At 41.5% G+C, this 288,358-nt stretch overlaps 3 protein-coding genes, 1 non-coding gene and 3 pseudogenes across 12 annotated transcripts; 2 read left to right on the forward strand and 5 right to left on the reverse strand.

Annotated features, from left to right (window-relative positions):
- Window positions 1-4,796: 4,796 nt before the first annotated feature.
- Window positions 4,797-194,412, reverse strand: AAK1 (AP2 associated kinase 1). Of its 8 annotated transcripts, none has more exons than XM_053587787.1 (22): window positions 192,221-194,412; window positions 191,526-191,917; window positions 101,891-102,009; window positions 88,687-88,795; window positions 87,046-87,188; window positions 78,813-78,934; window positions 77,419-77,500; window positions 76,855-76,987; window positions 73,818-73,921; window positions 71,243-71,322; window positions 67,420-67,574; window positions 66,072-66,376; window positions 62,486-62,779; window positions 56,712-56,941; window positions 54,609-54,766; window positions 53,208-53,312; window positions 40,060-40,155; window positions 28,543-28,644; window positions 26,774-26,875; window positions 24,960-25,070; window positions 23,316-23,426; window positions 4,797-12,221 (listed from the first exon to the last, which is right to left on the reverse strand). In XM_053587787.1, the coding sequence occupies exons 2-22, from the start codon at window positions 191,686-191,688 to the stop codon at window positions 11,098-11,100; spliced, it is 3,948 nt and encodes a 1,315-aa protein (XP_053443762.1). In that variant the 5' UTR covers window positions 191,689-191,917; window positions 192,221-194,412; the 3' UTR covers window positions 4,797-11,097. The 8 variants fall into 8 exon arrangements, with proteins under 8 accessions (XP_053443762.1, XP_053443761.1, XP_053443764.1 ...); XM_053587786.1 differs by having other exon boundaries at window positions 56,712-56,944; XM_053587794.1 differs by lacking the exon at window positions 4,797-12,221 and adding an exon at window positions 20,802-22,317.
- LOC128583556 (forkhead box protein M1-like) lies at window positions 42,510-44,994 on the reverse strand (annotated as a pseudogene). Its single transcript, XR_008379492.1, has one exon. The product of XR_008379492.1 is annotated as a forkhead box protein M1-like (transcript).
- LOC128583557 (glyceraldehyde-3-phosphate dehydrogenase-like) lies at window positions 158,398-159,498 on the reverse strand (annotated as a pseudogene).
- Window positions 194,413-222,728: 28,316 nt separating the features above from the next.
- LOC128585309 (uncharacterized) lies at window positions 222,729-222,805 on the forward strand (annotated as a pseudogene).
- An 8,937-nt stretch (window positions 222,806-231,742) lies between these two features.
- On the forward strand, window positions 231,743-231,863 carry LOC128585246 (small nucleolar RNA SNORA32). The gene has a single exon (XR_008379968.1). It is a non-coding gene; the product is annotated as a small nucleolar RNA SNORA32 (small nucleolar RNA).
- A 14,027-nt stretch (window positions 231,864-245,890) lies between these two features.
- LOC128584323 (ATP synthase F(0) complex subunit C1, mitochondrial-like) lies at window positions 245,891-246,405 on the reverse strand. Its single transcript, XM_053589343.1, has 2 exons — window positions 246,387-246,405; window positions 245,891-246,316 (listed from the first exon to the last, which is right to left on the reverse strand). Exon 2 carries the CDS (start codon window positions 246,305-246,307, stop codon window positions 245,891-245,893), a length of 417 nt encoding a protein of 138 aa, XP_053445318.1. The 5' UTR covers window positions 246,308-246,316; window positions 246,387-246,405.
- Window positions 246,406-254,927: 8,522 nt separating this feature from the next.
- LOC128583895 (T-complex protein 11 X-linked protein 2-like) lies at window positions 254,928-256,657 on the reverse strand. Its single transcript, XM_053588537.1, has one exon. It carries the CDS (start codon window positions 256,628-256,630, stop codon window positions 255,125-255,127), a length of 1,506 nt encoding a protein of 501 aa, XP_053444512.1. The 5' UTR covers window positions 256,631-256,657; the 3' UTR covers window positions 254,928-255,124.
- Between the last annotated feature and the right edge of the window lie 31,701 nt (window positions 256,658-288,358).

Here is a 288,358-nt window from a genome sequence, read left to right on the forward strand (position 1 = left end):
CTCCCGGAGCATCCCCTCTGACGAGTTCTCGCCTTTTTCCTTCCCTTTCTCCCATGTGGCTGATGTGGACCTGTGTCTAATCCTTTTCTATAAACTGTGCTAGTGGGCTCCCCCGCCACTTGGTCATCTTGGACCAACCCGGGCAGAGGATGCACCTAGTGCGCTGCTGCCCTTCTGTAGATAAACTTGAGTATTGACTAGTTTTCAGAGCAAAGTACAAAAGCCCATTGAGGTTCTCTTCCAGGACCTTCCTGGGGTTTTCTCTAGGGCAACAGTTGTCGGAGTGTGGACTGGGGGCAAAAAACCGAGGTAAACACATTAGGAATACAAATCCCTGGGCCCCACCTTAGACTTAGAATCTTCATAGGTGGGTACTAGTAATCTGATTTAACAAGCCATCCAAGTGACTCTGATGGCAAGTTAAAATTTGAGAACCACTGCTATGGAAGGTAGACACAGTACTGGTTTCAGAATGGAAACAACGCACCTGTTGTACAGGTTGAGGTCACACCCAAGATAACCCAGATTGTTTCTGGACCCGGGGACACAACTAACCCGGTGGGTGGGGTTTAGCCCTGCATCTGGCCTGGGGCTAGACACAGCAGGCTGTGCTACCTCTGGTGCAGTTTTGCCTCCCAAAGCAATGCATTTTCTTCCCCACCACTGTCTCTGCCCACCCATTCTAGATCTCTAGGCAACCCAAGGCTTCCCCTTCCCTTTACTCTCTTCTTAACCTTGAATATAATATATTGTATTGTATTGTAGAGCCACAAATATAATATGTGGCTTTTTCACCCAGGAACATGCCCTGATTAGGGACCAATCTTTCTATTGTCTTCAACTTCTCCCTCTTACGAATTCCTTGGCATAGCAAGAATCCTGCCTTGCCCCAAATCCTCTTCCACCCTCTCTTCCCTTCAGAGCCAAGTGGTTTAAAAATAAGTTGTCTACCGTCTTAGTCTCTAGAGTTTTTCACTTCCCATTCTTCAAACCACTGAAACCAGGCCTCTGTCCCCCACCAATGCCAGGGCCTGCTGTACTCAGAGCACCCACACCCTCTATGTTGCTAACCTGAAGGAGCCACCTCAGTCCTGATCTTTCATGACCTCTGAAACATCAGAAGCTGCGGATCTCTCCCTCCCTTTAATAATCTCATTTCTTGGCATCCTGGGTACCACAAAGGCCTATTTTGCCTGCCAGCTTTCTGGTTGTTCCTCCCCAGTTTCCCTTGCAGTTTCATCTGTCCATCCCTTAATACTGGTGCTCATGGGGACCTAATTCCAGGCCTCCTTCTCTTCCTTTTCTTTTGTGATATAAATTGACAAATCTTATTGTACAGAGTGTATACAAGTTAGCTTTTCTGTCAGCTGCCAAAAACTTTCTTAACAAAACTGGATTTAACTCCCATGCCCTCCCCACCCCCACCCCTTTTTTTGTACAGTTATTGATCACTTACATTAAGTGAAAACAAAACAGGTTAGAAACAGTAGGTATAGTATGATCTGATTTATGTAAAATTGTGTGTGTGTGTGCACACTTCTATATGCATGCACAGGTGTCTGGAAGGCCGATTGCCAGCCTCCTCTCTCCAACCCCTCCCCCAGCTGTTTTTGGTTTAAGTATAATAAGTTATTTTCCACTTTAGGACCTTTCTATAAGTTGTTCTCCTTCAGGGAATGCCTTTCCTTTTTTAACTTATATCCATTTCCCCAGGTCTGAACCGAAAGTATCCTTTCCTCAGTTAGGCCTTCCCTATCATCTCCTTCTCCCCATCTAAATTGTCCCTTCTGTTATTCTCTCTCAAAACACCCTTTCCTTTTCTTTCATAGCACATTATCATAAATTGAAATTATGAATTTAGGTATTGATTAATGATCCTTTCCCCTGCTATACTCTAAGCTTTATAAGAGACATGGCAGTCTCTTTACGTTTGTATGCCTCGCACTTAGTATGTGCCTGGTCCATAGTAGGTGCTTGAAAAGTATTTGTTGAGTGAGTGAATAGAGTCACCTCCACCCTTTGTAAACCCAGTACATTCATTCAATCCTGTGTGATGGTTGTGTGGACAAGGCAGGAAGGAAATTGTGGTTTGGTCCAGTTTAACCCTCACCTGGTGTGCCAAGGTCAGGTGCAGCATTTTATGGAAAGGACTATAATGAGTGGAATGTGAAACTAGGGACAGCAGACACAACCCAGGGCTTTCCCTTCTTTCCCAAATATACTAGAGGGAGGGCAACTCTTTAGGAAAAAGAAAAACTACTGCTTGAAATATTAACAGCTCTATTTATACCCCCTTCTTTCTCTGCACACGCTCACACACACATACACACACCCCTATATAGTTATACATTCACAATGGTAAGTGATAGACAACTGATATTTTCCCTATTACCATTTCAGCAGAGATGTCAACTGTGTTTTAATTGTTGGGAAGAAAGATTCTCAGACTATGTGACATGGACCAAGAAGTCACATACTCATACACCCACTCATTCCTTCATTCATTCATTCAATAGTTTGGCGGGCCTAGGCTAGATTTGAACCCACCAGCTCAAGTGTATGTGGCTGGAGCCTTAGCCACTTGAGCCACAGGCGCCGAGCCAAGCCTGGCTATTTTTTAGAGACGGGGTCTTGCTCTGGCTCAGGCTAGTCTCAAACCTGTGAGCTCAGGCTATCCACCTACTTCAGCTTCCCAAGTGCTGGGATTACAGGCTTGAGCCACTGTGCCTGGCCACCAAGATTTCTTTTCTTTTTTTTGCTGTTTTTGGCTGGGGCAGGTTTGAACCCACCACCAAGATTTCTTTTTAAGAGTGAAAAAGCCATGTCTTGGGATCAAAAAGTCCTGCTCAGAAAGATGAGACTTGGGACATCTGATACAATTACTAGTTTTACCATATCTGACTTCAGGAATCCCATTATTTAGCTATGGTCTTGACCTCCAAACCCCAGTGTTAAGACCTGTCATTATACGAGGTATGACAAGAAAGTTCATGAACTTGGCACCATGTGCTTACGTTGGCAGCACTGTACAAACAACTTGGTAAAGTTTCATAACTTTGGTGTATCAGTGTCTCACAGCTGTGTTCCTGTTGACATGTGGCAGTGCCTTGCCGAGTGGCATTCATTATTGTTTTTGGATATTTTTGTGTACTGTATGATAGCTTGGATTATCGTTCCAGAATTGCTTTGAAGGGTAGACCAGGTGCTGGCATCAGTGCATAGCTTCGAGCACTTTGAAGTTGACAATACTGATTTTCAGCAATGAGGCATGTAGTAGCACTTTTTCTAGAGTGAGTTCACAAACTTTGTCAGACCTTGTGTTGAGGATTACTTGGTCTCCTTTCACATAGGCTAACATGCTAAGCTAAGCCCTCTAGATTTTACCACTCCAATATAAAACAAGATGAACTCATTCAAGAAAAAAAGACATAAAAGGGAGGGGAAAAGAGCTTTGTCTTCAAATCTAGAGAAAGCCGAAACCATCTGCTCCTGGCATTTTCCTGGGTCTCACCTGGTTCCTCCCACTTGGCTCTAGGTTAGGAGACTATATATAAGGGCACAGAGGAGGAAGACTGCACTTTTGTTGCAGCAGTTCTCCACCTGTGGGTTGCGACCCCTTTTTAATACATTGCAGCATTAGGAAGATTGAGAACCACTGGTTTAATGAGAATTTGAAACAGGAAAAGCTTCAGAACTTTTTAGAACTATTGTAGAACTAATTGGGGTATACATTTAGAACTTAAAATACTCAGAAAAATTAGGCAACTTTGGCTTTTCATGCATAATTATACCAGAATTCTTTAGATACCTGGATCTTCTTCAAATACCACCTCCGTGAACTTGGCACCATTACCAGTTCTCCCTAAATCATGACAAAGTCAAGCTCATTAAAGTTCAGTCAAATGTCACTCTTGTTATTTTCTAAATAACAGGTTCTCCCTCACAGTATATTTTTTTTTTTTCCCTGAGACAGGGTCTCACTCTGTTTCTAAAGTGAGAGTGCTGTGGTGTCAACCTAGCTCGTAGTAACCTCAAACTCTTGGGGTTTAAGTGATTCTCCTGCCTCAGCCAGATGAGCAGCTGGGACTACTGGTGCCCCTCACCGCGCCCAGCTGATTTTTTCCATTTTTAGTAGAGACAGGGTCTCATTCTTGCTCAAACTGGTCTTGAACTCCTGAGCTCAAGCAATCCTCCTACCTCAGCCATCCACAGTGCTAGGATTACACGAGAGTCACCATGCCCCCGCCACACAGTAATGATTTTTTAAGTTTTTAGGTTCATTTTTTCCTAGGATTTCCCTCTTTATGTTAATATTAAAAATATTCAACTAGGAATATTAAAAATACAATATTAAGGTTTTATTTTCTACAGTTTTTGGCCGGGGCTGGGTTTGACCACGCCACCTCCAGCATATGGGACCAGCGCCCCACTCCCTTGAGCCACAGGCGCTGCTTTTTTTTTTTTTTTGAGACAAGAGTTTCACTTTGTTGCCCTTGGTAGAGTGCTGTAGTGTCACAGCTCACAGCAACTTCCAGCCCTTGGGCTTAGGTGAGTCTCTTGCCTCAACCTCCCAAGTAGCTGGGTCTACAGGTGTCTGCCACAACACCTCGCTATTTTTTTTGTTGCAGTTTGGCTGGCCCTGGGTTCGAACCTGCTACCCTCGGTATATGGGGCTGGCACCCTACTCACTGAGCCACAGGCACCGCCCAATATTAAGGTTCTTAAGTGAAAGATAACTATGGATCCTTTCAATGGTAGGAAGATCTGAGTTAAGAAATAACACAAAGCATGAATCGCTTAATTAGGTCCATTTTAATAAAGGGTATAATAAGAGTTTGAAACTCAAACAATTCATAAAAACTATGAAGATACATAAGATAAATCACACCAAGAGTGCAATAACATAAATCCAATGGTCTGCATATAAGAGGTATTGCAAAAACTGTTGAGATTGACTTTGTTTTTCCCCTCCTTTATCTTGTTCATATCCTATGAGATTGTGTTCATGCTACTGTTTTCTGAGGCCCGATGACCTCAATACTCCTTATGGCTGGGTAGACCTCTCATTCAGTCAATTCCAAGTAGTCAGCAAAGGGAATCCACTTTTTTCCAAGGAATGGTCATGGTCCTTGGCCTTTATTTGGTTTCTATTCCCTCATAAATGATGTCAAATGTTCCCTCAGTCAAAATAACATCTTGCAGGCCTGTGGTGTTCTGGTCACTACTGCCCTCCCAATGCCACACATGAGCCCTTAGGACGAGCCCTACTCAGTTTCATCCTTGTAGATGAGATGTTTACTTGGGAATGAGGCAAAAGCAATGGGCAATCTTCCCCACCTTTATTGAAAACAACTGAGTTCTAACTTTGAGGGTTTTTGGCGAAGAGAACCTAATTTATTCATGCCAAATACCTCTGGTCATGTCTCAGTACTCTTTGGATGCCTTTATTAGGAAGGCTTGAAATAACACCACAGAGAAAGCATGAGGATGCATGAGTGCACACATAGACACAAACACACACACTCCATTCACACTCCTCAAAAGTAATCCCTGGCAGACTCAGGGAAGGCAAATGATTTGCCATTTCAGAGTGAAAAGGCTGCATTGTCTCCCCTCAGCCCCCAAGTCTAACCTATCCTGACACAGGTAAAAACCATTTCTGCAATTCCTTGCCAAAAGGAAATCAAACTGATTCCTTGAACATGTACATATTGTTCTATAACAAAGCAACACAGGTATCATTGACTTGATTTCAAGAACATTGTTACTATAAACCTAAAACTGGGTCACACATACTAGGAGACTGCTGGGAAATACCTCGGAATAAATTTACAGAATTTTAAGTTATAGGAATACTGTACCAAGCCACGAGTGGTTAATATGTAGGCATGTTTTCCAGCTGTTTGGAGTCCCTTCACACATAAACTTGCCCTTGCACTCTAGAGCACTCTGGGCCTGTGTACGGTAAAGGTGAAGAGCTTCCTCTGGGTCATGTCTCCACCCAGTAAGGCTAGGGTCCTGCCAACCTTCCTTCATCCTTTCGTCTAGTCCATAGGAAATAGGGAAGGTGTGCCATTTTATTCTTACTTGGTGAGATTGTCACAGGCTGAGATGAAACATAAGAATAAACTATTTACAGCAACAAAGGAGGCAAATAAAAGTTAACACGATCATTCAACTGTACCTTCCATAATCCACTTATTGGTGTGGTCAAAATAGGGAAATGTCAAGTGAGGAAATGAAGTGGGAACAGGAAAGAGAGAGGTGAGCCAGGAAGACTTCCAGGGATAGAACAAAAACAAATCCCAACCAGATACTACTTTTGATTTTCAAGGATTTTGAAGCTCTTCTCTTCCTTTAGTGAAGTGTTCAGTTACCAAGGTTGCAGGTGTTCTAGTAGTTGAAAAAAAAAATGGCATCTACAACTATTAATTAACAAAGACAATGGAAAAATGAAATCTAGTTTAAAATTAGATAACTCCATTTAAAACCTTTAAAGTTTACTCATTTAGGCAGGATTGGAGGATTATAACTCAGGGGTGGTGTGAACATTAACAAGGTGCTTCCAGGACCCTGGATACAAGACAAGGATACAGTCTTTTCTGCAGCTTTCCTGTCTTGCATCAAAATAATTTGGGTCCCAAATCTCTCAGATAAACTTGCATGCATCCATGTGACTAGCAGCCATTTCTGAATTGACTGCTATTTGTTCCACTATTTTAATTCCAAAGACACAGCAGAGAATAGCATCTTTATTAAAGGGACCCAAGTGATTCCATGTTCGTTGTATCTTTCCTGCTAGAGAATGAATTGGATCTCATCCTTCTTTAATTTCCTATGCAATATACTGCATGCATATTATATCAACAGATCTATGTTTTATTTTTCTTTATGGAAGCAAATACAGAACTTCTACTGTTGGGTCATTTAAATCTGCTTTCATCATGCATCAGTGAAATGCTCACCAAGAAGTTGAAAACACTTACATGTATGTATTGTAAAACTTCCTAAATAAATAATGGGCCAATAAGATATCTTTCTTGAAAGTTAAGAAAGAGATCTTGGTTGCCAGATGAAACTCAGACACAACATGGGCCTGTGAACACACACATACCAGCCCAGGAAATTTTCGGCTCAGCTATAAGTGGGCCCCAAAGGAAACAGGGTTATGACCTAGACTTCCTTAGGTCCTTCCCAGCATCTGCTTCAGTATCAAATTTTGTTCATTCCACTTTCTAATCTAACCAAGGATTTGGAACTAAAGGGCTGTGTGTGAGCCTAAGAAGCTGATACATTAAATACTTTTCACCACACACAAGATAACTCAATAGAGCTGGTCAGTCAGTTATTGTCTAAATATAAGCTGGCTCATTGCTTTCCACTGAAATGAAAGGTCACAAATTCCTATATTCCCTATCAAATGTGTAAAGCAAATAACACATAACACAAACTAAAACAAGAAAGTGCAGTGTTTTGTTGACTGTACATAGTTATGTGCTGTGTAACAATGTTTTAGTCAACAAAGGACGATATACACCACAGTGATCTTATAAAATTATGATACTGGATTTTTACTGTACCTTTCCTATGTTTAGATACATAAATACTTACCATTGTGTCCCAACTGCCAACCGTACTCAGCACAGTAATATGCTGTACAGGTTTGTAGCCTCGAAACACTAGGCTGTACGTTACAGCCTAGGTGTGCAGTAGGCTGTACCATTTAGGATGGTTTAAGTACTCCATGATGTCTGCACACTGACAAAATCACCTAACAAAGCATTACTCAAAAATACCCACATCAAAAGCAACACAGCACTGCATTTTCTTTTGTCTTTTATGTTAGCCTATTGGAGTATAGTTGTTGGAAACACTAATTCCCTGGGAATTTATAGCACCCTACGCACCCCAATTCTCCTTAAAATGAAATCTTCCAAATTTCCAGACCCAGGATGACCTCTGGAAAGAACATTTTAACTTTAAATGATGTATTTAACTCATTAATCTAAAGATGACCAGTAGATAGAGAATAAAACCCTACTGTAATACAAGTCTGCAGAATTCACCAGTTATTAACTAATAAGTTATAATCTACAGGTGAAAATATTTTCATCACTGAGTAAAAAAAAAAAAACCTAAAGTAAATTGCATGTGTCTATACTCATTACCCTATTCAAAGAAGGTATGTAGAGTCTCCACCTATCATGTCTCCAGTGAGCATTAAAAAAAGGTTACAAGCCCATGTTTGACAAGTATTCAACTGCATAAGAAAAACACCATGACTTTTTATTTTAAAAATGCATTTGAGGCTAGTTGCTTGAAGCTCAACAGCTGGGGCACCAGCCACATACACCAGAGCCGGCAGGTTCAAATCCAGCCTGGACCTGCCAAACAGCAATGACAACTACAAACAAAAAATAGCTGGGCATTGTGGTGGGCGCCTATAGTCCCAACTAATTGGGAGGCTGAGTAAGCCCAAGAGTTTGAGGTTGCTGTGAGCTGTGACACTATAGTACTCTACTGAGGGTGACATAGTGAGACTGTCTCAAAAAAAAAAAAAAATGCATTTGAAACAAAATCACATGACTTTTTTTCTGATTTGTACTTTTTTTGTTTTGTTTTGTTTAGATAGTTCACTCTGTCTCCCTGGGTGGAGTGCTGTGGCATCATCATAGCTCACAGTAACCTCAAACTCTTCGGCTCAAGTGATCCTCTTGCCTCAACCTCCCGGGTAGCTGGGATTACAGTGCCTACCACAATGCCTGGCTTGTTTTTCTATTTTTAGTAGAAATAGGGTCTCACTCTTGCTCAGGCTGGTCTTGAATTCCTGAGCTCAAGTAATCCACCTGCCTGGGCCTCTTAGAGTGCTAGGATTACAGGCATGAGCCACCAAGCCGGGCCTCTGATTTGTACTTTGATAATTAAAATAGCCACTTGACTAGGGAGGAATAATCAAATAACCAAAGGAAAAACATTTTACAGGGCTGATATAGAAGTAATATTGAACATTAGGATGAGTTAATTATTAGAGCGACCTCTCACTTTTAACCGTTTCTAATTTGAGGTGGGAACACTCTTCGAATATTCCTAGCCTCTTAGGCTTTTGGGGGCTTTTCTAGATAAGGGAAAAGTTTGTGATGCAGAATTCCATGTACATTAGCTAGAATTATTCATTCAACTAGAAAGTATCCACTGTTACACGGAAAAATCAGAAACGATAATTGGGAGAAGGGAAACCCTTAGAACAAACATTTATCCTCCACCAAAGTGAAAGATACAGGTTTCTAGTATAATTGAGACTTCAGTTGGAAAATCCATGCTGGTAACCCTGACAAAGTGCCAATCATCTTTTATCCTGGACATTTAAAATAGGTAAAGAGTAACCAAAAAAGAAAAAAGTGCTGAAAAGTTATTATTATTTTACAGCCAAGATCCCTGAACTTTAAGGACTATCACATTTACTCAATTTCAACAGAAATTGGCATTTAGGCTTAATTCTTTGGATGAATTCTAATAATTCCTAAATTGTTAATCTGGCACGGCAAACAGCTCTGGGAATGTCTCTAGCTAATGGAGAAATCACTAATGTGTACTAGAAGTGACTGGATGCTTTCAAGTTGAAACTTGAGGCAGTGACTCTTTCCATTAAGTTGAACTTCCTCAGCAGAAGTCTTCACATTCAGACGTAGGTTTTATTTTAAGGCACTCATAATAAAAAGAATGGAAAAAGGGAGGAATGTCTGTCCAGAAATAAAAGACATTTTCAAAAACCAAGTCAGTCACCTGTCTGGCCTACTTCAACATCTGAACAGGACAGAGAACTTAAAAGCTCTCACGGCTAGCTGATTCAGCTCTTTTCCAGTCCGTCAGACAAACTTATTTGTATGTCTCAGATTTACATTTCCTCAAGAGGCAATACAGAAAGACAGCAAGGATTTGGGAAAAAACAAAAAAAAGCAAACGAATCTACTTTGTAGCTTAGTCTTGTGATTGATTAATGAATTGCATAAGGATGGCACCGAGTGCACACACCCAGTGGCTGAAACTGTAACAAGGCTCAAACGATAACGAGGTGCTCTTTTCTATTATGATGAGGGAAAACCGTACAAGGATAATAAATTTTTCACAATCAGGCAAATGGAATTTATTAATGGCAAAGAACAAATTCTGGAGAAAAAAAATCCACTCTAAAATCTCAGTTCCAGCAGGATCTCCCTACATCTTTCAGTGAATTCAACTTTGCCATGAGAAGAAAACTAAATAAATAAAAACAGGGTTCAAGTCAGGTGAGTGGACAAATGCTAGTAAATGAGTGATGTGATTGCAGAAGCAGACACAGTGGGACAGGATTTACTTAAAGGAGAAATGCTTCCTGTATACGCACACAACACATGTACCCACATACCCATACCTGTACACTCAGACCAATTTAAAAAGCACATATGTGGGTAAGGCCCTGACAACATGGTCAGGCATGAGCACAGTTACCCTATCGCCATGTAGTTCTACATAGGAAAGGACCTGATGTACATTACATGCCCACAGATGCGCATGCACGGCGGCCAGCTTGGCTCACACACAGACTCAGATCCAGAGAATCCTTCTAGAACTGCTGCTTCTATCAGAATGATTAGTAGCTTCTTGAAGTGCAGGATTTTATCTCGCTTTTCTTTCCAGAAATCTCTCCTTTCCAAGAGTATTAAATCAAGCCCTGGAGGGACTGTGATTCTTCAATGGTCGTAACTTAGAATGGGAGCTACGGGAATCAAAACTAGCAGTAATAATGGCCCCCGTGGGGCGGGGGTGAAGTATTTCTGGATTTAAACAGTTCCTGGGCAAAACAAAAAAACAGAGTTCTGGATGGTGGGAAACTTCCATGAAGGAGATGGAAATGTCTGAAAATCCATAAATGAACATAACTTACAGGGGCTTCAACTAAGTATCACTGCAATTAAGTTTGCCAATTGAAGTTCTGTTCTGATGCAGGGGACCGAAAGATAATAATTGATAATATTTTTTTAGAAAGGCTCAGCTGGGAGTGATGGGGTGGGCACCGAAGCTGGAGTGAGACACAGGCCTAAGGCTCAGGTCTTGCTGCTAAGGTTTCTGCTTGCCTGACTTTGAAGGGAAAGGTGCTAAAGCAAAGGGATCAGCAGCTGGCAGCTCCGTAGTCCTGGAGGAAAGGGGTGTGATGGAAACAGAGCCAGCTATTGATTGCTTGTTGGTCTGTGAAACAATTTTGTAGGCAGCAATGGGCTGGGCCTCTGGAGTTGGTTCATCTTCTGGGCTATAGTGACGGGAATATTTGGATAAGGACTGGGGGCGGAATGGTTTGCTAGCCATGGGGCCGGAAACACCTTCTTTCTGAGGTCCTTTGTTCCTGTCATTAGGATAGCCCCCAGGTTCCAGGGAGGAACCCTTGGGAGAGATGCTGTCAAGATGGTCTGCAGCTTGCATAGAAGGGGAGGGGAGGTTAGACTGTTGCACAAAACCAGCCATAGCATACTGACCTCGTACAGAGGTGTACACAGCTCTCTCAAGGCCTGAGAGCAAAGGGGCGTCACCTGTCTGACTGAGGAGACCGGCCTGTGCAGGCAACTCCTGGGAGGTACTCTGGACAATGGTTAACTCCTCCATGCTTTTCTTCTTAGTAAACGGAGCTCTCAAAAATACATCTGCCTCCTCCAGCTGGGAAGAAGCCACACTGCCCTTGGAGACAAATGGGGCTTTGGAGAAAATGTCTGTGTCATCAGTTGGAAGCCTTGAGCTCCTGAACGGGGCTGTGGCAAAAACATCTGGCTCAACAAGACCATCAGTGGTTGGCTGTGTGGGGGCAGGGAACTGGTTCTTTCTTCCACCTTGTGCTGTCTTTGCTTGCTCAGTAGAGACTGCTGACGGACTGAATGGAGTGGCTTCCCCCAGCTTCCCCTGGGGTGGCCTGCAGCTCTCATCCTCTTCTTCAGACTCCATAAGGAGAGGTCGAGACCCACTGCAGTCTAGCATGTCTCCCTCAAGGTCCGTCCCTTCCTCTTCGCTGCTGTGGAATGAACTGTTGCTTGAAGGGCCATCTCTGGCTAAGTAGTCAGATTCTAAGTTGTTCTGAGTCTTTGCGTCAGGTACTCTGGACAGGTCTGGATACAGGGGAAGGCCTTTAACACCCGTTGATTCTTTAAAGTGCTCTACAGTTATTACAAGACAGGGATTGGACTCTCTCTGGAGACCTAGAAAAGCATAAAAATGCAGAATTAATGTGTAGGTCGGTTCAACTTATTCTGGAACATTTAATGGTCAACCCGCGGGACCAAATAATAGATGTTGAAAATGGAAAAGGAAAAACAGAAAAAAATAAAAGTCAGGCAAGGAAACTGCACACAAACCAATCACCATCTCACATTTTGGAACATGATAGGCACAAGATACAGGAAAGGAGATGAAGATGTTAGGCACACAGACATTCAGCATAACTATGTAACGCTCCTACTGGCAGGGCCAGGCACGGACAGCTGCTCTACCTGGCGCTGGCTCGTAATGGAATGAAAACAAACCCAGTCACTCATCTTCACATATACCATGACAATTTCGGATAATGTAGGAACACTGTCTGGGGATGACTCAACTGATTATCTGGCATGTGGTTGTCTGTTCCACATGCAGAGGGTCAAACTCTCTGAAAAGAAGCAGAACATAGGCTGCTCGAGAAATGCAAGTTTACTGATGATTCACATCACAAACACGACTCAAAGAGCACTCAAGTGCCCAGTGTACAAAACTGAAGGTAGGGCAGCGCCTGTGGCTCAAAGGGGTAGGGCGCCGGCCCCATATGCCAGAGGTGGCAGGTTCAAACCCAGCCCTGGCCAAAAACTGCAAAAAAAAAAAAAAAAAAAAAATCAAATACTGAAGGTACTTTCTGAGGGGAGGATACAGAATCAAAATCATACTAAGCAAGTCACCTTCAGCTGGAGTTGCCCTGGAATTTTGTTCTCAGTCTTCTAAGTTGTAAAGATCTCCACTGCTCAGTGAATACGTCATAAAGTTCTTCAAGCAGAAGGAGTAAAATGCATGGCTTATTAATTGCAGAAGTATTAGCTAACTCCAGGATACTAGTCTATTTCTATCTAGGTAGAGGTGCCTCAGGGTGCTCTGGCTTTTAAAATCAAATAGACAATTATCAGAATGCAAGAGAGCTTACCTTCCAAGAAATATTAGCAGGTTAGAAGTATGTCATTGGGCACATGTTAGCAAGAGGGCAGGAAAAAGGCATATGTAACTAAGCAAGAAGAATCCAGAGTAAGGGTGGTTGGGGGCAAAGGGGCTCAATTAAAAATACCACTGGAGTTTCCCAACCCACCAGGATAAGAATATTACAATGATTTGGAGCCTTGGTGACTCAGAACCTTTGTACAGACTGGATTCAATCGTTCTCTTCCCAAAATGACCCTCTCCCCTCCTATTTGCAAACTGTTGGCTAGTAGAAATATCTGCTAACAATTATCCCCTGCTAAAGTTTCTTCTTGAATTAAACACACAGACCACAACAGAAGAGGCATCAAAATCAGTTTATTGGGAAACCAGTCACTTAGAGATATAATAAAAAGAATATAGAGTGAGCGAGGTCTAAACATTTTATAGGATATTGTACAAAAATACTCTGTTCCTCTGAATGTTGTAACTTTAGCAGTGCTTTTTAAACAGTTCTGACCTTAAATATCATTTTCAGAAATAAACAAAAATGTGTTTTTTCCTATTTTTATTCCCTTTTCTAATAGTTTGAATGCATTCAGCGAATCCCAAATTAGAACACTAAGTTAAAGTCTGTACCAATGCCAAATAGCTTTCTGAATAGTATTGGGAAAATATGATTTTGGGCTGGGCGCGGTGGCTCATGCCTGTAATCCTAGCACTGTGGGAGGCCAAGGTGGGTAGATTGCCTGAGCTCAGGAGTTCGAGACCAGACTGAGCCAGAACGAGATTCCATCTCTTAAAAAAAAAAAAAATAGCAGAGTATTGTGGCAGGCACCTGTAGTTCCAGCTACTTGGGAGGTTGAGGCAAGAGGATCACATGAGCCTGAGAGTTTGGGGTTGCTGTGAGCTATCACTCCACAGCACTCTACTGAGGGCAACAAAATGAGACTCTGTCTCAAAAAAAAAGAAAGAAAAAAGAAAATATGATTTTTAAGCAAATTTTTCCCTGCAGTACAACTTTAATAAGTGCAGCTACATGATGATATGAAAGCATCAGTCAGCTGATAGGAAACAAGTGGAACACCTCCCTTCCACTGATATTAGGTTTGCCTGATACTGAGACAATTACCTCTGGGAGGAAATTCAAATGAAAGGGGGTCAGAGAAGTTTTCCAAAAAGAATCTGCCAAGTCATTTTTTCTTTTGAGACAGAGTCTCAAGCTGTTAACCCTGGATAGAGTGCCGTGGCATCACAGCTCACAACAACCTCAAACTTTTGGGCTTAAGCAATTCTCTTGCCTCAGCCTCCCAAGTAGCTGGGACTACAGGCACCCACCACAATGCCTGGCTATTTTTTGTTGCAGTTGTCATTGTTGTTGAGCTTGCCCAGGCTGTGTTTGAACCCGCTAGCCTCAGTGTATGTGGCTGGTACCATAACCACTGTCCTACGGATGCTGAGCCAGAATCTGCCAAGTCTTAAAGAGGTACAAGGGGTCCCTAAAACTCCTTGAGCCATCTTCCTAGTATGTGGCTAGACAAAGTTTCCAGTTGTCCTGACCAAAGCACGATTTCTCATCTTCTAAAACTGCCCTGAAAATTGATATTACTAAGCTGGTTCTGCAGGAGAGCAAACTATCTTAGGGAAAAAAAATGGAAAACTTAATGAAGTCAATGACTAACTTTGACATAGACGTCAGTAATTGAAATGAACATACTATTTGGAGTCAGTGTTTTTTTGAAATTTAACTTGAATTCAGTAAAAACAACTTTGTGTAGAGACTGGCAAAAAGCAGCTATTTATTGAAGCTGGGGCCCTTTGGATGCCTACAGGGCTAGGTGACATTTTCAGAACTGCGCAGCACCAAGGGTGTGTGCCCATATCCAAAGCTGGACAGGATAGAAAAACATGTCTAACTCATCAAAACTATTACTGTTCCAAAGTGAGTTTCTGGTCAATAACCCATTTGGACAACCACCTAATTTAGACCATATTCTATGACCTTCATGTTAAGTAACGGGAAAATTGTACTTACAATTCCAACAACTTTTAATAATTTACACAGTCACAAAAACACTGTAACATCTATTTTGAAGGAAAAACTAGTCTCCTGTCCTTCAGAACAGAACCAAACCTATTTCCTATCTTCTTTCAGCATCAATCAGCTTTGCAGGACTGGAAAAGTACATTTAAAGGATTCTTCTGAGAAGGCCAAGTCTCTCAAATTTCCATTCTTCTTCGAGGCGATGCAGTGTGACTGAGGCAGAGAGTAGCCACCCTTTGCAGCTTTCTAGGCCTGGCACTCTAAAGGGCAAAGAAATACTAGAGACCCAACACGGGAGCCCTGACACCCACATTCCTTTAGGGAATTTTGGTGGTGGTAGTACAAGTAGCAAAGGTAGTCAAGAGAAAGAGAAATTCCAAATAACTGTAAACAGAAGGTAGATTAAATCTTGTTGGCAGTTAAAGGTCTTTTTTGGACTATGTGAATGTGTTCATACAGGGAAAACACGTGTTTTCAGGGCGAGCAGTCCTGTATATATAGATGGCCTTGTACCAACAGGAAAACACATTTGACGTAGTCTACCTACTAGCAATGAAGAATTTATTCCAATTTAACCTCATGTCTTGGCCCAGTTCCTTTGGTAACCAATGGCATGTCACAGAGGGTATTCTGTGACCATAGAGCTCTGTAAAGACAGCCTATTGTACCTCAAGGGCTTAAGCCCCTGGCCTGGACGCATGGTATACACAAAGGTCTTAGTTACCATGGAGTCTAAGGTAGAGGGTTTTGTTATAATTCCCTTCAACTGGGTCATACCTCTTTTTATTTTGGTTTAACTTATCAAATTAAGCAAGAAGTCAACGCAATTCTTTTTCTTGCTCTGATATAGGACTGTGTGTCAGGTTAAGTACACTTTGATACATCCACTGGGGGTCACTTCTTATTAGTCTATTTTGATGCTCCAAATTATGTACATTTCTATAAGACCTCACATGCTTCAGGGAGTGAGAAAGGAGCCCCACAGAGTACCTGATGACAACTTGGCAATTATACTCACTAGCTCCTCATTAACTTCCAAACCAGTCAAAAGTGCTGAATTATTTGGGATAAGTTTACCCTGTGAAGGCCATCAGAGTACTCTCTACAGAATCAAAATGTGAAGACTTAACTCTCAGGCTAGATATTCCTTAACGCAATACATCGTGTACAACCAGAATTTTACTTTTCCCCATATCGTAAACTGAAATAACAATTATAGGGAATATTGAAGATATAATTCTTGCCAAAAACTGAAAATGAAGACTTGGAATACCTTGAGGCCTTCTCATATAGATAGTGAATAGAACGCAAACATCCCTTCACAACTTCGGAGATGCAGCACCAATTGAAATTTTAAGGTCTTGGAACCAAATCAGGGAATCAAGAGATGTACATCAAATTAATTATTTCCATGACCTTTGGGCTTATATAATAAAATTATGCATTTGGTTCTGCCATCTGTTGGGTGGCTGCATTAAAATCCACAACTGGGAAATAAGGGGCACCAACTTGATGGGCACCAACTCTGGCTAGTGATGCTGTGCTGTGCCTCTCAGACCAATGAGGCAATTAAGTGGGCACAAAACTGGTCTTGCCAACACAAAATGTTTAATTAAATTGGCCTGTGCATATTAAAGATGAAATGAGAGGAAGAAAGCTACAAATCTGAGCTCAGTTTTACAAGCCCATGTCTGGTCATAATAAACGTAGGGGTGCAGACACTTTATTCTCCTTGACTGCAAGGGGTTATTCTCCAGGGTGGCCAGGAGTCATTAAAATATCCTCGGTATGTCTCTCACACGCACCCACGATTTTCCTGTGCACTGATACTACTGTCACTCAACATTTGGACTATGTGTTTAACTCCTACAGTGTGTTTAACTCCTTTCTGCAAAAGTAGGTTTTCAGTTCAGAGAAACAGGAGCTATTTTAACTTACTTACACTTCTAAACGGCATGATCCCATTTGAACAGATAAAAGTCTTTATTCCCTTGTAGGTTTACATAGAAATTTCTTTACAGACTTGTTTTTTATACAATACTTGCGTAGCAATGTTCAAATTTCACATTTTTACTGCATTAAGATAGCTTCATGTACATCTTTGCTTTGTCTTCTTGGGGAGGACAGGTTAAAGATCTATGGTAAATATACAACAATATGACAGAGGAGTGTGCAACAGGGCAGAGCAGATACCTCTCAGGAAAAGAGTTAAAATTCAGGGTACTACATCAAAGTGGGAACCAAGAAGGTGTCTTCCATTCTAGCAACTACCACCATTTGGTAACTTCTTGCATAAGTCAGCATTACTCAAGGAGCCTCCCTCCCCCATCATAGTGAAAGGAAACCCAGGAGAAGCAAAATAGTATCTTGTTACAAATTATTTGAAATGGAGGTCATCCGGGATTCATTCTGATTCAAAAAACCCAAGCACAACCAACTTCAGGAACATTATTAGTGTGGAAAAGGAAAAGGCTAACTTTGTGTTGGTAAACTTATAGTCTCTAGAGAGGAAAAAAAGATAAATTTGCAATATCTGGAGAGTAAAGATTGCATTCTAAATATTTACATGATAGTTTTTCTGCAAATCTGGCCAGGCAGAGTCTAATTTGTGTAACTCAGTACACTGGGCAATCCTGTCATTTTTATCCCCAAACTCTAAGTGGCTATGGGAACCTGACAATCTTATAGACCAGCGGTACTCAACCTGCGGGTCGCGACCCCTTTGTAACAATGAAAATACATCGCAGCATTAGGAAGGTTGAGAACCACTGTTACAGACTGAGAGATCACAGAAAAACCTCATCACAGGAGACTTTATTTTAGCCCAAAGAATCTAAAGTATGTATTTAGCTGCCTGGGGATCCCTCCATATCTCTAGGCTGTCATTCCTGTGGCACCACTGACAGCAGAACTGTTCCTAATCTGGGGAAAGGGGATGTAGGTTTCAATCAAAATGATCAATTATCTATCAAGTGAATAGGAAATAAGTATTAAAAACAAAACAACATTGAGCTTTAAGAAAAATAGTTTCTTTTCTTGGGTTTGCTTTCCCATAAGCATTAGGAATCCAAGTTCTATAATTCTAACTCCGGAAAAGCCAGGTCTACTACCAAGTGACACTGAACAAAGTGACAACCTCTTCCAGAGGTTATTTCAAGATCTGTATCTTTCAATGTTATAAATCATACTAATGACCAGGGAATCACAGAAGTTCTCTTATCTAGAATATTAAGAAAATTAAGACTTTCTATTATAAGCTCCTGCCTGGGAATTGCCTGTGGATTATTTTTTTCACTATCTTCAATAGTAACCACTCTTCATCTTGCAGAGGTGATTTCACTCTTTGGAAAATAGCTAAATGTTACTCAGAACAAAGAGTGGTGGAAAAAAGAGATGACAGATCAAGAAAGCAATTTTAGATGCTAAAAATGGTACTACTTAGATAACACACTGACTTATACCATATTACCTTCTTTGATGTTACTTCTAAGGAGAGGAGTTTCAAAAATAGCCTAAATGGTGGCAGCATCACCGGAGTAAGTATTAACTTCCCAAGTAAAATCAGGTTTGGAAGGGAACAACTTTCAATTAGATGTCAAAATTCTGATATGTCTGCTCAAGAAATCATTAATTATAATAATTATAATCATACTCAGAAGTGCCTATTTAAATCTTATCTCCTTTAAGGTCTGTATTTTTAAAAACAGTGAGACTTAAATTTGGCGAGATTCTGTCAGTTGAATGTTGTAAAGGCAATTTTAAAAAATCCAATTTGTGATGTTTTCTGGTATATGCACGTAGTTACTATTCTTACATAGTTGTAATAAAAGCAAATAAAAAACATATGCTTATAGTATTTGCCCATTTTCAAAGGGCAGATCCCTGATTATACATTTAAGAAGACTTAAAATCTTCTGATTCTGTTTTATTAGAATAGGTAGAGTGTGAGGGTTGTGCGCACATGCGTGTGTGTTTTATTCAAAAAGAAAAATCTATATCCAAGTCCGTGATATTTAGGCTTTTCTTCATATGATCAAGAAAGAGCAACCCAGGTTAGTAAAAGCCTATAATAATTCTTTAAATTGTAAATACTGCTACAGTAATTGTAAGAACTACAGACAATAACCGAAGAACATCAGGATTATATAAATCCTTCACAGTCCTTCTAAATGTCATAATATATACTTAGGACCCTATACTCCTATAATCTTGAAGGCCATCTAGTCCAAAGTCATTGTTTACATAAAGAACAGCAGCTTTGAGAGGTGAAGTGCCTCCTGAAGGTCACTCAGCTGAGGCCTGACAAGGGCCAGGATGAGACCCTAGGGGGCACGTCCTGCCCAGGCCTCTAATTCCTGTACCCTGCTCAATCTAGCTCAGGGCCTATACTTATAAAATGAAGAGGATAGATTAGCGATGGTCTAGAAGGTCCCTCTTGTAGCTCAGTTTATGGTTCCACAAGTCTGTCAATTACCAGCACATGATGTTTGTCTTAAATTAGCTCTTTTAGCTCAGGGATGATGCTATAAACTAAGAAAGGCCCTGTTTACCAAAGCACTCACATGTATTCCTTAACAGAAACATAGTTCTCTCCTTTATTTGACAAGATAATTTCTTGTCATTAACACCCTTAGGCTTCAACCATAGTCTCTGGCTTCTAGTCTGTTTGTTTTCATTAACTAGCTCCATTAAGCTTCATTGAGCCAAAAGACTAGATAGTATATCTCAATGTAATTATGGGTAATGCATGAAAGGAACAATTTAGATATAACCTTGTTTCTAAACTGTCCTCTTCATGATTTTGACTAAATTGAGAAACTAGATATTTCATTATATTTCGAACATATATGTTATGAAAAAAAATAAATATGAAAACATAGAACTGAAACATTATTCTTATTTAAAAATAAACATTTTCTTCATTAGTTTATACATTCTATGTCTAGGAAAGCTTGAATGCACTTCCGATCTGCAGCAACTTTCCTGTCCATAAAGGAGTAAACCAAGTCCTACTTTCACTGCTACCCAACACGGATAGTCCTGCATGGATCTTTTTTTAACCTTGGCAGGAAGCTTATGCCTCTCTCAATTTTGGAAATGAGTTAATCTAACAGAGGCCTTTACTTAGCTCATCTAGTTTCAGCCAGCATGGGAAGTATTTAAAGTCAGAAGGCAGAAGAAAAATTCAGACTTTCCCTCTGATGCCTTTCAAAGGCTGCTCTCACATTACTGAGGTCAAAGCTTACCCTCCAGGGTGCAGTGTTTTGCAGGCTGTTGTTGCTGTTAAACTTTCTCTTTTTTCCCCCTTAAAGTGCAAATGTGAAGAAACAAAAGTACTAGATACAGAAAGAAGCAGATGGACTTAGAATTTTATTTGTACACATCTGATCAACTAAGAGTTTCCCTTTTGATCATGGACAACGGCACTAGAGGAAGAGAACGATGGGTTCTCTGTGCCCACTTCTTCTCAAAAGGGAGGTTTTATAAAAGTGCTTTCCACATGAGGAAAAAATACACTTTAATAAGTACATACACATAGCGTGACCATGAGGCATGTAGTCATGTCAGTGCAGGGGCCTTTATTTATTTTATGAACAATATTCTATAGTAAATAAAGAACTATGCTTTATGTTGGTTTTGTTGTTTTTTTTTGTTGTTTTGTTTTTTTGTTTTTTTAATCTAAGAAGCCAAGGAAAACCAACTGATCATATTCCTTTGGCTGCAGCCTTCAATTTAAACATCAGAGAGAAAAAACGGTAAGCTGGGCACCATCAAATTGTGTCCAGCTTGTCAGCACACTTATTTCTGATTATCTGAAAATATACAACATGCTTATTCTACAGAGACAGAGGACCTGCTGAAAGCTTATAGCAACACACAAAGTCTACTCAGAATGATTCCATGTGTTACACTGTAGGATTGCTTGTAGTTATACAAGGGAAAGAGATCAAAACCCTGTACAGACACCTGATATCAGACTTGAAACGCCAAGTGGAAACAGAACTATTCAGCGTCTTCATTTATACACAATTTACAATATTTGATTCAAAATAAAAATCACAAGAAAAATACATCTGTTTCTGCTACAATTCCTTCCCCTTCCCCATCCTCCCCCCAGTGAAAAGTCTTCTAATAAAAGATATCATATTACCACCATTGTCTTGTTTTGGTCTGATTCTGAGATCCCAGCTTGGGACAGTTAACATGAAAAAGAATGGCAATACTTGGGTTTTATATAATGCACGCATTTTATCCAAGGATCTCAAGTACTTGCAGTCACATCTCCAGATCTGAGAAATCACGGTTCAATGGAAGCCAGAAAGCTGGACGAATGCTGGGCAGGTTGCATGGGTGTAAAATCCCTCGGCTAAGTCTATGATCAAACAAGGTCAAAGTTGCTTGGCTAGAGCTGGGCTCAGTTTGTCTTCTCAAAGATATACTACCAGTCAGTCAGTTTAACCCTCTCTTTAACTGCACACCCATCTCCAGGCTACAGCCTTGAGTTAAGATCAACTGAAGAAGCCATGTCCTCATGAAAATGCATCAGGAAAAAAAGCCAAAACAGGGAAACACATTCATCAGCATCTGGCCAAAGAACACAGGGGTTGGAAGGATTGATTTGGGAGGCCATTCCTAGCAAGAATGACACAAAGGTGTCAATTCACTAGTTTCAGTTACAGTTAAGCTCTTGGTGGAGTTGATTCCAGCAGAGGTGAAGCTCATGGCATCTAGCACTTGATTTAAGATAATGCTATTGAAAAAGGGTTATGAGAAAACACAGCAAACTAACAAAGAGGAACTGGCCAAGGAATATCTGGAGGGCCAAAGTGATTTTCTTTCCTTATCATTTCTATAGGAGAAGGCAAGGGGTAGGAAAAAAGGGCTGGAGGACCCCTTATTTGCAGATTTTTTAAAAAAATCATTTTTCCCATAACTCCGTAATAAAAATGCATATTACGGTATGAAGGTTACAGAACTGCATCTGCTACTGGGTCACGGCTACAGGTCTATGAGCTGATCCACCAGCAGTAAAGACCTGGCTAGGTTGGGAAGACTGGACTCAGAGCTCCCACTGCTGTTTCTAGAGTGCCCACCTGGAAGTGGAGAGATAGGAATTCAGTACAAAACACAGAGGGTTAAGGTTTAGATGTGCAGAGCAAGCAAAGGAGAAAACAAAAAAACCCCTATAGAAGCAACATTTTACATATGCAAACCCTTAAACTCTTACATGTGGATTTTTAAACATACAAATTAGCTACCTCCACCACCTCCCACCAAAAGTTCAGGCACTCTGTGCACACCATAGTATATAGGCAGGGCACCTTGCAAAGAGGACGCTATTGTTAAATAGATACATATTTTGCCTGATAATTGCTGCACTAACTTTCTCATAACAGCATGGCATTTTCCTATCAAGTAAAAATCAGCAATTTTTGCTTTGGGAAGGAATTAGTTAAGATACTGCAACAAAAACGTGCTTTAATAAATAAATAGATGATCCTGTGGCAATTCAGTGTTTTATGGCATGTTCAAATGATTTTTATCCATCAAAGTGGGGAAAGATGCTCCATATATGTCCAAAAGATGTGGATGATATTAAAGCACTACTGTTAATCTTTTGGGAATGAACATTTATTACTGATTGTTCTAATCATGATTAAAAAAAAAAATGTTAAGTACTGGGCGGTGCCTGTGGCTCAAAGGAGTAGGGCGCTGGCCCCAGGTGCTGGAGGTGGTGGGTTCAAACCCAGCCCCGGCCAAAAAAAATCCTGCAAAAATAAAATGTTAAGTACTTTTGATGTATACCTTCAGGTTTCCCCTGACTGAAGATCACTTTATTTTTGGTCTAACTCTAAAAACTTGGTTTTAGTCAACTATTAAATACTTCTCTCTAAGTAAACACCATGGTCAAGGTTTAAGACATCTGTATCAGCATCTCTGTCTATATATACTGGTCAACCCTGCAGCTATCATTATCCCCAATCTACTTCATTTAATGTGAATGCTTTTTTCCCCCTTGCAAATTAGGTACATTGCTGTTTTGATGAAAGCTGATGTCAAGCTCTTCTCTTTTCCCCATCCTTTTTCTTACCTTGTGGGTTTTTGGTTATCAATACAGGAATAGGGTCAAACTCATCTTCTGCCACTTTGTCCGAGCCCTCAGGGACATCAAAACCTGAGATGAGATTACTATCTTCTGCAGCTTAATACAGAATGCGAGTACACAAGCAGAAACAACAGAGGCAGAGATTAGCAAATGAGAGAACGCGAAAGAGGCACAAAGTTCCCGCCTGTACAATCCCTATTGTTTTTAAAGTTGAAAGCACTTAATTTTTCTGGGTTGAAATAAAAGCAGCAAAACTGGAAAATGTAGGGGTACAGAAAAAATGCTTTAGAATTGGTCACACTAAGAATTTCAAAAATGACTAGAGAGAAGAATTTTTGGAAGAATTTGTAGTTTCTCTGCAATGTCATTAATTTATAAAGGCACAGGAATTATTCTCTTGTCTTTACTGAAGGAAGAGAGGTCTGATTTACAATATTTGAAAAACTCAAAACCAAGGGCAGGGGAAGGGGAAAGAGAATCAGTGGCTCTTTAAGAAATAATCACTATATACAAGGTAAAAAATATTTTTGGAAGGATTCACTGCTCTGTGACTGGGAAGAATTTCAAACAATTCACATGCCTCAGGGAACGCTGGGGTGCAAGATCCCACGTCCTGAGACCTCAAGCAGAATGTGTTAGAATTTTCTTCTCCACTCTAGTTACAGCTACTCTATCAGCAAGTGATGACTGGGCAGCTATTTCACAGGTGATGCTCTGTAATTACACATTGCTGCTGACAACTCCTGCCAGACGTAACTGTTTCCCTCTACATACTCTATGAAAACATAATCATTTTAATGCTATCAGGGTTAAAAACAGAACGCAGATATTACCATTGCAATCTATGGGCTCATATTTTTAGTTATCTCAAGGAGGACTTTCTTCTTAAATTTCCTTCGGGATGGAGTTAAGCTGTTCTTTTTCTATGCATTTTCTCCTTCTAGAAAACCACTTTCCCTACCCAATCATAGCAAATTCAGTAAATGCCTATGTCAGGCATTTGGCCACGAATGACTCACTGAACAGAACTCAATTCAAGCTCCCAGTAGGATTTCAAACCTGTGTTAACCCAAGACTAAGAAATGAAAAGACAGATTAGAAAGAGAAACCCACCAATTAATCATGACTTCACAGTAAACTAAAATATTTTCACAAGTTCTATTTTGGGGGACTGACTTTTGAGGAATGATGCCTATTTCTTTCGTGGAGCCATTGCTATTCAAAAACGGAATCCTACTTGATGAAATGATGTTTACGTTGTAAACTCAACAAGCACCATATTAATAATTAGTCAGTGGACAGCCACCTCAACCATCTCCCTGAGCTGGCTGCAAAGGTACATAGCTGTCAAAAATAAATGGACTATCTGGACTTTAGGGTCTTTCTAGAAAGCAATACCTTCACCAAGCAGTAGTCTGTCTTATTAAATATGCTTAGTGTCTAGGAGTACAAACTTGAGTTTTCCATATAAAGAGGTAGTTAAAAATTTTTGCTTGTACAAACTTGAGTTTTCCATATAAAGAGGTAGTTAAAAATTTTTAAGACTTGTGATAAGGAAAACTCTCAGGAGTTGTTTAGTTCATCCCCCTCTAAGAGTGCATGTCGGCCTCAGAAGAAGAAAGCATTTACCTTTATGGGCCGGAGCAGAGATTGCTATGGGGGCAAACTCTTCCAGGAGGTCAGTAGTAGGGTTAGAAAGCAGAGAGCAATCAAGGAGGGAATCTTCCCCGGTGAGAGAATCTGAGTCCAGATTATCAGCATCCCAGGTCAGTGATGGCATTAAGTGGCACACATAACAATACCACGAAATTAGATCTCAGCCTTTAAATTACTCCATTTACATGTTACACACACATCCAAGTCAAGGTGGGAGAAAGAAAACCAAAAGAAACATGTTAAGCCCTCTGATTTCCACCTATAGAAACATATATTTCTAGATTTCTTTTAACAATATATAAATTGAAGAGGATTTGTTTTTCAGAAGTTGCAGTAAGTCTGTGATCTGGATGCCAAGATAACTTCAGCAACTCAGTTCTCAGTAAATGCCATTTGGGAAAAAGGTCATTGCAATTGGAGTTTCACTCAAACTTTTCCTAAACACGATAGGATGAGGTAACCAAACCAATTAGTAGAGGGGCAACCCTGGCATGTGGGCGTAAAGATTAAACAGTACTGGGCGGTGCCTGTGGCTCAAGGAGTAGGGCGCCGGTCCCATATGCTGGAGGTGGCGGGTTCAAACCCAGCCCCGGCCAAAAAAAAAAAAGATTAAACAGTACTTTTCTCAACCAGATTCCCATTCAAAATGCTTCTTACTAGAATTCTTAAAATTTGAGTTGATCCTTTGAATGTATGATTTTGGTTTCAGTTAAAGAATAGAAGGGAGATAAAATTCAGAGGTTAAGCACTGTAACACAGGAATTGTTTTCTGAAGTTTTCTAGGAGAAAACATCCAAGTGAGAGCAAGGAGAAGAAACCATGTTGTCGTTTGGAGTAATTTGTTTTTCACCTGAATAAGTCTATCCTCACATTGCCTACATTTCGGTTTTTTTTTTTTGTTTGTTCATTTGTTTGTTTTGTTTTTTTTGAGACAGAGTCTCATTACGTTGCCCTTGGTAGACTCCCGTAGCGTCACAGCTCACAGCAACCTCCAACTCTTGCTTGGGCTTAAGCAATTCTCTTGCCTCAACTTCCCAAGTAGCTGGGACTACAGGTGCCCACCACAATGCCTGGCTATTTTTTTGTTGCAGTTGTCATTTTTGTTTAGCTGGCCTGGGCCAGTTTCAAACCCACCAGCCTTGGTGTACGTGGCTGGTGCTGTAACCCCTGTGCTATGGGTGCTGAGCCTACACTTCTAATGGTTTCCATTCCGTATTGAAAAATCAGATACTTTTATCAAGGAAATCATGGACGAAAAGAAAAAACGATGACTATCAAATCTGTATTTATGGTCACTTAAGGAATTCTACTAAGGTTGAATTTTGAAATTAGAGTGCAAGCAATGCTAGATTGGGGAAGATTTCAACCTTGTCTATAATTTCATACCAAATCACATATATATATATAGCACTGTGCTGGGTACAAAAGATGAGTTCCATAGACACCATTGACATTGTTAGATAGGTAACCTGGAGGAGTTAAGGGCATCCTTACAGCTCAGCGGAGTTCTTTAATTAAGACAGTAAAAGGAACCTACCACCAGTGAAAAAAATCTTGAATAAAGAAATACTATAACCAGAGAAAGCCCAGGGATCACTCTACAAAGAACGGGACTCCAGAAAGTTCTTCAACAAGTAAATATCCCCCTTAACATGCAGAAGCTGGGGCTGTAGGAATCCAGAGCATCTGTCTAGGAGGAACTAACAGGATCAGCTGGCACAGTGGCAAGCCTGGCTTGGAGGGCTCAAATCGACCATGCCCTGCAGCTGCAGAGACACCTGACTGACCTGTGCGGTTGGAGGTCACCGATTCCGTCTGAGATGGGAGGCGCTGGGGAGCTGGGGGCTCCAGTCCTGGTATGAGACTCTCAACGGCAACATCAGCTTTTTCTTTCATAACAGAGCATTAAGAAAGGAGAGGAAAGGGTAAGGGAAAGGGGGTCAGAAGGTTATTCAGGAAATTCTGTGAAAGCTTTTTTCTAACAGGTCTCTACCGTGTCAGTCTTAGGCAGTAAGTTACTTTATTTCTGCTGCTTGGAGTGTCTGGGCTTCACTGACTGAGCACGCAAGTATAAGGATAACCACTGCAGCCAGTCTTAGGGACTAAAAGTTCTTAGAAATTCAGAACACAAGACACTCAGCAAATCTCTTTCATGTCAAAAAGGCACCTTAATTTTTTCTGGTAATTTTAATTTTCTTAAAATTTGGAAAATCTGCCTAGTGCAGTGTCTCATGCTTATAATCCTAGCACTCTGTGAGCTCACGAGTTCAAGACCAGCCTGAGCCAAAAGTGAGACCCCATCTCTAAAAACTAGCCCGGTGTTGTGGCGGGTGCCCGTAGTCCCAGCTACTGGGGAGGCTGAGGCAAGACAATCGCTGGAGCCCAAGAGTTTGAGGTTGCTATGACTGTGACGCCACAGCACTCTACCAAGGGCAACAAAGTGAGACTCTGTCTCAAAAAAAAAAAAAGAAAGAAAGAAAAGAAAAAATTGGAAAACTTTTTAAGAGGCATACATCCTCTGTACCATGCAAATGCTATTAATCCATCTCAAACCCCATTCCATTGCACAGTTGGGAGGTATTCTGTGCCATGTGACATCTCTCAGCTATAGGCCCATTTTCTTGGTGAGGTAATGGCATTTTTCAGTTCTAGAACATTTTTTCTCTTGTGAGACAAGGTTTCACCCTGTCTCCCGGGCCAGACTGCAGTGGATCATCATAGTTTATTGTAACCTGAGTGATCCCCTGCTCAGTCTCCCAAGTAGCTGGGACTATAGAGTGCATACCATCACATCCGGCTAATCTTTCTATTTCTTGTAGAGATGGGGTCTCATTCTTGAAGTTCTAGAACTTTTGTCCAAGCCATTACTGTGTCTCGAATGATTGGACCCTCCTAGAGGAGAGGGGCCTTGGACATTTTACAAGTCTTGCCTGCTTTGCTTTTGGAGCATAGGAAAATGTGAGAGGAAGCAGACCAAGCCCCTGCCCCAGATTCTATTCATGGAGCTTAACCACTGGGCAAAGTCTTTTTTCAGTTACCGATACTTGGTATACACATGGGCCTTCTAAAGAAGAATTTGCTAAGTTCTATGAATTTCAGTAAAGATAAGGTCCAGTTAGAAACAAATTTTTTCCATGAAATTTTCTGTTAGTAAGTATGGATTTTTCCGCATTCCTCTTCACTCCTAAGAAATTTACATTAGAAATCTCAGGGTATCAAGAAAGCAAAAATAACAGTATTGTAACCCCTGGAAAGCAGAGAAAAACAGCTCATTTACAGTGATAACAAATAAGATTAAATAGCCTTGGCTTCTGGGTCAGCACAAGGAATAGCTCCCAAACGAGAAGGCTTTGTGTCATTTCCAGTCCTCACCAGGGCTGTTCACTGGGGCTCTGTCAAGTAGATATTTGTCATCAAATAGACCAGCGGTTCTCAACCTGTGGGTTGCGATCCCTTTGTAACAATGAAAATACATCATGGCATTAGGAAGGTTGAGAACCACTGAAATAGACACACATATCATGCATGACTGAAGAAACAGAGATGATGACTTTACCAATTACTGCATCGGAAGTGCTACCAAAAGGATCTGTCATAGGCAAGAGGTCAGGGAGCAGAAGAGAAGTGTCAGGAGATTTGAGTCCCTCAATTAGTTTTTCTAGGTTGGGCAGGAGGCAAAGAGAAAGTAAAAATGCAATGAGATGTTAATGCAAGCAGACCATTGAACATTTTCTACACAAACATTTTAGGGATCAATTTTGGGTACAGATTCACCATACAAGAATACTATATGAATACAAGAATACAGTAACTTGTTAACAATAGGCTTTCAAAATTTGAAGTTTAAAAATGATTTTCCCCCAAGTAGTCACTTTGTGTGGCATTTAAGATGCTGCCCAGGGTTTTTTGTCTGCTTGTTTTTCTGGAGGTATAATTTACATATAATAAAATTCAATCAAAATTAGTTCTGACAAATTTACAGATTCATACAATCACTGAAATGAGGATATAGAACATTTCTAGCACCCACCAAAGCTCCTTTGTGCTCTTTACAGTCAATACCTTCTCTCAGCCCAGACCCTGCCAACAATGGATCTGCTTCCTGTCTCTTGTAGTTTTGTGTGTTCAAGAATTTCCCATAAGTGAAACCATACAATATATAGCCCTTCTTGTTTGGTTTCCTTCATTTACCATGATGCTTTTGTGATTCACCCATGTAGTGGCATGTATCAATACTTTGCTCTGTTTTACTGCTGAGTAGCACTTCACTGTATGGACATGCTACATTTTGCCCGTCCATTCACCAGTTAACAGATACTTGGTTGTTTCCAGTTTTTAGTATTAAAAATAAAGTTGCCATAACATTTGCACACCAGTCTTTCTGTATTCATTTCCCTTCCTGTTCTTAATTTTTGACCTATTTTTTTGTACTTATATTTAGAAACAGTTTATAACTCACCAAGAGAATCAATTTACTCAAATCTAAGTTAACTACCAACAATCACTTATTGTCTGCCAACTGCATACCTGTGACATGCTGGTACTCTTATTGTTCTGTGGCCAAATCTCACAAAATTCATTTAAGCCTGAAGATGATGTCCTTTGGCCAAGAAGTAAAAGGATGTCAGAAACCACAAAATCTGTCATACCTGGTAACTTTTTATTTTTTGTCTCAAACAGTTGCTGTTTATTTAAGTATACTTTCTTTTTTTTTTTTGTGGTTTTTGGCCGGCGCTGGGTTTGAACCCGCCACCTCCGGCATATGGGACCAGCGCCCTACTCCTTGAGCCACAGGCGCCGCCCTAAGTATACTTTCTTTAGCATTGCCAGTAGAAGATAGGTCTGCCAAGACATGATCTATGTCAACATTTAAATATTTCTTGCAAATACCAAAGTTAAAAAAAAAATTTAGAAAAAGAAGAAATTTAATGTAAACTTGAGTACCAGTATTTTATTCTCTTCTTCTAAGTTTTTAAAGCAAAACATGAATCACAGTAATTTATATGATTAACATTGAACAAAATGAGTAACTTTTTATTTTTAAGTAATTAATCTTATTTTGTTATTATTATTCTTATTTTTTGAGACAAGAGTCTCACTTTGTTTCCCTGGGTAGAGTGCTGTGGAGTCATCATAGCTCAAAGCAACCTCAATCTCTTGGGCTCAAGTGATCCTCTTGCCTCAGCCTCTTGAGTAGCTGGGACTATAAGCACCTGCAACAACATCTTGCTAGTTTTTCTATTTTTAATAGAGAGGGTATCTGACTCAGGCTAGTCTTGAACTCCTGAGCTCAAGTAATTCATCTGCCTCAGCGTCTCAGAGGGCTAGGATTACAGATGTAAGCCAGTGTGCCTGGCCCACTTTTAGTTTTTTTAGAAACAGGGGCTCACCCTGTTGGCCAGCTGAAGTACAGTGATGTGATCATAGCTCAGTGAGGCCTCAAACTCTGAGGTCAAACAATTCTGCCTCAGCTTCCCAAATAGCTAGGATTATAGGCATGTGCCACCACGCTTAGCTAAATTTTTTATTTTTTAGTAAAGAGAGGATCTTGCTATATTGCCCAAAGTGGTCTCAAATTTCTGGCTTCAAACAAGTTTCCTGCTTTAACCTCTCAAAGCATGCTGGGACTATAGGCATGAGCCACCTCACCCAACCCCACCAGGTGACATAATGTTTCACAATGTGTACACAGTAAGATTCCTTCCAAAAGTATTCGTTTAGTCCTGATCCATCAAGAACTCTAACTTTAGTTAGAGCATTAACTTGAAACAAAATAATGAATCATAGTGAAATGTGGGGAGGAGGCAGAATGGGTCTACCAGAGGGGTGGATAAAGGTACTAAGAGATAGGAGACCTGGGTTTGATAGTAAGTTTGTGCAGCACTTTGGGAAGATCTCTTACTCTCTCTAGATATAAATTTTCACAATAAAATGAAGATAAACTTAAAGACCCTAACTACCACTGTAAGCCAGTCATCCAATGTGAAGGGAGAAATAGAATTATTTCTGTTGAAGCTACAAACTGGTAATAACTGCAGGAGGCAACATGACCGGCCCCAAGGTAGCAAGTTTTGGGAAATGGGGAGACCTGACTCAACATGCTTTTCTACATGTAAACTCAGCCCAGAAAGGTACAGTGAGAAGAACAGGGTGGGAAGGTAGAAAGACCTAAGCTCACACCTTACTTAGAAGAAGAACAAACTTCTATTGTTTTTCTCCTTATTACAAAAGTCGTGCCAGGCTGGGCATGGTGGCTCATGCCTGTAATTCCAGCACTTTGGGAGGCTGAAGTGGAAGGATGGCTTGAGGTCAGGAGTTTGAGACCAGCCAGGGCAACATAGTAAGACCCATCTCTAAACAAATAAACAAACAATTTAGCCAGACATAGTGTCATGTGCCTATAGTTCCAGCTACTCTGGAGAGCTAAGGTGGAAGGATCATTTGAGCCTAGGATTTAATGGCCAGACTGGGTAACAGGGCAAGACCCTATTTCAAAAAAAAGAGAACCAGTTTCTTGAGGAAAATTTGATAAACATAAACAAGCCAAAGGATAAAAGTAAAATTATCCCTAATTCTACTTTTAAATATATCTACTATTAAGAGTTCTAAATGAATGTCTTTCCATTCTTTTCCTATGAATTCTGACACTCAAATATCTAAACATACCCATGTTTTCTTAGAATAATTTCTGAATAGTACAGTTTTTTTATTATAAGAAAAAAGAAAACCCTAAAGACTTTGTTATAAAAAGATAGACTGTCCTCTCAAAAAGTTGTACTTTGATATTCCTATTAGCAGAATATGAAGGTGTCCATTTTCCTATATCTTTATCAAGTCTGAATTTTTTTTCATCTTTACTAATTTAGTGGAAATCACAGCAGCTCATGGGTTTATAATTGACATTTCTTAGATTCAACATAACAATAAGCTTTCTAAAAAATACTGCCTGGGGTGGCGCCTGTGGCTCAGTGGGTAGGGCACTGTCTCATATATCTGAGGGTGGCGGGTTCAAACCCAGCCCCGGCCAAACTGCAACAAAAAATAGCGTTGTGGCAGGCGCCCATAGTCCCAGCTACTTGTGAGGCTGAGGAAAGAGAATTGTCTAAGCCCAGGAGTTGGAGGTTGCTGTGAGCTGTGATGCCACAGCACTCTATCGAGGGTAATAAAGTGAAACTCTGTCTCTTAAAAAAAAAAAAATACTGCCTGATAATTTATGTTTTCTTTTTTGAACAGTCCATATTTTTCTGTTGGTGATGTTTCTTTATTTTTTTTTTATTAAAGTTATCTTTAAGTATTTTTTTCCCTTCCTTCCTTCCTTTCTTTCTTTTTTTAGACAGAGCTTCAAGCTGTCACCCTGGGTAGGTGCTATGGCATCACAGCTCACGGCAACCTCCAACTCCTGGGCTCAAGCAAGTCTCCTGTCTCCACCTCCCAAGTAGCTGGGACTACAGGCACCCGCCACAACACCCGGCTATTTTTTGGTTGCAGCCATCATGGTTGTTTGGTGGCCCAGGTAGGACTTGAACCCGCCAGCTCAGGTGTATGTGGCTGGCGCCTTAGCCGCTTGAGCCACAGGCGCCGAGCTGATGTTTCCTTATCTTTTATATATATATATTTTTATATACATATATATTTTTTTTAAGAGGCAGATCTCACTTTATCACCAAAGGTAGAGTGCTGTGATGTCACAGCTCACAGCAACCTCCAGCTCTTGGGCTTAGATGATTCTCTTGCCTCAGCCTCCCAAGTAGCTGGGACTACAGGCACTCACCACAACAGCTGGCTACTTTTTTTGTTGCAGTTTGGCCAGGGCCAGGTATGAACCCACCGCCCTTGGTATATGGGGCTGGCACCCTACTCACTGAGCCATAGGCGCCGTGGGTGATGTTTCCTTATTACATTCTTGTCAGCACGTTCTGTTCTTTCTCAAGGCTTAAGGGTTGTAGATAAAATGAGTCTGGGTGAGAGCTTAGAGAAGCACTGAAATCATGGTTAAAGGACTGGAAAGGTGAACCCCTGAAGAAAAAGGGTAGCAGTATTTCTTTTCAAAATTAAGGGGAGAGGTGAGAGAAAGGGGGTCTTCTCTTTGAGCACCTCCTCCTCTCTGAAGAGAAGAGGGAAGGAGGAAGTTGCTAAAGTTGGAGTGAGGAACTAATCTACTTCAGATTTTCCTCACAAGACCTTTAATAATGAAGTCTTTCAAGACTTAGTCATTAGGGCTTGGCGCCTGTAGCACAGCGGTGTGGCACCAGCCATAGGCACTGAGGTTGGCGGGTTTGAGCCAGTCTGGGCCAGCTAAACAATGACAACTGCAACAAAAAAATAGCTGGGCGTTGTGCGGGCGCCTGTAGTCCCAGCTACTTGGGAGGCTGAGGCAAGAGAATCACTGAAGCCCAAGAGTTTGAGGTTGCTGTGAGCTGTGATGCCACAGCATTCTACCGAGGGTGACATAATGAGACTCTGTCTCAAAAAAAAGATGTAATTGGCTCGGCGCCTGTGGCTCAAGCAGCTAAGGCGCCAGCCACATACGCCTGAGGTGGTGGGTTTGAATACAACCCAGGCCTACCAAACAACAATGACAGCTGCAACAAAAAAATAGCCAGGCATTGTGGCGGGCGCCTGTAGTCCCAGCTACTTGGGAGGCGGAGGCAGGAGAATTGCTTGAGCCCAGGAATTGGAGGTTGCTGTGAGCTGTGATGCCCTGGCACTCTACCCAGGGCAACAGCTTGAGGCTCTGTCTCAGGAAAAAAAAAAAGACATAGTCATTAAAAATATCAATCACAAAACAAGAAGGTAATAAATGCTTCACAAACCAGTCTAAGGTTAGGTAATTAAAACCATTTCCTGAGGGGGAGATATTGCTTGTTGTGACCTTTCTGTCTTTTAAAATATCAAAAGAGAGTATAGATTTCTATTTATACAGGTTAATAAAACCAAGGGCTTGGCCAAGGCCATTTTGATTCTAATCAGGAATATGAACAGGAGTAGAACAGGTTGAACTAGCAAACACAGGAGAGCCCAACAGGATCCCACCAAAAAAGATGATGTGGCCATTTCAGCTTTATGGTTTTGGAAATGTCTCATCTGACTTGGGGTGTAAGCCCTGAGGTCCTGTGATGAGAGATGACGTTTTAAAAATGAAATGAAATCTAGTCACTCTAAATAGTTCCCATCATTGAGAATGAGACATTAGACCATCTGTGACATCTGCAAATTGGAAGCAAAAGTCAAACACAATCCCCTATTCCAAGTCCATTTTGAAGAATTAAATCTGCAGGAAGATGAACTTGTAAGAGTAAAAACATATCTTATGATCAGCCTTGGACGTCACAGTATCACAAGATTGTAGTCATAAATGAGGACAATGCCAGGCACACAGCTGTGGAGTAATGCCCAACTTGACAACAAACCAGTAAGAAAACACAGCTTTTCTTGCTTAACATTTCAAGAGCTGGTAAAGTGCCATCAACCAAAGAGTACTTAAAAAAACAGTGTCTCTAATACTAGGAAGTAGCACTTAGGGGACAACTAATACATTCTTGTTCAGTCTTGTGGAACACCAATGTCAAGAGATCGGTATTGAATTGTTGTTAAAAATGTCATTTCCTCAAATCTTTGTGCATAGCTGGTAGAAATACCAATGGTATAGCCTCTATGGAGAACACTACAGTAATTCTCAAAAAAATTAAAAAATAGAATTACTATAGGAACTGGCAATTCCATTTCTGGGTATATACCCTCCAAAATTGAAAGTAAGGTCTTGAAGAGGTATCTGTACACCTATGCTCATAGCAGCATTTTTCACAAAAGCCAAAATATAGAAACAACACAAGTGTCCATTGATTGATAAAAGGATAAAGAAAATGTGGCATGTGTCTATAAGGGTATATTATTCAGCCTTAGAATTCTGACATAAGCCAGAACATGGATGAACTTTCAGGACATTGTGCTAACTTAAATAAGCCCCTCACAAAAGGATAAATACTGTGTGAATCCACTTATATGAAGTTCCTATAGTAGTTAAATGCATTGAGACAGAAAGTGGAATGGTGGTTGCCAGGGGTTAGGGAGAGAGGGAAATAGAGAGTTACTGTTTAATGAGTACAGAGTTTCAATTTTACGGAGGAAAAAAGTTGTGTGGTGGATGGTGGTCATGGTTATAAAACAATGTGAATGTACTTAATGCTTTGAGCTATACACTTAAAAATGGTTAACATGGGGTGGCGCCTGTGGCTCAGTCGGTAAGGCGCCGGCCCCATATACCGAGGGTGGCGGGTTCCAACCCGGCCCCAGCCAAACTGCAACCAAAAAATAGCTGGGCGTTGTGGCGGGCACCTGTAGTCCCAGCTACTCGGGAGGCTGAGGCAGGAGAATCGCTTAAGCCCAGGAGTTGGAGGTTGCTGTGAGCTGTGTGAGGCCACGGCACTCTACCAAGGGCCATAAAGTGAGACTCTGTCTCTACAAAAAAAAAAAAAAAAAATGGTTAACATGGTAAATTTGATTATGTATATTTTACCACAGTTTAAAAATAAATGATTAAAAACTCTTTTCCCAAATTTTCAGAGAAAATTCCTCAATCTCTTTCACTTTATTTATTTGAGTAGAGTCTCCCTCTGTTGCCCTTGGTAAAGTGCCATGGCATCATCATAGCTCACAGCAACCTCAAACTCGTGGGCTCAAGCAATCCTCTTGCCTCAGCATCCAGAGTAGCTGGGAATACAGGCATGTGCCATGATGCCCAGCTAGTTTTATATTTTTATTAGAGATGGGGTCTTGCTCTTGCTCAGGTTGATCTCAAACTCCTAAGCTCAAATGATCCTCCTGCCTCAGCCTCCTGGGATGCTAGGATTATAGATGTGAGCCACCATGTTTGGCCTTTTCCCACGGTGCTTAAAAAGTTTGGTATTACCTATAGCTTATCTGTTTCCTAAGACAAACAGAAGGCAAAATAAACGAACAAGCAGCATGTGAACATCAGTGAAACATTCTGAGACTCACTAGCCATGCATTATTTGGCAGCTTTGTGAGTATACAAATGCTCATGGCTATGATTTTCATTCTAGATTTCCTGAGAAAATTTGTTTCATAGTGTTTTGAAACATAAAAATTACTCTTAAAACAAATAAACCAACCCACAATCATCCAGTGCCCCTTTACCCACAGTTTGTCAATCACTATATCCAGGAAATCTATTTTAATGGCTCTCAGCTGTGCAAAAGTGAAAGGTTGTAATAACAAGTTTCATTTCAACAAGAGAAAATATCACTTCCTAATAACAAGGACTGCCACATTGGGAATAAGGATGCAGAACCAAAGTTATAACATTCAGATAGCAATTCCAAATACGTGATTTCATCTGAACCTCATGACTACCCCATGAGGTAGGTTTTAGTATTGTCAAATTTAAAAATAAGCACACAGTTTAAAAGATTTGATCAAAATCACCTCGCTACCAAGTGGCTAGAACCCAGCTCTTACAAGTTCAAATCCATTTTTATATTTCCCTAAACCTTAAATTTAGCTATCTAGTCAAAGGCTTTATTGGTCTGAAAACTGTCCCAGAGACAAAAGAAACACTCACTGCTTGAGGAACACAGGTAAGAGGAATGTGCGGCCTTGCGCAGAGCAGCACTACAGCCTCACTCCCTCACCCACAAAATCAGGGGTGTTACCTGACATACAGATACCACCTGCCACTCCTTGATATCTGTAAGATCAAAGGAAATTATATGTGAAAGAATTTTAAAAGTATAAAATAAAAATGTGAAGTCAGTGAAAGGCATGGGTTCCAGGAGCCACAGATTCCATGATTCTCATCAGGACGGTGAGTGTAGGAAATGGGCGTGTGGGCAATACACACAAATGAACCAACCAACCAACCAACAACCAGCAGGTCTAAATGGTGTCCACAGTAGGCTGGAGGTATGACAGAATGCCTCTTAGGGGGAAAAAACAAACTTGCAGTTTGCCCAGGTCTCGGAGAAACAATGAACCCTAAGCCCTTTCCTCTTTCAGCATTTTAAGATACTCAGGAAGGACACAGGGGCCTTGACGAAGGACTATTCAAATGAATGTTCTAGGGGCTAAATGTTAAATAAAACAGTCAAAGCCACAGTGGTAACAAACTTGGCCCAATTCTGGAGGGTACCATGAGAGGATGGAACTGAAGAAGCTGCTCAGCCCAGCTGTGCGTCTTTCACCTGCTCAGGGGTTGGCAGCTTTCTGACATGTGGGCTGTGCTTTCCTCTATTCACACTCAAAGAGTGGGTGGGAGGTCTGGTAGGGGTGGTGGAGGTACAGCGGTAACGCCATGGAGCCTGGAGCCTGGTGTCTAGGACAGAAATGGATGGGACCACTGAAAGGCTTCCAGACTCAGGTTTTATTTCAATCATCCGTCTGTTCTGCAAATATTCACTGAGTGCCGACTATGCCAGGCAGTGTTCTTGGCACTGGAGATACATTGGTAAAAGAGACATGGCCTCTCTCAGGACATGGACATTCTGATGAGGAAAGACAGATAATGATCAAGTAAGATCAGACACTGTCCCGACAAATACTATGAAGAAGCCAGCTGGGGGTGTGACTGAGAGTGCGTGTGGGACCTCACTGGGCCTTTCGGAGAAGATGGCATTTATTAAGCTGAGACCCAAATGTCAAATGACGCAAAGGAGCAGAGCTGAGGGAAAAGTTTTCCAGGCAGAGTATCAGCAAGTACAAAGGCCCTGAGACAGGAACAAGCCTAGTCTGCTGGAGGAAAGACTAGGGAAGTGTCCTGTGAGCTGAAGTTAGAGGGTAGCCACGGGCATTCCAGTAGGGCCTTGTAGGTTACAGTAAGAGGTATGGATTTCATGCTCACGCAGTGACATGATAATTCACTGGATTACAAAGGAGTTAATGGTGGAATTTATGTTTTCAACAGATAAGGCTGTCCTGACAGATAAGAAAGCGATTAAGACACTCGTGCAATTAAATTAAATGTCCCTTTTAATAGATTTTCCACGGAAACCCAAGAGAGGTTATGGCTTAATTGGTATTAAAGTGTAGCAGGAATGTACCAGAATGAGAGAAGTATGGAGTATCAGAAGATAGGCAAGATGACAATAAGGGAGCAGGATGGCACAGAGCTGGTCCTGGTGGCTCCAGACTTGTCTCCACAACCTGGAGCCCATCTCCTGAGCCACCTGACTCATACACCTGGCTTCCCAACCCTGATCCAGAGGGATCCTAGATCCACCTACAGAACACAGCTACTTGCCTATGGGCCCTCATTCTCTGCCCTGTGCAAAAAAGGTCATCCTTCCAGCTTCTACAGCCCATGGGCTAGCTGGACAACGCAAGGCAAGAACCCAGGGGTGTCAAAGGGAGAATGTCTCCATAACCCCTTTCCCTCGCTGATCCCATGACTGTTCCAATAGGAGGACAAGAGGTAACTGGGCCCCACCTTGAGTTTATAGCCTCCACCTACCAACACTGTGTTCAAACCTGGCTTTTCTAAGTATTGCTAAGCATACCTGAAGGGCGCAAAAGAGGAAAGGATTTCTGTTTGATTCCTTTCTTCCCTTTTTTCTTTAACCACCCTGCACTGAATCATTCCTTGGTGAATTTTAGTATTTTTGAGCTACATCCAGGTCTAGTAAGCTATAAAGTTACACAGTACTACCCAATTAAAGAAAGTATTTAATGCTTCTTAGAAAGGTCAACAAATTATCTTTAAATACCCCCCCCACCCCCGCCAAAATCCTGAAGGCTATTGTCCACTGCCCCAAAGTTCTAAAAAACAAAACAAAACGAAACAAAAAAACACCTGTTTTGATACCCTGGCTGTGGTCTACCTTAGTAAGGAAAGGATTATGAACATCACAGTCACTTCCAGTCTTGAGGCAACCAAATATTTTTACCATTTTTCTTTTTTTGTTTTTGAGATGGAGTCTCACTTTGTCACCCTCTGTAGAGTGCAGAGGTGTGATAGCTCACAGCAGCCTCCAACTCTTGGGCTAATTCTCTTGCCTCAGCCTCCCAAGTAGCTGGGACTACAGGCGCCCACCACAACGCCTAGCTATTTTTAGAGACGGGGTCTCGCTCTTGCTCAGGCTGGTTTTGAACCTGTGAGCTCAGGAGATCAGCTTCCCAGAGTGCTAGGATTACAGGCATGAACCACCATACCTGGTGATTTTTACCATTTTTGAAGAGAAGAAAAAAACCAAGCTTATTCTATCAGTTCAAGGTCAAGAATTGGCAGGGATAACAATGTGGAAAAAGGAAATTATCAGAAGCAAAACGACCACCAGCTGCCTTTAGGGAGTTGCAGGTGCATCTATCTGCTTTTTTGATGAGACTGACAGAAAAGAGAAAGGGCAGCTTCTGTTCTCCAGAACCCCTCCCCACCAAAAGACAAGTACAGGAAGGGAGCAGGAAGGGAAATCTTTAGCATTCACGACTTCTAAGACCGCTTACTTAAAAACTGGGATGTGGCAGACTAACAAGGGTATGTGAACTCCTGCAGTACCTAGAACTCTGTTCACTGATGAAGAGCCAAGCCCTGAGCCTGGAAGGGAGCCCAGGTCCCCTGGTTCACATTCTCTATCAACCTTCATTATTTTTAGTATTTTTATATTATAAACGTACATTACAGAAAAATAAGTCCTGGACAGGAAGTCACTCACAATGTCATTATTACTTTATAGCCACTATTCATGTTATTCCTTTTATCATATGCTTATAGGTGTTTCTCTCCCCACACTGTTACAATCATATTGGAGTAATGTTCTTGTCAATATACTGGCCCCTCACATTACCATTAATATAATCAGGATGAAGAACAGAACACTGATATGATACGGCATATGATTTGCTATAACACAAACTGAATCTTTGGTAAGGGCTGGTACCCTCCAAGACAAGTTTGCCCTTCTTATTGAGACACAGCAATAATATATAACAACACCCTACAATTCAGGCTTGAAATTCAGATCTTTTCCATGGCATGTTTAAAACAGAACTCTTCAGGGTTCCTGTTTTGGTTCCTTACAGAAGAACCAAGCTGCTTCACCTCAGATCACTTCTATTCACCTACCTGGTGCATCAGGTACTTGAAGAGGAATGAAAGGATCAGATACGCTTAGAAGTGGGAGGCCGGAGTCCGCAGTCTGCCCACCCTTCCTTTTTTCAGCTGGAGTTGATTGGAGGGGAAGGAGAGGTCAAGAGAGAAAAAAAGAGAAAAGCAAAAAACATTAAGTCAATCTAGAGGAGGAGTTTACCATCTTTTCATCAAACAGCTCAAACTACAGAGTAAGTCTAAACTCAGAATAAAGTGGGCTGAGTGGATATAACCCAGTGTAACAGCAAAGTATGAGATAGACAAACTGATCCTTGTCACATACTATGAGATGGAATTAATGATAAAACCAGGATATTTATGTGTCTGAAATTTTTCTTCCTTGGATACTGCAGTCTATACTGATATTGATCTCATTCGGAATTCCTACGGGAATTACTGTCTATGGCACATATTTTGGCATGTAAACAAAACACTGTCTGTTCTGTAACCTAGCATCTGTGTATAAAGGTACTTCCTATGTACCTACCACCCCTTGAGGTCCTATGGGAACTTAAAGTTCTATTACATCATCACAACGTCTAATGTGACATAAGGCCTAGGAAGAGGCACACAGGAAAGGGCAGAAAAAGACTTCTTGCCTATTGCAAGGTCAGATAAGCCCTAGCCTCTCAACCACATTTAACATACTCCTGGATTCATTCTATATTTCGAAAATTACAGATGTACAAAAATATACACCTTGTGGAATGTCAGAGCTTGAAAAGAGCTTAGAATTTTCTAGCACAATTTCCTTATTTTCTAGAAAAGAAAATGAAGCCTAAAAGTTGAAAGACAAACCAGAGGTCCACCAGCAGAAAGAGGGTCAGAATCCAGGTCTCAGTTTCATCATTCTTTACATTGTATTTTAGTATTCCACCTGTTCATTAATTAAAATCTCATTTTGCTTCCTATAAAGTAGGTTTTAAAAAAATATTTTAGTTTGAAATAATCACAGAATTCAGAGAGTTGCTCTATCTAGAGTCCAGTGAACCCTCCAGCCAGCTTCCCCCATGACATCTTATGCAACAGTAGTACGGTATCTCTGATACGGGGATGATACTGTGACCTAAACGATTCAGTTTTCACCAGTTTTTATGTGCACAAAAATTGTGCATATCTCTCTTCACTTCACTAGTGCCCGTGTCACACACACCTGTGTCTCCATCACAGCCACTGCAGTCGTACAGGTAGGAGCATCCCACCCCCACACTCTATTCTGTCTTCACTTCACCCCAGTCACATCACCCTGTCTCCTTCCTGAACACCCCTTTCTCAATGCCCCTGAATCCTTCCTTCTCCACCCAAGTGGCGTGAAGTTGAATGTGCAAGAGCTGAGGGCCAGTATCCCCTCTACAAACACCCCTGGCATGGGCCATTGAATGTAGGACATTTCTCTTCATCTGTGTGGGCCCCCCATTCGGTCTGTAAAGTGGGTTTGCAGAAGAATCAAAGTACTGGATGTGTACGGGCATTATGGGCGGCATCTCTGGGCACCTGGCTCTGATTTCTTTCTCTCCCTGCTCTGACTCTGCGTATTCCTGTCTCTTGGTGTCTCTCTCTCTCCAGCTTGGCCTCTGGTATGAGCAGGATCCTTTGGGGTCTGTCGAGCTGCTGTAAATAGGAGAGTTTCTTTTTTTTTTTTTTTCCACCCTGGGTTTTATTGACAGGTAGTTGCAGTAGTGTTTCTGAGCTGCCTCCCATTTCTGCAGTCAGCTGGGGCTTAGGGTGGCTCTTTGCAAAACTGAGGTGCAAGTGAAGGAAGCCAGGCAGATCGGGGGCCCTTTCAGCCTTCTCAAGCCTCTGCCTGAGTTCTCATCAATGTGAGTCTCCCTGGCATGATTAGGGACATTATCAGAGAAATATCTAATGGGGGCACATCTGGGTACCCACTCTTTGCTTCAACTGCATCCATCCCCCCACCCTGTATTCAACTCCCGGCCCAATACAAAAGACCTTTTTAACTAGGATTTCTTCGTGCAGGAAAGGTGACTTGAAACATGGGGAGGTGGAAGGGAGGGGCAATAAAAAGGACCCTGCAAGCAGATATGCTTGTCTGAGTGACTACAATAAAGAACCCTCGATGCAGGTACCTTGGCCTGGAAGAAACCGTGCACTGCAGGCCCTCCATTTTCTAGAAACTAAAAGCAAGGAACAAAACCAAATGGAAACCCATGGTCATCCTACCCACTTTCTGGCAATCTTTAGATAATGATCTAAGGAAATAAGCTTACATTTATAATTAGAGGAGAATTTGGAGAATTTACACTATTTACAAAAGCCACCCTGCAAGGATCAGGGAAGGTGAGAGACTGCTGGGCACAGAATGGAAACAGTTTGGGGTGTTCCTAATCTCTTTTCTTCATTGCTTTCGTCATTCCTACTCTTCAGCTCCTGGCAGGGAGAGTAGAAGCCTCAGTCTCTTGGGAGTATAAGGTCTCAGCAATGGCCAGGGTGTGATAGCTGCCTCGGCATAATCAAGCAGAATAGAGCGAGGAGATGCAGGATGGGCCCCTACTGCCGTCCTCACTCAGAGGTCTGGGGTACACAGAGCCTTGGGCTGCTGAGACACATGCGTTCCTGGGATGGTGGACAGCTTGAGCACAAGGACAAGACCAGGTCTCTACCGCAGCTCAGGAATGAACTGGGACCAGTTGATGTTGTCAGGGCTCAGCAGGTCCTCCTCCAGGCCAGGGAAGCTGATGTCCAGCAGGATCTTGCTGAGGCTGTCATTCATCGTGTCCAGAACAAGGCCTTCTGTCAGAGAACAATTGGCTGAAAGGCTGGGAGCCTGTGGCTCTGGGGAGCCTGGCTTGGGGACCTCCATATTTGAGGGGGAGGAGTTGCCAAAGGGGTCAGTGTTAAGTTCAAAGGGTTCTGAATAGAGGAGCTCTCCGGGTGAGTCAAAGAGGGAACACTTTTCAGTGGAGTAGCGCTGGGATCCATCAGCCCCAGGGAATCAGGAAGGTTGCCAAAGGCCCCATGGGGGGTTTGTACTGGGCTGAAATTTAGCCCTCCTACTTTGGCTGGGGGTGTGAGCCTCCAGGATTCAGGGGTTCTGGGAAGAACAGATTTGCTGGGAGTGGAGGAGATGGGCAGTGTCTCCTTTATGGGTGTCTTAAAAGATCCTCCCTCCTCCTGAGAGTAGACAAGTTGGGGGACAGGCTCAGAGGAATCTGCTAGGAAAGGGAGTTCTGTGGCATGTTGGGAAGTGCTGGGACCCTCTGAGAAGAGCAGCTCAGGCTCATCAAGGCAGGGAGGCCGCAGATGCTGTTTCCTTCGAGACCGGCTCATCTCCCTCCTCTCCCTGCGTTTAATTACGAGCATTTCCGAGACACGCCGGGCTGGGGACTTGATGCCACTGTGGGACTTCTTGGACTTTGGGGTGGGAGTGTGGGATGAATCTTCCCAGGAGTGAGATAATTCCTCTTTGAAAGATGGGTACGGGGAGGGCCACTCTTCCAAGGGCGGGCTCTCCACTTTGATGGGTCTTGCTAAGTGCAGTGTCTCCTCCCCAGGAGGGGGTTCTTCCTCTTTGATGGACTGAACTGGAAGAAAAGAAGACAGTCCTTCCCCCAGCAGGAGCTTCTCCTCTTTCACTGGCCCTGCAGCAGGGAGAGGGGCTATGCCCTCATCGGCCAGCAGTACCTTGGGGGCAATGTGGACTTGCTTGTTATGGCGGGCGAGCTCCGAGCTCATGAGTGAAGCTGCCAAGGGCAACGGCACCTTCACTGAGGGCTGCAACACCAGTGACTGATTCACTGGGAACTGTATGGGTACCAGGTGTGAGCTGACCCGAGGTAGCAGTGGCTTCATCTTCCGCCGTGCGCCCAGCCGGAGTTCAGTTTTGATGGTCACATTCCGTTGGAGCTCAGGATTTGGTCGTTTCTGCTGTGATTCCAAGTGCTCAGGCGATTGTGGAGACCCTGGGTCCAGTGGCTTAAAAACCTGGTCCAAGGTCAAGTAGCGATTGGCACTGGGATGAATGGTCCAGAAGGAAACCTTGCCATTGGCAGATGTCTCCCGAACAAACATATCATGGAGAGAAAGGTTGTGGCTAATGGAATTCTTCCAACCTGGCTTGGCAATGTGCTTAAAATAGGGGAAGTGGTCCTCAATCCAGGTATAGATGTCTTTCAAGGTCATGTGCTTCCTCTCAGTGCTGTTGATGGCGAACCGTATCATGGCCATGTAAGAGTAGAGTGGCCGCTCAGACACAGAGTCGTGCCAGGATGTCGATGCTCCTGAGGGCTCCTCAACCTTAACTGGTTTCTGTTCCAGGTGACAATTCTCCTTTTCTTCCATCTCTTGCTTAATGCCACAGGAGCCCAGTCCATCAGAGCTCATCTTTCCAAGTCACTGGATGTTGGTTAAGCTGTTGTCAAGAGTGCAGCCTGCTGCCTCACCTCCTGCACAGCTCTCCCGTCTCTGTCCCAAAAGGGTTCCAGGTGGCCTGGGAAGATTCACATCCCTAGCTGCAGGTTTGGGTCCCAATGTTTCGGTGATCACTGTTGTCTTCCTAGCATCATTGGTGATGTGGGTTTGAGGCTGGAGTCCTGCAGTGTGAGTTGGGGCTCCCCCACAGCTGATGAGGATGAATTTGTTGGGTCCACTGCTGCCACTCTCTTTGCCTTTGGCAGTCAATGCTGTGATGATGCTCTGTATATTGGCATTGCTGGGGATGGCCACCACTTGGGTATTGGGCATGGTGGGATGGTTAATAATCTTGATCCCAGCTGGAAACTTGCAGGAGCTCGACTCTGCCACTTCTTTGGAGGCCAGTGCTTGACTAGGCTCCTGTTGAGCAGGGAGTCTCTTAGGTTCCTCCTCTGATGTTTCACCTGGGGCATTTTGAACAGGAAGGGGCAGCCTCTGTCTTTTGAGAATCAGTGGCTGCCAGGGGCTGGTTTTCATTATGAATCTTTGTTTTCACTCTCCATTGAGAATTATAAGCATGGACCCTACAGACTGCAGCCCCATCGCCGGCTGTCGCTCGGAGGGCGGGCTTCGGGCTCCTCCAACCTGAGGGCCGAGCCAGGGCCCCGGACAGGGACTCGCGCCGGGCCGGCCGGGTCCCCGGCAGTGCGGGAGGGGTGGGAACCCCGGGGGATCCCGGGAGGGGAGGGGGTCCCTGGCCGGGGCCGGGGATGGGGTCCGGCACCGCAGGAGAGTTTCTTATATCCACTCCATCCATCTTATTCCATGTCTCTCTTCACTGGAAGGCTGACTGGGCCTCCTTCTCCCCTGCTCCTCTCCCCGTGATAGCCTGTGCTCCAGGTCCTTGCTCTCCTCTACCCAGTGCTCTGCATCCCTTGGACTTGGCCACTGTCATGTGCCCACATATGCCATCCCCAGTGCCACCTCCTCAGGCCCAACAAGATACAGTTTGTGAAAAGCAAAGGTGGGACTGCTGGATGGACCAACAACCTTCCCATCTGGCTTCAAAGACACACAGTGCTTGTTTCAACCCAAAGGCCCCTGCAATGTCGAAACCTAGCACCCCAGACCCAGAATTGAAGTCTACTCTTCCTTAGGTGTGCCCCCCCCATCCCAAGGGATGTGCAAGAGGCCAAGGCAACGGGGGCAGACTGGGGTGTTGATGCCCAAGTGTGGCAGAAAGGAAGAGGGAGGTGCAGTGACATCCTCTCAGTGGGTAGCCCAGTGGCGCTAAAGAAGGGTGGTGGGGTGCGAGAGGCCAGGAGGCACTTTAAGGCTACCGCTGGGCACCCTCCACCTCCCTGCAGCCATGTTCTACCCAGTGACCAGTCAGCCCCAGCAGCTGCTACCACATTTAGCTCAGTGACTGGCAAATGGGATTCACGGGCTGTGAGTGCCTGCCCTGGCAGTTCAAGGAAGGGCAGCTCACTACTCACTCCACTCCCACCTCCCTTCCCTGGACTCTGAATCCCTACTACCTCTCACACCTTCCTCTGATTTCCAGCACTTCCTAGGATCCCGACTTTATACCTTCCAACACTCAACTTCCCCTCAGGCCCTTAACCTCCCTCCTCTGCCCCCAACTTTCACAGTGGTCCATAACTCCCCCGTCAAGCCCTAGTTCTCCCTCTCTAAACCATCCTCTCATGAGAGCCTTAAATCCCTCTGGGACCCTTACTTCACTTCCTCCAACCTGCGTATATACTAAATAGTTCTCTGCAGTTTGAGTCTAGGCATAGATTAGCACAGGCTCCACCACACTCATGACACAGAGCTGCTCATCACACAAAAGGCCAACCTCATCCTGCTCCTTTACGGTCACACTCACCCTGCTGCTATTCTTTGGAACCACTAATCTGTTCACAATCTCTATAATTTTGTTATTATATTAAAGTGGGTTTTTAACTAAGTACTTTTAAAGGTAGTAGGAAGAAAAGAAATACAGTCACTGCTCTTAAGTCTCTGAAGTATTTTAAAATAAAACAAGTTTGAAAGAAAAGAGAAAAAATGACAAACTGAATATATAGCATGTAATATTGGAAAAAACTTTATATGCAGAAATAAAATTCTAGATATAAATACTGTGAAATGTCAGCAAATCTGTACTTCTTTCAGAGTGTAATCATGAGTTCTTTTTTCTTCACCCTCTGCTTATTTGGACTTCTTTTCACGTCTCCAGATTTTCACAAATGAATGTATATAACTCATCAACAGGAAAACATTTCTCTCTCTTCTTTTCTGCCTCTTTTACTATCTGAGTTATCTCAAGAACTTTGTCTTCTACCTCTGAAATTCTTTCTTCTGCATGGTCTAACCTGTTGCTGATACTTTCTGTTGCATCTTTAAGTTCCCTAATTGACTGCTTCAGTTCCTTCAGCTCTGCTATATCCTTTTTATATTCTTCATATCGTTCATCTCTTATTTGATTCTGTTTTTGGATTTCCTTTTGGTTATTTTCCACTTAATTAGCAGTTTCCTTCATTGTTTTCATCATGTGTATTCTAAATTCCCTTTCTGTCATTCCTAACATTTCTTTATAGGGGGAATCCTCTGCAGTAGCTACCTCATGGTCCCTTGGAGGGATTGTTCTGAACTGGTTCTTCATATTGCCTGGAGTTTTCTGCTGATTCTTTCTCATGAGTGATTTCTTTTATCTGTTTCCTTGCCCTAATTTTCCTTTCACTTCCTCTTGCTCTTTCAGTTCCTGTGCAGCTGTCGGCGGGATTAGGCTGACTGAACACACGCAACCACTTGCCAGTTTTCCACTGTTTTTGTCCTCCTCTTGGGGTCCAGAAGTCTCTCGCTGACTCCCTGTATCCTCAAAGGGATGATTATAGGCAGATCCCACCAGCCAGAGATGCCTGGAGTCTTATCTCCCCAGACTCACAGTGCCCAGATGCAAGGAAGCTGTTACTAGGCTGCCATCTTCCCACAATTCCAACAGGAAAACATTTCAAATAAAGAGGTACAATGTCAAGCTTTAAATATTTGCCTGTCCACCTCCAACCTACAGACACATGTCATCAATATTTTTGCAGGTTTTTCCATAAATTTTTTTTTAAAGAAACCTTGTGCCATCCTCCCTTACCCATCACAAAATTTCCTGCTTAGTTTCTCCTTTGATCAGTCAGAAGGTTTAAAATCTATACTCAGTCTGAGCTCAATTTGGAAATTTATTGAAAATGGCATCATCCTTCACTTCATACAAACAAGGGAAAGTAAGTTTCTGGGATCTACATATAATTATCCGACATTTATAAAGAATCACAGTGTCACAGAAATAAAACATTCATATTACAAACGAGAAAGAAGAGAAAACACCAAACATTTATAGAGAAATACTGAATGAGCTGAGGAAAATATGAAGACATTTTGTAATGTTTATAAAAGCTTAGTGTTACTGATTTACAAGATTCCTGAGATGTGGTTACAACAGTTACTAAGCTGGGCTGCCCAGGCACAAGTCTCTACTCTGCATCCTCCAGCTTTGACCTTGGACAGGTGGGAAGTTGTAAAAATCACCCGAGACAATGTGCAAAAAAAATCACTTACCTAGTGGGCTTAGCATGTACCACATGCTTGATACATGTTCACTGTTATCACTGTCCTAACTTCACATGTCTATAGCTGGGCCTTTAAGTTCCTTAAAAAAATATACTGCCATTTGTAGCCTTCAAAGTAAATAAAAAGAGAGGAGGCAGAAACAAAAACACAGAACTTCTTTTAAAAAGGCAATTCACACAGACAATGAAACATAACAATGTGTGATAAATGAGAATTAGGCATTAAAACTGGGCATGGGAGAGTGAACAGGTGGAAAATGATTAGGGACCTCTGCTGTTATTAATAACACTGGTGAACCCAAGACCCTATGTTTTGGCAAAGAGCAACCCTTCTCATTCATTCAACAAATCTGTAATGCGTTAATTACTAAATGCTGGGAGTCAGCAGCAAATAGGCTCTCCCAGAGTTTATTCTATGACCCTCTTTCCAGAAAAACTATATCCTACTCAGGACCACAGTTAGTCACAAGTTTGACATTCTATCTCAAGGACAATAGTCAGTGCATTACATATATGATATATTTGGTCAACTATGTGACATATCAAACTTCAAGCACCACAAACTGATCTTAAAACATTTTTAACCCTGACCAAAATATCAATAATAAATTTTAAATTTACACAGACCACATAAGAAGTTAAAAATGAAATTTTAACTATAATACTTGTGCACAATTTCCAAAAAACTCCAAAATAATAATAATGAGAACATCATATGAAGACTCACAAGCTCCATACAACTCCAATGTTTTTCAATTAGGAAATCCACACTTACTAGAAAGCACTATCAAAAAACAGTGTAATCAATCCTCAAAGGTTGAGGTGGGGCAGTTAGAGAAAGAAAGAGAAAAGAAGACACATCTATATTTGAGTATCTTCATGTGAAAAAGCCTCCCTCCCTGAAGGTTATAATTAGCCTTTTCCCCACCCCTGTGCTGGTTGAAAATGACCCTTACACTGAGAGAAAAACTCATAGCTGAAATATTTTCTTTTTCAAAAAGAATTTTTTGTTGTTGTTGAGAGTGTCTCACTCTGTTGCCCAGGCTAGAATGCTCTGGTGCCAGCTTACCTCACATCAATCTCAAATTCCTGGGTTCAAGAAAGCAATCCTCTTGCCTTTCCTGAACAGCTGGGCTACAGGCACCTACCACAACGCCCAGATAATTTTTCTATTTGTAGTAGAAATGGGGTCTCGCTCTTGCTCAGGCTGGTCTCAAACTCCTGAGCTCAGGACCTTTGGCCTCTTAGAGTGCTAGGATTACAGGTGTGAACCACGCCTAGCCTTGTAAGAAGAATTTTAAAAAATTTACTATGTATTCCTCTTGATATAACCAAAGCAAACCTAAGAAAATAGAGAAATGCAATAAAAATAAAAGCAAAAATTAAAGACAGAAAAAACTATAGATTTTATAAATCTAAGAGCTGTCTTCAGACAGAAATTTCTAGCTATACTTACCAAGAAAAAGCGAAACACAAATACATATAATTAAAATTGATGTACATAGAGAAAATATCATAAAAGATCTATGTATATTATTCTATTTCAATGTAAAAAATTTTTAAATAGGTGATTTTCTAGGAAAAGAATTATCTTTTCTTAATGAGGCAGAAAACCTTATGAAAAGGTTCTGGAGCCAGACAGCAAATGTCCCAGCTCTGTTCCTTGCTAGCAGGTGATCCTGCAAAAGAGACTCTCTGTGCCTCGTCAGTTCCCTCCACTGTAATCATCATGAGGATGACACATCACCCTCAGAGGGCTGTTGAGAGGGTTAGATGAGGTCACATTCATGGCACAAATGACAAATTTGGAAAAATGTTTATAATACATGATATATGAAGACCTCTTACGAATTCATTTTAAAAAGGCAAAGAACACAAATGACAGAAATCCCCAAAGAAACAAAAATGCCTAGTAAATAATGTCCTTTGTCTATAGCCTCTGGGCTGGGATGGGTGAGGAAAATGGCAGGGAAAATGGCTCTCATTCACTATTTTTTTTTTTTTTTTTTGAGACAGGGTCTCACTTTGTTGCCCTCCTTAAAGTGCCATGGTGTCACAGCCTATAGAAAGCTCAAACTCTTGGGCTTAAGTGATTCCCTTGCTTCCGCCTCCAAAGTAGCCAGGACTACAGGTGCCCACCACAATGCCTGGCTATTTTTATTTTTATTTATTTTTTAAGACAGAGTCTCACTTTATCACCCTTGGTACCACATAGCTCACAGCAACCTCCAACTCTTAGGCTAAAGCAATTCTCTTGCCTTAGCCTCCCAGGTAGCTGGGACTACAGGCGCCCGCCACAACACCCGGCTATTTTTAGACGGGGTCTTGCTCTGGCTCAGGATGGTCTTGAACTCGTGAACTCAGGCAATCTGCCTATCTCAGCCTCCTAAGTGCTAGGATTACAGGTGGGAGCCACCACGCCCGGCCTTCTCATTCACTATTGATTGAAATAAAATTTATATAGATCTCTTGGATCCAAATTTGGAAATATGCATCAAAAGCCTTAAATATACATTATCTTTGATTTTGCAAATAGTCTCCTAGAAATTATCTTAGAGCAAATATAAAGGATATATACAAAAATTTATCTTTAAGGATATTTATAGGTAAAAATTTGATAACAAACCAAATATTCAAAAAGATGTTAAATAAATGTTAATATTATTCCATAAAAAATCATGTTGTAGATTAATGTTTATTGATATGAAAACTACTAATGCCCAGAGGACATTTATAAAATGAATAACAAACTGGGCCTTCAGTAATAACCTACAGCAAAGACTATAAACCATGTGGGTCCCAATAAAGTGAAGATATATCCTAAAAAACACTTGGTTAATGAAGAAATTGAAACTTCAATTTAAAAATATCCAGAAAACAGTTGTGGCGAGCGCCTGTAGTCCCAGCTGCTCGGGAGGCTGAGGCAAGAGAATCATGTAAGCCCAAGAGCTGGAGACTGCTGTGAGCCGTGTGACGCCACGACACTCTACCAAGGGCAGTAAAGTAAGACTCTGTCTCTACAAAAAAAAAAAAAAAAAAAAAAATCCAGAAAACAAGGAGAATACAAAAGGATTACAAATCAAATATTATGTAATGGCAGCCAATGTTCTAATCAGAAATAAATTTATGAACCTAGAAAAACTACTCACATGTCTAGAGAAAACAGGCAGAAAGAATATAAGATTAAAAGTGGGGGCTGGGCATGGTGGCTCACACCTGTAATCCCAGCACTTGGGAGGCCAAGGCAGTGGACTGTCTGAGCTCACAGGTTGGAGACCAGCCTGAGCCAGAGCAAGACCTTGTCTATTAAAATAGCAGACATTGGGGCAGCGCCTATGGCTCAAAGGAGTATGGCGCTGGCCCCATATGCCGGAAGTGGTGGGTTCAAACCCAGCCCTGGCCAAAAACTGCACACACACACACACAAATAGCAGACATTGAGGTGGGCACTTGTAGTCTCAGCTACTTAGGAGGCTGTGGCAAGAGAATCACTTGAGCCCAGTAGTTTGATGTTGCTGGGAACTATTACACCACAGTGCTCTACGAAGGGTGACAAAGTGAGACTGTCTCAAAAAAAAAAAAAAAAAAAAGATTAAAAGTGGAAATTAATCAGAATAATTTAAAAAATCAATTTTAGAAGCCTATCATTCTACATCCTACTAAGAATATTTTCAAAAGCTCACATCTGTGGCTGAAGTATTTACAGTATTAAAATACTGACATCAAGTTAATGTTTAAAAAAGGCATTTGGTAAAATGTTATGATATAGCCACGTAATGGAATTTAATGCACATATTTTAAAAATTACATTTTAGGAGTTTCTTTAATGATGAAGGGGAAATGTGCCAGGGTTATTAAGTATAAAAGTTAGGTTTTTTAGGGTGGCGCCTATGGCTCAAGGAGTAGAGCGCCGGTCCCATATGTTGGAGGTGGCAGGTTCAAACCTAGCCCCAGCCAAAAAAAAAAAAAAAAAAAACCACAAAAACAAAAAAAAAAAAGAGGAAAAGTTAGGTTTTTTAAAGTACGACTATAAAGATGCATATCAGAGGCCTAAGTGGTAGCCTCAAATTGTACATAATTGTGGTCCCATGTATTTTGGTGAGGGAGATCCATAACTCGTAAGATTCAAAAGATATCTGTGACCCTAAAAAGGTTGAACGCGTCATAGACATCAAGATGTTATATCTATTCTATCTCAATGGTGTGATTATGGGAGATTTTTACTTTCTTCTCTATAAATTACTAATGTTTATATCATTAACATGGATAATTTTTATTATGAGGAAAAATTAGAGTCTTATTATTGCTTCTATAATGAAAAAAAAAGCCTCATTAAAAAACCCTCCCGGGCGGTGCCTATGGCTCAGTGAGTAGGGCGCCGGCCCCATATGCCGAGGGTGGCGGGTTCAAACCCAGCCCCGGCCAAACTGCAACAAAAAAAAAAAATAGCTGGGCATTGTGGCGGGCACCTGTAGTCCCAGCTGCTCGGGAGGCTGAGGCAAGAGAATTGCTTAAACCCAAGAGTTAGAGGTTGCTGTGAGCCGTGTAACGCCACGGCACTCTACCCCAGGGCAGTACAGTGAGACTCTGCCTCTACAAAAAAAAAAAAAACCCTTCCATTCCCTGAAAGCACACACACAAAAGCACAGATTAGTAGAATCTTAGATATAGAATAGAACATGTAATTCTTAGAATTCAACACGTCACTAGAGAACTTGAGCATAGCAAGCGCTATTCCTCAAATTTAGAAATATTTGCAGCTGGTCTGAAGGTAGTGCATTATCTCAAGTGACTGTTCACAGTTAAAGATGGAACTCCTTGTTCTATTCTTTCCCCCCTTCTCACCACTGCACTTGACTAGTCTTAAAAGGAAATATTTGCTTAAGAAATGTCCACGGACTGAAGAGAACAAGTCCTACATGTTACTGCCAGATCATCCTGCACTTTAATTCAAAGTGATTCTAGATCTTTCTGTATCTCTTTGTGATTGGAAAGCTTCTGAATAAAGAAAAATGTAAGTTACTGCCAGGATTTAGGGCTCACTGGCATACTGGAGTTATCTGTGGTGTGGAAAACAGTGACAGTAATAATAGTGGGCCTCACGTGGCAGGTATGTACTGTACTAACCAGTTCCAGCAGAAAATGAGGTCGTGGCAAAAGCATCACTTTGGGTTGATTGAAAGCCTGGGATCAAACTCTCAGCTGAACCTCCAAGCTTCTCAGGTTGTTTGCCTGGAGGGACAAAACACCACTCAGTTCATTCTAGCAGAATCCTGTGACCACACAAATGATGGAGGGGAAGGGCCCACTGTGAACTGATTTCTAGATTTGACTACATTTACTACAGATGGCAACACTTGGTTATTCAAAGGTCCTTACATAGTCATTGCAATAAGTGAGAAAACAGCTGAGAAAAAGAAGGAAATTGTTAAATTGTTGAGAATCAAAAGAGACAGCACATCAGTTTTGTAAGCTAATGAGTGTGATGGTCTGTTTTTTATGTTGGCAGCAGTTTAAAACAGCAAATGAGAACAGAAAGAGGTAGAAATGACAATAATGAGATGTTATGAGGGGCAGTAACCTAGAGTGAAAGCTGACAGCTGAACAGTAAGGACAGAGAGACAAGAAATTATTAAAGCTCGAGGGCTCGTTATTCGAGTACAAGAATACTACGGTTTTCAACAGTCTATGCAGATATTTCTGTTTACACCTCAGAACAATATCTAGCACACATAACAATAAAATTTAATTGTCAAAGAAAGTTAAAATCTGTGCCCTATGTTCCAGTTAAAAAGGCAGGAAAGTAACAGGAATTAAAAAAAACAATTTCTGTAAAATAAAAAGCTAACATTAAATGTTTGGTCAATAATTCCTTCAGTTCTGGTAATTTCTTCACCCTGTGCTCTTGTCTACATTGAGGACACTACCCTTTTCAAACTACCTATTATAGAATTTTTCCTGGCATATCTATTGTTTTTTGAAGTGTATACCACGTCACTGTGTATGTGTGTGAACTGCCTTCCAAATTAGACTGTTTTTTGAGCAAAATTATATCTTCTATTTAATCCCCTTTCTGTGGTCAGTAAACAGTAACATGGAACTCTGATGATGATGAAAGATTCAGTGTCCACATGAGGGGACACACATAGACAATTTTCTGGGACAATAAACCAACCTAGGATGAGGGAACAATCACACTCTTCCTAGGAGTCACCATGCCCCATGCCCAATGTTTACATCCTGATTTATGCTACCGAATCTTTCCTACAAGTTTCTCCTTTAAGCATTCATACACTCCTTGCTACCACCCACAGTAGATCAGAATTTCCTGAAGATGAAAAGACTTCAGTGCTCTGATAAAAATAAAAGCCAATTTGTATGCATACTTTGAAATCAAGCCTTTGAGGAAGGGCCCGAACCTACATCCTCATGTGCATACCCTTCTAGAGTTAAGATTCATTCTAATTCCTGGTTATTTCTCAGCACAGAGAATTTACAATCAAGAAGTACAAAAGAGACACAACTTACCTTCCCCCAGCTTGGCAAAGTCCTTGTTAAGCAGTTCTTCAGCTGTGAGTTTAGAGAAATTGTCATCATCAAAGGGATTCCATGTAGAACCTTCTGAAGGATTATAGACGTTTTGTTGGGAGGTCCGAGGAGAGCCTGATGGAGTGGTGGTTGCAGACCTAGGTAGGTTCCCACCCCCACGAAATAAAAAGACATATAAAAGTTGAAGAAAACTAAAAGGGTTAACTTAATTTCTCTTTGTTTCAGAATCCAATTCTTTTCCAGGTCAAACTATCCCTTTCCACAGTATTCTTCTAACAGGACTTTTTACAACAACTGAATAGTTTCCACAGAAACCTCTTCTATTTTGTGAAAAGAACATCTCCTTCATGATTTACTACCTCCTGCTGCTCTTTTAACCTTTTGCTTAGTTTTTAGTCTCATATGCAAGTCCTTTCTGTTGAGGATCCAAAAGCAACCTGCTCTTAGGTTTGTGCATCCTGTGGTGACCACTATAACTGATCTACAATAACTGACCCTTGGAAGGGCTGGGGCTGAGGCCCAGTTAGGGTGACTTTCACCTTTCAGGATCTAGCAGGTAAAGAAGTAAGGGCTAGGTAGGGCGCCGGCCCCATATACCGAGGGTGGCAGGTTCAAACCCGGCCCCGGCCAAACTGCAACCAAAATAAAATAGCCGGGCGTTGTGGCAGGCGCCTGTAGTCCCAGCTACTCGGGAGGCTGAAGCAAGAGAATCGCTTAAGCCCAGGAGTTGGAGGTTGCTGTGAGCTGTGTGAGGCCACGGCACTCTACCGAGGGCCATAAAGTGAAACTCTGTCTCTACAAAAAAAAAAAAAAAGAAGTAAGGGCGACCAGCATAAATAAAAAGAAATAAAGACGGTTACTACTATTTTGAGTCTAGGTATTATTACTTAATTTTCTTCTAAAATCTCTTTTGATTTAAAGGCTTTAACTTTAGTGTGCATAGTTCCAAGAAAGCTAATGGTCTGAAGTTGCATCTACTCAATACCCCTCAAAATCTACTTTATGTGAGGTGCAGAGCCAATTACTGGGTTTCTAAGCTAAGGTATGGTCCTTGTCTTGGAGAACTCACAGGCCAGATAAGCCAGACATACAAATAACTGGTGATACCACAGTGTGATGGTATGCTCAAAAAAAGGTCAAGATAGGGCGGCGCCTGTGGCTCAGTCGGTAAGGCGCTGGCCCCATATACCGAGGGTGGCGGGTTCAAACCCTGCCCTGGCTGAACTACAACCAAAAAATAGCTGGGCGTTATGGTGGGCGCCTGTAGTCCCAGCTACTCGGGAGGCTGAGGCAAGAGAATCGCCTAAGCCCAGGAGTTGGAGGTTGCTGTGAGTTGTGTGATGTCACGGCACTCTACTGAGGGCCGTAAAGTGAGACTCTGTCTCTACAAAAAAAAAAAAAAAAAAAGGTCAAGACAAAATGATACATCCTATTAAAGGAAGAGTTAAATAAAAAGTAACCTCTTGGTGTGGATCTTGATGAATAAATGAACTCTCATTTATTATGACTTATTTATGACCAGGAGGAGAGTGGCAGTCCCAGGAGAGGCACAAGGTGAACAAAGGGCTTGTGAAGATGCAGACTGGCAGGTCCACCTATGTGATACAACAGGCCCTGCCGTGTTTACCAGGCCTTTCAGGTATCATCGGACAGGCAATCATGAGCCAATGAAAGATTTTTAACATGCAGAGACTTGGTCAGATCAAGAGTTTAGAAAACACTGTAGAGCATGGAATAGATGAGAGAATGAAAACAGTGGGCCAAGTACAAAGTTATTTTTTCCTTTTAAAGACCAGGTCTTGCTATGTTGCCTAGGCTGGTCTCAAACTTCTGGCCTCAAGCAATCCTCCTGCCTTGGCCTCCAAGAGTGCTGAGATCATAGGTGTGTGTCACTGCAGACAACTAGAAATTATTTTGTAAGATTAATATGGTCTAGGCAAATTCACAGTGGCTTATAAAACACAGAAACGCTACTATATATACATTTATATTCATCTACATACTTATGCAGAGAATCTCATGGTAATGGCCTATGGCTGACCTTGTTTACCAAGTGAAGAACAAAGGGGAAGTACAACATACTTGGACTTATTGAGACTGGCCTCAGCTGCAGCTGCCTGGAGCAGCTGGGTTGATTTGCTGGCTGGGACCCCAAAGACTGCGCTGTGAGTTACATCACTGAGAATCCTCCTGTGCCCAGCACGTTGGGTTTTGGGGGATGATGGAGGAGTGAGAGATCCAAGTTTCTGTCCCTGCGTGGCAGGTGGTGGGGTGGTCTGAACCTTTGGCTGTTGTCTTACTGGGGCTTGAATCTGCTAGGGAGAAAGAAAGTGTTTCATTTAAAAAAAAAAAAAAAAAGGCAGGAAGGAAGGGAAGAAGGGAGGAGGGAGGGAGGGAAATACATAGATAAGCATAACAAAAAATGCCACCAGTGAGCTAACATGGAATTCAAATGGGTAAGTTTATTAATAAAACCAGGCTTTGACAAAATGAGCTGCACCTTTGAGACTGATACCAACATGGTATTAGCCTGATACACATAAATTTCAATCATCAGCAGCAATAACAATCAGGGTAACCATATGTAATTCAGCCCAGAGCATAAGAACTGCAGAAACTATTCTTAACTCTGAAGGTCTACATTTTATCTGAAATTTTGGAGCACTTTCTGTGGCTGATGTCACATAGGAATTCACTCAGATGGCTTCCAAAAGGCAGGTATTAGATCCTATTATTACAGTTAGAAGCCAGTGAAGACAAACCCCCAGCTAAAATACATTTAAGCTGAATGATTTCAGCTAAGAAATCCCTGACTCTGTCATAGCTGAAACTACTAGTCAGGAGTGAGATAGAATTATACTACTACTGTGACTGATAAATGGTAACACTTTCCTTTTTTGTTGTTACGGCTCTTTATTTCACTGATAAGATGGATATAGAGGATCCTATTTCTGTGGCAACCCTGAGAAACATACAGCATTGGTTTAGTGAGATTATTTTTTTTCAACTTTCAGTTTGGAAATAGCATTGAAGAGCTGGTAATGAATATAAGGAGGAAGATAAAAACTTCCTGATGATGACTGAGCTAAAAAGAGATAAGGGCCATTTTCAAAACACAGGCCAAACTGCCACCACTGAACAACAGATAGGTGGGAACATCCTTGTGAACACATGAGTAGCCCTTCAGCATAAGTCACCCATATCAAAGGAAATAAAAAATATTAAGAAAGCCATAAAACCCCTTTCTTTAATGCTATCAATCTAGAGATAGAATGACTCTGGATATTAAGTGCCCTGGGATTTAACCATCCCTTCCTTCCAGTCCCTCCTCTTAGATTAGAGTTGCCACCCCACACTGCAGCTCAGTTCCCATGTTTTTTTATCTATGAAGGCAGACCTGGGATCTAGCTAATCGGGTTCAGGATGCTTATAGCTTAGGATACTGACTTTCCGCATATTGTTCTTGGGACTTGGAAAATTTATTAAGGGAAAATATGTACATGTGTCAGTATACCAACCACTTCACCAGCAGGCTGAATAAGGTTCTAACATCAATCAAACTAAGCTTAGAAGGGTCAGAGTTGCCCCACTGAGGGAGAAGCAGAGTGCTTTGTGAAGAAGAGCAGAGCTCCAGTTCCACAACTTTCTCCTGGGGTCCAGAGTTGCCCCTAAAACAGTTATCTGAATGCTAGCAGACCACGGGCTTTGAGGACACACTGGATTGGCTTATTTCATGAGACATTCGTTACTCTGAAAAAAGGTATTTAACTACTGGATCCCTTTTTAAAGAGTCCATACTATTTTTTTTATTGTTCTTATGAACATGGAATTCTTTACACATTGATTTCATATTAGTATGGAGTACATTGGATATTTATTTTTTATTCTTATTATACTTTACTAAGAAGAATGTATTTCAACTCCATCCAGGTAAATGTAAAAGATGTAAAATCTCCATCTTTTTTAATGGCTGAAAAATAGTCCACATTTACCACAGTTTGTTGATCCATTCATGAGTTGATGGGCACTTAGGTTGCTTCCACGACTTGGCAATTATGAATTGAGCAGCAATAAACATTCTGGTGCAAATGTCTTTGTGGTAAAATGATTTTTGTTCTTCTGGGTAGACAGGTAGCAATGGGATTGCAGGGTCAAATGGAAGGTCTACTTTTATATCTTGGAGGATTCTCCACACTTCTCTCCAAAAAGGCTGTATTAATTCGCAATCCCACCAGCAGTGTAAAAGTGTTCCCTTCCCTCCACATCCATGCCATCATCTGGGGTTTGGGGACTTTGTGATGTGGGCTAATCTTGCTGGGGTTAGGTGTTATCTTAGAGTGATTTTGATTTGCATTTATCTGATGATTAAAGATGATGTGCATTTTTTCATGTGTTTGTTGGCCATTCGTCTATCATCCTCCAAATAGTTTCTGTTCAAATTTGTTGCCCACTTACAGAAGGAGTCCATATTATTTGAGGAACACTTGTCCCTCCTCTTACCTGTGCTCTCCATACGGAGCACACTGAAGATCAGATGGGTCCATCAGGACCCCTCGCCCTATGATAGCAATCTACTAACTCAAAACAGCATCCATCTGCTCAGCTCTCACTCGGCAATCCTGTTGGCCAGACAGCTGTATTTCCATTTAGAATCAAAGAATGTGAGAACTGAAAGGGCCCTTAGAGAAAACAGTTTCCAGTTCCCACACTTTAGAGGAGATGACACCATGGCCCACTGAGGCAAAGTGTTCATCTGAGGTCACAAGGTTAACTAGAAGCAGAATCCCCATCTCTTGACTGCTATTCAGGACTCTTTTCAGCACCATGATGAATATCCCCAAAGGCAGGATTAGAAAGGGTGAAGAAAAGAGAGAGAGAGACCACAGGAAAAGAAAAAAAAAAACAAACTCAGATGTCTATCTTGTTGAAGCTTTTTGAGGAAAAAAAAATGTATACTTATAAAAGGAGTATAATCACAGCAACAAATGTAAGGATGTAGAGAAGAGATTTCTATTCCCCTACTCGAATACAACTATTCTTATCTCGTTTGATGCCTTATATTTATGTTGCTTTTCAAGTACAGATTTTTTCCATAATTTGACAACTCTTTTTTTTTTTTTTTTTGGAGAGGGTCTTGCTCTGGTGCTAGAGTACAGTGGTATCATCACAGCTCACTGCATCCTCAAACTCCTGGGCTTAAGCCAGGGGTCCTCAAACTTTTTAAACAGGGGGCCAGTTCACTGTCCCTCAGACCATTGGAGAGCCGGACTATAAGTTTTAAAAAAAATAAAACTATGAACAAATTCCTTTGCACACTGCACATATCTTATTTTGAAGTAAAAAAACAAAACGGGGACAAATACAATCACACCGCCTCATGTGGCCCGTGGGCTGCAGTTTGAGGACCCCTGGTTAAGCAATTCTCCTGCCTTAGACTCCTGTGTAACTGGGACTACACATGTATACCATAATTCCCACTAATTTTTCATTTTTTGTAGAGACGGGGGTCTCACTTTTGCTTAGGCTGATCTCAAACTCTTGGCCTTAAGTGATCCTCCCATCTTGACCTCCCAGAGTGCTAGGAGGTATGAGCACGGCACTCAGCCTCACACCTGTCAATATTACCTCATAAGCATTTTTTCCATACTATTGTACGACTTTATATTCATGATTTTTAATGGGTGCACAGCTGGGTTCCCAAATAATTTAGGTTGCTCTCATTCCTCAGGCTATTATTTAGAAGACGGCAATAAATATCTAGGACATATGGCCATTTTCCCTTTGTTGATTATTGTTTTAAGATGGCTGCAGGGTATAATTAACATTCACTTACTTGCTTCCCTAGATAAAAGCCTGCCAAGGGTCAGCAGAGCTGGGGATGGGTGAAAGCTGGGAAGCTCTAGAGCTCCTGGCCAAAGCACAGTCTGCTCCTGTTCCCTCTCTGTCCCCTAAACCAATTATCTCAAAAACATGGAAACGGCTCATAATTCCTTCCTAAGAAAGCGACACTTTTATCTGGAGAAAGCAGAGGGGAACCTCATAAGAAGCGTAGCTAGTAGCCAGTTGACCATTTCATCACCCTGGATGACCATTTGTTGTTATTATTATCCTTAAACACAGATCAAGATTCTTTGGCTCCTGGCAGTTCTGCTACATGTGTCTTAGACAATCATTCTCTAGTCTGGGCCTCAACTTCCGAGTCCATAAAATGAGGAGATGGGACCAGTCAGTTAAAATCTTATCTCGCTATATCATGTATTAATTTTTCAAAAACTCTTTTTCCAGCTCTGCGCCCATAGCACAGAGGTTATGGCACCAGCCACATACACCAAGGCTGGCAGGTCTGAACCTGGTCCAGGCCAGCTAAACAACAATGACAACTGTAACAAAAAATAGCCAGGTTTTGTGTAGGCGCCTCTAGTCCCAGCTACTTGGGAGGCTGAGGCCAGAGAATCACTTTAAGCCCAAGAGTTGGAGGTTGCTGTGAGCTATGACGCCACAGCACTCTACTGAGGGCAACATAGTGAGACTCTACTTCAAAAAACAAAACAAAACTCTTTTTCCATAAACAAGAGCAACTTTGGTGGCGCCTGTGGCTCAGTGATTAGGGCGCCGGCCCCACATACCAAGGGTGGCAGGTTCAAACCCAGCCCTGGCCAGACTGCAACAACAACAAAAAAAATAAATAAACAATAGAATTAAAAAAAAAAAAAACAAGAGCAACTTTATGTCTAATTAAAAATACAGAAAGTAGCTGTCTACCACAGGTCTACAGGAAAACTGAGCTGCTTCAGAAACAAAGGTTAAAGACTTTGAACACACACTTGGCCGAGACGTAAAGAAGACAATCTATGCCATCATTTCCTTTCCAAGAAATGTAGGTTTTCTGGTTTAAGATGGGCGACAAAATTCTAAGAGAAAGATTGTTCCTTATTCTTCCTTTATTAATCTAGTAGTTGGACTTCCCTGGGAATAAGACCATCTGGGTATACAAAATGCTTTTTTTTTTTTGGCCAGGGCTGGGTTTGAACCTGCCACCTCCGGCATATGGGGCCGGCGCCCTACCCCTTTGAGCCACAGGCGCCGCCCCAAAATGCTTTTTGGTATCACTATAAAACTTTCTCTCACTCTTACTAGGAAATATCTGAGTGCAGAAGCAAGGTCACTTATTAAAGAAAGGCCTGAGTATGCTGAAACTGCAGAAGTCAATCAGGAGAAGGGTTCTGATGCTACCCTCAGCCAACATCTAAAAGTGAACATGACCAGTTTCTAAATTGGCAAGATGGCTCAAATGATGGGTTACTCAGATGCTCTGGTGCCCAGGGGAATTAAGCCATGGTAGATGGTCTCAGGCAGGCAGGCCCTTGAAAGGAGCCACATGGTAGATAGTAATGTCATCCAAGACAAAGAATGAGCACAACACTTGTCAGAGCTCAGGGTAAAGGTCCATATAATCCTCCTAAGACTGGAAAGGGCACAGGGATCAAAGTGCCCCTGAAGAAGGGAGAAGGATTAGCTCTAACCCCACGTAGGTCCTTGACTATTCAACAGAGGTACTGACAGAGACCATGAACAGCTCTTTCCACCAGCCTAATTTCAGAGTGATAACTAAGAATGGCTTTCTTCATTAGTAGCCTACAATCATTTTTTAAAAACCTCTACCTTCTACTTCATACTGTTACTGGATATATAAAGAAAAGACCAAATATTTTAACTACGAGGATGGGAAAGCAACCTAGCCCCAGTTCAGAGCCGCCCCTTGTCAGCTGCTGTTGCTCTGTTGTCCCTCACTTTCCCTAGCCCTCACCCCACATTCCTCCTCTATTTGTGTGTCCTGAGCCCTGGTTGATCCTTACCCCTGGCTCCTGGGCAGGGGCTGGCTGTGGGGCTGCAGCCGGCTGTGTTTGGGGCTGCTGTGCTGCTGCCGCTGTGGGCTTTTGCTGCAAGGCAGCCTGCTGAGTCATTAGCTGTTGTTGGTGCAGGGCTGTGGCCAGCTGCTGCTGCTGCTGCTGTTGCTGCTGCTGCTGCTGCTGCTGCTGCTGTTGCTGCTGGTAGAAGTTCTGTATCAGCTGCTGTTGAGACCCTCCTTGAGACACCACAGGGAACTGAGCAATTGCTGGCTGTTGGGTTGTTGGATGTACTGCTTGAAACTGAGCAGGAGAAAGTGGTCAGAAATGAGGTGAATAAGGGCCTGTCCCAGAACACCACTCACAAAAGACAAATGTCTCAGTAACGATGCTCAGTACTGAAGCCAAAGGCAAGGGCAAGTAGAACTTTTTTTAGCTAGACCTGAAAATTCACGATGGCAATTTCAGGGGCATCGATGTAAACATGGAAGTATCTTACAGTGCTGGGCACTCTCCACTGCACTACACACTGCTATTCCAAGAGGGTTTCTAAATCTAGTCTGAGGGAAACTATCTGATTAAACATCATGTGCCTCCACAAGCTGGAGGAGAACAGAAGCTAGTAAATGATCTCTCTGTCACAGAAATAATCCTTCTTATACAGGGATTTGCAGTAGCCAAGATTAAAATGCTTCCCGAAGCAATGACAACATGGAAAGGAATAATCTAAATGTTAACGCAGCTATTAAGACTCACCTCAAGTTTTTCAGAAAATTATTTCCCCAGAGCTCTATTTTTATTAAACTCTGACATCTTTAAACATTCAAAATACAGTAGAACCTCTGTAAGTTGACTATCCAAAGGACTATAACAAGCTGGTCAACATACAGAGGTGGTCAGCCTAAAGAATTAGACTTACTAATATGTACATGTGGTATATATCCAGTTTATGAAAATTAGGTCAACTTAAAGAGGTGGCCAACTATGAAGGTTCTACTGTATTTGGTATAGTCTATGTTACTTAATATATGTCTAATTTTCATTGCTAGAACTACACACTAGGCACACAGAGTTCAAAATAAAGCCCTAATGATACATAAAAGTTAAGATCTTATCTTTGAACATCCAAAATACTGTAACTAAGTTAATTGGGAGGATATTGTTTATCTACTGGGGCAAAACTAAATGGTTAACAAAGAAGTAGATGTCAAAAAATAGCTGTCTATTTATAACAGCAAAATGTTGGAAATAATCCAAATATTGGAAATATTGGAAATGTTGGAAATAATCCAAATATCTATAAACAGAAGACTGATTGAATGAACTATAATGGATATATCCTGAAGGATACATCAAATGGAACACACTCAAGCTGTAAACAGGAATGAAATATAACTCATTTACGGACTGGAGGAAATTGAATTTTGCAGATTTAACTTTGCAACTATGTAAATGGTTTACATATTCATAAAATTACCCCCAAACTTAAGAAGCAATAGCTATGTATCAAATTACTAGCTAAATTCCCAAAATAACATGCTAAAACATTCTAAGGGTTAAAAGGGCAAAGAAATCTTAAACTGTTCTCAGTGATCATATTGGTATAGCTATCTCGAAACTATAACTTAACTAGATGTGATCATGCTGTTAGAAGCGAGGATTTTCAGATGAGGAAAATACAGTAAAATCCAAGAAATTAAACAAAAATCCTATAATCACAAATCTGAGTAAGGAATATAAACCAGAATTAATAATGTATGTTCTCTAACAAAACAAAATAAAACCTATTTTCTAATTTTCCACTGAGAAGGCCTAGAACCAACAATTAACCCATTAGCAAATGAGTGTCTCTAGAACCAAAATTGTGGTTTCTTATTTTTTTGTGAGTCTCAAGCTGTTGCCCTGGGTAGAGTGCTGTGCTGTCATATCTCACAGCAACCTTGGGCTCCAGTGATCCTCTTACCTCAGTTTTTCTATTTTTAGTAGAAACAGGGTTTTGCTTTTGCTCAGGCTGGTCTCAAATTTCCAAGCTCAAGCAATCCACCTGCCTTGGCCTCCCAGAGTGCTAGGATTATAGGCATGAGCCACTGTGCCCAAACCAAAACTGTGGTTTCTAAACATCATTTCCATTAAAAAGAAACAGAGCTCCTGAGAAAAATGGTTGATTCCAGGTCAAGGACAGAATCATCCCAGGACACAGCTTACTATTCTAGAGAGCAGGAAAACAGTTAAAGATGACAGAGGCTACATCCAAAGACCCAGGAGCCAATTTGAAGAGACCTCCTTCGGCCGAAGGTGGGATAATTTGAGGGTCAAAATTAAAAAAATTTAAAAACTGTAAGTATTGGGAAATATAAAAAAAAAATAGTTAAAAATTAGTTGTGAGAACTTAAAAAAAATGAAAGGTATCAAATATGTTCAAATACATGAATTCATAATGATACAAAACAAAACAAAAACCTCATTGGTCATCCTTGGATGATGATACAAAACCAATTTATTACTCTGAAAACTAGTAAACAGAAGGAAAGAATCAAGCTGAATCTCAGTTTTAAGACTCACCTCAAGTTTTGGTACAAATAGTACCTGTCCTTTTGGTACAAATAGTACCTTAAAGTAACTAAAGAGTTGATTAATAAATTCTTCATAGAAAAAATCTAGCCCCTAAATGAGGAGAGAATGCTGAGGTATCATTTTGCTGTCCCTAATGAATTAACGTATTTGGGAAATAATCAGCAAGAGCTGCTGAGCTAATGAGGAACATTAAATAAACAGATCAGACAGGCAACTCCTAAGCACACTGGCTGATCTTCATATTAACAGGGTAGGGGACAACCAGACACTGTAGGCCGCCTCAGGTGACATACAGGAAGATCAAACAACTGAAAACAAATGAATATTGAGTAAGCTTCAAGAAATTACCAGTTTACACAGAAGGTGGTCAAACACATCAAACGACAACCCAGGGCTATAATCAGCCAAACCCAGGATGTATAATTCTACAGAAAAAAGAACCGAGTTTCTTACCAAAAAAAAGTAAATGGCAAAGGGGAAAAAAGAGGCAAAGATATATTAATCATCATAAAATGAATATATTCTTAGTAAGGAATGTGAAAAAATATATACGAAAAGATAATGGAAAACAATATATACCAACTAAATTCAAGGTGTGGAACTTGCTTGGATACTGACTCAAACACACTAACTTAAATTATGAGACACAGAAATAGTTAAACACTACTGGATAATTGATGTTAATGATAAGTTATTGTTATTTTCTCTTCCAGTATAATAATAGTGTTTTAGTTATGTTAGAAAAAAGAAAAAAAAGTCCGTAAAAAATAATGCGTTCACTAGGAATTTAACAATCACATGACGGCTTCTTCATGGCCCGAGAAGGAAGGTGACAGGGGTGGTACAGATGCACCTCTCAATGCTTTAGTCTCTACATCTGTGAAGAACAATGAAGCAACAGCCAATGGCCATCTGTCTTCCCAGCACTTCCCAAGGAAGGTGCCTATATCTAGTGGGCCTTCTCTTAGGCACGACTCTTAGGTGCAAAGCAGGACTGACCCTTCACACTCTGACCTCTTACCTGCTGTGTTTGGGCCTGCTGCTGCTGCTGGTAAAATGTGCCCGCTGGCTGCTGTGATGGTGGTGGCGGCTGCTGTGGCTGCTGCTGAGGCTGCTGCTGCTGCTGCTTGAGAAAGAGTTGCTGCTGGTGCTGGGGTGTGGCTTGGGCCTGAGTGGGCAGACCCTGAGCCTGAGTGGAAGGCGGCTGCTGTGGGGTAGGCGGAGCCTGTGGCTGCTTGGCCTGAGACTGTGGCAGAGGCTGGCTGGGTGGGGGCTGGCTTTTCGGTTGGGGAACACTAGCTAAAAGGCCAGGCTGATTGCTGGGGCCTGCAATGAGAATAAAATCCATATAAGGGCTCAAAACTCTTTCAGACAAAAAGGCTTTCTGTCTTGTCAAAGCAATAAAGAGGGGATGACAGGTGGGCAAATTATGCCAAGATCCAAGTGCTCCTGTCTTTCCACATGCTCTGTCCCACTTGGAACGTTTTTCCATCTTCTTGCTAAACTACGTGCTTCAAATTTTTCAAAACAAGATGCAGCAACAAGGTTCAATACTCGCCTCTTCCCTTATCTATCATCCCACTTAGTCGGTTACTCGGTGTAGCTACATATTCAACTAGCCTTAGATGCTACTGTTCACAAACAATCTTTAAACCTGTTGGCATGCTGCATGACACAAGCATTCTTTGATGTTTTACATAAAGCTTATCCCACACTAGAAGCCTGGCTGTAGTAAATGGCCCCCAACTTTGCCAAAAGAGGCTTTTTGGAGGGGAAGTGTTGTCTATATTACTTGATATTTTGGATCAATCCTCTTTATGAAACAAAGCTCACTCATCTCATCAGAAAATAAATAACAAAACCTGGAGGGGTCACAGAGACTCAAGAAGCAAAGCCTTAAAAAACAGTATTTTTTCTGAGAGTGTCATAACAGATGAGTCTTGCTTTTTCTTCTTTTTTTTTTGTGTGTGAGTCTTATTTTTATTTATTTTTTTTTATTAAACCATAGCTGTGTACATTAGTATGATCGTGGGGCACCAAAGGCAAAGAGAAGTATATGAGAAGAATGAAGAAGTAGGTATGGGATAAATGGACCAAAACAAAATCTGGGCCAAGACTAGAAAAAATAGAGACAATAGGCTTTGGTGGTCTTGGAGATCCATCTCAGAATTTAGTGAGAGGTGTCCCCTTTTGCCAGCCACTTGCCTAGGTTTTCAACAGCAGCTCACCTCCTATTCCTCAAGGAAGATCATTATTTTTTATGTGCCTCTGGATTACATACCTAAAGCAAAACCAGGCTTTCCAAGACTTCCCTACTGTCCAGGATAATGAAGAGGTATACTGAATTTCAAACTGAGCTAGCTATTGACCTGCAGCCTGAGGTAGAGGCTGAACTGTGGCCCTCTTCCGAGGTGTCAGGGCTGGCTGGATGGGAAGGATTCCTGGGTTCGGCTGAGTCTGCCCGGCTTTAGGCCTCTGACGGGGTGCAATTGAAGTCTCTGTGGTAGGAATGGGATCCGTCAGTCTAAAAAGGGAAAAGAAAAAGATTCACATTAAAATGTGAGAAAAAGGAGGGGTAGGCAGAGCACATGATGCTTTCCCCTCTATATTCATCCAAACCTTCCAGATCTGCTTAATTGGTACTTCCCCAAAGATGTTCCACACAATGTCACTGTGTTACTGTTTTGAAAAGGTTTGGTGGGCAAATAAATTTGTCACATACTGATCAAAATACACGGAGATTTCCTTCCAGTAGAATTTTTTTTTTTTTTTTTGGAGACAGTCTTGCTCTGTTGCCCTGGGTACAATATGGTCATATCATCGTAACCTACTGCAACCTCCAATTCTTGGGCTCAAATGATCCTCCTGCCTCAGCCTCCCAAGTAGCTGGAACTACAGGTGCCCACCACAATGCCTGGATAATTTTTTTCTGCTTTTAGTAGAGACAAGATCTTACTCTTACTCAGGTTATTCTTGAACCCCTAAGTTCAAGATATCCTCTGGCCTTGGCCTCCCAGAGAGCTAGGATTACAGGCATGAGGCACTGCACCCTGGTAGAACTTTTCATGTTGAATAGGCATGAATAACCTCAAAGATGCTATAGAGAATGAAGTGTTTCTCAAGCTTATTTCATCTTGGGACCCTTTTACCCAATACCTCCTAGGATTTCTCCAAATACACTGAGAGTAATGATATGAAGAGAGGTTTGAGGCAAGTGGTTTTTCTTTTCTTTTTCTTTTTTTTTTTTTGGTAGAGTGCTATAGCAGCATAGCTCAAAGCAAATTCAAACAAAGTGATCCTCCTGCCTCAGCCTCTCTAGTAGCTAGGACTACAGGTGCCCACCACAATGTCTGGCTATTTTTAGACAAGGGGTCTCGCTCTTGTTCAGGCTGGTCTTGAACTCCCGAGCTCCAGCAATCCACGCACCTCAGCCCCCCAGAGTGCTAGGATAACAGGCGTGAGCTACCATGCCCAGCCAGGAGGCAAGTGGTTTTCAGATGTAGACAGAACTGGAACTTGGTTGTAACTAGCTGTCAGAATGGTCTCTCTGCAATGGGAAACATGTAACAAGGAGAGAATCTAACATAGCAACAAGGAGAAAGTAAATAATACAAGACAGAGGATTTTACTCCAATATACATACTACCCTTTGTTCACAGTAATAAAATTTTTAGCAGGGCACTGGGTTACCCAGATTAAAAAATCACAATGCCTGGGCTCTTTTAGAACCAGGTGTGGCCATGTTTCTAAGTTCTGGCCTTATATGGGATGTAAGCAGATTGTTACGAGGCAGTTTCTAGAAGCCTTAAGAAATTACTGGTGTATGTCCTGCATTACTGTTCTTTGGCCATTCCTTGACCCTGATGCTTGGAACCAAATTGCTGCCACATTGATCCATACAGTCATGGCTACACTGTAGGGATAATAGAGGGGTGAGCTTGGAGACATCTGTCACCCCAGGGGCGTTATGGAGCAGACCTGCCACACTAGCCAGAGATCTCCAGATTTGTTTACTTGAAAGAAAAAAAATAAACATCTATCTTCTTTTTAAGCCACTGTCATTTTGAACTTTTTGAAACTCTCAGCCAAATCTTATCCAAATGGACACAGAGAAAATTGCCATGTGGTCTGCATGGTCCTGGTGATGGTGCAGAAGCCCAGATGCTCCCTTCCATTCATTTATATGATCCAGGAAGCCTGCTACTACCTAACTCAGATCAGAGATGGCTGTCCTTTGAAACTATACTTTAGGGAGTATAACTGAGGTCTGGCCAAAATAAACAAATTTGAAGAATACTTCCAAGTATGCTTTGCCAAAATATTTTCAAAACGGCCTCCATCAAATGGAAATCGGGAAGCAAAATAGCTGGCTCCACATCCCTCCCCATGACTCCAAGGTATGTCCATCCTGGACCTTTACTAGCATGCTGTTAAAGAAGCACTTATGCTGGGTGGGGAACTGGTAATATAATAGCTATCACATCTGGTGAAGTTACAACTTGGGACAGGGAAATGGGAAGGAAAAAGGGTTAGATATTGGAGAAGATAAAAAAGTAACAAAGAAAAACCTAAGGGTGTAAACAGACTTCTGTACAAATCCAAATGCAAGAACCTCCCCATTGGTCTTCTCCTGAGGGGAACATCTTAGAAACAATGAGATATGGAGTGAAAGAAAATCATATTTGAGTTCTTGCTCTTCACTGTGTGATAATGGGCATTGTCCTTTAGCCACGGGTTCCTTATGTGTAAAATGCCTACATCACATGACCAATGTGAGTATCAAATGGATCAGTAACTAAAACCATTTTATAAACTGTAGAATATCCAAAATGTTAGTATGTATGAACTTCAGTATTGGTGCTTCGCGGAAACAAGGAAAGGGATCCATGCTTAGCCTCACTATATACCATGTTTGAGTCTAGCATAAGATGGCCATAAACCCAAAAGAAAAAGCTAATTAAATCAGCCCGCAAATCAATTCTCAAAGAGGTAAGTACAACAGAATTACTATTAAGAAATGGACTGACTACAAAGTAACAAGTTTTGCTTGTTAACCAAGTTTGCTATGTTTATTAAAAACCCAAGTCTCATTACTTTAAAGCTACATCTGGAATAATTCTATGTACAAAGCATATAGAACATTCTATAGATACTCAAGAATTTTAAAAAAACATGTAAGTCATTTTGCTTTTCTATTAAAATTCACATATTCCCATCCAGGATACTCTGTGGACAGTTTGCTGCTAACAGTTCCTTGTCAAGGTACAGGGGTTATGAGGGTTTTAAACATCTCCTGGGCTCCCTCCAGAATTTGCCATTTGGAAGGCAAATGTGCCTTGCAGACCTTGGGCAAAAAGACCAAAGTCCCAGCTGCTGTGTCCCCAAATCTACCACCATGTTTGCCCCAAGACCACGCTTCCCATAGGTTGCTCCCAGTCTTAATATCCCAGCCACATGGACTCCCGGGAGATAGGGGATGCTCTGCTGACTGACTTTGGCACGAGGACTCTCCGACACCTTTGGTAAGCCTTTCTCAGACTGTGTGAGAGTCCAGGTCACTTCAGGCTGTGCTTCTCCTCCCTCCCTCTGGGTCACACTTGCACTGCCCTCAGATGGCCCTCCCCGCTTTTCCTGCTCCCTTTCCCTTTTCTCACACACAGGCAATTCCCCATATAACATCTTTGCTTGTTTAATCCTTTCTTGATATCTGCTTCTTGGAAGACCCCAGGTGGTATATACTGTGATTAACTAAGACCCATAGGGTCTTTTGCTCTTCAAGCACTCTGTGCTTTGACTTGCACTCTCCCAAAGTGGCGGGAGCTATAGAAAGTAAGAAGGAAAGGGAGGTTGAAGATCAGCCTGGTGAATGAGGCTAACTAAAAGCCAGATTCGGGACATTCTTATACTGTCAATATTTAAAGCCTGCTCTTGCTGAATCTCTAAATGCCCCATGACTATTCCCAGGGAAAGGAAACAGATGTAGAGTTTTTAATCCTCTTTCAAATGTAGATGATGATATTTCATTATGTTACTTTTTGCATCCCCAAAAAACAGTTTCTGCCTAGGGCAGACACAGCTTGCTTTCCTAATCCGTGTAGCTTCTGGTCATGACAGTGTAAGAATCAAGAAACATGAGGCATCTGCTGCTGTGGCAATCGGAGCAGAACAAGTGCTCAGGAAGGCATTTCTTACCTGGCCTTTGGCTGGGTCTTTTTCGCAGCTGCCTCACTGGCTTTCACAGGTTCGGGAAGCTTTGCAGGAATGGGAGAGTTCTACAGAATTTAAAGGGGGAAAGAAAAGGACATGATGGTTTTCTTTGTAAAAGAATACCTGCCTGACTGGGCAGCTGAAAGAAATAAATTTTGGGATCTTCTGGAACAGCTAAGGGAAGTTAACCAAACGCACATCTCACTCAGCTGCAGTCAGGGAAGCAGAGTGTCTGAGAAGAGGAGAGAGCAGCCTGTGCACAGCACACTGTCCTGATCAATCTTCACCTTCCATGCCGGGCTGGGCTCACTGGCGCTTGATTTCAGTACCCACCTCCTCCTATAGCACAGCTTGGAAATGATGTTATGAAATGGATGGGAAGGAGATGTCTGTAACCTGTATTGTTCAAGCTCCCAGCTGGCTCTTAGAGAAGTTAGAGCTGACCAGCCGTCAAGCCATGGTGAACTTGGTCTGCTAGTTAGGGTAGTCAGACGCTGGGAGAAAAACACACCTCTTGAGATGTACGGTTGCTACTCCAGCACCTCTTCCCAACATGGGAGCACCACTCAATCCGCAAGCCAAGCAAAGCTCCTCTAACTTGTTCTGTGCCACCCACCATCCACTATTACTTCTCGAGAGCACAGCTAGCTGTCCCTAACCACAAAACCGCTTACCGCTACTGAGCGAGTGCCAAATGACGAGACTGGTGAAGTTTACTTTTTAAAAATCAGTTATCAGTCTGAATGCTTGCAACTATATTTCATGTTATTTAACTTTTATGATTGAGAAAGTGGGACTACAAAAGAAAACATGGTCTTATTAGGTTGCTGTATAGTAAGTACCCTTTCTTTCAATCCAGAAAACCTGACAAACAGAATACTAGCTATAAAACTGGCTTTTTAAGAGGGTCCTCTTGTTTCCATCATGTTTCTAGGTGGGAGGAATTTCTGCTGGGAAACATCTCCTAATATCTCCTCTACCCTTCAAGCATTCCTCTCTGAAGGCAGAAGAGAAACTTATTTGATAAGACTGGTAGAAAAAAATTGAGCTGGTCTGGTTCACCCTTGCCCCTTCTTTATGGAAGTGCCAATCCCTCAGGAATCAGTCATGTGGACCTAATGTTAGGGAACCTGACTGGTCAAGCTATGCCCTCCAACTCAACCTTATTAGCAATAATGTTAATATTCTAAGCACTGTCTGAGTCCCACATTTGATTGCAAAAGTGGGGGTGAAAGGAGTTATTTATCAGCACCCTCAAGCCTGAATACTGACATCAAAAGTTCATTGTTGAAGAAATTACCAAGAGAGTTTCAGATTAGAATCTATTATAGCACCCATTAGTAAAATATTCAATAGAACTGGATCACAATAGGACATAAAACTATGCAAAAATTGTAAAAATAAAAAGTTGTTGGCAAGCATTTTGCTTTTTTTTTTTGACACAGAGTATCTCACTCTGTCATCCCTGACAGAGTGCAACAGCATCATCACAGCTCACTGCAATCTCTAACTCCTGGGTTCACGAGATCCTCCCGCCTCAGCCTCCCAAGTAGCTGGGACTACAGGATTGCACAACCATGCCTGGATAATTTTTTTATTTTTAACAGAGACGGGTCTCACTCTTGCTCAGGGTGATCTTGAACTCCTGATCTCAAGTGATTCTCCCACTTCAGCCTCCCAGAGTGCTAGGATTACAAGCATGAGTCACTGAATCTGGCCAGCATTTTGCTCTTAAAACTGAGTGCAGAGTTTAGGATTACTAAGTGTAGAAAATATCCTTTTTTTTATTTGAGACAGAGTCTCATTTCTTCCCCCTTAGTAGAATGCCATGGCATCATAGCTCACAGCAGCCTCAAACTCTTGGGCTCAAGCGATCCTCTTGCCTCAACCTCCCCAGAAGCTGGGACTAAGGACTGCCACAATGCCCAGCTATTTTTAGAGATAGGGTTGTATTTTTTCTCAGGCTAGTCTTGAACTCCTGAGCTCAAGTAATCCACCTGCCTCAGCCTCCCAGAATGCTAGGATTACAGGTGTGAGCCACCATGCCCAGCCCTGGTATAGAAAAGATTTTTGTGGCCTGATGTATTGGAAGGGTAGAGAAAGGAATGTGATTTGTAAATGGCCAACAGCAGAGGAAAGAAAGCTCTGCTACAAGGAAGGAGAAAAGGAACAAGGGGCTACAGTCCCAACAGGCCTGGGGGAAGTCAAAGGCCTTGTCTCAGGAAAGCTTAATCACCTCTAGCTAAATAATAGGCACATGGCTCTCAGTGAACTGTAAAAGTAGACAAGATATGAAGTTGGTCAATCTTCACCCAAAGTGTGCAATTCAATCACCAGAGTGTTGTTTTGTTCAGTCATAATCACCTGTTTTATAATTAAATTCCACAGGAAAATTGGATTCCCTTTATGCCAACTGCTTCATAGTTAGCTCTGCTTGAATGTTCCCTGGTAGATAAAGCAAGGGACATCTACATTCATTTAAACTGCCGATTAACACCCCAGGAAATCAAAATGGCAATTTGATGATGTTTACCTCCCTTAAAAAGCACCATTCACGTACCTGTACATTTGGAATTGGGCATTCTTTCTTGAGTAGTTTAAATGAGAAGTAGGAGACCTGGTAAATATCTGGCCTTTTGTCAGGGTCTGGTTCCAACATATACCCTAAAATAAACACATGTGAACTTAATAATATCCCCAAAGTTATTACATTAGCTAGGAAGCATAATTTCTTTCTCTACTAGAAAATTTTGTAGTTTTAAAATTTTTTTTTCTCATAAAAGTCAGGTAGTACAATTAGTCCTTTCCCTTCCCTCTCAGAGAAGCTCTTATTTTCCTGAAATATTAATATCCACAAGAAAATAAAGTAATGTAAGAAGTCAACTGAACTTCATATTCTGTGCACACAACAAGGATTCAAGCTCTATGTTGAGAGTTACCATCTTCATATTCTAATACCTAGGTTACATGGTCTTACTTATGGCTTTCTTGACTATACTCTCTTACTTAAGGCTTTCTTGACTATCCTGCTAAACAAATGATTATTCTTGGTAATTATAAATAAGACCCAAACTTCATGAATTTACTTATTCTTTTGCTGGAGATATTAGCTGGTTTCCAGTTTTTAAAAAATTACCAAGTTAAAGAAAATTACCAAATAACACATACATATCTACTTTTATAGTAATCACCTATTTCTAGGTCCTTTAAGCTTCTGCCTCTCTGAAACTGGAAACATCCTTAGGGAAAAAAAATCTTTTAAGAAGTCACACAAACACATGCATACTTACTAACAATAATGCAAGGTAGTTTATTACTTAAGGAATAAAATGAATGCTCAGGACACTAAGTTCAGAAAGAATTAAGTGAGGATACAGTCTTGTGAAGGCCCTGCAGAAGGTGCATGACTTGAGCTGGTCTTGGATGGAGATAGAATTTAGTCAGTTGGGGAAAACGGAGAAAAAGCATTCCAAATGAGAGAACAGTCTGAGCAAAGACGGACTTAGAGAAAGATGAGGATCTTCTGCTGCAAGGAAGCCCAGGAGCCAAGAGGGCAGGGTAGAGAAAGGTTGGGTGAGTGGCATGGAAGCAAAATATAAAAGATCTTCAATGCCGTGCTAAGAATGTGGGCCCTACTGTGGGACCACTGGCAAACTGCTGAAGTTTCCTGAACAGTGACATGAGAGGTTGATGTTTTATAAGATGAATCTTTTGGTGAGGGTATGCTGGATAATTTGAAGAGAAGAGAGAAGCTACTGTACAGGCATGAGCTGACAGAGTCTGTATATACTACTGTGAGTAGAAAGAATGATCTGAATAGAAAGAATGTAATGAAAACAGTAGAAACTCCAAAACAAAAAATATAGCTAAAGCTTGGCGTGTGTAGCTCAGTGGTTAGGACTCCGGCCGCATACACTGGAGATGGTGGGTTCAAACCCGGCCTGGGCCTGCCAAACAACAATGACAACTACAACCAAAAAATAGTCGGGCATTGTGGCAGGTACCTGTGGTCCCAGTTGCTTGGGAGTCTGGGCAAGACAATAGCTTAAGCCCAAGAGTTTGAGGGTGCTGTGGAGCTGTGATGCCACGGCACTCTACCCAGGGTGACATAGTGAGACTCTGTCTCAAAAAAAAAAAAAATACAGCTAAGGAAATAACCAATTCTTCCTTCTCTCTTGCTAGCCAGATCCAAAAAAAAATCTTAAATTTCAGTCATCCAGACTTAAATGGAGATACAACTGGAAGAAAATGGAAAAAGAAGAGGGGACCTTGTTTCAGGGCTAAAAAGAATCAGAGGCAATGATGAAAGATTTAATTTCAGACCTGTGAGTTTAGGGAGATAGCGAAATTGTCGAACAGTTTACAAACTGAAAGTAGTTTGGAAAAGATGTCAGTGTTACAGTCATAAAGAGTTGCTTTTCCCAATATGAATTTACTGTACAAATGTTAAAAAGAAATTAGCAAAATCTCCTACCAGGCTAACATCAAATTTGGCCATTTCCTCATATTTCCTGCCAATCTCACAGAGCTGCAATTCTAATATAGGTATTATATAATGGTTTATCTCTGAAAATAATGTAACAATCATTAAATGCCATACTCCATTCCTTGAAATACCCCTTTCCCGTGGTCAGCAGGAAATGGGAGAAGCAAGACAAAACTGGCACAACGGAAAGGGAAGACACTTAAAAGCTGTAGTCATGTTAACGTGGGTAGGTTCCTGTACTTTTTTCAGCTTTACTTTCTTCATTAGCATAATGGGGGTAATTATATTTAATACATAAAAGGTTTGAAGAATTAAATGATGTGTAAGTAGGCCCTCAACAAATGTCAGATGCTCCACCCAGATTTGCTCCTTCTACTTTCTCCAGTGTATCCCCATCCAGGACCCAAAGTTAGTTACTCAGGATCTGAATTCCATAATGGCTAAAACTTTGATAACAAGCGTCTTGACCAATGTGGAGAGGTGATAAAACTATCTGTTTGTTTAGCTTTTTAGTACAGGGGCTATGCAAAGACTGCTTATTCTACCATCTGGTTAATGAACGCTTGCACATATGCTTGCTGTGATGATACAAAGAATGGGGAATCTTAAGACTATTTTCGCCAAAGCATTGAGCTTAGATGCTTGTTATTAAAATCCAGTGATGAGATTAAACTACATGAGAGGAAAAACCTGGTTTCATGGAGTTATATAGTCTTAATTATGTATTCACTCCAGTCAATGCACTGCAATCATTTTCATTTGAGTTACTTCCAGTTTTGCAAAGATGAATTTATCACTTCATATGAGTCAGCTGGACTTCTTTGGTACCAGAGATTGCAACAAAATACAGCAGGGCTATACTACTCAAAGCACAATTAGGATTTCTGGTTGGACAGCTGGCTCAGGTGTGAAACTGAGTTTAGGTTTCTAGCAAAAAGACCTATTGCTTTAACTAGACACTGTTACATTATCTTTGTGTTTCCAACCATTATCAGCTGATTTCTTTATCTTTGCACCAGCCTATTACTTCTGCAATCTCATCCTTTATCTTCTGATTTGTTCTTAATGATGAAGAGATAAAAACATGAAACTACAAACCTGAAATACTTACTAATTAGGCAGTGCATGTCCTGAGAATACCGAGAGTTATCAGGAATTGTGAAGTTTCCATCACAAATTGCCACCTGACTCTCCCCGAATGGCAAGGTGAAGTAGCATAGTTTATACAACAAACATCCAAGAGCCTAAAAAAAAAAGATAACAGATTGCTACTTGTGGTTTATTTACTATAAATGTAAATGGATCTAACGAGAGATACTGGTACCATCTACATTTATTAGCAGATAAAAAAAAACTACATACCATTAACCTATTAGAAACTTGGAGTAGAACACAATGCCATTGTTTAACAGCTGAGCTGCACTGTTTGTATCATTATTACCCAACTGTGCTCCAGTAAAGAACAAATATTTTACCTAATTTACTCTTATGAACTATAATAGTAACATATATGTGAAAAACACTTAAATTATTTTCAGACCTTGGAAGTAATTTTCTTTACCATCCTTCAAGTAGTAGTGGCTGGTCCCCTCACATCAATCACAAACTTGATTTAATGGAGTTCACAGTCAAGACTACTGTTATCTGAGGTCTGGATAGGTTAGTTGACACCTACCCAAATGTCTGCCTTCGTAGTGATGATTTTGCCACTGTACAGGTTGACCATTTCTGGTGCTCGATAGGACAGCGTTGTGTATCTATAATCAAAAGATTCATTTTTTGTTAAATATGTCAAGGTTACAGTTAAAAACCAGGAGCAGCAGAAATATTTTTTTTACCATAATAGAATCCCTAGGAATAATCTATAGAAGAGAGCATGATACATTAGTGCAGATAAATGAAAGGCTGTCCTTAGTACAATCATATCATCACAGCACGACCCTCTGGCAGCAGTCTTTCTAGTTTAAGAACATGGAGACCCAGACACTAATACACTAAATAAACTCTAAAAGCAATTTTTCTTGGGTTATCAAATGACAAAAATCTTCTCCTGTAATTCTTGTTATAGAAAATATCTTATTGATTTGTTTTCAGAAATAATACTCTTTAAATGTGGCTCTCAATATGGAGATGTAAAAGTGACTGGGATATTCGGAGAACAGCAGAAAGTGGGCTCTGGTGGTATCTGTTGAGTATGAGGTGGGATCAAGAACCCTTCATCTTTGCTCCTGGAATAGGACAGAAATAAGAATTATCCTCTTATCTCTAGCTCAAGATAAAAGTAGTATAAGCTCTAAGTGAATTTCTTGGTGTTACCAAGCAGGTTATTTGTACTGTTTGAGTCTCCAGATCCCAACTGGGACTGGTTTAGACATCCATCAGCACTAGACCAGACGTCTTCTCGCTCCAGGCGTGGTTGCCCGGGGTGATGCAAGGAAGGACAGAGAGGATCAGGATGTAAGTGTGCAGGCTGGACCGCTGACTCATTACTAGTAATAGCCAGTGCTGTTGCCTATGAAAAAATCCAGCACTGTGGACATGAGAGGAAAATGGGTCAGGCTCTTATTGGAGCCACAAATCTAAAGAAACTTTGTCTCACGGAAGTCAATGATTGGTTCTCTGTAGAGATTTCAGTGACCCTACTCACCATTAATCCCATCACGACTGTCTTACCAGCAAGAAGGAAGCAGGAGTTTGGGGTTTGGTAAAAAGCACATTTGTTTGACTGAGAATGTCCTGGCTGTTGTGATCACACTTAAAAATGTCATAGTACTTTCATGGTATGTGCACGACTTATGTGATGTCATAAATCAAAACATCTAAGTACAATGACCATGGGACCATTGACAAAGTGCTCTAAGAGTCCTTTCGCTTACTCTGCTGATGAACACTGTGAACCACCCCCGCCCTCCCTACCATCCTTCACTTAAAGGCAAACAACCCAATCTGAGAGAGAGGACAACTGACTAGCACCATTTTCTCCCCACCCCAATCTTCTCATCCGCAAGCTGAAAGTGAAGTTGCTCACCTGATAATGGACAAAATTCCAAGAAAGGAAGAAAAACTTACTTTTTAATCTCATCTTCAACTGCATTGACTCCCTCGGTTTGTGGATTCTGGAATTTGTTGGTGGCACTTCCAAAGTCACACAGGACATAGTGGCCTCGGTCATGCAAGAGGATATTTTCAACCTGAAAAACATTCCCCAACCACCCATGCCAAGATATCATTTAGTAATGCACGTGAAAATTTGGTTTCACAGTCATTTAAATAAAATGTTTTGTTTCCGGCAATCTCATTAATGTGCCAGGAAAGTTATTCCCTTCCAAGTGTCTCAACAGGAGTCATCCTAGTGGAACCAAAGGAGATGCACAGTAACAAGAAGACAGTAGGCAGGAGAAGAAGAGGAAACTGCCCAGCAGGGAAGCAAGTTTCCAGCCATAGTTCTTCTGCCTCTGCAGAAAGAATCCTCATGTTTCCAAGCCTCCGCACCTCTGCTCCGGGTCTTGTTTCAGTCTAGGAAGCTCTCCACGTTCCCCACCTCCTTACTCAACTATCAAAATCCCATTTCAAACCCCAGTCCAAATGCGCAGGCAACCCCCTCAGACAAATGTCACTCCTTCTCAGTTTTCCTTCAGTGTTTTTAATTCTTCCATCCTTCTAAGTACATTTATCAATGTCTTTACTACACCAAATTAGGAAATTCAGAATTAGTACTTTTTATATTAGTTAATTCTCAAAGATATAATATGCCTGGTGACAAATTAAAGTATTACGCTATTTTTTTATTAACTGAATTCTTTCAGCAGTGAGTTAAGAGTTCTAGGTAGCAAGAAACCTGTAACGATGAAAAACTAGAGAAATCCCTGGCGTCAAAGCCTCAACCAATGAAATTACAACTCCAAAACACAGGCACTGTGTATTCAAGGTGTACTGATGAGCTTTTGGTCTAGATGAACTGAGCTGACTAGTCTGCTGGAGGACAGACCTGGCTATGTGTGGACAGTAAAATGGCAGCCAAAAAACTCTCATTAGGCCAACAAGACTGTAGTCTCCACAGTCTTTTATCTCTAGCCTTCCAAAGACGGACCACCTTTGGAAAGCAAAGACAAGAGTAGGCTATAAGCTCCTTAAAGACAAGCATCACCTCACATTCAGTCTTTTCTACCTAGTGCCTAACATGGAATGGAAGAAACAACAAAAAAAGAAACATGCACACTGTGTGTGTGTGTGTGTGCGCATGCACACTGTTCTGTCAGGAGCAAGACGGACACACCAGATATCCAGGCCCCACTACTGTACTACTACTGATTCTTTTAAAAAACAGTTGGCCAATTATAATAGTCTTTAATTCCTACATTATTTCTTTTTTTTTTGTAGAGACAGAGTCTCACTGTACCACCCTCGGGTAGAGTGCCGTGGCGTCACACGGCTCACAGCAACCTCTAACTCTTGGGCTTACGCGATTCTCTTGCCTCAGCCTCCCAAGCAGCTGGGACTACAGGCGCCCGCCACAACGCCCGGCTATTTTTTGTTGCAGTTTGGCCGGGGCTGGGTTTGAATCCACCACCCTCGGCATATGGGGCCGGTGCCCTACTCACTGAGCCACAGGCGCCGCCCCCTACATTATTTCTAATTCTTCTAAAAATTATAATATTTTATAGTCTGTATCTGCCAATACCAGTATCTGAAGTCTTTGCTGCCAACCAATTCTCCAGTTTTGTGTTTCTTATTCCTACTGAACCTCACTCATGGTTTTATTATTAGGGGTTTTGTTGGTTTTAACAGAACTCCATCTGTTAAGAAGTCTTTGAGACTTGGGTTTAAAGTCTATTATTCTCCCAGAGGGGATATGCTGGTGCACTAGGGGAACACTACAAACCTTGAATCACTTGAATCCAACATTCTGACTTTGATACTTTTCAGATAGCATGAACTATGGCCATCAACCTGCATAGGTATGCTCTTATGATTAGGAATTCATAATCATAGAATTATGAGTTAATAATGATTAGGAAAGATTTGCTCCCTTGAGATAAGGCCGAGGCAGGCAAGTATTTCTACTATCTCTACAGCTTTTTATACAGCTCATTGGTTTAATCTATTTACACAAAGTAAAACAGTCCAGCTTTCCTGAGCATATACTCGCTTTAGGAATGTAAAATAATTCCAACAAAGCAACACTAATGTTTTCAATCTAATTTAGAGGTTGTAAAAATAACAGCCATAATTCACTAAGCTTTTACATGGTTTATCCCACTACATTCTCATAATAACAATATTCTTATTATCCCCATCTTACAGATGGAGAAAGTAAGGCTCAGAATAATCAATTGCTAAATACCACACAGCTAATACGTGCTAAAGCTGGGACATGAACCTAAGCAACCTGATACTAGAAAGGAACAGGTGATTATATTTTGGCCAAGGCAAGAAGCAGGTTAGAAGTAGAGCAATTATTCAAGACCCCAAACTTAACCTTCCAAGGAGGGTAGGTGTGATGATACTTGCCCAATGCAAGTATCTTAGTTCTTTATGTTCAGAAATGTCCTTATACTAGAAATCTAGTCAATAAGGAACCAAGTGTTTAAACACTAGCCAAGCTAATTTGTTCAATGTCTTTTCAGCATTTCTTGTATCACCTAATATGTCCTTTTTTTCAACTGCTCACTCTCCACTAGTCAAATTCCAGCTACTGTTTAAGTCCTTGCTCAAGTCCTAACTTCTCAGTTAAACCTTCCAAAACCACCCTACAAAACCTACAAAATTTACTGTCAATAGGATGGGTCTGCAAAGGCTTTTGGGACAAATCAAGCCATGCACATTGGTCACTTACCCTATAGTTTATGGCTGCCGACAGAAGCCATGAACTCCAACAGAAGAGTTAAGCATCTGCAACAGAGACTGTATGGCTGACAATCCTAAACGTTTTACTATTTGGCCCTTTGTAGAAAAAGTTTGCTAATCTTTGGTCTATAATAATCACTGATGACCATTTAGAATTTGGCCACATTTTTTCACTGTGGGTTGGAATTTAACTTCTTACATATGCTTGCTTTCCCAAATAGAGTACAAAACCTTTGAGGCAGGGTATTGTATTATGCCTGCGTATCCCCGACAACAGCTAGTCCAGTACTGAACACACGTCAGAGACTTTTAAATGTTGCTGATGAAATCATTTACTCAGTGTGATTCAGCAACCATCTTCCTCCCTGGCCTCCTGCACCTTGCCCAGCTCCTGTTAAATCATGCTTCTCCTATTGTATGTGTGCACTCCCCTTGCAAGTCAGTTTCTATACTTCTAGTGCTGGAATGTACATCTAGAAAACTGAAAAGTTAATTCATATTGCAGCACAAACATGATAGTTGTAGGGGCCAAAATCACTGCAGGGGAAGGAAGGAGGACCAAGTAGACAAAGGACAGAATAAAGATGAAGCACACTGTTGGCCTGATAAAGACAATAATCCCTGCTCTGGCTACTTTCAAGTTTGGTGGGAGGATTGAATAAGATTATGAAGGTGAAATCACTTGGCAGCAGCCACCTTAGAAGTTTCTGCATTCTCCACCCGCTCTTAGTCTGTGCTGGTGACTTGTAATGTCTCTGTAAGCCTAAAGGGCCAAACTGACCACTGTTGCTGCCCTGTGTTACCACCACCACCACCATCACCGACAAAACACTTAACACAGAGCACAGTGTGTGATGATGACACTGGACTTGGCGGGCAGACCTCAGAGACTATTTTAGATGTCTGCCCTTGGCTAAATCTTTAACCTTCTTTTGGCTTGTTTCTCATTGGTAATATGAGACTGATAACATTTCCATCAGCGTTATGAAGCAAGTAAGAGAACGTATGTGAAAGCAAACTATAAATCTCCCTGTATATAATGTTATTATCATACATTTATGAAAGAAACATGCCTGAAATTCTGCTATATGCCAAGTACTCTTCTAGGTTCTAGAGAAAAGGCTATGAACAAAACAAAGTCCATCCTCTCATGGAATTTAGAGTCCAACTGGGAATAATAAGAAAATAATTTTAATTGCCCAGTAGTAACTGATGTTATGAAATAAATTCAGCTTCTTAATACATGTCGGGTGATGAGGATGCTATTTTAAGTAGCACAGTCAGCGAAGGTCTCTCTGATAAGGGGAGCAGAGACCTGAACAAAAGAGGAGCAGCCACAGGCCCTGTAGGGGACGAGCACTCCCAGTAGAGAACAGCGGTACAGAGGCCCTGAGGCGGAGGCCGCTGGGTGTAGCTGAGGCACGAGGCAGGCCACTGGGGCTGTACCAGCAGTGTGCTGGGCACTGGTACTGTGAAGGAAACTGACAACATGGGTGGGACTTATTACAAGCCAGCACGGTCACAGGAGAAGAAAAAAGACAATGCAGGGCCTCAGAGGAAGTGAAGGACTTAGAAAAGTGTAACTGGTAACAGGATTAAAGCACAGAGGCAGTAGTGATAGTAGTCATAGGAGGAATAATAATAATAATAATAATAGTATCAGTAGCTAACAGCACTTACTAAGTGCCAGGCAGTCCCCATGCACGTTTACCTTGAGTATTTCATATAACCCTCACAAAGTCTTCTTGTCCCCCTTAACAGATGAGAAAAAAGTTACCTAACTAACTTATCTGAGGTTACGAGGCTCACAGGGCAGGATCTGGGCTCTCTCTGGCCACCTGCCTGGCAGGACCACAGCCTCATCTACTGTGCATGGTGCAAGGAAGGAGCAGGGACAGTTCAAACTGGCGATAGCAGAGAGCGGGAAGGGAGAAACCGGAGACGCAGACCCGGGGCAGACTGAGGAAGGCCACTTGGGCACCACGTGGCATTTGTAACAGGTCAGCCGCACATGAAGACAGTCATTTTAGGAAAGTTAGCTTGACAAAAGAGAAGGGAGATTAAGAGATGGAAGACAACAAGGGCAGGCACCATGGTTCTGGTGTGAAGTGCTGAGGGCCAGGTCCAAGGAAGGGTCAACAGGAGTGGGTGGGGGAGATTAAATGGGATTAGTAAGGTAGAGAACCCACTGGACAGTCACATGCCGTCTGGTGAAAACTTCAGAGAATCTGCATAGTGACTGTTTTGGCCACGTCCTTTAGGATATAAGCCTAAAAACTGGTTCTTGCTGCTTGCAAACCTCGAATCTTTCAGCTGTGAGACTGCGAGGCTGCTGACCTTATTTCCCAACCTATCAGCTTTAAGGGCTATTAAAGCTGTCACTCCCAAGCTCTGCTCTAACTAAAAGGTCTGAGAAGCCACCTCCTACTGACCTCTTCATCTTGGTATTATTCCAAACAGGTATGGCATTCAAACATTTCAGTCAGAGAACATATTAACACTCTAAAACTTGGCGGATTCAATGAATGCAGGTTTTCAAAACTGCGTTTCTAAAAATGGAACAAGAAATCTTCATCCTATTGTACCTTCTAGAGATCAAAATCTCTCTTCTGACAAAAAAGGAGACATCTGTGACTTTTTCAACACAAATGTGCTTGTTAAGCTTTAACCTTTTCTTCCCCTTTCTTAAGAGTACTTGAATAGGGTGGTGCCTGTGGCTCAAAGGAGTAGGGCGCCGGCCCCATATGCCGGAGGTGGTGGGTTCAAACCCAGCCCTGGCCAAAAACTGCAAAAAAAAAAAGAGTACTTGAACAAATAGCGTGGCATGATACAAAAAGTAAAATAAAACAAAAAACCCAAGATGAGAGTGAAAAGCCTTGGTCTTTATTCTGGCCTGATCACTTATTAACTGTGCAGATCATACCCTTCTGCGCCAAGGCTTCCTTACTGGTAAAGGAGAAGGTTGGCTTTGGTGTCCTTCCCAGATCTATGACTTCATGATCTATAATAATGCTCATTATCTTCTCTCAGAAATGGAAATTTAAAATGTGGAAAATAATTAAAGGTTTAAAATAATGTATTTGAGGGGAGACACTTAACATAAAACAGCACTTCTGTTACGGTTACTGTTTAGAACGTAAGTTGCTCAAGGACAGCCGCTACTTCTAGTTACTTCCCACATGTAACTGGGAAGACCACATGTGTGGTAGGCAGGGCTGGGGCTTTCCTCGGTTCTGCGTGGGAATGAGCAGGCCCACACACAGGGTGGCACTGGCCTAACAAGGTCCACTGCAAGCCTAGCCTATGTTCTTTCCCATGTCCCACCTGTTATGTACTATGGCACCTCCTCATCAAACTGAAAGTCTGCTCAGAGAAGCCACTAGCACTTTGTCTGGCAAACAGGACAACCCAGAAATTTCTGGCTCTGGCTACCACTAGGACTGTGGTGCCGGTTCCAGCAGTGATAGGGAGCTCAGAGTGGCTGAGGCTATGTGATGCAATGACAGAGCCAGGGTAAGGGAGCTACTTTGGGACTTCTCACTCAGACCTTGGGAAGCCAGGGGTGCATCAAGCACCTGTTACCGCCCACCACACTGACTAGGAAAAATCAACAACAGTGAACATGCTAGATGTATCTAGATGGCACTCAGTGTTAAGATTTGGGGAGTTTTACAAAGCTCCAATCCAAACAACCAGGAGTCAATGACTAAAAACAACTGCAACAAGGACATCTCTGCAACAATCACGACTGAGGCCTCTCCAAGGAGAGTGAACCACAGTGGGCAAACTGGCAGCACACGTGGTGGTCTTCAGCATCACTTAATCCTCAGCCACAGAGCCCAACATTACTGTGTTCCCAGCACTACCCTGCCTCCCTTTTAGAGGTGCCTGGGTCAGATGCTGAGGGAGGGCTGGGGAGTGGAGCGTGGCAGCCTCTCGCCTGTGCTGTTGCTCAATTCTAGTTTGTTCCACATTCTGCTGCTGGAACAGCCAGTGGACTGTACAGTGCAGTGAAGGAAGATTCTGGGCTCTGCTGCCTTCACCCTACTGCTGGGAGAGGAGAGGGAATGGCTTGTGACTGCTAACAGACATAGTCTCTTTTGGAAATGATTAAATGTTCTGGGATTAGATAGTAATGAGGGTTGCACAGCCTTATAAACATAGTAAAAACTGCTGAATTATATACTTTAGAAGGGCAAATTTCATACCTATACTCCCAACTATTCAGGAGGCTGAGGCAGGAAGGATCGCTCCTTGGCAACATAGGGAAATCCCATCTCTACTTAAGTTGTTTTTAAGGGTGAATTTTATGGCATGTGAATTATATGTCGATTTTGGGGGGAAACTTTAAAAAAAGAACAAAAGGAAGGCAACTATACTGCCTTGATTCTCAAACTTGAGAGTACAGAAAGCTGACCTGGGGTGCTTATTTAAATATGAATTCTTGGACCTCTCTGACACCCCCACCAAAATACTAGTGCAATAGATTCAGTGTGGAATCTGGCAGCCTACATGTAACAAGCATATTAGAATGCAAATTATTAGCTATGAAGCATGCTTCTTGAAATTGTAATTTAGAATCTGAAAGGACAGATTCAAATTCTGATACTGCTCTTTCTTAATTTTATCACTTTAGGCAAGTGACATAACCTCTCTGCTCCTTTGTTTCCTCAACTGTAAAATGTAATGAAGAATGCCTAACTCCAAAGAGATATTATACATAAAGCCTAAGACAATATGTGGCACATAGTTAACGCTCAGTAAATAACAAGCTGAACCCTGACCAGGTACCAATTCCATTCAACAAACATTGTCAACTGACCGTAATACAAAAGGCATAGTGCAAAGCAATGACAATTAGGATAAATTTTAAAAAATAATCAACCAATAATGCAATATATGAAACAGACTTTAAGAACTAGGTATCATGACAACTGCAACAAAAAATAGCCAGGCGTTGCGGTAGGTGCCTGTAGTCCCAGTTACTTGGGAGGCTGAAGCAAGAGAATCACTTAAGCCCATGAGTTTGAGGTTGCTGTGAGCTATGACGCCACAGCACTCTATTAAGAGCAACGTAGTGAGACTCTGCCTCAAAAACAAACAAACAATAACAAAAAAAGACTAGGCATCATTTTTTACAAACTATTTAAATTAGCTTGTTATTTTTCAAGAACCTAGAAAAGTACATTTGGGGTATATAAGTAAAAACTAAAACAACATGGGTTCCAGGCATTTCATAATTATAAAGAATTTCTGGAGTCCATTTTAAGTAATAAAATTGATACCTCTACTACACTTTTTCCTTTGTATTCTTTTTCCCCAAGCAGAATGTAAGTTTAGAATTAGGGACCTTGCCTTAAAATTCTCTCACATCCCCATAGCATCTACTCTGTCCTTGGGGCAGACAGAAGACACTCAGCAAAAATGCACTAGAGGAAACAGTATGGTCTATTACCTTCAGGTCACGGTGGATAATAGGAGTTTTGCACTGATGCAGGCGGGCAACGGCTTCACAAGTATCACAAAATATCTGGAGCACTTCATTCTCCGTAAAACCTGTCTGCAGGCGCTGGTTCATCAGGTTTACCACCTGGCCTCCTGAGATGGGTGCAAAGGAGAGGTTATAAACACTCAGACTTGTCACCTGCCCAAGAGAATGAATGGCTATTCACAGAGAGCTGCCTGCACTAAGGTAACAGAACTGACCACTGGCTGAGCCAGCTGTCTTAGCTCTCCACTTGGGATTTATTTCCTTACAATCTGATGCCCCTTCTAATGTGTCAAAACATTTTCTTTATTTTATAAAGCATTCCACACACTTGATCTTAGCCAAAAGGCCAAGAAGCGATTACTATAAAGCATTCCAGATGTCAGCTGCCCTGTCTTTAAGATTAGTAGTAGAATGACATGATGGTCCTACTATAGTTGCCTGGTTATACTGTCTCAATTGTGTATGAGGCCACAGCCTCAACTTGCCGTATCTCTGTGTAAGAATCAGATTGCATAATAGATCCAGGGAGCAAGAATAAGACAGTTTTATAGTCTGCACTTAAGAAACACTTGGTCTCTCAGATTCGCTACTAATTGCTTGGCCTGCAGGAAAGCTAGACCAACATTTACTCTCCAGAAAAGACTGATGGCCTTACTTTCAAAATTATCCAGATTGCTAGATATTTCTACTACCTGGTCTCTAAACAATTTACTGTCCAAAAAGGAATGAGCAAAGGAAAACAAACTGTCAAGTTGGAATTTGGTAGTATTTTTAGAAAATGAGGTAATAGTCAACACAGTGAAAGCTGAAATTATGGGTTAACATCACATTTGGGGTATTAGCAACATATTTAATTTACGGACAGTATCTTTACCAGCAGGAAAAATGTCAGTGGAACTGAGGGTGATTACAAACAGGGGACCAAACAGGAAGACACTGACCTATGCCAAACCTCCAAACAATGATTTTTATGAAACGCAGTCAATTCTGATAAATTCATGCTAGTTTGAATTTCTGAAGATAAATTTTGTTTTTTGAAACGTCGAGCTTTCAACTACTTAACTCCACTGTTAACAGCAGCAACACTTGAACATAGCCTCACCTTACTAGGAATTACAGCTCTAGAACAAGGACAGGAGAGTCAATTCCATTAGATGGAAAGGATCCCTTTACCCCATCACACAGGATGCCGGTGTGAGTGGGAAAGAGAACACACGCACGAGGAAGTGGGGAGGCTACACTGCTTTTTATTAGTCCATCTGAAATCAGATCTGTATTATGTGCCTTTGTCATTTGTTTTAAAGCATCAAAAAGAACATGTTCATTCCCAATCCTATTTGTCATTTATAGATAAGCACCAAATCTTCTTCCTAACAAAAATGGGGTTTTAAACTACCCATCATTTTCAAATGCTTATGCCACTGCTCCTTGACAGTACAGGAATAACCAGGAGTTGACAGCAGCCTTGGTGTCTTTTAACCTCTTAACTTTTCCACCTGAACAACATACTTTGGGGTGTAGCGCTCATTATGTGAAACGACCCCCCTGCTCTGACAGTCAAAATGCTAGAGAAATAGAGCTTAAGGGAATGGTTCATATACATACCTCTGCAGAAGTCCATCAGGATGAGAACTTCCCATACATCGCCGCTACTCACATTGTTGATACTAGAATCAATGTAACCCACAATGTTCTTGTGCCCTGACAGGTCCCTCTGTGAACAAGAGTTGAGAAATACATTATCTGTTAAAGTTTAATTAGCACAGATAATTTAAACACACAGAGATGACACCAGTGCTAAGAAGTAAGAGTGGGGGTTAGCAATAGGTTTCTTGAGATTCACAGCCAGATCTTCAATAGCAATCCGGTGATCTTACTAAACCAGAGCACTTCTGAACCTAATTCTAGAGTTAAACACACTCAGAATGCCTACTTGCTCACTGCATCAATGCCCCATGTATAATAGAAGCAAAAATTCCCATCTTCGGAAACACACCAGAAGGGTTAAAAGCACAGAGACAATATGGACTGTTAAAATACATAAATTTTTAATAAAGTGGAATAAAATTAATGTTTTCCCTGGTTGTAGGGGCCAAAGTGAATCCTACTTGACTTTTAAAGGATTTATACTTTTTCTCCCTTTAGGAAATACACAAAAGACTATTTATAAAGTTTTGAAGGAATACAGTGTTTCCAGATCTTAATATTTTGTTCATCATTAAGCCTTTCAAGACAACAGACTGCAGTATGAGATGGGGCCTGCTTCTAGCTTCAATTGGAATTGCAGTCGTTCCACTGCTTCAGCTGGGGCATCTCTTAGGGCTGCTTGTGGAATTCATTCACCCAGGAAATATTTACTAAGTACTTGGTGTGTGTCAGGACCCATCTAGGCACTGGAAGCTGCCTCACAACTTGGTATAGTTAGTTGTTTCAATATCCATAGAGGTGGATCTTTGTAACGATGATGTTCAAAACTCAAGGTCGTTAAGAACTAAATTGAATAAAGAAAAAGTAAGCAAGCAGGGTAATGTGATATTTTTGCCCCAATACAAGGTAAGATTTTATTTTTTCAGAACTAGTTTTAATAAACAGTTTTACTTTTGTTTAAACAGGTTGAGAGAGGGAGTGGAAAACATGTGGTTCTGAGAGTCACCACAAAACTCAACAGTCTGGACTATGAGAACAGAACAGAAAGTATCCACCCAAACAAGAGATTAGGTGTTTAAAATGATACCTAAATTATGTACCAAAACATGAGGAAACTTCACAGTAGTGAACACACCGGAACCCTGAGCATCATAGTTAAGAACTTTGCCTCGGAAATTATAGAGTTAAAAAAAAAAAAAAAGGTAGACAAAAGTAGAAAGGTAACCTCCGGAACTAGTAAACGGAAATCGTAGAGACTTACATGATAGTAGTTTCAGAGAAGGAATGGGGTGGTGGTGAGAATGAAACTGGACTTGCAAAGAATGACAGATGAGCTGGTAGAGCCAGAGACTACAGATTGCTCTTTTCAGAACATCTGTGCTTAACAAAACAGCAGCATTGGGTCGGCACCTGAAGCACAGTGGTTGCAGAGCCGGCCACATACACTGAGGCTGGCGGGTTCGAACCCAGCCTGGGCCTGTCAAACAACAATGACAACTAAAACAAAAAATAGCCAGGCATTGTGGTGGGCGCCTGTAGTCCCATAGCTACTTGGGAAGCTGAGGCAAGAGAATCGCTTAAGCCCAAGACCTTGAGGTTGCTGTGAGCTGCGATGCCATGGCACTCTACCAAGGGCAACATAATAAGACTGTCTCAAACAAACAAACAAAACCCAAAAAAACACAGCAGCATTGAGGGAAGGAGTGTTTGGGATAGGAGAAAATTGAGCACTGGAAAGTAGAAGGGGCCACGAGAAGAAAGCCTTAAGATAAGGGAGGGGATGAGGATAATTGATAGAACAAAGTCTTGTAGACAGAAGGATGGGGATTAAGAGTACTGTTAAAGGGACTGGTCTTAGAGCAACATTTCTTTCCTACCAAGCAGGAAGGAGGCAAGCATGGATGTGCATATTGGTTTAAGGCTGAAGAAAAAGGGAATTGAAATGAGTTCAGACTTATTGTTTTGCCTTTGGTAGAGAACAAGGTCATCTTTGAAACATACAGGAAAGACAAAGAAGCTTGATGAGATAAAAGGCTTAAAACATTTGCTTTGTATAAAAGATGAGGGAGATGATGAGGTCAGAAAGCAGTCTATAGAGTTCAAGTTCTTCCCAAACAGAAAGGGATTTCAGGGCTCATATGTTCCAGTGGCCTATTCTTTCCTCTGCTTTTCCATCTCAGCGTCAACCCTTCTAGAACTCCTTTCCATTTATGCATTCCTGGAAGTAGGAAGAATTGTTAAGAAGTTCTTTGAAACTAAACAAAGGAGATTGTACCATGTCCTCCAAATGTCCACAAGGAGGAACAAAACACCAATGTCTCTAGATTTGTCTCATCTCAAGAGGGATAATAACACATCTGGAAGAAAGAAAAAAAATTAGTTGAATGATGTCATGGTTTGAAGGTTTGTATCCCCTCCAAAATTCATGTTGAAACCGAAATTCCCTGGCTCGGCACCCGTAGCACAGTGATTACAGCGCCGGCCACACGCACCGAGGCTGCAGGGTTTGAACACAGACCGGGCCTGCTAAACAACAATGACAACTGCAACCAAAAAATAGCCAGGCGTTGTGGTAGGCTCCTGTAGTCCCAGCTACTTGGGAGGCTGAGGCAAGAGAATCACTTAAGCCCAAGAGTTTGAGGTTGCTGTGAGCTATGACGCCATAGCACTCTACCCAGAGCGACATAGTGAGACTCTGTCTCAAAAAAACAAGAAAAGAGAGAAAGAAAAACTGAAATTCCCAATGCAATCATATTAAAAGGTGGGGCCTTTAGGAGGTAATTAAGTCATGAGGGCTGAGCCCTCACAAACAGGATTAGCATCCTTATAAAAGGACTGGAGAGAACTAGCTGGGGCCTTTTGTCCTTCCACATTCTACCATGTGAAGAAGGCAGCATTTAAGGTGCCATGATGGAAGCAGAGACCAGGCCCTTACCAGACAGCAAACCTGTTGGTACTTTGACTCTTGGGTTTTCTAACCTCCAGAAAGTGAGAAAATAAATTTCTGGTTTTTGTAAATTATCCAGTCTCAAGTATTTTATTATAGTAGCATGAATGGCCTAAGACAAGCCACTAAAGGACCAAAACTGTACAATGAGCATCTACAGATGATACCTTGCAGTTTGCCAAGACATTTGCTAAACAGGCCTAGTCTGAAGTGTGGTTCCTTTTGTCTTTTGCAGAGATCCCAAGATTTTCCCAAGCAGAAAAGACCCCCTCTTAGGAGGAAGACAATGGCATTTACATTTAATGAGTTGATAATGCAGCAACATCTCAGATTTTAGAGTAAACCCCTCCTAGTTTATAACAAATGGAGATCTCTTTGAATGCCCATGAAATGTAGAAAAGGTCAAGAGAAACTCTTACCACAAACTGAAACTGTATTGCATTTGGGGTGCACTGGCAGCAGCTCCTACCCGGTTCTCAACAGCAATGGGCCAGATGATGGCCAAGCTGTCCTCAAGCTTTGGCCGAAAGACTTGCAGAACAGAAGTGGACGTAAAGGTAAAAAACAGAATCCACGTGGGGAAGACCTCAGCTACCACCCGCTTACTCAGAAGGGCGGGATGTGGGAAAGATGCTTTGCTGGGCTTGCCTACAACTGCTATTTGGAGTATCATGATTATGAGTATATGTCAAAATGTAGTTTTCAGGGAGTGGGGAACGTTCAGTTAAACTATAGATCACTTCAGTTACTACCACGTGATTTAATCAGTGTTAAGTTTAGAGAGTCTGCATTGTATTTTAAATTTTCCTTTTTAACTAACATTAAACATTAATAAAGTGCTGACAAACTTTATTAATGTTATTAGATGATATGCTTTATTAAACATATTTTAAATGGTTTATAGTTAGCTATTAACTTTCCTATTCAACTGCTTGAAGCACTACAAAGCCTTTTCATGAACACAAACAAAAGCTACCATTGTTAAAAACCAGGCCTTCAATTCATATCCTATAGATTGTCATAAACCCTAAATTTATCTGGGGTTCTAATTAATGGTGCTAGTAGCCTAAAATTCCTGTGATTTAGGAAAATTCCTAGTTAAGAACCTTAGGCCTTATGAAAAAACTAAGAACTCAATTCCTAAGTTATCTATGAAAACCTTTATATATACATTCAAAAAAACAAAGACAGCATTCTAAATAGCATATCAAAAACATGTCACTCACCTCAAATAGTAAAAAAGAGCATTGTATATAAAGAACTTCCCAAGGAAGGCGATCCTTCCTTTGGAATTTCAACATGTAAATTCCTGATGCTGACAGTGCTTACATTTGCAGACAGTAAGTTTCCAAAGATGTGTCTTTGACCCTCCATTCAAATATTCAACAATTTTCTGATTTTATGACATAGCACTATTGCTACCTACTTCTGGAATCACACTATGGTTCCACACATTCTCTGAAGCAATTTCAGCTTCTTTTTTTTTTTTTTTTTTGTAGCGACAGAGTTTCACTTTATTGCCCTCAGTAGAGTGCCGTGGCATCACACAGCTCACAGCAACCTCCAACTCCTGGGCTTAGGCGATTCTCCTGCCTCAGCCTCCCGAGTAGCTGGGACTACAGGCGCCCGCCACAACGCCCGGCTATTTTTTTGTTGCAGTTTGGCCGGGGCTGGGTTTGAACCCGCCACCCTCGGCATATGGGGCCGGCGCCCTGCTCACTGAGCCACAGGCGCCGCCCCCAATTTCAGCTTCTTAATTTAGCAGTTCTAAGGCCTGGAATTAGATTATTTCGCTCAAGGCTGTGTTGTAAATATCTTCTCTTTACTATTTCCTTCTCCTTTTCTCTATATAACTTTCTCCTTTATAACTCTCTTCAAGAGGAGCTATTCACAGGTAAACAAAAACTGTAAGTCCAGTGCAGCAGGAAAACAAAAGCACTTTGAGGTCTAGGCTAGCCCTGGAGTTCTACTGGAGAACTTTAGACACTTGTGCTACCTGAGAAGTTCCTGATATTTTTCTCTGCCCTACATCCATCATTATTCTCCCTTTCCTAAGTCTTACTTGTCACCAAATAGAATCTTAAAAGTCACCTAGAGAGTCTGATTCTAGAGCAGTGCTGATCGAACTTTAATATGCACATGAATCATCCGGGGATCCTGTTAAAAAGCAGATTCTAATCCAGTAGGCTTGGGATAGGGGCCTGAGGTTCTAAGTTTCTAAAAGGTGTGTACTGATGCTGCTGTTAAGTGGCATTCAAATAGCAAGGATGAAGAAGAGTGCCACTCAAAATGTGGTCCACAAACATCTTCTGGTCAGTAAACTGTTACCAGTCTGTAAGGAGATAAGGAGCTTGCTTCAGGACATTAACAAACTAAATGACTAAGTTAATTTTTTTTCCCCAGCAAGATTTTACCTGTGAGGAAAGCAGTTCATTTTCTGGCATACAAGATGCTTTCAGTAGCATTGATATATTTATAGTAAATTGATTTTTAATAAGGGTGCCAAGATGGATGAACTTGAAAAACATTATGCTGAGAAAAGTCAGACACAAGATATCCCACATTGTATTAGTCTGTTTATATGAAATGTCTAGAATATGCAATAGAAAGTAGATTAGTGATTACCAGGGGTTAGGGAGAGGGGAAACAGGGAGTGACTGCTAACGGGTAGGAAGTTCCCCCTTTAGGGTGATCAAAATGGTATTCTGGAACTTTTGTGACTATACTAAAAATCACTGAATCATATACTGTTTTTTTTCCTTCCTTCCTGTCACCCTCCCTTCCTTCCTTCCTTTTTTAGACAGGGTCTTGCTATTGCTCTGGTTAGAATGCAATGGCATCATCATAGCTCACAGCAACCTCAAACTTCTGGGTTCCAGCAATCCTCCTGCTTCAGCCTCCTGAGTAGCTAGGACTATATGTAACACACCACCATGCTTGGCTAATTTTTCTATTTTTTGTAGAGATGGAATCTTGCTATGTTGCTCAGGCTAGTCTCCAACTCCTGACTTTAAGAAGTAATTCTCCCCACTTGGCTTCCCAAAGTGCTAGGATTACAGGCGTGAGCCACTGTGTCTGGCCAACCATATTTTTAAAGGGTGATTTTATGGTATATGAAATTTATCTCTATACTCACAAAAAATAGTTTGACAGGCTGAGTGAAAAATAAAATTTGATAAAAAGTAAACACACAAGAGGAGAAAAGCTAAAGAAAAAAGATCCTTTGAGTAGCACTGATCTAGAGCAACCAGGCAACCCATATCTGAATCCTGGCCTTTTGACAACTGTTTTCTTAGAATAGTGCCATTTCCCTAGGCCCTCATACCATCTATAGACCGCCCTTACTGTTAGTTCTTCCTTATATTCATCTGGAACCTTCTACCTACTTACTTTCTAGATTGTCCTCTCTAGAGCAAAATTAGCAAGACTTGTCTATTTTCCCACAGGTGAAATACACAATATAGACTGAGACTTCTTGTTTCTATGTTAAACATCTCCACATCCTCTGACATGGTTTTTAAGATTATTTTGGCTGTTTCCACATTTATGTGCTTTGCTATATTCTTTTTGTAAGAATGGCCCCAGGAAATGGATGAAAAACTCCAGACCTAGTCTGACTAGGGCAGAGTAGACTAGCATTATCACCCTCTATAAATCAATATAGCTAAAAATTACATTCTTTCTTCTTTTGGCAGCTATATCATACTGCATACGTGTATTGAATTAACTGATCACTAAGTCTTTTTTCTACTCATGCTGTTTTTAATCTCAGCCTCTCCAAAATTATGCTTGTAAAGTTGATTAAAAAATAATAACATTTACAATGGTACATTTCAAAACTATTTAGAAATGAGCATAATTGTGATGGATGTGTTACTTGTTCAACGTAAGCATTTCACATTGTATATCGAAGCAGTACCCTGAACCCCATAAATGTACCAACGTACAAAATTATGATTTGATTAAAAATAATAATAATAATATTCCAAGTATGATCTTAACTTGTTATTTCATCTCATTACAATCAGTCTGCTGCTCTAATGTATAAGGATCATTTTGGATCCTACTTCTATCATTCAATGTAGTTATTATACCTTCCAACTTTCTATCAGGTACATAATTGATAAGTGTATCTTCCATTTCTTTAACCAAGTTATTCATTAAATGTAAAATAACATTAAGCCAATGGTAAACCACATGCTTTTTATCTTAGGAAGTTTCTCCATACTCATATCAATCAGAAACCTTTATAACCTTTGGACTTACATCTAACTGTACTAACATCCAGTCCAAACCCTCCATTTTGCTCACGAATGTCTTATGCGGGTTCTTATCTGAACAACTGCTCAAATCCACAGATGCTGAGTCCACTGCATCTCCCTGGGTTCCCCACCCAGGGACCTTCCCAAAGGAGGCAGAATGCTGATGTGACATGGCTTATCCTTACTGAACCTGAAGGCTCTTTGGATCCCTGCTTTATCATGCAACTGACTACAAAATAGCCTAAAATGTAATTTTTAAAAAATGGGTAATATGTTAACAGTCATACAGTACAAAATATTAGACAATTATTTCCTATTCCAGTCATCATCCCCTAAAGGGAACCACTTTTATTCCTTTTCTTTCTCACTCTTTTTCACCTTCACAGCATTTTCTCAGGCAAATTCAAACGATATGTAATATATATATATATATAAACTTCAACTTTCTTACACAAAAGATAGCATCAAAGCATGTTTTTAAATAATCTGTTCCAAATTCTTGTCCTAGATCAAGCCTGAGCTTCCTACTGCACAGAATCTACCTTGCTTCTTTTTTGGAATATGAAAACATCTGCCTGCCTTGAATCACTTGATCTCTCTTCTGTTCTAAGCAAATCCTCCAACATCACTGGTGGCAGCTAAGCCCTCATTATCAAGCTCAACGAGGATGTAATCCATCTGAGCCAGGAGATGTGAACACACAACACTTGACACATCTGGAGCTTTAGTCATTCCTTATCACTGTTCTCACTCTTTTAAGTCTGAAAATAATGAATCTTTTCCTGCTTTCAGGAAAAAAACCCACCCTCCACCATCCGTAAGAAATCAGGATCCCTTTGATTATTAGAAAGCATACTTTCCAGATGTTCAAAGGGCTCACACCAGACTCTGGTAAATAGTAGACAGTGTTTATCAAAACAAAATGTCAAACCACTCAAGTGAAACCACTAAAAGTTTTCCTTGCATATGGGTACAACATGCCTATCCTTCCTCCACTGAAAGTACAGAGAAGAATCTGCTTCTTTGGCTATTAACACACAAGCCTTAGCCTGTTGGGAAGCATTGTATATCTTCCGATTCCCTTCACAATTCTTATAAATCTCTGAGAGAGGTATGGCTGGGATTATGGTTTCTACCTGACAGAACTCTGAGCCTAGGGGCTTAAAAACACTCCATATTAAATTTATTTAATATGAATTTCCACTTCATATTAAAAATGGTGGAAATTAAAAAAGAAAAGAAGTAGGAGGAATCAGCCTGATTTTAAGACTTACCATGTCACTGCAATAATCAAGGTTGTGTGGTGTTGGTGGAGGTAGAAGCATAGAGATTAATCAACAGAATAGAGAACAGGGAAGGGTCTGGAAATAAACCCCCACAACTAAGTCCAACAGATTTTTAACAAAAATACTTAATGGAAGACAGCCTTTCCAGCGAATGGCGCTAGAGCAATAAAATATCAATATGTAAAAAAATAAAGCTCAAACTAAGCTTCATACCTTACCCAAAAATTAACTCAAAATGGATCATAGTCTTAAATGTAAAACTATAGAACTATTTTTTTAAACAGGAAAAATACTTCAGAATCAAAAGCTAGGCAAAGATTTATTAGACTTGTCACCAAAACGATAATCCATACAAAGAAAAATTGATAAACTGGTCTTCGTCAAAATTAAAAAAAAAAGAAAAAGGTCTTAGAAATTTAAAAGTCTGGTAAATAAAATTCAGTAAGATGGTTGAAATACAGAGCTGAGAAAATCTGCTGGAATGTAGAGCTAAATGACAAAGAAATAAAAAGTAGAAGGAAGGAAGGAAACAAGAAAACTGGAAAATCAATCCAGGAAAGCCAATACCCAAATAAGAATTTCAGAAAAAGAGAGAAAAGAAAACCATCAAATAAGACAAACTAAAAAACTCCCCAGAATTTTAGACTTGACACCAAAACGATAATCCATACAAGAAAAACTGATAAATTGGCATTCATCAAATTAAAAACAAAACACAACCAAAAAAAGGTCTTAGAAACTTAAAAGGATATGGGTTTCTAGATTAAAAGGAACCACCAAACACCTCATATAATAAGTGCACACACCAAGGTGTACAAGAAATTTCCCAGCACTAGAAATAATGAGAAATTATTTCACCTGCATTCCTAAGGTTTCTTTATTGGTCTTATTCTTGATTAGGTGACCTTTGGTTCATTTTGTAATTGTGCTAATCATCAGCAAATTCACTTGTATGATGTTATTGCCAAACATGAAGGCAGTTGATTATGAGTTATGAGTGATCGTAGCATGGCATTGTGCCATGGTGAAAACCTTAACATTTGGATTTGTTTATGTTCACTGAATTTATCTTGTTAAATGATATTACCATGAATCTATTGTCAAACCTGAATATTTTTTAATTTAAAATGGAATTCTAGCTGGGCGTCATGGCTCATGCCTACTTCCTAGCACTGAGGTGGATGGATTGCTTAAGCTCAGGAGTTTGAAAGCAGCCTGAGCAAGAGTGAGACCCTGTCTCTACTAAAAACAGAAAAACTAGTCACGTGTTATGGTGGGCACCTGTAGTCCCAGCTACTCAGGGGGCTGAGGCAAAGGGATCACTTGAGCCCAGGATTTTGAGGTTGCTGTGAGCTGCCACATTACTCTACCCAGAGCGACAGAGTGAGGTTTGTCTCAAAAAAAAAAAAAAAAAAACAGAATTCCATCTTATTCTAGTTCAGTTCTTTAGTTAAGGGGATTGAGAGAAAGCTAACATAACAAAATAGTGTTTTTACTGAAAGAAAAAAGAGTAAACCTATAAAGACATATAACTATTACGTATCCATAATAATTAAAAAGAAAATAGAGAAGTAAAGAAGCAAAGACCTAGGAAATTCTAAGATTATAAATTAGCCCTAGAGAACAATCAGCCCAGATTCCATCAAATCAGAAAACTGAGGGAGAAATCATGAAGATGATAAAGCAGACAATACTAAATGCATTTTAAAAGATTCAAAAAATGATTTACACAACTTACGGAGAGTTTGGGGTTAAATTCAGACCAAAAGGTGGGGTGGGGAGACAATTATTAATGCCAGTGAGAACAGAGTTATATGGGAAAGGCATAGCGTGATCAGAGTCTACCAGCAGATGCAGTAGGAATGGTTTTCTTACCTAATGTAAAAAATGTAAAAACTAATATTAATGTTATCAACATACTGCCAAAACATACTGGTATTTGGAAGAAGGAGAGATGAGAATAATGTAAGTATTTATGGAAAGGGGCAAGCAGAGGATAAAAGAGAGCTAAATCTTTATTTCCCATAGAAGACGATGCCTAAAAAGAAAGAAACAAATCAAGAACCAGCAATATTAGCATGTTATTTAGAAATACATCAAAAGAAACCACCTAAAGTAGTTGCCCCTGGGACCTTAAAATAGCAGAGGAGTTCCCTTTGTCATTGATTCTTTTAATAATGAGCTTAGTTCACCGTTCTTACTGAATCCCTTCATATACCCGGTAGGTTTTCTGGGTGCTTCTCATGACTATTCTTCCTTTTTCCCTTGCCCCATACTTGCTGAGTTCTCACACACTTTGTTTCCTGTCTTTGCTTTCAAAGCTTCAAATTGAAAATTTGAGCTTTGAAAAAATATAGACTAAATTAAAAACAAAATAAAACTCTTATAGCTAATACACACTTGGGCCAGAACTTGAACCCATGTAATTTAACTTCTAATTAAACCCATTAATTTGTGAGCTCCTAATGGGTGCATGCTTCTTAAGTCTCTTTACTGTAATGCCTGCCTACCACAAAGTAAGCGCTCAAGCATTTTTTTCTAAAAGGGTGGGAAAATGTTAAAGAATGAGATTGCTTTTGTAACACAAGTAAATGAATGCTATTTCCAGGTAGAGGAAATAGCAGAAGCAAAGACAGGAAACAAAGTGTGTGAGAACTCAGCAAGTATGGGGCAAGGGAAAAAGGAAGAGGAGTCATGAGAAGCACCCAGAAAACCTACTGGGTATATGAAGGGATTCAGCAAGAACGGCAGTCTGGAGCTGTGTGCAGGGAAGTGGGAAGACACCGGTGACTTGCAGACAGATCCACATGTTTTTGACTATGTATATATGAGCCTTGGGAGTTAGCTGGTTGTTTTGCAGGGCTGACAGTTCTTCATGAAATAGTTTTAGCTTTCTGGAATCCAGAGTAGTACCAGGCTGTCTAAAATCTTGTGTTCCTTTAGTAGCTCAACTGCAATACAACTAATTATTCTAAGCAGCCACTGAAAGGGCAACAAAACCTCATAGAATCCCTACCACAACACTCCTACACATTTTTTTTCCCCCGTTCTTTCTGTTCTCTACAAAAGTGTCAAAATCCAGGGCACAAAGGAATCACCATCTCTAGGTGAACATACGCACCTGCTATAACCATCACGCATATATTCATTTCATCCAAAGTTTATTAAGCATGTACTCTATGCCAAGTAGTGTGTCAAAGAAAAAAGTTTCTGATTCTGAATAACTTACCTTCTGATAGCAGAACTCGTTACAACATAAGTAGTTGCAATGTATATTACATATATAACACACGTTAAATAATACAATTGGTATAAACAAAAGTACCATGGAAACACAAAGGAATAAAATACTATACCTTTAAAGATTCTTATTATGCCTAATGTCAAACAGAGGTAAAAGTAAAATACTACTCTAACAAACTTCTATTACTTTTCTGCTATGATCTTCAACTCTCGGCCAATCTTGTTTCCCTTCTAAACTCACTTGCTATTCTCAAGGACATCATATTATCTCTTCAATACGTATTTCAGCATGTGTATCTAACACAGGGGGACTCTTTCTATAAACATAATATAAATGTTAACCTTGAAAAATGAGTTTTTAAAAATTAAGGTACAACTAACATGTAATAAAATGCAGGGATCTAAGGTGTCCCATTGAGTTTTGACAATTGTACACTCCCATCTAATGGCTATCTAAAAACACATAGAACATTTCCATCGCCTAGAAAATTCCCATATTACCCTTTCTAGTCAGTATCCCACAGCCAGATAACCATTTTCTGATTTTTATCTCCACAGATCAATTTTGCCTGTTCTTGGACTTCTATAAATGAAACCTGAGTATTTATGAGGTTTCTAAGTTTTGGCCTAGGTTTCTGGGCCAAAATGGGGAAAAGTATGTCAGGTGGAAAGAATTACATGCAAAAATATAAAGCCAGGAAAGGACAGATTCACAGAGTTATTGAAGAGAGCAGGAGGGTTGAAAACTGGAACTGGGAATTGGTAACTAACAGAGATAAGATGACAAAAGAAGGCTTATTATAAATTAGGCTTTATGGATTAAAGTACGGTTACTTCCAGGTCAGGTAAACTTTTCCCAATTCATAAAACTGTTTCCCCAACCTAAAAATTGGTCAGTTCTCTCAATATGCGCCTTTTTCATCCATCCTCCCGCTGAGGGTAACCAGACAGAAGCAATCTTTCTGACTTTTCTCTAAAAGACAGTTCACAATTCATCCCATGGTTGCTCAGTCCCATCTTGTTCAAAGGCCTCTGTGGCCATCGCAGAGGAAGGAACAAGTTCCCTGTAGCTTTCTTAGGAGAAGGCACGCTCTCTGCCTCAACTTAAACATTCCCAAGGCTCAGCGCCTGCGGCTCAAGCAACTAAAGCACCAGCCACATACACCTGACCTGGCAGGTTCGAATCCAGCCCAAGCCCGCCAAACAACAATGAACAGCTGCAACCAAAAAATAGCCGGGCATTGTGGTGGGCGCCTGTAGTCCCAGCTACGTGGGAGGCGGAGGCAAGAGGATCACTTGAGCCTAGGAGTTGGAGGTTGCTGTGAGCTGTGATGCCACAGCACTCTACCCAGGGCGACAGCTTGAGGCTCTGTGTCAAAAAAAAAAAAAAAAAAAACATGCCCAAGTCTGAGGGGTAGCCTTACCATTATCTGGATTTCTCTCTTGCACACCTGGAGGTCATGCTCGTTGTTGACAAACATGCGTTTCAAGGCACATTTCATCCCATTGCTTGTCCTCACCAGAAACACGATAGCAAATCCACCTGTGAGAGAAACACATACAAGCTCTTTTGAGTCATGTTCAAAAAGTCAGCCCAATGACCATGGTGGCTGCAAGTTGCTGCTGTCACTGTTAATAATGTCACTGATTCCACTGTCAGCCAGCCATCAGGGCATTCTGAGATTCTCAGAACTCAGAGATATTACTTGTGAGATTAGGTGGCAAGAGTCAGAGAAACCGTTCCCAAACAGGCATCTGAAGATAATGAAAGAACAGTAATTATCTTCCAAAGAACCTACAAATAAACAGATAAATGACAATAAGAAAATGACCCAACTATATTCCAACCACTGTCCTAGGCATTGTGATGCTCTTATTTAATTCTTACTACAATTATGTAAGTTTGGTTGTTATTTTTCCCTTTAAAATAACAATTGCCAGCTAAAGAAAGCAGAGGCTCAAAGAAGTATGTTCAAATTGAGAACTTTTAAAAAACAGGGCCAGGCACGGTGACTCATGCCTGTAATCTCAGCACTTAGGAGGCCGAGGCGGATGGATTGCCTGAGCTCACACGTTTCAGACCAGCCTGAGCCAGAGGGAGACCTTGTCTCTAAAAATAGCCAGGCATTGTGGTGGATGCCTGTAGTCCCAGCTACTTGGGAAGCTGAGACAGGAGAATCACTTAAGCCCGGGAGTTTGAGGATGCTGTGAGCTATGATGTCACAGCATTCTACCAAGGGCAACAAAGTGAGACCCTGTCTCAAAAAAAAAAAAAGAACTTTAAAAAAACATATGTCCAGCACTCCTTCTCTCATAACAGAGAGACTAAGAAATTATTTCTATAATTGCTATTATAAATAGCTTTCAATTAATTTCAAGGATGTCGGCTCAGCACCTTTGGCTCAAGTGGCTAAGACGCCAGCCACATACACCTAAGCTGGCAGGTTCGAATCCAGCCCAGGCCCGCCAAACAACAATCACGGCTGCAACCAAAAAAATAGCCAGGTGTTGTGGTGGCCGCCTGTACTCCCAGTTACTTGGGAGGCGGAGGTAGGAGAATCCCTTGAGACCAGGAGTTGGAGGTTGCTGTGAGCTGTGATGCCATGACACTCTACCCAAGGCGACAGCTTGAGGCTTTGTCTCAAAATAATAATAATAATAATAATAATAATAATTTCAAGGATGTCTTTCTCTTCTTTTCTCCTCATCCTTCTTCACTCCACCCCTCAATTCAAATTTACCAGACCCTGAATATTCCTCTTGCCCTCCCCATCCCATGGCCTATTGAAAAGATATAGGTCTGCTATTCTACACAGCAGACATGAGGCAAGGATGACTCAGTTATTGAGCAGATTTTTTAATGTCTGCACTGACCTTTCTCTAAAAGACAGTTCACAATTCATTAACAGAAATTCTAACAGGAATTCTCAAAGGCTACAAATCTGCTATACCTATTCCACAAATTCTTAGACCTCCTAACCTCAATCTCACTTCCAAAGCACTGTATGAGGTATTCTACACTACTGTTAAGAAAAGAGGTTAAGAGAAGAGAGGTTCAACAAACATGGTGAGGAAAAGCCGTCCAAGTTGAATGCTTTGGAATAAGCAGCAGTTACTCTGGACACTCAGTTTATCCACCTACCTAGTACATTACCATCATTTAGTTTGAATATCTGTTCATTGACCCTGTGCAGCCAAAAAAACAAACAAACAAAAACAAACCACTAGGCTATTCTTTGCACAGAGGTGGCCACTAATTGAACAGAGGTGAATGCAGAGGAAGACATGAGCATGGGAACTTGAGTGGAGGCAGTGATGCAGTGCTGGGGCTAGCAGCCACATGCAAAATTAATACAGATCAATTAGCAGCCATTATAGACCTCAGTTACCTGAGAAATAAGACTCAGGTGTAACTCCCCCGAAACTCAGCAGCACTTCAGTACCTGTCTGCAGATGTCCATGGCACTTCCCATTTAATGTTTATAGTGTAATTGTAATAGTTCTTTCTCACGTTAGCTTGAGTAGATTTCTGTTCTTTGCAACCAGAAAGAGCCTTAATCATAAAGCACTACTGCATGTTTTCACAAAATACACATGTAATTCTGTACAAAAATATGTTTAATGGGCTCAAATGTTCCATATGTGCATGGTGATGATTTGCCAGAGGCTGTATGTTTGCATATTTCCTGTCATTATGTCTTCTTCAGTATGCAGGTAAACACTAACATTTACCATACAATCGTTTGTTTGTTTGTTTGAGACAGGGTCTCACTCTGTCACCCAGGCTACTGTACAGTGGCCTTATCATAGCGCACTGAAACCTTAAACTCCTGGGCTCAAGCAATCCTCCTGCCTCAGCCTCCTGAGCAGCTGAGACTAATTTGCCTATTTTCTGTAGAAAGGGGGTCTTAATCTTGCTCACGCTGGTCTTTAACTTCGGATCTCAAGCAATTCTCCCCCTTCGGCAGCCCTTACCGTACAATCTTTAATTGTCATCTTTCTAATCTTTGTGCCTCAATATCATTTTCCATTTTATTTTAATAGTTTAAGTCCACTTACACTGCTCAATTATCAATTTACATTTTACTTTTTAGGGTATCAGTATTTGTCCTTTAATAAATATGCACATTTAAGACAGTGGTATTAATCTTTTTTACTCCCAGAAGTTATTAATACCATGACATTATCTTATAATTAATTAGAACTGGGAAAATTATAGTATACATTTAAAATGTTTTATGTATATTCATAATTGTTTTATAAATAGTCCAAGTGAATATTCATTTTATAGATGTTTTGAATTAAACAAAAATCACAGAATCATGAGACTCTGCACCCATAACACTCCTAGAGAACATCCTGCTTTATGGGTAGAGAAACCAAATGAGGCTTAGGAGTCCCATGGCTAGTTCTGGGAAAAACCTGGAGCAATGTCACTGTTGTTTGTCCAAAAAACATTCTTTCCACTTCATTTATCATAGAGGAAAACCATGCAATACCCCTCCAGATAGTAAGGAGACATCCAATCACGCTGGAATAGGAATTTCTTATGGTTCTGTCTTTCATGATGTCTGACACTACTAAAGGACAAGGCAGTTCTTTCAGAAGCAGATTGATGCTACTGCAATTTGAGATAACTACCACCAGATGGGAGCAGTGTAGTTTTCTTTGCCAGGTGGGTAGCAAGATGATCTTCCCAGCTAGGAGTGAAGAAATGGGTCAGGTGCCTACCACACAATTCAGCCAGCACAACTAGCTGAAAAGAGCCATTCCCAAGTCTCAAAGCACATGACCACGATAAATTTAAAAGCAAAGCAAAGCCATGAATCACTATGCCAAACATGGTCAAAACCATGTTATTAAGCATCAACACCAATTAAAGGGCTTATTTACAGATGAGAAGCATTTAAATCATGAGCTCCAAATCCAAGCCCAACAGGACTGGTCAGTCTAAAGATGCTGGCCACTATCACTAAATAGTTGAGCAAATGTGAATATAAACAACTAGGTTAGAAGGCACAGGGCACCACTCGAGACACTGCTTGAGTCCAGGTCCATGTCTATCTACCACACACATCAGGCTGATGAGATCGTCAGCCAGAGCGAAAGAGAGTTCAGGCTATTACAGAAGGTTACCAACAGAGAAGACTGTCAACAGAGAAGCTTATTTCAGCCTGAGTTGCATCCCAAGATCTTGATTAAACGGGAAAGTCTAAAGCTGAGCAGGGCATGGTTTGGACAGAAGTAAGAAATTCTAATGTTCAGTAGCCTACACCATTCTCTCTGCCTACTGACAGTGTTTTTAACCACTAAGATAATTTCATCTACCAATTTACTAAATCAAAAAGAGAAAAAGGATCCGCTCCATTAAGTGAAGGAAGCAAGTGAAGAAGGCAGGATAACTGTGACACAAACGTACTTTTCCTTTAAATATATAGAGATTTGCTTTACTCGGGAAACATGCATATTGGTCTAACTTTTTCCCCTAATTGTTGATGGGGATGTGGACAAGTATTTATAACTCATCATAAAGTTAGAGATGTTATCTGGTTTGCCTCCAATCATGCCATAGAACAAGGTCTAAGACACAGTAAGCACTCAGTCAGCAAGTCAATTTAACCCTGAACAGGCTATGCTGTAGAAGCTAAAGAAACCACATTGGAAAAGCTTCCTCTGATTCTCTAGTTTTCTACCTCTGATCCAGTCTCACTCCATTTACTAATGACCAAGGAGGGGAAACATAACCCACATTGCACAAAGTTAAAAAATGACTTGCAGGGGCGCTGCCTGTGGCTCAGTGAGCAGGGCGCCAGCCCCACATCCCGATGGTGGTGGGTTCAAACCCAGCCCCGGCCAAACTGCAACAACAACAAAAAAATAGCCAGGCGTTGTGGCAGGCGCCTGTAGTCCCAGCTACTCCGGAGGCTGAGGCAAGAGAATTGCCTAAACCCAGGAGTTGGAGTTTGCTGTGAGCTGTGATGTCATAGTACTCCACCAAGGGTGATAAAGTGAGACTCTGTCTCTTAAAAAAAAAAAAAGACTTGCAGGCAAATATAAAAATATATATGTATGAATACATATATATTAGTTTATACATATCACAGTTCTTACCTTTCTTCTCTGTAGAAGAGTTTATGAAAAATTCTCTCTACCTAACATTTATATATGACTTACTTTAAAGGCATTTTTTAGGCCGGATGCAGTGGCTCACACCTATAATTCTAGCACTATGGGAGGCCAAGGTGGGTGGATTGCTTGAGCTCAGGAGTTGAGACCAGACTGAGCAAGAGTTGAGACTTTGTCTTTAAAAATAGCTGGGTGCTGTGGCAAGAGAATCACTAGAGCCCAAGAGTTGGAGGTTGCTGTGAGCTATGATACCACAGCATTCTATTGAAGGTGACAAAGTGATACTGATTCCCATCACTTTCCTGATAAAGGCTTTAATAAGCATAGGATCATGGAGTCACCAAGGATATTACTGAAATAACTTGAACTTCTACCTTTCAAATAAGTGAAAACAACACAAGTGCCTAGTTCTCTGCTTGGAGAAGGTGCATGAATCTCTATAATACACAGAAGCAGATGTTATATAAATTCCAAAATCCCTTTCAGTTCCAACATCAATGAGAGATCAGTTTTAAACTGAAACTTTTTAAGGCGGCTGCTGTGGCTCAAAGGAGTAGGGCGCTGGCCCCATATACCAGAGGTGGCAGGTTCAAACCCAGCCCTGGCCAAAAACTGCAAAAAAAAAAAAAAAAAAAAAAACTGAAACTTTTTAAAGACAAAACTTCCTTAGGAGTCTCATCATGATATGTGACATCAGCAACAGGGAGCTGGAAGAAGTAGGCATCTTCTGATTCTGTATCAAATACTGAATCACGCTAGCGTGCCAGGCCCCAGGGGCTGTTCAGAATGAATCAGGACACCAGTGACTTCCACTTAGCAAGAAAGAGTGAGGAAGGAGAAGTAAGGTGAGTGGAAAGAGAAGGAAAACACCAAACTCATTATTTGAGCAGTGATGGAAAACAGCTGGACAGACAATGAGAATGATTAGACCAGGGATATGAGACAAAGAAGCCCATCGTGGTGCTGAGACAGGCTCTCTGGATTTGCTGCTAAAGAGCTTTTGCTAGATATTTTAAAATCAGCCCTAAATTCCAATAATGAAATCTGCCACCTGTCTATTTCTTGCAGGTAAAAGGAAACCTCACTTCCTAACATAAGTTGCATCTACACCTTTGGGAATGGCTTCCACTTGCCTGAGACGGAAAGAAGACATAAATCAAAGGAGGCAGAGAATACCACAAGGAGAAAAACCTCATCCAGGCCCATTTTCTGCTCTCCGCCTGCCTCCTTTCCTGCCCTACAAACGCTTTGTATCTCTTTTAAAGTAGGGTTAAATTCAGTGAATGCTGCTTACTTAATTCAGTTTCTCTCTGAATTACCGAGAGAAAACAAGCAGAAAATAAAAGTCTTCTGAAGCTTTCTTTTTTTTTTTTTTGTTTTGAGACAAAGTCCCACTATGTCACCCTCAGTAGAGTGCTGTGATGTCACAGCTCACAGCAACCTCAAACTCCTGGGCTTAAGTGATTCTCTTGCCTCAGCCTCCCAAGTAGCTGGGACTATAGGTGCCTGCCACAATGCCTGGCTATTTTTTTGTTGCAGTTGTTATTGTTTTAGCTGGCCCAGGCTGAGTTCGAACCCTCCAACTTCATGTATGTGGCTGGCACTGTAACCACTGTGTTACGGGCGCTGAGCCTTCTGAAGCTTTTCTAAAGAATCAGAGAACCCAATTAAAGTGAAATTTACCCAGGACATAAAAATGAACAGGCAACACTGGACAAGTGACTGGACCTCTTTGACTCATCTATTTCCTCATCTGCAGAAATTAAGACCAAATTAGTAGTATTTAAAATGGGTTCCTCTAAGCCCTAAAATTACAGCAAATACTACAGTGGCCCTGTGATAAAAAACTAACTTATTTAATAAGGGCAGGGTTCTGTACGCACCTTCCTTCTCAGTTTCAAAACAAAGCAGCTCCACTTTTATCTGTGTAATAGTAATTTTAGAAAAGATGCTGTTAAAAAAGGGGGAACTCTGATTTACAGGATAAAACAAAAGTACCCAACACAGGCTGATTATTTGAGGCCAGGAGCTCAAGATCAGCCAGAATAAGAGGGAGACCTTATACACAAAATAGAAAAATTAGCCAGGTGTGGTGGCATTGCACCTACAGCCCCGGCCACTTGGGAGACTGAAGCGGGAGCATCACTCAAGCCCAGGAGTTTGAGACTGCAGTGAGCTATGATAGTGCCACTGCAATACAGCATAGGAGATAGAGCAAGATCCTACCTAAAAAAAAAAAAAAAAAAAATTCTGTACCTCTATGTTAAACTATTTTGTGAAGATGGAAGGACTATACCACTGCATCATGCAAAAGTGCTTATGTGCACATCTACTGTAGATATAAAGCTGTACAGACAGCTTCTAGGAAGGAGGCTACGCAGCTACATCAACTTTACGTACAAAATGGCATATTCCTTTAGAGTCCAATAAGTTAGGTTCAAACCCTGGTTCCCGCAAGCTACAATCTCCCCGGGGCTGTCCTCTCACTTGTGAAGGGCAGCTGAGATGTATCTCAAAGCTTTGGGAAAGTACTTAGCACATGGAAGATGGTGACAAATAAAGATATTCCCTCCTTGTTCCACTCCCAATCCTTTGTATTCTTACTTGCAAAGTTCTAAATCTAGAATATCTTCTCCAGATCAAGGGCACAAACTCTTATGTCTAAAGGGACCAGAAAGATCACATAAAGGACTTAAAACGGTAGAGATATAACAAAATGTATGGAGTCCGATGACAGAGACCCACGTCAGGGAGAGCGCGGACAGAGGCGGAGACTATGGCAACCAGAATGTGCCCCTGCTCACAGGGCAGCACCAGCCAGCCAAACACTGCCACAGAGGAATATGGACTAAGAGTTGCTAATCTTCTGATTTCTAAAAGAGGTTAGATTTTTAGGTGAAATCTCTTGATTTTAAAATCCATGCAGTAAACTTTTGTGTGTGTGAGAGACAGGATCTTGCTCTGAGTGCAGTGGCGTCATCATAATGTACTGCAGCCTCAGACTCCCGGACTCAAGCTATTCTCCTGCTTCAGCTTCCTGAGTAGCTGGGAATACAGGTGTACACCACTCCACTTGGCTAATTTTTTCAAGATATTTTAGAGACAAGAGATTCACTTAGTTGCTTAGTCTGGTCTTGAACACTTGGGCTAAAGCATCCTCCTGCCTTGGCCTGCCAAAGTGCTAGGATTATAGTCAAGAGCCACTGTGCCCAGCCAACGAACTTTTAAAAATCTCTTAAACCCTGTTCAGGTTAAGGAAAACATCTCTAAGCTCAGACTGAACTAGACCCCCCTTCGTTACCAGAGCCTATGAAATGAGCAGGACATGTATTATAACCTCCACTTGACCAACCGGTACACTGAAGCACAGAGAAAAGCCTAAGCAGCCTTCCTTGTACTTCCACCTTGTGGCAGAGTCCTGCTAGGCTCCAGGAGTGCCAATTGCTGCTCCATCCTTTCAAGTGGACATCCCCTTAAGTGGCTATCCCCTCCAGCAGCTGACCATGCAGAAACATCTCCACTCCGAGGTGATGAGAGCAATGACACAGTGATGGACAGGGTAGGGGACCTGCTGTAGCTCTGCCTCTCAAGATGATCAGGTGGGGGAGTCCTCTCCAAGTTAAGAACTTGGGTGTGCACTATCTGCCGTGTTTGTGAGCCCCCAAAGGGAATGATGACCAAGAGGCTCACAAACACCCATCCACACTGAAGACAACTTTGTGAGTGGCACCTATAGCTCAAGCGGCTAAGGTGCCAACCACATCCACCAGAGCTGGCAGGTTCGAATCCGGCCCTGGCCTGCCAAACAATGACAACTACAACCAAAAAATAGCCAGGCGTTGTGGTGGGTGCCTGCAGTTCCAGCTGCTCAAGAGGCTGAGGCAAGAGAATCACTTGAGCCCAAGAGTTTGAGGTTGCTGTGAGCTGTGACGCCAGGGTACTCTACTGAGGGTGATAGCTTGAGGCTCTGTCTCAAAAAAAAAAAAAAAAAAAAAGACAACTTTGCCAAAAGTTTCAGAAGGAATAAAAATTTTCAAAGCCCTAGAACAGACGGAAAGGAGCACAGCAAAGTTCTCACAGGAGAAAAGGTCAATCCAAAGCATGTGTCAGCAATGATTTCAGTGGAGGCTTGGGGTTTGTTTTTTTAACGTCGATCTCTCCTCATTTGCCTCAAATTAAAAATCACCATGTGCCAGCTCCTTCTGGGGAACATGTCAAAGCAGTCCTTTCCCAAGACAGAAAGAACATCCAGATGGGGGATGACTTGAGGTATTCAACACCCTCTCCCCACAGTCAGGCTGTGGGCACAAAATCAGACTGGCAAACAGTGGTGGTAGGACAGAAGCATCAGTAGGACCCCACCCCAGCTGAATACGGGGTGCTGCTGGCAACCAGCAATTCCTCTCCAGGAAGGTGATTACTAGGAAGCATCTCCCACTCAGAGGTTCTCTTCGGAGGTCTGGCAAGAGTCTCCCCTGACCTTAAATAAAAATGTCTAGGAAAGGCCTGGAACAAAAGGGAAGAGTTTAAGAAATCAAGCTGGTTCACACACAGCAGAGGCTTGCAATTACTGCAGCTAGAAGCAGAGTGCATGGGGTCTGGCCTGCTGACTAAATGAGGGCCTTTTCCCAAGCTCCTTGGCTCCCCACCTTTGCTGTACTGTTGCCACGGGGTTAGCCATCTGGCGAAGGTAGACAGCAATGGGGAGAAACATTAAAAGGGCCATATTCTTGGTACACTAAAATCCACAGAATAGCTTCCCCAGGTCAGACAAAACCATTTTCTGTTCTCCACACTGCAGAAAGGGTGATTTCTTAAAAACAGAAATTGAGTGTCATTTACCTATTTGAAACTTCTCTGTGGCTTTTCACTCTTCTTGGAATAAAACTCCAAAAACATCCTAGGACAACATGCTCAAGGCCTTCAAGGCCCTGTGATGGGATCTCTCTTCAGGCTCATCCATAACATCACACCCTTCCACTGCTCACTCTGTTCCAGCCTCAAGAGCCTTCTTTCTTGACCAAAGTTGCTCATGTGCCACCCCAAGGACCTTTGCCCCTTTCACCAAGTTCTTGGCCTGAGCGGCTCCTAATGATCATCCTTTAGGCTTTGGGACCAAATGCTGAGCCTTCCCTGGTTGCCTCTGGTCTCCAATCCTTTCTGATTAGGTTAAGACCCTTGTTCCCAGGGCCCTCTACTTTCCCTTCAGGACATATCTTGAGTATAATGAAATACTTATGGGGGTAAATCCTAGTTTAATGCCTTCTTGCGCTGTACACTGTAAATTACACAGGGCAGAGATGATGACTGATTCACTGTGACATCTCTGTCACCCAGCACAATGGCTGCTACATAGCAGGTTCTTAAGAGCTTGTTACACAACGTGTTTGCCTAATACCATAAAGGATACCAAATCACCACCGCCAAAGCTACGCTGACAACACCAAAATCACTACACACTCCAAGGCTTTCAGAAGAATACAGTCTAGTATGGGCTAGAAGGGGCATATACTGCTAGAACATCCTGTTGGAAAAAAGGTAAGTCTACCCCTGCAGAGAAAAACCTGTGCCTGGCAAGACTGAGAACAGCCCTGAGGCTAAGACCAACTGAAATGAACCCTTCAACCTACGACAACATGCTCAATGTGGTTTTATGGTGAGCTTCACAGATATCTCCGTGCTGTCTCAATAACAAGTACTTGTTCTACACATGATCCCTTCTCTCAAAAATAACACTTGTGCTGGCAGTGAGAACCCTCTTCAACTGAGAAGGAAAGAAGATCAAACATACCCAAGTTCAATCCCATAGCACCCCTCACCTGAAGGAGTGGAGAGCCTTTTGAGCATGAGTTGTGCTCAGCCCTCAGGGACACAATCTCCTACTCAGCAAGACGGCAGCTGAGGTCAGCCAGAGGGAATGACATCAGTCCCTGGATGTGTCAGCGGCCCCCCACATGACAGACCCCCAAGCTCTGGCTGTAACCATTTCCACTAGGACTCCCTATGTATTACCAGTCCACATTTTCCAAAGAATGGAGGATTTGGTAAAGCTGAAGTTCTGGCCTGACATTCTCTCGGCTCCTAAATGTTAATTCTAGAGAACTCCAGTTTAATACCACATAAATAAAGCCTTTCCTCTGACAGCAGGCTATTGGACCACATTACTGTCATCTATCAGCTCCTAGGTCTTAGTCACTGAGAACTGTGTACCAGCTCACCATCTTCTCCCCGAGCCAAACCCACCATCACCCAAGCTGATTTCACTGAGTCATAGCAACTCTATTCCTAAACCCAGAATCCATCCCTTTTACTCCATCCTTACTGCTCCTACCTTAGCTCATACTCTCCTCTTTTCTTATCATAGTTTCAACTTTTTCTGCCCCAGATTTTATTTTACAAAAATAATTCCTCTTAAAATTGCTCATTAGTTTCCCCAAGCCAGAGGAAAGTCCAAATTCCTTAATGTGGCATACAAGAACCTTTATATTTTCCCCATTTTTATTATAAAAAAAGTTTAAACACACAAGAAAGTTGAAAAGATCATCCATATACTCATCACCTTGAGGCCACCACTATTAACATTTTTGCTATACCTACTTTTATCACCTATTTATCATCCATCTATGCAAACATCAACTCATCTGATTTATGATACATTTCCAAGTCAGTTGCAGACCTCGCTGCACTTCACCCTAAATACTGCAGAAGGCATACAGAGTGCTCAGAGTTCACAGTTCATTTGGGGACTAAGGGGTAAATAAAATTTCTTTACAATGAACCACACAAATCTTAAGTATATCATTGGATAAGTTCTGATAAATACACATACTCATGTAACCCAAACCTCTACCAAAATACAAAACCTTTCCATCTCACAGAAAGTCCCTCAATCCCTTTCTACACAATCCCATCCATATCTTGCCAGAGGCAACCACTATTCTAACTCTTTTCATCTATTGATAGTTTTACCTACTTTACAACTTCATTCAGATGGGACCTTACAGTATGTGCTTTATTGTATATGAATACTTTGCTCATCATAATAGTTTATTTTGTTGAGTGTATTAGCAGTTTGTTCATTTTTATTGCTGACTAGTCTTCCATTATTTAAATAAATTTATTTGTCTTTTCTCTTACAGATGGACATGTAGATTATTTCAAATTTGAGGGCTGTTATGAAAGCTCTACAGAGAGTTCCCAAAAAATGTGTATGCATTTTAAGTGATGTTATCTATGTATTACTTTTCAAAGTTGAATTGAAGGTACCATTACTGGTCAAGTGTACCTAGGCAAGTTACATGCATAAATTTTACCTGCAATTCCTACACTTTTGGGGAATGATCGATTTTACTTCCAACAAGACAACAAGATGTGTTAAAATGCATATACGTTTTTTTGGCACCCCCAGTATATACATTCTTATACAAGTCAGTTTTTTTTGTTTTTTTTTCTTTGAGATGGGGTCTCGCTCTTGCTCAAATTGGTCTCTAATTCCTGAGCTCAAGCAGTCCACCCACCTGGGCCTCCCAGAGTGTTAGGATTACAGCATGGGCCACCGCACCAGCCCTTATACAAGTCTTTTTGTGCCATGTTTCTCTGGTGTAAATACTAAGAGTAGAAGTACTAGGCCAGTGGATAGGTATAAAGTTTCTTCACTTTATAAGAAATTGCCAGGCCTTTTCCCCAAGTGTTTCAATCATTATGCTCCCATCAACGATTTATGACAGCTCTAGTCCTTTATAATTTGAATACTGCCCTCTCCTCCCCTGCCTCATTTCCCAATATTCCCTCCTCCCTCAGCATCAAGCTTTCAGCATTTTAACTTTTTTGTAGCTTTGCTCCCAGGAGGTTTACACATGCTGTTCTCACTGCCTGGAATATCCTATTCCAATCTTGTGCTTGATAAAAGGAGCTGAAGATTGTTAACATAATACCTCTTCTGTGAAGTCTTCCCTTTACCTGGCAGTCAGGGAAGACTTTCAAATTATCATATTACCATGCTCTTCTGTTTTGCTGCACCTTACCTCAATGTACTGTGATTATATTGGACATGTTAATCTCTCCACTTGATAGACCAAGGCAAAAAGGAACAACTCTTTTTTGCCTTAGTAGAAAATATATTTTTTATTTCTACACCAATTTAAGGACGTTGAATACTGCGAACACATACGTACAACATTCTAGATTGTTCTCTAGGTGGGGCACCTAAAAAATAAGTCACCAAAGAAAATAAAACTGGCAAGAAAAGCTTCTTATTTGTCTTGGAATCCTCAGGACTAGCTTAGAAGTGGTGGATGATTAATAGCTGTTACATTAATAACAAATCCAATAATGTGGCTTCCCTATTTATGATTCTCCTCTAGCTCTTGACCACCTACAAGATTAAGTCCCAACCTTATCGTGCTATACGAGGCCCATCATAATCTGAAGCCCACACTGAACTCTTGAAGAATGCCTGGACAGCGTCCACTAAAACCTCAGTCCTTTGTGCATGTTGGAATGTCAGTGTCCTCCTTAACTAGTAAACCTGTTGCTCTAAGTCCAAGTTAGTATAACTCAAACAAGGACTTCTCTGTTAATGTTCACCCAATAGAATGCCTCCCTCCACGTTCACTTTGATTTTCTTAGCATGATTACATCCACTTGTCTGCATGCAAGTATTTCTCACTAAGACTAAATGGTCTCACAGGGCAAGGAATTTATTTTATTATTATTCACTGTAGAAAATACACTGGTCTAATTTACCTCACTCCATGCTGAAATGACGATTAGATATTACTATCTATATCAACTGAAGCTCTTTCCTTGGCCATAGCTAACTAAACGAGGGAGTGTGCAGTCTCCCTTGAGAATCTAAAGTGATGACCCAGGAACTGTCATCAGATGATGCTGTACAACCATGTAGACCAGGCTGGTGGCTACTGACAGCCATATGTAAGGCTCCAAAAAGTCAGAGACTAACAGACAAGATCTACCTGGTATCTTTCCAGTATCCACAAAATCTAGCTTCATTTCCTACTGTTGGGTTTGGGAGGTTCACTTGTATTTATCCAATAAATTCCTTTATACTTAATCAAATCTGAATTAAGTTTCTGTTCCTTGCACCCAATGACCCAAAGACTCCTTGCACTAATATTTATAGAACATACAAGCTCTGATATGATCTAGAGTTTTAATAATTTTAACAATTACAGGCTTTTTTAATAAAATGTATCCAGAACAGAGTATTAAAACAAAGCATTAAAGGGGCGGCACCTGTGGCTCAAGGAGTAGGGCGCTGGCCCCATATACCCGAGGTGGCAGGTTCAAACCTGGCCTCGGCAAAAAAAAAAAAAAAGCATCAAAAATCTAAGTTAAGGTTTAGGTTTATATTATATTAAAAAATATATATGCTTTATTGTTTGAAGATCAAGGAACAAAAGCTGTCAAAAATCTACTTGGGAAAGGAAAGTCACAGGGAAGTTGAACATGGTCTACATTATTACCTTTCTTAACCTCACAAATCAGTTTTGGGGAGGAGGGGATACAAGGTCCCACCACTCAGAGCACTCATCATCTGAGGATGCTGGGAAGATGCTTTTTACCTGGGATTATCAAAAAGCAATCACAGAGAAGATGATTTAGCCCTCAAATGGGAGGAAACACACAGGCTGAAGTTGTTCATACCAGACAAAATAAAAGATCAGCCAGAGATAAACCTGGAGAGATCTGCTGAGAAGGTAAATATCCAAAAAGAATCAGGAGCACAGCAGCACTAACTGATAAACTGAATTACATCAGGGGAAAACATCTTCAGCCTTTGGTGTGATACCAGGGTCATGACTAGGGTGAGGGGCATAAGGCACTTGCCTTGGGCACAAAAAGACAGAGTCAAGTATTAGTGACTTTTCCTTATGTCTCAGGCTGTAGGATGGCTGGGCACAGCACTATTACTGCTTGTGTTTTTATTTTAAATTCTAAATTTTGTTCACCATGATTGTTTGCATTAATTTTTATTGTTAAAACATTGGATACAAGGCAACGCCTGTAGCTCAGTGGGTAGGGCGCCAGCCACATACATGGAAGCTGTCAGGTTAAAACCCAACCTGGGCCAGCTAAAACAACAATGACAACTGCAAACAAAACAATAGCTGGGCATTGTGGCAGGCACCTATTGTCCCAGCTACTTGGGAGGCTGAGGCAGGAGAATTACTTAAGCCCAAGAGTTTGAGGTTGCTACGAGCTGTGATATCACAGCACTCTACCCAGAGTGACAGCTTGAGACTCTGTATCAAAAAAAAAAAAAAAACACTGGATACAAGGCTGAGCATGGTGGTTCAGGTCTGTAATCCCAGAACTTTGGGAGCCTGAGGTGGGTGGATTGCTTGAGCTCAGGAGTTCGAGACCAGCCTGAGCAAAAGTGAGATCCAGTCTCTAAAAACAGCCAGGTGTTGTGGCTGTAGTCCCTGAGTATTCCCAGCTACTCAGGAGGTTGAGGCAAGAGAATCAGTTGATCCCAAGAGTTTGAGGTTGCTGTGAGCTATGACAGCACAGCACTCTACTAAGGGCATCAATGTGAGACTCTGTCTCAAAAAAAGAACACAAAAAACAAACAAAAAAAAAATTGGATACAAATATTCTTTACCTTGATTAGAGTTCTAGATTCCTTCAAATTCTGCACTTGAGGCAAGCAGCTTATCCTAACCCCAGCCCTGTGTGAAACTGTTGCTGGGCTCTATGTGGTCCTTTTCTCTCTGCTCAACTGAAACCCGGAGAGGTTGAAACATTCTTTAGTGACTCCAAAGGAAGTGGGGGCTGGGGAGCAGGAAGAGAAACAGAAATGTGGAGTCAGTTCCTGGCTCTTAGTGGGATGGCCTGCTCCCCAGCCCTCTTGGGCACAACTGAGATCAGACTTGACTCAGGATCCAAAGAAAACATATAGAAACCAAGCTTCACTAAAGCAGAGACCCAGCATTAACAGCCCAGAAACCAAATGAGCATAAACTCACCAACTAGATTGATAATAAACGTGTAACAACTAAAACAGAGCTAGAAAATGAGTTAGAGAGGAAGGTGAGTCTTCCAATAACCCAGAGGCGTGAAGGCATCAAGAAAGGGTCGAGGCCGCAAGGTCAGTGCAGAGCAATTAGAGCCTCAGGGAAAATATCTGAAGCTTAATTGGGGAAGTGCCCACTCACTCGCTCAAAAGCCAGATTAGGGCACCAGGAGAAAGCAAGATGTTAGGGTTTAGATGAGGTCTATGGCAAAACAAGGAAGACAAGGAGATCTCCGCAAGAACCGAGGATCCCACCTGACCTAACAGGAAGATGACAATTCTACCCAAGTATCTAGCACTATTGCTACATATCAATAAAGTTTTGAAAAGGGAAAGGAATGAAAGTTGAGAATCCATACATTCTATCAGCAAGGAGTCTGGGTCAGGTAAAAAGACCTCTGGTAGGAATGTCCACTAGCACATGCCTGGACAGTGACATGGCAACATGCACAAAAAGCCCACTAGAATCTTTTTTTTTTTTTCGAATTGAGACAGAGTCTCACTTTGTCACCCTCAGTAGAGTGCTGTAGCATCATAGCTCACAGCAACCTCAAACTCTTGGGCTCAAGCGATTCTCTTGCCTTACCCTCCTGAGTAGCTGGGACTACAGGTGCCTGCCACAACATCTGGGTATTTTGTTGTTGTTGTTTAGCAGGCCCAGGCTGGGTTTGAACCCGGCAGCCCCAGAGCATGTGGCTGGCATCCTAACCACTGAGCTATGGGCACCCAGCCTAGATCCTTTGACTCTCAAAGTCCACTTCTAGCGATCTATGTTAAGGAAATAATCTGAAATATCTATAAAACATGTATAAGAAATTTCTCAACAAGAATAACAAAAACTATAAACAGAAAATACGGAAGTTACTTAAAAGCTCAATAAGAGATTTGGGGCTAGATGCACTGGTGTACACTTATAGTCCCAGATTCTCTGGAGGCTGGGGCAAGAGGACCTCTCAGGCCCAGGAGTTGGAGACTGTAGTGAGCTACGATCACATCTATGAGTAGCTACTGCACAACAGCCTTCAAAACAGAGTGAAACTCTGTCTGGCAAAAATAAATAAATATATAAATAAATAAAGTCTGGTAAAAATAAATAAATACATAAATAAATAAAGTTAGTCCATACAAAAGAACATTATACAGTCATTAAAATATTTAACATTTTAAATATATTAAAATACTTGGGCGGCACCTGTGGCTTAGTGAGTAGAGCGCCAGCCCCATATACCGAGGGTTGGGTTAGCGGGTTCGAACCCAACCCTGGCCAAACTGCAACAACAACAACAACAACAACAAAATAAAATAGCCGGGCGTGGTAGCCCCAGCTACTCGGGAGGCTGAGGCAAGAGAATCACCTAAGCCCAAGAGCTGGAGGTTGCTGTGAGCTGTGACACCATGGTACTCTACTGAGGGCTACAAAGTGAGACTCTGTTTCTAAAAATAAAATAAAATGCTCACAGCACATTAAAAGAACAAGACACAAAGCTCTAAGTTTATTGAGAACACAGCTATATAAAAATACATATGTATAGGCTCGGCACCTGCGGCTCAAGCGGCTAAGGCGCCAGCCACATACACCTGAGCTGGCAGGTTCAAATCCAGCCTGGGCCTGCCAAACAACAATGATGGCTGCAACCAAAAAAATAGCCGGGCGTTGTGGAGGGCGCCTATAGTCCCAGCTACTTGGGAGGCGGAGGCAGGAGAATCGCTTGAGCCCAGGAGCTGGAGATTGCTGTGAGCTGTGATATCATGGCACTCTACCTAGGGCGACAGCTTGAGGCTCTGTCTCAAAAAAAAAAAAAAAAAAAAAAATATATATATATATATATATGTATAGCAAAAGAAAATACAGAAGAAAATATAACAAAATGTTGTGATTAAAACATAGCACAAATGACCAACATTTTTTTTTCCTTGAGTCAGGATCTTGCTCTGTCACCCAGGCTGGGGCAAAGTAGCACTATCATAGCTTATTGCAGCCTCAAACTCATGCCATCCTCCCACCTCAGGCTCAAGCCCAAGTAGCTGAGATTATAGGCATGTGTCCCACCTGGCTAATTTTTTTTATTTTTTGTAGAGATGGGATCTTGCTATGTTGCCCAGGCTGGTCTTGAACTCCTGGCCTTAAATAATCGTCCTAATTTGGCTGCCCAAAGTGCTGGTATTATAGGCATGAGCCATTGCACACAGCTTTAAAAAAATTTCTAAGACTGATTTACCCCTTATCCTTTTCTTTACCTTCTAAATTTTCTATAATGACCATGTAGTATCTTTTTCAATTATGTTTTTAAATATCTGCTTTCTTGTTTTTAAGCAAGGGGGAAGGAAGGCTTCCAAACCTGGGGAGGCTTGTTATGGTGAGTCTCCAAAAAGGACCAGGAGCACAGCAGTACCAATCAATGAACTGAATTATATGAAAGGGGATATTTCCTCTGCCTTTGGTATATGTAAAACCAAAGCCAGCACAAGGGTGAGAGTAGTGAGGTGCTTGGCAGGGGCACAAAATTTAGAAAAGTGACACAAATTTAATAGTTAAGATAAACACTATTTTACTGCAATATTTTTTATACATTTACACTTCACAGAATAATGCAAATTTTTTTAAAATCAAAGTTAAGTAAGGCAAAAAAAAAATCCAAGATAAACAAATTTCAAATTTTTTAATAAAGACGAGATCAGTATTGATTTTTTCCTTTTGCCTCAGGCTCCAACATGGTTGGGCACAGCACTGTTACTAATCCTGCCTTTATTTTAAATTTTGATACTTTGTTAAGCGTGGAGTTTTTGCATTAATTTGTCTCTACACTTACAGTAATCCTGACTGGTTTATTTCTGGGAAAATGTTTCCACCCTTCCATCATGGTCAGGGCAGTGAGGCAGACCAATGCCTATCTGGTCAAACGGCAGCATGAAGCAGGAACAAAAGAATGAGCCTAGCCTGAAGAGGGGAGTGACCTGGCCTAGACAGCCCCGCACGCTCTCCCAGGTCCTGCCAGACCACAATCTCAAAGCTCTCCTCATCCTCCATCAGCCCAACCTCCTTCCCAGTGACTTTCTGAGGTTAAAATAGAAAAAATCCAGCCAGAAGCAAGAATCCAGACCTGTAATCCTAGCATTCTGGAAGGCCAAGGCAGGCAGATCCCTTGAGCTCAGGAGTTCAAGACCAGTTAAAAATAGAAAAATTAGCCCGGCATTGTGGTGGGCACCTGTAGTCCCAGCTACTCAAGAGGCTGAGGCAGAAAGATTGCTTGAACCCAGGAGTTTGAGGTTGCTATAAGCTAGGCTGACACCACGCCACTCTAGTTTGGCCAACACAGTGATACTACATCTCACATTAATAAATTTTTAAAAATAAAATAAAACAGAAAAATCCTTCCCTTTTAGAAAACACACAATATAGCCGGGCGTTGTGGCGGGCGTCTGTAGTCCCAGCTACTCGGGAGGCTGAGGCAAGAGAATCGCTTAAGCCCAGGAGTTGGAGGTTGCTGTGAGCTGTGTGAGGCCACGGCACTCTACTGAGGGCCATAAAATGAAACTCTGTCTCTACAAAAAAAAAAAAAAAAAGAAAATTGCCTAAGCCCAGCCGTTGGAAGTTGCTGTGAGCTGTGTGACGCCACGGCACTCTACCGAGGGCCATAAAGTGAGACTCTGACTCTACAAAAAAAAAAAAAAAAAAGAAAACACACAATATATATACACGACTGACACCCCCCTCCCTAACCATAAGGGGAGCATTAGTCTTTACCAGAATATTATTTAAAAATATGTAACAATTATGTTTGAATTGTATTTATGGAGATATAAACATACCATGTACACCTAAACATTCAAAAAGCAAATGAATCAAAGTGAATTATAATAATTAGCTCAATTAATCTATTTATGTGAAGTTTTTCAAGGCCTTGGCCCACCTGGTGACATTTCTGTACGTGCCTGGTTAAAAAAAATGGCTTCTACAGTCTCGTCTCTACAAGATCAAATAAATGATCACAGAAGCATCGCTATACCTCAAGGTGGTCTGAAAAACTGCAGGGGTAATAACACAAATATAATCCAAATATAAGAAGGAAGAAACATAACTCAATGTAATGCTCCACGATGTTCAGGCCACATGGCCTAGTCCCCATCCAACCTTCACATCTTCCAGCTACTTACAGCAGCACATCTGTTTAGGACACATCCAAAAATAGCACCATTGAGATTCAGCTCTGCGCCAAGCACTTTCACATGCATTATCTAATTGCATCCTCATGACAACCCTGTGAGGCGAGTATTATTATACCCATCTTGTCGATGGGAAGTCAACTGCAGGTTTACTGTGTGAGCAGCCGAATCCCAGTCTTCTGCCCCAAACCTGGGTATGTGCCCAGTGCTCTGGGACTGTGCCTAGCAGGCTCGTTCCCTAAAGTTCACCCACAAAATGTGCTTCTAAAGAATCGCCAGCACATTCTACTGTGATTTTTCTCATTAGATTAGCTATCACATCCATCAGAGACTCAAGTCCTATTTTACAGAAAATGAAATTAAGACACAGCAAGGCAAGGAATTCACTGAACTTTTCATCATCTGCCCTCTGGCCTCTGTACTTAGGAGTGGCCACTGTGCTGTCCTGGGGAACAAGGCTGTTCTGTAGAACTTACTCTTCCCACTGTGAGGTAGAAGTGGTGCCCTAACACTCTTCCTATCATGTTCCTTCTAGGCTAAACCTCCCACCTCCATGACAGGGAGAGCTCAGTGACAATATGCAACAGTGCCAAGTAACTACTGGCGCATTCACTCTCAGCACATCACCTCCTACCTTCCAGCACACTGCAGGAGATCATTTCCCAGACCAGGCTGTGGGAGGGATTTCGGCTGCAAAGCTTGAGTTACATTCCTTCCTCCCTGGTGTCTGTCTGTCTCTCTCTCTCTCCCTCTCTCTCTCTCTCTCTCCCTCTCTCTCCCCCCCCCCCCCCGTGTGTGTCTGTCTCTCTCTCTCTCCCTCTCTCTCTCCCTCTCTCTCCCTCTCTCTCTCTCTCTCTCTCTCCCTCTCTCTCCCCCCCCCCTCCCTGGTGTGTGTCTGTCTGTCTCTCTCTCTCTCTCCCTTTTGTATCTGCTCTAACCACGGCAGGCAGGGTGCAATCAATACTGTGCCACACAGGAGACAGGCAAGACCTCTCCTCATCCCTACCACGTTTGTTTCCACAGGAGGCAGGAAGGACTCAGACCAAGAAGCAGCATATCAAGGGAGAGGGGGTGCTGCACTGTAGACTGGGGGATAGTGTAGATGATGTTCTTATTCTAAAATTTACTTCTTTTCACCATCCCCGTTTATCACTTTCACCTTCATCTTCACTAAGGACCTTAAGAAATTCAGGCTGGGGGCAATGTCATCTGATGTGGGGTGGGAGTGCTGGAGTTGGAAGCAGGAATAGAATTCACTGCACCACCCCCCACCTTCTCGCTCCCTCAGGCTGTAAAAGGGAACTCAGCCATCTCACCTCTCAGCTTTCAAGCAGTAATTAATTACTGCAAGTCAAGGGTTTTACATGAAGTGAAAAATGATTTGCATTAGACAAAATCAGATTGTACACATATCCTAATAGGGTTGCATTAGTAGGAGTATGTGATGGGGGTATGGAAAGTGTTTTCAGTGAAATTTTGAACAGAAAGATGCCTTTAGGCTTTTTTTATGAAAGCTGAATGGAAAAGATGCTGACTGTGTTCAGCGCCTGCTTCACTGCAATTAGTGATTCAATCCTAAGGAAACCTGAGAGTCCAAAGTGAGCACACTTGACAACCTGGCTCAGATGAGAGTTCAAATGCAACGAGATCCTGTCTGCAAGTACTACCTTCTCTCCCAACTCCCAGTGATCTATATGGCACAGGCTTCCACCACTTTTGGATTTGAAATTACCTTCAGGGTCCAAAGCACCATTTAAAAATCCTAACACTGAGGGGAGCCTCCACTCCCCCTTTTCCACAACCCTAATCTCCAACAGTTCTCAAGTCCTAAAATGTCCAGAATCTACCCAACGTTCCTCAACTTCAGCACCTCTCCCTCTGCTAAGTTCCCCCGTCACCAAGACCTTGCTTCCACCCCTAATCCTGTCTTTAGAGCCCATGCCCCCCCTTAGGGACTTCATTCCAGAAACTGTCCCCTCTTCCTTGTATTTTCCATTGCTCATCTCTAGTGCCTCCTGCCCATCAGTATGCACACATGCTCCAAGGCTCTCAGAATCTCTTCACCCCTTTCTTGATCCAACTAGCTACCACTCCTTTCTCTCTTTCACAAACTGCCTATGCTCTTTCTCCCTCCCTCTTCTGCCATCGCCACACTCTACCTCCCAGTCATTCAGAAACCTCTTCTGCAGCTTCTGCCCTTTCCGAGGCCCGGGATCTCTCTGTGGCAGATGCTTTTCAGACACTACCTCACGTGATAGCCACCCAGCACTGTTCACTGGTGGTATTTTTAAATCAAGCACTTTCTTTCCTTTGGGTTTCCATAGAAAAGGGCACTACACACTCAGTTTTCTGCTATATTTCTCCACTTGTTCTTAATTTCCTTCAGAGTTCCTCATCTTCTTCCTGTTCCTTAAAGGCCAGTGTTTTCTCAGGGTTCAGTCCTGAGTCATTTCTCTGGGTTCTATAAATGCTCCCCGGGTGATTTCACCCATTAAGCATTTAAACATCCTTTAATTACATTCATAATATTGACAATTCCTTCCAGAGGTCCACAGACCCACACATTCAAATTTTCTCAATTAACCTAAAAGACATTTCTACTTGTAATTTCACAAGTACCCCAAACTTACCATGTTTAAAACTGAAATCAAGCCCCAACCTCCCCCTTCATACATACATCCCAAACTTTCTTTTCTGTGTTCCTTATTGTAAATATGAGCACCATCTACCCCATTTCCTATCTTCAACAACTCCCTCTCCCCAACATCCAACTACTTACTAAATCTTAATAATTTTCTCCATCTCTTTCAGAAGTCTACTTACTTCTGCCCATACTTGCTGCCCTTGGCTTATTTCAGATCCTCCTCATTTTTCTCCTAGAATGCTATAATTTCTTGCTGTACTCTCAGAACCAAAACTTTCTTTGGGGGTCTGCCCAACTCAAGAATTTACCTTTCTCTGGTCATCCTCTCTCCCCCACCAGTCATGACTGTACTAAACATCCTTGCCAGAGTTCACTGGGACCATCATGGACATCTGATCCCAGCAGGGCAACTTAGATTATCTCTCCTGGAAAAGCAGAATTAGGTAATATATCTGTGCAGCCAACTTACTCTATAGCAAATGAAAAGTGGGAAATGTATAGTAACCATATTGAGCCAACTGAATGAGTGAGCAGAGAAAGTCCATCTGCAGAGAAAGATAAAGGGGGGGGGGGAGAAGCAGAGATGAGAGAGAGAAAGACATTCCCCACAGCTTTCGTCTTCCTAATTTCAGGCCCTTTGCAAGAGTCATCAGCACTCGGGCTCCTAGGTTCCATGAGACATCCCCTCTGCCTCCTCCTTCCCACATGTCCCTTTTTATTTTGGCTAGTTTAAGTAGAAACTATTATGTGCCCACAGAGAGTCTCAGTTAACACATTTGAATTAACTCATTTGATCTCAGCTTTCCCATCTATAAAATCAGAAGATTGAATTAGGTAAACTCTACAAAGGCTTTAAGTATTAATGTACTACATTTTTTTTTTTTTTTTTGAGACAAAGTCTCACTCAGTCACCCTGGGTTGAGTGCCATGGTATCATATCTCACAGTAACCTCAAACTCTTGGGCTCAAATGATTCTCTTGCCTCAGCCTCCCGAGTAGCTGGGACTACAGGCGCCCGCCACAATACCCGGCTATTTTTAGAGATGGGGTCTCGGTCTTGTTTAGGCTGGTCTCAAACTCCTGAGCTCAAGAAATTCACCCACCTTGGCCCCCGGGAGTGCTAGGATTACAGGTGTGAGCGGCCTCGCCCGGCCTAATGCACTACATTTTTAAAGCAGAGTACGTGTGTGTTTTCTATAATATATTCAATCTATGTACAAAATAATGGACACCACTGGCTGAAAGCCAAATGTATATTTAGGGTTGCAGTTTTTTTAATAATCAAGTTTTTTAGAAGATGCTGAGTTTACAAATTAACAAAAATATCTATTTTTAACACAAAAATTATTTTGTTCATGTCAATTTTCAATCTGTTTACTGTAAGTACATTTATAAATTATTTCCTTTTTGAAAGCCCTGGATTAAAACATTCTTCTGCAATTAATGATCTCATTTGGCAATCTGCAGGTGGGCCAGGCCATTTTCAAACATATATAGAGAATACTTTCCACTATTCATTATTATAGCAGAAAAAAATTGCATTCACTTTATAACGTTACACTGAAGGCAGTGCACTGTTAAAAAACAACAACAAAAAAAAAAACCTTTTGTCCTCTCAGCAAGCTCCAGATAAATTCATAAGCCAATTATTCAGTATCCAATATACAAAGTACATATTACATCACTGATAAAGTACTTAGTAAATAGCTAAATGCTGATAAAGGGTATGATTCAGCAGGACTGAGGGAGCTCTGGATCTATACATTTTTTTTTTTAAAGCTTTCCAGATCATCTCGCATTTTGGGAAAATGCAGCCCCAGGATCAGGAGATACAGCAGATCTTTTCAACATAAGAAATAACAGAACACTTAGAATAGAATCAGAGTCTCTCTTTATTTAAAAAACGTGTGTGTGTGTGTGTGTGTGTGTGTGTGTGTGTGTGTGTGTGTGTGTGACTAAATTAAATAAACCCTATCACTGGTTTGGGGGTGGGAGATGTAGTGAGAAAGTCTGACCATGCTGGTTCTCTTTGCCTAAGGGAGGAAGCTAATGATTTCACAAATTCTTACTGTCCTGAAAAGACCTGCCACCGTAGGAGCAGGTGGGGTTAGGGATAACATAATCCACATTTTAAATGGTTATTCAAGATCCTACAGAGAAACCTCTTTGCCAGATGTCTGCTCAAGCTGAAGTTTAATGTTAGGAAAGTCAGGTGAAAGACAAAGGTTAGCACAAGGTCATTTCACAAACAGGCTCCAACAAGAAGAAGTGGTTGGTCAGAGGAGGAGAAGAGGACAATTCAGTTGTGGAAATAAAATATTCTGTCCCAAAGTCGCTGGAAACTTACAAAAAAGAATGCTGATGCGTAGATTCTCAAAACTCTTCCCTAGAGCTCTAATGACTCTATTGCTGGAAGCTCAGAAACAAGTGAGAGTCCCTCACCAAGGGTTACATCCCTGGACTGTGTGATTATGTGTGGCTGCCGCTGCCCAGAGTTCCTGGCATCATTTCAAACAGACTTGCACGTGAAAGATACCAAGAGGTGACAGGAAGAACAAAGGGCCAGGAGTCAGGAGGCTTAGTTCTGGTCCAAGTTCCACAAATAAAAAGCTATAACCTTGAGCAAGTCACTACACTTCTCTGAGCCTCAGTTTCCTTATCTGTAAAATAAAAGCATGGTGCTGGATTAAAGAGACAGAAAAACTGCTTACCTTTGGAGCTGGGCACGCATTAGTGATTCTTCAGGGATATGAAATATCCTAAACAACCTCCTAAATTCTACAGGGAAATCTGAATTACTAGTTCTTTAAAAGACAGCACTGCTTCCATAATGGCAGCTAGGGGTAAGCAGAAGCTCTCTGACAGGTGGGAAGTAGGACAGAAATTAGTAAAACATAATTTTCTTTGAGCTATTCACTCTTTACTGCACCAATCATGCTCTGATTTTCCTGATATAGGAACATTTTCAAAATCTGAAGGCAAAAAGAATTTCTGTTAAAGATTCTCTAAAAGAGTATTTAGGAAGCTTGATAATTTCCTTAAAAGTCATTCCCTGTATGTCTAACTATTGAGCCTTATAAGCAGTATGTAGACATCCTCTTGGGTCTCCGCCTCATGGCTGATAGTACAAAGAGCCCTTTCAGCCTGAGTGCAATACCCAGTGGTAGGTCCAAAGGCACACGGCCTTCACTTGCCATTTTCTTTGTTTGCATCTAATTCTTGGCTCTGAGTCCCTCCAGAGGCAACTCATTATGTGTCTTGGGCATAATGGTTTGTATTTCAATTCTAAGTCAACTTAGTCTCAATTTTTTGAGACCCTGGATATTTTTTCAAGATATAGCTCTTCTAGTCCCAGCTACTCAGGAGGCTGAGGCAGGTGGATCTCTTGAATCCAGAAGTTTGATATTGCTGTGACCTAGGATGATGCCATGGCACTCTAGCCTGAGCAACAGTGAGACTGTCCCTGCCCCAACAAAAAAAGAAAGGGGAAAAAAAGTAGATTTTTCACTTTTTCTTCTGAATGAGACAAAAATGTCTCAGTTGGCTCTCTAGGTAGGCCTGGAGTCTCAGCTATACTCTGACAGCCATCTTCAGCTGACCATCCGTCCCTAATACTGGAACCTCTTCTATAGAATAATTAGCTTTCTACACTGCTCTCCATGCTAAAGGGTAACATCTGCTTCACAGATCGCAAAGGCTACTTCAACACACACCTCCACCCCCCGCCAAACACACACACACACACACACACACACAGACACCTTCCTATCAACCTTCTTCAAGAAACGCACAGATGTTTCTAGGGCAGTTTACCTACCTATCTCTCCCTCTCCTTAACAATCTAGCATCCTCCTTGAGAAACACAACCAGGGAATTCTAACCAGGCAGACGTGACTCCTAAGCAGATGGCAGGCCTCATAATTAGGTCATTACATAATACCCCTTCTCCAACCAGCTTCTTCACACTTCACTAGGAGATTCTGGGTTGATGAGATTTACACTGTGGTTACTTTAATTATAATTCACTCTTGGGAACACAGTAATGCCTATGTTTTGATAAAAGAAAAGAAACAGAGTAAGAGAGCGTATTGGAGAAGTGAGGGTCAGAGGGTTGCTTTTAATTAATTCTGAGTAGCTCCAGACTTGGATTGGTAATTTGTTTTCTTGCTGCCTTGGTTTCCCAACCTGACACACAGAATCACGCCAATCCTAAACTGCACTGGCTCTGTTATAGGACTCATGTATAAATGTTATATATGTATCATGCGATGCAGTTTCCGAAGGATACTACACACCACATCAGATGTCATGCAGGCTCTCAGCAACTCACCATTGAGCTAAAGATTGCACAGGTGGTATCCACATGCACACTGGCAGCTGCTGCTTGCAGTAAGTCCAAGGTCAGCATCAAATTGCATTTAGTCTTTTGGTCTACTTCAACCTCAAAGACCTCAGGGCGGCGCCTGTGGCTCAGTGAGTAGGGCGCCGGCCCCATATGCCAAGGGTGGCAGGTTCGGACCCAGCCCCGGCCAAACTGCAACAGAAAAATAGCCGGGCATTGTGGCGCGCACCTGTAGTCCCAGCTGCTCGGGAGGCTGAGGCAAGAGAATCGCGTAAGCCCAAGAGTTAGAGGTTGCTGTGAGCCGTGTGACGCCATGGCACTCTACCCGAGGGCGGTACAGTGAGACGCTGTCTCTACAAAAAAAAAAAAAAAAAAACCTCAAGGCCCTCAAAGCCTTCCACCCACTCCCGACACAGGTTTTCCACTCTGTTCTTCCTTTTTCTCCAGGAGCTATCCACACTCTAAAAAGCACTGTTTCCCTCCTGCAACATCTACACTGCCACTCTTACCAATCTGTTATTTTTTAGGGAGTACCTGGGTCTCCTACCTGATATCTGAAGGGATAGTCTACAGCAGGGGTCCTCAAACTTTTTAAACAGGGGGCCAGTTCACTGTCCCTCAGACCACTGGAGGGCCAGACTATAGTTAAAAAAAAAAAGAACTATGAACAAATTCCTATGCACATTGCACATGTCTTATTTTGAATTAAAAAAACAAAACAGGAACAAATACAATATTTAAAATGAAGAACAACTAAAGTTAAATCAACAAACTTACCAGTATTTCAATGGGAACTATGGGCCTGCTTTTGGCTAATGAGATGGTCAATGTCTGGTTCCATATTTGTCACTGCTAGTCGTAACAAGTGATACAGGTGTGCATCAGTTAGTCCCGAGACTGAGGAGGAGTGGAGAGACAGAGAGGAGGGGAGTCGGAGAGTGCCGCACACATTCCACACACTCACACTGTAGCAGGACAGGCGGGGGGCAAAAACAGCCAGAGGGCTGGATCAATGTCCTCGGCGGGCTGCATGTGACCCGCGGGCCGTAGTTTGAGGACCCCTGGTTTACAGTGTACAAATCATCTACACATATGTTCTCATTTCCTCATCACAGTAAACCTGAACTATCGTTTTGTCAATTTAAAAACTGAGGCCCAGATAATCAAGAAAAGTACATAAAAACTCAAGCTATAATTTAGGACTAAAAAAGAGAGACCATTCTATTAATAGAAAGAGAGATTAGTAATCTCCAATTGGCATAATACATAATGGGAGATATTCTTAACCTGGAAGTCTATGCCTCCACGCCACTCCTGACTCTCCAAGGACTTCTGCTTAACATTTATGCTTTGGTCACCCTGAGTTTTTCAAGTCCACTGACACTAATGGCTGTGTTGGCCCTGATTCTAATCCGCTGGACTAAGTAAGGGCTTGGTGGCTTCCTTCACTGTAATTCTGAGACTGCAACACCTACCACTATCCTCCCAAGTCCCACATCTCTCCTGTGTTGTTAAAGCCAGGCCTTGAGTTCTAACACCTACTGAAAATACCAGACAACAATTTTTTTTTTTGAGACAGAGTCTCACTACGTTGTCTTGGGTAGGGTGCCGTGGTGTCACAGCTCAAAGCAACCTCCAACTCTTGGGCTTAAGCAGTTCTCTTGCCTTAACCTCCCAAGTAGCTGGGACTACAGGCACCCGCCACAACACCTGGCTATTTTGTTGTTGTTGTTGTTGTTGTTGTTGTAGTTGTCATCGTTGATAGGCAGGCCCAGGCTGGGTTTGAACCTGCAAGCTCCACTGTATTGGGCTGGCGCCCTAGCCACTGAGCTACAGGCACCGAGCCCAGACACCAAATTTGAGAGTCATTTACCCCAAAAGTATATTCAGACTAGATCAAAAGCTTTACAGATGATGTGACATGTCTTTATAGATGATGTGACATGTGGTACAAGAAAAAGAAGATGACCCTTAAGGTAAGAAGATTCCAAAGTTTGATTTCTAGCAATAAAACTTACTTGTTTACATAACCTTCAGAAAGTTACCCAACTTCTGTAAGTCTCAGTTATTATCCATATTTTAGAGATGTGGAAACTTTCTCCCCCAAGGCTACTGAAAAGCACTAAAGAAAAAAATATAGGAAAGAGGGCCTAGCACAGTTCTAAGCAAACAAACTCCCCTGCTTCTTCCCTGTGGCACTGCCCTCTACCTGATTGGTAAGAAGAGCTCCCTGCCCTCTGCCCATCACTGCCCTGAGGGGTCTGGGGAAAAACTCTGAACAATATGCAGTCTACAGAAACACTGTGAGATGAACTGGAGGATTGTGAACTCATTAAAAAGGACAGCAAAGAGATCAGGGGTGACCACCAGTGGGGTAGGTTTTATCCAAGCCTTGCATTTCTCGAATAATTATTGTGCAGTTTGTGCAGCTTCTCAAGCCTTTTCCAGGTGAGATGCTTAAAAATGAACTGAGAACAAAGCAGTCAACTGAAAAGCTGTGGGCCTGTGAACCTAGGCAAAGTGGGTGGTTGAATACCAGGCTGGTAATGAGGCAGAAAGGCAGGCAGGAGACTTCTAGTGCTGGGAGGCCATGGGCTTTGGAGATGACTTACCACAGGGCTAACAGGAACCGTTTACACAGCTTGGGGGAATCTCAAAAGGGTTTGGCAATGATAATATTTAAAAGGCTTAAAAGTACAAAAGAACATTTCAAGTCCTCTCATGTCAATTAAAACATACACACACACAGACATCAGCCTGGGTTCCAATTGTGGTTTTCATTAACCAACTATGAGATCTTAGGGTAAAAACTCTTCCAAGGCAGGTTAAGTACTTTTTTTTTAATTTTTTGAAACACCTAGAATGACAAATTGGCGATACTGGGTAAATATTGAGCTCTCTGGGCCTCAGTTTCCTCTCGCATATCACAAAGAGTGGGAGACATTATCTTTAGGGCCACTGCAGGGCTCACATTCATTCCCTTGTTCCTTACGCATAGACAGATTCTCAATCCTAACAGCACATCAAAATAACCTTGCAAGCTTTCAAAAAGATAGATTCCCCAATCCCCCATCTGCAACCTACTGAGATTCAGAATCCTTAGGGTGGTGTTCGGTTTTATTAAATCTTGACAAATGATGCTAACATACAGCCAGCAGTGAGAACCAAGGCACCATGCTTTCAAAAGCAGCAATCTTTAAGAAACAAGGGAGCTGAGGCTAAGTCTCTCCATATCTCTTGTTTTTCTACCAAAATCAGCTTTCATTTTCTAAAGCAAACCTGCCTCTTTTCTAAAGAACAAGGCCTTGGGGGTAGATCATGGCTAAAATCCCAATACAAACACTCAGTAGTAATGTGTGACCTTAGCTCACTTATAAAATGAGCACCCATCACCTACTCCACAGGAATGTTAGGAAGATTATGTGAAATGGTATCATAAAGCACCTGGCACATATCCAAACACAGAAGAACTCAACAAATGTTCATTCCCATTCTCCTATCCCTTCCTTCCTAAGTCCATCAGGCAGGTGTCTGACATCATCTGCACGCTTCAGAAAAACTGGTTACAGGAACTTTTGCTGATACATGATATGTTCCACTTCAGTATTTGTCATGGACATCAGTTTCCCCATCCCTTACATAAGAAGGAAGATTAACCCACCCTCTTCAGTTAAAGAGGACTCTCTACTTATGATAATGGTTTGTTGTCAGCAACAGATGGCTCCAGATAATGCAAGTATGCAGAAATCCTGCCCTCTAAATGGCAAAAGCAGGCCTAGTCCTGGGTGCCTGTGAAATCTGAGATTCCTGAAACCATCCCTTAGCACTGAGCTAACTAGAGTGGAACCTCTGTAAGTTGACCACCCAAGGGACTGTAACAAACTAAACATACAGAGAGGATCAACATAAGGAACTAGGCTGGGTGGCACCTGTGGCTCAAGGAGTAGGGCGCCAGTCCCATATGCCGGAGGTGGTGGGTTCAAACCCAGCCCGGGCCAAAAACACAAAAAAAAAAAAAGGAACTAGGCCTACTGTACTGTTTGTACATGTGGTAGATAACCAGTCTATGAAAATTAGGTCCACTTAAGGAGGTGGTCAATGTAGGGAGGGTGGTCAACTATAGAGGTTCTACTAAGTATAGATACCCACATCTATATGTCTGTATTATTATATCTAAATTTATATATTTATTTTAGAGACAGGGTCTCGCTATGCTGCCCAGGTTGTACTCCAACTCCTAGGCTCAAATGATCCTCCTGCCTCAGTCTTTGGCAATAAGACTATATAGATATGGGCCACCACACCTGGCTTTAACCATATAATCTTGTTACTCCTCAGTTCATACATTTTACTTTTATTTTTGTTTTTTTGAGACAGAGTTTTCCTGTATTTCCCAGGCTAGAGTGCCGTGGCACAATCACAGATCACTGTGACCTCTAACTCCTGGGCTCAAATATCCTCCTGCCTCAGTTTTCTAAGCAGATAGGACCACAGGCACATGCCACCACACCTGGCTTTTTTTTTTTTTTGGCTGGGGCTGGGTTTGAACCTGCCATCTCCAGTATATGGGGCTGGCGCCCTACTCCTTTGAGCTACAGATGCCACCCATACCTGGCTGATTTTTAATTTCTTTTTTTAGAGATAGGGGTCTGACTACGTAACCCAGGCTGGTCTCAAACTCCTGGTCCCAAGCGATCTTCCTACCTTGACCTCCCAAAATGCTGGGATTACACGCATGAGCCTCCACACCTGGTTTTACATTTGTTTTATACTTGCTGCTGCAGCACATGCTTTTTCTGTTCCATGCAGGTTTTTATGATGTTTCCATTAAAAGCTGGTCTTATTGAATTCTACATTATTTATTTTGATCAAATGGCACATTTGATCTGTGGATCAAGGTTTACTATTGTTAGAACAGTACGTTATATGGGACAGTATTTTTTTAAAGAGCTCAATCTAGATCTTCCAACAGAATGAAAGACCTGCTACCAAAAAGGCAGCCTCTGACTTTCAAAAGAGCTTCCACTGCTTCTTAGATGCCTTCTAGAAAAGGTGCAGTCATCCTGAGAGACTTATAAACAATATGCTCACATGGTTCACATGAAGTCAGTCCTCTTTCATAGCCTGATAGCAAAGCCATTACTAGTGTCACCTGGGGTTAAAGGTCAGCGCACACATGAGAAACCAGGGTTTTATTAATCCCTTGGTCAGAGATGTGTCAGACTGGAAAGGAGTTGAACGGTCCTTAGACCAAGCAGTAAGCTGGCACTAGGCACAGATGGCGTAAAAGTCAGTTAATAAACTATAAATATAGTCCAGATAAACAGAAGGCTCTATACTGTCCTAAACTGAAAATGTAATTATTAGACTCTGGAACTGGGTAGTGGTCAAGCAACTAGGCAGAGAGTCAAGACCTAGATAGATCAGTAGGAAAAAGAGACCTAAGGGCTATGAACAGAATAGACATCATTGTAACTAAGTAAAGGAGTGCTGGTTTTGAGAAGCTGATACAAGTGCCTCGAAAGCAGAGAGCAATTTCCAGGCATAACCTGCGCTCAAGCTTTCAGGCACAGAGAGCAAAGCACACGGTTTACGTAGTCCCGGCACAGGGCACAGGGAAACTAGCAGCTACAAGTTTGTTTCAAAGTAGTTTCCTTTTTATCTCCACAGAAGCCAAGCAAGATGATAAAAAGAAAACATGATCCGGCCCAGTGTCTGTAGCTCAGTGGCTAGGGCACCAGCCACATACACCAAAGCTGAAGGGTTCAAATCCAGCCCGGGCCTGCCAAACAACAATGACAACTACAACCAAAAAAAAAAAAATAGCTGGGCATTGTGGCGGGCACCTGTAGTCCCAGCTACTTGGGAGGCTAAGGCAAAAGAATCGCTTAAGCCCAAGAGTTTGAGGTTGCTATGAGCTGTGATGCCATGGCACTCTACCTAGGGCGACAGCTTGAGACTCTGTCTAAAAAAAGAGAAAGAAAGAAACAATGATCCTGATAAAATAATCTAAAAAAGCTAGCTCTGGCAGACCAGGGGAGTAAGTTTAAAAACCTCTGTATGGCTCTGCTTTGCAACCTGTGGGACAACCAACAACGGAAGCCACACAGGAAGGCAAGCTGGGAGCTCCATCTGCCATTGTATGAGCCTAGGTAAAAACAAGACTCCACCCTGTTCCACCAGCAGAGTATGCCATGTCACTCTCTGCAGTCTCCAGGCTAGATGAGGCACATTAACTTCCTAGTCACTTCAGCACAAATCACAAAGGTGAAAAAGAGGCAGACTGGAGCCTGCCCCTCAAACACCCATTTTTAGCTGCTATAATCACAAAGCTGTCTCCGTAGCAGCAGAAAGGCTGAGGATTAAAGGAGAGGGCACTGGGCACTTTGGTCAGCAAAGGTGCCTGAGAACAGCAGAGAGCACACATTCCAAGAAGGCTGCACAGAGAAACTGTTGTATGATCAGAGTCACATAGCCACCCCCAGACTGCCATTGCGCAGTGCCTGTCCTTCCTGGAGGACAGAGCCAGGGCAGGAATGATTCAGCATAAGCCATCCCCACTAACCTTGTACACAGCCTACTTAATATAGCAGGCTTAGATGTCTCAATACTTCAACTGGCAACACTAAGATTCTGCACATTGCAGATGTAGGGGCAAATCAAAAACTGTTTTTATGTTTGCATAATTTCTCTAGTTAGAAATCCCAATACCTAACAGGTGGTTAAGCCAAGGATAGTATCCATTAACTAGAATAATCTCAACTTCTCTCAAGCTCCATTGCCACAGTTATAAAATGGGAATAATTATATCTATCCTAACAATTTTAAAGTCAGTAGGAAAATGAAATGAAACAAACCATAAAAGGGATATAGCATCAAAATACAATGTCCTCTCCAATCTCCATTCCCTCCTCCCCCAAAGCATTCACAATTTTGCTGGAGAGACTAGACATGAAACAGAAAAAACGATACAAGCCAACACCTAATATCTGCTATGGAAAGGCAAATGTTAGCTGGAATTGGTAGAGAAGTTTTTAAAAACCAGATTTCAGATGGATTCTGAAGGACTGATAAGATTTGAAAAGGCAAATCTATTTTGCATGTTCAGATTTTATGGGGCATTTACTTTAATTGTAATTAGAATGTTAAGGTGTTAACCTTAAAAATGTCACTCTCAATGATTTTGAGAAATACATATATAAATTTATGCCATAAAGAAGATAAAAGACTCAATTCAAAAGGTCACAGCAGCAAAGCAAAAAATGAGGTCCAATTCAGCATCCAATTTTAGCAGACCCAACTGTAGCATAAAATAATTAGAAATCAATCAAAACCAGTAAGTTCTGCTGATCATTCTTAACATCACTTGATTCCACCTAAGACATTCACCAAGTGCCACAGAGGTATGAAGTATCATTCCCACTACTCATGGTGAACCAGGGCTAAAGAAATAAGCCTGTTTCAGGAAGAACTCTCTGTAAATGACTTATAAATTGCTTTATTCGGGAGCCAAGGGAGTTAGAGTTGATTCTGTATTTCAAACCACAAAGACCAAAGTCAGTCAAATGAAGCTTAAATAGGAAAGTTGGAACAAGGTATCACTAAGGAATCCGCTGACAATTTTCCTAACATTTATTTTTATTAAAACCTCCCCGTTACACAAGACATGATTGCAAGAGGGACTTTGCCTAACAATTGCAATCAATGTAACCTGGCTTATTGTACCCTCAATGAATCCCCAGCAATAAAAAAAAAAAAAAAACCTCCCCGTTACTCTCTCCTGCTTCTCCTATTCTAGAGGAGTCAGCAAGAAAAGACAAGGGAATGAGGCAGAGGAACCAAGAAATCACAAACTGCAACAAAACAAACTACCTCCCCAAATCCCCAGTTTCTCTAATTGCTACCTAGAATACATTTCTCAAGGAATGGTCTACCAGCATATTCCACATAGCCAAAGAACTGGTCTCCTGTCCTGCCAGGGTTTCTTATTGGGTAGTGCCTAAACCCACTTCAAGATCTATCATATCAATGCTTCTCAAGAGAGAGCAGTTTTGCCCTTCCGAGGAATACCAACATTTTTGGTTGTCACACCTGGGAAGATGAGGAATGCTATTACCATCAAGTGAGTAAAGGCCAGGGATGCTCATATCTACAATGCACCAAACAGCCCCCCACAACAAATGCTGTAATTGTCTATAGTGTTGAAGTTGGAAAACCCTGCTCTAGAAAATGATGCAACACACACATCCCCGGATAATGTAAAGCCATACTCGTTAACTTATTGTTTTCTTTTTGTTTTTTAATTTTTGGGGTTTTTTGAGACAGAGTCTTACTCTGTTCCTCTGGGTGGAGTGCCATGGCGTCCTAGCTCACAGTAACCTCACACTCTTGGGCTCAGTGAACCTCTTGCCTCAGCCTCCTGAGTAGCTGGGACTATAGATGCCTGCCACAATGCCTGGCTAGTCTTTCTACTTTTAGTAGAGACAGGGTCTCTGGTCTCGAAATTCTGAGCTCAAACAATCTGCCTGCCTCAAAGTTCCAGAGTGCTAGGATTACAGGCATGAACCACTGTGCCTAGCCCATACATTTTAACTCACCAAAAATGTTGACAACTTTTGACAGGTATGTGGAAACTTTTATTTATAAGAAGGAAATAGGGGCAGTGCCTGTGGCTCAGTGAGTAGGGCGCCAGCCCCATATACCAAGGGTGACACATTCAAACCCAGCCCCAGTCAAATTGCAACAAAAAAATAGCCGGGCGTTGTGGTGGGCGCCTGTAGTCCCAGCTACTCAGGAGTCTGAGGCAAAAGAATTGCCTATGCCCAAGAGCTGGAGGTTGCTGTGAGCTGTGATGCCATAGCACTCTACCGAGGGCAACAAAGTGATACTCTGTCTCTAAAAATAAAATAAAATAAAATAAAAAAATGTAAGAAGGAATTACACACCTCTTAAAAAAAACATCCATCATAAGGGCAGCGCCTGTGGCTCAAAGGAGTAGGGCACCAGCCCCATATACTGCAGGTGGCAGGTTCAAACCCAGCCCCGGTCAAAAACTGCAAAAAAAAAAACACATTTTGGGCGGTGCCTGTGGCTCAAAGGAGTAGGGTGCCAGCCCCATATGCCAGAGGTGGCGGGTTCAAACCCGGCCCCAACCAAAAAAAAAAAAAAATCCATCATAGAATTTCTATACATTTAACATAAATAGGTGCAATAAAGTGTTTTTCAGGATTACAGGCATTTCTGCATCTGTCACAGTGACAGACTTGACAGAATGTGCTTACCTTTCAGAAGTTTGTGTTTAGCCATGGACAGTCTACGTATTGCTTTCTAAAGACCTGGAAGACTGGATTCATGAAGTAGAATGTATGAGAAGATTGTAAAATGTTTTTAAAATGAAAAACACAAAATAAATAAATAAATAAATGGTGACACTACTTGCTTAATAATAAATATGCAGATACTCAACTACTAACTTACTAACGGTAACAGCTTTTTCACAGTACATCACCTGAAGGAGTTTTTCAGTGATCCTTTCAAAAAATGCCAAAATATTTTCATTATTCTGATACTATTTTTTCCAAACAAATTAAACCTATTCTATTTATTTAAGCAAATCAATTCAGCCATAAAACAGAGGGAGAAATACTGAAAATGTTCACACCAAATTTTCATTACTTACAGATGATATATATATAATTGTCTACTTGGCAAACCCAAGACAATCAGCTAAAAAACAACTACTAATAATACAAGTTAAGAAAGCTAGTCTTTTTTTTTTTTTCTGATTTATTTTTGAGATAGAGTCTCACTTTGTCACCCTTAGTAGAGTGCCATGGCGTCACAGCTCACAGCAACTTCAAACTCTTCGGTTCAAGTGATCTTCTTGCCTCAGCCTCCCAAGTAGCTGGGACTACAGACACCTGCCACAACATCAGGCCATTTTTAGAAATGGGTCCTGCTCTTGCTCAGGCTGGTCTCAAACTCCTGAGCTCAACTGATCCACCCACCTTGGCCTACCAGAGCAGTAGGATTACAGTGTGAGCCACCCCACGCCTGGCCAAGACGTTGGCTGTCATTTTATGACACCCTAGTCATAAAATCCATAATCCATAGCTTTCCAAAATTAAAAAGGCTAACAATCCAAGAGTTTGGCAAAAATGTAGCACAACAAAGACTTTCACACACTGCTGGTGCACAACTTTCTAAGAAACTATTAGTTAAACATACACTTATCATATGAACCAGTAACTCTGCTCCTCAACTCTACTCCTACCTTTTTCTTGAGACAGAGTCTAACTATGTCACCCTCAGTAGAGTACAGTGGTGTCACAGCTCACAGCAACCTCAAACTCTTGGGCTTAAGCTATTCTCTTGCCTCAGTCTCCCAAGTAGCTGTGACTACAGGCATCCGCCACAAGGCCCGGCTATTTTTTTTTTTTTTTTTGCAGTTGTCACTGTTGTTTAGCTGGCCCAGGCCGGGTTCAAACCCGCCAGCCTGGTATGTGGCTGGCGCCCTACCCACTGAGCTATGGGCGCCACCCTCTACTCCTACTTTTAAAGGAATGAAACAAATGTCCACACAAAGACTTGTACAAGAATGTTAATAGCTAACACTGGAAAAATGTAATAGTCCTTCAAAAGATGAATAGATAAATGGTGGAATATCTATGTAATTTAATACAACCCAGCAATAAGTTATGAGCTACCTTCATTCTTGTAAAACCAACAGGGATGAATCTCAAATATGTAACATTATATAAAAGCAGCCAGACAGAAAAAGGGAGTACACACTAAAAACTCTAGTTCAAACACTGACACTGTCAGATTAGATTTAAAAAGATTAAATTATATCCTACTTATAAGAAGTGCAATTTAAATATAAAGATACAAACAGGGTGAACTAAAGCAACAGGAAAAGATACACCACTAACCAAAACACTAACCAAAACAAAGTTGGAATGACTACGTCAATATAGTCAATAGAGGGGTCAGTTCATCAAAAGGATACACTAATCTAGGGCAGCACCTTTGGCTCAACGGAGTAGGGCACCGGCCCCAATGCCGGAGGTGGCAGGTTCAAACCCAGCCCCAGCCAAAAACTGCAAAAAAAAAAAAAAAGGATACACCAATCTTAAAGGTCTACATACATACACAGATTCAACATATATGAAGCAAAAACTGACAGAACTACAGAAAGAAACAGGACAAATCTACAACAATAATCAAAGACTTCAATAACCCTCTCTCAATAAGTGACAGAACAAGGAAACAGAAACTCAGTAAGGGTAGAGAAGACTTGAACAACTATCAACCAACTTGATCCAACTGATATTTATAGAACATTCCACTCAACGGCAAAATATACATTCTTTCAAATGCCCAAAAGACCAAGTTACACCACATTCAAGGCCATAAAACAATTCTCAATAAATTTAAAAGGATTTAAATCATATAAAGCATGGCTCTCTGACAATAACCTTAAATAGAATTAGTTAAAAATCAATAACAGAAAAATCTTTGGAAAACTGCTCAAATATTTAAAAACTAAATACTTTTTATCCAAAAAACTAAATTATCTACATATCAAAGATAAAAGCAAAATCAAAATAAGAAAGTATTTTATTAAATTGAATGAAACACCACTAAAATTTCAATGGTCTTCTTTTGTTTTTAGATAAAAATACTTTAAATTTCATCCCCCCCCAAAAAAAAATACATTGGAATATTAGAAGAGTCAAGATGGAGGAAGGAATCAGATTATGTGGAGGAAGCCAGTCCTACCTGACATTAAAATCAAAAAACATTAAATTTAGATATAAAATTATAAAATAATTATTATAAGAACAGAGAGACAAACGCAAAGACCTCAAGATCATGTAACAATATAGATAGAGATTATTTAATAAAAAAAGTTGAGACTGCTAACTAATTATTTTGGGAAAAAATTCAAGCTAATTCTCTGTATCATACAAATAACAAAAAGAATTCTAGATTCATTAATACTTTAAGTAAATGGTTAAAAATTCAAATGCCCATCAGGATCAGATAGGTGAAATGAAATGTTTAAGTCTGATTGTGTGCCTTTATTTGATCATTACACATTATACACAAGTCTCAGAATATCCCATGTTTACCCAAGAGATATATACAACTTATTACATATCAATTTTTTTTAAGTCTATGCCAGATAATAAGACATCGAGAGTCATGGGGATTGAGGCGTATCAGAGAACACCTACCTCTCCTAAAAGGCATTTAAATTCTAACTTTTAAAAATACTAAACTGCGGGAAAAAATAACCAAATACACCCACCTCCACCCCTTCTAGAGGTAGAATGCAGCCAATTCAATAAAAATGTTTGAAAAAATTAAAACCATTAAAATACTAAAAGAAAACTAAAATAGTGCTATAACTCTGATGTAGGGAAGGTTTTCTATGAACATAATATGAAAGGAATGAAAAAAAATAGATTGATTTTCCCTCATTAAAATCTGAAACTTTGGCTTGGCAGTTAGGATGCCAGCCACATACACGGGGACTGGTGGGTTCAAACCCAGCCCATGACTGCTAAACAATGACAACTACAACAAAAAATTAGTCAGGGATTGTGGCGGGCACCTGTAGTCCCAGCTACTTGGGAGGCTGAGGCAAGACAATTGCTTAAGCCCAAGAGTTTGAGGTTGCTGTGAGCTATGACACCACAGTACTCTAAGGAGAGCAACATAATGAGACTGTTTAAAAAAAAAATAATATATATATATGAAACTTAAGTGTGGCAAATAAAACAAAACCCACACAGTTAGTGGCAAATTAAAAACAAAGTTTTCACATACAAAAATTTTTTAAAAATTTATAAATACAGTCCTCTCCTGAGATTCATCCATTTGGGTTATGAGAAATTGACTCATTTAATACCTTTTCTTTAAATTATGAGACATTTCTTCACATTCATAAAGACTTACATGAATTTTGTACCTTCCATGAGCTAGTGTCTTAGAACAAAAGTCATTATGCTTCTGGATAGTTAATAGGTTAATTTCTTCTCTCAGAAAACCAATGGCTCGTCGCCTGTAGCTCAGTGGGTAGGGCACTGGCCACATACACTGGGACTGGCAGGTTCAAACCTGGCCGTGGCCTGCAAATCAATGACGACAACGGTGATAACAACAAGAGAAAAATAATTGGGTGTTGTGGCAGGCACCTGTAGTCCCAGCGACCTGGGAGGCTGAGGCAAGAGAAACTCTTAAGCCTATGAGTTTGAGGTTGCTGGGACCTATGATCCACAGCACTCTACCGAGGACGACATAGGGAGACTCTGTCTAAAAAAAAAAAAGAAAAGAAAATCATTGGTTTGCTAGTTTATTAGCCTTAATAATACACATTATGCACTGCATTCCCTAAAATCCATTTTTTCAGTGACTTCTCTGTTTTCATTTCTTTAGTATTAAAGACCTAATTACAAATACATTAACTTAAAAGAATAATAACATCAAATGTTAGCAGGAATACATTGAAACGGGAACTTAGGGCAGCGCCTATGGCTCAGTGAGGAGGGCGCCAGCCCCATATACCGAGGGTGGCGGGTTCAAACCCAGCCCCGGCCAAACTACAACAAAAAAATAGCCGGGCGTTGTGGTGGGCGCCTGTAGTCCCAGCTACTCGGGAGGCTGAGGCAGGAGAATCGCCTAAGCCCAGGAGTTGGGAGGTTGCTATGAGCTGTGTGACGCCACGGCACTCTACCAAGGGCGATAAAGTGAAACTCTGTCTCTACGAAAAAAAAAAAAAGAAATGGGAACTTAAATATGGTGGTAGAAGCACATTTTAATAATAAACATTGGAAACATTCAGAAGTACACATCCATTTAGCCAAAAGTTAGTTCTTCTGGAACTTTATCCTGATGAAATATACAGTTATTTATATTTAAAGATGCTTTGTGTAGTGTTAACAACCAAAATTGGAAACCTATATAACAACAGAAAACTCCACTAATTAGATTATGATATATCCATGCAGCCTTAAAAATGAACATTTGTATCCATTGTTCACAATACATATTTGGGGAGGGTTTGTTTGTTTGGGGGGTTTTTCTGTGAGACAGAGTCTCACTCTGTTGCCCAGGCTAAAATGCTGTGGTATTAGCTTTGCTTACAGTAACCTCAGACTCCTGGGTTCAAGTGATCTTTCCAGCATCAGCCTCTTAAGTAGCTGGGACTATAGGTGCCCGCCATAGCATCTGGCTAATTTTTTTTTTTTTTTTTCATTTTAGTAGAGATGGGGGTCTCGCTCTTGCTCAAACTGGTCTTTAACTCTTGAGCGCAAGTGATCCTCCTGCCTCGGCCTCTCAGAATGCTAGGATTATAGGAATGAGCCACTGCTTCCAGCCCTGTATTGTTGAATAAAAACAGCAGGCCTCACAATGGCTAAGAAGATAAATTTTGTATTATGCGTTTTTTTGCCATAATTTTAAAAATTTTTAAGTTTTTTGAAAAAAGAGAAAAAAGCCTTCAAAGTTTCACACATAAATTTGGTAAACAATATTCACATATACGCGGTTATGTTATATTTACACATACACACAGAAAAGGGCTAGAGACCTAAATACTATACTAATGTGCTAAAAGTAATTAAATCCATGAGTGATAAGATATGGGCTGTTTTACATACTTTTTCTTTTATGTTTCTCACTGTTTTTTCCTTTGAGAAAAAGTCTCATTCTGTCACCTCGGCTAGAATGCACAGGTGTCATTATAGCTCATTACAACCTCAAACTCTTGTGTTCACAAGATCCTCCTACCTTAGCCTCCTGAACAGGTGGGAGTACATCCACATGCCACTATGCCTGGCTAAATTTTTCCACTCATTCTTTCTCAGGTTGTTCTCGAACTCCTGAGCTTAAGCAATCCTCCCACCTCAACCAGAGTGCTAGGATTACAGGGATGAGACATGGCACCTGGCCTGAAAATTTATAATTAATGTAAATTAATTGCAGTAAATGTTTCCAAGATAAGCTATTATTTACACCTTGATGTTCCAAATTATATACTAGATAAAATCCTACCTTTTATAGATAATTGGGGAAATCTTTACAAACATTAATTACCTGTTTTGCACTCAGCGCAGAGATGCTTCAGAAGCTACTAAATTGCGCAAAGCTACTTCCTTCGCTATGAGGTAGCTCCAGACTGCAGTGCTCTGAATCCTCTGCCAGCTTTCACCTCAGCAGCTCTTGCCACTTTTTCCCTATTGTCAGGGAAGTGTCCTTCTCCATTTTAATTTATTACTTTTAATTTAGTAGTAAACCCAAATATAAGCACTCGTTAATAAAAGAGAAAAAATAAAAAAACTGAGGGAGGATATAGGTTTTCTCTTGAGGGACGAGTAGGAATGTGCTTTTGGGAGAGAGTTCTACCAACTTTTTCTTTGGGAGAGGGAGGGAGGCAGTAGTGTGTTTCTAAGTTCAAGGCTACATTTTAGCACAGTCATTCAACTATCTTCCAACATAAGGCACTACCCAATGACATTCACAAATAAGACCTGTGCCCATGATCATTTGGGAGCTCATGTAAAGGCTGCAGGTCAAGCAGGAAGACCCTGAAGGCTATGTCTGGTTCCTAAGGTAAGAGCTACTACCTCTACACCATTCTCTGGCACTCAGGAATATTTATCAAAATTTGAAGGAGAGTCATGTTATTGTGAAGACAAGCTTGAACTTAGACATGTGTTTATTTAATGAATGTATTTCAAAATAAATGATTTAAAATCCAGGACTTCATATTGAACAACATGACAGAGGTGTGTTGGTAACAACATAACAGAGAGCCATGTTTCAGGGTTACTTCTGCCAGGAACATAACTCCTGAAGAAATGGGACATTATCCTGTCGAAGTATTGTGGGCTGAACTCTAGCCCCAAGTAGCGCCTAAGTAGTCAAGTAGTAAAAGTAAGAAAAAGTTCTTGGAAGAAAAATAAAAAGCACTACTCCAGGGAACACATGAATGATAACAGAAAGTAGAACATCGTTATTGTTGAGATGAAAAAAGGTTTAGTGATCTGGAGAGAAGATCAAATCAGCCTCAACATTCCCTTAAGCCAAAGCCTAATCCAGAGCAAGGCCTTACCTGTTTTCAGTTCTACAAAGGCTGAGAGAGGTGAGAAAACCATAGAAGAAAAAGTTTGACACTAACAGAGGTTGATTCATGATGTTTAAGGAAAGAACCCATCTCTATAACGTAAAAGTGCAAGAAGCAGCAGCGAGCCATCCAGAAGATCTAGCTAAGAACACCGATGAAGGTGGCTAGACTAAACAACAAATTTTCAATGTAGATGCAAGAGGCTTATATTGAAAGAAGAAAATGCCATCTAGGACTTGCATGGCTAGAGAGAAGTCAAAAGCCTGGCTTTAAAGCTGCAAAGGACGAGCTTATTCTCTTGTTAAAGGATAAAGCACCGCATGACATTTTTTTTTTTTTTTTTTTGGTTTTTTGGCCAGGGCTGGGTTTGAACCCGCCACCTCCAGCATATGGGACCGGCGCCCTACTCCTTGAGCCACAGGTGCAGCCCAGCACTGCATGACTTTCAAGTTGAAGCCAATGCTCATTTACCATTCCAAAAGTCTTAGGGTCCTTAAGAATTATGCCAAAGTGGCTTGGCACCCGTAGCATAGTGCTTACAGCGCCAGCCACATACACTGAGGGTGGCAGGTTTGAACCCAGCCCGGGGCAGCTAAACAACAATGACAACTACAACAAAAAATAGTCAGGCGTTGTGGCAGATGCCTGTAGTCCCCCCGCTACTTGGGAGGCTGAGGCAAGAGAATCACTTAAGTCCAAGAGTTTGAGGTTGCTGTGAGCTGTGATGCCACTGTACTCTACCAAGGGCAACATAGTGAGACTCTGTCTTCTCAAAAAAAAAAAAAGAATTATACCAAATCTACTCTGTTTATGCACTGTAAGTGGAGCAACAAAGCTTGAAGGACAACATATTTGTTTACAGAATGGTTTACAGATTAATTTAAGCCCACTGTTGAGACTTACTGCTCAGAAAAAAGATTCCTTTCAAAATAGTACTACTCATTGACAATGCATCTAGTCACCCAAGAGCTCTGATGGAGATGTGCAAGGAGATTAATATTTTCATGCCTGCTAACACAACATCCATTCTGCAGCCCATGGATCAAGGACTAATATCAACTTCCCAATCATACTATTTATGAAAGACAGTTCATAAGGCTATAGCTGCCACAGACAGATCCTCTGATGGATCCGGGCAAAGTAAATGGAAAACCTTCTGAAAAAGATTCACCATTCTAGATACTATTAAGAATAATCATGATTCACAGGAGAAGGTCAAAACATTAACATTAACAGGAGTTTCAAAGAAATTGATTCCAACTCTCATGGATGACTTTGAGGGGTTCAAGACTTCAGTGGAGGGAGTAACTGTAGATATGGAAATAGCAAGCAAAGTACAACTGAAAGTGAAGCCTGGGTGGTGCCTGTGGCTCAAGGAGTAGGGCACCGGTCCCATATGCCGGAGGTGGTAGGTTCAAACCTAGCCCCGGCCAAAAACCAAAAAAAAAAAAAAAAAAAATGAAAGTGAAGCCTGCAGATGTGACTGAATTGCTGCAGTCTCATGATTAAAACAGAATGGATGAGGAATTGCTTCTTATGAACAAGCAAAGAAAGTAGTTTCTTGAGATAAAATCTACTCCTGGTGAAGAGATCCAATTTTGAAAGAAGTTTTACTGTGGGTAAAATGCTATCAAACAGCAAACACTTTATGCTACGGAGAAATTTTTCATGGGAGGAAGAGCCCTTCAATGCAGTAAACATCACTGATGTCTTATTTTAACAGTTATCCCAAACTTCAGCGACCTCCAAACTGATCAGTCAGCAGCCATCAATACCTAAGGCAAGACCCTCCATCAGCAAGATTACAACTTGAAGGCTCAGATGATTGTTAGCAGATTTTAGCAATAAAGTATTTTTAACTAAGGTATACATATTGGTTTCTGAGACATAATGCTATTGGACACTTAGAAACAGACTACAGTCTAGTGTCAACATGTACTGGGAAACCAATTAATTTGCATGACTTGCTTTATTGTGGTATTTGCTTTATTGCAGTGGTCTGGAACCAAACCCACAATGGCTCTGAGATATGCCTTATATACCACTTGGTTTTTTCAAATTTCTTTATATGCTGGACTCTCTAATATATTAAAAACTTGCTCTGTGACTCATATAACTGCAGCCTTAGCACAGCAAGGATAAGTAACTGGGCTCAGATAAGTAACTGGGTGCCTGATTAGATAGGCTTAGTAGCCAGAAGCAATACTGGGAGTCCAACTGACAGCACCTTAAAGGCAAAAACAAGGGATCAAAGAGTCAAAGATAGGGTGGCACCTGTGGCTCAGTGAGTAGGGCGCCGGCCCCATATGCCGAGGGTGGCGGGTTCAAACCCAGCCCCGGCCAAACTGCAACAAAAAAAAAAAAAAAAATAGCCGGGCGTTGTGGCGGGTGCCTGTAGTCCCAGCTGCTCGGGAGGCTGAGGCAAGAGACTCGCGTAAGCCCAAGAGTTAGAGGTTGCTGTGAGCCGTGTGATGCCACGGCACTCTACCCGAGGGTGGTACAGTGAGACTCTGTCTCTATAAAAAAAAAAAAAAAAAAAAAGAGTCACAGATAGAACAGAGCCATAGGCCAAAGACACAACAGGCACTTGTGACCAGAATAAACTGGAAGGATCCATGTTGGGCCAGGGATGACCAAACCAAGGCCTCAAAGGTTTTAAATTACAGCCAATCACTATTCCCAAGAATGTGTGACTCACTTAAGTTCACTTATGCAAAGACAAAACCAAAAGACCATAGGCAGTGGGTGTAAAAGAGAAAAAAAGAAGTGATCTGCCTAAGTAGACTGACTCACTTTCTCTTGTTTGACTTTAGCTCTAAGAAGTATATAGACTATATTCACTCAAAAGACAGGATACATGCTAACATCAGTGAATGAAATTTTGATAAGGAATGGGACATTTATACAGCTTCAAAGTATCATCATACGAAATACTTATTAATTCCAAAGTAAAAAGTAGTAGTAACTTCACCGTGGAAAAGCCTGGCAGATACCACTTAGCTAGGTGATTAAAGTTCATCGCTACTGATGAGACAAATAGACATGATGTGCCTCTTGTTACGATGCACTGAAACACATTGCTGTGGCATTCCAGCCAAAAACACATAATCTGCATCTAAGCTTAGGAAACATCAGACTTACTCAAATTAAGTGACATCCTATCAAAAAGAACTGGTCTATAAAAACATCAAGGTCATGAAAGGCGACGTAAGATTAAGGAGCTGTTTCACATTAAGGGAGACTGAAGAGACATGACAACTAAACACAATGTTTGATCCTAGATTAAATCCCACACTGGGAGAAAATGATTTTCTTTTGCTATAAAGGACGTTAATGGAACAATTGGTAAAAATTTCAATAGTCAGGTTAGATAATAGTTTTATATCATAATTAATATTCTAATTATTACATCTGTACTTTTTTTTTTTAAAGAAAGTGCACACTGAAGTATTTAGGGTTAAAGGGATATCATACACTACAACTTCCAAATGGTTCAAAAAAACATGTGAATTTAGATTCAATGATAAAGCAAATATGGTAAAACATTAACCACTGGTGAATTTGAGTGAAGAATATATGGGAATTTATGGTCAACATTTGAAGCAAATTGAAAAGGTGAAAAAGCTCAATAAGTGGGTGCTTCATGAGCTGACTGAGAATCAGAACAATCATCCTTGTTGTCTTCTCTTATTCTATACAACGATTCTCAATCACATTGTGATATGTGATGAAAAGTGAATTTGAAAGTGAATTTCATATAGGTGATGATGACTAGCTCAGTGGTTACACCAAGGGGAACCTCCAAAGCACTTCCCAAAGCCAAACTTGCACCATAAAAGGTCACGGTCACTGTCTGGTGATCTGCTGCCAGTCTGATGCACTATTAGAGTTTTCTGAATCATGGCAAAACCATTACATCCGAGAAGTATGCTCGGCAAATCGATCAGATGGACCAAAAAGTGTAAAGCCTGCAGCCAGCACTGGTCAGCAGAAAGGGCCCAACTCTTCTTCATGAGAACACCCCATCACACACTGCACAACCAATGCTTCAAAAGTTGAACGATTTGGGCTACAAACTTTTGCTTCATCTGTCATATTCACCTGACCTCTCGCCAACCAACTATCACTTCCTCAAGCATCTTGACAACTTTTTGTAGGGAGAACACTTTCACAACCACCAGAATGCAATAACAAAAAATGTTTTCCAAGAGTTTGTCGAATCATGGCTTGGCGCCTGTAGCTCAGCAGCTGGGGCGCCAGCCACATACACCAGAGCTGGCGGGTTCAAAAAAGCTGGCCCGCCAAACAACGACAACTACAACCAAAAAATAGCCGGGTGTTATGGCAGATACCTGTAATCCCAGATACTTGGGAGGCTGAGGCAAGAGAATCACTTAAGCCCAAGAGTTTGAGGTTGCTGTGAGCTGTGATGCCACAGCACTCTACCCAGGATGACAGACAGCTTGAAACTCTGTCTCCAAAAAAAAAGAGTTCGCCGAATCCTGAAGCACCAATTTTTACACTGCAGGAATAAACAAACGTATTGTTCACTGCAACAATGAGTTGATTGCAGTGGTCTATTCTGATTAATAAAGATGTGTTTGAGCCTAGTTATAATAATTTAAAATCCATGGTCCACAACCACAACTGCTTTTGCACCAGCCTAATACTGTTTTTGAACCATTGATATAACTCTCAAATTAATTCAAAATAAAAAGTTTAGTTTTTAAAAAGGACGAGGTGAGTGAAAGTCCAGGCCCCAGACCGTTCTGGCCAGAGAAATTCAGGATTCCAAGGCTGGACTTCCCCCTTGATGTGGGCTGTAATGACGAATGACATGAGCAAAGACTTTGGAGCTATGCAGGTCTGGGCACTAATCTTTGTTCCTTGCATAAACTAAGATCACACAAAAAGAATAAGTACAGCCCTAAACTCTGGCATTTGATACAGGAAAAAAGAAAACTATACATTAAACCATTTACAAATAAAGATGAGGAGACACTCAATAAAATAGTAGTAAATTGAATCTGGCGGCATGTTAAAGAAATGATAGACCATAGCAAATCAAGTTGGTTCAGAAAGTTAAGGTAAGAATGAATGGCTAGATGGATGAATATCAAGAAATCCATTAAAATAACTTATCAATTATAAAAGTCAGAAAAGGAAAAGACTTATAAATTCAATAAAGAGGTATGTTCAATATTTGAACATCTTTTCCTAATATTTAAATGTTTAGTTTTTCCAATGGGAATATCTGTAACTTTTCTGATTCTAGAAGTGATCGTGATTATCATAAAATTTTCCATATAAATCAAGGGTGGGTAGAGCCTCATGGTCCATGTGGAGTCTTTCCCGCTTATGAAAGCATATTTATAGGTAGACAGATAATGAGCAAGCAAGGAAAAGAGAGAAACCTTTTTCTGAGAATAAAAGCCAGGCTCTGCCCCTACCAATGACACTCTTAGAATTGGGGGCTTCCACAAAGCATACAAGAGTCCACATTGTCATCTTCCTTTACATCACCTTCCATCAATCCAAAAGATAGCAAAACGTACATATGAGTTACTTAAAAGAAGCTCTCATCACATAGATGTCCTCACCACTCAGGTACTTTTCATCTTTTGCTATGAAGGGCTCTAAGTAGAAAGAATAGAAGATAAAAAATAAAAGATTTTAAGAGACAGAATGTTCATATGTATAATTTTTTAAATGGGGAGAATAAAGAATTAAGTAGATATTGTGCAGAAGAACCCAGACCAAAATCATCATCATCTGCTTTAAGGACTCACAGTGTAAAAAGCATTATTTAGAGAACATCATGTTTAAATTCTCTGGTGTTTCAGAAGTTATCAGCAGGTTTTCAGAACTCAGACATCATTCAAATCATGGACAGAATTAGGAGCCTCATTCACGGAGGCTGTTTTCTATCTGTGGCTGGATAATAAGGCATCTCCAATAATAAAGTATGTAGGATCCAACAGGAAGTATACTACCACTCCCAGTTCCAAATAACCTGCTCTGCAAAAAGCAAAGATCCTTCTGAAACCAGGGAAGTTAAAGAGTCTGATCTCATCCCTTCAGAACAACCAGAGCTCAAGGTTACAGTAACCTGATGCTCCAGTATTATTTTGACCAACTCCATAAAAACAAAAGCTGCCTTTGATGTACCTCAATGCCCAGCCACCTTATTAGACAATCAAATATTAAAAATTAATCAGACTGGCCAGACACCATTCAATGTCAGGCAGCTCTGCATATGAGATGGAGCTCAGGGTAGACATAGAATGTATTGTCATGAATGTCTACAATTTAGATCATGGTCTATTTCTTTCCTGATCACATGTGATTCTAGTAAAGCGGCTCTGCAGTTGTTGGTAGCAAGCTTCCACAAAGCTTCACTGCTTTCATAGTTCCTCTACTCTGCAAGGGATCCCCGCCCTCCTCTAGGGTCTGACACATTCAAATGCACGCTGCTAATTCATCCCCTTATATTCTTGCCCCACTATAATATCCATGGACAAAATTCACATGCCATCACCTCTACTGTGAAGCAGACAGAACACACCAGTTGACACGGGGGTAGGATTCATTAATGGGAGGAGGAAGAGAGGGACCTGATCTCAGGCAAGGCTGAGACTTAAAAAGCATTCAGAGGGCAGTTGGGTGCAGTGGCTCACTCCTGTAATCCTAGCACCTCTGGGAGACCAAGACAGGTGGGTTGCTTGAGCTCAGGGAGTTCAAGACCAGCTTGAGTAAGAGTGAGTCTCTACTAAAAATAGAAAAAAAAAAAGTACCTATAGGCTCAGGTGCTCAGAAGGCAGAGGCAAGAGGTTGCTCAAGCCCAAGAGTTTGAGGTTCCTGTGAGCTATGATGATAAAGCACTCTACCCAGGGTGACAGAGGGAGACCCTGACTCAAAAAACAAAGGCATGCTGAGGATGACTAGGGAAGTGGCAAGTGGTCCTCAGGACTCAGCTGAAGATCCACTGGCTCTGCTCTGCTGCTCCCAGGCTCCACACTCCAACTGCACACCAGATTCTCCACAAGGAGTACTTCAGGTGCCCCAAACTAACCATACTCCAGCCAAACCTTTCTCTTGCACATGGATACCCAGTAATTAAACACTTTTGTCTTCACAAGACCCAGTGGTTTGCTTCAACAGAAATCCTTTTGTGCTGTCTGTCACTGGCTGCACTTACTGTTAAGGATGCAAAAATAAATATGCCCAGAGGGGCCTACAGGCTGGTACCTGAGTGCCTTGCTCACTGAGGATAAACTTGAATAAATAAATGAAAAACGGCAGAAATCTACAGGTCACTTGAAAACATTTTTAGACTCAGTGACCTGCAGTAGACGTATATGACCCACGTTCTTGATGCTACTGAGTGATGCCAGAAGCCACCAATCACTGATCACTTAATAAATCCTAAGTGACCACTACTCTTCAGGCAGTTTTCTAGGTACTGGAGATATAGCAGTAAACAACACTGACAAAAATCTCTGCCTTCATAGAGCTTGCACTAAAGTAGAACCTCTATAAGTTGACCACCAGGGACTGTGGCAATCTGGCCAACATATGAAGGTGGTCAACATAAGGAACTGGCCTTAGTACACATGGTACATGTCTGGTCTATGAAAATTAGGGCAACTTAAGGAGGTGGTCAATGTGGGGGGAGGGGGTCACCTATGGCGGTTCCATTGTATATAAAGTTAAAATTAGATCAGATTGTGATAAATGCTGTGGAGAAAAATAAAGAAGGGTGTTAAGGATTGTGTATATGGGGGGAGAGGGTGGACAATTATAAATCAATGGTTAGGGAAAGACTCCCTGAAAAGGTGACATTTGAACAAATTTGTGAAGGTGAGGGAGCACACTGTGGGGCCATTTGAAAGAAGACCACCCTGGGCAGAGAGAAGAGCAGGCAGAAGCACACCTGGCATAGTCAGGAGCTCAGAAAGGTGACTTTGTATGGCCTTGTAGGAAAAAGGAAGGACTCTGCCTTGATTTCTGATGATCCTTTAGTCCTTCATCCTTTCTAACTCTTTCTTTGCCAGGGTTATTTAGTCATTCTCTCCCATTCCCATAAGCTCCAAAAAAAATGATAAAATAATCTATCAAGTACAGATAATAATTACTGTTAGCTGCCAGGATGCAAAACCTATTGGACATGGTCACCAAAAAGCAGAAACAGGCCAGGCATGATGGTCCATGCCCATAATCCTAACAATCTGAGAGACTGAGGAGGGAGGATCACTTGAAGCCAGTTCAAGACTAGCCTGGGTAATATAGCAAGATTCCATGTCTATGAAAAAAAAAAAATTTTTTTTTTTTTCGAGAGTCTTGCTTTGTCGCCCTGAGTAGAGTGCTGTGGTATCACAGCTCACAGCAACCTCAAACTCTCAGGCTTAAGCGATTCTCTTGCCTCAGCCTCCCAAGTAGCTAGGACTATAGGCACCCTCCACAATGCCCAGCTATTCTTTGGTTTCAATTGTCGTTGTTGTTTGGCAGGCCTGGGCTGGATTCGAACCCACAGCTCTGGTGTATGTGGCTGGCACCCTAGCCACTGAACTATAGGTTCCAAGCCAAAAAAAAATTCTTTCAAAGTTAGCTGAGCTCGGTGACATACACCTGTATTCCCAGCTACTCAGGGGCAGAAGAATTGCTTGAAACCAGAAATTCAAGGCTGCAGCAAGCTAGGATTGCACTAAACTCAAGCTGGGTAAAAGAGAGATTTCCTGCCTCAAAACAAAAACAAAGGTGGGAACATATCATTATCATCAAAGCCTTCTAGATTACACTTATACTAAACCAGCCTTTTTCTAACTCAGTAATTCTTTTTCTGAAGTTTATTTTTTTCTCCAGTCATAAGAGCAATACAGGAGAAACTCCTGCTTTTCCAACCCAATCAATTAGGCCAATGGTTGGATCACCCGTGGGTGTAATACAGATTACCCATGACCACTCATTTTGCTGTGAGCAGCCATGTGATTCATATCAGGAACAGAGAAGTGCCTGATAATTTCATGAGGTGGAGTCGGTCTAGAGACCTATCTTATAGCACAGGGATCCTCAAACTGCAGCCTGCGGGCCACATGAGGCAGTGTGATTGTATTTGTTCCCATTTTGTTTTCTTACTTCAAAATAAGATATGTGCTGTGTGCATAGGAATTTGTTCATAGTTTTTTTTTTAAACTATAGTCCGGCCCTCCAATGGTCTGAGGGACAGTGAACTGGCCCCCTGTTTAAAAAGTTTGAGGATGCCTGTTATAGGACATCTAGGAATAATGGCAGCAAGAAGATAAATGTCTCCTGCCCCTCCACCCCCACCCCATCCTCTTAAAATAAGCTAAAGAAATACAGAAATAGAGAAAAACCTGCATTTGAGCCTGAAACCAGGAAGGATGCCATCCCACCTGCCTTGAACTATGAGGAATTTCTGCTAGAAAGAGTCAAGGTAGAACAGGACCAGAGAAGGGCTACACCAAGTTTGTTTGTTTGTTTGTTTTTGCAGTTTTTGGCCAGGGCTGGGTTTGAACCCACCACCTCCAGCATATGGGGCTGGAGCCCTACTCCTTTAAGCCGCAGGCGCCACCCCCTACACCAAGTTTTCTAAGTAGAAGGAATGCAGTAAATGCAGGTGATACTAGCAGAACACAAAAGAGAGATAGGGCAGCAGGCACAGAACTGCTACAGCACAGTCAACAGACCTCCTCCAGGGTCTTGAACAGGTATTACGCCACCCCTCTCCCCTGCCTGAAAGGCTGGGTCCTGGAATGGGCAATACCACTGTAAATTCAGTCAACTTAAAATTTCCCCTTGTTCTTTCACTTGGATATGAAGAAGTCAGACAGAAACTCAGTTATCTCGGTTAAGAATTCATCTCCAGGCTCAGCGCCCATAGCACAGTGGTTATGGCGCCAGCCACATGCACCGAGGCTGATGGGTTTGAACTGGCCCAGGCCTGCTAAACAACAATGACAACTGCAACAAAAAAATAGCCGGGCGTTGGGGTGGGTGTCTGTAGTCCCAGCTACTTGGGAGGCTGAGGCAAGAGAATCGCTTAAGCCCAAGAGTTGGAGGTTGCTGTGAGCTGTGACACTACAGCACTCTACCGAGGACGACATAATGAGACTCTGTCTCAGAAAAAAAAAAATCTTCCATGAGATTATGTGATAATTGCAAAACTCTATAAAAACAGTGTTCAGAATACGATTTAATAATAACTACGATGTCTTAGCAAGTGTAAGTGTGGTTATTTAAAAAGGGATTTCTGAACTAGGAAAGACTGAATGGAAGTTAAAACTTTGAATGCTGACTTAAATAATAATGGATGAAAAAAATAGTAAATTAAGAACTAAGACAACCGGCTTGGTGCCTGTGGCTCAGCGGCTAGGGCGCCCACTGGCCACATGCACCAGAGCTGGTGGGTTCAAGTCCAGCCTGGGCCTGCCGGACAACAATAACAACTACAACCAAAAAGAGATGGCCAGTGTTGTGGTGGGTGCCTGTGGTTCCAGTTACTTGGAAGGCTGAGACAAGGAGAATCACTGAGGCCTGGGAGTTTGGGGTTGCTGTGAGCTGTGACACCATGGAACTCTACTGAGGGTGACATAGTGGGACTCTGTCTCAAAGGGAAAAAAAAAGAACTAAGATAAGACAACCAATTAGAAAAGCTAAACTTAAATCCTTCAAAAACTCATAATTATCAGAAGACAAAAATAAGATTAATTTTAACAGTGTAGTATGGAGAAAGAGCACAGAAAATTAAAAGCTTGAGCTAAATAAAAAATCTATCAGAAATGGTAAACAAATTCAGCAAAATCAGAGAACACAAAATCAACATAGGAAAATCAGTTGCATTTCTATACACTAAAAATGACCAATTTGGAAAAGAAATAAAATCATTCCATTTACAGGGCGGCACCTGTGGCTCAGTGAGTAGGGCACCGGCCCCATATGCCGAGGGTGGCGGGTTCAAACCCAGCCCCAGCCAAACTGCAACAAAAAAATAGCCGGGCGTAGAGGCAGGTGCCTGTAGTCCCAGCTGCTTGGGAGGCTGAGGCAAGAGAATCGCGTAAGCCCAAGACTTAGAGGTTGCTCTGAGCCATGTGACTTCATGACACTCTACCCGAGGGCGGTACAGTGAGACTCTTGTCTCTACCAAAAAAAAAAAATCATTCCATTTATAACAGGATCAAAAGCAATAAAATAATCAAGAATAAACTAAGCAAGCAGCACGTGTGGCTCAGTGAGTAGGGCGCCAGCACCATATACTGAGGGTGGCAGGTTCAAACACGACCCCAGCCAAACTGCAACATCAAAAAAAAATAGCTGTGCATTGTGGCGGGTGCCTGTAGTCCTGGTTACTCCAGAGGCTGAGATAAGAGAATCCCCTAAGCTCAAGAGCTGGAGGTTGCTTTGACCTGTGACGCCACAGCACTCTACCAAGGGCGATAAAGTGAGACTCTGTCGCTGAAAAAAATAAAATAAAATAATAAACTAAGGAGATGAAAGATTTGTACACTGAAAATGACAAAACAATGCTGAAAGAAATGAGAAAAGACTTATAAAATGAATGACATCCTGACTAAGCGGATTGGAAGACTTATTAAGATGTCAATACCACTCAAATCAATCTATAAATTCAATGCAATCCTTATCAAAATCCCAATAAAATAAAAAATCCATTCTAAAATCCATATGATATCTCAAGAGATTCTGAATAACCAAAACAATCTTGAAAAAGAAGAAAATTGGAGGTCACATACTTTCTAATTTCAAAACTTATTACAAAACTATGGTAATCAAAACAGTGTGGTACTGACAAAAGACAGAGATACAGACCAACAGAATAGAGAACCCAGAAATAAACACTTACATAGTCAACTGATTTTTAGACAGTCAAGGGGGAAAGAAAAATCTCTTCAACAAATAGTGATGGGAAAATCGGATGTCCACATGCACAAACATGAGTACCCCCTACCTCACAACTACATAAAAATTAACTCAAAACGGATCAGAGATCTCAGCATAAGAGCTAAAACCAAAAAGCCCTCAGAAGAAAACATATGGGAAAATTTTCATGACACTGAATTTGTCAATGATCTCTTGCATATGACATCAAAGCCAAGGCAACAAATGCAAAAATATGCAAATGGTTATAGGAAAATTAAAAGTTTTCAGCATCGGCTTGGTGCCCATAGCACAGTGATTACAGCGCCGGTCACATGCACAAGGCTGGCAGGTTCGAACCCAGCCCAGGACAGCTAAACAACAATGACAACTACAACAAAAAATAGCCAGGCATTGTGGTAGGTGCCTGTAGTCCCAGCTACTTGGGAGGCTGAGGCAAGAGAATCACTTAAACCCAAGAGTTTGAGGTTGCTGTGAGCTGTGACGCCATGACACTCTACCAAAGGTGACATACTGAGACTGTTTCAAAAAAAAAAAAACGTTTTGAGCATCACAAGATACAATAAAGTAAAAAACTAATCCACAGAATGGGAGAAAACACTATCTATAAATCAGACATTCAGAAAGGAGAATATATTTTTTAAAACTCCTACTATTCAATAACAGCCCTATTTGAAAATGAGCAATGGATTTGAGTAGAGGTTTCTCCGAAGAAGAAATACAAATGGCAAATACTAATCAGCACAGAAAAAGATGCTCAATGTTGATGACTAGTGATTAGGGAAATGTAAATCAAAACAAGGTATCACTTCATACCCATTAGGATGGCTATTTGTTTTTAACAACAAACAAAAATTAACAAGTATTGGTGAGAATGTGGAATACCTGCAACCCTGTGCACTGCTGATGGGAACATAAAATGGCACAGTTGCTGTGGAAAATGGTATTCCAATTCCTAAGAAAACCAAATATACATTAATTTATGATCCAGAAATTCCACTTCTGGGTATATACCCAAAGGAGTTCAATAAAGAGCTTGAAGAGATATTTGTACACACGTATAGCCAAAAACGCAGAAGCAATCCAAGTAACCATAGACAAATGAATGGACAAAAAATGTGGCATATACATACAAAGGAATACAATTTGGCCTTAAAAAGAAAGATAATTTTGACCCATAATAGAACACAGATGAATCTTGAAGACGTTATGCCAAGTGAAATAAGCCAGTCGTAAGAGGGAAAACACTCCATCATAGCATTTATTGGATGCATTACAGTCAGCAAATTCATAGAGACAGTACAATGTTGGGAAGAGAGCAGAATAGGGAGTTACTGTTTAATGGGCATAGTGTTTCAGATGGGGAAATGAAATAAAAGATGGACGGGAATAATGGTTATACGACAATGTGGATGTACTTGATGCCACGGAACTATATTCTTAAAAATGGTTACCATGGCAAATTTTACATTATACATCCTTTTTTTTCTGAATTCAGGGAACTTTATTGACGTTACATGACAAGGTGGGGCTCCTTAGGCTCCTCTTGTTCTTGAGGGGGTCTGGTGTGGAAACTGTCGAGGGGAGATTCTCAGTGAGGTGGGGGACTGAGTAGGCAGGGGCACCCCAGCAGCTAAGGGCCTTTCTCTTCCTCTCGTGCTCTGGCTGGGGCTTGTGGTCTGAGGGTTCTTACTCCTTGGAGGCCATGTGGGCCATAAGATCCACCACCCTGTTGCTGTAGTCAAATTCATTATCATACCAGGCAATGAGTTTGACAAAGTGGTCGTTGAGGGCAATGCCAGGCGCAGCATCAAAGGTGGAAGAATGGGTGTCACCACTGAAGTCAGAAGAAACGACCTGGTGCTCGGTGTAACCCAGGATGCCCTTGAGGGGCCATCTGATGCCTGCTTCACCACCTTCTTGATATCATCATATTTGGCAGCCTTCTCTAGACGGCAGGTGAGATCCACGACCGACATGTTGGCAGTAGGGACCTGGAAGGCCATGCCAGTTAAGTTTCCCATTCAGCTCAGGGATGACCTTGCCCACAGCCTTGGCTGCGCCAGTTGAGGCAGGGATGATGTTCTGGAGAGCCCCGCGACCATTACGCCACAACTTCCCAGAGGGGCCATCCACAATCTTCTGGGTGGCAGTGATGGCATGGACTGTGGTCATGAGTCCCTCCACAATGCCGAAGTTGTCATGGATGACCTTAGCCAAGGGGGCTAAGCAGTTGGTGGTGCAGGAGGCATTACTGACAATGCAAAGGCTGTTTTCGTACTTCTCGTGGTTCACACCCATCACAAACATGGGGGCATCAGCAGAAGGGGCAGAGATGATGACCCTTTGGGCACCCCCCTGTAGGTGAGCCCCAGCCTTCTCCATGGTGGTGAAGACACCAGTGGACTCCACAACATACTCTGCGCTTGCCTCCCCCCATTCGATTTTGGTGGGATCTAGCTCCTGGAAGGTGGTTATGGGATTTCCATTGATGACAACCTTCCCATTCTCAGCCTTGACTGTGCCATGGAATTTGCCATGGGCGGAATCATACTGGACCATGTAGACCATGTAGTTGAGGTCAATGAAGGGGTCGTTGATGGCAACAATATCCACTTTGCCAGAGTAAAAAGCAGCCCTGGCGACCAGGCGCCCAATACAACCAAAACCATTTATTCTGACCTTCACTTTCACCACGGTGCCTCGCGGATGCGGCTGGCGTAGCACTAGAAGAAACGGCTGTCTGACGAACAGGAGGACCAGAGAGCCTATACATCCTTTTAAGTTCAGTTCATCCTTACATATTTTTTACTATCGAAAAAAAAAAAGGGGTGGCGCCTGTGCCTCAAAGGAGTAGGGTGCCAGCCATATGCCGGAGGTGGCGGCTTCAAGCCCAGCCCCGGCCAAAACTGGGGGGGAAAAAAAAACAGGCTTGAGCTTAGGTTCAACAGTTCTCTACCAACTTTGTGGCAAGTTGCTTTAACCTTTCTCAGAATTAGTATTTACTTCACAGGGCTGCTAAGATAAATGAAATAATTCCAGTAAGGTATTTACCATATAAGCACTAAGTCAGCTTTTTCTTATTCTTATTCTTATTATTATTATTATTAGGAAGATAACTATGAGGACAGCACAGCTGGCTCTCGGAATTTCACCAGGAAAAAAATGTAAATGTATTTTTGAATCATCACCCAGGCAAGAAGGCTTTCGTTCTGTTTGATGTTTTATTGACAAATGTCCTCCTTTCTATGATCTCCCCTGTAGCCCTTCACTGTTTAACCCTGAACTATTTCCTGTATGACTTTTACCAAGCAAGTTTCAATGTTTCCTGAGGCGGCAGACCAATCCTTAGAAAAATTTAAAACTGGTACATTCATATCAGCGGAAGATGTGACCCAGTTTATAAAAAGCAACTCAATGACAATTTCCAACCTAGTCAAAGACTTCAAAGGCTCTGTATAAATTAATGTCAACTTTACAGATTTGCCAATGTTTTGGTCAATGTTAAAATGTTAATTGGAAAAGTTCTGACTAGGCTTCTGGGTCTTTCCAAGTATTACATTACTGTTCTTAGGGGAAACTGGCATTTTAATACAGGTTTCTGAGGTGAGAACACTGACATAATCTTTTGGAGAATGGCCACGCAACCCCTTCTAAAGTTGTGAAGGAGACAAGGAAAGGGTGTTTTTTTTTTCCTGATTGGGAGGCAAGGTGGCAAAGTGCTATGGAAAGTGGTAAGCCTGAGCCCTCTACCTGGGCCACCTGAGCTGCTGCTACCACCTTCCAGGAAGCTCTTGGCTTGAAACACAAGAGCCAATGGTCTGACCAGGCCTGGCTTTGTGAGGGAGTGTTTTCAAGACACCTGGCAAACCTATCTTCCCACTTCTTCCCCCCTCCTTCCAGGAGCTGCTCTGCTTCCCTCTCTCCTTCCTCCACACTCAAAAGCCTGTTTCCTCTCCAGTCTTTTGCTTTCTTGGGTATTTCTCTTTTGGCATCATAGATGGTAATGAAACAGAAGTATGTATTAACTCTTTATTGCTTGTTTTCTGAGTTGGCTCAGCCAGTAATGATGATAGAAAGGAAAACCGGTTCCTCTACTCACGTTTCCGACACCAAATGGTTTTTTCCGCATCAATTCTCCAATTTTCTGGACATTAGCTGGGTGTCATACAATTCAAGTCAATTCTGACACTATATGAAGTTAGCTTTAGACCCCACAAATTAAGGGCTCAGTCCCACAAGACTGCCTCCACTTCAGATACCAGTCTCAAGTCCTAGGCCTCTGGTACTTCTGACCATCTGGGCTACAAGATGAGGGATACATGGCTGTTCCCAAAAAGATTATGTCAATGTTCTCACCCCAGAAACCTGTAAATGTGAGCTTATTTAGTAAGAGTCTTTGTACTCCATGCAACCCCCTCTAAAGTTGTGACAGAGACAAGGAAAGGTTTTTATTCCTTGTTGGGAGGCACTCTGTGGAGACTGGTAAGACTTAACCCCTTACCTGGGCCCCTGAGCTGCTGCTGCACCTTCCAGGAAGCTCTTGGCTTGAAATGCCAGGCCCACAGGGCAAGACGGAATGGCCTGACTAGGTCTGGCTTTGTGAAGGAGTGTTTCCTAGATGCCCCCTCACATCTGTAACACCTTTCCCCCTGCCCTCCACTTCATTTAAAGATCTCAAGATGAGTCATCCTATCCTGGCAGGCCATAAATCCAATGGCAGGTGTCCTTAAAAGAGACATTCAGAGGAGAGACACAAGAAGAGAGGAAAAGGTCATACAAAGATTGAGGCAGAGGCTGGAGTGATGCAGCTACAAACCAAGGAATGCCTGGAGCAACCAGAAGCTGGGCAAGCCAAGACCACTCTTCCCAGAGCCTTGGAGGGAGCACGGCCCTGTTGGCACCTTGGTTTGAGACTTCTGCCCTCTAGAACCATGAGGAGATGCATTTCTGTTGTTGTAAGCCACCCAGTTTGTGGTCATTTGCTGCTGTGTCTCGAGGAAACTAACATAAGCCCACCCGAAAATAAAAAACAAAACTTTGCTATACTCTTTCCTCATGGACACCATTAAAAATCTTCTATCTAGGGCGGCACCTGTGGCTCAGTGAGTAAAGCGCCGACCCCATATACCGAGGGTGGTAGGTTCAAACCTGGCCCCGGCCAAACTGCAACCAAAAACAGCCAGGCGTTGTGGTGGGCACCTGTGGTCCCAGCTACTGGGGAGGCTGAGGCAAGAGAATCAACCTCACAAGAGGTTGCTGTGAGCTGTGATGGCACAGCACTCTACCAAGGGCAATAAAGTAAACTCTACCAAGTTACAAAAAAAAAAAAAAGAAAGAAAAGAAAAAGAAATCTTCTATCTAGGGAATCTTCACTTACATAGTTCTACCAAGGAAATTTTGTATCCACTGGTATTATACTTTCAGCTTCAACCTGGGTGTAGCCACTTCTCAGGACTTCACAGAGAAGCCCCGCAGCCCAGAACAGTTCAGTCCTGCTGGGTACCCAGCCTTCCTCCTGTCACTTGGGCTCTGACCCTTACAGGAGACATAGAGGATGGAAGGCAGGGCGTGGGATCTAGCTTTTTAACCAAATGGAAACACCACTGTCACATCTACACAGCTCAAAAGACAAACTACAACTTTTTTTAATGTTTTTCAAGGTTTGATGTTGGTATTTTATTTTACTTTAGTTCCTAGAGGAACCTGAAACAGAGGATATCCCAGTGGACCAAGACCAGTGCCAGTCCTCCCTCTTCCTCACTCCAGGATCTTGACTTTCTCTTCATTTATTTGTTTCCCCCGATTTCTTTTAAAGGATGAATTTTCTCTTATGGGAAAGGAACTATACACTGACATGTAAAGAAAGTTAGATCATGATCTATGTGTATAAGACTTAATAAAAAAAAGAAAGAAAATAAATAGAAACCAAGAAATTGTTAGCAGTTAACTATATATATTTATATTTATATAAATATATATTTATATACAGTGGGGTATCACTTCACAACGATTAAGATGACTACAGTTTTAAAAAAAAAGTCAGAAAGTAACTAGTGCTGGCAAGGATGTGGGAATATTAGAACCCTCATACCTTGCTGGCAATAATACAAAATGGTTCAGCTGCTGTGGAAAACAGGCTAGTGGGTCCTCAAAAAGCTAAACATAGTTACCATGTGACCTAGCAATTCCATTCCTTGGTATAAACCCCAAAGAATTGAAAACAGGTGTTCAAACAAAAACTTGCATACAAATGTTCATAGCTGCATTACTCACAACAGCCAAAAGTGGAAACAACTCAAATATTCATCAATAGATGAATGGATAAAAAAACTGTGGTGTAGCTGTAGAATGAAACAGTATTTAGCCATAAAAATAGATGGAATTATTTTTCTTTATAAGAAAACTTCACAATATAAAGGAACCTCAAAAACACCCTACGAGAAAAAAACAAGACACAAAAGAAAAACAAATACAGTAACACCTCTGTAAGTTGAGGACCCAAGGGACTGTAACAAACTGGTCAACACATGGAAGTGGTCAACACAAGGAACTAGGCTGCTGTGCTGACACCTACATGGTGCATGTCTGGTCAACTTAAGGAGGTGGTCAGGGTAGGGAGGTGGTCAATGGAGGTTCTACTGTATTGCATGCTTCTGTTTATATGAAATATCCATAATAGGTAAATCCACAGAGACAGGAGGTAGATGGGTAGTTGCCAGGGGCTGAGGAAAGAGGAAATAGGGAGCAACTGTTTAATGGGTACTGGTTTCCTTTTGGGGTGATCAAAATGTTTTGGAACTAGATAGAAGTGGTGGTTACACAACATCATTGATGTATTAAATGTGGTTAAAAATAGTTAATTATGTTATGTGAATTTTGCCTCAATTTTTAAAAAAGCATTGAAAAGAAAAAAGTGAAATAAACCCAATTCAGCCATTTAACAACAGAATTCAAAGTCAAGTTTACTTATAAAACAATTTTGTAATGATTGAATTAGTCACCGGGGCTACTGGAGGGGCCTAGGACGGAAGTCAGCGTTTCTCAACCTGGGCACTAACGACTTTGAGCTGGATAATTCCCTGTTGCGAGGGACTGTCCTGTGCGCTGGAGGACGCTCAGCAGCATCCCGGGCCTCTATTCATGTAATGCCAGGCGCACCACTCCCCCCTGTTTTGACAACCAAAAATGTTTCCAGACATTGCCAAATGTCCCCTGAGAGGTAGAGTAGCCCCCTTCTGAGACTCACTGGTCTAAATGGAAAAAGGACTCTCCTAGCAATCACTAAGAATTTGTTCTTATTTCAATCCCTGTCAACCTGCCAGTGTGACTCACTGTTTTCCTGCCAACCCTACCAGCCACAAATGACCTATCTCTGAACTTCTGGCAGCAGGTTATAATGTCCTTTCTTCTAATCCCTAGTTCTCTCAAACCACCCACAAGTGTCCTAGACATGCTGTTTTTTGGCTTACTCCCTGCCAGGTCACAGATTATCCAGTAACTTCCACCCCATCCCCAGCACATGGAACCCACCAAACAGAAGGATGTCCTTAAGGCACAGGTTGAAGAAAAAGTAAACCTACCAGTTTTACAAGTAAAACAGAACCTCCCTGTACCAAGGTCCTCGTTCCCCAATATCAAGAGTTAAAGAACAACCAAATTCCAAACCATCACCCCACCCCAAACAGGGTAACAAGTGAAACCAGAGGCTGAAAGCCCCTATCCCTAGAAGATATAATTGAATTCTCAAGGAATTCAATTTTCTCTACCTTGGGGGGACATAATCAATTCAGACCTAGTTGTTTTAACATTAATCTTTGAGAAAGCCCCAAAAGCTTAAAAAAGAAATGGATTCTAATCCCATTTGAACATCGCAGTGTAGTGCTAGACAAGCCATTTAATCCTCTGGGCATAGTTTCTCCCATGCAAGATGTGTGAGTTGGGCGATTTTAATTTTAAGTTGAATGCATTCATTTAATACCTATTTATTAAGAGCCTATAAAAAGATGAGTAGGAACCTAACCATACCCTCAAGGAGTCCAAGTTGGGTTAGGGGTGAGGAGGGACAGCTTAGAAGACAGAGACAAATAAATCCTTACAGTAAGATGCAACAAATGCTAAAGAGGTCCGTGCCAAGCTCTCTTGAGGATATGAGAATACAAACATCAGGAAAAAGCAGTCACACATAAAAGATATCAACAGATATTCCTAGCAGCACCCTACCCCTGTGCAGGGGGAAATGAAAAGTCTGCGCTCAGGGTGGAGGACGCAACATTTAACGGAAACTTCCCTGCTAATCATTCTGGTTCATGTGCAACTGCAAAGAGTATGCGTGACACCATTTCTAACTCACAGACTGGGCCATTCTGCTGACAGAGTCAGACCTTCTCCCTGAGCAGAGCTAAGAGTAAGGGGAGTCCCTTCATCATTCAGCAACCCCTGATGTGAAGAGCTTCCCTAGGAGTTAATCATCAGTCCAGTCTAACAAAAGAGAACCAAGAAGCAACAAATCTAACTAGGAGGGCCTAAAAGTTAAAGGCCCTAAAAGTTATTGCTGGGAGCAGAAACAATACAAAAACCAAATTCAAAACCAGGTACTGAGGATGCCTCTACAGTGATCTTGCAAGGTCTTTTCATCTCAAAGTCAAAACCCAAAAGACTGAAAAAAAAAAAAAAAGGTATATATAAAAAATTAACTATAAGTACATATGTTAAGTAAATACAATATATCATACCTTTGTGTGCTCTCACCTAACAGGCACAACATAAGGGTAAACAGCACACCTCCTGGGTGAGGGGCATAACTATAACTTGGAATTTACCTAATAAATGCAAACAATGTATCTTAATCACCCTCCTGTTACTCTGAAAAACAAAGTGTGTATATATATGTATATATATACATATATGACTTAATATATAAATATGTAAGTAAAAGGAATTAAATTCCTTTCCATAATAAGAAGAAATACAATGCTATTAAATACCATAAATTATAAATACATAATAATTAAAACAACTTAATTCCACAATCTAGCCAAAAGATAAATCAACCAAATAGTTCTGGCCTGCTCCTGCACCAGCCAACATTGCTTGCACCACTAGCCCTCTGATGCCATATTTTCCTACACCAGTGTCTCAGGGCAAGAGGTCAAAATTTTCCATGCTCTCCTAAGTTGACTCCAGACCATTACCCTTCCATCCGCAGGTAAAAACTCCTGCTCCTTTGACCTCATGTCGCCTGGCTACTCTGGTTCCACCCAATCTTGCCTTTGTACCTCCACCCTCTAGCTCATTCTCCAGCATTCACTGATACCTCTGGCATCCTGGCTTCTCTCTACTATAATTCCTGCCATCTTCTTGGTGGTGTTAAAATCTACAGGATAGGGTGGCGCCCACAGCTCAGTGGTAGGGCGCCAGCCACATATACTGAGGCTGGTGGGTATGAACCCGGCCCAGGCCAGCTAAAACAACAATGACAACTGCAACAACAACAACAAAAAATAGTCAGGCACTGCGGCAAGCGCCTGTAGTCCCAGCTACTTGGGAGGCTGAGGTAAGAGAATCGCTTGAGCTCAAGAGTTTGAGGTTGCAGTGAGCTGTGACACCATAGCACTCTACCCAGGGCGACAGCTTGAGACTCTGTCTCAAAAAAAAAAAAAAAAAAAAAATCTACAGGATGATTTATTTCTACCCTGCAGTCTCTAAATTTCTTCACTACAATAACCTTTGGTCCTCTCAACCATCTATATGCATGGGCACACCCTAGACCCTGTCAACACAAACCTTAAACATCATTCTTTCTCTTTCTGACACACCCTCTGAACCTTCCAGTATCTCACACCTTCACTCTGGCCTGACTGTCTAGTCCTCCATACTCTGACTCTACCATTTTCTACCAATTACAATCAACCTGTTCCTTGGACAGTCTTCTCTCCCCACTCTGGCTCCATGGTTGTGTCTGGACTGTTCTTTGACTTCTCTGCACCCCTGGCCTCCCTTCACACCTACCTAAATGCTAAATCCATCTGCTCTGCTCCTAACTCCAGGTTTCTGAGTCCTGCCAGAGAAAAATCACACAGCCTTGTAAAACTCCATCATAGTCTTCATCCCAGCCTGGGTCCTTTACTTGTCCTTGGATTTCCCATTTCCCTCAATGACTAACCCGAACCCTCTGGAGTCAACTTGATCCCCCTACCCTCACCACTACCTACAACAGACAAGCTTCCCTCCTTTATTCCAGAAAACTGAGAACATCTGCCAGGACTGCCCTCAAATTCCTATCTGCCCTCACATTCCCCTCAAGCTTCCGTTACAAACTTATCTACTCATATTCACTTATCTCCTCCTATCCCAGAGGCTGACGTTTCCTTCTTCTTTTCCAAGGTTAAATCTTGATCCCATTCATTCATTCACCTATTTAATTAACAAATATTTACTGCCTACTTTGTGACAGCCACGGTTCTAAGTCTGTAAACAAAGCAGACAAGCTCAAGCATCTTATATTCTAAAGAAAGGAGGCAATGAACAAGTAAATTATATAGCGTAGTCTAGCAATGGAGAGGAATAGGGACCTCTGGGAGAAGGGAGGGGTTGCAATTTCTAATAAAATGGTCAGTAGGGGCGGCGCCTGTGGCTCAGTGAGTAGGGCGCCGGCCCCATATGCCGAGGGTGGCGGGTTCAAACCCGGCCCCGGCCAAACTGCAACAACAAAAAAAAAATAGCCAGGCGTTGGGGCGGGCGCCTGTAGTCCCAGCTGCTCGGAGGCTGAGGCAAGAGAATCACGTAAGCCCAAGAGCTGGAGGTTGCTGTGAGGCATGTGACGCCACGGCACTCTACCAAGGGCAGTACAGTGAGACTCTGTCTCTACAAAAAAAAATAAATAAATAAAAAATAAAATGGTCAGTAAAGACTCTCCTAGGAGGTGACATTTAAGCAAAATAGGTGAGGGAGAGCAAGCTTTGAGGCTATCTACAGGAGCACATTCCACAGGCACAGAGAAACAGCCAGCACAAAAGCCTTGAGGGGGAGGGTGTGAAGCTGCCCTGCTTAAGGAATTGCAAGGAAGCCAGTATGGATAAAGTGCAATTACCAAAGAGGAGAATGGAACTGTGAGCCAGACCATAGCACTTTCTAGATCACATCAGGATTTGCAGTTTTATTGTCCTTTGAGTGAGATGGGGAGCCAGACGACAGTTCTGAGCAGAGAAGTAGCATGAAATGATTTGCATCCTCAAGGGTCTCTCTGGCTACTGTGTTGAGTGTAGCCAAAGAGGCTCAGGCAGAAGTGGAGAGACCTGTAAAGAAACAGTTGCCGTATCCAGGCCAGTGACAGCCTGATGCAGCAGTGGAGGCATTAAGCAGCTGGATGGATTTGGGCTGTACTGTGAATGTAGAACAAACAAAATTCTCTGATAAACTGAACGGGAGGTGAGAGATTTTGGGCCTGAGTATCTGCAAGAATGGAATTGCAATTTAAAAAGATGAAGACTCCATCTCCTTCTGTCTCTTCTGGAACACTGCTCCATGACGAACTGCCCTCCCACTTGTATTAATCAATCTCAATCTCTCCCCCTGCCCTTTCCTGGTGCCTTCATATCAGCCTATTGACATGCTCAAGCAACCATACAACCATATGATCTTTACCTTTCTTTTCTTAGTCAAGCTTTCTCAGAAGAGATACCCTAGCCTCCATGCTCCCACTCATCAACTCACTGTCATTTATAATTCCATTTCCATCACTTTTCTGAAATTGTCCTCTTGAGGAAAGCAATGACACTCCATTGTCCAATCCAGGGGACATTTTCCAGTCTTCATCCACTTGACCTTTCTGAGAATTCTGACACTTTTTTTTTTATGAGATGGAGACTTACTCTGTCACCCAGGCTAAAATACAGAGACATGATCATATCTCACTGTAACCTCACGCTCCTGGGCTCAAGCAATCCTCTTGGTTCAGCCTCCCAAGCACCTGAGACTACAGACTCATATTACCATGCCCAGCTAGTTATTTATTTATTTATTTTTGAGACAGAGTCTCAAAATGTTGCCCTCTATAGAGTGCCGTGCTGTCACAACTCACAGCAACCTCAAACTCTTGGGCTTCAGTGATTCTCTTGCCTCAGCCTCCCAAGTAGCTAGGACTACAAGAGCCCGCCACAACGCCCAGCAATTTATTTGTTGTAATTGTCATTGTTGTTTAGCAGGTCGGGGCCGGTTTCAAATCCACCAGCCTTGGTGTATGTGGCCAGCGCCCTACCCACTGAGCTATGGGCACCACTTAGTTTTTTATTTTTTATAGACACAGGGGTCTTACTTTGTTGCCGAGGCTAGTCTCCAACTTCTGATCCTCAAGTGATCCTCTGGCCTTGGCTTCCCAAAGTAATGGAAATACAGGTGTGAGCCACTACACCCAGCCTGACCCTCTCATTTTCTTCTTCTTCTTCTTTTTTTTTTTTTTTTTAGACAGAATCTCACTATGTCATCCTTGGTAGAGTGCCATGGTGTCACAGTCCACAGCAACCTCTAAGGCTTAAGCCTACCTTGGTATATGTGGCTGGTGCCCTGCCCATTGAGCTACGGGCACCACCCCTCTTCTTTTCTTCAAGTCTAACTTTGTACAGAGTCCCATGTCCATGAGACACCACAGTCAACTGATTCTCTTCACACTGCTCTGTGTCTCTTAAGGGCTCTTCCTTACTAAGCCAGCCCTTAAGTGTTACTAAACCTCAGTTCCATCCTCAGACCACTGCTCTTCTGACTACTGACTTTCAAACTTGAACACAAGTATTTCTACATTGTCAGCTTCAAACCAATCAATTTCATGGTATTCAACTTCCCTAGGTACTCTTCCTAAAAAGGATTTGACCAAGTTCCCCAAAGCCTTCAGCTCCTTTAATAAAATAAAAATTCAAAAAGGAATACCCTTCACTCCACTCTCAACGCACTGCATCCCCCTAGATGTGAAAAACGCCAGAGTTCTGAGTATAAACCCACAGCATTTCCTTTATTCTCTGACATACATACTTCTGTTAAGGATGACAGATGATGTTAGAACACAGTATAGTGGTCCATGCTGGGATGTTCTGAATTCAGGCATATATAGTGGAGCGGGGTGGGAAGAATAAAGACAATTTTGACAAACCTCAAGTGAGATGAGCAGAAGCCCTAGCAGAGTTCCAGCCGAGCCCTCGCTCAACCCCAGAATCATTAGAAATAATAAGCTGTTGGTGGTTTAGGGCCTGAGACTTTAGGATGGCTTGTTACACAGCAACAGATGACCAAAATACACCCCAAACACACTCTAAACTGATCATGGCCAACAATAAACTCATTACCTTACCTCATTAATGGTTGTTTTGTTTTTTTTTTGAAACAAGGTCTCTCTCTTTTCTTTTTATTTGTTTTTCGTGTATTTATTCTACAAAATAAACTTTCCACACCCTCCTCTCTCATCCTTATTATACATGCCCCCTTTGTTTTTCATTTTGTTTTATTGTTGGGGATTCCTTGAGGGTACAATAAGCCAGGTTACACTGATTGCAATTGTTAGGTAAAGTCCCTCTTGCAATCATGTCTTGCCCCCATAAAGTGTGACACACACCAAGGCCCCACCCCCCTCCCTCCGTCCCTCTTTCTGCTTCCCCCCCGCCAATCTTAATTGTCACTAATTGTCCTTATATCAAAATTGAGTACATAGGATTCATGCTTCTCCATTCTTGTGATGCTTTACTAAGAATAATGTCTTCCACTTCCATCCAGGTTAATACGAAGGATGTAAAGTCTCCATTTTTTTTAATGGCTGAATAGTATTCCATGGTATACATATACCACAGCTTGTTAATCCATTCCTGGGTTGGTGGGCATTTAGGCTGTTTCCACATTTTGGCGATTGTAAATTGAGCTGCAATAAACAGTCTAGTACAAGTGTCTCACTTTGTCAACCCAGCTAGAGTGCAGTGGCATCATCATAACTCACTGCAACCTCAAACTCCTGGGCTCAAGTGATTCTCCTCATCCTCCTGAATGGCTGAGACTACAGGCATATGCTGCCACATCCAGCTAATTTTTCTGTTTTGAGTAGATACAGGTCCTGCTCTTGCTTAGGCTGGAGGAATCACTCTTTTTCCAACTCCTGGGCTTAAGCGATTTGCTTGCCTCAGCCTCCCAGCAAGTAACTGGGACTACAGGCAACTGCCACAACCCCCAGCTATATTTTGGTTCTAGTTGTCATTGTTGTTTTTGGCAGGCCCAGGCTGGATTCGAACCCGCCAACTCTAGTGTATGTGGCTGACGCCTTAGTCGCTTGAGCTACAGGTACCGAGCCAGGAATCACTCTTGATTCCACACCTCTCCTTCACCCTCAATCCAATCAGCCACCAAACCCAGATGTTGCGACCTCCAAAATATCCCCAGTCTGTGCTCCTCTCCAGTTCTATCAGCACTCTGCCACTCAGACACTCACAGACTTTGACCTGGATCATGACAATGCCCCCAAGGACTCAGCTCCCTCAGGTCACCCTCCATAAATCTTACTAGAGTGTCATTTTTGCTTTAATAGAGACAGAGTCTCCCTAGGTTGCCCAGGCTAGAGCACAGTGGCTATTCACATCACAACCTCATAGCTCACCACAGCCTCAAACTCCTGTGCTCCCACCTCAGCCTCCCAAGCAGCTATAACAATGGGCCCGTGCCACACCCAGCAACTGAACTGCTTTTCTGATCATGCCAACTCCTCTGCAAAACTCTGAAGTTTGACTCCCATATCACTCAAAGATAAACTCAGAATCACAGGCTCTCTGTGATCTAGGCCTTTCCTTTCTCCTCAGACCCTTCAAGTATGACTACCAATAAAAATCATAAAGGAAAATATTGGCTCAGGCCCATTGCTCAGTGGTTAGGGCGCCAGCCACACGTACAGGGTCTGGTGGGTTCAAACCTGGCCTGGGACCTGCTAAACAAACACACACAAAAAAATAGCTGGGTATTGTGACAGAGGGCTGTAGTCCCAGCTTCTCGGGAGGCTGAGGCAAGAAAATCACTTGAGCCCAAGAGTTTGAGGTTGCTGTGAGCTGTGACGCCACACTCTACCAAGGGCAACACAGTGAGATTCTGTCTCAAAAAAAAAAAAAAGAAAAGATAAAAGAAAGAAAAGGAAATATTGACATATTTGATTTTACAAAAATTTAAAATATCTACAAAAAGCCCCTCCTTAACAAAAGACAAATGGTAAAATAGGAAAAAAAATCTGCAATGTATACAAGAAAAGATTAATATTTTAAATATGTAAAAAAACTTCTATAAATCATTAAGAGATGAATGCCCTGACAGGAATATGAGCAAAGGAACATAATAAAAAAATTCATCACAGAAGAAATATAAAAGACAGAAAGGGAGAGAGAGAGAAAGTAAAAGGAAGGAAGGGAGTGTGGAAGGGAACATGTCCAAACTCATAAACAAGATGGAAGTGTATATAGGTTTAATCTTTCTGGAGACAAGTTTATAGTTTGCATTAAAAGCTAAAACATGTGCATCTTTTGATCCAGCCATTTCATAACCAGATATTTATTCTAAAGAAGTAATACAACAAGGACTCAAAAACTTAAAAAATATTCATTGCAGTTGTTTTGTACTATCTGTTAAAAAAACTCTAATATCTAATTACAGAAGAATGGCTAAATAAATCACAGTACATCCAAACAGTGGGCAAAAACTGATGGTGCAGACCTTTAACACAGAAAGACAGCTATGATATATTGCTAAGTAAGAATTACAGAGGATGTTATGGAGTATGTTCTTCTTATAAAAATACACAAGTCTCAAAGCATACAAACCAAAAGATTAACAATGGTAAACTATGGGATTGTGAGTAATAGTTTCTCTTTTTGTCTGGCTTTATCTTCTAATCATTCTACTATCACATAGATTAATCTGAATACCAAAAATAATGTTAAGAGTTTTTGTTGGTTTTTTGAGACAGAGTCTCACTTTGCACCCTCAATAGAGTGCTGTAGCATCATAGCTCACAGCAACCTCAAACTCTTGGGCTCAAGCAATCCTCTTGCCTCAGCCTCCTGAGTAGTGGGATTATAGGCACCCACCTCAACACCTGGCTAATTTTTCTATTTTTAGTAGAGACAGGGTCTTGCTCTTACTCAGGCTGTTCTCAAACTCATGACCTCGAGCAATCTATTGCCCCTGGCATCCCAGAGTGCTAGGATTACAATCATGAGCCACTGCGCCTACCCCATGTTAAGACTTTTTGGTTGCTTTCTTTCTTCCATATCAACCAAAGATTATCAAACCAGCATTCATTTCATTGTTTCAAGTCCTCCAGCCCCAACACCACATTCCATTTGAGTCTCCGGCAGAGCCCTGATTGAGATATAAGCATGTCCACAGTGAATCATAATCCTGGAAACCTCTATGTGCTTCAATAAATAGAAATGGAATAAATGAAAATTAAAAAAAGAAAAGAAATGGAATAAATGAAACAGTATTATAACAGTGCCTAGAATGCTGCCTTACATGGAACGTGTGGGGCAGAGACGGAGGAGAGCCAGGAGTGAGCTGGGAGAGAGTTAAGGGAAGAGACAATAAGCAAAAAGGAAGATGGAAGCAGGAGTTTAAGTCCCTGAGCACTGCCACTCAACTTTTCAGATGAATAGTTACAAACATGTTTAATAAGTTATCAAATAGTCACACATTATCTCTTCAGAACTCAACTTTTCTACTACATAAGACATAAAAACTAGTTTCTGTGCCAACAAGCGATAGAAAGCCCATGGACTTTAACCACAGACAAGACCCTCAAACTCTAACAGCCCCTTTATTGTTCCACACAGTTCTAACAAGCTTAGTCATTCAGTGTCCACATCCACAGCAGATTAAATACAGCACATTAGAGGAGCGGTGCTAATTCTGGAAGGCACAGGGATAGTGGCAAAAATTGACAGCTGACATTCTTATAAGGAAACAGAAAACACTAAGCATGAAATTTTAAAAAGATAGTAATCCAGGACCATTTCATTCAGGAGCAAACTGTCCTACCCATTATCAAGCAGATATCGTAATAGATCTACAAGAAAACAGAAACATTCTAATAATGCATCTAAAAAAAGAGGTTAAGTAAAGAGTTGGAAAGTAACTTGAACATCAACTAGTTCTCATTTTACACACAAGGAAGGAACCTGGTGAACAGAGTTGGCAAGCGACTTGCCCAGAGCACAGTATATGGTGAAATCACTAGAAAGGTTCAGTTCAGGCGCACTTTCCACCTCTACGAAGCTGCCTCCTCAGAATTTACTCCAGAAGACAAGAAATGCTTGCATAAGTAAGGTCTTTCAGAAAAAGTCCTATGCAAAATATAAAGTATTAATAAAACTTTAAAAACTGAGGAACCCTTGGGGGCCAGGAAAACCTGTCCAGCAGTGAGCCATCTGGAATGGACTCTCCATATGGCCAGTCCATTCTCTGATTTACCTTTTGTCACCCTTTTTCTCTATAAACCTAAGGAACCCAACCATATCTTCTCCTCACTCTTCTTACATCCCCAATTCAACTCCCACTACAGCAATTAATGGAAAGGAGAAGTCATGAGACAAGAACCTGCTCAACTTCCCAAACCTCACCAAAGGCTCTTCCTCTCTACCCCTTCTTTCTGCTCTTCTTTCCAGATCAGAGAATGAAGTGTCCTTTCTCCTGTCCAAGGTCATCTCCTCTGCCCTCATCCATGACCTCCCATCACCTCCTTGACCCTATTCCATCAATAGGCCCCGGAACTGTATTTTCAACTTCTTCCTCTATATCACCTTCCTCTCTGCATAAGATACTTAAGACTCTTCCATCATTACAAAAACAATAAATTATCATTAACAATAAAAATTAATAAAAAATAATAAATAACAAATTCTACCCTGTCTCAGTATCGGCCACACTTCCCATTCACTCATCATTTCACTGACACCCGCACTCATTGCTCTACTTAAACTGCTCTGACTAAGCTCACAAATGATCTACGTATTTCCAAACCCAGTGAACACTTTTTCATCCTTATCTTGACCTGTGTAAGGTGTTGATGCCCAAAAGAACCTACGGCCTCTTTCTCCTACTTAGCATTCATTTCCGTGAACTCACTCTCTCCTGACTCTATCATTCTTTCTGTCTCTTCCACGTGCCTACTCATTTATTCGATGGCTTTTGACTGAGCTCTGCAGCCACACCAGGCACTAGTCTAGACACTGGGGAGACAGCAGTGAGTGAGTCAGACAAGGCTCCTGGTCGTAGCTGAAATTCTAGGGGGTGCGGGGCAGGGACAAATAATAAGCAATAACACATTCTTTGTGGTGAAATAAAACAGGATTGGTTCCTTACATTGGGTGGTCAATCTAGGTGAGATTTAAGTGAGATCTTAATGACAAGAAGCTAGCCATGGGAAGATAAGAAGGAAGAACATTCCAAGAGAATCAGGCAAGCCTTAGACACTAAAAAGGAAACAATGTTATATGCTGAGAAAAAGATAAAAAAGAATCACTGTGACTAAAAAGCAAGGTGCTGAGGTGAAGAGAGAGATAAGGCTCTCCCTGAGGAGTCTGTAGGCCCAAAGGAGGACTCTGCATTTTACTCCTGGCGTGCTCATCTTCTGCGCAGCCCCCTTGTGAGACCACATTCCACTTCGCTCACCTAAGCCAGAAGCCCAAGATCCAGCTGAGCTTTCTAGCACCTCCAGTATCTAATTATTATCACTGATTTTTCTAAGTTTAAGGGAAAGAAAGGTGAGCAGAAAGAAGGAATCGTTCACCTCCACTAACAATGACCCCTCCCAGTAGGGCTCACACATGGGCCCAGGTTAACAAGCCTTCCCAGGAATGCTGTCTTAGTCCCAGCTACACAGGCCTAACACTTCAGTCCAACCAACCTTACCCCACCCTCCATCCCAAACCATTTCTACAGAGAACTACAGAACTTAAAAACCATGTGTGAGTTAGAAGAGACCTTCGAGATTGCTCAGTGACATCAATTAGGCATACACATGAGGAAAGACAAGCTCAGAGAAGGGGAGTGAGGTATCTAAGATGATTGAGAAGGAGACCAGATGATCTACTTCTCTTAAACCTCATACAGTTGTTCTTTCACATTCTGTGAGCTAACCCTCAAAGCAGGACTTATTTGTAGACTTGGGTAGCACTCCATCACACCATCTGTAAAATCACCCCATAATTGCAGGAAGAGTGGACAGCCCCCTAAATAACCCATTTTATGTTATACTGACTCTAAAACTATGATTTTAAAAGTGAAAGAAATCTTTCATCTTCCAAGAAAGTCTCTATAACTCAGCATTAACTTTTTTCATGTGAACTCTCATCATTGGTCAAAGAGCCACCTAGAGCTGGCCTTTCCACAAGATCGTGGAGCTGACAGGGTGGACCACCAGGCAAGATTTGCTGGTGATACCTCTTTTCACTCCACGTCTCTGGAAAAAAACAGCAAAAACAAGAAGAAATAAGTGCCTACCTATGTTCCCAGTGTTACACACACTGATCAATTTTAGGCACCACCTTTCCAGGCTCATTTTATAACTGAGCTGCTCATGCCATATTTATTAGCCTTTTAAAAACAGGCTCTTTGATCTAAATGAAAGTCTCGAGTCCTCTCCACATCCCAACCTCTTCTGTCTACAATGTGCTCCTACAATGTAAACCACATCCTCTTTAAGGTTATCCCCTTTCCTAGCTAGACATAAAGCCAATCTATGCATTTTTAAATTGTATATTCCCTTCCTATTTGTTCCCTGTCCCCATGCTCACAACCCCAAAGCCAGATTGAAATTCATTGTCCTCATTAACTGCAGGCCAATATCCACCGTAAAGTAGAAAATGAACTTCATGCCTTGCTTAAAGATAAATTTCAGGGTGGCGCCTGTGGCTCAAGGAGTAGAGCGCCGGTCCCATATGCCGGAGGTGGCAGGTTCAAACCTAGCCCCAGCCAAAAACCACAAAAAAAAAAAAAAAAAAAGATAAATTTCAGTAATATCTGCATTTTTGATACTTGCTCTAGTTCGTCTCCATCTTTAAAGTAGAGAATGTAAATAGTTTTAGACTTCCTTTATATAATTAAGGTACTTACATCTTATGTGTCTACTTTTGAGATACTTTTACAGATACCCACAATTTAACCCTGTGGTTCTCAACCTTCCTAATGCCACAGCCCTTTAATACAGTTCCCCACAGGTTGAAAACCTCTGATTTAACCCAATCAATAGAGATTCACATGACTTTCTAGATGTTCTACTTTGATTTGGATTTTGTTATTCCCTAACTTTACTGAAATCCTAAATTCAATAGTATCTTATTATAATAAAAGCTACATGAAGTTCTCAAACATAGATCTATCCTCTTACAGGAATAGGGATAAATGAGGGAATTCTACAGATCTCAAATCTGTCTGGTCTCTTCTGCCTGCCAGTTGAATTAGTACTGATTTACCACAATATTCATTCGGTTATTTTATGTTGTAGTACCCACTGTTGCATTGTTCAAATTGTAAAAGTCCTGAATTGGACACAAATAAATCTAAGACCTATATCTTTCCCCCAAAGAATTAATTATCTAACACCAGAAAGTGGACACAAAAGAAACGGATAAATAGTAAAATGAAACTTTAAGACTAGGGCCCCAAACAGTCAACACAGCCAGCAAAAAAAGACAGGCATCCAAGGGCACTTGTGGTTGAGTACCTGGGTTAGGTAGAATGGAGGCTGGGCAGGATTAAGGTAGAGAGTCGGGAAGAGGGGAGTATCACCGGGCACAGGGAGCACCCTGAGTAAAGCACTGGAGAGAACTACATCCACGGTACAGGGAGATGGCGAGGGCACGGGCCTATCTGAAGCTAAAGTACTGCAGCATTAACACACTGGAATTTGAACTGAATATGCAGCAGGGGCCAGGGGTTCCTGCAGGGTAGGAAGCCCATCATACTGACATCAATTTCATAGGGAAGGAAAATTTCCCTAACACACAGGTAGCTTTCAAGAAAGGGAAAAAAGAAGAATCAAACCACAATATTTCTTTTTCTCTTCTCCCTATTCCTCATCTAGGGGGTTGTGAATACTCTGAGATAAATAGATAGCTGTATAACTCTAGTTCCAGCACATTATACACACAGCAAAATACTGCCTGTTAATACAAAATTCATACAAATTATTAAGAGCTACCATTTACAGACTACTAACTAACAAATGCCAGGCAGTATGCAAAGTGTTCACACAATTCATTCATCAACCTGTTATAAATGAGAAGACTAGATGTTACTTAGTTTTCCCAACATCACAGAAGCATGTCTAGGACTCAAGTCAAAGGCTGTTTACCTCTATACTCATGCTTTTTAACCACCACACACAGTACTAACTGGAAAGTTTCCTCTTAAGGAGAACATCATGCACCATCAAACACTCCTTTTATTTCAAGGGAGAAGGGGAAGAAAGGCAGTACTGGATGTCAGGTTTTCTCTAATCATTATTGAGTTATTCCTGGTTAAGCCCAAATTTTTCTCCATAGGCAAAAGGCCTAGTGAATCATTTTTCCCAGTGCTGCCCCTTGCCCCTGCCAATACCAAGATTCCCAGGCTTCTACAGATAGTAGAGGACAAAGGCCTGAGGAACAGGGTTGGCTTATCCCAGGGGAAAAACAAGTCTAATAAACCTGTAAGATAACCAGTACTTTCTGAACCAACCAGATTTACTGACCAGAGGAAATGACTAATCAAGCTATTAGCAAAAGACCTGTCTCCTCTGTAAATGCTGCTCTGGCCACAACCTCTAAGAAGGACCCAGACTGTGATGCCTGGGTCCCTTTCCTTCTTTCTTTCCCCACACGTAATAAAGTTGCCATTTTGTTGTCAAATTCACATTCACTACCAAAAGGACAATAATCTTTCTCTTAGCCCAAAGGTCCTAGTACAATAGCTATATGCATCCTTGAAAACAGGCAGCAAATTACATAGCATTATACTGCTTCCTCCAGGATTCAAGTCCTAGATGAAAGGCATCATTATTTAAGATCATTATAATTACAAATGATAGTCTCACATCAGTGCTATGCTGAGCCTTCTATTATAATAATATAAGGATGCCATAAGCTCTTTGGTCCAATAATCTCTCAGCTTTTCAGAAATCATAAATAACAAAGCTTCGATTGGCGCTGCTATCCGCTGTCTGCCAAAGTTAACTCAGAGCCCAAGGAGAAAATTGACCAGTTCAAGCTGATTCACTCAGAGCAGACCCCAAACAAAATTCCAGGTTGAACTTGTCCTCTGCCAATATGCAAGTCTCACTGTAAATGATTCCCCTTTTCTAACAACTACCTGTGACTCAATAGAATTACTGGGATTGTTTAAAGTATATATAATAAATTAAATAACAGTAAAGATAATAGGCCAATAAGAAAAACAATAAAAGAGGGAGAAAGGAGGCACAAAATGCTACAGGCAATATCACCTTATGCACCGACAATCATTATTCCTGAGTGGTCAAATTCATATAGAACGAAAAGACTTTTTTGGTTTGGGTATAAACACACAACACCTCAATTGTTTACGTAGGCAATTTTGCTCCTCAAAAAAAGGACCAAGAATATTACAGTACTTACTTCAACGTTGCTAAGTCCAGAAAATATGCAACATGCTGAATTAGACATGCTGTGTGACACCATAGCACTCTACCAAGGCTGATAGAGACTTTGTCTCTAAAAAAAAAAAAAATCCTGTCGTATTCCAGCTGAGCGAGGTGGCTCACACCTCTATTCCTAGCACTGAGAGGCCATGGTGGGAGGACCATTTGAGCTCAGGAGTTCAAGACCAGCCTGAGCAAGAACAAAACCCCATCTCTACTAAAAACAGAAAAATTATCCGGGCATTATGGTGGGCACATTAGTCCCAGTTATTGGGGGGGGGGGGGGGGGCTGGCAAGAGGATCCTTGAACCTAGGAGTTTGAGGTTGTTGTGACCTAGACTGACAGCAGGGAACTCTAGCCTGAGCAAGAGTGAGACTCTGTCTCAATTAAAAAAAAAAAATTCTCCCATATTTCCGTATCTCAGTGCTTACGGTTTAAATGTCTGTGTCCCCTCAAAATTCATATGTTGAATCCAAATCACCAAGAGGATAGTATTAGAAGGTAATTAGGTCTTGAGGGAGGAGCCCTCATGAATGATATTAATGCCCTTATAAAAGGGGCCCCAGAAAGCTGTCCTGTCCCTTCCACCATGTCCACGGATATCCCATATTCCACAGATATGTCAAGTTAGCAATCTACAACCCAAAAGGGGGCCTCACCAGAACATGACCATCGTAGCACCTGGATCTCAGACTTCTCAGCATCCAGAACTATGGGAAATAAATTTCAGTTGTTTCTAAGCCATGTGGGTGACGGTATTTTGTTACATCAGGCCAAATGGACTAAGACACTGAGCAACCCGAAATGCTGTGGAAGCACTACCTGACTGGAAAAGCTCATATGTCAACCCATTCAATTGAAAAGGGTTATTAAAAGTCAAGAGTGTTGTAAGAAAAGATACTGAGATCCTTTGTAAAAGGAAGAATTTTTAGGAAGAATCTTGCACTTACAGCTAGGGACCTGGGGCTCAGGATCTTTCACTGCTACTTATTAGCAACATGGCTTTGGAGAAGTCATTTAACCTGTGTCAGCCACTGCTTCATCATCTGTGCAGCTGTAGTAGAAACCATCCTCCCTATCTCTGCGGGGATGATGTGATCACAAAATGAGAGGGTGTGAGCACATGTTATTCCACATAAGAGACAGCTTGCCCTGCCAGTGAAGAGTCAGCAAGGCTTACTGCAGATCTTGTGTGTTCCTAGCTTTGCCTGAGAGGCTATGGAAAACAGAAAAGCAATAAAAGACTTGGCTCCTGCCCTCCTAGTTGGCATGATGTGGCCAATATACAAGATGCAAGTGAACCCCACAAGACAATTATCTATCTCCTGCAAGGCTGAGTATGATGGTATAGTCTCTAAATGCCAGAGGGGTTGAGAGAAAGATCAGAGAGGACTGAATGGTTATAAAAGAATTCATGAAAATGGACTGTTCTTAACTGACAGTCTTTTCTCTGTGACTTCTTCAACAAGCTCTGTTTCATGAAATTTATCTAGCTCAACATGTTTGCATGTGTTCTAGTCTTCTCTTAACAAACTTAAAATTAGTATTGTAATATTTTTGGACTTTTTTGAGGAACAAAAAATGGTTGAGAATAGCCGGGCATTGTGGCAGGCACCTGTGGTCCCAGCTACTTGGGAGGCGGAGACAGGAGACTCACTTGAGCCCAGGAGTTGGAGGTTGCTGTAAGCTGTGATGCTATAGCACTCTACCCAGGGTGACAGCTTGAGGCTCTGTCTAAAAAAAAAAAAATGGTTGAGAACCACTGTTCTAGACCAATGGCCTCCAAACAGGACTACACGAGACAATCCACTACAGTAGAGAGAAAAAATGCAAGACCCTCTATTTATTTTCATCTTAAAGAATAACATTTCACTCAGGGCACAGTGGCTCATGCCAGTAATCCTAGCACTCTAGAAAGCCAAGGTAGGAGGATTGCTTGAGCTCAGGAGTTTGAGCACAGCTTGAGCAAATCAAGACCCCTGTCTCTACTAAAAATAGGAAAAATTAGCTAGGCATGGCGGAATGTGCCTGTAGCCCCACCTACTTGAGAAGGCTGAGGCAGGAGGACTGCCTGAGCCCAGGCATTTGAGGTCGCTAGAGCTAGGCTGAGACCATAGCACTCTAGCCTGGGCAATACAGTAAGACTCTGTCTCAGAAAAAAAAAAAAAAAAAAGAGAGAGAGAGATTTCAGAGTAAAAAAGCAACCCACAGAATGGGACAAAATATTTTAAAATCATATATCCAATAAGGGATTGTCATCTAGAATAATCAGAGAACTGCAAAACTCAATAGCACTTAAAAAAAACCAACATGATTCAAAAATAAGCAAAGGACTTAGGTATTTCTCCAAAGAAGATATACAAATGGCTAATAAACCCATGAAAATATACTGAACATCACAAATCACTAAGGAAATGCAAATCAAAACTACAATAAGATTCTATCTCACACCCATATGGATAGCTGTTAGCACAAAACAGAAAATAACAAGTGTCAGCGAGGATGGGGAGTAGCCTTGTGCTTGTGTACCGTTGGTGGGAATGTAAAATCTGTACAGCCACTGTGGAAAACAACATGGCAGTTCCTCAAAAAATTAAAAATAGAATTACCATATGATCTAGCAATTCCACTTCTGAGTATATACCCAAAAGATATGAATGCAGGGTCTTGAAAAGATATAAACATAAGAGATGTTCGTAACTAAAGCAAGATTATTCACAATAGCTAAAAGGCAGAAGCAACACAATTGTCCATCAACAAAAGAATGAATAGGGCTGGGCACAGTGACTGTCACCTCACAGGCAATCCTAGCACTCTGGGAGGCCAAGGCAGGCAGATTGCTTGAGTTCAGGAATTCAAGACCAGCCTGAGCAAAGACACTATCTCTACTAAAAATAGAAAAACTAGCTGGGCATTGTGGTGGATACCTATAGTACCCGCCTCTCAGGAGGCTGAGATAAGAGGATCACTTGAGCCCAGGAGCTTGAGGTTGCTGTGAAGTCTGACGCCATGGCACTCAACCCCAGGGTGACTGAGTGACTTTGTCTCTAAAAAAAAAAAAAAAAAAAAGGAAAAAAAAAGAAATACCAAACCAAAAGAATGGATAAATATGGTATAAACATGCAGTGGAATATTATTGTGCCTTAAAAAGGACGGAAATTATTGGTTAGTGCACATAGCACAGTGGTTATGGTGTCAGCCACACACAGAGACCGGTGGGTTCGAACCCAGCCCAGGCCAGCTAAACAATAATGACAACTGCAACAAAAAATAGCCAGACATTGTGGTGGGCATTGTAGTCCCAGCTACCTGAGAGGCTGAGGTAAGAGAATCACTTAAGGCCAAGAATTTAAAGTTGCTATGAGCTGTGACACTATAGTACTCTACTGAGGGCCACATAGTGAGACTCTGTCTCAAAAAAAAAGGAAGGAAATTCTGATACGTGCTACAATATGAACTTTCAGGACATTAAACTAAGTCAAATTAGCCACTCACAAAAAGATGAATACGTCTGATTCCACTTATATGAAGTACTCAAAGTAGTGAAAATCACACAGATAGAAAGTAGCATTGCCAGATGCTAAAGAAAGGAGATAGGACGTTACTGTTTAAAGGGTACAGTTCCAGATTTATAAAGTGAAGAGCTGTGAAGGCAGACGGTGATGATGGTTGCACATTATTGTATGTAATACCATCCAACTGTACATTTAAAAATGATTAAGACAGGGCTCAGCGCCTGTGGCACAGTGGTTGCGGCACCAGCCACACACGAGGGTGGCGGGTTCAAACCCAGCCCGTGCCAGCTAAACAACAATGACAACTGCAACAAAATATAGCCAGGCATTGTCGCGGGTGCCTGTAGTCCCAGCTACTCAGGAAGCTGAGGCAAGAGAATCACTTAAGCCCAAGAGTTGGAGGTTGCAGTGAGCTGTGATGCCATGGTACTGTACTGAGGGTGACATAATGAGACTCTATGTCTCCAAAAAAAAAAAAAAAAAAGATTAAGATAGTAAATTTCATGTTATGTATATTTTACCACAATACGAAAATAGAAAAAATAAGATTTTATCTTTTTAACATAATCCATGGCCCAGCACTAACACAAGCTCCTATTTGGTCTGTATGTCCACATGTGTCTCCTAATCAAGGGTTGATGGTGACCATCCTTTTAGTACACTGAAATGTACTGTAATTCATGTGTGCTTGGTCAAATAAATTTACTAATCACATTGTTTTAAATTAATAAACTCTCATAAAACAAACAAGAGGCTTAAAAAGATTCCAGTTAAAAAAAATCTTGGATTAACGATAACGTGAGCCCAAGTGAACAAAATAGCAGAGCTGTCATTTCTATTCCGGGTATCATCTTCATCAGCCACTTTACAATGTAGAAACACTCACAATCCAGGAAAAGATGATAAGAAGCTCACCAAAACGTCGTTGGAGTTATTTAAAATGTAGATTTGCATCTACTATCATTCATGATGAACTTTATCCTAAGTATATACCATGCCTTCAAATATTAGCTAATGATAGCAGGACAGGAATATAATTTACAAATAAACAAAGATACATATATGAGGAATTACATGCATTTTAATCAATAGTGACATTCTCTTCAAAAAGTTTAGAAACTACTGGTTTAAACCAACACTGCCCAAAAGAACTTGTGATGATAAAATAGTTTTTTGGTTTTTTTTTTTTTAGAGACAGAGTTTCACTTTATGGCCCTTGGTAGAGTGCCATGGCATCATACAGCTCACAGCAACCTCCAACTCCTGGGCCCAAGCGATTCTCCTGCCTCAGCCTCCCGAGTAGCTGGGACTACAGGCGCCCACCACAACACCCGGCTATTTTTTTGGTTGCAGTTCAGCAGGGGCCGGGTTTGAACCCGCCACCCTCGGTATATGGGGCCGGCACCTTACCGACTGAGCCACAGGCGCCGCCCAATGATAAAATAGTTTTATCTGCACTGTCCACAGCTGAAAGCACTAGCCACAACTGTCTACCAAGCAAGTGAAATGTGGCTGGTGGGTCTGAAGCCGTATGTGACTAATGGCTACTTTACTGGACAACACAGCCCTGGACCATTAACAGTTCATTGCTAGCTCAAAACATACAGCTTCCCAGCAAGCAGGGCCCTGTCCTGCTTTTGTGTCTTTGGCCATGTTATCCTCTCCACCAAGAATGTTTTCCCTATCTCGTTCATCTAGCAACAAGTTCTCAATTTTGAAGGCACACCTCAAATGTCACCTTTCTTTAGCTTTCCCTGACTATTCGCTACCCCACAAAATTAATTGTTGCCCGAGGTCCGTTCCTCTATCCCTTTTACGTCCCTCCATGACAGCACTTATAGCTATTTGCTCCCATATCTGAAGTTCTATCATTTTGAGTTTCTCAAGGCAGAGCCATGTCTAAAAATTCATCTCTGCATGATGCCTGGCACATAGTGAATGTTCAGTAACATTTACTGAATGAGGCAATGAATGAACTGACCAACCTTGATCTCCCAATTTACAATGTACTATTCTTTCCACCACACCAAAATATGGCTCCAGAAAAGTAGGCTGGAGGCGAGTCTTTGCAACCTCACAGTGCAAGATGCTACTTCAAAGCCAATACCATATCTGTTATAATTTTTTGTTTCTGTCTCTTTCAGACGCAAGTATCACAGTTATCTCTTAAGTAAGCTCAGAGACATTCATCCTTCTTAGAGCGTAAGATAAAGGTGATACTAGTCCCCTTTCTAAAGTGTCAACTTTCAAATAGTACAAGTTAAAGTGATGGCTCTAATGCAGTAATATTTTTTCATGTGTTTTATTAATATTTACCAAGTCTTTCTGTGTACTCTGCATGCAGTTTCAGCTACTGAAGTACAAGTGTATGTCTCCCCCATACCCTTTCACTCAAAAGAAAACTTGCTCTCTCTTCATCATCATTAAATGAGCGTGACTTTGTCAGAAAACCAAAAGAAAGACTTTGACCATGGCACTTGCTTATTCTGGACTTCATTTCTGAATTCTAGATTTGGTTATATTTAGTGAAGCTATAATCGTCATCATGCCTGAAGCCAGAAAGAAGACACCATTCACAAACCACCCCCTGAAAATCTGCAGTTGCCTGTAAAAAACCAGACTCCCCAGCAGGCAAAGACATCTGAAGTGGGAGGGATCAAACTGGTGTTTGCGTCAAGAGAAGGTCTCAGGTACTTATAACTAATCTCTGTCTGACACACAAGGCTCTTTATAAACTTATTTTCTCCTTTTCTCCCCAACATACCTTCTGCTCTGATTGATCAAACATCCTTCATTATCTCCTGGGTTCACTCCTTTTGTAACACTGGTCACTCCCCCCACCTGCTTCTGCTTAAGCTTCTTGCTTCTTATGACAGCTTCCGGGACCACTCCTTCCCCCAGACACTAGCTACTCCCTTTCCCTACAATTAGCTGGGGTACAGCAGGGAAGCAGTACATACTGGACACCTATTCAATTGTTATTCAAAAGACCCAGAGCCACTGAAGAAAGTGAACAGGGAGCACTTCCAGCAAGCAAAAGTGAAAGAAGGTCATTCTATCACTCCCTGTCCTTTCCTTGATTTTGAAGGGGAAACTAGTACTGACCAAAACTGTTAACACTAGACAGTCACTATTCTCAAAATTTATTATACTGTTTCACCTCTCCACACCTTTGCATATGCTGTTCTCTCTAGCCTTGGGTAACCTTCATCTGGAACATCTGCTGGGCAATGTCTATTCCTGTTCAAAACACATTACCATCTATGAACCCACACCCCCAGGCACTTTCTCTTTATCATCTCACAGTATCTTTTACCATCTGCTGAAAGCTGGACATTTATCTCAAGGTTATTATACAGTGCTTGCCACAAAGAAACGCTAATATCCACTTGACAAATACATACATGCATCATATTGACACCCCAAGTTATAATTATATGACTAGTAAGTTCTTTTTTTTTAAGCAGTGGTTTCACACACAGTTGTAAGCCTTACTACTTTGCTCTGTGGGTAGGAGAAATTATCAAAGTTTACTGATATGGAAAGACAGTAGCTCTCATTAGCCCTAGACCTGGATTCCTTGAGTATAGGTGAGAAAACTGTTCTCAGGAACCACCTGGCCCATCCTATATAGAACTAATACAGTTCTGGAATGTTGCCTTAGACACAGCAATCAATAAAGTTATTTACTGCTTAAAGATTAGATATAAGGCCTCACATAGCTAAGGAAGTATGATAAAAGCACAGCTTCTCAGTCCTTCTTTGAACATTGCTCCAATTTCCCCACTGAGCTCATTCTTGAATCTTAAACCAAATCTTCCCTTGACATCACATACCCATTAACTTGGGCATGATTTAGCATCTCATCATGGCATCTTCACTGAGAAAGCTAGAGAGAAAATATCCTCCTCCCTGGTGAGAGCACATGTAGTGAGAATAAGGAGGAGTGAGTTAGTCAGACTAGAGCCAACATGACACACTGGTCTGGTTGGTTTAAGTCTTTCGTCGACCTTCACCTCATGTTTTCCATCCCCATTTTGTAAATTTAGCTTCAACCTAAAAATGTGTATTTTGGGTAGTTGAAGGCAACTGATTTAAGAGATTAACTTTTGAATTGGAAACGTTGTAATAGGTCACGGGTTATGCTGATTATGGTCTAAGATAAGGGTTAATATGGTCTTTGCTTAGAACTTTTATATATAAAACCGTGGTTTTAGAAATGGAAGGGCAGAACAGTCTTGGAGAGGCTACTCTTATTGTTCTCCAGAATTGCTGGCCTTCCAATAATAAAGCTTGGTGAGGCGGTGCCCGTAGCTCAGTGGGCAGGGCGCCGGCCACATGCACCAAGGCTGGCGGTTCAAACCTGGTCCATTCTTGCTAAACAACAATGACAAATGCAAAAACAACAGCAAAAAATAGCTGGGCGCTGTGGCAGGTGCCTATAGTCCTAGCTACTTGGGAGACTGAGGCAAGAGAATCACTTAAGCCCAAGAGTTGGAGGTTACTGTGAGTTATGATGCCACGACACTCTACCCAGGGTGACATAGTGAGACTATCTAAAAATAAATAAATAAATAAATAAGGCTTGGTGAACCTCTCCCCCGTCTTTTAAGTATCTCCTGGACTGTAACAGGCAGCCAGACCCTCTTCATCTGGCAACACTGGCACCTGCCTAGAGATAGCCATTGCCCTCCAAATTCATGACTTAAAGCTTTCACTGTCCCCAAACAAGCCCCTGCTGGACTAGTTAGAGAAACCAGGCCAGAAGGGCTGGCGCTACCAATGAAGAAAGAATGCTAGTAGCTAGGCATTCTCCTGTCTTGCCCAGCACCTGCTCCTCAGGTTTCTTGCAATTACTTACTATAAAGTTAATAATAAAGGAGAAATTAGGGGGAAAGAGATAATCAATGGGATATACTGGTAACCCGGACTGCACTTGAAGCCTCCCACTTCACCCCTCCTAAACTGCATGACCACTGCCCTGGACACTCAAGTGTACTACTCTCACAGTCCTTAGACAACTCTTTCTGGGACTGGTGTATAGATCGGCATCTGGGGACTCACAGGGAAAAGGGTCCAGGGAAGGAGTGTAACTATCCCAAACTACCGACTCTTTAAGGAGATGGTGAGGCCTTTGCAAAGAACATCTGGCTCTGCCCACCCACAACCAGGGAAAGGGATTGCTTCAGATTGCTGTAGCCAAACTAGCCTTCACATTGTTCCCACACCCCTTAATTTTACATATATGTAATATATTTAAAACACATGCTGTGTATGCATATATATAAAGAGAGTATATATGACACATATATAAGATGTACTTTTACTGATAAAGAATGGCTACCATGGGCGGGCCTGTGGCTCAGTCGGTAAGGCGCCGGCCCCATATACCGAGGGTGGCGGGTTCAAACCCGGCCCCTGCCAAACTGCAAAACCAAAAAATAGCCGGGCGTTGTGGCAGGCGCCTGTAGTCCCAGCTACTCGGGAGGCTGAGGCAAGAGAATCACTTAAGCCCATGAGTTGGAGGTTGCTGTGAGCTGTGTGAGGCCACAGCACTCTACCGAGGGCCATAAAGTGAGACTCTGTCTCTACAAGAAAAAAAAAAAAAAAGAATGGCTACCATTTATTGAACACCTAAAAAATGTTGAATACTTTATACATATTGCCTCATTTAATCTTCAAGACCACTCCATAGAACAGTGGTTCTCAAACTTAAACTTGAACCAGAATCTCTCTAGGAGCTTGTTAAAAACCCACACACCATAGCCTATGGTGTGAGGCCCAAGAATTTCCATTTCTAACAAGCTCCCAGGTGATGAGGATACTCTTGATCCAGGCTCCACTTTGCGAACTATCGCCATAGGGAAAGAGAGAATCAAAAGAGATTTGAGATGTCTTGTCCAAGGTTCCACACTTAGTAAAGAACAGATGCAGAACTTGAACCTGGGTCTGCCTGACTCTACAGACAGTGCTTGTGATTATGCTACTGTAACTGTGAATGTACAGTCACAATGTACATTCACAAGGTACTTGTGAATACCTTGTCTTCCCAAACTCACTGGTAGCTCCTCAAAGGCAGACGTCACACTTTACACCACTCTCATCCCTTTTAGAACTTTGTAGTGCCTTTAGACTTGGTAGGTGCTACATAAATTCTTTGTGTACTGGCTGCTACATATCTACATACTTCTAGGAGCCACAAATTGAAACTCAATTAAAGCCAAAGTACATCAAAAAGGAAGCCAGTCCTGGTTTTACATGATATTCTCTCTTGCTACTGAGTCTCTGCCCACACTGCCATCATACTGGCCAACTCCTATTCATTCTTCAGTCATGTCCTCCAGAAAACAATTCTTGGCTCCCTAAAAATGGAGGCAACTGTACCCTAAGTTCACCTCCATGATGGCACTTATCACTCTATTCCCCTAATTGGCTATTTTCTATCTCTCAAAGTAGTTTATCAGCACTAGCATCTAGTATAATATGTCCCCGGAGCCTAGCACAGTGCCTGGCACATCACAGGCACTCCTTGTTTGTTGAATGAATAAATGCAGAGCTGCAAGCCCTAAATTCCACTTAAAAATATCATAACGCATGATGTGCTTTTCTCAGGAATGAATTTCTGGGTACACAAAGGCAACCTAGATGAGTACATAACAAAGACCACTTTTGCCTTTTCTCCATCACTCTTCTCACACTTGGAGAACAGGCACTTAGGGCAGTACCATCTATGATGAGATAATATCCTAGCCGAACAAAGTGCTTCTGGGCTCTCCAGTCAGCAGAAGCCACTCGAACAGGAAAGAGCTCTGTGCCCCCACCATTTCTCCTGAATTTTCTGTCACACACTGTCCTCCTTCATTTCTCCACCCCACTGCAGTCAAGGGCTTTGGCACAGGAGGAAACAGACATATCAGACTCAAGGATACCATCTGACAGTGGGCACAGAAGCATCTCCTATCCTGCACCAAAGCCCACAAGAAGGATCCAGAGGGACAGTGACTCAGGCTCCAGATTAAGTCCAGCAATAGCAGTACTTAGCATGGAAAAGAGCAATAATTTCACAAGGACGCTAGTTGTCAGATTCTTTTTTTAAAATAATGTTTTAAAAGTACAGGCTTCAACCCTATCCTCAGAAAACTGGGCCCTGCTAAATCTAGTGCTTATACAAGCTGAGGGCCAAACACAGCTTCTTCATCTTCCCAACCCATCCATCAACCTGCAACACCCAACCATGACAAGCATTTCCCAGGCCTAGGTCAGGACTCTTCCTTCTACCTTAGCTTGTAAAAGGCTCCTTCTTAAAGAGGCCTCTTAGCTTTCTCTTCCCTAGCTAATAAACTGTTCCCTGCCACCACCATGTTGCAGTAATACAACCCTCCCCCTTCCTGGGACCCCTCTCAGTCTATAACACAACCTACAGCACGTTGGCCCCATCCAATTAGTTGGAATTGCTTCATGCCAAGGAAATCGCTGCTTTTATTAAAAATAAAAGCACACTAGGCAGGCAGTGGGCTGTGAAAAGTCTGAGGCTGGCATAATTATGAAGGTCGAGGTTAAAGTTACCAAAAGAGACATGTAAAGATTTCCTGAAAGCCCTGGGGGATAAATAATATATCTCCATGAGTATAGAAACACACAGAGGGAATTTACACACATCTACATAACATCCTCTCCAACAGAGAAAAAACAAAATCAGAGCTACTCTCAAATAATTCTTTTGGTTAAAAAATAAATAAGTATAGAAACACACAGAGGGAATTTACACACATCTACCATAACCTCCTCTCCAACAGAGAAAAAACAAAATCAGAGCTACTCTCAAATAATTCTTTTGGTTAAAAAATAAACAAAAACTAACACAGGAGGAAGAAGGGCCTACTAGACTGAATTCAAAATAGCCACATTCGTTTTATATAATTTCTGTTATCTTAGCTAGATCCTGGGGACCTGATTACAGCTGGCTTAGGAAACAGACCTAGTCAAATCCACCAAGAGCCTTGGCTCTTGGAAAAACACATTCCCATTCTCCGAAAATCCTCTCTTCCTTCTAACGCCTTCTCATGGAAGTGGTAAAGTTGGGTAGAAGAAACCCCTCTCTCTTCTTAAAGATCCCCCCAGTCCTCACCCGTCAGCCTTCACATCAATATGTCAAGTTTTAGGAGGGTGATAAGCCCACCTTGCATCTAGTGTAAAGCTTTACACTTTCACACACAGGTTTTCTCGTCTGCTCCTCATAATTCGGTGAGGGGACGAAAGTGGCTTTTCGACGTTTTTAAAAAAAATAAAAAATAAAAGACTACTGAGGTAAACAATTTCGGCAACTCCCTCCACCCCCATAAGCCCTGTCACTTTCAGATCTCAGTTTTAAATCTCTCAAGGGCAATTACACACAGGACAAGTGAAGGGGGAAGGGAGGGTCAATTGGTCACAACCCATTCATACATTCAACAACTAGAAACCAGAGTCTTGCCGCATCAGCACACGATTTTAATATACGGCGCACTGAGTCCCACCGTACCTTCCGCCAACACCTCATCCACAGTGACCTGCTGTCGCCCGATGCCAAAGACTCTTCCGATGTAGCCACTGCCCAGGCCCGAGGTGCTGCCCCCTCCTCCGCTGGAGCCAGAGCCCAGGCCAGAGCCGCCCTGCTCTCGCCGGGAGTCGAAAAACTTCTTCATCTTGCAAATAGAAAGCAGCAAAACAAAATACTGATGATTTTTAGATTTTCTTTTTTTTTTTTTTAAGAAAAGAGATCCAAGGATTTCTTCTCGGATTTCAGCTCGGAGAGGAGCCACCCGAATCCGGCCGTGGGGGTGGGGGTTGAGGGAGGATGCCTATAGGAATACGCGTGTCAATCGCGCGGCGGGTCCCCTCCTCCTCCAGAGAGCGATTCGTGTAAGTTTAAACCTGTGATGACAGAGGAAGAGAGAGGATGAATCAGTAACACACTTAAAAATTCAACTGCTGAGTCCTAGGGGGAGCAAAATCCATCATCAGAGGGGAACGCTTCATGCATTTTCCTGCGAGAAAACCCTGTGCTGAAAACGCGTCCCTGGCCACAGAGCCCTGGACCCCGGTGCCCGAGGCTCACAGCTCGGAAAAAGGGAGGGATTCGAGCTGCTTCAGCAGCGCCAACCCTGCCGGGCACTGCCTCCCCCTCCTCTCCGGTCTCCCCGCCGCCCTTCGAGGCAGCATCCCGGCTGCACCCACTTGAGACGGCTCGGCGGCTGGCGCCCAGCTACCAGCCCCGCGACATTGTCACGGCCGCCGGGCTGGCCTGCGACGTAGAGAGGAGGCGGCGCTGCAGCTAGAGCCGGGGCCGCGTTCGGCGCCCGCCCGCGCGCCAGCTGATCTCCAGAGCGCTGGGCAAAGACTGACCCGCTGCCCCTCCCCCGCGCGCGCTCCCGCCCGGCTCCATCCACCCAACCAGGAAGTGAACCGCCGCCGGAAGTGCCTCCCGGGACTGAGCGGCTTGGGGCAGGGGCCTCTGCTGTAACCGCCCTTCTGTTGTGGCAGACGGGAAGGAGTCGACAGAAAGAGAGTAAGACCAGAGACAAGGGGTCTCAATGCATAGATAGTTTGAAAAAGAATGTTGATATCGCCCGGGCCGCAGGGCACTCTGGGGAAGGTAGTTCGGCAGTCTGGCGATTGGACTACAACTCCCAGGATGCCCCTGGAGGAGCGGGCGGGGCGGCTGTCGTGGCCTCCGCAGCTGTCGTGGCCTCCGCAGCGCCGAAGGTGGTTAGTGGCGTGGTGTATATACGTGAGCTTTCGGTAATTTAAACACATCCGGAAAACAAACCGCTAAGGACTAGGTTTCCCCTTGCTGCCTGTTCTACCCTTCTGAAGCCACTTTCTTTGCGGCCTGGCCTCCTGGCCCAAGGGATTCTGGGGGTTGTGGTTTTCGAACAGGTCCAGGCTGACACCTGGAGTACGCGGCTTAACCATTTATCCCCAAGAGGGTCCTCTGGAGCTTCCCGACCTCACCTGGACTGGAGTGGAAGATGAGAGTGATCCCGAACATTGTGCTGGCCGTTGGAACAGGCCACACCGGAACTTAAGACCAAAAATAAAACTGGTGCCCTTCCGCCCCCAACCTCAAAAGCTGCTTTAGCTTCCAAATATTGAGATCTGGCTCTGCAGTCATCTCTGAGCTAGGCGCTCAGTAAGACAGTGTACAAGAGCGATCCAAACAGAGAAACTGCTACGGGTTGTGAGCAGGGCAGATCCTAGGACACCTGGAGACCCAGACCGTTGGCTCTACCGCAAATCTGGGGGCTCCTTAGCCAGTAGTGAACTCTTAATTCTTCCTCCTTTGCTGACTCTGTGGGTGGCCTGATGATCGCTAACTCCTTTCCACACGAAGACCCTAGGCTGATCTTCTGTAATTTCTTTTTCACTTTAAGATTCTTGCGTTGTTGTTTTACTCTGTTATTGCCTGGGTGCCGAGGGTGGGGGTGGACTTACATCTGCTAAAGGCGAGAGATTTGGTGCCCTTCTCCCTCGCTAGATTTCCTGAAAGATAATGAGACGATGCTGAAGGTAGTGCCAAATCCCTGCAAAACAAACAAAAACAAACCCTAGGATTTTTCTAACCCTAAAATATATTTTTCACATCCACTGGCTCTGCCCACTCCCTAATGCTGAAACCTTCCTGGCTTGTAATTTGGTCCAGAATTTTTCCAGCAGGCATTTGAGAAAAGAAGAAAAGGGTGCTCCAGGGGAAAAATTGTTCTTACTTTCTCTAATCTGAATATTGAACTGAGCTGTGACTAGTCTAACATTGACCTTTGCTTCTGCTGCTACTGCTACTTGTTTTCAAGTAGTGCCGTTATAATTAAACTACTTGTGTAGAGATAGCTCTTTTCTTCCCAGAGAAGTCAATGTTGACACTTCAGTTCACAAAATTCATGCAGCCACCTCCAGGCTGAAATGCAGCACCTTTTAAAATATTCTCTCAAAAGCAGGCCCACGAAGCAGGCATTTTCCTTAAAAGGTCAGATTATTGTCTAAGGAAATTGGGAATAAATCTTCTAATAGTTGGGAAAGCTCATTTAGAATTAAACTCACTGACCCTCATTTTTCTCAGCACCTATTGGTTTGACCAACATTTCTAAAGATGAAGCTCTGTTAGTTCCTAGGATCTGTTGCTATATATCATTTTTTACTTTTCTGGACTTTCCCAGTACCAGACTAAGCCAGGCCAATCTCAAACCTCACTTTCAGAGATACAGAAATGTCCAGTAGGATTAAGGCAGTTAACCTGTGTTTACTGATCAGAATCTGAGGGAAGAGGTTTTAAAACAACAAAAGCAGGGCGGCACCTGTGGCTCAGTCAGTAAGGCACCAGCCCCATATACCGAGGGTGGCAGGTTCAAACCCGGCCCAGCTGAACTGCAGCCAAAAAATAGCTCGGCGTTGTGGCAGGTGCCTGTAGTCCCAGCTACTCTGGAGGCTGAGGCAAGAGAATCGCTTAAGCCCAGGAGTTGGAGGTTGCTGTGAGCTGTGTGATGCCATGGCACTCTACTGAGGGCCATAAAGTGAGACTCTGTCTCTACAAAAAAAAATAATAATAATAAAATAAAATTAAAAAAAAACAACAAAAGCAAAGCAAAAAAAAATAGATGACTAGATTCTTTGACCTCCATTCTCTCCAAGACTGGTAGCAATTATAATGATAAATCCAGTTTTCCTTGCTTTACATATATTAAGTTATTTAATCTTCACAACAACCCTATGAAATAAAGTACTATTATTATACTCATTGTATAGGTGGGAAACTGAAGCACAGAGATAAGTGACTTGCCCAAAATCACACTTAACAGTACATGGCAAAGTCAGCCTTCAAATCCAAACATTTTGGCTTCAGTGCCCCAGTTAACTCACTACATACACCAAACTATCAATTTAAAAAGAGCACAGACACGGTGGCTTGTGCCTGTAATCCCAGAATTTTGGGAGGCCAAGATGGGAGGATTGCCTAAGGCCAGGAGTTTGAGGTTAGAGTGAGCTATAATTACACCACTGCACTCCAGACTGGGCAACAGAGCAATACCCTGTCCAAAACAAAAGAAAAGAGAGCAAACATTAACTGATGAAAAGATTTGAGAATAATTAGAAATATGTCTACATAAACAACATAGAACCAGATGACTTAAGGCATTAAGTCTGACCCTGGACCACAGATCTCTGGGCCTATTTTCTCAGCCATAAAACCAGAGCTCTCATACAACTCTTAGTAATCTTGTAGCTTCTGAGTGTAAAATAATCAACAGATCTGCCACTGTTATCTCAAAACTCGTGCCACACTTACTTCCTATATAATTCAACCCATCCTGCCTACCGTTCACGTATGTTGTCATTTCAACCAAGTGCCTCAAAGGGAACAGTCTTATCTCCTGGAAGATCCAATACAAAGTTTATATAGAATGTATTCTTAAAATACAATGTATTCTTCTTTAAATAAACTAAATAATTGACTTTAAATTAAATGTGACACAAAAGAGACCAATGTGATTAAAGTGGAAAAGTTGATTTGAAGTATTCTAGATTAGGTGAGCTTTTGAACTACTTCAAAATACTTGGATAGATATCCAATCAAAGAAAACTGGAAAGGAAATTGACATTTACTATGTATTTTCCATATGTCAGTTACTGTATTACACAATTAACATATTACTTTGTTTAATCCTCATGGCTGCATCCCTACAAAGTGGATGCTTTGATAAAAATCAAAGTAGGTAAGGTTATACTATTACCCCCAATTGCATAGATGAACAATGACAGACACATGGTTTCTTAGGTTTGGAGGAAATGGATTTGACCTGTGGTGCAGCTAAATCATGTTGCCTCAAACCCAGTTATGGAAAACTGAGCTGCATCTTTATAGAAAATCAAAGGGAAGGGAACAAACATTAAAGAACTTAAGTAATTCAAGCACTGTTTTGAGTATTAAATCATATATCATTTAACCTTCACAACACATCTATGAGGGCCAGGTATGGTGGGCTCACTCCTAGCACTCTGGGAGGCCGAGGCAGGTGGATTGGCTGAGCTCACAGGTTCGAGACCAGCCTGAGCAAGAGCAAAACCTCTACAAATAGCCAGGTGTTGTGGCAGGCATCTGTAGTCCCAGCTACTCGGGAGGCTGAGGCAAGAGAATTGTTTGAGCCCAAGACTTTGAGGTTGCTCTGAGCTATGACACCATAGCACTCTACTGAGGGTGACCAAGTGAGACTCTGTCTCAAAAAAAAGTGGAAACAGAAGCCAAGCAAGGTTCTTTAAGTATATAAACTATTGCTCCCAACAGTCTACAAAGGCTAGAGCCGAATCAAATCAGACCTCAAAACTCACATCATTTTCACTCCACCATGGAGGCTTTCTATATTGCCATCTTAGGCACCGCCCCATTTCCCTACTTTAAAAATGACATTTCTTGATTTTAATTTTGTATGCTGAGTAGGAAAGTAATTATATACTCATTAAAGAAAGTGTATAGAAGAAAATAAAAATCAACTAATTCTTCTTCTGCTTCTTAGATGGCAATATAGAAAGCCTTCATGGTGGATATAGAAACTTGTTAGAAATGCAGATTCTTGGGCCCCATACAGACCTACTGAGGAAGAGAGGGGCAGAGGTAACAATTTCTTTTCATAAACTGTCCAGGTTATTCTAATGCAGTTTCAAGTTTGAGAGCATTGTTTAGCAGAAGGGAACTTTTAATAACCATTTCCCTTCTTTATTTTATTTTTTATTTATTTTTTTTTTTGAGACAGAGCCTCAAGCTGTCACCCTGGCCCTGGATAGAGTGCTGTGACATCACAGCTCACAGCAACCTCCAACTCCTCCAACTCCTGGGCTTAAGTGATTCTCCTGCCTCAGCCTCCCAAGTAGCTGGGACTACAGGCACCCGCCACAATGCCCGGCTATATTTGTTATTGTTGTTGTTGTTGTTGCAGCCATCATTGTTGTTTGGCAGGCCCAGGCTGGATTTGAACCCACCAGCTCAGGTGTATGTGGCTGGTGCCTTAGCCACTTGAGCCACAGGTGCCGAGCCTTTTTTAATTTATTTTTTAGAGACAGAGTCTCACTTTCTTACCCTCGGTAGAGTGCCGTAGCATCACAGCTCACAGCAACCTCCAACTCCTGGGCTTAGGCGATTCTCTTGCCTCAGTCTCCTGAGTAGCTGGGACTACAGGCACCCACCACAATGCTCAGCTATTTTTTTGTTGCAATTTGGCCGGGGCCACGTTTGAACCCGCCACCCTCGGTATATGGGGCCAGAGCCCTACCCTCTGAGCCACAGGCGCCGTCCCCATTTCCCTTCTTTAACAATGACATTTCTTGATTTTAATTTTGTATTCTGAGTAGGAAAGTAATTATATACTCATTAAAGAAAGTGTATAGAAGAAAATAAAAATCAACTAATTCTTCCACTCAGAAATAACTGTTATTGACATTATGATTGATTTCCTTTTAGAATGTTTCCATATTTAAACACCCTTTTTACCACATTAGATTATATCATAAATTTAGAACATTCCCTTTTTGTCATTTAATAGTTTCCCATTTCGTTACATATTCGCTAAAAACAATGTATTAGTGGCTGCTTAATAATCAGTGCTTTATTTTCAAATGCTTTAGTGTTTTATTTAAAAATTTTGCTATTACACATATGATTAGAATGAACATTCTATTATGTGCTTCTTTTTCCTTCTAAGGCTTTTTGAAAATAAATGTAATAATTGAGTCAAAAGGTATGAATGTTTTTACAACTGGAAACCAATGTACCTTTTGAGAAAGTTATGCTGATTTGCTCTCCATTCATTGATCCAGTAAAGAAGTATTTATTAAACACCTACCATGTGCCCAGCATTACAAAGGTTATTACAGTGATCAAAATACTAATAATTGTACCTTTTGTCCTCAAGGAGTTTGGTCTTAAAAGAAGGCATTAAATTCTAAATATTCCCCTTCTCTTGCCAACACTAAGTTTGTAAAATCTATTTATTTATTTATTTAATTTTTTTTTTTCTTTTTTTTTTGAGACAGAGTCTTACTTTTCTTGCCCTTAGTAGAGTGCAATGGCATCTTAGCTCACAGCAACCTCAAACTCTTGGGCTCAAGTGAGCCTTTTGGCACAGCCTCCTGGAGTGTGGGAAATTGGTTACACAGGTTTTTGGGATTACAGGTGTGAGCCACCTCGCCTGGCCCGAGTTTGTGCGATTTAAAAAGAAATCTGGTCAGGCATGATGACTCATGACTATAATCCTAGCACTCTGGGAGGCCCAGGTGGGGGATTTGCTTGAGGCCAGGAGTTCTAGACCAGCCTGAGCAAGAGCGAGACCCCCATCTCTACTAAAAATAAAAAATATTAGCCAGGCATTGTGGTGGGAACCTGTAGTCCCAGCTACTCGAGAGGCTGAGGCAGGAAGATCACTTGAACCTACTTGCCTATTGTAAAAATCAGAGATTTTTGTTTGTTTGTTTAACTGAGGAAGGAAGGAGGACACAGGAAAGAAAGTGGTTAGGACACAAATGTTAATCAAGTAATCACACAAATACATGTAAATTTTAAAGGTATAAATTTTATCTCATAACCACTGTACCCACAGTACATAAAACAGTACTAGGCATTGGTGCTTTATTTTCATTCATTTTTATTTTTCATTCTCTGAAAAGTATAAAAATATTCTTCATATTTGTGATTATGTCCATTTCTTATTCCTAATTTTTTTGGGGGTGTGTGACAGAGTCGCACTATGTCAACCTCAGTAGAGTGCTGTTGCATCACAGCTCACAGCAACCTCCAACTCTTGGGTTTAAGTGATTCTCTTGCTTCAGTCACCCACATCAACGCCTGGCTATTTTTTGTTATAGTTGTCATTGTTGTTTTTTAGCAGACCCAGGCCAGGTTCAAACCCACCAGCCCAGGTGTACATGGCCATGCCTTAACCACTGAGCTATGAGCACCAAGCCATTTCTTATTCCTAATTTTTTATATCTATGTTTTCTCCCATGTTATTTTGATTAGACCAACTAATTGTTTGCCTATATTTTCAACAGAAATGCTATTAGATTTTCAAAAAACAATCATGGAGCTTGTTTTTATTTTATAATTTATTTTCTTCTTTTGTCTTTATTTTGTTTTTACTTTGCCTTTTCTTTGGCTCATTTTGTTATGTCTCCAATTACTCAGATAAAGATTAGATTTATTTTCGCTTTTTCTTTCTTGTTTCAAAATAATAGCACTTAAAGTTTCACCCTCCATAAATAGAAATTTTAATTTTTCTCACTCATTATTATACACTGTATTTAAATTTTAAACACTCTAAGTACATTTTACATTTTTCAGTTCCTCTTTGCCACAAGAACTATTTTAAGTCACGTTTACTTTTTTGTCTTACCTTTTTAAAAAATTTGTTTACTCTCTAAGAACTGAGAATGATATGAATAGTGATCAAGAGTACAGGCTCTGGAGTCAAAACTACCAGGTTTAAACCCCAGTTTTGTCTTTTACTATCTGTATTAGTCAGGGTCCAGTCAGAAAAACAGAAACCACACTAAGTGTTTCATACAGAGGATATTTAATATAAGAAATTGGTTATACAGGTTTTGGAAAACTAAAAGAGGAAAATGTGAGAAGCTAAGGTAACCAGAGACTCATAACTGCAGGAAGAAGTTACCACCTTTAGGGATATGAAAATAAAAAGAAAAGTTACTAGAATCTAGGAGTTCAGAGGAGACATTCTGTAGAGCTGGAGCTCAACCTTTGGGACACGCTATGCAGCTGGTGCTTGGACCTCAGAGAAGCAGAGAATTCTTCAGCCCATACTAACTGAAGATTCCTCTGAGGATAAAAGCAAGATTCATGGTGGGAGTGGCCAAAAAAGTTGGGAGCTAACCTGTCATTTGCTTATGGTGGAAAGACACAAGAAAATAGAAAAGTCAGAGCCTTATCTCCTCCCTCCCAATTCCCCTCCTAACTCCTTCCAGCCTCCCACTTATTAGCAGAAGGAGGGAGCCAGCTGGCAAGGAAGTGTGGGAAATAGGGTTTGCAGAGTTCCAACCTCAGGATCAAAGCATAGATACAATAGTTATATAATCAGTACACTAGCCATGTAACCCTAGGCAAATTACTTAACTCCCCTGTGCCGTAGTTTTCTCATCTGTAGAATAGATATAATGGTGGTACCTAACTTATTGGGCTGCACTGAGGATTAAATGAGGTAATTCATATAAAGCAGTTAGACCAGAACCTAACAGGTAACACTTAAATGTTAGCTATTGCTGTTATAAAATTATTATGTATCAACTGGGCGTGGTGCCTAACACCTATAATCCTACACTCTGGAAAGCTGAGACTGGAAAATCACTTGAGGCCAGAAATTTAAAACTAGCTTGAGCAAGAGTGGGACAACCTCCCCAGCTCTACAAAAAAAAAAGAAAAAAGGAAAGAAAGAAAGAAAGGAAAGGAAAGAAAGAAAGATTAGCCAAATGTGGTGGTAGGCACCTATAGCCCCAGCCACTTGCAAGGCTAAGGCAGAGAGATCACTTGAGTCCAGGAATTTGAGGTTTCAGTGTGCTATGATGATGACACTGTATTTTAGCTCAGGAGACAAATTAAAACCCTGTGTCAAAACAAACAAAAATTATTATGTATTGTCTTTCAATTTTTTTTTTTTTTTTTTGTAGAGACAGAGTCTCACTTTACTGCCCTGGGTAGAGTGCCGTGGCGTCACACGGCTCGCAGCAACCTCCAGCTCCTGGGCTTATGTGATTCTCTTGCCTCAGCCTCCCGAGCAGCTGGGACTATAGGCGCCCGCCACAACGCCCGGCTGTTTTTTGTTGCAGTTCGGCCGGGGCTGGGTTTGAACCCACCACCCTCGGTATATGGGGCCGGCGCCCTACTCACTGAGCCACAGGGGGCCCGTCTTTCAATAATTTTTAACATTTGAATTCTGTTTTGAAGCCACAGTGATAAAATATGTTGATAAAATTCTTTGTTTGCCTTATTTTATCACCTACTGAGCTTTCTTTTATACCAAGATCTTTTAATTGAGTCATCTCCCAGACAGGTGGAATATATCATCAAGTAATTTTTTCAAGAAAGATATTAGGATGATATGCTTGTAAAGTATTTCATGTATGTCATTTTATTTTTTTTAATTAATTTATTTTTTTGAGACAGTCTCACTCTGTCACCCCGGGTAGCACAGCAACCTCAAACTCCTGGGTTCAAGTGATCCTCTTGCCTCAACCTCCTGAGTAGCTGGGACTATAGGTGCCTGCCACAATACCCAGCCAGTTTTTTCTATTTTTAGTAGAGACAGGGTCTCACTTTTGCTCAGGCTGGTCTCAAACTCCTCCCAGAGTGCTAGGATTACAGGCATGTGCCACCTCACCTGGCTTTTTGTTGCTTTTAAAAGTGAAAGAGAACATACATCACTACAGGTCAGGAGTTAATGACCAGCCTGAGCAAAAGAAATCCAGTCTCTACCAAAAATAGAAAAACTGAGTCAGGTGTGATGGTGATGACACTGCCGGTAGTGAGGCTGAGGCAGGAAGATCACTTGAGCCCAGGACTTTGAGATTGCCATGGCATTCTACTCATGGATGAGAAGAAGGGAGGAGGGTGGGATTAGGGAAAAGCAGAAGAGGGAAGGAGGGAGGGGGGTGGGGCTCTTAGTGTGTGACACACCTTTTAGGGGCAAGACACAATTATAAGAGGGACTATACCTAACAAATGCAATCAGTGTAACCTAGTTTCTTGTACCCTCAATGAATCCCCAACAATAAAAATAATCAAAAAAAAAAAAGAGAGAGAGAGAGAGATTGCCACCGCATTCTATTCATGGTAACGAAGTGAGACTGTCTCAAAAAAAAAAAAGGAAATGAAAAAAAAGAGAGAGAGAACATACATGCAAATTATAGAATTTCTGGGCACAATTTTGTTAGGTAAGACCCCCCCTTTCAATTTTTCCCCTCAATTTTATAAATTTCTCCATTGTCCACTAATGTTAATTGTTGAGTCTAAAACTTTCCCTATTTTTGTTCCTTTGTAGTAAATTTTATTGTAGGATTCTTTATCTCTAAAATTCAAAACTTTCTTTTTTTTTTCATCTTTTAACAAGTGTTTATTTTTTTTGTTCTATTTAAAATTCAAAACTTTCACAAGAATAGGTATGGATAATAGATTCTTTTTAATTAGCTATGCCAGCAAATTCAGGTGTTGTCTTCTCCTCAGGGAAGCTGGCATCCATTATATATTCAAATAAAATCTTTGATGATTTTCTTCAATTTTCTTTTTTTTAAAGCTCACCAGACCCTTGGTGTCCAGTGTTCTATTTTTTGTTTGTTTGTTTTTTGCAGTTTTTGGCTAAGGCTGGGTTTGAACCCACCACCTCCAGCACTCCAGCATATGTGCCCGGTGCCCTACTCCCTTGAGCCACAGGCACCACCCGATTTGCTTTAATTTTCTTTTCAATTTTCCATTTATATCAAAGTTATATATGACATGATTTAAAGAGTTGAAAAGTTCCATCTAGCTTATTATGAAAAACAGTAGGCTTCTGACTCCTTCTCTCCTCTTCCTCCCTTCCAGAAATAATAATTTTCTCCTCTCTTGGCTGATTGTTTTGGTTTTTAATGCCTTGTATTTAAATAACATGCCTTTATTGCTATTTCTAGTTTTTCCATTTTTTTATCTTAATCAATTGATTCCCCAGTGTGTTAGAAAATAGCTTTTTTTTTTTTTTTTTTTTTTGATGGCTCACCTGTAATCCTACCACTCTGTGAGACTGGGTAGATTGCCTGAATTCAGGAGTTTGAGACCAGTCTGAGCAGGAGCGAGACCCCATCTCTAAAAATAGCAGAGCATTATGGTAGGCCCTGTAGTCTGAGCTACTTGAGAGGCTGAGGCAAGAGGATGCTTGAGCCCAAGAGTTTGAGGTTGCTGTGAGCTTGATGCCATGGCACTCTACCCAGGGTGGCATAGTGAGATTCTGTTTCCAAAAAAGAAAGAAAGAAAATAGCTTCTTTATTCTACAGCGTCCACCACGATCAATTACATTTCCCATGCTGATTTTCCAATGTAACTATATCATAAGTTTAGTTAGATTAAAAGTGCTGTGTACTAGAGAATATCTTTTCTTTTCTTTCCTTTTTTTTTTTTTGGCCGGGGCTGGGTTTGAACCCGCCATCTCCGGCATATGGGACCGACGCCCTACCCGCTGAGCCACAGGTGCCGCCCTTTTTTTTTTTTTTTTTAGGTTTTGGCCAGGGTTGGGTTTGAACCGACCACCTCTGGCATATGGGACTGGCATCCTACCCCTTTGAGCCACAGGCACCACCCAGTCTTTTCTTTTCTTTTCTTTTCTTTCCTCATACAACATTTTCCTGGAGTTAATAATTGTCTTTCTTTTGCATTCCCTAATTTTTCTATATATTTTTCACTGACTCAATTCCAAACTTTGCACCAGTTGCCAAGATGTTCATTCATCTTTCTAAAAAAATCTTTTTAGCAGCCTTCTGACCTGCTTTAGTCTGACCTAGTTGCCCTCTGGGCCTGATATGCACTTGGTATCATGTAAAGGGAATCCAAATTACAGATTCCCTTCATCATTATCTTGGTAATTCTCTTTGCCTTCCTCCTGTGTTGGAGCCTCTGTTTTTTGTGTGTCTTGTGTCTTCTTGGTTTCTTCTCATTTTGATGGCGCATACCCTCAGTACCTTCTTCAGAAGAGTATGCAGAAGATAATTTTTTTTAATTGACATATATGACATATTTCATTCTACCTTGATATTTGGTTATTTGGCTAGTATGCAATTCTAGAGTAAGGACAACCTACTAGAAGTCCTATTCTGACTCTCTAGAATCCAGCTCTCAAAGTGTTGGTCTACAGGCTAGTGCCAGACCTTGAACTGTTCCTTACTGGTCCACAATTAGATAAATACAGATAGTGAGAACAAACATTTATAGTATGTAAGTTACCACAATTTATAGTCCAATTGAGACACTCCAGGAGTGAAAATGGGGAATATTAATAGATATACCAAGACAAAAATATTAACTAGACTGTTCAGGTACACCAGAACATATAGTCACGTCATCCTTGGACTTTACTAGTGGTGAAGCCCCGTGGACACAGCTACCAAATGACCTCTGGCATCTCTCTTTTTCTGAATGTAATATACCCTAATTCCCAAATCCCAGGGTTACACACTTCTTAGGATAGCCTAACAAGACCCGTGGATCCCTTTTGCTGGCCATTGTCTAAAGCATCACTGAAAATTGACTTGCAAGAAGATACAATGTCTTGCTCTAAACTAAGGCCTCTGCCAGTCACTGTCTTATTCCTAGAGGGTATTCTTAAGGGCCCAGTGCCAATCCTCAGTCATGCCTCCATGAGGAGTTTCTTTTTTTTTTTCTTATTGAGACAGAGTCTCACTTTGTGGTCCTTAGTAGAGTGCTGTGGCATCAGAGTTCATAGCAACCTCCAACTCTTGGGCTTAAGTGATTCTCTTTCCTCAGCCTCCCAAGTAGCTGGGACAACAGGTGCCTGCCGTAACGCCTGGCTTTTTTTTTTAGTAGAGACAGGGTCTCACTCTGGCTCAGGCTAGTCTCGAATCTCTGAACTCAGAGCAATCCACCCGCCTCAGCCTCCTAGAGTATTGGGATTACAGGCGTGAGCCACCATATCCGGACTCTCCGTGAGGAGTCTTAAAATACAATGCAGGGTCATAACCACCAAGCTACTGAATATACCATCAACACCAGTTCATTAGACTTTGCAAAATTTCCAAATATAGAAAGTAGTTCTTTTTGCTGGTGGACTTGGTATAACAAGAGGGCAGAGATTAGGCTACAGTAGAAATCTACAGACTTTTAGCTCATCCTCTGCTGGAAGCAACTGTGCAATATATATTACCTGTGAACTATTACAGTGATCTTCAGACATTTTTGCTGGCATAATCACTAAATTAATTTTGAAAGCCCTATATTGTCTCATACATTTTAAAGTGGACAGATGGAAATCTTCATCATAAGTCTAAATAATTACAAAGGACATAATTTCCAGCATCTTTACTGTCGTTATAAACTAAAACCTATATTATTCTTTTTGATGTATGCAGCGAAGCCTAAATACCACATATGCAATGGACTGTAAATACCCCTCATCATCCATTTAAAAATACTTAATTCTTCTCCAACTTAGAAATTTCACATTGTTCCTTTTCTTCCAGAACATGTATTTCTACTTCCCCCAATATTTTATTCTAAAGCAATATAATTGTATGCTGGAAGTTCTTTTATTGAATGTATCATTATGATTCTCCACAATCAAGCCAGGTGCCTGCCTGTGGGCCCAGGTACTGAGGTGGCTGACACAGGAGGATTGCTTGAGCCCAGGAGTTCAAGACCTTGGCAATAATAATAAGGCCTGTCCCAAATATATATATAAAAATCTCTCCACAACCAAATACAGATATACATGTAAATTTAAGCTTTCAATTTCCTGTGAGTGTAAGTCTCTAAGTGTTAAAAAAATTTTCTTTTGAATTGACTTATGACATTTATTAGCTTAATAGAATTGATTAGAACATGAAGTATAAAACAAATTTTGATAAATTGTAGCAAGTAAAGGTATATTGGAAATGTACTTCTTCATTGGATGAAGAATTTAATTCCTTTAGTCTATCAATTCTATATCTATTTTTTTTTTTTCTATATCTATTTTTTAATTTGTCTAGACATAAGCTTTGGGGAAATTTGCTCAACACATAAATGGATGAGACTTGAAGAAGTTCCCTTTAATAATATTTCTTATTCATTTGAACTTCTGACATATATGTAAAATATTCAAAGTTTCTATTCTCAAAAATTATTCTTAATAATACGTCAACTTTAACATAATTTATTTTTAGAAACTTCCATCAAAAGCAAAAAATTAGAAACCACTACTCGCAGAAATTTATTATCAGTCATTGAAGCCATTCACTTCCTCAGTTTCTTTCTTTTTTTTTTTAATTAAATCATAGCGTGTACATTAATGCGATCATGGGGCACCATACACTGGTTTTATAGACTGTTTGACACATTTTCATCACACTGGTTAACATAGCCTTCCTGGCATTTTCTTAGTTATTGTGTTAAGACATTTACATTCTACATTTACTAAGTTTCACATGTACCCTTGTAAGATGCATGGCAGGTGTCATCCCACCCATCACCCTCCCTCCGCCCACCTCTCTCCTCCCTCCCCTCCCTTTCCCACTTCCCCCTATTCTTGGGTTATAACTGGGTTATAGCTTTCATGTGAAAGCCATAAATTAGTTTCTTAGTAGGGCTGACTTACATTGGATACTTTTTCTTCCATTCTTGAGATACTTTACTAAGAAGAATATGTTCCAGCTCCATCCATGTAAACATGAAAGAGGTAAAGTCTCCATCTTTTTTTAAGGCTGCATAATATTTCATGGTGTACATATACCACAACACTTCCTCAGTTTCTGGAAAATCTATCATAAAGGTTTTACCAAGATTTAGCAATGACTGTTGTTATTTCTCTTAGAGGCACTTTGTTTAACTCAATATTCTCAGAAAGGGATCAGAAAATAGAAATAATATTCATTTCAATATACTTTTATTAATACAATATTTCTTGGTAAATTGCTATTCCTATAATGTGATTTAAAGGTATATTTTGTCAAAACTGAGGTGATGCAGATTTACTCATTTAATTTATGAAAATATACATCATATAATCCAGTTAGTAAAGTCAGTCCTCTTTGTCAAACCAACTAAGTAAATCAGAGTTAATTTGTGGAAAAAAGTCTACCTTTTTTTTTTTTTTTTGTAGAGACAGAGTCTCACTTTACGGCCCTCGGTAGAGTGCCGTGGCCTCACACAGCTCACAGCAACCTCCAACTCCTGGGCTTAAGCGATTCTCCTGCCTCAGCCTCCCGAGCAGCTGGGACTACAGGCGCCCACCACAACGCCCGGCTATTTTTTGGTTGCAGTTTGGCCAGGGCCGGGTTTGAACCCGCCACCCTCGGTATATGGGGCCGGCGCCTTACTGACTGAGCCACAGGCGCCGCCCAAAAGTCTACCTTTTTTTCCTAACTTCATTTTCAATACAAATGTATGTTCTTATGTTTCAAGAAAGACTATAGGCTACTGAAAATAAATTATAGGTAGTATCTAGAAACGTTATTAATGATGTTTAAAATAAGACAAATCTAATGTAATTGGTTTTTCCATTTTATGTTATAAAACAAGATAAAAATAATACAATATTTATTTATTACTTATTTTGAAATAGTACTGTAAATTGCATTGCTAAAGTACAAGCAAATCATTCATAAGCAAGGAGTATAATAAAAGTCATTATATGCTTTTGTTAAATATTATGTAGCAAAGGCCAGGTGCGGTGGTTCATGCCTGTAATCCTATCACTCTGGGAGGCTGAGGTGGGAGGATTGCTTGAACTCACAACTTTGAGACCAACTTGAGCAAGAGCAAGACCTCATCTCTAAAAAAACAAATAGCTGGGTGTTGTGATGGGTGCCTGTAGTCCCAGCTACTTGGGAGATGGAGGCAAGAGAATCATTTGAGCTCAAGAGTTTGAGGTTGCTGTGAGCTATGACACCACAACACTCTATCCAAGGCAACAAAGTAAGACTCTGTCTCAAAAAAAAAAAGAAGAAGAAGAAAAATACATGTAGAAAGAATCACATACCAATATTTGGCTTTTCAGAATAGTTAAATAAGAATCATGTATGTAAATCAGAAATAGCTTCAAATACTTGTTTAGATATCATATGTAAACTTGCCTGTGTATTTGCATTTAATAAAAGAGAACAACATAAACTACTAAAAACTAATTGACCCAGCAGCTAGAAGAAACCTTTTTGTTTTTGATAGGATATGGAAAATACTAACCATTAAATCAGATGAAGATTGTAGCTGGAGTAAATATTTCATTATATGATTTATGAAATAAATTTTAACTAACTGATTCGCATTGAACTTCAAAGAAATTAAGAAACATGTTTATCAAAAGTTCTATGTGATTGTCCCCCCAAACATTCAAATTATACTTAAAGAATCAGGACGGGCACATTGGCTCATGCCTGTAATCCCAGCATTTTGGGAGGCTGAAGTGGGAAGATCACTCTTGAGCCCAAGAGTTCAAGGCTGGGGTAGGCAACCTAGCAAGACTCCATCTCTACAAAGTACACTGTACAGAAAACTTAGTCAGGCATGATGGTAGCACCTGAAGTCCCAGCTACTCAGGATGCTGACACAGGGGATCCCTTGGGCCCAGGAGTTCGAGACTGCAGTGAGCTATGATGACACTACTATACTCTACCCTGGGTGACAGGGCTAGATCTCGTCTCAAAAAAAAAAAAAAATCAACGTCATGGGCAGCGCCCATAGCTCAGTGGATAGGGTGCCAGCCACATACACCGAGCTGACGGGTTTGAACCCAGCATGGGCCTGCTAAACGACAATGACATAATCATTGAAATTTAAACCAAATGGTTAAATAGCACATTAAACACAATTGAAGAGAAAGAGCTCAGATTTAGAAGATAAATCTGAGGCCATTTGCCAGAAGACAGTAAAAAAAAAAAAAAAAGAAAAGAAAAGGTAGAAAATGTGAGGGCCAGGAGTGGTGGCTCAAGCCTGTAATCCTGGTACTCTGGGAGGCCTAGGGGTGTGGATTGCTTAAGCTCAGGAGTTTAAGACCAGCCTCACCAAGAAAGAGCCAGATCCTGTCTCTAAAACTAGATGGGCATTGTGGTGGGTGCCTGTAGTCCCAGCTACTTAGGAGGCTGAGGCAAGAGGATCCTTTGAGCCCAAGAATTTGAGGTTGCTGTGAGCTGTGATGCCACAGCACTGTACCAACAGCATCAAGGTGAGACTCTGTCTAAAAAAAATGGTAAAAAATATGAATGAAAAGTTGAAACCTGAAGGATAGGAACATACTTATAATAGAAGCAAGTGAGGGAGAGGCAATATTTAAAATAATAGCTGAGAATTTCCAGGACTAGTAAAAGATGTAACTCTTCAGATTCCAGAAGCATGATAAGTAAGTCCTGAAAAGTATAAATAAAAATGAAGCCACATAGAATTATATTTAGTGACAAAGACATACAGGAAATCAAAGAACTCAGGAAATACATAATACCCTAAAAGAAACAGGAATTAGAAGACTTCTCATGACAACAATTCAGGCCAGAAAACAATGGAATGGACCAGGGGTCCTCAAACCACGGTCCGCAGGCCACATGAGGCGGTGTAAATTGTATTTGTTCCCGTTTTGTTTTTTACTTCAAAATAAGATATGTGCAGTGTGCATAGGAATTTGTTCATAGTTTTTTTTTTTTTAAACTATAGTCCGGCCCTCCAACAATCTGAGGTACAGTGAATTGGCCCCCTGTTTAAAAAGTTTGAGGATGCCTGTAATAGACAGTGGAATATTATCTTCAAAGTGGGAACGAAAATAAACCTTGGTTTCTGTACCCAGCTAAGCATACTTCAAGTATAAGCATAAAGTAGAGAAAACTTCATTTTTTTTTTTTGAGACAGACTCTCACTTATGTCACCCTCAGTAGAGTGCTGTGCCATCACAGCTCACAGCAACCTCAAACTCTCGGGCTTAAGTGATTCTCTTGCTTCAGCCTCTCAAGTAGTTGGGACTACAGGCGCCTGCCACAATGCCCAGCTATTTTTTTGTTGTAGTTGTCGTTGTTTGGCAGGCCCAGGCTGTGGATTCGAACCCACGAGCTACTTGGAAGTACCACGGTACTCTACCCAGGGCGACAGCTTGAGACTCTGTCTAAAAAAAAAAAAAGACACAAATCCTGAAAATATGGTTTTAGTAACTTGATTAGTAATTAAAAAATACTTCCCAGAAACCAATATTCTCATAGTCCTTTTGTTGGGTTATCTGGAAGTTTTTGCACAGTTAGGTAAACAGATACGCTTTCCTTTTGTAAAGTGAGAGAAGAGCTTTTATGAAGTTGAAGGGGGGAAAGGAGAGTCTGCATACAGCTTTACCACTGGCAGATCAGTTTTAGCACACAATCTGAAAATGGAAAAAGCTTGAGTTAATCCCCTTAAAAGTATATCCCCACATCCCCCATTAGCTTACAGTGTATGTATTCCCTATTGGAAGAAGGCAGAATTACTCCACATAGAAGATTCTAATTCACAGAACATCCCCCACAAAACCCAGACCTGCTTCTCACATTGCTTTTGGCTTTGACCTTATACTCTCCTTGTAGGAGGCGGGTTTGAATCCAGCCCAGGCTCACCAAACAACAATAATGGCTGCAACCAAAAAATAGCCGAGTGTTGCTGGCCTGGGCCAGGTTCGAACCTGCCAGCCTCGGTGTATGTGGCCGATGCCCTGCCCACTGAGCTACGGGGGCCACCCAAGAAAACTTCAGACAAAAGAAAAGTTAATCATAAATTTTCATAGATCTGCATAGACCTTCCCTAAAGAACTACCAAAAATTATATTTCAGAAAAAAGAAAATCAAACTCAGAAGAAGAAATGGAATGCAAGAAACTATTATTAAAAGAAAAAGAGGGCCAGGCAAAGCCTTTTCAGATAGGCATAAACAATAACAACAACAAAAAATGATTAATTGGATTTCATCAAAATTAAGAACTTCTTTAAAAGATGCTGTTAAGAGAAACAAAAATAAAACCCACAGTTGCAAAACGGATAAATATCTAATAAATAACTTGTACCCAGAATACTAGATAGAGAAGTCTTACAACTCAGCAATAAAATGCAACAAATAGCCTGGATCTGAATGGACATTTCTGCAAAGGAGATACACAAATGGTCAATAAACACATGAAAAAAAAGCTACATGTTATTAATTATTAGAGAAATGGAGATCAAAACAATGAAATACCATTTCACACCATTTAGGATGGCTGTAATTTAAAAGAAAAAAAAACAGACAATACCAAGTGTTGCCAAGGATGTGGAGAAATTGAACCCCTCATACACTGCTGGCAGGAAGGTAAAGTGTGCGGCTGGAGGAAAACAGTCTGACAGTTCTTCCATAGATTAAACACAGTGTCACCATACGACCCAGCAATTTCACTCCTTGTTGTATAACCAAGAGAAATAAAAGTATGTATCTGCAAAAAACTTGTACATGAATGTTCATAGCATATTCAGAATAGTCAGAAAGTAGAAACAATCCCAATGTCCATCAACCAATCAATGGGTAAACATGACATAATCATACAATGGGCTATTGTTCAGTTGAGGAGCTGATGCCTGCTACAACACGGATGAACCTTTAACACTGTGCTAACTGAAAGAAGTCAGTCCAAAGGACCAAATACGATTCCATTTATGTGAAATATCCAACATAAACAAGTCTGTGGAGACAAAGTAGATTAGTGGTTGCCTAGGGCTGAGATGGTGGAGTGTCACTGCTAATGGATACAGGATTTCTTTTTGAAGACAAGCAAATGTTCTAAAATTGATTGTAGCGATGACTGTACAGCTCTGTGAATACAATACTATTTTTTATTTTGTAGAGACAGAGTCTCACTGTACCGCCCTCGGGTAGAGTGCCATGACGTCACACGGCTCACAGCAACCTCTAACTTTAGGGCTTACGCGATTCTCTTGCTTCAGCCTCCCAAGCAGCTGGGACTACAGGCACCCACCACAACGCCCGGCTATTTTTTTGTTGCAGTTTGGCTGGGGCTGGATTTGAACCCGCCACCCTTGGTATATGGGGCAGGCGCACTACTCACTGAGCCACAGGTGCCGCCCTGAATACAATACTAAAAACTATTAAATTGTGTATTTTAAATGGTGAACTGGTATGGGAACACCTCAATAAGGCTATTGAGAAAATGGAAGAAAAAGTAAAATACCTTGATTGGGCACAGTGGCTCATACCTGTAATACTAGCACGTTGGGAGGGCAAGGCAGGAGGGTCACTTAAGGTCGGGGATTTGAGACCAGCCTGAAAAGAGCAAGACCCTGTCTCTACAAAAGGCAAGAGAATCCCTTGAGCCCAGGAGTTTGAGGTTGCTTTGAGCTATGATGACACCACAACACCCTAGCCAGGGCCACAGAGCAAAACTGTCTGAAAAAAGAAAAAAGAAGAAGAAAATGAAAAATACCATGAAAATATTATAGACTGAGATTTGGTCTAATGTACAAAGTACTCTGTTCCGTCTGTAGAGCACAGGATAGGGCATTCTGTGATGTGATGTATGGGAATGCTGTGGCAACATTTATTTATATAAACTTCTTGCTCTGTTTTTTGGGTCTTGGCTTTTTCCTTCTCTCCACACAGCATATTATCTATTGTTTTTTGTTTTATCAGTTATCTATGGACCTGATTATGTGATAACAAAGCACCTGAAGCCCCATTCTCATTTTGCTCATAAGTCCATGGCAGCCAAGCCATTATTCTGGTCTTGACTGGACTTGCTTATGCATTTGCAATCAGCTGTTGATCTTGGCTGGGCTTTTTTGGTTGGGGGGAGGTGCTGACCAGATGCTGTCAGACTAGGATGTTCTTTGCTTTTCTCCAAATGTCTTTACATCCCTGCAGTGGGCTAGCTGGGCAAGTTCTCACGCTGAGGCAGAAACGCACTAGTGAGCCAGCTGCAATGCACGAGTGCTTTGTCTTGCCTTTGGTAATATCCCACTGACTCAGTACATTCCCTGGCAGGACCCACAGGCAGAGGAGGAGGGACTGCAAAGTTACAAGGCAAAGAGTGGGGAGCCAGGCAGCCCTTGACTAGGGTAATTAATACAATGCATAGTTGGGTTTGTAAGTTCATGTTTATCCATTTAATAAACTCTAGATAGCTTATCTCAGACTATGAATTAAATCATTCTTCCTTAAATTAAAATTTTTCTCTATCTTGATTTTTTATTACAGAAGTATAAGGAATGAGTCAGAAAACATAGACAAGAAAATGAACATAAGGAAATATAATGCTCCTCATCTAGAGACATCTTGATGTGTATTCTTCCAGATATTTCTCTCCCTATGTTTGTATATTTATATATAAAGAATATTATATATAAAGCCAATATAGAAATGTATACCTATTTCTCACTATATAGTGACGAATACATATAGAAATTTATGTATATACACACAAACATGTGTTTAATGAGAAAAACGAATTTATAACAGTTACTTGATCTCAATGAAAGTCATATTTCATTGAGTGATATGTAAAGCTTCCACACATGAAAAATCCTTGTCTTCAGCCACAGTCTTCTGGTATGTATATAAGTTCTATCTACTGAATAAGACACTTACGCTTCTGAATCAGGCCTGTCTTCTGGTATTCATGTGGTCAGTGATATTACCAAATGTAATGTTGACACATAAACATTTTATATTCATCATACTTCTTTTGTTTGTTTAAAAAAAAATTTTTTTTTTTTAATTTTTGAGACAGGTTCTCTCTCTGTTGCCCAGGCTGAAGTGCCCTGATAATAGCTCACTGCACACCCAAACTACTAGGCTCCAGAGAGCCTCCTGTCTCAGCCTCCTGAGTATCTGGGACTATCCTACTAATTTGTAAAAATGGAGTCTCCCTATGTTTCCCAGGCTGGTCTCAAACTCCTGTCCTCAAACAATTCTCCCACTTCAGCCTCCTAAAGTGGTAGGATTACAGGCATGAGCTACCACACCCAGCCTTGTCATGTATTTTCTTGAGAAATTAAAATTAAGTATTTTGTTTTTAAACTTGTACTTTGAGCTCAGATGGTTTATTACACAATATAAAAGTGTAACCAAATAATAACATAAAGCACTGTAGATTTGTACTACACGATAAATACCAACATCACTGTAACAAGAGGGTCCAATCTACTTTCTACATGGTTTATTGCAGGTTTGTTTAGCCTCAATTTCCTGCATGTAGTTCACATAATCTAACCTAGAATTTCTCTTGTTTCCCACTGATCCTGTTTACTGGTAACCTGGCAGGCCGGGCCTTACTGTCTCTTGTACCAAAAAGACAAGTAATTGTAAATCGGGGGCAGCTGATACTTCTCCAACCACCACTCAAGATCTAGAATTCACCCTCCTTGCCTTATTTTATCAGTAAGTGCCTGCCTGCCTGATTGAAAGGGAATGAGTACTTTGCCTCTGGAAAGGGTTGGGGGAAAAGAACAGATTGTTGTGGGTTACATTCCAATTTTAATCATGCCTCACAATGAGAACTCTGCTGCACATGTGTGTCACACACTAGAGACGGGGCAGGAGCTGAAGCACAAAGTGGTGGTTTACCAAACTCATTCCACCATAAAAGAGTAAATGGTGTTGGGAAATCCGGTTCTCTATATGGAAAAAATAAAAGTGGACCCTTACCTTTATGCCAATTTTATAAAAATCAATTCGGAATGGCTTTAAATATGAAGGGCAACTGTCTTAAATATTCAGAAAAAAAGAATGAATGGAATAGCTGTATGAATTTGCAGTGAGGAAGGATGCTTTAGGCACAATACAAAAAGCACTAGCTTTAAAGGAAAAAATTGATAAATTTGACACTACATTAAAATCAATAACTTTTTTCATTAAAAACACCATAAAATGAATAAAGAAAAACAGTTTTAGCCATAGGCTAAAACTCAAAGTATCTGCAACTGAGGTAACAGAAAAGTTTAGTATTCTGAATATATAAAGAACTCCTGCAAGTAAGAGACAAAATAAAAGAAAAATGTGGAAAAGATGGGATAAGACACTTCACAGACGGGAGGCTGAGGTGGGCAGATTGCCTGAGCTCAGGAGTTCAAGACCAGCCTGAACAAGGGTGAGACTCCATCTCTATTCCTTTTTTTTTTTTTTTTTTTTAATAAGCAGTTCTGACCAGGGCTGGGTTTGAACCCGCCACTTCTAGCATATGGGGCTGGCGCCCTACTCCTTGAGCCATAGGCTCCATCCGAGACTCCATCTCTAAAAATAGCAGGGCATTGTGGTGGGTGCCTGTAGTCCCAGCTATTCAGGAGGCTGAGGCAAGAGAATGATGTGAGCTCAAGATTTTGAGGTTGCTGTCAGTTATGACACTATGGCACTCTACCCAGGTTGACAGAATGCGATTCTGTCTCAAAAAAAAAGACGTTTCACAGAACAAAAATTATGAATTGTCAGTAAGTATACAAAAAGATGACCGACTTCATTCATCAGGGAAATGCAACACCAAAGCAGGATATGGTGTTCTATCACAGCCAAAATGTCAGAAACCACCAGGTGTTAATAAAGATGCGGAATACCTAGAACGCTCATTCACTGCAGCTGAGGGTAAATTGTACAACTAGTGTGCAAAACAGTTTGATATGTTGTTAATGATGCACAGACTCTATGACTCAATGATTCAATTCTCATGTGTATTCATCCCAGAGAAACTTGCACACGTATACCAGGAGACATGCGGGAAATGGTCTTATAAAATTATTTGTTTTACTAGGTAAACAAAAAAAATCAGAAGCAACCTCCTGTTTACAGATTGGAGCTAAATTATGGAATATTCACGAATACAGTTGTACAGATCAACGTATTTGAATATAAAACACACTATGGAGTGAAAGACGTTTCTAAGAAATACTTAACAATAATTTTGCTTATACAAACGGATACCTTTTAAAAATAGCAAGACTAAACCATAGTTTTGTGGATACTTATAAGCATAGAAATAGCATAAAAACATGCTTGTGAATGACACAGACTGGGTTCTGGTAATGGTTACCCATGGGGAGAGAAGGAAGGACATGAGTTGGGAACAGGTTCCTAAACAGTTTCAACTGTATCATTTTGTTTCCTTTTAAAAAATCTGAAGCAACTCTAGAAATATGGTAGGACTTGATGAAATTGGTGGTGGATGTACAGAACTTAGTATAATCTTTTCTTTTTTCTACACAGTCCATTGGTATACATAGCAAACTTTCCCTTCCCTTCTCTTTTTATGGTGCCCTCATCCATAAACATTTTTTCTTTTCTTTTTTTAATTTAAATTTTTTTATTTTTAATTTCAGCTTGCTTATTTATTCTTCTTCATTTGAAGTACTGTTTTTGTTGTTGTTGTTCATTTTCTTTCTTTTTTTTTTTTTTTTTGTAGAGACAGAGTCTCACTTTATTGCCCTCGGTAGAGTGCTGTGGCATCACACAGCTCACAGCAACCTCCAACTCCTGGGCCCAAGCAATTCTCCTGCCCAAGCGATTCTCCTCCCGAGTAGCTGGGACTACAGGCGCCCGCCACAACGCCCGGCTATTTTTTGATTGCAGTTCAGCCAGGGCCGGGTTTGAACCCGCCACCGTCGGTATATGAGGCTGGCGCCTTACCAACTGAGCCACAGGCGCTGCCTGTTGTTCATTTTCTTCTTCCTCTGGCGATGCTCTGTGCCATTGCCTCCCCAGTAGCTGGGATTACAGATGCCCACCACAACGTCCGGCTATTTTTGATGTTAGTAGAGACGGGGTCTTACTCTGGCTCACTGCTGCTCGTACTGGTCTCGAACCTCTGAGCTCAGGCAATCCACCCACCTCGGCCTCCCACAGCGCTGGGACTACAGGCATGAGCCACCATGCCTGGCCTATAAACATTTTTCAAAGACAAAAAAACATAAAGGAAGGCCAAAGCAGTGGCTCATGCTTATAATCCTAGGACTTGGGAGGTCAAGGTAGGTGAATTGCCTGAGCTCTCAGTTTCCAGACCAGCCTAAGCCAGACTGAGACCTTGTGTAAAAATAGCTGGGTGTTGTGGCGGGTACCTATAGTCCCAGCTACTAGGGAGGCTGAGACAAGAGAATTGCTTGAGCCCAAGAGTTTGAGGTTACTGTGAGCTATGATGCCAAGGCACTGTACCAGGGGTGACATAGTGAGAGACTATGTTTCAAAAAAAAAAGTAAAGGAGAAAAGTGCTGACCTACTGCTGCCCTCAGTGACAGCTGACATCTGCACCACCGCCTTCCCTTGCTGGCAGCCCTGGGCCCAGTGCCAAACAGGCTTGTGTGCTGGGAGGGTCACTCTGGGGTTCTGCCTCCCTACAGACTAAGTCACAAGGGGAGACATGAGGCTGGACTGGAACTGTCCCACCTTGATGTTCCCTGCCCTGTGTGGGGCTTGGGGGTGAAGGGGTTTGGGAGGCAGGGAGCGGTTCCTTCACAAGCTTCTACAGCTGGCTTGCCCCTGGGCTTCTTACCCCTCCATGCCACTATGTACCATCAGGGAACCCTGCCTGGCACAAAGCAGGTGTCTAAAAAGTGTTTGTTGAATTGACCCATGTCATTTATCAGCACTTCTGTGGGCTCTTGGGTGGATATGAAAATAGTTACGCGGTGAATTAGTGTTTGCTGCTGTCTGTCCTGTCCTTTGCCTCTGCCAGAGCTCCAGCCAACATTCCCTGGGAAACCTGGCTCGTTTGCAGGAGGCTGACAGCAAATGAGCCAGGATTTGGGCTTAATTTCAGATAAACAGGACAACCTAGGCTCTGCTCCAGTGAGAAATGGATTCTGCTGTCTTTTCCTGCTTTTTAAACATTTCAAGCCAAGTTCTTACACCCATGTACCCATATAAAACTTTCTTGTTCAGAAAGTCATCTGAGCAACTGGCAAAAGCACCATCTCAGAGTTTTCTATTTTTATCCTGTGTGTGTGCTCAATGGGAACACATTGTGAAGGAAATGGAGAATTATGAACTGATAAAAGCAAACTATTGGCATTTGCTTTTTTTCCTGGACAAGCTAATGAATAAACAGGTACCTAATGCAGAAATATAATGGTTATTTTATGAGTCAGAGTTTTTTGTTTTTTTGTTTTGTTTTGTTTTGTTTTGAGACAGAGTCTCACTTTGTTGCCCTCCGTAGTGTGCTCTTGCATCACAGCTCACAGCAACCTCCAACTCTTGGGCTTAAGCGATTCTCTTGCCTCAGCCTCCTGAGTAGCTGTGACTACAGGCACCTGCCACAATGCCCCCTATGTTTTGTTGCAGTTGTCATTGTTGGTTAGCCGGCCTGGACCGAGTTCGAAGCTTAGGCCAGCTTCAGTGTATGTGGCTGGTGCTGTAACCATTATGCTACAGGTGCTGAGCCAATTCAGGACTTTTTTTTTAATTCATTTATTTTCTAAGCAAGGTAAGAAGATATCTTGTTGTAGATTTGCATTTTACTGATGATTAGTGATATTGAGCATTTCTTCATATGCCTGTTGACCATTTACATGTCTTCTCTTGAGAAGTATCTATTCACATTCTTTGCCTACTTTTTAATGAGATTACTTGTACTGAGGGGGTATTTATTTGTTCTTTTATTTTTTTTAAAGATAGAGTCTGACTCTGTTGTCCCTGAGTAGAATGCTGTGGTGTCATAGCTCACAGCAACCTCAAATGCTTGCTTCAGCCTCCCAAGTTAGCAGGGACTACAGGTGTCTGCCACAACACCTGGGTTAATTTTTTTATTTTTAATAGAGAAGGGGTCTCACTCTTCTTCAGGCTGGTCTCAAACTCCTGAGTTGAAGCAATCTACCTGCATCAGCCTCCCAGAGTGCTAGGATTACAGGCTTGAGCCACCGTGCCCAGCTTGTTTGTTTCTTTTTCTTTCTTTCTTGTTTTTTTTTTTGAGACAGAGTTTCACTGTGTCACCCTCGGTAGAGTGCCATATTGTCACAGCTCACAGCAACCTCAAACTCTTGGGCTTAAGTGATTCTCTTGCCTCAGCCTCCCAAGTAGCTGGGACCATAGGCACCTGCCACAACGCCTAGCTATTTTTTGCTGTTGTTGTTGTCATTGTTGTTTAGCAGGCCCGGGCCAGGTTTGAACCCACCAGCCCCAGTGCATGTGGCTGGCGCTCTAACCACTGAGCACAGGTGCCAAGCGCCAGTTTGTTTGTTTTTGAGACAGAGTCTGATTCTGCCACCTGGTCATGAGGGTAGTGGTGTCATTGTAGCTCACTGTAACCTCAAACTCCTGGACTTAAGCAATCCTTTCGTCTCAGCCTCTTGAATAGTTAGGACTACCGGTGTGTGCCACCATGCCCAACTAATTTTTCTGTTTTTTACAGGGGTCTTACTATGTTGTTCAGGCTTGTCTTGAACTCCTGACCTTAAGTGATCCTGTCACCTTGGCTTTCTAAAGTGCTAGAATTCCAGGCAGGAGCCACCATGTCTTATTTGTTTTGTTTGTTTTGTTTTGATGTTGAGTTGTTTGAGTTCCTTGTATATTTCGGATATTAGTCTCTTGTTGGATGAATAGTTTGCAAATCTTTTTCTCCATTCAGCAGGTTATCTCTTCACTCTGTTGATTGTTCCCTTTGCTGTGAAGAAACTCTTTAGTTTAATATAGTCCCATTTGTCTATTTTTATTTTTCTTACCTATGCTTTTGATGTCTTAGCCATAAAATCTTTGCCTAGACCTATGTCCTGAAATGTTTTCTCTATGTTTTCTTCTAGTAGTTTTATAGTTTTGTGTCTGATGTTTAAGCCATTAATCCATCTTTAGTTGATATTTGCATATAGTAAGAGTTAGGAGTCCAGTTTCATTCTTCTGTATGTGGATATCTAATTTTCCCACCACCATTTATTGAAGAGAGTGTCCTTTCCCCAATGTAAGTTCTTTGCAAACCTCAAACTCTTGGGCTGTCTTAGTTCTCTGTTCTGTTTCATTGGTCTGTGTGTCTGTTTTCATACCAATACCATGTTGCTTTGGCTACTTTATCCTTGTAATATATTTTGAAGTCAGGTGGTATGATGTCTCCCAGTTTGTTCTTTTTGCTCGGGATTGCTTTGACTATTTGGGCTGTTTTTTGGTTTCATATGAATTTTATAATTGTTTTTCTGTTTCGTGAAAAATAACATTGCTATTTTGATAGGAATCACATTGAATCTGTAGATTGCTTTCATAGTATGGTCATTTTAACAATATTAATTTTTTTTTTTTTTTTTGAGACAGAGTCTCACTATGTCCCCCTTGGTAGAGTGCTGTGGCGTCACAGCTTACAGTTACCTCAAACTGTTAGGCTTAAGTGATTCTCTTGCCTCAGCCTCCCGAGGAGCTGGGACTACAGGTGCCCTCCACAATGCCTGGCTATTTTTTGTTGCAGTTGTCATTGTTGTTAGGCAGGCCTGGGCTGGGTTCAAACCTGCCACTCTTGGTGTATGTGGCTGGGGCTGTAACCACTGTGCTATGGGCGCCAAGCCTAACAATGTTACTCTTATGATCCATGAGCATGGGACATCTTTCCATTTGTTTGTGTCCTCTTTGATTTCTTTCATCAGTGTTTGGTAGTTTTCCTTGTAGAGGTCTTTCGCCTCCTTGGTTAAATTCATTCCTGAGGGTTTTTCTTTTGTTTGTTTGTTTCGTAGCTATTATAAATGGGATCTTAATTTATTTCTCAGCTGGTTCATTATTGGTATTTATAGCTACTGACTTTTGTACCCTGCAATTTTACTAAATTTGTTTATCAGTTTCAGATGGAGGCTTTAGGTTTTTCTAGATATAAAATCATGTCATCCACAAGGGTAACAATTTGGCTTCCCCTTTTCCAATTTGGATTCCTTTTATTTCTTTCTCTTCCCTGATTGCTCTTGCTATCAGGGGTGTCCAAACTTTTGGCTTCTCTGTACCACATTAGAAGAAGAGTTGTCTTGTGCTACACATTAAATATACAAACACCAATGAAAACTGATTAACAAAAAAATGGTCTGTGCATGATTATTGTGATGTACACCACCACTGATAAGCAAGACTCCTCACATAATCCACTGCAGGTTGGACACACCTGGGAGACTTCTGGTAGTATGTGGAATAGGAATGGTGAAGTAGGCATCCTTGTCTTGTTCTAGTTCTTAGAGGAAAGCTTTCAGTTTTTTTACAATTCAGTATGATGTTAGCTGTGGGTCTCTCATGTATAGCCTCTATTACATGGAGGCATATTCCTTGTATACCTAGTTTGTAGAGAGTTTTTACCATGAAGTTGCTGAGTTTTATTAAATGTTTTTTCTGCATCTATTAAGATGATCATATGGGTTTTGTCCCTCATTCTGCTGACATAATGTATCATGTTTATTGATTTGTATCTGTTGAACCATCTTTGCCTCCCTGGGAAATCTCACTTCATCACAGAGTATTATCTTTTTGATATGCTATTGGACTCAATTTGGTAAAATGTTATTGACAATTTTTGCATCTATGTTCATCAAGGATATTGGCCTGTAGTTTTTTTTGTTGTTGTTGCATCTTTGTCTGGTTTTGTTATCACAATAATGCTGACCTTGTAGAATGAGCCAGGAAGACTTCTTTCTTCTTCAATTTTTTCGAACAGTTTGAGAAAAATTGGTGTTGATTCTTCTTTGAATTTTGGTAGAATTTGGAAGTGAAGCTATCCAACCTTGGACTTTTCTTTTTGGGGAGACATTTTATTACTGCTTTGATCACATTACTTGTTACCACTCTGCTCGAGTTTTCTATTTCTTCCTGATTCAATCTTGGTAAGTTGTATGTGCCCAGGAATTTGTCCATTTCCTCTAGGATTTCCTGTTTGTTAGTGTATAAGTTTCATAATAATCTCTGACAATCTTTTGTATTTCTGTGCTATCAGTTGTAATGTCTCCTTTTCCATTTCTGATTTTATTTTATTGTATAAAAAGATTTATTGAAATATATCAATAACAGGGTGGTGCCTGTGGCTGAAGGAGTAGGGCGCCGGTCCCGTATGCCAGAGGTGGCGGGTTCAAACCCACCCCCAGCCAAAAACCAAAAAAAAAAAAAAAAAAGAAATTTATCAATAACAGACATAAAACTCAAAGTATGGCTCTTCTGAGGGGCAGGAGAAAAACTGTTGCAGATGTTCTTTTATACAAATGAAACATGGGGTAGGAAATAACACATCACTTCTAAAGCAATCCAGAAGAGGGACATGAAAGCAAACCTATACATTCACTAGGAATTTGAAGTCATTTCAGAGTTCCACTACGTAAGAAAATACAATTTTGCATTAGTTTTTCCATGCTCAGGTATATGAAAATAAAACAACCCAGCCCACATGCAGCTGATTTTATTTATTTGGATCTTCTCTCTTTTTTTCTTGGTTTGTCTGGCTAGTGGTTTATTGATTTTTGTTTATCTTTACAAAAAAGCAACTTTTGTTGGCCAAGTGTGGTTGCTCATGCCTATAAATCCTAGCACTCTGGGAGGTGGAGGCAGGTGGATTGCCTGAGCTCACAGGTTCAAGACCAGCCTGAGTTAGAGCAAGACTCTTGCCGGGTGTTGTGATGGGTGCCTGTAGTCCCAGCTATTCGAGAGGCTGAGGCAAGAGAATTGCTTAAGCCCTAGAGTTTGAGGTTGCTGTGAGCTATCATGCCAGGGCACTCTACCAAGGGTGACAAAGTGAGACTCTCTCAAAAAAAAAAAAAAAAAAAAAACTTTTGTTTCATCAATCCCTTATATATTATGTGTATATATAATATTTTAAGACTCTATTTCTTTTATCTCTACTTTGGTCGTCATTCTTTCTTTCCTTCCTAAGTTTGGGTTTGATTTGTTCTTGCTTTTCTAGTTCCTTGGGGTGCATCTTTAGACTGTTTATTTCAAATCTATTTTTTTGATAGAAGTTTTTATTGCTATAAACTTCACTCTTAGCACTGCTTTTGCTGTGTCCCATAGATTTTAGTATGTTCTGTTTCAATTGCATTTGTTTTAAGAAAGTTTTTGGTGAGATGATGGCAATGATCTTTCATGACTGACTTGAAATGAAGAAAATACTAAAACAGCTTAGGAAAATCAAAAAGAAATTTTTTATTTTTCTTAAGATATTTTACATTCCTATGATGTTAAATCTATTGAGTTTTGCTTTGTAATTCGTCTTTGTTTTCTTTTCTTTTTTTTTTTATTGTTGGGGATTCATTGAGGGTACAATAAGCCAGGTTACACTGATTGCAATTGTTAGGTAAAGTCCCTCTTGCAATCATGTCTTGCCCCCATAAAGTGTGACACACACCAAGGCCCCACCCCCCTCCCTACGTCCCACTTTCTGCTTCCCCCCCCATAACCTTAATTGTCGTTAATTGTCCTCATATCAAAATTGAGTAATAGGATTCATGCTTCTCCATTCTTGTGATGCTTTACTAAGAATAATGTCTTCCACGTCCATCCAGGTTAATACGAAGGATGTAAAGTCTCCATTTTTTTTAATGGCTGAATAGTATTCCATGGTGTACATATACCACGGCTTGTTAATCCATTCCTGGCTTGGTGGGCATTTAGGCTGTTTCCACATTTTGGCAATTGTAAATTGAGCTGCTATAAACAGTCTAGTACAAGTGTCCTTATGATAAAAGGATTTTTTTTCCTTCTGGGTAGATGCCCAGTAATGGGATTGCAGGATCAAATGGGAGGTCTAGCTTGAGTGCTTTGAGGTTTCTCCATACTTCCTTCCAGAAAGGTTGTACTAGTTTGCAGTCCCACCAGCAGTGTAAAAGTGTTCCCTTCTCTCCACATCCACACCAGCATCTGCAGTTTTGAGATTTTGTGATGTGGGCCATTCTCACTGGGGTTAGATGATATCTCAGGGTGTTTTGATTTGCATTTCTCTAATATATAGAGATGATGAACATTTTTTCATGTGTTTGTTAGCCATTCGTCTGTCATCTTTAGAGAACGTTCTATTCATGTCTCTTGCCCATTGATATATGGGATTGTTGGCTTTTTTCATGTGGATTAATTTGAGTTCTCTATAGATCCTAGTTATCAAGCTTTTGTCTGATTGAAAATATGCAAATATCCTTTCCCATTGTGTAGGTTGTCTCTTTGCTTTGGTTATTGTCTCCTTAGGTGTACAGAAGCTTTTCACTTTAATGAAGTCCCATTTGTTTATTTTTGTTGTTGTTGCAATTGCCATGGTAGTCTTCTTCATGAAGTCTTTCCCCAGGCCAATATCTTCCAGTGTTTTTCCTATGCTTTCTTGGAGGATTTTTATTGTTTCATGCCTTAAGTTTAAGTCCGTTATCCATCTTGAATCAATTTTTGTGAGTGGGGAAAGGTGTGGGTCCAGTTTCAGTCTTTTACATGTAGACATCCAGTTCTTCCAACATCATTTATTGAATAGGGAGTCTTTCCCCCAAGGTATGTTCTTGTTTGGTTTATCAAAGATTAGGTGGTTGTAAGATGTTAGTTTCATTTCTTGGTTTTCAATTCGATTCCAAGTGTCTATGTCTCTGTTTTTGTGCCAGTACCATGCTGTCTTGAGCACTATGGCTTTGTAGTACAGATTAAAATCTGGTATGCTGATGCCCCCAGCTTTATTTTTGTTACAGAGAACTGCCTTAGCTATACGGGTTTTTTTCCGGTTCCATACAAAACGCAGAATCATTTTTTCCAAATCTTGAAAGTTCGATGTTGGTATTTTGATAGGAATGGCATTGAATAGGTAAATTACTCTGGGAAGTATAGACATTTTAACAATGTTGATTCTTCCCATCCATGAGCATGGTATGTTCTTCCATTTGTTAATAACCTCTGCTATTTCCTTTCTGAGGATTTCTTAGTTTTCTTTATAGAGGTCCTTCACCTCCTTCGTTAGGTATATTCCTAGGTATTTCATTTTCTTTGAAACTATGGTGAAGGGAGTTGTGTCCTTGATTAGCTTCTCATCTTGACTGTTATTGGTGTATACAAAGGCTACTGACTTGTGGACGTTGATTTTATATCCTGAAACATTACTGTATTTTTTGATGACTTCTAGGAGTCTTGTGGTTGAGTCTTTGGGGTTCTCCAAGTATAAGATCATGTCGTCAGCAAAGAGGGAGAGTTTGACCTCCTCTGCTCCCATTTGGATTCCCTTTATTTCCTTGTCTTGCCTAATTGTATTGGCTAGAACTTCCAGCACTACGTTGAATAGTAAAGGTGACAGAGGACAACCTTGTCTGGTTCCAGTTCTAAGAGGAAAAGCTTTCAGTTTTACTCCATTCAGTAAAATATTGGCTGTGGGTTTGTCATAGATAGCTTCCATCAGTTTTAGAAATGTGCCACCTATGCCTATACTCTTCAGTGTTCTAATTAGAAAAGGATGCTGGATTTTATCAAATGCTTTTTCTGCATCTATTGAGAGGATCATGTGATCTTTATTTTTGCCTCTGTTAATATGGTGGATAACGTTTATGGACTTGCGTATGTTAAACCAGCCTTGCATCCCTGGGATGAAGCCTACTTGATCATGATGAATGACTTTTTTGATGATAAGCTGTAATCTATTGGCTAGGATTTTGTTGAGAATTTTTGCATCTATATTCATGAGTGAGATTGGTCTGAAATTCTCCTTTTTGTTTGGGTCTTTTCCTGGTTTTGGTATCAGGGTGATGTTTGCTTCATAGAATGTGTTGGGGAAGATTCCTTCTTCCTCAATTTTTTGGAATAATTTCTGCAGTACAGGAATAAGCTCTTCCTTGAAGGTTTGATAGAATTCTGGAGTGAAGCCATCTGGACCAGGGCATTTTTTGGTTGGAAGATTTTTTATTGTTTCTTTGATCTCAGTGCTTGAAATTGGTCTGTTCAGGAGCTCTATTTCTTCCTGGCTGAGTCTAGGGAGAGGGTGTGATTCCAAATATTGATCCATTTCCTTCACATTGTCAAATTTCTGGGCATAGAGTTTCTGGTAGTATTCAGAGATGATCTCTTGTATCTCTGTGGGATCAGTTGTTATTTCCCTTTTATCATTTCTGATTGACGTTACTAGAGATTTTACTTTTCTATTCTTCATTAGTCTGGCCAATGGTTTATCTATTTTATTTATTTTTTCAAAAAACCAACTCCTTGTTTCATTAATTTTCTGAATGATTCTTTTGTTTTCAATTTCATTGATCTCTGATTTGATTTTGGAGATTTCTTTTCTTCTACTGAGTTTAGGCTTAGATTGTTCTTTTTCCAATTCCATAAGATCTCTTGTGAGATTGCTGATGCGCTCTCTTTCTGTTTTTCTAATGTAGGCATCTAAAGCGATGAATTTTCCTCTCAAAACTGCTTTTGCAGTATCCCACAGGTTTTGGTAGCTTGTGTCTTCATTGTTGTTATGCTCAAGGAAGTTAATGATTTCCTGTTTTATTTCTTCCTGCACCCATCTGTAATTCAACAGAAGATTGTTTAATTTCCATGCCTTTGGGTGGGGTCGAGCATTTTTGTTAGAGTTGAGTTCCACCTTTACTGCCTTATGGTCTGAGAAGATACAAGGTAAAATTTCAATTCTTTTGATTCTGTTGATATTTGTTTTGTGTCCCAGGATATGATCAATTTTAGAGAATATTCCATGGGGTGATGAGAAGAATGTATATTCTTTCTCTTTGGGATGGAGTGTTCTATATGCGTCTATCAAGCACAGTTGTTCTAGGGTCTCATTTAAATCTCTTGTATCTTTGTTTAATTTCTGTTTAGAGGATCTGTCCAGCTCTGTAAGAGGAGTGTTAAAGTCCCCTGTTATTATGGTATTGTCAGATATCATATTGCTCAGACTGAGTAAGGTCTGTTTCAAGAATCTGGGAGCATTTAAATTGGGTGCATAAATATTTAGAATTGAAATGTCTTCTTGTTGTATTTTTCCCTTGACCAATATAAAGTGACCATCTTTGTCTTTTTTGACTTTAGTTGCTTTAAATCCACATGTATTTGAAAATAAGATTGCAACTCCTCTTTTCTTCTGAATTCCATTTGCCTGAAAAATTGTCTTCCAACCCTTGACTCGGAGCTCTAATTTGTCTTTTGAAGCCAGGTGTGTTTCTTGCAGACAGCAAATGGATGGCTTGTGTTTTTTAATCCAGTCAACCAATCTATGTCTCTTCAGTGGGGAATTCAAGCCATTAACATTTATTGAAATAATTGATAAGTGTGGTAGTATTCTATTCGTCTTATTTTGTGAGAGTCCATTGCTTAGTTTTATCTTTTACATCAGTGTGGAGGTTAGGTTCTGTCCTTTAATTTCTGAGTTCTTACTTTGCTGCTGATCCATTGTGGTGGTCAGTGTGCAGAACAGGTTGAAGTATTTCCTGTGGGGTTGGTCTTGTTGTGGCAAATTTCCTCAATGTTTGTATATCGGTAAATGATTTCATTTCTCCATCAATTTTTAAGCTTAGCTTAGCAGGGTACAGAATTCCGGGCTGGAAATTGTTCTGTTTAAGTAGATTATAGGTAGATGACCATTGTCTTCTTGTTTGGAAAGTTTCATTAGAGAAGTCTGCGGTCACTCTGATGGATTTGCCCCTGTAGGTCAACTGGCGCTTACTCCTGGCAGCTTGCAGAATCTTTTCTTTTGTCTTGACTTTGGACAGGTTCATCACAATGTGTCTTGGAGAAGCTCGGTTAGAGTTGAGGAGACCTGGGGTCCGATATCCCTCTGAAAGCAGTGTGTCAGAATCTTTGGTGATATTTGGGAAATTTTCTTTTATAATATTCTCTAGTATGGCTTCCATTCCTCTGGGGCATTCTTCTTCCCCTTCTGGAATTCCTATAACTCGTATGTTGGAACACTTCATAAAGTCCCATAATTCTGACAGTGAACGTTCTGCTTTCTCTCTCTTCTTTTCTGCCTCTTTTACTATCTGAGTTATCTCAAGAACTTTGTCTTCTACCTCTGAAATTCTTTCTTCTGCATGGTCTAACCTGTTGCTGATACTTTCCATTGCATCTTTAAGTTCCCTAATTGACTGTTTCAGTTCCTTCAACTCTGCTATATCCTTTCTATATTCTTCATATCGTTCATCTCTTATTTGATTCTGTTTTTGGATTTCCTTTTGGTTATTTTCCACTTTATTAGCAGTTTCCTTCATTGTTTCCATCATTTCTTTCATTGTTTTCAATATGTGTATTCTAAATTCCCTTTCTGTCATTCCTAACATTTCTTTATAGGTGGAATCATCTGCAGTAGCTACCTCATGGTCCCTTGGCGGGGTTGTTCTGGACTGGTTCTTCATGTTGCCTGGAGTTTTCTGCTGATTCTTCCTCATGAATGATTTCCTTTATCTGTTTCCTTGCCCTAATTTTCCTTTCACTTCCTCTTGCTCTTTAAGTTCTCATGCCTACGGACTAAGGGTTACAGGACCAGAAGGGTGAGAAGGTTGAAGAGCAAAAAAGGGATGAAGGAAAGAGGATCGAGTGATAAGAAAAACAAAGAAAAATAGAGAAAGGAGAGGGGGTGGGTAAAAGGAATATTGACAAAAAGAAGAGAGGCACAGAAAGAGGGAGACAGAGCAATATAGTTGTACAGTAGGGTACTTTGACACAACCTTAAAAAAACCCCACCTTCTGGGGGTGTCCAGTTGGGTGGTTCCCTTCGGGTCAGCAGCTCTTTGCTAATCTGATCAGACACAGTACCCCACCTCCACCAAGTAGAGAGGAAAGACAAAAATGCTATAAATCAAACCAAAACACGCAAACAGAAAACTTTACGGGATAAAATTGGGTGGAAAACCAAATAATAGCTGTAGAAACACTAGCAAAAATTAAGTTCTAATTATTGAAAAAGGCAGCAATGGGACATTATAATTAAACTATAAAAATTGAGAAAGAAAAAGATCTGTATGGAAAAGGTTGAACTTAAAAAACAAAACAACATCAACAACCTCAAAATAAAAAAAACAACCAAACCAAAAAAATAAACACAACCAAAAACAAAGCGGTATGTATATGTTATTGAATATTGTCTGGGCAACATGTGGTCTTCTGGGGTATGAGATGTTAATCAATCACAGTTCTGATACGACTGGAGGCTGCTGATTTCTCAAACCCCAGCAGGTAGACACCCTAAATCTCTCTTCGGCCCACTTAAAAGGCACTTTGAACTTGTTCACTTGCTGAGCAGAAGCTTTCCCAGGAAAGTGCTTGTCACTGGAGTCACTGCTGAAGTGGCTATCCACTTACCCAGTGTGCCAAAACTGGTCTCACTCTGCCCCTGAGGGTTAGGGCTGCAAGGCGGCTCAGACCCTGCCCTTAGGCTACTTGGTCGCTGGGTTACCAGCTCCCACCCAATTCTAGCTCTGCGACCCTGAGGGTGGAGCTTGCCGGGGCAGATCGCTCACAATGGCTCCCTGTGACCCAGAGCCAAACACTATTAGCTCCGTCTGGCTCAGCGGCTCAGACTGGGGCCCTAGACAATGGCCAAAGTTCTCCGCACTCCCGCTCAGTCTCTCCCCAAGGCAGTTCAACTGAGGGCCAAGTCCAAAGACACCAAAACAGTTCACAGGTAAGGCCTTTCTGGTTTGCAGTCTCGCTTCTACTGAACTTACAGTTGCTGGCGGGTTTAGACGGATTGAACACACACAACCACTTGCCGGTTTTCCACTGTTTTAGTCCTCCTCTTGGGGTCCAGAAGTCTCTCGCTGACTCCCTGTATCCTCTCAGGGGTGATGATAGGCAGATCCCACGAGCCAGAGATGCCTGGAGTCCTATCTCCCCGGACTCACGGTGCCCAGATGCAAGGAAGCTGTTACTCGGTGGCCATCTTGCTCCGCCCCCTGTTTTCTTTTCTTTTTAATTAAGAGACAAACTCTCACTGTGTCACCCAGACTGAAATGCAGTGGTACAATAGTAGCTCACAACAACCTCGAACTCCTGGGCTCAAGCAATCCTCCTGCCTCAGTCTCCCAAGTAGCTGGGATTACAGGCTCCATCTATCACACTGGCTCATCTTTTTAATTTTCGTTAATGGCCCAGTAATAACAAAAATACATCCTACATGTTTATAGTACCTCACTGTTTACATACACTATTTTAAGTCCTTGCAGAGGAACAGTTTAGTACCAGCTTCATTTGGAAGTAAGTTATTTTACATAACTTTACATTCTTTTTTTTTGTTTGTTTGTTTTTTGTAGAGACAGAGTCTCACTTTATGTTCCTCGGTAGAGTGCTGTGGCCTCACCCAGCTCACAGCAACCTCCTACTCCTGAGCTTAAGCGATTCTCTTGCCTCAGCCTCCCGAGTAGCTGGGACTATAGGCGCCCACCACAACGCCCGGCTATTTTTTGGTTGCAGTCCGAACCCACCACCCTCGGTATATGGGGCCGGCACCCCACCGACTGAGCCACAGGCACCGCCCAACTTTACATTCTTTATGTAACATTTTTTTGAAGCTTATAAAGTTCTTTCTCAGCAAGCTATGTTTGTATCCATATGGAATTGACTAAGTATATGAAACAAACAAAATAAAATGGAAAACTATGGAGTCCTTAAAGGTCATATTATATGCCTATATTTGGTGACATTTAAAGAGATCAATGACATTATTGAGAGGTAAGGAGAATTACAATGCATCAAATAAAGAACAGGCCACTTATATAAAATTGAACATGTGTAGGCATATAAAAATGTTTATGGAGTTCTTACCAAAATTCTGTCAGGGCTTATTTTTGGGTCCTGATACTTCAGGTGATTTATGTGTTTCGTAAGTTTTTCTGATTTGTTAAAGTATTTTATAATAAGGATGTATCATTTGTACTAAAACGACCAAATTACTTTTTAAAGCATGAACAAATGTTTTTCTACCTACAGAGGTACAATAGTATTTAACTATATTTTTTTCTGGTCTTTAATTAAATGTTTATACAGAGAGAAACATGAATAATATTTTCCTTAGCACTTAAACAATTTCCAAGAGGTATTTATACATGGATTAAATATACACACGAGAGCATATGTAGTGCGAATAAGATGGAGTCAGGCAGGCTAGGTTCAAGACCACATGGCTGGTCTGGTGGGTTTAGGTCCTGCAGTGACCTTTACTTCATGTCTCCCACTCTTGTTGTTTTGTAAATGCAGTTTTAACCTGAAGGTGTATATTTGAGTAGTTTAGGGGGATTGATTTACAATATTAATTTTTGAATTAGAAATGTTGTTTGGGGTCATGGGTTATGTCAATTATTGTTTATTATGGCTCCTGGGTTATGGCAATTACTGCTGTTTAAGATAAGTGTTAATTGCTGTTGTTTAAGATAAGTGTTGATTACTGTTGTTTAAGATAAGGGTTAGTATGGTTCTTGCTTTTAACTTTTATGTATAGAACTGTGATTTTGGGGGCAGCGCCTGTGGCTCAGTGAGTAGGGCGCCGGCCCCATATGCCGAGGGTGGTGGGTTCAAACCCAGCCCCGGCCAAACTGCAACAAAAAAATAGCCGTGCGTGTGGCAGGCGCCTGTAGTCCTAGCTACTCGGGAGGCTGAGGCAGGAGAATCGCCTAAGCCCAGGAGTTGGAGGTTGCTGTGAGCCGTGTGATGCCACGGCACTCTACAGAGGGCAATAAAGTGAAACTCTGTCTCTACAAAAAAAAAAAGAACTGTGATTTTGGGAATGGAAGAATAGAACAGTCTCAGAGAGACTACTCTCTCTCTTATCTAGAAATATTGGCCTTCTGACAAAGTTTGGTGGACCTGTCTACATCTCCGCATGTTGGCTGACAGTGCAGGCAGCCAGACCCTCTTTGGTAACACACATATATTAAGAAATATATTTTCTTGGGCGGCGCCTGTGGCTCAGTCTGTAGGGCACCGGCCCCATATACCGAGGGTGGCGGGTTCAAACCCGGCTCCGGCCAAACTGCAACCAAAAAAAAAATAGCCGGGCATTGTGGCGGGCGCCTGTAGTCCCAGCTACTCCGGAGGCTGAGGCAAGAGAATCGCTTAAGCCCAGGAGTTGGAGGTTGCTGTGAGCTGTGTAAGGCCACGGCACTCTACCGAGGGCCATAAAGTGAGACTCTGTCTCTACAAAAAAAAAAGAAAGAAATATATTTTCTTGCTGTGGACATGACCATAAAAAAAACTTCCCACTAGGTTTTTATCTGCTACTTTGCTAGCACTCAGCCTACTAGGGACATTTTATTAACCCTTTATTAGACTATTATTTTCCCTCCATTGCCTGGGTGTGAGCACTGTCCAAGTAGAAATACAAAACAAGCAACTGTGATTGTCTGATACATTTTAGGGTAGGCACAGGGCATACCTTGATCTCTTGTGCCTCGCAGAAGAGATTTGTCTAGCTAAATCTCATTGTAACTCTTCTGAATAGTTAATGACTAGGCGGTCTATGGAGCTAAGGGAGGCTTTTTCATATGATCATCTCTGGAGATACACTTTTATGTGGTTATGTAAGGCTGACAGGACAACAGTGGATTGAGGATCTGTTCTATAAAAAAGGGCTGTCTTGAAGGTAACTCTTCAGTGACTCCAGTCTTTGAGATGCTAAGGCTACCCTTGATGGACAGCAGGAGAATCACATATGAAATTTCTTGAATGAAAATTTATTAATTTTGCCTAATGCCATAATAAAGGAAACTTTTTACACCAAAAAAAGAGAGAGAAATATTTTCTTTCTTTTTTTTTTTTAAGAAATATATTTTCTAAATATATTTGGGCTTGCTAAATACTAGTGAAATTCCTAGTGAAAAAACTCTTGGCCAGGAATGGTAGTGCCTATAGTCCTAGACTCAGGCATCCTCAAACTTTTTAAACAGGGGGCCAGTTCACTGTCCCTCAGACAGTTGGAAGGCTGGAGTATAGTTTAGAAAAAACTATGAACAAATTCCTATGCACACTGCACATATCTTATTTTGAAGTAAAAAATCAAAATGGGAACAAATACAATCACACTGCCTCATGTGGTCCACAGGCCACAGTTTGAGGACCCCTGTACCTAGCTACTCTGGAGGCTGAGGCAGGAGTCCAGGAGTTTGAGGTCACAGTGAGGTATAATGAAGCCACTGCGCTTTAACTCACCCAGGGCCCTGGGCAATGGAGTGAGACTCTGTCTCAAAAAAAAAAAAACAGAACAACAAAACAAAACTCTTAGGTGAGCTATTCTAATCTGCAGACTTTCCTACTGCATAACTTTCTGGATGATGTCATAAAAACTTCTTCCTGCATCTGGGACTTTTGCCAGCGGCTACATGTGGGAGCTTCCCGTTTTTGTTCTAAGTGAGTGATGTTTACTGGAAATGGAGGTCCACTAAGATCTCAGTTCAGATAGCTTTGTGGTAGCAGGAAGAAAGATTGTGAGATGGATTTGGCCAAAACCCTTTACTTTCTCCTTTGTCATTATCTTGTTTTGATAGTTTGACTTATTTCTTAGGTTTGTTTTGATATTACTTCTTGTAAGAAATTTAGGAGGAAAAACATGGGCTGTCTTATTTCTCTTCCATCTACTTTTCTTCTCCCTACCAAGACCTCCAAGTTAGACCCTTTTTCCCTGTCTCTCCTCATGCAGATGAGTAGATGGAAACAGCCAAGAACCCATAGACAGGCTAGCTGGCAGCACACTGCTCTGTTCTCCTGGTTTTGGATGGAATTTATAACAATACTTAGGTGTGAGCAAAACAGCCAAGGGGATCCCAAGATTTCACAGCTGCCTAAGGCAGAACAAAGGGGAAAACCTAGATTTCATACCTCTCTGCTCAGGACCTCTGAGTTAAAACCCATAAACATTGTTAACATGTTTTTGGAACTATGCATACGAGCAACTTAGAGAGTTCCAGGCAAGAAAATGCCATGTAACAAAAGTTGATTATATTAAGAAATTGTTTCATGGTAAAGATCAGGTAAGTAAAATTAAAGAGAAAGCAGCAAATGTACTAAATTCTTCCACCTTTGTGAATCTCCTTGGTTGTGATTTTGTGATCTCAGAAGTACCTACGGTTTCTCACAAAGTTTCAAGATGGTGGGCACCATGGCTCACACCTGTAATCCTAGCACTCAGGGAGGCTGAGGTAAGAGGATCACTTGAACTCAAGAGTTTGATGTTGCTGTGAGCTATGATAATGCCACATGAAATTTTTCATGATATTCTTTTGGAAAAGATGTAGAAATATTAACTATATTTTGGCACACTGGGTGAATTAGTAACCAGTTGATTATATGAACAGGCATTGACTATCAAGCTGATATAAAACTGTAAGGAAGTATATAATGGTGAGTCCCAGGCCTGTGCCCTTCCTCTGTCCCTCGTAAATGCTTTCAGAATAAATATACAAAAGGCGTGATCGTCAAATTTATAGCTAACAGTTGGAGATATGTTAAGTACTTGGATAACATAATAAAAATCAATTAGGTTGAATCTAAAAGGATGAGATTTAAAATTAATATGAGGTCTAAGGAATTAAATACACCAGTAAAAATAGGTCATACAGTACTTGCTTAAGTAGTGGCAAAAACCTTAGCGCAAATTGAATCAGAAGTGTAGTATGTTTGCCAGAAAAACAAACTAAGATTTTAGGTTGTATCCTTGCTGTGGTAAATGTTTAACAACTGGCTTTCTGGGGTGGGGATTGAGACTTGATTTATAGCACCTGCCAGTTTTGGTACTGTAAATCCTCCCACTATGGCCAATTTCAAGGCACCAACTTGATGTCACTGAACTCAGAGTTTGGAAGAGACATGCACTAACACCGTTATGTGGTATTTCCACCACGCAAATGGAATAGGTGTGAATAAACTCAAGGGAAGAGATAATAATAACAGGTAGCAAAATTATTAGGAAGTGATGAGTTTTTTTTAAACATTTTTTTTTTTGTAGAGACAGAGTCTCACTTTATGGCCCTCGGTAGAGTGCCGTGGCCTCACACGGCTCACAGCAACCTCCAACTCCTGGGCTTAAGCGATTCTCTTGCCTCAGCCTCCCGAGTAGCTGGGACTACAGGCGCCCGCCACAACGCCCGGCTATTTTTTGGTTGCAGTTTGGCCGGGGCCAGGTTTGAACCTGCCACCCTCGGTATATGGGGCCGGCGCCCTTCCGACTGAGCCACAGGCGCCACCCAGGAAGTGATGAGTTTTAAATATTACTTATTTTATTTTATTTATTCATTTTTTTTTTTTTTTTTTGTGAGACAGAATCTTACTTTATCACCCCTGAGTAGAATGCAGTGGTGTTATCATAGCTCCCTGCAACCTGAAACTCCTGTCCTCAAGCAATTCTCGTGCCTCAGCCTCTCAGAGTGCTAGAATTACAGGTGTGCACCCCTGCACCAGGCCCATTGTTTTTTTTGAGACAGAGCCTCAAGCTCTGGATAGAGTGCTGTGGCATCACAGCTCACAGCAACCTCCAACTCCTGGGCTTAAGCGATTCTCTTGCCTCAGCCTCCCAAGTAGCTGGGACCACAGGCACCTGCCACAATGCCTGGCTATTTTTTTGGTTGCAGCCGTCATTGTTGTTTGGTGGGCCCAGGCTGGATTCAAACCCGCCAGCTCAGGTGTATGTGGCTGGTGCCTTAGCTGCTTGAGCCACAGGCACCAAGCCCAGGCCCATTGTTTTTAATATAATATATTTAATTATAAACTTAAGTAATTTAACTTTTAATTAGGACTACATTTAACAACAGGTTTAGGAAATTCTTGAAAACTTAACCAACGGTTCTTGCAAGTTTGTGTGCCTGTAACCCTAGCAGTTCAGGAGGACAAGGTAGGAAGATTGCTTGAGCTCAGGGGTTTGAGACCAGCTTGAGCTAAAAGGAGACGCCATCTCTACAAATAAATAGAAAAGCAGGCAGATGTGGTGGCACAGGCCTAAGTCCCAGCTTTTCAGGAGGCTGAGGCAGGAGGATTGATTGAGCCTAGACAGGAGTGGGACACATTCCATCTTAAGTCCATATGTGGCCTTCTGGGTCCATAGCATGGCCTTTTGAGTGAACCCAAATTTTACAGAACGAATCCTCCTCTTATTTTTATTAATACATTTTGTTTGTCATTAATATTGTTATTTTATTTTTAAAATGAACATTTTTAAAATGCCAAAGAATAAAATAGGTTTCCATGAAATAATCCTCTCAGATTGACCAGTATAATAATCATGATAGACATAAGGGCTAAACTGACAGCGGCTACACCTGTGATTTAGTTCTAGCTGCCGCCACCTGACTGGTGCCACTACCACAAAAGGCTGTTTGGCAAGAATTTATGAAGATTGAGTTTTCCAGTCTGTTATCAGCTTTTTACAATAGTACACTGTGTTTCTATTTGAAGTGGAATTTGTGAATAATTGTGCAGCTCTACCGTATTTTTTAATTCTATCTGCTTAACACCTCATCATGTCAAAGAAGACCAAGAAAACACTGAAGGAAGAAAGAAAATTTTTTTTTAATTTTTTTATTAAATCATAACTGTATACAATGATATGATTATGGGGCATCATACACTCACTTCATAAACCATTTGACACATTTTTATCACAGTGGTTAACATAGCCTTTCCGGCGTTATCTCAGTTACTGTGCCAAAACATTTACATTCTACATTTACCAAGTTTCGCAAATACCCCTGTAATATGCGCCACAGGTGTGATCCCACCGATTCCCCTCCCTCTACCCACCCCCCCCTTTCCCACTTCCCCCTATTGTTAAGTTGTAGCTGGGTTATAGCTTTCATGTGAGAGTCCCAAATTAGTTTCATAGTAGGGCTGTGTACATTGGGTATTTTTTCTTCCATTCTTGGGATACTTTACTAAGAAGAATATGTTCCAGCTCCATCCATGTAAACATGAAAGAGGTAAAGTCTCCATCTTTCTTTAAGGCTGCATAGTATTCCATGGTATACATATACCACAATTTATTAATCCATTCGTGGATCGATGGGCACTTGGGCTTTTTCCATGACTTAGCTATTATGAATTGGGCTGCAATAAACATTCTGGTACAAATATCTTTGTTATGTTGTGATTTTTGGTCTTCTGGGTATATGCCCAGCAGAGGAATTACAGGATTGAATGGCAGATCTATTTTTAGATCTCTGAGTGTTCTCCATATATCTTTCCAGAAGGAATGTATTAATTTGCATTCCCACCAGCAGTGCAGAAGTGTTCCCTTTTCTCCGCATCCACGCCAACATCTCTGGTCTTGAGATTTTGTGATATAGGCTAGTCTCATTGGAGTTAGATGATATCTCAAAGTAGTTTTGATTTGCATTTCTCTGATGATTAAAGATGATGAGCATTTTTTCATATGTCTGAAGGCCGTGCGCCTGTCTTCTTCAGAGAAGTTTCTCTTCAAATCCCTTGCCCAGCCTGCGATGGGATCCCTTGTTTTTTTCTTGCTGATGCGTTTGAGTTCTCTGTGGATTCTGGTTATTAAACCTTTGTCAGAGTTATACCCTACAAATATCTTCTCCCATTCTGAGGGCTGTCTGCTTGCTCTGCTTACTGTGTTCTTAGCTGTGCAGAAGCTTTTTAGTTTGATCAAGTCCCAGTAGTGTATTTTTGAAGCTGCTTCAATTGCCCGGGGGGTTCTCCTCATGAAATACTCACCCAGACCAATTTCTTCAAGGGTTTTCCCTGCATTCTCCTCTAGTATTTTTATAGTTTCATGTCTTAAGTTTAAATCTTTAATCCAATGAGAGTCTATCTTAGTTAATGGTGAAAGGTGTGGGTCCAATTTCAGTCTTCTGCAGGTTGCCAGCCAGTTCACCCAGCACCATTTGTTAAATAGGGAATCTTTTCCCCACTGAATGTTTTTAATTGGCTTGTCAAAAATCAAATAGCGGTAAGTAGCTGGATTCATCTCTTGGTTCTCTATTCTATTCCAGATATCTACTTCTCTGTTTTTGTGCCAATACCATGCTGTTTTGATCACTATCGATTTGTAGTAAAGTCTGAGGTCTGGTAGTGTGATTCCTCCAGAAAGAAAATTTTTAAAAGAGGTTGGGAACTGCAATATTATCTTGTTTCTGCTAACGATAAGACGAGACAGGAAGACATGAAGGGTTTATTACACAAATTTAGAAGAGTATTAACAGATCCAGATGCTCTCATTTCTTTTCACTGTATTTTGCATCAGCAAAATCTCTGTGCTACAGCTACTATTTTAAGAGACACTTTGTAACAAGTTGTAAGTATTATTAACTATATAAAAATGCAACATGACATCATCAATTTTAGAACATGCTAAAGTCCAGCCTTGAGATATTCAGCATGGATTTGCCATATCATTCTAAAGTGTGTTGGCTATCCAAGGGACAGGTGTTAGCCAAAATTTTATCTTGGTGCGAACAGATAGCTAAATTTTATGAAGAATAGAATCAGCAATATGAATTATTGAAATATTTCCATACGAATGCAGCATTCTGTGTGATAGCATGTCAAATCAAAACTACTTGAATATTCCTTTGCAAGGTAAAACAAAGTCTATATAAACTATGTGGCAAAAAATCCAAGCATTTTTTAAAAAGCTATCTTTTTCCAAAGCACTTATTTTTTGAAAAGAAATTTCAGATGACCATTTTCTCCAGTTAGCAAGGGTCCTTGATGAGCGGGATGATACATGTGAATCATCTGAAGACACGCAGCTGTTATAAACCTATTAATTGGAGAATACAGTGAAAGGTTTACTGACTTTGAGAACCATGACATCATGCTCAAATTAGCATTTCAGCCTCACCTAGTTGATATCACCAAGGAACTACAGAAAGACTGACTGAGCTCTCAGCAGATGACATTTTAAAGTCATTGGCTAATGTTAAGAAAGGTCTAATTGAAATATGGAAAAATGCAGTAGAATACCCACACCTTTGGCAATATGGCTGAAAATGCTTTCTTGCTTTTTAACCACTTATTGCTGCAAATCTACATTCTTCTACCCAACCCAAATCAAGATGCCCTTAAGGTCACAAATAACTGATACCTATCTAGAGATCAACTGAAACTGCAGACTCTATGCTGTAACCAAATATTTAAATGCTTTCAAATAAATTGCAGACAAAACAAAGTTATTAAAAAGTTCATTAATTTTAAAATTAACAAATGTTTTTTTGAAATTACTAAATACATAGTAGTTATATTTTTTACAAGATAATGTGTATTTTAAGTATATATGATTAATGTTTCTTTTTTTCAATTTTTTTTTTTTTTTTTGAGACAGAGTCTCACTATGTCGACCTTGGTAGTTTTGTGGTGTCACAGCTCACAGCAACCTTCAGCTCTTGGGCTTAGGTGAGTCTCTTGTCCCAGCCTCCCAAATAGCTGGGACTACAAGTGTCCACCACGATACCCGGCTATTTTTTGTAGCAGTTTGGCTGGGGCCAGGTTCCAACCTGCCACCCTTGGTATATGGGGCCAGCACCCTACTCACTAAGCCATAGACACCGCCCCCATTAAAGTTTCTTAAATACAGCCTTATTTGATTACAGCTAAATTATAGCCTCCAATATGAAAAGCTTCTCACTTGTGGCCAAGGAGGTTGCAGTGAGCTATGTTTTTGTTTTCACAGTTTTTGGCCAGGGCTGAGTTTGAATCCACCACCTCCGGCATGTGGGGCCTGCGCCCTACTCCTTTGAGCCACAGGCGCTGCCCTTGCAGTGAGCTATGATGATGCCTCTGTTGACAGGGCAAAAGAGTGAGACACTGTCACAAACAAACACAAATTTTATTAAGGACAATTTCAAACACTGAAAAGTAGAAAGAAGGCCAGCCCAGTAACGCACACCTGTAGTCTCAGCTACTTAGAAGCTGAGACTGGAAGATACCTTGATCCCAGGAGTTTGAGTCCAGCTTGGGCAACCCCCTATCTCTAAAAGGAAAGTAGAAAGAGTAATACAATGAATACATCATCAGATTTCCACAAGTATCAATTTTATGTCTAATCATATCATTTATATTACCACTCACTTACCACACCTTTACCCTATATTATTTTGAAACAAACCCCTCACATCTTATCACTGAGTTCACAAATACTTCAGTATGTACCTTTAAAACATAAGAAAAAAATAGGCTCGGCGGCTGTAGCTCAGCGGCTAGGGCACCAGCCACATACATCGGAGCTGGCGGGTCCAGCCCAGGCCTGCCAAATGACAATGGTAACTAAAAATAGTTGGTCTTTGTGACAGTCGCCTGTAGTCCCAGCTACTTGGGAGGCTGAGGCAAGAGAATCGTTTAAGCCCAAGAGTTGAAGGTTGCTGTGAGCTGTGACTCCACAGCACTCTACCAAGGGCGACAAAGTGAGACTCTGTCTCAAAAAAAAAACAAAAAAAAAAAAGAAAAGAAAAGAGGGAGAGGGAGGGGAGGGAGGGGGAGGGGGGTGGAGGGAGAGTGATCGGTGGGATTAGACCTGCGGTGCCTCTTACATGTACATGTGAAACTTAGTAAATGTAGAATATAAATGTCTTAACACAATAACTAAGAAAATGCCAGGAAGGCTATGTTAACCAGTGTGATGAAAATGTGTCAAACGGTCTATAAAACCAGTGTATGGTGCCCCATGATCGCATTAATGTACACAGCTATGATTTAATAATAAAAAAAAGAAAAGAAAAGAAAAAATAACACATAAGAACATTTTGAAAATATTCCTATAGTACCTTTAGCACACTTAAGAAATTAAGTATCATCCAATATATAGTCAGTGTTTAAATTTTCCCATTTCTCTCATAATTTTTTTTATTTGCATTTTCTCAAATCAAGATCTAAGTAAGCTCCATAGATTGCAATGACCTAAAAGTCTTACATATCTTTTAGACTATATGTTTCCCTTTCATTATTTTGCCCCTTATAATTTATTTGTTGAAGGTGCTGGGTAATTTGTTCTGTATAATTTCCCATTCTGGATTTTTTTTTTTTAAATCATACCTGTGTACATTAATGCAATCATGGGGCACCATACACTGGTTTTATAGACCGTTTGACACATTTTCAGCACACTGGTTAACATAGCATTCTTGGCATTTTCTTAGTTATTGTGTTAAGACATTTATATTCTACATTTACTGAGTTTCACATGTACCCTTGTAAGATGCACCGCAGGTGTAATCCCACCAATCATCCTCCCTCCGCCCACTTCCTCCCTCCCTTCCCTCCCTCCCCCTCCATCTCCCCCTTCGCCATATTTGTAGGTTATAACTGGGTTATACCTTTCATATGAAAGCCATAAGTTAGTTTCACAGTAGGGCTGAGTACATTGGATACTTTTTCTTCCATTCTTGAGATACTTTACTAAGAACAATATGTTCCAGCTCCATGCATGTAAACATGAAAGAGGTAAAGTCTCCATCTTTCTTTTTTATTTATTTATTTTTTTATTTTTATTTTTTTTTATTAAATCATAGCTGTGTACATTAATGCGATCATGGGGCACCATACACTGGTTTTATAGACCGTTTGACACATTTTCATCACACTGGTTAACATAGCCTTCCTGGCATTTTCTTAGTTATTGTGTTAAGACATTTACATTCTACATTTACTAAGTTTCACATATACCCTTGTAAGAGGCACCACAGGTGTAATCCCACCAATTACCCTCCCTCTATCCCCCTCCCCCCTCCCTCCCCTCCCTTTCCCACTTCCCCCTTTTCTTAGGTTATAACTGGGTTTTAGCTTTCATGTGAAAGCCATAAATTAGTTTCAAGTAGAGTTGACTACATTGGATACATTTTCTTCCATTCTTGAGATAGTTTACTAAGAAGAATATGTTCCAGCTCCATCCATGTAAACATGCAAGAGGTAAAGTCCCCATCTTTCTTTAAGGCTGCATACTATTCCATGGTGTACATATACCACAATTTATTAATCCATTTGTGGATCGATGGGCACTTAGGCTTTTTCCATGACTTAGCAATTATGAATAGGGCTGCAATAAACATTCTGGTATAAATATCTTTGTTATGATGTGATTTTTGGTCTTCTGGGTATATGCCTAGTAGAGGAATTATAGATTGAATGGCAGATCTATTTTTAGCTCTCTAAGTGTTCTCCAAACATTTTTCCAAAAGGAATGTATTAGTGTGCATTCCCACCAGCAGTGTAGAAGTGTTCCCTTTTTTCCACATCCATGCCAACATCTCTGGTCTTGGGATTTTGTGATATAGGCTAATCTTACTGGAGTTAGATGATATCTCAAAGTAGTTTTTATTTGCATTTCTCTGATGATTAAAGATGATGAGCATTTTTTCATATGTCTGTAGGCCGGGCACCTGTCTTCTTCAGAGAAGTTTCTCTTCAAGTCCCTTGCCCAGCCTGCGATGGGATCACTTGTTCTTTTCTTGCTTATACGTTTGAGTTCTCTGTGGATTCTGGTTATTAAACCTTTGTCGCAGACATAACCTGCAAATATCTTCTCCCATTCTGAGGGCTGTCTGCTTGCTTTACTTGCTGGGGTCTTGGCTGTGCAGAAGTTTTATAAGTTTGATCAGGTCCCAGTAGTGTATTTTTGAAGCTACTTCAATTGCCCAGGGGGTCCTCCTCATAAAATACTCGCCCAGACTGATTTCTTCAAGGGTTTTCCCTGCACTCTCTTCTAGTATTTTTATAGTTTCATGTCTTAAGTTTAAATCTTTAATCCAGTGAGAGTCTATCTTAGTTAATGGTGAAAGGTGTGGGTCCAGTTTCAGTCTTCTACAGGTTGCCAGCCAGTTCACCCAGCACCATTTGTTAAATAGGGAATCTTTTCCCCACTGAACATTTTTAATTGGCTTGTCAAAGATCAAATAATGATAAGTAGCTGGGTTAATCTCTTGGTTCTCTATTCTGTTCCATACATCTACCTCTCTGTTTTTATGCCAGTACCATGCTGTTTTGGTCATTATCGATTTATAGTATAGTATCAGTTCTGGTAGCATGATTCCTCCTGCTTTGTTTTTATTTCTGAGTAATGTCTTGGCTATTTGAGTTTTTTTCTGATTCCATATAAAACGAAGTATTATTTTTTTCTACATCTTTGAAATATGACAATGGAGCTTTAATAGGAATTGCATTAAAATTATATATTGCAGTATGGACATTTTAACAATGTTGATTCTTCCCAGCCATGAGCATGGTATGTTTTTCCATCTGTTAACATTCTTCAGCTATTTCTTTTCTTAAAGTTTCATAGTTCTCTTTGTAGAGATCTTTCACATCCTTTGTTAGGTATACTCCCAAATATTTCATCTTCTTTGGCACTACTGTGAAAGGAATAGAGTCTTTGACTGTTTTTTCAGCTTGTTTATTGTTGGTATATATAAATGCTACAGATTTATGGGTGTTGATTTCGTAGCCTGAGACATTGCTGTATTCCTTGATCACTTCTAAAAGTTTTGTAGTAGAATCCCTAGTGTTTTCCAGATATACAATCATATCATCTGTGAAGAGTGAAAGTTTGATCTCTTCTGACCCTACGTGGATGCCCTTGATTGCCTTTTCTTCCCTAATTGCAATGGCTAAAACTTACATTACAATGTGAAAGAGCAATGGAGACAATGGGCAACCTTGCCTGGTTCCTGATCTAAGTGGAAATGACTTCAATTTAACTCCATTCAATACAATATTGGCTGTGGGTTTGCTATAGATGGCCTCTATTAGTTTAAGAAATGTCCCTGCTATACCAATTTTCTTAAGTGTTCTGATCATGAAGGGATGCTGGATATTATCAAAAGCTTTTTCTGCATCAATTGAAAGAATCATATGGTCCTTATTTTTTAGTTTGTTTGTGTGTTGAATTACATTTATAGATTTATGTATATTGAACCAGCCTTGAGACCCTGGGATAAATCCCACTTGGTCATGGTGTATAATTTTTTTGATGTGTTGTTGGACTCTATTTGTTAGGATCTTATTGAGTATTTTAGCATCAATATTCATTAGTGATATTGGTCTATAATTTTCTTTTCTTGTTGGGTCTTTCCCTGGGTTGGGGATCAAGGTTATGTTTGCTTCGTAGAACGTGTTGGGTAATATTCCTTCTTTTTCTATATTTTGGAAGAGGTTTAGTAGTATAGGTACTAGTTCTTCTTTAAAGGTTTGGTAGAATTCTGATGTAAAGCCGTCTGGTCCTGGGCTTTTCTTTTTAGGGAGATTTTGTATAGTTGATGCTATTTCAGAACTTGATATAGGCCTGTTCAACATTTCCACTTTGTTATGGCTAAGTCTTGGTAGGTGGCATACTTCCAGGTATTGGTCAATTTCTTTCAGATTTTCATATTTCTGAGAGTAGAGTTTCTTGTAGTATTTGTTAAGGATTTTTTGAATTTCTGAGTGGTCTGTTGTTATTTCATCTTTACCATTTCTGATTGATGAAATTAGAGATTTTACTCTTTTTTTCCTGGTTAGGTTGCCCAAAGTTTTATCTATTTTATTGATCTTTTCAAAAAACCAACTTTTGGATTTATGGATCTGTTGTATAATTCTTTTGTTCTCAATTTCATTTAGTTCCGCTCTGATTTTGGTTATTTCTTTTCTTCTGCTGAGTTTGGGGTTGGAGTGTTCTTCCTTCTCCAGTTGCTTGAGATGTCCCATTAAGTTATTAACTTCCTCTCTTTCTGTTTTCTTGAGGAAGGCTTGCAGTGCTATAAATTTCTCTCTTAGGACTGCCTTTGCAGTATCCCAGAGGTTCTGGTAATTCGTATCTTGATTGTCGTTTTGTTCCAAAAATTTGGTGATTTCCTTCTTAATCTCGTCTATAACCCATCTATCCTTCAGCATAAGGTTGTTTAGCTTCCATGTTCTTGTATGGGTATGTAGGTTCCTGTTGTTATTGAGTTCAACTTTTATTCCATGATGATCTGAGAAAATGCAAAGAATAATTTATATTTTTTTAAATTTTCTGATTTTAGATTTGTGGCCTAGGATGTGGTCGATTCTGGAGTATGTTCCGTGGGCTGATGAGAAGAATGTGTATTCAGTTTTGTTAGGATGAAATGTTCTGTAGATGTCTGTTAAGTCCAGATGTTGAATGGTTAAGTTTAAATCTAAGATTTCTTTGCTTAGCTTCTTTTTGGAGGATCTATCCAGCACTGCTAAAGGGGTGTTGAAATCTCCAACTACTATGGAAGTGGAGGATATCGAGTTGCTCATGTCTGTTAGAGTTTCTCTTATAAATTGAGGTGCATTGTGGTTGGGTGCATAAATATTAATAATTGAGATCTCATCATATTGAGTATTACCTTTCACAAATATGAAGTGTCCATCCTTCTCCTTAATTATTTTGGTTGGTTTAAAGCCTATTGCGTCTGCGAACAGGATTGCAATGCCTGCTTTTTTCTGCTTTCCATTTGCCTGAAATATAGATGACCATCCCTTCACCTTGAGTCTATATTTGTCTCTTAATATAAGATGCAATTCTTGTATGCAGCAGATATCTGGCTTGAGTTTTTGTATATAGTCAGCCAACCTGTGCCTCTTTAGAGGACAGTTTAAACCATTCACATTAATTGAGAATATTGATAAGCCTTTCGCGAGTCCAGTGGACATTTTTAATCCTTTTGCGACTGTGGAAGTTGGAATTTGATCAAAATTTTCTGGCTAAGTTTACTTTTGTGATGGAGGATTACGCTGGTCTTTATGGAGGATAGGTCTGAGAATGCTTGATCACCTTTTCTAATTGCAGCAGCTAAAACGTCCATTACAATGTTAAAGAACAGTGGAGACAATGGGCAACATTGTTTCCTGATCTGAGTGGAAATGATTTCAATTTAACTCCATTCAATATGATATTGGCTATGGGTTTGCTGTAGATGGCCTCTATCAGTTTAAGAAATGTCCCTTCTTGGGCGGCGCCTGTGGCTCAGTTGGTAAGGCACTAGCCCCAAATACCAAGGGTGGCGGGTTCAAACCCGGCCCCGGCTGAACTGCAACCAAAAAATAGCCGCGTGTTGTGGCAGGCGCCTGTAGTCCCAGCTTACTTGGGAGGCTGAGGCAAGAGAATCGCTTAAGCCCACGAGTTGGAGGTTGCTGTGAGCTGTATGATGCCATGGCACTCTACCTAGGGCCATAAAGTGAAACTCTGTCTCTACAAAAAAAAAGAAAAAAAAAAGAAAAAAGAAATGTCCCTTCTATACCAATTTTCTTTTTTCTTTCTTTCTTTTTTTTTTTTAGAGAAAGTTGTGTTTAATGGTAAAGCTTAGCACACCCCAGCACCAGGAATAGCATGGAGTCCCAGCAGCAGGGACAGGTAGGTGACCCTCATGGAGCCCAGGCGAATAGGATGAGGAAGGCAACCATCAAACAGAAGAGCCTCATGGCCTCAGACAGGGCAAAGCCCAGAATGGTGTAGGAGAAGAGCTGCTGCTTAAGAGACGGGTTCCTGGCATAGCCAATGATCAAGCTGCCAAACACCGTTCCAATGCCAGGCCCTGAACCAGCCACACCAACTGTGGCTGCCCCAGGTCCAATAAACTTGGCTGCTGTGTCAATGTCCCAGGAGAGAACACTGTTCTGGAACTCCCTTCGGGCCACCTGGAGTGGGGAGCTGTTGTAGGAAGGCTGTTTAGATGAATACTCTGGCCTATTCAGGAAGGAGGCAGACATAGGTCTGATTAGACCCCTGGTACAGCAGCGAATCAGAGTCGGCAAAATGAGCAGTGCCGCGGTGGTCTGCATTTTTTCAGTCTGCACTCCCTCGGCCCTGCAGCCCCTGCTCGGCCAACACTGCTCACCCTGCTCAAGGTGACTGACTCACCTCTCCGCCTTAGCCCTTCTATACCAATTTTCTTAAGTGTTCTGATCGTGAAGGGATGCTGGATATTATCAAAAGCTTTTTCTGCATCAATTGAGAGAATCATATGGTCTTTGTTTTTTAATTTGTTTATGTGCCGAATTATACTTATAGATTTATGGATATTGAACCAACCTTGAGACCCTGGGATAAGACTGACTTGGTCATGATGTATAATTTGTTTGTTGTGTTGCTGGATTCTCTTTGTTAGGATCTTGTTGAATATTTTTGCATCTATATTCACTAGTGATATTGGTCTATAATTTTCTTTTCTTGTTGGGTCTTTTCCTGGTTTGGGGATCAGGGTGATGTTTGCTTCATAGAATGTGTTGGGTAGTCTTCCTTCTTTTTCCACATTTTGGAACAGGTTGAGTAATATAGGTACTAGTTCCTATTTAAAAGTTTGGTAGAATTCTGACATGAATCCATCTGGTCCCGGGCTTTTCATTTTAGGGTGATTTTGTATGGTTGATGCTATTTCAGGACTTGATATGGGGCTATTCAACATTTCCACTTGATTCTGTCTAAGTCTTGGAAGATGACATGCTTACAAGTATTGGTCAATTTCCTTCAGATTTTCATATTTCTGAGAATAAAGTTTCTTGTAATATTCATTAAGAATTTTTTAAATTTCTAAGGAGTCTGTTGTTATTTCATCTTTGTCGTTTCTGATTGTCGAAATTAGAGATTTTACTCTTTTTTTCCTGGTTAGGTTAGCCAAAGGTTTATCGATTTTATTGAACTTTTCAAAAAACCAACTTTTTGATTTATTGATCTGTTGTATAATTCTTTTGTTTTCAATTTCATTTAATTCTGCTCTAATTTTGGTTATTTCTTTTTTTCTACTGGGTTTGGGGTTGGAATGTTCCTCCTTTTCCAGTTGCTTGAGATGTCCCATTAAGTTGTTAGCTTCGTCTCTTTCCATTCTCTTGAGGAAGGCTTGCAGTGCTATAAATTTCCCTCTTAGGACTGCCATGGCAGTATCCCAGAGGTTCTGATAATTTGTGTCTTCATTGTCGGTTTGTTCCAAAAATTTGGCAATTTCCTTCAAATCTCATCTCTGACCCAGCTATCATTCAGCATAAGGTTATTTAACTTCCATGTTTTTGTATGAGTATGCAGATGTCTGTTGTTACTGAGTTCAACTTTTATTCCATGGTGGTCCACGAAGACGCAAGGAATAATTTCCATTCCTTTAAATTTGCTGAGGTTAGACTTGTGACCTAAGATGTGATTGATTTTGGAGTATGTTCCATGGGCTGATGAGAAGATGTGTATTCAGTTTTGCTGGGATGAAGTGTTCTGTAGATGTCTGCTAAATCCAAATGTTGGATGGTTAGGTTTAAATCTAAAATTTCTTTGCTCAGCTTCTTATTGGAGGATCTATCCAACATGGCCAAAAGAGTGTTGAAATCTTTGACTATTATGGAGCTGGAGGAAATCAAGTTGCTAATGTCTGTTAGAGTTTCTCTTATAAATCGAGGCACATTCTGGTTGGGTGCATAAATATTAATAATTGAAATCTCATCATAATGTCTCTCTTTTTTTTTGTAGAGACAGAGTCTCGCTTTATGGCCCTCGGTAGAGTGCCATGGCCTCACACTGCTCACAGCAACCTCCAACTCCTGGGCTTAAGCAATTCTCTTGGCTCAGCCTCCCAAGTAGCTGGGACTACAGGTGCCTGCCACAACGCCGGGCTATTTTTTGGTTGCAGTTTGGCCGGGGCCAGGTTTGAACCCGCCACCCTCGGTATATGGAGCCGGCACCCTACCAACTGAGCCACAGGCACTGCCCCATAATGAGTATTAACCTTAACAAATATGAAGTGACCATTCTTATCCTTCCTTACTTTTGTTGGTTTACAGCCTATTGTGTCTGCAAATAGAATTGCAACACCTGCTTTTTTATGATTACCATTTGCCTGAAATATGGATGAGCATCCTTTCACCCTGAGTCTATATTTATCTTTTAAGGTAAGATGTGGGCAGTGCCTGTGGCTCAAGGAGTAAGGCACCGGTCCCATATGCGGAGATGGCAGGTTCAAACCTAGCCCCAGCCAAAAACAAACAAAAAAAAGGCTCAAGATGTGATTCTTGTATGCAGCAAAATCTGGCCTGAGTTTTTGTATCCAGTCAGCCAAACTGTGCCTCTTTAGAGGACAGTTTAAGCTGTTCACATTAATGGAGAATATTGATAAGTCTGGTAAAATTTTGGGTAATGAGTTTTATGAAAGTCCAGTGGACATTTTTCATCCATTCGCCACTGTGGAAGTTGGAGCTTGATCAAAAGTTTCTGAGCGAGGGGTGGCGCCTGTGGCTCAGTGAGTAGGGTGCTGGCCCCATATACCGAGGGTGGTGGGTTCAAACCCAGCCCCAGCCAAATTGCAACAAAAAAAATAGCTGGGCATTGTGGCAGGCACCTGTAGTCCCAGCTACTTGGGAGGCTGAGGCAAGAGAATCGCTTAAACCCAGGAGTTGGAGGTTGCTGTGAGCTGTGATGCCACGGCACTCTACCGAGGGTGATAAAGTGAAACTGTCTCTATAAAAAAAAAAAAAAAAAGTTTCTGAGTGAGTTTACTTTTGTTGTAGAGGATTGGGCTGGTCATTATTGAGGATAGGTCTGAGTATATCCTGAAGAGTTGGTTAGTTTATGGCAAATTTCTTCAACATACGAATGTCATTAAAGTATTTAATTTCTCCATCATAAATGAAACTCAGTTTAGCTGAATACAGGATCCGGGGTAGAAAGTTATTTTGTTTTAGGAGATTAAAATTCAATAACCACCATCTTCTGGCTTGAAAAGTTTCAGCAGAGAGATCTGCAGTCATTCTAATATTCTTCCCTCTGTAGGTAATGGATTTCTTATGTCTGGCTGCTTTCAGAATTTTCTCCTTCATATTAACTTTAGTGAAGTTAATTATGGTATGCCTGGGGGATGTCTTATTTGGGTTGAGTCATGCTGGGGTTCTGAAACAGTCTGCTATCTGAATTTCAGAATCTCTTGGCATGTCTGGAAAATTGTCTTTCATAATTTCATGGAGAAGGGCCTCTGTACCTTGTGGAGCCACTTCATCACTTTCAGGGATTCCAATGAGGCATATATTAACCTTCTTTAAATTATCCCAGAGGTCTCTGAGAGAATGATCCATTTTTGATCTCCATTTCTCTTCCTCTTTGAGAGTTTTGGAGTGTTCAAAAGCTTTGTCTTCAATGTCAGAAATCCTTTCTTCTGCTTGCTCCACTCTAAGGGATTCTACTGTATTTTTCAGATCTTTGAGGGCTGCCAATTCTTGCTTCAGTGCATCAAAATCTTTGGTGGTTTTTTCTTTAAATTTGTTAAATTCTTGAGACAACTTTTGAATTTCTCCTTGAATTTCTAATTCTGACTTTTGAATTGCTCCTTGAGTTTCTAATTCCAAATTTTCCTTCATTCTATTAATCTTATTTGCAATCCAAATTCTGAATTCGAGTTCTGACATCTCAGCCAGCTGTTTATGAATGGGATCTTCACTTACATCTGCCATATCTTTCCTTGGGGTGTGGGGGGTGATCTATTCTGGTTATTCATGTTATCAGAGTTTTTCCACTGATTCCACCCCATGATTATTTTACACTGTTTGACTTTTCCCCTGGAGCTTTGTCAAGGACCTATACAGTGCTACGGCCTGAGAAACTGGGGACCTGTTTGGTGTGGTGGGGCTAAGTGGCTCTGTCTTGTTTTCAGCTGGTCTCTGTCTGACCCTAGTGAAACAGTTACTCTGGGTTTAAGTCTCAGCTGTGGAGAAATACCAGCAATTAAGTCACCCCGCCCCCCACAGGTAACAATTGGAAAAGGAAAATCAAACCTTCCTACAACTATACACCCAGGGCTCCACTTGGATAGTCCTCAGGCGATTGGCTCAGTTTAAAAGATCCAAATCAATTGTCTCCGTCAGAGTTTAAAAGGTCTCTGGCAACTAGATCGCAGGGGTCTGCTGACAAGTCAAATATGACTTGTTCCGGTACTCCGTGAAGTCAGGAGGACCCACCCAGCAAATAGATTAGTCTGGGAAGGTTGATGCCTCCTTCCCCACCTTGCACCTCTGTCACACCCAGTCATTGATAACCCTGCAGGGCTGTGACCCAGTTGCCTCCAATGAGCAGATACTGCAGGGGTTTGCACCTGCCTGAATCACGAGGAAATCTATGTCTGCTCATCCAGGCCGCTGCTCTCTGCCTCTATCCAGCAGGGAGAGGTGAGGCCTGACAACCTCGGGTGCTTGATGGAGGCTGGGGGTGTTCACTCAGTTCTAGCCCCGCCCCTGATTGATGTTACTGACAGAACAGAACAACTTTGTGGGAATTTGGTTTTGTCCCTGCTAAATTCCTCTGCAGAAGAGAAGCTGTTTTGAGTTCCCAGAACCTGCGCCTCAGGCCCTGTCTTTGCTCCTGCAGGTTTGTATTTGCAGCACGATTAGCTGTCAGTTCTAGCCTCCTGCCTTCCTTTGTCTATAGGCTGACGATCCCCTGAGGGCCGGGTGGGTTTTAGGCTCAGGAAAGTGGTCCTCCGGGTCAGCCCCGCCCTGGGAATCTCCTGGCTCTGCGCATGTGTTTTCTAGTCCCTGCGCTCCACCCAGGCCAGTACCACCTCAGGCAAACCCTTTACTCACAGGGCCTGCGTTTCTGTCCCAGATCTGTTCCTTGGTGGTTGCCACCTGAGAAGATGCCCAGCCTCCTCTTGTTGCCCAGGGAGACAGGGGCTGTGACTTCGGAATACCCAGGGGTGAGCCATATTGTCGCCAAAAATGGCTCCTGTTCTGTGCCTCAGGGTACCGCCGCTCAGGCGTGGTTCCCTCTCAGCCAACCGTCCTCTCTTCACTCCCGTGCTGCAGAATCAACACTGACCAGCTGCAGTCCAGGCCCTGTCCACACCCCTCAAGAAATCACTCAAGAATCTGGACTCCGGGGGGACAGGCCTCCAGATCTCAGAGTGAGAGTGGAGGGGAGTGCTGGGAGCTCAGAATTGCAGGTAGAGAATATATACAGTTTTATGCCTGGCAGGAGAATGCCATGGCACCCTAGTAGGGGAGGTAGGTCCAGTTTTTAGAGGGTCTCTCCCGTGGAGTGTAGTGGGAGGATCTTTGAACTCTGCTTGTTTGTTTGTGGGGCACTCCGAGCCATTCTCATGGGAGAGGGGACTCTTGTCCGCTTGGTGATGGATTTTTTACCTTTTGTTTGTATCCTTGGGGTCGCAGCTCGCCTCAGTGGGATTGATGTGCGTTCTTCAACCTTCTCTTTTGGTGCAGCTCTAATCCACCAGGTTACCTGCTAAATTTCTGTCCTTTAACTCTCCTTCTGGACGGGACCCTCTGTGGAAAGCTGGCTTCAGTCAGCCATCTGTCTCCGCCCCTTTTTTTTTTTTTGAGACAAAGACTCACTATGACACCCTCCGTAGAGTACCATGACATCATAGCTCACAGCAACCTCTAACTCTTGGGCTTAAGCGATTCTCTTGCCTCAGCCTCCCCAGTAGCTGGGACTATAGGCACCCACCACAAAGCCCAGCTATTTTTTCTTTGTAGTTATCATTTTTGTTTGGCAGCCCTGGGCCAGGTTCAAACCTGCCAGCCCCATTATATGTGGCTGGTGCCCTAGCTGTAGAGCTTCAGGTGCCAAGCCTGTCTAGATTTTTATTACTGCACTTTACCATGGTGTATTTCAAAAGTTCTGCTCTCCCCTGTATTTCCTATGCTCAGATTCGTGTTTGATTCTCTGGGAAGGAATATTTCACAGATGGTACTGTGTATTCCTTATTAGGAAGCAAATAATGTCTGGCTCTCTTTTGTAATGTCAGCATCCAATGATGAGATAAATCTAGATCTGTTAATTCACTAGAAGTTTCTTTTTTTTTTGTGAGATAAGAGTCCCACTTTGTCACCCTTGGTAGAGTGCCATGGCGTCATAGCTTACAGCAACCTCAAACTCTTGGGCTCAAGTCATCCTCTTGCCTCAGCCTCCTTAATAGCTGGAACTACAGGCAACTGCCACATGCCTGGCTAATTTTTTCTATTTTTAGTAAAGATAGGTCTCGCTTTGCTCAGGGTGGTCTTGAACTCCTGAGCTCAGGCTATCCACCTGCCTTGGCCTCCCAGAGTGTTAAGATTACAGGCATGGGCCACCACGCCTGGCCTCATTAGGAATTTCAAATGGTGATGTTCTAGTTCTATCATTTCTTCTTTAGTTATTAGCTGGAAGGCTTCTAGAAAGCATTCTTTTTTTTTTGTAGAGACAGAGTTTCACTTTATCGCCCTCAGTAGAGTGCCGTGGCGTCACACAACTCACAGCAACCTCCAACTCCTGGGCTTAGGCAATTCTCCTGCCTCAGCCTCCCAAGTAGCTGGGACTACAGGTGCCTGCCACAACACCCAGCTATTTTTTTGTTGCAGTTTGGCCGGGGCCAGGTTTGAACCTGCTACCCTTGGTATATGGGGCCGGCGCCCTGCTCACTGAGCCACAGGCGCCGCCCTCTAGAAAGCATTCTTACCATCAATGATTTTGTTACCTTGAAGTACAGATTGTACAGAAAATGTAAGATAAATGCTTCATTATTTACTAATTTCAAGACAATGAGTTAGTTTTCTAGCATCTGCCAAAGGTGGCTGACCAATGAGATGTCTTAAGTATCATTATGAGCTCAGAGATTCATAAATACTTGATATGTTTCAATGCATTGTCATTACTATTCTGATTAATATTTAACTCATGCCATCTTTGAATTTGTCCAGGTTAGTTCCCAGGTCTTTTGACATGATCAAAGTAATTTCCTTGATTTCTAATATGACAAGATTTCTTATATTGCAGATGCGGTGCATGTATTTTCTGTCCCAGATTAGGAATCAGTTATTTATCCAAAAAGTCTTGGTTCTTTTTAATAGGAAATGAAGTTTAGACATCACACACTGGCTCTAAGGTTGTCAGGCTACTGGGTTGATCAGAGTTTCTAGGCCTTTCCAATAGAAAGAGTTAGGAAATTCTTCTTTAAATATACATCATGAATTCATGCAATATTTCCAAATAAGACTACAAGATGTCTTCTTAGCCTGACCAGTCTCATATTTTTATTTTCTTTCTACCTTATCAAAACTCCCAGATCTCAAAAACATCAATAAAATCAGTTATTTGCTTTACTTACAGATAAACATATAACAGTTTTAGAATAAATGTTCTAACTCTACCACCAATAATATGATTACTGAAATTCATTTAAAGTTGTTCCTTTGTTGTTTTTGGTTTCAGGGCATATTATAATACTGAAAATCAAATTAAAGTCACTTGAAGGAGTTCCTTCCTTTGTGGTTATTCCACCAACTCAGAGTATACTTTGAGTTCATTTGTTCCATTTTGATTTTGCTTTGTAGAGATTGCTTTTAAATTTATTTTTAAAAATGTATTTTGTAATTATGTAAAATGTTCACAAAGTTCCAAAGGCAACCTTCCAGACATATTCACAGGACTATGGAATCTATACCAGTCCATCTGCCCTCCCTAAAGTCTTTAAAAATAAAGTTTTATGGGGGCAGCGCCTGTGGCTCAGTGAGTAGGGCACTGGCCCCATATGCCGAGGGTGGCGGGTTCAAGCCCAGCCCCAGACAAACTGCAACAAAAAAATAGCCGGGCGTTGTGGCAGGCGCCTGTGGTCCCAGCTGCTTGGGAGGCTGAGGCAGGAGAACCGCGTAAGCCCAAGAGTTAGAGGTTGCTGTGAGCCGTGTGATGCCACGGCACTCTACCAAGGGCGGTACAATGAGACTCTGTCTCTACAAAAAAAAATAATAAATAAATAAATAAATAAATAAAGTTTTATAACTTCTTTCATTTTGAAAAATAAGCAAATATTTTCATATATTGAAGACTCTATTTGTAGATAAACATTACCATACTATACTGGCTTTGTTGTTAGTAACCATATATTCTAAGGATCACTTTATATATTCCTCAATCTTTTTTACAGCTGTGTAGTACTCCATTGTGTGAACTGTATGTCGTGATATTTGGTTGTTTTTTTTTGAGACAGAGTCTCATTTTGCCACCCTCAGTAGAGTGCCACAGTGTCATAGCTCACAACCTCAAACTCTTGGGCTCAAGCGATTCTCTTGCTTCAGTCTCCTGAGTAGCTAGAACTACAGGCACCCTCCACAACTCCCAGCTATTTTTAGAGACAAGGTCTCACTCTTGCTCAGGCTGGTCTCAGGCAATCTGCCTGTACCAACCTTCCAGGATGCTAGGATTAAAGGCGTGAGCCACCATGTCTGGCCTGAATATTTGAATGTTAAACATTTTTACCCAAAACAAAAATTTAAGGAATTACAACTTTTGATATGGTCAGCTAAGATAAAATTCATGCCCCTCTCTCAACATTTGTCCTCAGGTCCTCTCTCCCATTTACTTGGTTAGCGGCTCTGTTCTGTCTGTACAGTTTCTAACCCCTATCCCTGGGGCACCCTCTTTATTTTTTTTATTTTTTATTTTTTTTCTTGCAGCTCAGAAGTTTATTAACCAACGGGGTTGGGTCAGCTGGTGTTTACATGCTGACCCCTGCAGCCCTGTATCCTGGCTGTAGTGAGGAAGATGGCTGGCTTCTCTGCTGGCCACAGGTGATATCATCTCAGGAACATGCTGAGCCCTCTCTCCTGGGTCCCTGTTGCCATGGCTGGAGTCCAGCACTATCAGATAGGTTCCACTTCTGTTTCTTGTGCTTGAACTAGAGTATCGACATTTTTTAGGATCTCAGCATAGTATGGGCCAAATACCTGCTGATTATGATGCATCAGCTTGACAAACTTCCGGCCTAGTTCTGTCAACTCTCCTTCGATGTGATTAAGGCCTTCAGGGAAGTGTAGCAGAGACTCCTGCATGCCACGAACCAAACAGCATTTGAGAAACAAAAGGAGGCGCTGATCAATGATACTACGGACACGGTTTTCTTTCTTGGTGATGTTCTGGAGTTGTCCTATAAGACATACTGTGTTTTCACTGCTTAGGGCAGTAAAGCCCAGGTCCTTGAGGCCACAATGAATTTCCTGAGACACCTGTTCACTCACATTCAACATAGCTTCTTCAGGCTTGGAGTTAAATTCCTCAGTCACAGCCTTGGTTATGCATTTCAGTTTATCCACAAATCCAGGTGAGTTGAATAAAATTGAACCAGAGAAACTTCTAGCCACTAGTAAGACTGAGGCCAATATAGTCAAGTGGCGCAAATGGGACCCCATTTCCTGGACCCGGATTCTGTCCATCAGCAGAGTCTCAGGGAATTCTTCATTTTCAGGATCCCAGAGGAGGAGATTCAGGTAGCCCTGGTATAGCACCATTATGGGATTGGGAGGATCTGAATTCTTAGCTGCCTTGTCTGGAGGTGAACAGGCCATGCTGGAGGAGCTGGGGATGTCAGGAGAATTCAGACATGGTGTAATGAGGTCTGTGGCTGCTTTGGTTAGCCATTTCTTGGTGTAATCAAGGAGATTGGGTTGTTTGTCAAGGAGTTCCTGGAATTTAGCTCTTTCATACTGGATGGAATATTCCTGCAGGTAGGGTCGAATGCTCTGGATGGTATAGTTCGCCATGTCCATTTTCATTAGGCCCAGAACATGGAAGCTGCCCCTCAGTAACTGTACTGGATCTGTTATGCTCTGTAGTTTCTTTACTGCTTCATCTCGAACTGGTGCACATAGCAGGGTCATCAAACTAAGAATGTAGTTAGAGAGACGAGAGACGTCTAGGGCTCCATGTTCTGCTTCTTGCTTGAGGAGATCCATGTCCAGAACTGCTTTAATCTCATTTTTTAGGCGGATGTGGCGTGGTAATAGCAGTGATAGCAAAACCTCCTTAACTTCTGTCATAAGTTCAAGAGCACAAGTGAATTCGGGAGGATTACTCAAGAGTTGTTCTCTTAAATGGTCCCAAAAAACATTGTACAATGTCTCCATGAACCTGTCTTCCAGACTGTTTGGAGATAAAACATTCTCTTCCATGTAGAAATCTTGATTTACCATGATTTCATGAGCAATGCTCATCCTGGAAACTTCGTTAATTGTTTCTATTAGACGAGGAGAGTAGTTATTTAAACAGAAGTCTTCCTCTTCTTGGTTCTTCTCTGATGTTTCAGAATTATGGGCTCCACACTTTGCTTCATTAGGATCATTTTGGAGTACAGTTTCCTCACTCTTGGGCATCTTGATGTTATCTCTTCCTCTGTTCTGGACCGGCTGCCCCACGGCTGAGTATGGGGGCACCCTCTTTAGTCTGAGCAAATTTTTCAAATAATTCCCAGGCATTTAAGATTAGGTCATTTATGGTCTACCCAGTTAAAACCCTGTTTTATTATAGGGGACAATGCATGCTGAGGAATTGATTTGAAAATAATTTCAGCAAAAGCTTTACCCTCCTAAGTTAGTCACATCCTAGATAACATGAGGCCTTGACCTCAAAGTACACACATAACAAACTATCACTAGAAGCTTTATTAAGCACCAGTCTTGAATTTAGTATTAAGTACCATGTTTTAGTACTATCTATAAACAATTAAAAATCTGAATTTTTCTTGGGGTGTCATTGGAAAGAAACATCCTAAAATAACCAATGAATACCAATTATGGTAAATCATATGAGTGAAGTTGTGGGGGGTAGAGGCTGTGGCAGCAGTTTTTCTTGCCTTTTAATATTAGTATTCCTCATGTGAGAAATACAAGTACCCTGCCCAGCAGCACCCACCACTTGTTCCTTCATCTTCCTGGCACAGTCTTTATCCTGAAAAACAGACTCACCACCATGGGACAAAGATGGAATTTTACTCTGGAGACCCAAAAGAGAAAGGAACTGTGTCAAAATTACAGGCTGAAAGTTACAATGTGGGAAACCTCAGTAATTTCTTTCTCTCTCTCTGTCACACACACATGCATCATCAGAACTGGCCATAGAACCCTGGAAACTGCCCTGAAACCTGGAGAGCTATGGAAATGGATTAGAAAAGGCCTGGGATGGGAAGGCTGGAGCGACCCTCCTGAGCTGCCCAGGCCTTACGCTAGCAGATCAGAAGGAAGCAGCACGGAGCGGCCGGCAGGACCACAGCCATCATGGCTAGGCTTGTGGTATTAGTTATTATCTATTAACTCCTAATTTTCTGAAGAAAACCTCAGAATATTACCTCAGATGGAGATCTAACATGTGGAACTCTGAATTATGAAAAATAAATGTGGGCATGATGATTTCTACCCTGTTTCCTTGAAAATAAGACAGTGTCTTTTTTTAAGGTGTGCTCCCAAAGATGCGCTAGGTCTTATTTTCAGGGGACGTCTTATCTTTCCTGTAAGTAGGTCTTATTTTCGGAGGATGTCTTATTTTCGGGGAAACAGGGTAGTATGCAATTTATTACATTTTTAAAGTCAAGGAATTTAGGTCTAGAAGTATCTGAAAAACTTAGTACTTTAGGGGCGGCGCCTGTGGCTCAGTCAGTAAGGTGCCAGCCCCATATACCAAGGGTGGCGGGTTCAAACCCGGCCCCGGCTGAACTGCAACCAAAAAATAGCTGGGCGTTGTGGCGGGCGCCTGTAGCCCCAGCTACTCAGGAGGCTGAGGCAAGAGAATTGCTTAGGCCCAGGAGTTGGAGGTTGCTTGTAATCCTAATACTCTGGGAGGCCGAGGTGGGTAGACCTCTTGAGCTCAGGAGTTTGAGACCAGCTTGGGCAAGAGCAAGACCCTGTTTATACTAAAGATGAAAAAACTAGCTGGGCATTCTGGTGGGCACCCATCGTCCCAGGCTACTCGGGAGGGTGAGGCAAGAGGATCATTTGAATCTAACAGTTTGAGGTTGCTGTGAGCTATAATGCCACAGCACTATACCCAAGGCGACAGAGTGAGACTCAGCCTAAGAAAAAAGAAAGAGAGAGGGAGAGAGAGAAAAAGGAAGGAAGGAAGGAAAGAAAGGAAGGGAGGGAGGGAGAGAAAAAGGAGAGCGAGCGGGGAGGGGAAAGGAGGGGAGAGGAAGGGAGGGGAGAGGAGAGGAGAGGAGAGAAGAGGGAAAGAAAAGAAAACTGCTCATTGTGTTTAGTGAGGATTTCAAAAGGATACTCTAAACTCTCCAGGGAAGAAGGTGGCTGGAAGCGGGCACAGGAAGGTGAGAGAATGGGCAGTGGGGAGAGGAAGCCTGGGGGTGGGTATCGCTGTTGAGGGCCAAAGAGAAGGGAACCACCTGAGGAGTTGTTTTTGCCCTGAGCTCTGTGTGAGGGCACACGCAGATAGACTTTGGGCACGGAGGTAGGGTGCATCAGGAGGTGAGGGACAAGCCCTTCAGTGGGAACATGCAGCGTGGCTTTGGCCCTCTGGGACTCCAGAGGATCAGCACCCTGCCTGCAGCTCCCTAGGGACTGCCACACATCATGTCAGGGCCACAGAGTCTCTGGGGACAGGAGGGGAAGGAAATGGAGCAGGCACAAGGTAGGCGACTGAATGGTTTCATCAACATCTGTGAACATGCCCTAGGGGCTCCAGGATATAATTGGGGTTGGATTAACAAGGGGCAGTAGCAACGGGGGACAAAATTTGCAGGACCTTGTGCAAAGCAAAAATGCAAGCCCCTTGTTTTAAAATTAAGAATTTCATGAAGGCTGCCCTGGCCAGAGAGTTATTGCTGGTTCTATAATCCTATTTGAATTCCCTGGCTAATTACACGAGTCTTATATAAAGGGTAAGTCTCCCTGTCCAAGATATCTACTTATCAAGGGAACACTATTTACCAGTTGCTGTGGTCTGAATGTTTGTGTTCCCCTCAACATTTATATCTAATCCCCAAAGCAATAGTTTTAAGTTTTAAGAGATGGGGTCTTTAGGAGGTGATTAGGTCTTAATGTGAATAGGGTGAATGGGATTAACGCTCTTATGAAAGCGAGCCAAGGGAGCTTGTTTGCTCCTTGCATGATGTAAGAACACAGCAAGAAGGTACTCTCTGAAGCAGAGAGTAAGCCCTCACCAGATGCCAGATTTGCTGGTGCCTTGAACTCGGTTCAGAACAGTAAACAATAACATTCTATTATTTATAAATTATCCCATCTATGGCATCTTTGCAATAGCACCAGGGATTGACTAAGACACCAGTTGTTCTGGATAAGCTTGATTTTGTTATAAGATGAATGTAAATACACATTAAATTCCAGGAACATATTTAATCCAAAAATCCAGACACGTTTCAAGTTATTTCCATATATAGGTTCTCATATCTCATACCACAAACAGTATCCCTTTTTCTCATGCTGTGAATAAAGACAGATTTGCAGCTGCACAGCAGAAGAATATAACCTTTGACTTTGTCCTGAGGTTCAATATCAGTCTTTATTTATGCTGAGGCGACACTCAGCACCCATGCTGATTTCTCTCAGAAACGAAAAACAAACTCAGGTGGAAAATCTGGGCAAGCAATATCATTTGCTATTTTTGGAGATGAGGGAGAAAAAACAAGTTGTGAAAAGTGTTGTTATAGAACAGCAGACCATGAGCACGAAATAAAACAACTGGCACACTCTTCTTGACAGTGTTTAGATGGAAGCAACTAAGAGAAGGAGAGATCAGCCTGGGTGAATGGCCATCCCGTTGGGAGAGGCCACTGATGTTCCAGCAACAGACTGAAAGCATGAGTTAGTTACCCTGTAAGAGTAATCTCTGTCCAAACAGCAATCCTACCTTGAAGACACAAGCATATCTCAGAAATAATGTGGGCCCATGTCCAGACAATCCCAATAAAACGAATATTGCAATAAGCAAGTCATACAAATGTTTTGGTTTCTTAGTACATATGAAAGTTATGTTTGCACTATAAGTGCCATCTACTAAGTGTGAAATAGCATTGTGGGAAGATCCCTTGAGGTCAGGAGTTTGAGACCAACCTGAGCAAGAATGAGATAACCACCACCACCCCCAACTAAAAAAGAAAAAAATTAGCCAGATGTTGTGACGGATGCCTGTAGTCCCAGCTGCTCGGGAGGCTGCGGCAGGAGGATTACTTGAACCCAGGAGTTTGAGGTCACTGGCAGCTAGGCGGATGCCCCAGCACTCTAGCCTTGGCAAGAGAGTGAGACTCTGCCAGACCCCCAAATTTATCACTAAAAAATGCTAAAAATGCTAAAGATCATTTGCACGTTCAGCAAATCATAATTTTGTTTTTGCTCGTGGAGAGTCTTGCCTCAGTACTGGTGGCTGCTGACTGATCAGGGTGGTAGTTTCTGAAAGCTCTGGCAATTTCTTAATGTAAGACCACCATGAAGTTTGCCACATGAGCTGACTCCTCCTCTCATGAAATATTTCTCTGCAGCATGTGATGCTGTTTGATAGCATTCTAAATAGCACTGATAGTAGAACTTCTTTTAAAATTGGAGTCAGTATTCTCAAAACCTGCCGCTGCTTTATCAACTCAGTTTATGTGATATTCGACAATATTCACAGTATCTTCACCTCTAGTTTCCACCTCAGAAAAACACTCACTTTGCTCATCCGCAGGAAGCAATTCTTCACCCATTCAAGTTTTATCATGAGATTGAAGCAATTCAATCATATCTTCAGGCTCCACTTCTAATTCTATTGCTATTTCCACATATGCAGTTACTGCCTCCACTGAAGTCTCGAAGCCCTCCAAGTCGACTATCCATGAGGATTGGAATCAACTTCTTCCAAATGCCTATTAACATTTTTAATGACCTCTAGAACGGTGAATCCTTTTCTAGGGGTTTTCAACACTTTGCCCAGATCCATCAGAGAAATCACTACCTATGGCACCTGTAGCCTCATGAAATGCACTTCTTAGAGAGCACCATGTTTTTTTTTTTTTTTTTTTTTTGGCCGGGGCTGGGTTTGAACCCGCCACCTCCGGCATATGGGACGGGCACCCTATTCCTTGAGCCACAGGCGCCACCCATGAAATGCACTTCTTAAACATAAGATACTTGCTGCTTCACCTTGTGCTTTTCTGGTATAGAAATGGCTTCTTGGCTGGGCACAGTGGCTCACGCCTGTAATCCTAGCACTCTGGGAGGCTGAGGTGGGTAGATTGCCTGAGCTCACAGGTTCAAGACCAGTCTGAGCAAGATTGAGAACCCCATCTCTAAAACTAGCCAGGTGTTGCAGCTGGCACCTGTAGCCCCAGCTACTCAGGAGGCTGAGGCAAGAGAATCACTTAAGCCCAAGAGTTTGAGGTTACTGTGAGCTGTGATTCCACGGCACTCTTCAAGGGTTACAAAATGGGACTCTGTCTCAAAAAAAAGAGGCTTCTTTCCTTAAAGAAACCTCCCCTGCTGGCTTCAGATTTTCCTTCCATAGCTTCCACAACTCTCTTAGGCTTTATATTATAAAATTGAAGAGAGTTAGGACTTTACTCTGGCTTAGGCATTGGCTGTGGCTGGTTTGATCTTCCATCCAAACCACTAAAACTTTCTCCAAATCAGCAATAAGGCTGCTTCACTTTCTTATAATTTGTGTGTTCACTGGGGTTGCACTCTTAATTTTCTTCAAGAACTTTTCCTTTGCATTCACAACTTGGCTAACTGTTTGGCACACGAAGCTTAGCTTTTGGCCTGTCTTGGCTTTCAACATGCCTTCTTACTAAGCTTAATCATTTCCAGGTTGGATTCAAAGTGAGAGATGTGTGTCTCTTACTTTCACTTGAACACTGAGAGGCCACTGTAGGGTTATTAACTGGCCTAATTTCAATATTACTGTGTCTTAGGGAATAGGAAGCCTTGAGGAGAAGGAGAGAGCTAGGGGAATGGCCGGCTGGTGGAGCTGTCAGACACAAACTTTTATCTATGAAGTCGGCCGTTTTATTTTGGCATGATTCGTGGTATCCCAAAATAGTTAAAACGGGACATCGAAGATCACAGGTCACCATAACAAATGTAATAATAACGAAAAAGTTTGAAATATTGTAAGAATTACCAAAATGTGACTCAGAGACATGAAGTGAGCACGTGCTGCTGGGAAAATGTAGCTGATGGACTTGGTTGATGCAGAATTGCCACAAATCTTGAATCTGTTAAAAAAACAAACGAACACTAGTCTGCAAAGTGCAAAAAAGTGAAGCACAATAAAATGAGATATGTCTGTAATTCTAAGTATTTATTTGGGAAAACACTGAATGGATGGTGTCTAGTCCATACAGATCAATATAACAGAATTGGGACTGTGGTGCCAACTGAAGTCCTAGTTACCTGTGGCAGGAGGATCACTTGAGCCCAGGAGTTCCAGACCAGCTTGGACAGCATGGTGAGACTCTGTCTCAAAAAAAAAAAGTCTATTGATTGGGTGATTTAAAATAACCGATATTTATTTCTCCATAGTGTGGAGGCCGGCAAGTTCAAGATCCAGGTACCTGCAGATTTGGTGTCTGATGAGGGCCTGCTTCTGGTTCATAAATGGCATGGTTTTGCTGTATCCTCCCATGGCTGAAGGGGTGAGGGAGCTCTTCTGAGTCTCTTTTATGAACAATCTCATTCATGACGGCTTCACCCTCACAACCTAATCCCCTTTTGAGTGTTCCATCTCCTAACACATCACACTGAGGATTAGTATTTCAACGCAGGAATTGGGTGGGGAGGGGACACAAATATTCAGGTGTAACCTATGGGGAAGATGGATCCTTGGGACAAGCTGAGTTGTGGACTCCGACAAGGAGGAACAGGGTGGGACTGGGAGAGGGGCCAGCGTGGACTGTCTGCTTAACACAGATGAAGGCTCAGGGAGTTGAGATCGTGAGTGATCGTGCTGGGGCTCAATTCCAGTCTTCATCCTTGTGAAAAACACATGCTTTCTGCCACATTAGGCTATAGCTCTGCTTCTCCAGACTGCTATCAGACTAATTCAGAGGGTGGAGATTTTGTGTTGTAATTTCAATAAAGAGGAGGAATCAGAGGTAAGAAACTAGATTTATTTTGATGATTCATAATATCTATTGAATGAGTCAAAAGGAAATAAGAGAATAAGGCAGAAAAGGAGGAACAAGAGTTAAACAACGAAGGCTGGAAACATATCACACTGTTCTAATATCTGAAAGAGCTAATGCGTTGACAGATTAGTGGGGAGACAACTGAGGACGCAGATTGTGAGTGAAGAGGAGGGTGTGGCTGGCAGTGGGACGGGGTAGGGCAGGGCTAGAACTTGTCTCCACCCAGGAGAAGAGGACACTGGGCCTAGAAACACTCAGTGAGCGGATGGCAGAGCCAGGGCCAAACTTTGGCCTCCTGACCCCAGGGGTCCAGGGCTCTTTTCTGTACTTTGCCCACTCTGAGAAGGGAGTTAAGAAAACAAAGATGTGGAATATTTTCTTCTAGCATTTTTTTTTTAATTCAAACCGTTCAGTCTATTTGGGGAAAACAAAGACCATTCATTAAGTTTAAAATTATTATCCAGTGTATGCAGAGTCTTTAGGGGCTAGAAAGAGGCAGAGTGAAGAGGTAATCGGAGCCAAGAGGGATTAATTCCTCTGCTCCTTTCTTAGATATAAAACAGTGGTTCTCAACCTTCTTAATGCCGCAACCCTTTAATACAGTTCTTGTGGGCCGCGACCCACAGGTTGAGAACCAGTGCTATAAAACATTTGCTTCCATAAACCACCCTTCCTGACTCAGTTCCAGTGTCCCCCCTCTAAGCAGCCTTCCCTAATCTCAATACCTGGGTCAGAGCTTTCTCTGGACCCTCTAGCGTCTGGGCTTTTTTAAAAATAAGAATATTATTAAATTCACATGATCATAAAATGTACCCTTTTAAAGTATGCAGTTCAGTGATTTTTAGTATAGTCCGTTATGCAACCATTGCCAATATCTAATTTTTTAGAATTTTTCATCACCCTCCCAAATAAATCTTATACCCATTAAGTAGTCACTCCTGCATTCTCTGTCCCTGTAACTACTAATCTACTTTCTGTCTGTATGGATTCCCATGACGATTCATATAAATGGAATCACAGTATGTGGTCTTTTGTGTTTGACTTCTTTATTGCTAGTATTTTCATAGTTTCATTTTAACACTTTCCTTCACAATCTTTCTGGAATTTACTTGGATGAAAGAAGTGAGGTTATGCAGCTTGACTTGGTTTTTTTTTTACCCAAATAGATTGACTGGCTGTAGTCTCAACACTTTCTTGAATAATCCGTCTTTCCTCTCTGGGATCAGAAATGATACCATTAAATCCTCATTTCAGTTTATTTCTAGATTTTCTATTTTACTCCACTGATCTATCTAAATGTTTGCTAGAACCAAACTGCTTTTTTTTTTTTTTTTTAATTTTTAGGGTGGCTCCTGTAGCTCAGTGGATAGGGCCCCAGCCACATACACCAAGGCTGGCGGGTTCGAACTAGTCCTGGGCCAGCTAAAAACAACAATGAAAAATGCAACAAAAAAAATAGCCAGGCGTTGTGGCGGGCACCTGTAGTCCCAGCTACTTGGGAGGCTGAGGCAAGAGAATCGCTTGAGCCCAAGAGTTTGAGGTTGCAGTGAACTGTGACACCAGGGCACTCCACCCAGGGCAAAAGACAGCTTGAGACTCTGTCTCAAAAAAAAAAAAAAAATTTTTTTTTTTTAAATTTGTTTATTTTTTCAGAGACAAGTTCTTGCTATGTTGCCCAGATTGGCCTCAAATGATCGTCCTACCTGAAGACTTCTGAGTAGCTGAGACTATGCATGTGCTTGGCTTGGACGGTTTTTAAATTCTAACTTCAAAATCTTTTAAATATATTATCTGTCTGAGTGTCCCCTCTCCGACAATATATTTCTTTGTAGATTTTCTTCGTGGCTATTCTTTCTTGTTTATTTCTACAGATGAACTCAATATCATCTTGTAAAATGGTGGAAAAAAACTTTCTATCTTTATTGGGATCCCATTGAGTTTATACATTAAATGTAGCAAAAATTATCTACTCCTTAACAGAGATTTTACATTTTCTTTGTATAGATACAGATCCTGCCTGTTTCTGATTAACTTTATTTTCAGCTAAATTGGTGGTAGAGTTGCTATTTACATGGGATCTTTTCTTAAATTATATGTTCTGTCAATTTTCTATACTAATTGTACAACAAATAACCAACTTCTTTACTAAATTCCCTTATAATTTCTGTTATCTTTTTCTGCAAAACAAAACACCCCAAAACTTAGTGGCTTAAAACAAGAAACGTTATTTCTCAACTCTGTGGGTCAACTGGCAGCTCTTCTGGTCTGGGACAATGTGGTTTACTTCTTCAGATAGCTGTCACCCCAACTGGCCTCAATAGATGAGGATAGCCCCTCAAGCAGATGTCTGGTAGCTGGTTCTGCATTAGCTGAAGCAACAGACACGATGAGGCTGCACAGAGTAGTGGTCTCAAAGTCTCCTAAAAATGACAAACACTTTTCAAATTTCTTCTTGCATCATGCTTGGTAATGTCTCATTGTTCTGAAGAAAGTCAGGTGGTTGAACTCGGATTTAAAGTATAAAGAAATATACCCTATTTCTGGGGAGAAACACAAAATATAACTGTTTTTGCAATTTCCCCCATCTTCATTTACAATTAATAAATCTTCCTTAATGTAAGAGGTAATTTTACCTCTTAAATTCTTTTTTTTTTAATTATAATTTGTTTTTTTTTGTAGAGATAGTCTCACTTTATGGCCCTCGGTAGAGTGCCTGGCATCACACAGCTCACAGCAGCCTCCAACTCCTGGGCTTAAGCAATTCTCTTGCCTCAGCCTCCTGAGTAGCTGGGACTACAGGCGCCCGCCACAACACCCAGCTATTTTTTTTGTTGCAGTTCGGCGGGGCTGTGTTTGAACCCGCCACCCTCAGTATATGGGGCCGGTGCCTTACTGACTGAGTCACAGGCGCCGCCCGACCTCTTAAATTCTTTTTACTTAATTGTACTGGTTAGGATTTCCAGAATGTTATTAAAGTCTAATATCTTCTTTCTTTAATAAAAATCAAAGTATGATGCTGGATTTTTATAATGGCAAAAAAAACAATCTAGCTATTACTAAGATGTTAAAACCTTCTGGGTTTAGTTTTCAATTTGTTTGTTAAATCAGGAGTGGATGTTCAATTCTGCTAAATGGCATTTCGGTATCTGTTGAAATGATTGTATTTTTTTCCTTTGATCTACTATTATGATATAGTATAACATTTGATATAGTGGCATATTAGTGTATTTCCTAATACTAAACCATATTTACCATTGTTGGAAAGAGCCTCATTTGGTTAAGGTGTTTTTTGTTATTACTAGAAAAATTATGTCTCTATGAATCTGCTAATTCCAAAGAAATGGAATAATACAATATGTGACCTTTTGGGTCTGGTTTTCAAAGGTTCCTCCATGTTTTATCTTGTATCACTCCATTATTCCTTTTATGGCTGAGTAATATCCCATTGTAGGGATAGACCACACATAATTTCTTATGTGGCATCTGCCAAGTTGACGTTCATATCATCTTCCTCCTTTATTTGGCACCTCTAACAAGTGTTTGAAACACCTTTTCATTCCAGGAACAAATGTGACTTGGTCATAATTATTATTCTTTTTTTTTTAATAATTATTTTTATTGTATTTTTGTTTTTTGGCAGGGGCTAGGTTTGAACCCGCCACTTCCGGGATATGGGACCGGCGCCCTACTCCTTGAGCCACAGGCACCGCCCCATAATTATTATTCTTTTAATGAATTACTAGATTCAATTTGCTAGTATTTTATTTAGAATGTTGGTATCTTTTTACTTATAATTTTTGTAGAGATGGGGGTCTGTTGCTCAGGCTGGTCTTGAACTCCTGAGCTCAAGCAATTCAACTGCCTTGGCCTCCCAGAGTGCTAGGATTACAGGCATGAGCCTTGATCCCAGCCTTGGTGTTTTTATAAATGAGCTTAGCCTATATCTTTAGTTTCTTTCACTTTTCTTATTTGATTCGGATGTAAAGGTTATGCTAACACAGGAAACATTTGTTATTTGAAAGTTTGATGGAACTGCACCATAGAATCACAAGATCTGGTTCCTTTTGGGAATTATTTCAGTTTCTTCTATGGTTATTGTTTTATACAATTTTTCCATTGCTTCTTGGGCTAGCCCAACAGTAAAGTATACATAATAGTTAGTTTGATGAGATTTCACAAAGCAATATCAAACTCAAGAAATACAAAATATTTCAGAAATCCCACAGGTGATTCCTCACCAGCACTGTTCTGTTTGTTCTTCCCAGGTAATTATTACCTGAACTTCTGTGATAATTATTTCATTGCTCTTTTCTTGTGGTTTTACCTCCTATGCAGGGACCCTAAATGCCATAGCTTTTTGCTATTATTTAAATTTTTTTTTTTTTTTTTTGTGGTTTTTTGGCCAGGGCTGGGTTTGAACCCACCACCTCCGGCATATGGGACCGGCGCCCTACTCCTTGAGCCACAGGTGCCACCCAACTATTATTTAAATTTTATACAAATGAAATTATATATTTTTTCTTACAGATCTGGCTTATTCCATTCAACAAGTTTATAAGATTCACCCAAGGTGTTAACAGAATTATTCTTTTACTTTGCTGAATAGTATTTTATGAATACATCACTCTTTGTCTATTCATTCTTCAGTTGATAGACTTTAGGCCAGTTTCCACTTTGAGATAATTACAAACAGAGGGGCTATGATCATTCTTGTACATGTCTCTTAACACGAACACATATTTCCATTGGGTTTAAGCTTATGAGTAGTAATGTTAAATCATAAGTCATGTGTGACTTCAATATTGGTAAATACTACAAAAAATTTTCCAGAGTCTACCAATCCACACTCCTTTAGTGCATATAAGAGTGTCTGTTATCCATATCCTCTCCAGCACTTGGTAGCCTTGTTCTTTAATTTTAGCCACCTGTTGGGTATGTACTGATATCTGGTCATGGTTTCTATTTTCATTTTCATTATGAGCATGCTGATATTAAATATCTTTTCATATATTGTCCATTATACATCCTTTTCATTTTTTTCCAGAAATAATCAATTCAAGTCTGTTGTCTTTTTTTCCTTTAGTCACTGTCTTTTCTTTTTTTTTTTTTTTTTTGTAGAGACAGAGTCTGACTGTACCGCCCTCGGGTAGAGTGCTGTGGCCTCACCCAGCTCACAGCAACCTCCAACTCCTGGGCTTAAGCAATTCTCTTGCCTCAGCCTCCCGAGTAGCTGGGACTACAGGCGCCCGCCACAACGCCCGGCTATTTTTTGGTTGCAGTTTGGCCGGGGCTGGGTTTGAACCCGCCACCCTCGGCATATGGGGCCGGCGCCCTACTCACTGAGCCACAGGCGCCACCCCTCACTGTCTTTTCTTATTGGCTTATAGGATTTCTTTCTTTCTTTTGTTTTTGTTTTTGTTTATTTTAGAGATAGGGTCTCACTCTGTTGCCCAGGCTGGAGGGCAATGGTGTAATCACAGCTCATTATAATCTTGAACTCCTGGGCTCAAGTGATCCTCATATCTCAGCCTCCCCAGTAGCCCTCTGGCTAATGTTTGTTTTTTTGATGTTTGGGGTTTTTATTTTTTCCTTGTAGAGAAGTGGTCTCACTATGTTGCCAAGGCTCCTCTCAATGGCGGCACATGTGGCTCAAAGGGGTAGGGCGCCAGCCCCATATGCCAGAGGTGGTGGGTTCAAACCCAGCCCTGGCCAAAAACTGCAAAAAAAAAAGACTCCTTTCAAATAATCCTTCCACTTAGGCCTTCCACAGAGCTGAGATTATAGAAGTAAAAGGTTTCTTTGTTATTCTATAAAAAGCTCTATAAGGTTTTAGATATTTGAAATATCCTTTCCATATTTGCTGAATATTAAATTTAAGTGTTCAATTAATTTCATATTAATCTTTTTCTATATGATTAGTTCTATTTGTGTCCTTCCTTACCTTTAACGTGGTTTAAATTTTTTTTTTTATAGTTTGGGATTCATTAGGTTACACTGATTGTGGTTGTTATGTAAAGTCCCTCTTGTAATTGTGTCCCGCCCCCAAGAGGTGTGCTATACACTGTGCATCTCCATCCTTTTCCCTCCTCCCCTCTCCCCAATCCCTCATTCCCCTACCCTCTCCTTGTGTTAGCTCATCTGCTACCTTCATATTAGAATTTAGTACATTGGATTCTTGCTTCTCCATTCTTGTAATGCTTTACTAAGAAGAATGTGTTCCACCTCCATCCAGATTAATACAAAAGATGTACAGTCTCTATCTCTTTTAATGGCTGAATAGTATTCCATGGTATACATATACCACAGCCTGTTTAACCATTCCTGGGTTGGTGAGCATTTAGATTGTTTCCACATTTTGGCAATTGTAAATTGAACTGCTATAAACAGTCTAGTGCAAATGTCCTTATGATAAAATGAATGTTTTCTTCTGGGTAGATGCCCAGTAATGGGATTGCAGGATCAAATGGGAGGTCTAATTTGAGTTGTTGGAGAAGTCTTCATACTTCCTTCCAAAAAGGTTATATATATATATATATATTTTTTTTTTTTTTTTGAGACAAAGTCTTACTATGTCACCCTCGGTAGAGTGCTGTGGTGTCACAGCTCACAGCAACTTCTAACTTTTGGGCTCAAGCAATTCTCCTGCCTCAGCCTCCCAAGTAGCTGGGACTACACACATCCACCACAATGCCAGCTATTTTTTAGAGACAGGGTCTCGCTCCGGCTCAGGCAATCTGCCCGCCTTGGCCTCCCAAGTGCTACAATTACAGGGCATTTTTTCATATGTTTGTTAGCCATTCATCCATCTTCTTTAGAGAAGGTTCTATTCATGTCTCTTGCTGAGTGATATATGGGATTGTTTGCTCTTTTTTAAAAAAATTAATTTGAGTTCTCTGTAGATCCTAGTTATCAAGCTTTTGTCCGATTCATAATATTTTTTCTCATTCTGAAGGTTGTCTGTTTGGTTTGGTTGTTGTTTCCTGTTTTGGTGGGGGCTAGGCTTGAACCCGCCACCCCTAGTATATGGGGCCGGCACCCTACTCCTTGAGCCACAGGTGCCACCCAGGTGGTTGTCTCCTTATCTGTACAGATGGTTTTAAATTTTGAGATACTCAAATTTATTGATCTTTTTTATAATTAGTGCTTATTAAGTAGTCTTTCTGTACTTAAAAGACATGGAAATCTTCTCTTATATTGGCTTCTAGAAGTTTTGTTGTTTGGCCTTTTACATTTAAGCCTATGTTACTCCTCAAATGAATTTTATTATCCCCATAAAGAATGGAATGAACTTTTATGCATGATGTGAGATAAAGGTAAAATTTTGCCCTCCTCATAATTATCCAACAATCCCCAAAACCATTTATTGAAAAGACCATCTTTTCTTTACTGCTTTACAGTTCCTCCTTTGTTATAAATAAAATATCTATATATGCATGGATCTCTTTCTAGACTTTCTGTTCTATTCCACTGGCCAATTTGTCTATCTTTGTGCCTAAATTATTTATAGTACATCTAAAGGTATAGTAGAGAAAGACCTCTCACTTCATTCTTCTTCAAGATTGTGTTGGTGATTCTTGGCCCTTTGCATTTCCATCTTATTAAGTTTCAAAAAAATTTTTTTTTTTTTTTTTTTTGTAGAGACAGAGTGTCACTTTATGCCCTTCGGGTAGAGTGCCATGGCATCACACAGCTCACAGCAACTTCCAACTCCTGGGCTTAAGTGATTCTCTTGCCTCAGCCTCCCGAGTAGCTGGGACGACAGGAGCCCGCCACCATGCCCAGCTATTTTTTGGTTGGAGTTCAGCCGGGGCCGGGTTTGAACCCGCCACCCTCGGTATGTGGGGCCGGCACCTTACCGACTGAGCCACAGGCGCCGCCCAGTTTCAAAATTTTTTTCTTGTTTGGATTTTGATTGGCTGCCAAACTTTTAAAAATCTTCTATTCGACCTTTGGAATAATAATTTGAGTATTATTTCTTGGTTTCTTAGGTCACTAAGCAAGCAGTGTAGTGGGCCTGCCTTAGGTAATTAATGTAACTTACCACATTCAAAGATACCTCTGACATGAGCCAAATCACTGATCCTCACAAAACATGTTGCTTTACAAAATTGCTTTCTTATGAAAGTAATTCCCATAGGGGCATCTTAAGTTCATTGAATGGAATAAACCCCATAGTAATTGGACTTTCTTGCCAGTCTTCAAAAAGCAACCAAAATTACTTTAAAATTAGAAATGAAAATAAGTAAAAAGGATACAAATTATTTACAGGACAAGACTTCACATACCACAAAATGTGTCTACAAAGTTGTTTACTTATTCAAAATCTGACCTGTTTGCTCAGGCTCTCTGTTCTTCCTTTCTTTTTTTTTTTAAGAGACAGAGTCTCACTTTATGGCCCTTGGTAGAGTGCCGTGGCGTCACACAGCTCACAGCAACCTCCAACTCCTGGGCCTAAGCGATTCTCTTGCCTCAGCCTCCCGAGTAGCTGGGACTACAGGTGCCCGCCACAACGCCCGGCTACTTTTTGGTTGCAGTTTGGCCGGGGGCTGGGTTTGAACCCACAACTCTCGGGTATGGGGCCGACGCCCTTCCGACTGAGCCACAGGCGCCGCCCTGTTCTTCCTTTCATTTCTTCTTTCCACTCCTGCTTTCCTTCTTCGTAGCCCCAGCATTTTCTTCAAACCAAGGCTTTTCTCTGTAACTGCCCACGTTGCTTTCCCTCCAGCCCTCTGAGCTTGTGTTTTCTTTGGTCTCATTGTTTTCTTTCAGCAGAAGCACACAGACTCTCTCTTCTAACTACCAAAGACACACTTGACTTCTCAGGATGATCTTCCAATGTCATGGACCATAAGTTCAAGAGCTTTTGCGTATTTTAGAGTACACATCTGGGAAGCAGTTACCCAGACAGCTACATGGCACCCTTGCTAGGTATTTCACCTTTTGTATCATGTTTCAGAAGATCATGCCGCAGTCCAGGTGCAGTTGGAAGGGAAGCACCGAGTGCTTCTTTAACCATTTACTTTTTTATGACATCCCCCCACTTTGTCACCCCTGGTAAAGTGCCATGGCGTCATAGCTCACAGCAACTTCAAACTCCTGGGTTTAAGCGATCTCTTGTTTTAACTTCCCGAAAAGCTGGGACTACAGGCACCCACCACAATGCCCAGATAGTTTTTCTATTTTTAGTAGAGACAGGGTCACATTCTTACTCAGGCTGGTCTTGAACTCCTGAGCTCAAGCAATCCACCTGCCTTGGCCTCCCAGAGTGCTAGGATTACAGGCGTGAGCCACAGTGCCCAGACTCTTTAACATTTGATAGATAACAGGTAGCACCTATGGCTCAGTGGGTAGGGCGCCAGCCCCATATACCAAGGATGGTGGGTTTGAAGCAGGCCCCTGCCAAATGGCAACAAGAAAATAGCCGGGCATTGTGGTGGGCACCTATAGTCCCAGCTACTCGGGAGGCTGAGACAAGAGAATTGCCTAAGCCCAGGAGTTGGAGTTTGCTGTGACGGCACAGAATTCTACTGAAGGCAATAAAGCAAGACTCTATCTCTAAAGAAAAGAAAACAAATTTCATTGATATCTTTTTTTTTTTTTTTTTTTTTTTGAGACAGAGTTTCATTATGTCGCCCTCAGCAGAGTGCTGTGGCGTCCTAGGAACCTCAAACTCTTGGGCTTAAGCAATTCTCTTGTCTCAGTCTCTGAAGTAGCTGGGACTACAGGCACCCACCACAACACCCAGCTATTTTTTTCTTGTAGTTGTCGTTGTTTGGCAGGCCCTGGCTGGGTTCGAACCCGCCAGCCTCAGTGTATGTGGCTGGCACCCTACTGCTGAACTACAGGCACCGAACCAATAGATTATCATTAAATGACTAAAATATTCCTTTGAATCAGAAAGAAGTGAACAGTTTTTCTTTTAGTAGATTTTAACTCATTTCTAATTTCATTAGAATTACAGGGCGGCGCCTGTGGCTCAAGGAGTAGGGCGCCGGTCCCATATGCCGGAGGTGGTGGGTTCAAACCCAGCCCCGGCCAAAAAAAAAACCACAAAAAAAAAAAAAAAAAAAAAGGAGTTTTGGGTGGCACTTGTGGCTCAGTGAGTAGGGCGCCAGTCCCATATGCCGGAGGTGGCGGGTTCAAACCCAGCCCCGGCCACAAAAAAAAAAAAAATAAATAAATAAATAAAAAAAAAAGAATTACAAATAACATTGATACAGAAATTCCTATGCATGACGCTTTGTACTTTAGGTTATTGCCGTAAGTAAAATATGTATCTGGTGAGGGCCTTGTATGCAGAATATATAAAGAACTCTTATAAATCAATAAGAAGACTAACAGCTCAATTTTCAAATGGGCAAAACATGTATACAGACAATTTAGCAACGAAGATACACGTAAGGCAAATAAGCACGTGAAAATACACTCCACCTCAGTCATTTGGGAAGTACAAATTAAAAGGACAACAAGGTAATACTACACATTTAGTAGAATGGCTAAATGTTTTTAAACTAACAACATTAAGTTGTTATTATATGGAGCAATTGCAATTCTCATATATTGATGATGGGAATGAAAATGATATAGGCCCTTTGGAAAACAGTTCATCAGTGTTTTATAAAGTTAGACTATAATTACTATACCTCCCACAAATTCTCCTCCTAGAAATGAAATAAAATTCTATTCCCAGGAAAAATGAAAATACAGTCACATGAAGACCTTTAAGTAAATATTCATAGCACTTGATTCAACAATGGCCCCAAACTGAAAACAACCTAACTGCTCATCAACTGATGCATGGATAAACAAACAATTGTGATGTGTTTATAGGTGAAATATTTCTCTACGATAAAAAGGAATGAGCTATTGATACAGTCAGCAATATAGATAAATCTCAAAAGCAGTATGCTGGGCTGGGCATGGTGGCTCACGCCTGTAATCCTAGCATTCTGGGAGGCTGAGGCGGGCAGATTGCTTGAGCTCCTGAGTTTGAGACCAGCCTGAGCAAAATCGAAACCCCCTTCTCTACTAAATATAGACAAACCGAGGTAAGAGGATCACTTGAGCCCAAGAGTTGGAGGTTGTTCTGAGCTATGATGCCACAGCATTCTACCCAGGGCAACAGCTTGAGACTGTCTCAAAAAGAAAAGAAAGAAAATAAAAAAAAAAAGCAATACGCTAAGAAAGGAAGCTAGGCTGGGTGTGGTGACTCACACCTATAATCCTAGCACTCCAGGAGGCCAAGGTGGGTGGATTGCCTGAGCTCAGGAGTTTGAGACCAACCTGAACAAAGCAAGACCCCATCTCTACTAAAAATAAAAAACTAGCCAGATGTTGTGGTGGGCGCCTGTATTCCCGGCTACTTGGGAGGATGAGACAAGAGAATTGCCTGAGCCCAAGAGTTTGAGGTTGCTGTGAGCTATGATGCCACAGCACTCAACCCCAGAATGACTGAGACTCTGTCTCACAAAAAAAAAAAAAGAAAGGAAGGAAGGAAGGAAGCTAGACATAAAAGATGACCTATAATATGACTATAACATTCCAGAAAAGCCAAAACTATAATGAGAGCAGATCAGTAGTGTCCAGGTGTTGGAAATGGAGGTAAGAACTTAACTGAAAAGAGACACGGAGAAACATTTTGGGATGAAGGAAATGCTCTGTTTTCATGGTGGTGGTGGTTATATGACAATACACACATTTGTCAAAATGAATTAAACTGAACACTTAAAAAGGGTGAAATTTTAGTATGTAAATTCTACCTCAATAAAGCCAATTTAAAAAATAAGAAGTGAGGGCAGCGCCTGTGGCTCAGTCGGTAGGGCGCCGGCCCCATATACCGAGGGTGGCGGGTTCAAACCCGGCCCCAGCCAAACTGCAACCAAAAAATAGCTGGGCGTTGTGGCGGGCGCCTGTAGTCCCAGCTACTCGGGAGGCTAAGGCAAGAGAATCGCTTAAGCCCAGGAGTTGGAGGTTGCTGTGAGCTGTGTGAGGCCACAGCACTCTACCGAGGGCCATAAAGTGAGACTCTATCTCTACAAGAATAAATAAATAAATAAATAAAAAGAAGTGATTCTGAGATTTCTTTTCTTTTGCATGGGCAGCTGACCTGAAGTAGAACCTGGGAACAGATTAGGGAATTCAGAAAGAAAACTAGGACTTGAGGGCTATGGTGTCAGGAACAGTCCCTCTAGTTTTGGAAGTGTTAATGAGGTTGAATTAATGAGGGGAGGGAGAGAGAGAAGACAGGCAGACAGGAGGGGTGGGGAAACCCTTATGCAGTAAGAAAGAAAAAGGAGAGCAGGACATTGAGAAAAAGACGTAATTTTCATACATAGGATTGTTGTGTGTGAGTGTTGCCTATTTTCATCTCTATTTCTTTTCTTTTTTTCTCTTCATTCTCTTGGTCTCTCTTTTTCCTGGGGGGGGGGTCTCATATTCCATAGGTCACTATTTTGCACTTTCAAAGTCTTTCAATAAGTAGACCACACAGATACACACTACTGGTCCCTCCCCACCACTACACTACAACCCAAACCAAACTAGAACAATAGAAGAAAAGGGAACTAAGGGATAAGAAGGCAAAGTTTGGCCCCTGCCCTGAAGTTCATGAGTGGTAAGAGTTCACTCTTGGTCTTTCATATTCTGTGGGGAGAAGCAGCAGAAAATTACCAGGTTATTCACCCCAAGTTTAAACAACAGAATAGCAAAAGAGCTTTAATAGCTCCATTAGGACCGGGGCCAAGGACTTTTCCTTTGGGTTTGTTGTGAATAATTAAAGGTTAACGTGGCATTTTTCTTTCCGCCTTGGGGAGGCAACCACATCAGTAATGATCCTAATTGGATCCAACTGGGAAACTCCAGAAACTTTCAGTAAAAAAATTGCAATGGTTCTGAGCCTTTTGATATGTATCCTCAAAAGGCAATGAAGCTGTATCATCATTTCTAGCCTATGGACAGGAAATTGAAATTCAGAAAAGCCGTGAATGGGCTCTACCCACTCCCTCAGAAGGAAGCAGCAGAGGACCGATGTCAGGGGCAGGACCTCCAGTCTGGCATTTTGCTTTTAGATATGACTAAACAAAGGAAATAATAGTGTCTTGAGTGTTGAAGCCTGAGTTCTGTGTGAGTAGTCAAGCGATCGCCTGAAGCCTCCCTACATGCTGTGGAGGACTATGGCCATTCATTATAGTGACTTACGGAAGACAAAGGGAGGACTCTTGGGGGTGGGTGAAGATAATTGACAGAGCGCAGATGAACACAGTGGCCTGGCTTCTACCCCAAACACAGGGGTAGAAGGCTTCTACCCCAAATGCTTCTTGCTCTGACTATACTCCACTCTATACAACATCATACAGTTAGAGTGGCACAGCTGGGAGTGAACTCCAACTCTGACTCCAAAGCCACACTCTGCTGCCTCTTACTCTCTCCTAAAGTCTCCAGTACAAGCACTATTATGAGGGCAAAAAAGGAAACAAAAGGAAGAAAAAAGTAGAGAAAGCCCCCCTGTTCCACTTCCATTTGTTTCCGTGAAGAACCTCCCTGTATTTTTCAAGTGAGCACTGTTAAAGTGCTTTCTGTCCCTCTCTCTTCTATTCTTGTCACTTGTTCTCCCCAAGGTATAAGCCATTTAGTTGAATGATAAAATTGGGAGAAGGTCACTCCTATGTTGAGTAGTGTGCTGATCAAATGTTTAGCAACTGGCTTTGGGACGGGGGGGTGGAGGAGGGAAGCCCTGACTTGCAGCTTGTGCCAATTTCCATGGTGTAAACACTCCCACCATAGCTGCTCTCAAGTGAAGTGAAATCCATCAGCTCTCAAAATTCCTGAAAATTTAACACTCAGCTCCAGCCATACATAGTACATACCATGGTTACGTGGGTCTCAGCTCTCTACTATTCACAGACGCCTTTGGGGGGCTGCTCCTCTAATCCTGCCATTGCTTTCACTTCTTCCCTGAAGCTGTCAGCTTTTTCTCCTCTCTTTCTGGGGCCCTGTTTAAGGAGTTTGGGACTTTGAGGAGCCTTTCACAAAAAGGAGAGGAAGAGAGGGAAGAGGAAGGGAGGAGAAAAGAGAGGAGAGGAGAGATGGTGTTTCAGCAGGTTTTGCTTTCTATACCGCAGCACAAATGTCACCTGAGGAAGGAGCACACAGGCCTGACTATCTGCTTTGGTTGGAGAAAGGGAGATTCCAACATGGGAAGAACTTTTCTTTTCACAGCTCTGTCCTCCACAAGACAGTGGAGCAGAGGCTTTCTTTAGTCTGCATCTCTGCTCCGAATGAGTTCCCAAGGACAGCAGTGCCTGGTGGGTGACATGGCTCCAGGCTTTTGAAGATGTCTAAGCTTGGGGTTCTGAGCACACTCTTCTGTCTGGAGGCTCTTCTCCTTCAGGGTCTGCCTTCCTAGAAGCCCTAGCTCTCTCCCGCTCAGATGGTTGGCGGGCCCCAGGGCTGGGGTCAGGGTGGTGATGTGAGAGCATTGTGATTGGCAGCCCCACCAGCACCCCTCAGAATGCAGAAGTGTCCTTCTCCAAAGGAGGGTAACGTTCTGTTTCCAGAAGGAAGAAGGGGTGCTGCAAGGACCCAAGGCACCCACCGCAGGACTTCAGATAGAAATGAGCTAACGGAGTACAAGCCCCACCGCTGACAGTCAAAGTGGGAGGAAGCTTAAGAGGACAGAAGACAGGGGCTGCAGAGAGGGGATGAGACCGAGACCCCACACAACACTCTAGCCTTCCTCGGTGCCAGTTAGCCCGCCGTCCACCGGGTGCCCATCGCTGCACCAACTGCCACCCCGGTGGACACAGGTTTTATGAAACATCAGCACTCTATTTCCTGGACCCAGGCAGGGTTGAAAGACTGGACACTCAGCTCCTACCCATGGGAGAGTGCTTGCACTGGGCCAAGATCCCAGAGCTGGGGCCTAATTTGACGTGAGACGCCCTCTAAAAGTAGCTCACAGTTTAGAAAGGGGAGGCCAGCATGCTTCAGCATGAGCTCAGTCAATACCCGAGTGCCCAGCTCCGGAGGTGCCTGAGTCAGCGGGTAGGACGCCCGGCTGTCTGCGTTTAGATCACGGCGCATTTTCCCGGGGTTTGTCCACAGCGCCCCCTGCTGCTCATTTTTTGTTAGCCTGGTGTGTCTTGAATCCTTCCTGGTTTTTTTTTGTAGAGACAGTCTCACTTTCTGGCCCTCGGTAGAGTGCCGTGGCCTCACACAGCTCACAGCAACCTCCAACTCCTGGGCTTAAGCGATTCTCTTGCCTCAGCCTCCCGAGCAGCTGGGACTACAGGCGCCCGCCACAACGCCCGGCTATTTTTTGGTTGCAGTTTGGCCCGGGGCCGGGTTCGAACCCACCACCCTCGGTATATGGGGCCAGCGCCTTACCGACTGAGCCACAGGCGCCGCCCTTGAATCCTTCCTTAATTCTGCCTTGAAGCCTAACAGGGTCCTCCCTCCATGGTGACACAGTGACATCAGGTAATAGATATGGAGATGCTTTGGAGAGCTTAAAATAAGAAGGCTACATAAATCAATGGGCCATTATCATAAAAGCCAAGGTTGAAGAGGACAGAACGGAACACTTCCCTCATCCTCAAAACTTGCCTCATCTTTCAGTATCATCCTGTTTCAGCAAACAATCAATCAATGATATATCTGAACTTTGCTTTCATAACTAAGTATAATTTTGCCTGAAATAAGGCCCTGCCACAGTAGGGCTCTAAAAGTAGCTCACAGTTTAGAAAGGGGAAGACAGTCAAATATGACTAAATGTTATGAAGTCTATTAATAATACCTCCTTGGAGCAATCCTAAAAGATTGAACAGATGAGAAAGTAGAGGCACAGGGAGGCTTAAAACTTCCCAGGGTCACATACAGAGGGTGCCAAAAATATATATACACATTTTAAGAAAAGAAAAAAGCCTGTATTAAATTTATAATACGTCAGATTTAACTTCTACAATTATAAGAAGTGTTCCATGTGACTTGTATGCATCTTTTGCTGTCGGTATATATTGAGCATTACAAATTTAAGACAGTTTTTTCCTTTCTTAAAATGTATATATGCCGGGATGGTGGCTCCCGCCTGTAATCCCAGCACCATTGGAGGCTGAGGAAGGAGAAATGCTTGAGAAGTTTGAGACTTGCCTGAGTGAGAGTGAGACTCTGACTCCTAAAAAAATGAAAAAACAGGGTGGCACCTGTGACTCAGTGGGTAGGGCACAGGCCCCATATACCAAGGGTGGTGGGTTCAAACCAGCCCCAGCCAAACTGCAAACAATAAAATAGCCGGGTATTGTGGCGGGCACCTGTAGTCCCAGCTACTCGGGAGACTGAACAAGAGAATCACCTAAACCCAGTAGTTGGAGGTTGCTGTGAGCTGTGTGATGCCACGGCACTCTACCGAGGGTGACAAAATAAGACTCTGCCTCTACAAAAAAAAAAAAAAAGAAAAACCCAGGTTGGCACCACACTGAGCACCTGTAATCCTAGTAGCCTCCAGAGGCTGAGGCAGCGGGATGCCCACAGGTCGAGTCTGAGATTGCAGTGAGCTATGATATCATTGCACTCTGCTCAGGGCATAGGGTGGGAGTCTGTCTCAACAACAACAACAAAAGCAAAGAAATAAAAATTAAAAATAAGCAAGGAAATAACAAAAATAAATAAAATGTACATACATTTTCTTTGGGCTGAGCAAGTGGGGTGGCTCATGTCTATGATCTGCCAAGGTGAAAGCATTGAGACCAGGCTGAGCAAGAGCGAGATCCCATCTCTACTAAAAACAGAAAAATTTAGCCAGGCATCTTGGCATGCATCTGTAGTCTCAGGTACTCAGGAGGCTGAGACAGGAGGATGGCTTGAGCCCAAGCATTTGAGGTTGCAGTGAGCTATAATGACATCACTATACTGTAGCAGTGGCGACAAACTCTGTCTCCCCCCGCCCCATTAAAAATAATTCCATCTGTTTTGTAAAGTTGACTTCTTTGCTGTCTTTTCCTAGCTATGCTAGCTATGCCCTCAAGGCTGACTATGAGGCAGCAAAGGGATGTTAGTGTGGAAAGCTGAGGCTGGTGCTTGGGAAACTCCCACCAAGGCCCCTTTTGTTTTCATTCAGTGCCTCTCATCCCACATTCCTGGAGCCGATCCTGGCATCCACCCTTGAACTGTAAGGCCTGGCCCACTGACGTGAGCAGGCTACATTTGATTGTTCTCCCTGCATCATAAATAAGGGCCACAAAGGCCTCAGTTTCCAGCGCATCAACCATTATTATTTTGTTTTGTTTTGTTTTTTAACTCTTTTATTGTTTTTATTTATTTATTTATTTATTTTTGAATGGGGCTGGGTTTGAACCCATCACCTCAGGTATATGGAGTCTTTGAGCCACAGGTGCCACCCAACCATTATTATTTTGTGAGTGAAGGGATTTCACCTTGAGTTGAACCAAAAATATCTATGCCCCATCCTTTCCTTTTCTGGAATTACCAGTTGCTGCATCTTTCTGTTACTACTATCTCCTCTTTAACTTCATGCTTATAACTGGAAACTTCATTGTTCTTTATTTCAGCTTCTTTGGAGTATGTTGTTTCCTGTGATCCCTCCACACAAAGCCTTGCCTCAGCACTGGGGGTCCTGAGCCCTCATGATGCCCCAGACTGGTACCTCACCCAATCTGCTTGTCTCAGGCAAGACCTAAACTCCCAGTCTGCCTCCATCCCTAGAGTGCACGCCTTGGGGGGCTTGGCCTTCTACCAGGTGATAGGCCAATTAAGAAACTCACACAACCCATGGGATCCTTTCCTTCCAGAATGGTTTTTTTTTTAATTTTTCCTCTTTTTTTTAATATCAACTTTTAATTATTTATGTATTTATTTATTTGCAGTTTTTGGCCGGGGCTGGGTTTGAACCCACCACCTCTGGCATATGGGGCCGGTGCCCTACTCCTTTGAGCCAAGGCGCCACCCCCTTCCAGAATGTTTTAACACGGATCTTCTAGGAAGAAAAGATGGAACCAAAAGGAGTAGTTTTAATGGTGGAAAATCTGGCCAGGGTGATGCTGCCACAGGAGCCACACAGCTGTGCATCTAGCTAGGTCGAGCATAGCTCAGCTTGTTCTGCATTTCATAGCAGATGTTTGGGTTGGAAAGTCCCTTGGCTGTTTGGCTTCTAGAGCCCTCTCTCACCACAGGATTCCTCTGTGGGAAGACAGAATTCATCAATCACATTCCCCAAATGTCAAGCTCCTGCTATGTAACCCCAAGAGACCCTTGCTTCTATCTACATAACAGAAGCAAGGACCCCATGTTTGCTAGATGAAAGCTTGGACTTGGTGGGCAGAGGTCCTTCCCAAAGAAGGCTACTATTGGAAGATAAATTGCAATATAAATAAATGTCACTCTCCCATTCTGTATGTTTGTTATTGCACCCTTCCACTTCCCTAAAGTCTCTTATGGGATTCTTGGAGAGATATACTTGTTTTCAACTTTTTCAATTAGATATCATTTTAGTTATGTTTAGGAAATGCTTAGCCAAAATTTGAAGTCACTGGTAGAGGTCATAGAATCACTCAGATTCAGATTTGTAGAATTACTTGCACTTTTCAGAACCAGCCATGCCTTCCTTTGACTCTAGGGCTTACTATATGCTGCTGCTTGTGCCTGGAACTCCCTCGTCTCCCACCAGCCCTGTGCGTGACACGTTCTATGTACATACATACACGGCCCAGTGGCTGCTGCTTATCTTCCAGGATTTTCCTTTGTAAAGCTTTCCCTGATACTCCAAGTGTGAACTAGCTATCCTTCTCCCCTTTTCACAGTTTTCTAATCATTGTCTGTTTTCTTTACCAACTGGCAATAAGCAATCTGGTTGTCATGATAGAACCAATGTGCCAGGCACCTAGTAAGTGATCAATAAATACTGGTGTAGCTGAAGGAATAAATAAATCATTAGAGCTACTGTGGTGCTTTGACTCTCATTCAGGTCAGCGGTGCACTCCCTCCCAAACTAACCGAGCAGACTAGAGATTATTTCCTGCGAGGGTAATTTCAATTCAATGCAGAATTTGTTTCGTGTGCTCAGGACTTGGACTTTCGAGGGCTGGGAAGAAGGAAACAAGTGATACTAATTGTAATCTCTGCCTTTGAGGAACTTCCCATGTTTTTGAGGACAGTGCTAGTGTTGGTCATCTCCCTGCACCACTTCAAACCTGCTGGCTCCACTAATGCCCTAGTGACCACTGTCTGCAGGCTTCCCCAACTGCACATGTTCAGAGGCTCACGGGCGAAAGAGGATGATGCATCCACAGAACTTCAGGAAGTTCAGGGAGCTGCAGCAAAGGGCATTCAGGATGGGAGGAGCAGAGGCAGTGGAGGGAGGAGGTGAGGCTGAAGCGCTCAGCTGGGGCCAGAGCACAAAGTCCTGAGGGTGCAAGGCTGTTGATCCTGAAGGAACAGGTGAGAAACAGCCATGGAACGTTTTGAACAGGAGAATGATTTGATCATATTTGTGTTTTTCAAAGATTCCTCTGGCTACAGTGTGGAAAGTTGACCAGAGGAGGGCAAAGCTGGAAGCAGAAGTCCAGTTGGTAATTACGGGGTCTCCATCTGGCTGCATATGAAAATCACCTGGGAAGCCTTAAAGAAAAGCCTAGAGGAGAGGCCCAGAGAGTCACTTGGTTTTCTTTCCACTCCTCAGTGATTCTCCTGTGCAGCCAGGGCTGGAGACCAGTGCGTCAGAGGGCCTGGAAGATGTCTGGTGCGACTGAGAAGAGGTGAACACAGGAAGCCAAAAGAAATCTGCTGGGGAGACAGTTGAGGTCCTGTCCTCTGTGGGCAGCAGCCAGGCTGTGCTGTTCTCTGGGTTCACATCATGGCTTTTTTTGTTTGTTTGTTTTGTTTTGTTTTGATATTTACCTGGAAGAATTTAGCTGGATTCACACCATGTTGACCTGATTTATTTATTTACGTATTTATTTATTGAGACAGAGTCTCACTCTGTTGTCCTGGGCAGAGAGCTATGGCATGATCATAGCTCACAGAAACCTCAAACTCTTGGGCTCAAGTCATCTTCTTGCCTCAGCCTTCCGAGTAGCTGAGACTACAGGCACCACCACAAGGCCCATCTATGTTTTCTATTCTTTAAAGATGGGGTCATGGTCTTACTCAGGCTGGTCTTGAACTCCCAAGCTCAAGCACTCAAGAACAGGTCACTACACCCTGCCCCAACTGATGTTTAAATTTGAGTTCATTGCCAGTGTTAAGAATATATAGACATTATACAAAATATCCAGATTTCTGTTTCTCTCTCTTTTTTTTCTTTTTTTGCGGTTTTTGTCCAGGGCTGGGTTTGAACCGGCCACCTCCAGAATATGGGGCCAGCACCCTACCCCTTTGAGCCACAGGCACCACCCTGGATTTCTGTTTCTCTACAAAAGTTGGATGCACTGGGCCTTCCTGCCCCCATCGCAACAAACCAAGTCCTGGCTGCTGCCTTACACACAGCATGGTTGTCTCGGGCCTGCTGCCCAGCACTCTCTGTCAGCTCCCACCATTGCAGTCAAGAGCCAGCTGCTGTTGTTCCTCTCACACCCAGCTGGCTTGCTCATTAAAATTAATCACCTAGTCCCTGTTGGGATTGGAGTTTAGAACTCAAGAGCTAGACTCTACAGGGTGGATAGACCTGTTAAGGATTATGCAGGGAGTATTGCAAAGCCATTGGGACAGTTCATAAGAGCAATATGATTGCTTAAATTCCAGGAACGGGAACTATTTTATTAGATGATAAAGACAAATCTCCTCAGCCTCCCCTGGCTCTTTTACAGAAAAACTTTTATTAAATTCCTGAAATTGATTTTCTTTTCTTTTCTTTTTTTTTTTTTTTTTGACACAGAGCCTCAAGCTGTCGCCCTGGGTAGAGTGCAATGGCATCACGGCTCACAGCAACCTCAAACTCCTGGGCTCAAGTGATTCTCTTGGCTCTGCCTCCCAAGTAGCTGGGACTACAGGCGCCCGCCACAACGCCCGGGCTATTTTTTGGTTGTAGTTCTCATTGTTGTTTGGCGGGCCCGGGCTGGATTCAAACCCTCCAGCTCAGGTGTATGTGGCTGGCACCTTAGCCACTTGAGCCACAGGCGCTGAGCCTCCTGAAATTGGTTTTCAATAAGAATGGATATTTTCACCAATGATTTGTCAGAAGTCACAGGAGAAATAGCAAGTTAGGATAAAAATGGAATTGAACTAAAAGCTGAAAGATTTGGATTTGACTCTTAGCTGACTGATACTGGCTTTACCCTGGCTATCCTCCTCTATAAAGTGGAAGTAATAATAGCATACTCTTCTAAGTATCTCACAGGCTCATTGTGAAGATCAAATAAAAAATATATGCTCTTCAGAATGTGGGGCTTAAGTGAAAAAAAAATATGTGTGATCAATGCTTTATAAACTAGAAAGTGATTCTGCATGTAAAATACTATCATTGGTTGGGCAAGGTGGTTCATGCCTGTAATCCAAGCACTCTCGGAGGCCAAGGATCTCTGGAGCTCAGGAATTGGAGACCAGCCTAAGCAAGAGCAAGACTTGGTCTCTACTAAAAATAGAAAAAATTATCCCAGTGTGGTGGCAGTGTCTATAGTCAGGAGGCTGAGGGAGGAAAGTCGCTTGAGCCTAGTAGTTTTAAGTTGCAGTGAGCTATGATGATGCCACAGTGCTTTAGCCTGGGTGACAGAATGAGACTGCTCAGAAAAAAAATTATTATTATTATTATCATTATTCATTTATTTACCAGGCTTTTTTTTTTTTTTTTTTTTACTGTTATTTGCATTTATTTTATGTTGCATCTATTCCCGTGCCATAAGTTTTTGTTTCTTCAGTTTCTTCTGGGATATCTTTTTCTTCTGTGCTACCTCTTCTTCTGGTTTGGGAACAATCTGTTCCTTTTCAGTAAGGATCATCTCAATGTGGCAGGGGGAGCTCATGTATGGGTTAATGCGACCATGAGCTCTGTAAGTTCGGCGACGCATCTTGGGTGCTTTGTTCACTTGGATATGCTCAATGACCAGAGAATCTACATCTAAACCCTTAAGTTCAGCATTACTCTCTGCATTTTTAAGCATATGCAGCAAAAATTCAGCACTCTTTTTGGGCCACCGACCCTGTGTCCAGCCCCACTGTTTGGCCTGGGCACACCTACCAACTCCACCATTATAACGTCGGAATGGTACACATTGTTTCTTTAAGGTGACATCCTTCAGATACTTGGTGGCTTTTCGTATATGCATACCCTTGATGGCCTGGGCAGTTTCACGTGTGTTCTTAAAGTGAACACGAAGATTTGAGCCTCTTGACTTGCATGACTTTGTGGGGTTTTCTGGGTCAAGTGAATAGCGAACCATTTTCACAGATCACCTCAGGCCGCTTAGGGGAAGAGGTTTACCAGGCTTTTATATTTATTCCTGCTCTGTATTTAGCCTGTGCTAAGCCTGGAGATAAAAAATGAGCGAAACCAAAAAAAAAAAAAAAATGAGCGAAACAAGCCATAGGGGTCTACAGTCTACTGGAAGTAGCTGTGATATTAAGAAGCAATTGCAAAATTCAAGACAGAGCGTAGAACACATGCTCGCATGCCGATGTTCATGCGGCATTTTTCACAATAGCCAAAAGGTCTTAATAACTCTGCCTCCAAAAAATGTATTCAAGTAAAGAATGCCAAAAAAGGTTAAATTGTTAAAAGCTGTTCTTGTAGCCAATCCCTGTGGTCCAGTGGGAGACAAGCCAGGGAGACAAGTGTCCTCTGGTAGTGGTGTGAAGTCTGGCCAGATGTGTTTCGACTGTGGCAAACTGGGCCATCTGGGAAGAGGGTGTCATGAAAGGGCCTAACATGAATGGCAGAGGAGGGAGGGTATTACCCTGCCCCACCTGCTTCCCCTGTGGTGCCTCGGGATGCCAGATCCGTAACTGTCCCAAGAAAGTAGCCAAGAAGATGACAGCGAATGATACCCGCCTTCAGAATGACAGGGCCCAGGCTCTTCAAACAAGAGGGCTGTGGGTCACATGAAGTCTTCAGTAAGCTCATCGGCCCGGACTCGGGAGCGGTATTTTTCAGTCTTGAAAGCCTTTGGGACTGTTGGCATCAATGGGCAACACTCTCACGGGTTCCACCCAATTCACGCGAACTGTATCTCCCAGGGATTCCAATAGAGTTCTGGAATTTTAGGGACTGCTCTAAGGAAACTTCAGAGAGCTGAAGTTGGCTCCTTCGAGTGCCCTTCTCAGTATGTAGATGACTTACTAATCGGTGGCTGCTCATATAAATCTTCTGTGAGGACATTAGACAGGTGTTAAATTTCCTTCAGGAGGAAAGATGTATGGTGTCAAAGGAAAAGGCTCAGTTGTGCAAACCTGAAGTTACTTACTTGGGCTTCGTTCTTTTCTCTAGTGAGAGGAGGCTTTCAAATGAGGGAATCAAGACAATTTGTTTCCTTATTAGCCTCTCTACCAAAAAACAACTCAAGGAGTTTCTGGGAGTGACGGGGTACTATTAGATATGGATTCCTCCACATAGAAAGTTTCTTAAGATTTTATATGATGCTTTAACAGTGGACGTTGTAGAAGGACTGATATGGGAGTAGAGAGTGAAAAAAAAACCCTTCTAAACCTTAAAACAAGCTCTTTTAAATGCATCTGCCTTAAGAATACCTGATTTAAAGAAACCTTTCTTTCTATATCTTATCATTGGGCATATAATTATGATCATCCTTTTTTTAACGCCTGGACCCTGTCCCTTCAACCTCGTGATTAAGTTTGTGCCTTCCAGGCTCCAACAGTTCCATGTTAAGATGATGGTGATGCAAAGATTCTAGCAAATACTGATGGAATCTGTTGACCAAGTGGCCAGAAACTTCTGACCCCTAAACCCCCTAGAGGAGGGTCTCTGAGAGGTAGACCAACACCACTTTTTGACAGCAAGAAGTAGCTAAGAGCAGTAGTCTTGATTTTCCCTTCAAGATTTCAGGACCAAATCTCCTCAGGGAGGAACGAGAAGGGACACTGAGAAAGAGGCTTTAAGGAGGTGGGAGAAAAACCTGGCCTGCTGAACCCTGGAAGTCTGGCTGGCCCATAAAAATGTGGCTATGAAGCTGGGCATGGTGGCTCAGCCTGTACTCCCAGCACTCTGGGAGGCCAAGGCAGGCAGATGGCCTGAGTTCACGAGTTTGAGACCAGCCTGAGCTAGAGCGAGACCCCATCTCTGAAAATAACTGGGCATTGTGGCCGACACCTGTAGTCCCAGCTACTCGGGAGGCTGAGGTAAGAGAATCGCTTGAACACAAGAGTCTGAAGTTACTGTGAGCAGTGATGCCAGGGCACCAGGGCCATGAGGCCAGACTCTGTCTCAAAAAAAAAAAAAAAAAAAAAAAGTGGCTTGAAGTAACCTAGGTAACCAATGACCAATAGAAAGAGATAATCAATGACCAATAGAAAAGGGCAATACTGCCGGGAGGCTCAGAGAGGCCAGTGAAAGACTTGCATCCAGTTTCCAGCAGCCTTCGTGTCCCATCTCTCTCCCCTTCTCTCCTTCATGAGAGGGACCCGCTTTCAACTCTGTTTGGAGGTGCTCTAAATTCTCTTTGTTCTTCCTAAACAAAATCTCTTTGTTATCCTGGGGACAAAAAATTATTGTCATTATTCATTTATGTACCAAATTCCTACCCATTCCTACTGTGTATTTTCCTTGTGCTATGCCTGGAGACGTAGAAATGAGTGAGACAACTCATCGGTCAACTGATGAAAGAATAATCAAAATGGAGTATGTACACGCAATGAAATATCATTCTGACATAAAAAGGAATGAAATTCTGATGCATGCTACAATGCGGATGAACTTTAAAAACATTATGTTAAATAAAATAAGATAGACACAAAGAGAAAATGGTATATACAGTTCTGCTAAAAATGTTATAGAATAAGCAAATTCGGGTGTGGTGGTGCA

This window comes from Nycticebus coucang, chromosome 4, assembly GCF_027406575.1.
Source record: "Nycticebus coucang isolate mNycCou1 chromosome 4, mNycCou1.pri, whole genome shotgun sequence".
Taxonomy (NCBI): domain Eukaryota; kingdom Metazoa; phylum Chordata; class Mammalia; order Primates; family Lorisidae; genus Nycticebus; species Nycticebus coucang.

Bases quoted from the DNA above. Each gene is read 5' to 3' on its own strand.
- LOC128584323 (XM_053589343.1), bottom strand. From the start codon at position 246,307: ATGCAGACCACCGCGGCACTGCTCATTTTGCCGACTCTGATTCGCTGC.
- LOC128583895 (XM_053588537.1), bottom strand. From the start codon at position 256,630: ATGCCCAAGAGTGAGGAAACTGTACTCCAAAATGATCCTAATGAAGCA.
- AAK1 (XM_053587786.1), bottom strand. From the start codon at position 191,688: ATGAAGAAGTTTTTCGACTCCCGGCGAGAGCAGGGCGGCTCTGGCCTG. The intron at 71,323-73,817 runs GTACGTGAATGG...TAAATTCTGTAG, and splicing joins GCCCAATTCCAAATGTACAG to AACTCTCCCATTCCTGCAAA. The intron at 28,645-40,059 runs GTAGGTGAATAG...TGCCCAACCTAG, and splicing joins TCAAGTACCTGATGCACCAG to AAAAACTAATTGAGGGACTC.